This window comes from Streptopelia decaocto, assembly GCF_964273445.1.
Source record: "Streptopelia decaocto genome assembly, chromosome: 1".
Classification (NCBI taxonomy): domain Eukaryota; kingdom Metazoa; phylum Chordata; class Aves; order Columbiformes; family Columbidae; genus Streptopelia; species Streptopelia decaocto.
The window spans coordinates 87752236-88040593 of record NC_138663.1 but is presented as its reverse complement, the minus strand read 5'-3'; the positions used below and the strand labels follow the sequence as shown (position 1 = coordinate 88040593).

General features: G+C 42.5%; 6 protein-coding genes across 12 annotated transcripts; 2 read left to right on the top strand and 4 right to left on the bottom strand.

Annotated features, from left to right (window-relative positions):
* Positions 1 to 3941: 3941 nt before the first annotated feature.
* On the top strand, positions 3942 to 17570 carry LOC309445636 (uncharacterized protein). Its single transcript, XM_082064618.1, has 4 exons — positions 3942 to 4056; positions 5495 to 5608; positions 7483 to 7579; positions 17064 to 17570. Exons 1-4 carry the CDS (start codon positions 4049 to 4051, stop codon positions 17175 to 17177), a joined length of 333 nt encoding a protein of 110 aa, XP_081920744.1. The 5' UTR covers positions 3942 to 4048; the 3' UTR covers positions 17178 to 17570.
* Positions 4056 to 30765, bottom strand: STYXL2 (serine/threonine/tyrosine interacting like 2). 2 transcript variants are annotated; one of them, XR_014185315.1, is made up of 7 exons: positions 30626 to 30765; positions 29760 to 29892; positions 26681 to 26775; positions 25440 to 25671; positions 24457 to 24674; positions 19010 to 22305; positions 4056 to 5135 (listed from the first exon to the last, which is right to left on the bottom strand). XR_014185315.1 is itself a non-coding variant. In XM_082064605.1 (6 exons), the coding sequence occupies exons 2-6, from the start codon at positions 29870 to 29872 to the stop codon at positions 19478 to 19480; spliced, it is 3486 nt and encodes a 1161-aa protein (XP_081920731.1). In that variant the 5' UTR covers positions 29873 to 29892; positions 30626 to 30765; the 3' UTR covers positions 17917 to 19477. The 2 variants fall into 2 exon arrangements, 1 of the variants encoding a protein (XP_081920731.1); XM_082064605.1 differs by lacking the exon at positions 4056 to 5135 and having other exon boundaries at positions 17917 to 22305.
* Positions 30766 to 34256: 3491 nt separating this feature from the next.
* On the bottom strand, positions 34257 to 46599 carry POPDC2 (popeye domain cAMP effector 2). 2 transcript variants are annotated; one of them, XM_082053360.1, is made up of 4 exons: positions 45738 to 46599; positions 43205 to 43313; positions 39092 to 39596; positions 34257 to 34656 (listed from the first exon to the last, which is right to left on the bottom strand). In XM_082053360.1, the coding sequence occupies exons 1-3, from the start codon at positions 46226 to 46228 to the stop codon at positions 39138 to 39140; spliced, it is 1059 nt and encodes a 352-aa protein (XP_081909486.1). In that variant the 5' UTR covers positions 46229 to 46599; the 3' UTR covers positions 34257 to 34656; positions 39092 to 39137. The 2 variants fall into 2 exon arrangements, with proteins under 2 accessions (XP_081909486.1, XP_081909487.1); XM_082053361.1 differs by having other exon boundaries at positions 39230 to 39596.
* A 6828-nt stretch (positions 46600 to 53427) lies between these two features.
* COX17 (cytochrome c oxidase copper chaperone COX17) lies at positions 53428 to 56242 on the bottom strand. The gene is made up of 3 exons (XM_082076140.1): positions 55942 to 56242; positions 54013 to 54123; positions 53428 to 53610 (listed from the first exon to the last, which is right to left on the bottom strand). The coding sequence occupies exons 1-2, from the start codon at positions 56058 to 56060 to the stop codon at positions 54039 to 54041; spliced, it is 204 nt and encodes a 67-aa protein (XP_081932266.1). The 5' UTR covers positions 56061 to 56242; the 3' UTR covers positions 53428 to 53610; positions 54013 to 54038.
* Positions 56243 to 72350: 16108 nt separating this feature from the next.
* CFAP91 (cilia and flagella associated protein 91) lies at positions 72351 to 106184 on the top strand (the record flags this gene model as incomplete). Of its 4 annotated transcripts, none has more annotated exons than XM_082060349.1 (19): positions 72351 to 72444; positions 73296 to 73372; positions 75513 to 75670; positions 78387 to 78470; positions 79750 to 79806; positions 80684 to 80865; positions 81569 to 81746; positions 82084 to 82241; positions 82501 to 82686; positions 82799 to 82941; positions 86898 to 87014; positions 89239 to 89394; positions 90025 to 90096; positions 91633 to 91779; positions 94851 to 95072; positions 96440 to 96588; positions 97794 to 97885; positions 103967 to 104274; positions 104571 to 106184. In XM_082060349.1, the coding sequence occupies 18 exons, from the start codon at positions 72351 to 72353 to the stop codon at positions 104254 to 104256; spliced, it is 2562 nt and encodes an 853-aa protein (XP_081916475.1). In that variant the 3' UTR covers positions 104257 to 104274; positions 104571 to 106184. The 4 variants fall into 4 exon arrangements, with proteins under 4 accessions (XP_081916475.1, XP_081916474.1, XP_081916476.1 ...); XM_082060348.1 differs by having other exon boundaries at positions 104355 to 106184; XM_082060350.1 differs by lacking the exon at positions 89239 to 89394 and having other exon boundaries at positions 104355 to 106184.
* A 5970-nt stretch (positions 106185 to 112154) lies between these two features.
* GSK3B (glycogen synthase kinase 3 beta) lies at positions 112155 to 269304 on the bottom strand. 2 transcript variants are annotated; one of them, XM_082046797.1, is made up of 12 exons: positions 269067 to 269304; positions 212131 to 212324; positions 185551 to 185634; positions 173041 to 173151; positions 168792 to 168922; positions 164252 to 164358; positions 155544 to 155641; positions 144314 to 144409; positions 134012 to 134050; positions 131520 to 131706; positions 124810 to 124908; positions 112155 to 117872 (listed from the first exon to the last, which is right to left on the bottom strand). In XM_082046797.1, exons 1-12 carry the CDS (start codon positions 269152 to 269154, stop codon positions 117805 to 117807), a joined length of 1302 nt encoding a protein of 433 aa, XP_081902923.1. In that variant the 5' UTR covers positions 269155 to 269304; the 3' UTR covers positions 112155 to 117804. The 2 variants fall into 2 exon arrangements, with proteins under 2 accessions (XP_081902923.1, XP_081902924.1); XM_082046798.1 differs by lacking the exon at positions 134012 to 134050 and having other exon boundaries at positions 269067 to 269301.
* Positions 269305 to 288358: the final 19054 nt, after the last annotated feature.

Genomic DNA, 288358 nt, shown 5'->3' with positions numbered 1-288358 from the left:
TGCCAGTTGCCACAGGTGACTTATACAAAAGGCCTGAACAATTAACATGGGATGGTCCTGAAGATGGCAGTAGCCAGGAGCCATTGTTCAGTAGACTCCCAGCATTGTTCCTGGTACTGGAGCAGGGTTGGTGTTACCAGTAGGAGGACACATTTGAAAACCCCATTTGCCTATGCAGACAGAGCCATAGTCCCTGAAGGCACCGGACTGTTTCCAGCACGTGATGTTACATCCCAGAGAAGGGCGGGTTCTGATTCCCAAGCCTGAGTGATTCACCCTGAAGAAATTTAAGATATTACTGTCTTCAGCTGCCTGCATTACTAAGGTGCTGGAGGTTGTTCAGCCAAAGAAGAGGTAGCTGAAGGAATGATGTCTCCATTGCTCACTGTTTCAGATCATAGCCTGATGCGCTAATGTAAATCTGATTTGAAGTGATACCAGTTTACTCTGATATCCTGGACTGCAAACTGCAGAAATGAGGGATTTAATTCAAGATCATATAAATGTATTTTGCTGCCATGGCTAAAGAATTTATTACCTCTGGCTGTGGAGATGGGTTACCTTTTCAGTTAGAACAGCTAAATACAACAGAGACTGTGAGTCAGAGCCATCAGATGAGAGAGAAATGACCAGAGCAGACATCAGTCACAAAACCGTTGTGAAATGAATAGTATAGTGCTTTTACGAGAAAATATGTTCCGCTGATGTCCTGCTAGCACAGGACAAGGAAGTGCCGAGTTTGATATGTACGTCATACCTAGACATCCTTTTTGATTTGGCTTAAGTTCTTCCGTCTCTCTCTAGCGTTGACTAACCTGGGGCCTTGGAACACCTCTGAGCTCACAGGTCCAAAGGAGTGCCCCGGGTTTGGCCATGCCTGGATCTCTCCTGTTGACACACACGGCTGGTTTCCAAGGGAAACCAGGTTTCCTTTTTTGGATCAAGGGTGGATCAAACAGGGCTCATGGTGTGTTCCACCAGGTTTTCGACTCAGATACTTGAGAATGAAGGCCCCAGCATGTGCTGTGTCTTGTACCTTCAGAGCGCTTTGGTGTGTCTCTACTGCACACCTACATCATAGATAATAACTGCATTTCCTTATTTCATGTCCATATTTTGATAATAAACGCATTAAGAAGTGTAATTACCAGACGCTACAGAGGTGAGGGCATCTTCAGTTGATTTTTTTTTTTTCATTAAATATTTTGGTAAAATTTGATCAAAGCCAGAATTTGCCTTTTTAAACTGTACTAATTTATGGCTAGATTGTGTGGGGGAGGAGGAAGAAGGAAACTCGTACCTGTGCTACGTGTGACCAGCAAAGAGCAGCCCTTGGGTCACAAGATACACAGGGAATGCTCTGTGATGACTTCTCTGGAAGTCTGCAATGCTTCGAACAGCAGAAGGAGCAGTAAGGAAACGGCAGGAATTGCTGGATTCATGGGTTTGTCCCTTCCTCATGCAGTTCTGCACAGCTAGCTAGTTGCATGCAGGACCATACTATGCTGTTTAACCCTCTCAGTGACCATTTCAGTTTGTAACACTGAAAATCTATGGAAAAGTCATGGGGTTTTTTAGCCACAGATATGCTTCCAGAATCCTAGCCTGTAGTGTTAGACTGCAGCTCTGACAGTGAGATAGCATTCACAGTTGCAGAGACTGCGAAGAAATTAGAAATGTATAAAATGCATACATAATGACTTTGAAAAATATGTTTAATAAATATTCTCGTAGTTATTTTTCAGATAGATGAGCGTTAGATTTCTGTTAATCAGAAAATGAATGTCTAAAACCACTGGAAGAAAAAGACAGAATTGGAGCTGAATATCATGGATGAAAAAACATTCACCACTGTGAATAGGACCATCATATTTCCCAATGCCAGCTCCCTGTCTTCCCCTAATTCCCCCTCCTCTTCCCCTCCCTCTGCAAACACGTACGCATACACTATGGGAGGAATGACAGCTGTTCTTCATGGAATGACAGCCCAGGGATATTGCATCCTCCCTTAAAAAAAAACAGGCAAGGTACAGAATAAGGTCAGTGAAGGGAGACAAAGGGGTCTCCCAGAGATGGCAAAGGGTAATTTATTGACAGATGAGATAGACGTTACTACAGAAAAATATTAAATGGATTCTTTTCCCCTGTCTTTGGAAGGGAAAAAAAGTGGGAAGGGTTAGGAAGGACAGATGCCAGAAATAGAGACAAATTTCCCAGGAGAGGAAGAAGAAATCCTGAAGGAAATTAGGATCACGGCATAGGGAAAGAAAAAAAAATCAGAGTATCTGAAAAGCTACAGAATTCTGTCCTAGAATCCTGTATGGAAACAACAAAAACGACTGGCAGAGGAGGAACCCCACCACTATCAGCAGCCTCACTTCAAAGACACTCTGTGAGAGAAGGAAGTGCTGGTAAAACAGAGCGCCTGATTAAAAAGCCAGCGTTTGAAAAGGGCTGTCGGGAAATTACAGAGCTGTGCGTGCACCCGACGTCAGTGGTGAGGAAGACTCTGGGAGTGCTAATCAAAGGGAAGCTGAGGGAGCATATGGAGCATGGAGATTTTATTAAGGACAGGCGTGAGCCAGGGTTCATATAATGGGAGCAGCCGAGCTCGGGAGATGGGAGGAAAGAAAAGGCCAGGTCCTCTGGTGAAATAAACTGGCCTAGTGCTGTCAACCTTGACAGTATGTTAGTTCCCACTGCAAGAGTGAGAGGCTCAAATAGTGGGTGTTATGAGTATAGTTTCTCTGGCCTAGATCCATAGCTTTCCCCAAAATAATTGCACAGGAGAGAGCAGGAGAAGCCAGTGTACCAGTGCACTGCATTTTGGCTTCTGTAACTTCATGTCACCCCCAGCCAAGATAGGAAGATACCAAGGACGTGTTCCTAGTGAAGAGAAACTGCTAAATTAATGTATACTGTGATTAAGTTACAAAAGACATTAACCAATTGACGTGATAAATGCTTTCTGACCACCTGCAAAACAAGGGGATATTTTTCAAGTTTTAGATCCTTCTGCATGACAAGAGGGAGACAGAAGATTAACAATACATTGTTTAGAAGCAGACTGCTTAGCTTATATTTAACTAGTAATTAATATCTCTATTGTAAGTAAGAAACTAATCAATTATAAGTAACTTCATCAATTATTTCTTAATACAGATCTATTGTATGTTAAAAATTTCCAAAAAATTGTAATAATTATGTGAATATAAGCAATGCAAGAGCATCCAGTCATTGGAGCACTTAGGGAGGATGATCCCAAGTGTTCCCCAGCGCTTGTTCCCCAGCGCTGATAAAATAAAGAATGCCTGCTTAACAGTATAATTGACTTTGTTGTTAAGTTTATTTCTTTGTTTCACTAGAGCTTGTGACATTAGAAGAGTTTATGACTTTTACCAGTCAGGGCCAGACTGAGGACAGAGGAGTCAGCAAGGAAAATTTCCACAAAGATAAAAGCAGCAGAACAAAAGAAATATGAAGGAGACAAGATTTAATTTACATTCACAAGCAGGAATAGATTTATGCCAAACAGTATTTTATTCTGCTCCTTTGTGCAAGGAACATGTTTTTTAGAGTGTGTAACTCAGTCCATGTGGTAGAATGAGGGAATAGGAAGACTATTCCTTTGTCCACTGTAATGTGCCACATACAATATCTTTCTATTCCTGTCACTGCCTGCATAAATCTTGGCAAGACATTTCCCTCAGAGCAGGTTCTTCTGCCAGTTGGCTAATCTCACCTAAAATCACCATGGCCCTCCCATTCCAGCAAGCACCCTGAGGTTACAAGATGATCTCTTAGTATGCAAGTCCAGCAGAAGCACAGGGGATTGAACCACCCTGTGTTGTCAGGCAACTACTTTCCAAAGTAAAAGTCAGGTTAAAAAGTGACAGAATTAATACTAAACTCTGGGTGTAAATGATCTAGATGGGGAGCATTCATCCCATCTCCGTGACTGCCATGCTCACAACTGAAGGGAAGAATAGCCAGTCTGCATTGGATTTGAAGCTTTGATACTCCAGATGCATTTGCAATCTTTTGAGCCATGGGCAGGTGAGTAGGACAAAGCAAAAATAAAAGCTCGGGCTTTGCTGGGTTTGGCTGTTACATGCTAAGGAAGTGTTAAATGCTAAAGAAGGCTTGTACTTTGAGTGGGTGATTTAGCTTAGCTTTCAGCTAGAGGACAGCCGCATGCTGGAGTGCAATCTGCCACGCAGAGCCAGAACCAATCTGATTGTTTATGAATCATTTCTCAAACAGAAAAACATAGGTAAAGCTGCTAGCTTTGCCAGAGAAGTATGCCCCATCCATGTGATGGCCTACATTTATATTTGAAACCATCTGCACCATCACAATGTGACCCAGATCCAAAAGATGATCTAAGCACTGTAAAATTCAGCACAGCGTATCTAGTTTTTAGGGAGTTGCCTGCCTACCTATCCGACAGTTCTCTGTTAGGTACCTAGCTTCCCTGTGTAACTGTCCTAATACCACCACATCGAATGGGAAATGTTTTCAGAAAATAAAGAAGAAATGCCAAGGACTAGGTCTGCTCCAGACTTAAGGTGGAGTTTTACACGGGTGCATTTGAGGATTCCCACTGAGGTGGAGTCCTGCTGATGGCTTTGTCTTTGAGACAACAATTTGGGTGGCCACAGGGTTGTCATTAACACCATAGCCCACCCCTAAAAAAAAACAGAATAATTTTTTGTCAAATCAACAAGTTAATCTGACAAGCCCCATACTAAGGTTGTTGCTAGATCTGATGGAAGCAATGTAGTGTCAATGCACTGCCTGAAGACTCGGAAAGGCAAGGTGAGGGAGATGGGACCACTACTTCTGGCAGCAGTCTGCAATTCGACTGGATTTGTCAAAAACATGAAACTACAACGAAGCACTTCTTTCCCAGCCTGGGCCAAACTTTACCTTTGATTCCTACACCAACCTTATCCACAGACAAGACGTAGCCCACAAGCAGCAGGTGAAAAAAAGCAGAGAGTGGCTTCTTTCAGTGCAGCAGCTCAGTGTTCAAGTCATCTCAGAAGATGTGAAAATAGTACTTTAACTCACCCAGACAACTTGAATCTGCATCCAAGGAAGCGTCAGGCTGTTTCCCTGTGATGTTGGTTATCCTGGAGTGAAAGAGTCCCACATTGACTATATCATTTTCAGTTGATTATTTAAGTATTCTTAGGACCAGAAAAACAAAGCACAACTTCATAGATTAGCACTCAGGAACGGTGTCTTGGAGGAAGAACCTGCACTGCTGAACACTTAACTCTTTCACATTGCATATTCTCTGGAAAAAGGCCTGAAACACATGTTTGCCCTTCTCAGGCAAATGCCTTAATCACTGGTTTAGAGAGCCATGCCTGTGCTCTCTGGAGGCCAGTGAGTATTTAATTGTGCCACATAGAGCTGGGTGATTGCTTGGGGAGAATGACTTTGCTAGCGAGATGAATTTAGCCTGATCTTTTGAAATTTTCCACAGACTTCCTCTGCTGCAGTGTTCGTGTGCAAGGCTGGGCTCAGTCTCTGTGTCTCAAATACACCGACAGATGCAATCTCTTTCTCCCAGCCTGGGTCCGTTTCATTCATTTAATTTGTACGTCTTCTAGGGTGGGAATATCTTTGAATTGTGCTATGTGCAGTACACACTGCAATTGGGTCCTAGTGCTAGTTAACACCTCTGGATACTAATTGAGCATCAGTAAATAATTATATCCTTAGCTATTACTAAGCCCAAAAGGATGCTGTGAAATAAGGGTCATAAAGGGGAAATATCTGGAAGCATTGAGCATGGATATCAGATAGAAAAGACCCTTTCCACAAAGGGCAGGAAAAGTGCAGTGTTTCCCTGCATCAAGGTCGGAAACATTTCTCTGGTAGAGCTCTTCCGTAGCGTTACATTAGGCAGAGGCGGCCTTGCTCTGTGTGAAGATTTGTGGTCTTAAAGGTAAACTAAAACACCAGTTTAAATTGCCAGTTGTCTGCATGGCAAGGAAACTGTAAAAACTCTTGGGGAAAAAATTAGCTGAAGGCTAATTTCTGTTCTTGTTTCTCCATGTAAAAAGTGGAGGTTATGTTCCTTATTACCTTTGGCAACTAACACTGAAAAAAATATTTGGCATCTTCAGATAGAAAATGCATATTTTTGAAATTTGACATTTGTACTTTTTCCTTAATTGGACTAAACTTTTCAAAACATGGGACTGACTTGTCAGAAATATTTTTTATGGTCTCTGCCTTTTCCTAAAGTGCATTTGCAGTGAATAGCTATGATTATTTTGCAAAATAGAGTCTATTTCACTGAAAATTTGTAGGAGAGAAATCATTTCTACTTAGCAGTAGCATTAAAGCCCTTGAATTGGGCCACATTCTGCTGCCAATGCAGTTTCAGGGACACTTGGAAAATATTTAGAACAGCAGGGAAGAACAGTGATTACCACTACACAGTCTTTCAATGGTATGAATATTGTGGGTTATTTTCCTTTTGACTGTTTCTGGCCTATTTACAGTATAATCACACCAAATCAGGTTATAACAGGGCACTTTTTTGGTTTGGTTTTGTTTTGTAGTGAAATAGAATCCAGCATCATTTTTTTATTTACTCTAGCTCCCCATAAGAGTTAAGCAAGGATGATGTCTTCTCCAAGGCATTCATAACTGAAGGAGCGACAAAGGGAAAGGTGACTAGGAAAAATAATAGGCTAGTTATTTATAATTTCTATACACTTGCAATAACTATACTGCTATCAACACGGCAAAAAAAAGGAATTGTCGAGGGGACTTCATTGTGGACATAAGAGAGATTTGCTGATGAAGTGAGGGATTATTTTTCAGTGTGTGGCTGTCATCAGACTGAGCTTTGGGCACACATTTAAGGTCAGTTTGGTGAAATAATATTCTTCTCACTTCATCCATGCAGTGGCAATATGTTATGGGGTTGGAAGGAAAGACTTAGTTGTGTGAACTTGTAAATAGCAGCCTAAAAGGGTAACAGCTCTGCCATATTACACTTCACCTGTTGTTCAAGTAAAAGCCTCACCCAAGTATTATATCTACTCAACAGAGAACATCTGGTGTGAGAACTAGCCAGCACTAAAGCCCTGGCTTTCTAGGATCTCTTGTAGCCAGTGGAGGGGAAATCTGCTCGCTTGCACTGAGAAGGCCTGAGCATTGGTCACCTGAAAAAGCAGAAGACACAAAGTCCTGCCAGAGATCTGCTGGAAAGTAATGTCCCAGCTGCCTCTCCAGTGAGCTTATGGGAAAAACAGTGTTGCTCCCCAGCATTAAGAAGGATGCATACAGATCAAAAGGACAGTTTATTAAGCTGATCCATGGGCATTAGCAAAGGAGATGGTTTCAAAGGGAGAGCTGTGTTTTCTGTTCTTTACAAGAAATTACTTATTGGTTCACATTGTCTTATTAAAAAGAAATAACCCCTTGCTTTCTCTTCTTTTTCTTTATTTTTTTCAGGGAGAAAAACTTGAGGAAGAGGCAAAATCCTGAGTCGAGAGCCACTTCACAGATCCTGATTGTATTTGGCAGAAGTTTGCCAGATGGTGAACTTCTTGTCAGTTAAGGAATGGAAAAGGGAAAATGCTATGTGCTGACTACTAGGCAGTTGTTGTAGGTCAGCAGCAGATACGATTGATGAGTTGAAAGGGGAACATTTTCAGTTGAAAAAGGAAAATGAGTAAAACTAAAATGGGAACAATACTTAGGAACTAAAGTGTAAGTAATCAGAAATGCAAAATAGACTGATTGAGTCAAAACTTCAGCCCCAAATCATCGTAGAAGTTGAAGAGCCCAGAAGGAGGTTGTTGGAAGCTGCTATAGTAGACCTGGTTAAAGTCCATTGTGCCATGTGTAGTGAGGATTGGAATGGGGATATCTGGAAAGAAGCAGACCTGCATCCCCACCAGGGCCAGGTGATAGTGAAGATGATTCTCTCTGCCCTGTCCTCTTGGCACCACTAATCTAGTCTGAACAACAGAGCACACCTGTTGGGGCCCAAAACCCACCTGTCTCCACAACAGGGTTTAGAGTTAAGAGGTTTTTAGAGTTAAGAGGACTTGGGGGAGAGATACATCCAGCTCTGGAGGCCTCAGTACAGGAAAGACATGGACCTGTTGGAAAGGGACCAGAGGAGGCCACAAACATCATCAGAGGGCTGGAACAGCTCTGCTGTGAGGACAGACTGAGAGAGTTGGGGTTGTTCAGCCTGGAGAAGAGTAGGCTCTAGGGACACCTTATTGCGGCCTTTCAGTGCTTAAAAGGGACCTGTAAGAAAGATGGGGACAGACTTTTTAGCAGGGTCTGCTGTGACTGGACAAGTTTTAAACTAAAGGAGGGAAGATTCAGGCCAGACATGAGGAAGAAATGTTTTACAACGAGGGTGGTGAAACACTGGCACAGGTTGCTCAGAGAGGTGGTAGATGCCCCATCCCTGGAGACATTCCAGGCCAGGCTGGACGGGGCTCTGAGCAACCTGATCTAGTTGAAGATGTCCCTGCTCATTGCAGGGGGGTTGGACTAGATGACCTTTGAAGGTCCCTCCCAACTATTCTATGATTCTGTGATTCATCCCATTGACCGTGGGGGAAAAAGTGTGTGGCCCCAAGCCTTGGCAGCCAGCCTGCAAACTGCCCTACTGAATTAAAAGGACCAGCACCCACTGCCCAGGGTGCCAGACAACTTTGCCCTGCAGAGGCGCATCCCTGGGAGGTGATTTGGGAGGCTGTACACTTCTGACCTGTAATAAAGGCAGCTGAGAGGGTGTTGAAATCTTTAGCTTTAGCCATTAAGACAGGCTTAAATGATATTACTTTCCAAGAAGTCCTTCAATGTATGCAGATTTACCACTGTACGTACCACAGGATAAAAGCCAGGGGGGAGCTTTAGCTAAGCTAAATACAAAAGAAAGCAGGCAACCTGTCTCCATGCAAAAGACAAAAGCAAAAAGGGGAAACTGGGAAACACCCTCGGTTACTACTGATCGTAAGAGATGATGAATAATGTGTTTAGAGAAGGGGCCCTCTCTGAATCACTTAAGTGGGCTGGCAGCTCCCCTTCTGTAGCAGCCGGCCTGGTTTCCCTCTTTCACTTCTGTGATAGCTCTCCAGGACCTATGTCGAGGAGACTGGGGTGACACCGTACGGTTTAAAAGGATAACAACTAGGGAGCCAGAAGGTGCTGGGGGTGTGAGCTCAGGGATGTACTCAAATCTATCAGCACTTAACCTAAACCATGATTATGTGGGAAACTAGGGTCGAGGCCTGGCTCAGTCCACTGCTGGAGATCCCAGTCCTGAGATGATGGTTGCAGTTAATGATCATTACCTTACAGCATTCCTCATTGACACAGGAGCCCAAATATTGATGGTAGGTAAGGACACTGACAAAGGACAGCCTCCGCTTAGCAAGCAGTTAGTTTCTGTGGTAGGCATTAATGGGAAAATCACTAACCACTCAGTGGTCAGGGCTAAACTAATTCTGTCTAATGGATAGACATTCCTCTTGACCTTACTTTTATGTTCCTGTAATATATTGGGTATGGATATATTGAAGGGTCAGTCATGGGTGGACTCATGGGGAAAATGGAAAATAGGTACACCACCCTTTTTGCCCCACAGTTTACCTCCTACAAATGCTTCCCTGACTGCTAGTGTTGCAAATAACTGCTCCTTTATCCATAGCAAGCTAGTTAATATTCCACAATACAAATTACCTTCTGGTGCTATTTGTCTTGTTACTGAGTTGATAAAGGAGCTGGAAGAAGGGGGAATCATTGCCAAGTCTCATTCCCCCTACAATTCTCCCTTATGGTGAGTAAAGAAACCTAATGGCAAGTGGCAACTAACAGGAGATTACAGAGCCTTGAACACTGCCACTGAACTGTAAACTGCAGCTGTTCCCTGTATAAATGATAGTCAGTTTTCTTAATGAACAATCCCCTGTGCTGAACCAACACTAGCAGGATGCTTTTAACTCCTCGCTGTGGCATCCAAGAGATCAAGTGAGATTTCAACACCCATCACTCGGAAAACACTGTGTCACTTTGCAGCACTGTTGAGAGAAAGGAATATGGGAAACTGTGGATACTGTGGTAGTGAAATCAATCATTACTGAGGCTTGGATATGATCCAAGACCTAGGTCTTTTTTCCCTCTCCCTAGAAACTGTTGAATTCCTGGACAAATAAGTGAAAGTTGTCATTCAACCTGCACACAACTGGGGAAGTATCCATCTAGAAAGTACACTAAGCATTCCCTGAAACTTTGCTAATACTCTCTGTGGTAAAATGCTATCACCACAGATAATGCTGCCAGCATCTAAAAAGTCAAGACGCTTCTTTTGTCAGGCAGTTCTAATCCTCACATTGGGGCATCTGGCATTCTGTCACATTAATGTTGATGGACCCTGCTGTAATGAAACAAACCCGCAGAAGCTGGTAACCTCTGCAACACTTTCAGACACACTCTTTGCCTTACTCAGGAGTATGAGCAGCCATCTCTGTTTGTAAGACAGGGACAAGGACCTAGACAGGAATGTCTGTCTTTGGGTTCCTAAATCCTTTTCAAGCAGTAGAAAAATAGCCTGATTTTCATTGGTGTTCAATGTCTAGTAGCCACAGATTTCTCCAAAACCTTTTCAGAATTGAGTAGTGAACTTCCGTGGAAGAAAAATCTGCCTCAGAATATAATAGTATAGTTTTCTCAGGACTAGTCTCATACTTCTACAGCTTTAAAGGAAAAAAAAATATATATATACATATATATATAAAAGGGGAATTATTGAACAGTAGTTTCAACCAAGAGCTGACTTTCCTAGCATGCTCCAGGCTGAAATCTCTGAAAAGCAAAAATGCTCACTCGCAAGCTATCTCCACAGCCCAGGTCAGCAGGCAGCAATTAGTTTCTCAGCCATTCACTCTTCTTTCCATCTTCCTGATGGATATTTCAACTGAGTTTATGCTCACCTTTTCTTTACCTCCCTGCCTCTCTTTCCAATAAGGCTCTGATCTGTCACAGACTCTCAATGGACAAGACCTATACATCCCATCACAACACTGTCATAGACAGTTACATTAGACAGGCCAGGATGAAAAGCGGTTTGGAAGGGAGAGAAGCCATGGTGCTTCAGGGCATAGACTTGAACTCTAACCAAGGAAGAGAGATGAAGGAGGGCTTTGGGCCAGGCATGGAAAAAATTTTACTCAGGGCAGGTTATTCCATAATTACCCACTTAAACTTTCTTTATACCTTCTGAGATGCATCTGGTTCTGGCCAACATCAGAGACAGAAGGGGTGAATCACTGGTCTGATCCAGGAGGGGAATGAATTTTTTCATTCTTTTTGCTGGTGCACTGAGTTTATAACATTTTCTGAAGCCACAATGAAATCCCTTTCCAAGTTTGACCCTTGCTCTGCCAGCGATAGCCAAAACACCTTCCCCTAGCCACGTCCTTCACACTTCCACAAGCAATACAGAGAGAAGCTGATACAAAGCCAGGTCAAGATGATAAGAACAAAGCCTTGAAGACTGCTTTTAGATACCAGCTTTACTTCAACATAGGAGGAAATTTTCAAAGAGGTGAACTCTTTCTGTCTCTCTCTCAGGCAGGAGTCTCCTGGGAGGAGAAGAAAACAGCTTTCATTTTAGCGAGTCATGATATTTATGGCCCTTTTATGGGTTTTGTTTGAAAATATAAAAGTAGATGGACTTAAATCTGTTTCAAAAGAGAGAAGATGGGACAGGGGGAGACAGAGCATATGAAGGGCACGTGGGTCTGAATCATCAGCCCATGTTCAAAAGAAAATCAAACACCTTCTTTGTTTTAATATGGACCCCTTCTGCCAGTCATGAGGATAATGTCTGACCTTCTCTTGCATAGACCCTTTTATCCCTAATGAATTACAAATTTTAAATGTACACTACCACCAAGAACACTCACCTTGGGATGAAACATGACAACTATTAAATTATGCAACCGCAGCACCATGCAACAGTTCAGGTGTGATTGCTCCAAGGAAGCAGACTTTCAGATCACGTCTCCTGCGGAACTGAGAGCTTTGTACTGTATTCCTGAGTGGCAACTGTCAGCTTCTGCTTGCTCACGTACCAGAGTCTCATGTGGGCTTTTATCCATCCTATTTGTGGTGTCTGTTCAGCAACTGAGGTTGCACCCTTTTGAGAGCCTCCTGCTTTTCATATATGGAATCTCCTCTGACCCTTTGCCTCGAGGCAATGCTTTTGATCCAATTCACAGACTAAGGAGCACATGCCTTGCAAAATTATTGAGGGAGGGAAGTTTAAGTTGAAGAACTGAGGTTTGCATTTAGTTTTTAATGCAGTTAGGCCTGTGGTAATTTTGTCTGCACTGGGAATGAATCTTCATAGGTTATGACAGCTACTGTGAAATTTCTATGAGCAAAATGTACAAAGCTCCACATAAACTGGTAGCTTCATAAAGGCTGTTGTGGTTTCATAAAGCTCTCTTCTCAAACAAGGAGGGAGAGATGTCTTCTAACTAGCATCACCTATGTCTTGGTTCAGTTTTGTGCCCGCACAGATGCCCTTCTGACTGGAGTCATCCTTTCTTTCATGGTTACTTGTGCAGAGTCCTTGGCAAGTTCAAATCAGGTTTTAAGATTTATTGATCTGGCCTTGTCTATTCTATGGTGTATTCTTTGATATAATTGAATGACCATAAAGCATTCAGGCATGTTGGCATGAAAGGTGCACTGGAAAAAAATAAGTGATTGATTCATTGATTATGCAGAGACATTGCTCTCTCCATCGTTAACAATGACACAAGTTTTCTGTTATACCCATTTGTGTCTCTGTCCTGCTTTTGGCTGGAATAGAGTTAATTTTCTTTCTGGTAGATGTTATAGTGCTGTGGTTTAGATTTAGTATGAGAAGAATGTTCCTAATACACCGATGTTTTGGTTGTTGCTGGGTAGTCAAGGACTTTTGAGTTTCCCATGCTCTGCCTGGTACACAAGAAGCTGGGAGGGAGCAAAGCCAGGACATCTGTCCCAAGCTGGCCAAAGAGGTATTTCTTACCATATGACGTCATGCTCAGTATATAAACTGGAGTTGGCTGGGGGGCAAATACTCAGAATGAACAGGCTCTTGGGTCATGGGTGGTGAGCAATTGCATTGTGCATCACTTGTTTTGTATATACTTTTTTTTTTTCCTTTGCTGTCCTGGTAAACTGCTCTTATCTCAACCCACAAGGTTCTTTCCCTTTCCAATTCTCTCTTCCATCCCACTTTGGGGGGATGAGAGAGCAGCTGCATGGTCCTAGTTGCCAGCTGGGATTAAACCACAGCAGTCTTCCAGGGCATATATATCTTAACTAAAAGTAAACCAGTCTGCCTGAAGGTATGAATCATATGTGGAAGCAGTTACACTCTTGTGTAAGGATTAAATTTGTCTATTTTAAAGATACATGGAAATAAAAAACTTTGAAAAAGTTCAGAGGGGAAGATTCAAAGCACAGACAGGACATTCTTTCTGCTCTCTAAGACAGTTTTCACATTGCAGTACCTGGATAGCTTGACATATACATCCCAACATTTACTTTAACCTGTCAGTCCTAGGAAGAATAGTATTCATATTGTTGCCTGCTTTTATAACTCACAAATAATGTTTTCTCTTTATGTCTGTGTGTGTGCTTGTGTGCATGTGCACATGCACCCCGTGGCAGGGGAACAGCAGCCACAGGAAAACACGAAGCTCAGAATCTACTGAATCGTTGTAACAGAGGGATAGATGGAAGTCACATGAAGTCAGCTCTTGAATATGTTGAAATGTACCAAAGAATAAAAGGCAGTCTAGGAAAAAAAAAAAAAAAGGATAGGATTCTTCCATGTCCAAAAAATTTCTGTTCCTAGGGGCAGCCAAAATGGCAGGGTGTTCACTTCAGTAGATTCTGCTGGTATTGGCAATATACAACCTAACTACAACGTATTTTGAACCTCTCTCAATTTTTACATGAAGAACAATGAAACAAATCTTGTTGGTATTTAAATTATTACTCCTGGGCAAATAAGTTAGCAGCTTGCTGGAATGACTGGGGCAATTCACACACCATTTAGAGCTATGCTCACACCTTTCTAGAGGACTGTTTGTTTGTTACACGTCGTTGTTCCAGTTTTAGAAGTTTTCTTCACAATTAGAACAGCCAGAGATTTAACACACTTTCATTTTTCTAAATGACAAGTGAAATTCCAGAAAATAGGTAGGTAGCTCTCAATGAGATTTTGCTGGAGTACATGAGCATGCATTGTCAGTTTCCAAGCCCAGACTATATTAGTCACATCCTTTCTGCATCTCTGTTGGGTTGTCTATAAATTTAGGAAGGTCATGGATACTGTGTTTTCATACTACAATGTCTATATTCAATGTACCTCAGCTAAATCCTTTAAGGAAAGGGAGGCAATGCAACATAACCATCCCCAAGTAAAACTTCTTGTCTCATAGTTCACCTAGCTCTCCACTAGAACTAACATGGAAGCATTTCTCAAGGAGCTGTAAAAGAAGGAAACGGCGTTAAACTCCTTTTAAAATTATCCAGTCTAAACTAGTGTTGCATGCGATAAATCAAATTGCCCTGAAAATCCTAGATGGGGGCAAATGTGCCATGGCTCCATACCTGTCAGTATTATGACGCAGAATGCAGCTGTTACACTGGGAATAACTTATTTCTGGTGTATTTCTGCTTCCTTCCAAACTTGCTTCTGCCACATCGAATTCTCAGCCTAGCACAGATGTCATTTTATCGTCTATGTCCCACTAATGTCTCTCACCCTCTCAATTTCTCACAGTCCCTTTCACATTTCTCAGAAACCTGTGATTTTTCTAAATCCCACTATCTCCTTTCTTCCCATAGAGGTTGCCCCATAACCTTTCCCCGGATTTTTAGACATCTAAACAAATTAATATTTTGCATTAGCCTCTTCAGCTTACATACGTATCTTACTGTCTTCATCCAATGTAGGCCCTCTTAATTTGCCTATTGTTTTCAGATCTCTTTTTGAACGCTTCTTATCTCCTAGCTCTCCAGCTTTCACCAGTTTTTTACTCAGACCAACATCAAATGGGTTTCTCTCTCACATATCCCTCCTTAAATTCTTTGCTTCCCACATACTCTGAGTTTCTACATTGTTCAAAGGACATTAAGGAAACAAAGTAGTAGAAATGAGAGGCTGTCAGAAGGGCTTAATGAGACTGAGAGACTGAGCACTAAGATGGCAGATGAAATTCAAGGCTAATAAATGTAAAGCATTACACATAAAAAAAATTAACATATAAAATGATGATCTCAGAGCTGACCATTGCCATCCAGCAACAAGATTTTGTGGATCTAATGAATAGTTCAATGAAAATATCACCTTGGTGCTCAGCGACAGCCAAAAGAGCATGCAAACTCTTAGGAGATAACAGGGAAGGAAGAGAGAACAGAAAAAAATAAGATGATTATGCCACAGGATAAAACCCTGCCGCACCTGCACCCTGAATACTGTGTGAGGATTTGGTCCCTCATTTCAAACGTGATAAAGTAGAACTGCAAAGGGTTTGGAGAAGAACAGCCAGGATAACCAGAGACATGGAGCAGCTCTCATATGACCAATGAGTAACTTGGGCTGAAAAACAGAGAGCTAAGCATGGGGCATAACAACAAAGGTGGGTAAAAGTTTGTGTGGCATGTACATACTAGCTAGAGACTGTCTTGGCATCAAAGGAGGGTAGTGGGCAGTGGGTTCAGAACAGAGAAAAAGGAGGTGGCTTAGCAGTCAATGTAGAGTAAGTTGTGGAACTTCTTGCCACAAGAAATCATGGAGGCTGGGGGGTAAAAGGCTATAGCGGCTATAACTCAAACATGACTAGACACCTCCATAGAAGAAAAATCTATCCAGGGCTATAACATACAAAAATATTGTATCTGGCTTAGGAAGTTTTTGAGTTGCAAATGGTTAGAAGCTGGAAGATGATGCTGGGGAAATATCGCTTATATCACTGCTCTTATATTCTTCCCTAGGTATTCACTGTTGTTCTCTGTCAGAGACAGGATATTGAGCCAGATGGACCTTTGGTCTGACCTCAATAGCCTTTCTGATGTTCCTGTGTTTGCATTCTTAACTGACTGTATGGATGCTCCTTGCACTTTCACCTTTTGCTACACAATGCTTAAAAAAACCCTCCTGCCTACAGCAGCAAACTGAGGCTGAGCAAAAATATCTGTCCCAGCGCATCTTTCCTGAAAAATCCTTCCTAGATAAATTTGGGTGCTTACCTACTTTTCTAATCTAGTGTCAGATCAGTGTCGTTGCTGAAAAACCATTCACTCTGCAGCTCCGGTCACCTGAAACAATCTGTGCAGACCTCTCCCCTTTCACTGATTCTATATCCCCTTCTAAATTCTCATCTTAAAACCTGACTTTCTGGACTGCCTTCAACCTCTCCATTTCTGTCTCTCCTGGTTATTGGTCTTATGACTGAATGCTTTAATATTTTCACCATGCAAGGTCTTTATGTCACGGTTTCATGTAATTTATACCTGTGAGCTGGAGCCTTTCCCATCTCGCTTTCAAGCACAAGCCGTACACTGAATGGAGTCCAAAATGATCCCCACCCCCTTATTGCTTTGGGGGTTTGGCTTTATTAACAAGAATATAAGCAATAAGAAAATAAAGTTCAGCTATTTCTAAGGCTTCTCCCTCATGACTGCTCAGCTAGCATCTTAGATGGCCTCTCCCCAGCAAACCATTTTTATCTCCCTTTTACACAAGTGAACTAATAAGCCACCTACCTCAGTGAGTCAGCAGAACCCACTTAACCCTTTCCCAGAAGGGTCAAAACTCGCTCTCAGGATGGTTTGGCTCAGGCTTGTTATAAAACCATAGTCTGCCCCTCGGTCTTGAATAATTTATTTGTGCGGCAGACCTAGATTACTGTTTAAATCAAAATGCTACCCAAACAAAGGCTGTGCTGTACAGTGCAAAATGAAAACAGTTACTACATCCTATAACGCTCATTTTTTTGCAGTGCGAGATGCCCCCTGCAGTACTACAGAGGAGAGACATTTCTGTGGAGAACAGCAACCAGCCACGGGAAGCGGGAGGGAGATTTTTCAGAGGGAACCTTATGATAAAAACGTAAATTCAGTGCCAGAAGGTATTGCGCACTTCCACTTTGATCCATCGATACTTAGGACCTTTTCTAGATTGAAATTAGAGCAAGCTCCAAATATGCATATGCAGAGTTGCTTTCCACAGAGCAACTTTACCAGGGATGAAGAAGAGAAAAATGCCTGTCCTAACATGCATTGCAGAAGTTCCATCAAAAATCTCAGAATGTAGATCAAATTCCAATGCTTCAAAAAAATACAACTTACAGAAGTATGCAGAAATAAGGGGTGCATTGTATTATATATTATGTTGTAGATGAAGTGCATTATAAGCCTTATAGCGTCTCTGGATGCCTGAAACAGTAACAAAACCATGTGCCTTATGTACTTCAAAAATGTAATCTGAGTTTACTCAAAAAAAAAAAAAACCCTCACATAGTAAAATACATACTTTCTCTTATTTTTCTACCCCTGTTATTGTTCAATCACCTGATTTTGAGACTCCATTCACCTGACAATAAGTAGCTATCATTTACCCTAGTCCTGGCTGTCAGAAAGAGCCATCTTTATCTTCAGAGAATCAGGGATAATGTCTAATCAGGGAGTTATAGTTAGAAGAAATTATTCTAAGTTTAGGAAAATTGGCAGCTGCATTTTGTTATCAGTAACCATTATTTAGGTAGCATTGCTGATGTGCGTGGCGTCATACAGGCAAGGACAAAGACCAGGCCCTTGCCCCATGGAGCCTATTGTCCATATTACACAATTTAAATAGGGAGAGGTACTAGCATAATAGTAATAGCGAGCTCTAAGCATTGCAGTGGGAGGGAGAAGAGATGACAAGAAAAAGACAGAACTTCCTGTGAGGGAGCAATGCTGCATCATCCTTCCATTGTTGTTTTAGACTCAGCTCAGCCAGAGTCCTGTTGTCCCAAAATACAGCCAGTACAGAAGAGGGAACAGATAATTCCAGAGTAGAAATCAGGAGAAACTGGCCTAGATGTTTATAAGAGGGAGGTGGAGGATGTTGACTGGTGACATAGAGTTGAGTACTTTGATGTGTGGAAGGCACAGGGTCATCTGAGCTGCACAAGTGATGCTGTGGCAGGCCTGGCAGGTTGTGTCACACAAGCTCACAAGGCTGTGCAGGGCATGGGAAGACCTGAGGCTCTCAACTTGGTGTAGTCAGTTAACATGGACACTGTGCCTCTTCCCACTCACTCTGAAAAGTGGACTCTGTAACTTATGATTCAGACAACACGCTAAATCTACCATCTCCTAAAAACAAGCTCCCAAGTACCACATTCAACAGACATACAATTGGTCATTAGGCGCGTGGTGCCTTATACCAATGCTTTGGTTATACATAATTTTATTATATTATGAGGTCAGTTTGTGTGTTATTCTTTTCTTTTAAGGCAATCGTTGAAAATTAATACATGACAATCTGACTATAGACATAAAAGCACAGACTTAGCTGAGCTGCACACATAAAACAAACTGAAGTCAGTACTTCAGAATCCCAGCCTAACCTAACACCAATCCTAACCCTAACTCTATCTCTTTAACTACATCATAACATAATTTTTAGACAGCTATTAATATTACTGTGTTTTTTTACTTTTTTCACCCAAGGCAGGAACCAACCATACTGGAGCAGAGATGACTCCATCTAATAGAAAACAATAGTACCATGGGAATACAGTCATTACTGCATTGAACTTCTAAAAAGAAGGAGACATCTTTTTTTTCTAGTATTTCACTTTGCTTCAGCTACTTAGTGAAGTAAAACAGTACATGTATTCCCCTGAACTGTCTTATTTCTCTAGACATTCATAAGACTGGTGGAGAAAATGGAGCCTACCTGGCAATATCTTCTCAGAGGTATAAAGTAAAACTGATTAAGAGAGAAACATTCTTCAACTTCCTAGAAAAGGATGTTGGCTTCTTCCATTTATGATCAAAAAGATCTTAGAAAAAAATATGTCCAGTCTTTAACGAGACTAGGAAATTGAAATAACCAAAATGGGATGTGATTGGTCTTTTGAACTGAGGTGCCACCATTACTTGCTTTTGCTGTTGAAACATTGTCTGGCTCCTAATGACTTCTAACATTGTGTTCCTACCTACATTGATCATTTAATGCTAGCATCTTCTTTCTGACAAACCACAAACACTTCCAAAACTTGACCTCTTCCCTTTATCGCTTTTGATTAAGAAGAGAACTATCTGCAGGAAATGCCCTACAAACCACAAAGGATTATCAGAAATATAATGATGAGTGATTCAGGGACTCTGTGGCTTTGCTTGTGTTCCTATAATCTGATCTTGGTCACTCTTCCCTTCTCCGCCGGAGCTTTGCTGTAGTTTCTTCTAGTCGACTTCTCCAAGCAGCGATAATGGCATCATCATCCATCTCTTCTTCCTCTTCTTTACGCATGCTTCGTCTGTACTGAGTGAACTGTCTAGATGCAAATCTTTCTTCACTTTCTTCCACTTTTGCCTCCTTCTTTCCATCCTCTTCAGACTTTGAAAAGCTCTGGGTGAACTTTCTCTTAGCTCCAAATTCTGAGGTGTCTGACCTGGCCTCCTCTTCACATGCCTCCACATAATGAGATCTAACTCGACTCTGTGTAGATGGTTCCGGGGATTCAGAGTCAAAGGATGGTTCAGGTGTTGCGCTGAAGACATGCAGCTCTGGGCTGTCTTCTCTGGAACTTGTTGTCTCACTAACCTTTGACCTTGTGAACTTATACATCTTTTTATCCTCTTTTGCAGAAGCAGAGGAAAACCTTGACATGGTTCTCAATGAATCTCCTTTTGACTCATAGGAACAACAGCTGTCTAGCTCTTCTCTTTGGGATCTGGAGAATCTGTAACTAGATGTTTCAGAATCCATCTCTCTAACTTTGGATGATCTGCTATATTTCTCTCTAGCCTTCTCTCTTTGATCATAATACGATGGTGGTTCTCTTTCTGCTTTCAGGCCACTGAGCCACTTAGTAATATCAGTCTCTGTCTCTGACTTTGGTGCACCTGTGTTTGCAGGTTGACTGGACAGATCAAAGACTGTATCCATTCCCTCAAGATTTGCTCGCAAGGGGTGCCTGTGGCTGCCTGTCGTACTCTCTCTGTCTTCTTCTTCTTCATTTTCCTCTCCTTTGGTCATCTTCTTTTTGAATAAAGTGCTGCGTTTATTGTCACTGATCACCTTTTCAATTTGATAATCTGACATTTTCTCTCTCATTTCCATTTGCATCTCCTTCTCCTTCCTCCTGAGTTTCTTTAGGTCAACATCATCAGCAAAGAGGCTGTACAGTGGCTTGCTTGTCTGTGTTGTCTTCATGTTTGAACTAGTCCCTTCTGTCCTTGTGCTCGCTGAGGTATTGCAAGACATGGCAGACTGAGACTCAGCTCTGTGCATGTCCTGCTGGCGAAGCTGAGAGGCAGCAAGAGATGAACCACTCTGAGCACTGAGAAGAGAAACCTTATCATCATCTACACGCCTGCCAAAGTCTCCTGACATTACACTGGAGGCCATTGCAGATGATGGACGGGACAGCATCATGATCTCATTTTGCTTTTGAGCAATGGTTTCACTGACCACGTTAGCAATCCAGTTCTGAATGCTTGCCATGGATATTGTGTCACCTGGGCCAACTGGGAGATTGGGAAGGGGTATACTTGGCATCTGAGTGCTGCTCCTGGTCTGTGATAAAGATGAATGATTCGTCTGCATGCTCATTGCAGAAGCTGCATCCTCAGCACCACTTGCAGAAGGTGCTGAGGGCCAGAAAGCCGACAGTGGGATACTCCCACTCATCATACTGTCTGTCTCCCAGCTGCACATGGACTGGCTTTCTTCTAAAATTTTCTTTGAACGTTCAAGGAGCTCTACACGCCTCTGCTTCTTTTTGGCTGAAGCAGAATCCTCACTTTTGGCAAACTCCACAAATTCCTCCTTGCTTTCACTGCCCACCTTCTTCTGCCGCTTCATTTTCCAAGCCTGGTAAGCAGACAGGTTAATATCTGACAAACTCTTCCCTTCCATCCCCTCCCCACCTGCTTGGCAGCCATCTTCTGCTGGACACTGTGCAGAAGATGATGATGATTCTAAATCTTTCTTGTGAAAGCCAAACTGGATCCTCTTAACCTTCCATCTTTCTAGAGGAGTCAACTTGTCTTTGTTCTTTTGGCAGAAATTGTAAAAGGAGCTACTGTCTGAAAGCACACTCTCCTCATCTATATCCCTCTCCTCTCTTCCTGTTTCTGGGGATTTTCTCTCCCCACCAATTTTATTCTTTGAATGATACCTCTGAGAAGCTTCCTTCTCAATCTCCAGAAGCCTCTGGTTCCACATGTCCCAAGTGCTCTCTGAAGACATAGAGCCTGTGCGGCTCCTCCTCATCCTGCTAAAGCTACTGGCTTCCAGCTGTTGTTTTAGGGTTCGAATCTCAAAACTGCTCACACTCTCAACATCACTGAATTCACCTGATGGGTAAGGTCTTCCTCCCATTCTGGAATCTCTATCCTCCTCCCTGGGTGGACCATCCATTTGGTATTTCTCATTTCTGCACTGCCAGTCATGGATCCTTTGTTCCACATCCTCATCAGATTGTTCCTCTTCCTGATCCAGAAACTTTGAAGGTGTTCTTCTTTCATGGGTAACTCCTGGTTCCTTTGCAGGCAGGCCTTGTTTCTTCCTCCATTCCTCATACAACTGTTCCTCTTCCTCCTCACTGATGAGGGTGGAGTGTTTGGAAACCCAGCTAGTTTTTCCTGCTGATGAAGAGCTCATAAGACTACCCAGTAGGCTGCTGGTGTCCTCTTCTTCTACTGTGATGGAGTGGGCTTTGGCTCCCAGGATGCTTTCTGAGTCCCCAACTCCAGACAGCTGGGAAGAAGTCCCTGCATGGACAACAGGGCTTTGACTAGGAGTGACTTCTTCATCTCCAGTATGCTCCAACTCTCGTTCCTCCAACAATTGCTCATTGAGCTCCCTTAGCTGTTTCAGAAAGCCATCATTGGGGTAAATGGCACGTTTCTTTCTCAGAGTCATCAGAGCCTCCAGAATGGTCATATGGTGGTAGATCATCAGGTAGGCAGCCACCAGCACAGCTGAGCGACTGATTCCCATTTCACTGCTGACAAGGATTTTACCTGCAGATATTGAATATAAAAGTAATTAGCTATTTCCAATAACACAGGGACATTTTTCTGATATGTAGCACAAAAGCATTCTCTAAATAGTGTTTAAAATTACACAGATTATATGCTTCAGTGACTGAAACCAATACTAAATATTTGTTATCTTTGTCATAATAAAAATCTAGAGACATATGAATAAAAGCCACATCAGTTTCAAAAGCTGCGGGCAGGCACATTTTAAAACAATCAAAATATTATTTATATTTTCACCTATACACATCACTTCCCCAAAAAATCAAAAAGTTTATAATAGGTATTAGAAAGACAAGTGATACTGTATTCTTAACTTGGTGGCTGACTTAGGTTAAGACATTTAAGCTTTCCATGCTTCAGTTTCCCCATATGTAAAAAAGGAGATATAAGCATCAGCCTCCAGGAAGGTATTGGGAGAATAAGCAAGTAATTGAATTTTTACAAGGCACGTTATAGGACTTAGATACAATTTTATATTAATTTAATTATATTTTTTGCAGAATCCAGATCTGCTGTTTTGCAGATCAGTTACATGTAGACTGGCTGGAGGCCAGTGTCATAGTATATTTCAGAACAGGAGAACCAAGCAGCTAGCAGAAGAGAGATGATTTTGACTCCGACAAACTGATACAGCTGCTCCAAACTACTGGGACCCACTGTTCTGTAAATAGTGACTGTGAGAGCTGGAGTCAAAACTGAGGATCTGCTTTATTTCGTGGCATTTACACAGAAAGCACCTTTTGCAGAAAACGAAGCTTTGGCACAGAATTGTTTTATAGTAAATTACAGTTAAAGAAAAGCTTGTAAATATGAAGAGAGCTTAAATGAATCTTTGGTAGCCTGCAAATAACTGAAATTACTGTTTCGAAATGTGTGATAAACTCCAGTTTAATCAAACTGTTTGCACTAATACTTAATGAAGCCACTTCAAACACCCACCTTTCTGACTGCTGATATGCTACTGCAGGTATTTACTTAATGCACCTGTTCCTACAATCCCAAAATGTCTTTTACACCTTTCTCAGTATCAAAAGCCTCAGTTGCCTTCCAAGTGTTCTAACAGCCAGTAAATTCTATCTAACAGCTCGCCAAAAGGGGGAGATGTCATTCCTCTGCTTTCTTTCAAGGTTCCCCTGTATCCCTGCATCCTTTCCCTGTGTCAGCTCTGCCTGGGCCAGTTCAGCTCACAAACCCCACGGAAAACCACCTCTTCCCCGCCAGGCTGTCTTTTTTTGCTGCGTTAGTGAGCTGAAGGGTCGATAAATGCCAGCAGCAGTGAGTATCTGCACAGTGACAAGGGCAGCAATAGGACTTAGAATGAAGAACACAGATGGGCTGAGTGTCCCTCCTCGTGTTGATGGTGGTGGGCTATTAAAATTGGCTCAACTTTCCTTGTGTACTAACAAAACTTCTCACCTTTCTCACTGTCACTTTTACTAGGAAGTAACATGTTGTCCCTCAACAAAAATTAAACACACTGAATACATATATGAGGATTATCAGTGATATCACTGATTGTGGTGTTTGTTTTCATATTGAATTCCATAAAGATATTCCTAACTGTCCACTGAAGCTGCAGCAAAATGACCAGTATGCACTAGAGGTCCACAGAATAACAGTTGCCATGGGATTGCGTCCAGCAAATTATACAGTAGCCGGGGTGTAGACATCCAATGGTTCAACCCAGCTGTTTGGATCGTTCTAGCAAATCAGCCTGCTGTTTTGTAGTAAGTGTTCTGGAAAAACTGAAACTCGCAGTGTATAGAAATATATAAATATATATAGTAGTATATCAATATAAAATAATATATTTCTTGGGGCAGAACTTCAGCTCTTTGCAACAGCAGGGTACTTTCAAAGCAGCTGAGGGAGGTGGCTCACAGCCAGAGTCCAAAGACCTGGGGCTTGCAGCAGGGGCTGCTGGGCTGCCTCCTCTCACTAGTTTGCCACCTCCTATTTTGAATAAGGCACGGCAGAAATGGACAGTAAGTGTTCATTGTAACTGGATGCAAAGAACAAGGTATTTGCCTTCTACCCAATTACAAATGTGGCATTGGCTGTTTATCAGAGTAACTCTTCCACCCATTAGTTCTCAAGCATTCTGAAGTCACTGTATTCTTCTCCTCTTACCCCTGTAAGTCAGCAGTGCTTCATCAAGGAACTCTGCAGCGGGGCGGAAGTGTTTGGAGATATCGATATCTGGAAAATCATCCACTTCAATGCCCAGGTATTGGATATTCAGACCATTGTAGAAACCTGGTCCTGTGTATACACCTGTACCATGAGCAGCATTCAAGACATGTGTGATCCCCAGCCTCTTCAAACGGCTTTTGTTCACTGCAACGCTTCTTCAGAAAAGAAGAAAAAACAAAAGTTAGATATCAGTGCTCCTGCTTCAGGTAGGAAAGAAGCTGTCTGCTACAAGTTCTACAGTGCTCCCAGCCTGGGTAGCTCATCCACCACACAGCTCCACTCAGACCTTAATGTCCTCTGAGAGTTCTACAGGTATTTCTTTGCAATACTCACTGGGAAAAGAAAATGAGAAACCTGCACTCAACGGTAGAGCTGCATGCTTAGTTTCCACTCCAGCTTGATTTAAACTCATCCTGCCATCCTCAGTTCAGGCTTTTTACTTATTTCTCACTTTTTATCGCTCTGTAATTGATGCTTTACACTGTATCCCCTTCTAATTCTGTCTGGTCACTTGCACATGTGTCTCAGACAGCTGAGCTGTGGTACAGAAGACCTAACCGTTTCCACTATATTTGCTATGGCATTTATTTTTTAACTTGCTTTTACATAACAAAGACTTTAGTCCCAACTTTAGGGCCAAACTCCAATCAGAACTGTGTAATTTGGGCTCATTTGCCTTTTCCTCTCCTAAACTGTTGAAGCATCAAATAGCATAGGAAAGCTGCTGATTCTGTTCCAGAAGTATTTACTTTTCAGCACACAGAGATCTTTGTGAGCGTATTCTGGAAAACACTTGGGGCTATAGAGATCAAAGATATTAGATATAGGTGTGTAGTATAGAATATGTTATGCCTCCAATAGTTCCATCTGACCCTTCACTGGGAATCTTTTGCAACTTGATGACAAAAGCTGACACTCACTTTTCTGCTATGAAGACATTAGGCCAGACTTCATCCACAGCATCCCTGGGGGTCTCCAGCCTGTCCTTCACAAGTGCCCTCTGCAAGTCCATCACACAGGGCGTGTTAAACAAGCTGGTGTCATCAATCTTTTCTTTAACTCGGTTGTACAGGTCTTCCACCATCAGCTGCTGCGCAGATTCTAACATCCTGGGACACGCTTCATCTACCTTGGCATTCTTTGTCTTCAGTTCTGGAATAAACTGACATTGTAACTAAAAACATGTAAAAACAATGCAAATATATGATCTGTCATTTTTTGTTCCTGGGTCCAGCCTTTTGGCACGCTTTTTTTCCCCAATAACATCACACCATCCCATCTGCAACATGTCCATGGACATGCTTATCTACCCACACTCGCCAAATGCCTGGGAGTTTAGGGCATGCCCATCCTAGCCCCAGAAGAATGCAGCCACTCTCTACGGCTTCCTGAGGAGGGGAAGTGTAGAGACAGGTGCTCATCTCTTCTCCCTGGTGACAGAACGCTTGGAATGATTCAAAGTTGCACCAGGGGAGGTTTAGACTGGACATTAGGAAGCATTTATTTACAGAGAAGGTGGTCCAACACCAGAACAAGCTTCCTAGAGGTGGCCGGTGTCCCATCCCTGCCAGTGTTTAGGAGGCATTTGGACAATGCCCTTAATAACAGGCTTTAACTTGGTTAGCCCTAAAGTGGTCAGGCACTTGGACTAGATGATCATTGTAGGCCCCTTCCAACCAAAATATTCTATTCTATTCTATTCTATTCTATTCTATTCTATTCTATTCTATTCTATTCTATTCTATTCTATTCTATTCTATTCTATTCTATTCTATTCTATTCTATTCTATTCTATTCTATTCTATTCTATTCTATTCCATTCACTTCCATTCACTTCCATTCACTTCCATTCACTTCCATTCACTTCCATTCACTTCCATTCACTTCCATTCACTTCCATTCATTGCAGTGAGCAACCAGCAATCAAACTGTATTTACCACTGTGGTATCTGATTCTGCCATAGTCAGTGCACAATTTCAAAGGAAGTCAGAAAACTTTTTCGTAATTTTTTATTTATTTCTGTTTTTCACCTCTACCTCCGGTGAGGTTTGATCACAAAGGCTTTTTTTACCATTTTAGGATCTCTGAAAGAGAAAGGCAAAACCAGCGTAACTCAAGTCTCTATTACTTACATAGTTATTTTACCCTTCCTCCTCTTACCTTCATTGATTATTTGTTTGGCAGCCACAGCAGATGAGAGATGGATTGGGTCCATGAAGATGCTCTCTGTATCAGTGTCTGATATTACTGAATACCTGCCAACAAACCACACTACCTGTTAGACAAATGCCCTCCACTGAGATCCCATCTCCAGGACCTTAGCTCTTTTCACTCATTCCAGAAGAGAGCAGCAGGGAACTGGAACAGTGAGGATGCTTTGATGGTAGAAAGGAAGCCCCAGCTCTTCTCCCACCCCTCACCCCCACCCTACTCTCCAGCATGGCGCTACAGACTTCAAACATGCCTTGGTATCCAGTGTTTGCAGGACATAGACACGTCCCATGGGGAGGAACTGCAGTGGGCTGGGAGTGCAAGAGAATGGAGTGGTGGGTAGGGAAGATCAGTGTCTGGTTTGAGACTGGGCGGGGGATGGATCACAAGGAATAGTCTCACAAGTAGCTCTCACTTAGAAGGACAGATCTAAACATTGTCCCAACTAGAATTTATTGAACAATTTGAAACAGATTATGCTAAAAATCTGTCGTTTGTGGTGTTTTGTGGTGGGTCTTTCCTGGCTTGTATCAGGAATACTGTGGCCAGCAGGGCTAGAGAAATGATTGTGCCACTGTACTCGGCACTGGTGAGGCTGCATCTTGAATCCTGTGTTCGGTTTTGGGCCCCTCATCATAAGAAGGACATTGAGGTACCAGAGAGAGTTCAAAGAAGGGCAATGAGGCTGGTGAGGGGTCTGGAGCACAATTCTGATGAGGAGCAGCTGAGGGAACTGGGGCTGTTTAGCCTGGAGAAAAGGAGGCTGAGGGGAGACATTATTACTCTCTACAACTACCTGAAAGGAGGTTGTAGCATGGAGGGTGTTGGTCTCTTCTCCCAAGTATCAAGTGATAGGACAAGAGGAAATGGCCTCAAGTTGAGCCATGGGAGGTTTAGATTGGATATTAGGAAAAGCTTCTTCCTGGAAAGGGTTGTCAGGCATTGGAACAGGCTGCCCAGGGAAGTGGTGGAGTCACCATCCCTGGGGGTGTTTAAAAGGTGTTTAAACAAAGTTCTTAGGGACATGGTGTAGTGCTAGAGTTAGGTTGTGGTTGGACTCGATGATCCTGAGGGTCTCTTCCAACCAAAATTATTTGCTTTTTTGTTTTGTTTTTCTGTTTTTATGTTAGCTAATTGCCTACAAGCATCCTTTGAGTTATGACTAGCTGCAATGCAAGCATTAAGATTGAAGACTCTGAATCTCTCCCTCAGTACACGGGTCACTTTATAGCATGAATCTGTGGTCAGTCTCTCCACTCACACAGTGTTGTCTAACTGCAGGTCAGAGACAACTATGAAACCCACAAACGCCTTTGAAGGGAGTTCTTTGACACACAGCGTGATTTAGATAAGTATTTGTTAAGGAAAAAAGGTTCACAATCTTGAAAACAAATATATTTCCTTCTGGATCCATCTCTATAGACCAAGCAAATCTTCTCTTAAACTTAAACTATTTTACAGAGCTTTTGCCCTGATGCACACCCTCTACATATCCTGCCAAGTAGATGATACAGATCGTTAGGACAAGTTTGCTGCCATCACAGAAGCTATCTGGTAATGCAGACTTGCAGTACTTGCAACACAGTGTTTGATTTTGTTTAATTAAAGCAGGAGAGGGAAGGTGATTAATGTGCAGTCAGGGTGCAGAAAAGTGTCTGGAGAACTAAACTTCATTCATTCTCTGGGATCAAAATGGAGGGCACAGCCATCAGAAACAGCTTAATGGGCTTGTCTAGGTCATTTAGTTGGGTTCCAGCACTTGCCCAGGGTAATCCTTTTCTAGTTCTTCAAAGAAGTTTATGAGATGAGCTAGGGGAGTCTCAGTCTCATTTACAGGAGTTGACACAAATTTGCAGCTATGCCCTGCCTTCAATTCCTTTTGCTGTAAAGGTTGCCTCCAAGCTCAATAAAAAGATAACAGCTGGTAATAATCTGCGTCCACAGCCTCAACACGTTTTACCTGCAGCTGCCCCAAGCATCTATGAAGTACACAGTTGCAGAACTGCCCATACGTAGGTGTTTCAGGGGCTTTGCGCTGGTTGGGAAGGACCTTGCCACTTTCCTCATTGTTTTTGGCATTGACAATGGGAAGGGAAAGGAAGGGAATAAACTGGAGAGGTTGATTTTGAGTGACTGATGAGCAGTAGGAAAGTGATTTACCAAGTTAAATACATAATTTTACTTTATGTGAGCTCAGTGAACTTCCTAAACAATTTTTAAACACATGTAGTTAAATGAAATAAGCACTCTGTCTTTGTTTTTCTGAGGTGCCCCACAGTTAATAGGAAAAATTTCATAACCTTCTACTTGTTGAGGGCCACTGGGGCAAGTTATTTTCAAACTCAATCCCTACTCCCTGCCTTCAGCTAAAGCATCACAAAGTGTACAGAAAGCCCTATAGAGCATTTTCCTTTAGGAAAAGAGTACAAAAGGATGTATTTTTCCTTGTATTAGGAGAAAACACATCTAATCATGCTTGTTTTGCTTGAGGTAACTCAATTTCTGCTTGCGCTGTGACAGCCTCCTGTTCAGTGCCTGAAGCCTGTAGCTAAAGATGACTCTGAACCAAACCCAAATCTGAAGACCTTCAATCTTTCTGAGGCTGGGAAAGGCTAACATCGACATTAAAAAATCCACAGGTCTTTATAATGGAAAAAAAGACGTGGCTGAGCTTGAGAAGATATGAAATCTGGATCAGGAGTTTCAGTGTGGGGGTAGACATGAAGAGGCCGAGACAGGGCAGAGCAACTATACCACCCCATAGCAATGCTTTCTGTAATTTATCCCCCCTGCCCCCACATGTGTGCAGAATGGATTAATTAGCTCAGGACTCCTGTCTCCGCAGCCTCCCTCCCCACTGGCACACTGACCCGCATCTCAGGGAGGGGAGGGGAAGGAAGCCCTGGCCTCCACGCTTGGTCCGAGTGCCCGTGTAGAGAGGAGGCAGTGGAAGAGGGGTGAAGAGGAGCTGATCCACCACCACGTGCTACCGGGAGGCCATGGCAGCCCCTGCAGCAAATATACTCACCGGCTGGGCGAGGGGCTGCGGAGATAGTGGGCCTGCACGGCCTTCACGTCTGGTCCCTCGTCTTCCCCATCGGGCACCACCTGCTCACCATCCAAATCTCCGCCGCTGGCCATGGCAGCTGCCAGGGGATGCACTGGGAGGGGAGCAGGTCAGGAGGGAGGGCTGTTACAGAGGTCTGTGTGGGAGGCCAAACCTGGACGTGGAGCAGCAGTGGCAAGCAAGGGGTATGGCTGAAGGGGCTCCCACATTTTGCTCATTGTGAGCAGCCCTTGCACCAGCTGCTCTGCTAGGGCGCCTGCTGTCCCCGAGGCCCCGTGCAGCTCCCTGGCTGCTGCCCAGCGAGCGCCAATGCTGTTCTTGCCTGTGAGTAAGCGCGCAGGGAGGCCAGGGAGGAAGGGGTGGTGGGGCAGAAACTCTATCCCTGCCCTGGCTGGCTCAGCCCATGCGTGGTGGCTGGAGAGAGCTGTACACAGCCAGAGCTGGGCTGGAAGGGGCATTTGGGGGGCCAGAAATGTAAGACCTTGCCTCCCCAAAATGAAACGCTCCTAAAGCTTGAGGCTGAAGGTGCTTTAAGTCTCGGGACTTTGTCCTTACAACCCCTTGCGGGGGGTCTGCGGTGCCCACCGGAGAGCAAGGGGGCCACAACTCAGTGAGGAGCATGAAAACGCAGCAGCCACCCCTTCCCTGGGCCTGGCCAGAGCTACTTCTGCCTTGCTGTGCCACTGCAGACGGTGGTGGCTCCAAAGGGCTCCAGCAGCTGGCCCCGGGCGGGAGGACACAGCTGTGTGCCACCAACAGGGCTGAGGAGCAGCTGCCGCTCATGGGACAGCGAGTAGGATGAAGGGGAGCAAGGAGAGGGCACTTACCCCTGGTGCCTGGATGACTCCGCCGAGGGGTCCCTGCCGGAGGCACGGTGAAGGAGTCTGGTGAAGAGTGCAGGAAACCTGGCAGGGAATGGTACTGGGGGGAGAGAAATCAGCTGCCTGTTCCCACTCCGTTCATGGCTTCTTCGTCAAGGGGCAGGACAACTGTCGGCACCAAACCTTTATCAGCTTTCTAAATATAGCGTTGTCCTGACGCTGGCTGCTAGATTGCACGGGGAAAGAATTCAGGGCCTCATAGACGGCAGCTGGTCAAGCGCTTAACTCCTTCCCCACTGTGGGATGGATCCTCTGACTTTTCCCAGTTGGAGGAGGAGCCCAGAGAAGAGCCCAGGCTGAACCTCCGCCCACAGGGAGCCTCCAGGAAACTGGGACCCCACCAGGCACACTTGAAATGCTGGTATGACCTCTGATGTCCCTGAGAAATGCGGTGCAGGGTGAGCTTACTAGAAGCAAGCTACCTGTCAACTACCTAGACTTCTGTAAGGTCTTTGATACAGGCCTCCCACAATGTCCTTACCCCTAAATTGGACAGAAAAGGATTTGATGGATGGACTATTGAATGGGTAAGGAATTGGCTGGATGGCTGCATCCAGTTACAGCCAATGGCTCAGTGTCCAAATGGAGATCAGTAGCAAGTGGTGTCCCACAGGGACAGGGACCAGTACTGGGACCAGTACTGTTTAATATCTTCATCAATGACATAGGCAGTGGGATCAAGTGCACCCTCAGCAAGTTTGTGATGACACCAAGCTGAGTGGTGCAGTTGATTTGCTAGAGAGAAGGGGTACCATCCAGAAGAACCTTGACAGGCTTGAGGAGGGGGCTCATGTGAACTTTATGAGGTTCAACAAGGTCAAGTGCAAGGTCCTGCACCTGGGTCGGGGCAACCCCTGGTATCACTACAGACTGGACAATGAAGGAATTGAGAGCAGCCCTGTGGAGAAGGACTTGGGGATACTGGTACATGAAAGACTGGACGAGCCAGCAATGTGCACTTGCAGCTCAGAAGGCAAATCATATCCCAGGCTGCATAAGAAGTGTGGCCAGCAGTTGAAGAAGGAAATTCTCCCCCTCTACTCCACTTTGGTGAGATCCCACCTGTAGTGTAATCCAGCTCTGGAGTCCCCAGCACAAGACATGGACCTGTTGGAGAAGGTCCATAGGAGGGCCACCAAAACACTCAGAGGGATGGAACAGCTCTCCTAGGAAGAAAGGCTGAGAGCATGGGTGTTGTTCAGCCTGGAGAAGAGAAGGCTCCACTGCAGCCTTTCCAACACTTGAAGAAGGCTTATAAGAAAGACAGAGAGAGACTTTTTACCAGTGCCTGTAGTGACAGGGCAAGAGGCAATCATTTTAACCTAAAAGGGTAGATTTAAATTAGATATAAGGAAGAAATTATTTACAATGAGGGTGGTGAGACACTGGCAAAGGTTGCCCAGAGAAGTTGTGGATACCCCATCTCTGAAGTGTTCAAGCTCAGGATGGATGGGGCTTTGAGCAGTCTGGTGTAGTGGAAGATGTCCCTAATTATGGCAAGAAGGTTGGACTAGGTAGTCTTTAAAGGTCTCTTCTGACCCAAACCACTTTGTGGTTCTAAGACTGTAGGATTAGCTGATTTTTGTTCTTGGAAAAGCTAGGACTGAGGTACACTATGTCTTCTCTGATGCCTCTTTGAAGAAGAAACCTCCAGTTCCCATCTCTTGACTCCCCAGCAAAGCCCACAGGCCAGGCTAGTCCAAGGCAGAACCATATGAAAGCCTAACTGCTATTTATCTATACTGGGGGCTCCAGTTCTGCATCATGCAATGACGTTCCATTGTTGATTCCTTTTGCAAACAATGAAGCAAACAAGAAAGGAAGTGGAAAAGAGAACTGACCTATCTCATACCACAAGTATATTTGCTGCTGCATCATGCTAGGCAGGGCCTGCAATACCCTTCTTGTTTGAGTGCTGCATCCCCACACGGGGATAAGGCCACATCTGCAGGGATGCCATGTCATTGCAGGGAAGAGCTGTGAAACAGGCACTCAAGTCTTTGTGTGCTGAGAGCACAGACTTGTGTTAATACAGTTACTGGGGTGAGCAAGCAGGAGGGGGTTAGAGCTGGGCTCTGACAACCTGACAGAGATCCAGGTTAGCTGGTGCCATGACTGAAGAGGTTCCAGGAAGCTTCTTCTTGTAGACTGGAATACAACATCAGTCTGGTCCACTACTTCAGGCAGGTGTTTGTTAGCTGGTCTTCCAAATAGCTACAAGGCAGGACCCAGAAGTTTGGACATGAGCTGAAAGCAGGAGCTAATTCTGCAGTGACACTGTCCAGTGCAGAAGGGACTCCAGCAGCTCTTGTGTTAATTTTCTGGAGACATTTCCTCGCTGTGAAGGGCAGTGGGGCCAGGCTGAAGCAAGAATGCAGCAACAGAGCTTGGTGACAGCCATTAGCAGGATGATCCCCAGGCCTGGGCCAGCCCCATTCTCCTGCCCTGGAGTGAGAGCAAAGTCGAACAGTGCAAGGAGTTGTGTCTGCCATGGATTCCACATACCCACCACTTCAGAGGCCTCTTCAGAGCTCAGCAAGAGTGCCAGGTCCCAAGGGTGCAGATCTTGCCCAGGTGAGACTTGCAAAACACACCACACCAGATTCTGGGCCACAGCCCCTATGTGAGCAGCACAAGGCAGGCAGGGCTGCCTCCACCAGCCCAGGGTTGACATAAAGCCAGCCCCCCATGCAGAATGGCCGTGCTGTGGTGTGTTTGTGCTAAGAAGCCCTGAAGAATACCCTGCCCTGTGTGTGCTGATGGAGGAACTGATGCTCCTCACTCCTTCCCTGGATATCTGCCCTGGAGAGGCTCCTGCTCATCACTGCACAGCTTGGATGCACCAGGCTCTGTGGGACAGAGGATTGCTCCACAGGTACTGCCATCTCCAGTTCCCACACAGTGGAGTCTCCAATTCCCTAACAGAGAAAATGGCTGGGGAAGCCGGTCAGCCAAAGCCTGTTGCAGCTGAACTTGGAAGAGGCCTTCCATCTCCAAAATATTTTCATATACTGTTTTCCTACCAGTGGCTGCTGTCCCCAGAAATGTTTTGTATTCACTCATTCCTTCATTCGGTGTGTGCACCCTGAGGTCATTCCTCATTGAACACACACACACACACACACACACACACACACACACACACACACACACACACACACAAAAAAAAAAAGGTTCAGGATGCTCTCCTTCTTGCCTACTCCTGCCCCCAGTCCCAATTTCTCGCCTTTCTTATTCCAAATGAATCAACTCAAACAATTGACCTTTCACCAGAAGTCGGTAACTTCTTTGTGAATTGGTGCTTGTCATAAATGAGAAATCCTAACCCCTGGAAAAATAATTTCTGGTCTTGTAGAGTGAATGTCCAGTGAGATGCATGATATCGAATTCCTATATCATGCTTGCCATTGCAAGCCCATTACGAAAGCCATCAAGCAGCCCATTTCCCCCTCTCCTTTCCCCTCTGTGCCTTGAGATCACCTTAAGCCTTTCAAACAGTGTTATCTCCCTCTCCAAATCCTCAAACACCAGTAGTTTCATCTCTGACTTTAATGGGAATCATTAAATCAAAGGGAACACAGATTCTGCGAGCAGGCTGGTATCGCTTGCAGCGATCTCGGTGTACCTTGGTGTCAGAGCTGCCAACAAGCCTCAGAGAGGCAGAACTAGAAAACAAACCGTGGAAGCACACTGGGGCGGGCAGCTCTGGTGAACAACCATGGGGTGGGAGGTGCTGGAGTGTCACACCACAGTCTCACGCGTGTGCTCCTGCGTGTACGTGTCTGCAGGCAGACGTCTCGGTGCATGCTAAAGAGTGTCTCTCTGGTCAGAATCCTGGGTGAGCATATGCTCCCTTGGAGGCACTTCAGGATCAGAACAGCCTGTTGTTCCCTAGAGTTCAGGGGTCTGAGTGGGAGCCAGAGGGGCTCGTTCTTTGCAGAGAGGGTGGGGAGAACTCTGAAGATCGTTTCCAGAGGCTGCAGAAGGAAAGAGGTGCAGGAGGGAGGAAAATGAGAGGGGGGGGGGGGCGGGCAGGGAAGAAAGAGAAAGAAAGAGAGCACCGTTATTATCGCAAAAATAAATCTTACAAACTTTCCCAAGACACAAACTTAATGGAGCCTGCCACTACCTGTCGTTTTCCCCCAACCTCCTAAACTGGCATGCAAAACTACGTAATTCTTCGCCATGTGATAAATCAGAAAATGGCGTTATGGACCCATCCCAAGACAGCAAAACCAATCCTCCCGTCCAAAGCCCACAGCTCCTTTGAATTTTACTCTCAAAGTAGTTGTAAAACAACTCCTACTAACTTAGATACCAAGATACAGGCCATCATCCGTCCGTCCATCCATCCATCCATCCATCCATCCATCCATCCATCCATCTCACCTACCAAATAGAAAGCCAGCCCCAAGATGTGACAGTGCAAACCTAGGTAACAACAACTCCACGTCTTGCAATGCACTTAATGGCAACGAAGTAGAACAAATGCAATATGGAAGGGGAAAAGCAGGTGCCTTTTGGTTGTCTGAATTTTCATGCAAGGAATAAAGCTTATTTTGCTGTGGAGCTGTACAAAAGTACACTGGTAAAGTAAGTTTTGAACAGAATCTTTGAACCTGCCTCTTTTAAACAGGTGGCCTATAAGTTATTGAAATATCTCTCCTCCTCAGAGAAAGAGTGCGCTCATCAGTGGGATATCACAGTCTGTCCTGCTCATAAGCAGACTAGAAACTCCTTCAAGGAACTAGATAGTAAGAATAGTAGACCGATATATCCCACGGGAATATTTTCTTCTGCATGATCTTTGCAGCACTTTCAGCATTCATGAATTGCCCTCTGCACTGTGGTATTGCAAGGTGGCCGTTGTAGTGACAGAAAACGAAAAGGAACATGACCAATAGAAGCACTTCAGCATGGGGAATTCAGAGAGCTGGAAGGTGATTACCCAGGCTGGAAGTTACCAAGGAAGGAGACAAGAGCACAGACCAGGGGAAGACCCCAGGGGAGCTCTGACCTCTGGGACAACATCTATCGCTTACTTCAAACAATGACACTGCAGGGAATATCCCTGCTTATTATGGATGTTTTCACCACTTCCAAGGACAGAGTTATGCAAGTGCTTTCCCTGGGACATGACTCCCCTGCTCAGATCATCTGCTGAGCTGTGACAAGTGCCTGGCCAGAAGGGAAAACTGCAGCCCCTTTGTATCACTGATTTTTGCTGTCAGGTACTCCAGTCACTGTGGAATATTGTCCAGATGTGACTATTGCTGTTGTGCTGCTGGGACATGTTGTGATTAGGATACCCAAGTGGTGAGCAGAGTAACAAGGAACTGCTCGTTCCATCATCATGAGCCCACTAAACAGAGTTTGTGTTTCCTTGTCCAATTACCTTAGAAATTAACACACCACACTGGCTATTGTCTCCAGACTGACAGAGAAGGAAGATCATCCTCTTCCCGCACCCCAAACACCAGCCTCTGAAACATCTGTGTTTTTACTGCAGGTCTCTACTGCAAGTATCAGCACACCTTGATACTGCCTCATTTGCAAGATCTGGAAAGACAGAAGGTTCCAGCTTGCAGCATGTTTTTAAAGGATTTTGTGAAAGAAATAATAGCTTTGCACTGTGTTGCACAAGCTTTCCCCAACCACACACATACACATACACCTCTTGTGTGTGTGTCCGCAGTATTGACTCACTACCAAAAATAGGTAGAAACAATTAAAAAAAAAAACCAAAAAACCAAACAACTCCAAAACACTATGGTGTTCCTTGCCTCCTTCCTTTTTTAATTGCATTTGAAATTCTGATTTTATTGAGCTTGATCAACTAGGAGAATTCTGCCAATGACCTGAGAATGGATATCCTTCTGCTGAAAAATCAAAATATAAGCAGAGCATAGACAAAGTGACTTCACCATGTTTACAACACTATCTGCATTCATTTTTGATTGCATCTATTCAACAGACATGCCTGACAGTTAGGAGGATGGCTGTCTCGTAAGTGATTCAGTGTTCCTGCCTCTCCAAGTAAGGACTGAGAAAGCTGCAAATTCGTATCTCCAGCAATCTACCAACAAAACCAGGGACTTCACATTCCTTGGACTTCTAAGCTAGAAAACGAATTAGGATTCTTTTTTTCTCTTTCCCTCTATGCCTCCTTAAAACAAACAAACAAACAAACAAAAAACAACAAAACCAAAAAACCCACACAAACAAACAAAACACCCATTACCCCCCCACCCACCCACCCAAAACCCACAAACTCTTGCTGACTTCTTATCTGATTCAAGCAAAAACAAATACAGTTGTTCCTTCCCTGGCCAGTTTCTTCAAATCCCAGATTTTGAGTTTGGAGGCATGGAAGCAGTGCAGGAACAGGCACATGACTCAACTAAAAGCAGAACTGTACTAGACAGGAACAGGGCCCCTCAGTTCCAGAAGGACAGGGAACTGCTGGAGAGAGTCCAGTGCAGGGAAATGAAGATGGTGGAGTGGAGCATCTCCCGTATGAGGAAAGGCTGAGGGAGCTGGGTCTCTTTAGCTTGGAGGAGACTGAGAGGTGACCTCATTAATGTTTATAAATATGTAAAGGGTGAATGTCATGAGGACGGAGCCAGGCTCTTCTCGGTGACAACCAATGATAGGACAAGGGGCAATGGGTACAAACTGGAACACAAGAGGTTCCACTTAAATATGAGAAGAAACTTCTTCTCAGTGAGGGTGACAGAGCACTGGAACAGGCTGCCCAGGGGGGTTGTGGAGTCTCCTTCTCTGGAGACATTCAAAACCCGCCTGGACACATTCCTGTGTAACCTCATCTAGGTGTTCCTGCTCCGGCAGGGGGATTGGACTAGATGATCTTCCGAGGTCCCTTCCGATCCCGAACATTCTTTGATTCTGTGATCTTCCAGTTCCACTGTTTTCAAAAGCTAAGAACAGTAATTGGATGGAACAGTAAAAAAGGCCTCTTCCACCAGAGGTCTACTGCAAATAACAAGTGCTGACTGACCCAGACATCCTTTCCATGCACAGCTCTGAGGAGGGACAGTCCCCTTGCTGTCACAGGGGTGAGGCTTGTACACAAGCACTGCAGAGCAGGGAGGAAGATTACTGCAGACTTGTCAGGGCTCATGCCAGGAGTCAGTGTGTCCTGCTTCACGGTTCCTGCCACTGCATCCACAGCACAAGCATCTGCAGTCCAGAAGTGGGCCCAGGCAGGCGCAGGGAAGACCAGGGTGCGATGCTGCACCATGTTTGAGGATGCCTGCTGGAAGACGATCTCTCCAGCTGCAGCCCAGCCCTGCAACTTCCTCCGTGCCACGCAGGCCCAGCTGGGACACACACAGTGGCTGCTTCTAGGACAGAAATCCCAGTCCCAGGCTTGGTGTCTGGCAGCCGTTTGCCAGAAAGCAGCTATTACGAAGCAGAAGTGGGAATGCACATTTTGGGGTCTGCAGCTGGTGTGCAGCAGCTGGCTAAAAGTAGCTCAGTGTAGAATTTCTCTCTTGGCCACTTGGATCTGAATTTCAAGCACGAGCTACCCTCCTGTCTATTTCTGTTTGCCTGAATTGCTCCTCTGCCCTAACATCCACCAGAGCCAGGAATTTTTCCCTTGCAGAGTAAGGAGCTGGCATTTTGGAAGAAAGCATCTCATTCCCACCCACCAGAAAGCAGAGTTTGGGGTATGTTAAAACAATATTTAGTCTGTAAGTCCACCCAGGGTGCCTGGAGGCAAGAGCTATCCCACACAGGGCAGTCTTTTCAATGCTTCGCTGATCTGGCTGAGCCAAAGTTCAGCAGAAACAAGGAGGACAGAGCAAATGTGGTGGGCAGGGGGAGGAAGGACTCTGAGCTTTCTCCCCCTGCCCAGCCTGAGCACTTGCAGGGTGTGCAGCAACTCCTTGCTATCAATCCACTGCAAACCCTGGAGCTGTTTCTACCCCTGTCAGCATCTCCAGGGTTGTCTGCTCTCTCACATCCAGACATCTTAGCTCAACACTGGAATATTTCCAGGCACAGCTCTACCTCGTGGCAAGCCAGGTTGAGCTCTGTGGGGTCCCTGCGGGCACTCACGTACCACCTGCCAGCCAGGACACCAGTTTCTCTGCCTCTCCTGAGAGATGGAGAGAGGACTGGGCAGGGAAGAGCTTCCTATGGCCAGGTTACCAGCCCTTCCACCCCTCAGTGTGGCTGGTGCCTGGAGTCAAGCCTCTGCCCTGCTGCTTTTCCTTAAGAAAAATCATACAGCTCGAGACCACCTCCTGGGATTCCTTGGGGCAGCAGGCAAAAAAAACGCTGTGGAGGAGCAAACCCATGGCAAACAAGGGCGAGAGGCTGGGGGCCGCCACTCTGCCCAGGCAGTGGCATCATGGGAGGGACTTGCTTCCACAAGCGGGTACTTACGCGGGGGTCCCACACAGGGTGAGGCGTGCCCGTGCCAGGAGTGCCCTCACTTCATATACTCCCCTTCGCTCACATAGTCCATAAAAGACCCCGGCAACTCAGCAAAATCTTCCAAGACAAGACTGGTGGAGTCCTCACCCAGCAGGTCACTGTCGGGCCGGGATGCCCGGGGGTGTGGAGCCGATGGTGGCGGTGGTGGTGGCTGTGGAGGGGGCTCAGAGGCACTATCGTGGCCGGAGGTAAGTGACGGCTCCTCGCAGTCCTCTGACTCCCCCTCAGAGGAGGCTGGCCCGAGGACATGGTAGAGGCTGGGCAAGCGGATGTCAAAGCGAAGGCCGAACTTGGCGAAGAGCTTCTCATTGAGAGAGTAGAGCTTCTCTGAGATGTCATAGCCCAGGTGGGAGGAAAAGAGCCGGGCAACATAGCGGTCCTTCCTCAGGAGGAGATACAGCTTCTTCCTCGGCCAGGTGATGAAGCTGCAGTCAGTCTCGGCTGTCAGTGTGACCTGTGAAGGAGGGAGAGAGTGGAGTAAGCCCCATCACCTGGGAGGTGTCACCCACCTTAGGGCTGCATGCTTCTCTCCAGGGAAGGCCCCCAGCCTCTTTGATGCCTGCTCTCCTTGGAGATGGTGCGTCTGGAGAGCCAGATCATCCCAGCTGAAAGATCAGATAAATCCTTACCTGCCTCTGTTTCCTCAGCCCAGGGAGCCAGAGACCAGGTTTTCCTATGCGATTAGTGGCATGCCCTTGCTGAACCTCACCTCATCGCTCCCTGTTGACACCTGAGCGATGTAGCCGAAATAAGCAGGGCAGCACAGACGTCCTTATCCCTCTACAGAAATGCTACAGAGTGGGACATTTCTGCACATCAAGCCAGTCCAAGTTGCCAGCAGGGAGCCCTGTGGCAGGTTGCCTGCCCATCCTGCTGCTGGGTTGCACAACCCCTGCTCTGAGAAGGCCCTGGGTGCAGGAAGGGCCACCTGGATGCCTTGCTTGGTCAGCCTGTGCCAGAGGGACACCTTGTCTCGCCAGCTCTGTTGGGTGCTGCAGGGCTGAATGGCGTTGAAGGATGTGCGGCACAGTTCAGTGAGAGAGGAAAGAAAAGGGTTTTACTGTGTTTGTGTGTAGGTAGGGAACTCACTTGAGGTTTTATTGGGTTGATTTTAGAGAACGTTTCATTTTGCTTTGGGTTTTGCCGATGCAAACAGAACCATTTTTCCCCTTAGCTATAAGATCAGACTTATTAATAATAAAAATCATTATATAATACATGACTGTATATTGTAATATATAAATACAATAAAAGATAAGAAACGCAGGAAGGGCCAAACTACCATGGGCCAAAGAAGAATATCCAAGTGTAATGGAGACACCAGCATGTGAAGAAGTGCCAGAGTCAAAATATGCCAGGGGCTCCCTTTCACTCTAATCCAAGGGTCTCCTTGGACAGCCACCATGGCAGAGAGCCACTGGGAAGCTGAACACTGCTTGGCTGCATGTGTGTGTCCTTGGGCTTGATATTTAACGCCAATGCCATGCAAGCAGCTGCCTTATGAAAGAAATATAGGAGAAAAAAAACTGAGAACTTTGCCAGGCTGAGGTGAGGAAGAGCAAGGGTCACACCGAAATTCGAATGTCCAAAATCTCATTTTCCTAATCAACTTCTGGCATAATGATTCAAAACCTCCATTTGCATGAGAGATTGAGATGTAATAAGAAAACCTGCCTTCTAATCAGGACAGCAGAACAGATTTCACTCATGAATCCACCTGACACAAGTGCTCTGACATTGGCAGAGCCCATAATTCAGCCTTCTAGGGGAAAGTGCCAGCCCTGAAACCCAAGCCCTTCAGGCACTGGAAGCCAGAAGTCCTGTGGGAAGAAGACACAGCTAAAGCAGAAAGCTCAAGGAAACCATCTCTCCTTGTAGACTGAGTCGTGCTTCTGCCATTTTTTGGTTGTCTCACGATGGAAAATGCTCAATCCAGAGAGCTACAGGGAAAACTTGAACAAGAAAAACCTTCCATGCCTTTCTCCAACAAAGTCCCAGAGTCAAACATGCACTTTTTTAACCAAATGATTATGATGCTAGGAATAAGTTTGAGATATGCCACAGGGTTTTATTAACTACTCAGGCAAGAGGGACTAGTGGGTTAAAAAGCTGCACATCACCATGGCTAAGCTTGGCCATCAAGAGTAATGTCCTGACAGGAACACAGACTAGTCAAGTCTCACCTGCTGAATCCAAGTCTTACAAAGGCTGCTTCTCTTCATGCTCCTCAGTAAGCAGACGCAGGTTCTAGGCATTTCCAGCACATGGCTGCAGCCTTTCCACACCTAGGACTCTACTTCCCCATCCTTAGGATCTTATTTATGCTTATAAATATCTGAAGGGTGGGTGTCGAGAGGATGGGACCAGACTCCTTTCAGTGGTTCCCAACGACAGGATGAGAGGCAACGGGCACACACTGAAGCACAGGAGGTTCCATCTGAATACGAGGAGAAACTTCTTTACTTTGAGGGTGCCAGAGCCCTGGAACAGGCTGCCCAGAGACATTGTGGTGCCTCTTTCTCTGGAGACATTCAAGACCCACCTGGACACATTCTTGTGTGATCTGCTCTGGGTGAACCTGCTTTAGCAGCTGGGTTGGACTTGATGATGTACAGAAGTCCCCTCCAATCCCAGCCGTTCTGTGATTCTGTGATCCTGGTGTCAGGTACAGCCAACCTACCTGACCAGCCCTGTCTCACAGAGCAGGAGAGGGACCAAGAGCTGGCAAGACTGGTGCAGGCTGGCATCAGCTTGTTCCCAAGCTGTCTCACTCATGAGAGATAGAAACACTCAGGAGGTCTGGGAACATTCAGTTCCACAGAAATTAGCTCAGAAAATGCTGCAGATGTCTCTGCAGGTTGCATGCCATTCGGATGGCCATTTCCCTGCCAGGAGCACTTGGCAGTCATTGCTCTCTCTGCTTGACTCTTAGGCAAATACAGTCCAGGAGCTAGCAGCAATCTCCTACCAGATTGAAGCCCTGTGTAAAACACAAGGTACCCTCTCCACCAGTACCGCTATGTTGGTTGTTGTCCTCTCTACCCCATAATCTTGGCCCAACATCCCTATTTCTTCTCAAGAGCTGTAGCCCTGTGCCACAGTCATGCTGTCAGCCATCTCCTACAATGGTTCCTCTTGCAAGATTGCAATCCCTGGTGATGGCACAATGTTCAGGAGCGACAGCCATAATCCTTTCACACATAGGCCAATGTCAGACTCAAGGAAAGCAAGTTCGGAGAGCTACCCTGGTTTAACCAAGTCTGAATGTAGCTGACTTCATGACAAGGCATCATCATTCCTCATGACTGTCCCATGTTCGCAAGGGATTAGAAAAATCCCTCCTCATATGCCCTGACATATTCTATCTAGACTGACACTCTGATAGGGATCAGCCTGTCCTGGGATGCGAGTTAAAAGCAGAGATGTGGGCTTAAGTAATCTCCTCCAGAAAGAAAGCCAAATACTGTGGGGTGTTGACAGCAAGAGCAAAATCCTTTCAGTTGCTGCAAATAAGAATTGGTATGGCCTCTCAGCAAGGGATTCTTCTGCTCAGAAAGAACCATATTAGGGTGTGAATTGTCCTTTCTGCTTCTCCACCCCAAACACATCACCATCAGAAACTTCTGTGAGGAACAGTATATTTATGTATTTATATTACTGCTGCATATTGCCACAGCTGCCACCCTGATGCTGGAATGGTACACCCGGCTAGCAGCATGCAGGGCAAATGCATCAATACAGGTAGTCAGGATTGCTGTAATGGAAGTGAGCCAGCAATCTGATACTTCGTCTCCCTGCTAAACTGGAAGAAGCACCACATTCTACCCTCCCTGCTATCAGCTGATAGTAGGAGGATGCACTGAGGTCTTTAGAGGAAGCTAAAAAAAAAAAAAGATAGCACAGCTGATTGCACCATCCTATTCCAGCTAAACCATGAGGAAGAGGAGGAAAGTATTCCCGGTTAGCTTTGAATGGCATAATGAGCCCCCCTGTCCCCTTCTCAGACACACAGCAAAGCAGCAAGGAGGGAGTCTGGGCTGCTGTGGGGCCATGCGGGGTTACCTGGAAAGTTCCTTCCTCAGAGGGTCGCAGTGACTCCCATTCTGGAGAGTCCAGGAACTGGTATGGAAAGACGTAGTGAAGGAATTGTCCGTCCTGGCTCACTCGGACCCTGCAGGGAGGACAGGTAAGGTGCACAGACTTAGGCCACAAAACAGACATCACATGAACACGATCAGATCACACAATGTGCAGGCAGCCAGTCCCACCAGGAAGGAAAGGACTTATCATCTCACGTGGTCTCATATCCTCTACAGAAAAGCTGCAGATGCTCTAGTCTGTGGGGCTGTTCCTCCTTTTTCTGTGGGAAACAAGATTTGCCGCCACTTCCCCATATTCAATCTGTTTTCTGTTTCCTGATAGAAATCCAGCCCTCAAAGGTGCAATGCTTGATCCTAAACCAGGACTCCTCAGCCCGCAAGACTGCTGCTGCTTTTCAAGTACTTCTAAGCCAGCCTGTGGCTCTTTGTACTTGTATCTTCTTCCTGTCCTCAGAATTGCATGAGGGCATCCCCTGCCTCAGTGCTGGGAAGCTGTTACACCCAGAACCCCAAAAAATCGCATTGGCCGTCATTCCTGACACATCACACTGCAAACTCGTAGTTTACTGCTCATTACCATTCCATCTCTCTTGGCCTCCCAAGTACCTCTTTCCCCTCTTTTTGCTACAATTACCTACCAATGTCAAGGTTGAACTTGCACCCAGCTCTGCTGTGAGAGCGGAGAAGGAGAGCTGAACAGGCCTGGGGCAATGGCAGGGCACTCTGGAGCTCTATTCATAGCTCTGCATCACCAGATTTGGGGCCTCTTGCCTCTCTGTCACCATGTCCCCCTGTTGTACAATGCACAAAGGCAATTCTTTCTTTCAGGAGTTACAAGGCTCAGTTCACTGTTGGCTTCCAGTCAGGTGGGAGTGCTGCCTGGAAGGGTCAGGGATCACAAGGCAGGTTCCCTGATCCAGGCACACTCCGCATTTCCAAGCCCCCCTTGTCTTGCTGTTGTTCGGTTTAAGAGGGGCACTATAATAGCAGCAATGCTCTGCTGGGTCAGTAAGGACCTCACAAGGCAATACAGTGGGTACCAGGAAATGCAAATCCAATTCCAACTCCGTAGAGTATCCTATACCAGCTGAGATGCATACTTCCCACTGCAAAACAGAGCAGAACTAGCCCACCAGCATTGGCTTACTGTCTGTTGCAGCACTTTCATGCTCACAGGGCAGCATCAGATTATCCAGCACAGGGCAAGACAGTACAGACTCTTCCCTGCTAACATTATTTGCAGATATGGTAAACTTCAGGGCAAGCTGCTCAGCACAGACATTTGGTAAGGGGAAAGATGTATACCCAATTTCACCCCAGTGCTTTCCCATTCAGCACTGGTCAGTGTTCCCAGGATGGTCTCAACATATGCTAGAAAAGGAACAACCACCAAAAAAAGAAAGGGCAGCCCTTCTTCTTTATATACCCCCTTCACCTCCACCAGAGTGATGGACCACCATGGTAAAACACAAGTCCCTAGTGATGCTGGGTTTGTCTTCCCAAAGGAAAATCCTTGTGAGACACACCTCCTGCAGCTCAGCAGTTCTCCCATTTACAGATCTCCTTCCTTTCCCACTCTCACTTGACATTATTGCCAAGTGCCTGGCAGCAGCTGGGAAACCAATATCGTTACTACTTGTCTTGCATTTGGATTTTGCAAATTGTTAAGAGAGATGTTCACAGAGGCATGCCACAGGACCTCAGGTGAACAAATGCCAGTACTTCATCAGCACAGTTCACTCAATAATCAGATCTCCAGTACATGAATAGTGAATGTGCATGGCTTGCCAGGCAATCAGCTGCAACTACCTAGCGGTCTCTGACGTCCTCCTTGGTGGACCAGAAGAAAGAACATCATGGATGCATGACAAGAGAGGGAAAGAAAGAGGCCTGATGAGGTAGAATCCACCACAGGAGAGTTCTCTCTCTTTTGCAAAAATGACCCCAAAGTGAAAAGTTTCTGATGCCGAAGGTTAAGGTGTTGGAAACAGAGGTGGAACCTCTCCATGAACACTGCTGGCCAGGGGGAACAGGTGAACTGAGGACTCCTACTCAGCGTATGGCCATTCACATCACAGAGATACATCTGGTACCCCCAGAGACTGCAGGTCCAGACACACTGCCCTCCTCTCTTGAGAAACTCTCTCACAGCCAGCCTCCTCCCATCAGAAATAAGATTACTTTAAAATGACAGAGAAAGAGGTAAAGAATTCCCTGACAGTATCACAGACAAGGCTGAGCTGGTTGCTTCACTGCATGTAGCTTGATTATGCAAACCGGTCCCTGAAATATTCTAATATAGAAAAGCAAAAGAAAACAAACAAACAAACAAGCCCCAAAGCAATTACCTCCCTCCCCAACAAACAGATGCGTATCTCAAAGCCCTTTCAGAAGAAGGGAAGTATCATGACCTCAGTTCTACAGAGGGGGAAATTACACCAACAAGCCACAGTGTTTTGCCATCAGATTTTGTTCAGAAACAGGGAAGCCTTTACCTGCCAGACAGCAGCAACGAGAGGCGGTCAATGGGTGTCTTGCCCTCCACCGCATAATTCTGGTCTCTGACGAGTGACTGGACTCGCTCTTCACAGCACTTCACAATTTCTTTGTAGACTTCCAGGGGCACCTGCAAGGGCAGGTACATGGTCTTGTAGAGGAGGTCAAACTCTTGCGGGATGGTGTCTCTGCGGAGCCGGTAAGCCAGGTGAGCCAGCTGAAGCAAGCAGATGAGGACAAGCAGCATGTTCCAGATGAAGATATCCAGCCCACAGGCGCTCAGCCAGCCCCACAGAGCGTAGCAGAAGTAGCCTGGGGCCAGGAGGCCAAAGATATAGAGGGACCCAAAGATGCCACTTCCCCCCATGTAACCCAGGAGGATGATGCAGCTGGCCAGCTGGTAGGCTGCTCCTTCCATAATCTCCTTCCAGGCATTGCACACCGTAGGCTGGAGAATAGCCTGGTCCCAAGAGAGGCTGCTTGTGCTCATCCTACCCTACTCCACACCCTCTCCAGGCTCAAAATGAATTGTAATACACTGAGGGTGCTGCAAAGGTCTGAAACCAGAGCTGCTGGGTAGCTGTTCCTCCTCCTCCTTGAGTGCCGGCAGGTCCCACAGCAGCGTGCTTCAGAGCGACATGTTAAAGTGCCGCTGAGCGTTTTTGTGCCCGAAAAGTAATCCTCAAAGGGCTAGTTCTTCCTCTTCGTGGCTCACAAACCAGCAGCTGGCCCCTTCCTTAGCCACACCGGTGAGAAAAGGAGCTGGCAAATATGAGGCCAAAAGAGCTCAGTCAAAGAAAGAGTTGAGGCCATTAGCTGGAAAACTTGCAGACCGGACAGAGATCTCGTTGCACCGTCTCTCTCGCCAGCCCTCCGACACTGGAAATAGCGACTGTGAGAGAGCAGTGGAGGGAGCTGGTGTTGAATGTGGAATGTGTATCACTTGGCAGCGGAAAGGAGAGAGACCCCAAATGGATAACCATGTTTGGAATTGAAATCCAAGGAGCAAAAGCAGCGAGGAGAACAGAGAGCAGGCACGCACCCGCTACTTCACATAACTTAGGCGCCCAGATAAGCCCGGCACAGCACGAGGAAGGGAAAGGAGAGGGGAAAACAAGCCGCTTATCGCAGTGAGCTCCAGCCACATGTGGAGCTCTGCACCACTCTGTGCTCCTGCAAGAGCGTGACTTTCACCCAGCACAAAAAAGGAAAAAGGTCACCCTGTGTTCTTGCTGCAGCTTGTAGCGAGGGCAGGGACTCAGTGAAAGAAGAGAGGTTGGTTCTTGGGAAATGCTTTTCAGGCGCTGCAGCACAGCCTCTCCTTGCATCAGACAGCTCCATCTCATAGGGTGTTTTAGACCAAGGGGTACAAGGTAAAGCTCTGCACAGCCGCATGTTTGTGAGTGCAAGGCATAAAGCTAGAGTAAGTGAGCCATTGCAACTCAGCTTCATCTGTTGTGGAGAATAATCTGCATAACTGTTTGGGAATGTAACACATGGAAGCGTGTTCTGTGGGGAAATCCTAGTTGAGGGAGGATTCTCTCAGGCCACAGATAAGAGGCTCTGTTGGGAAGCAACCTCAGGAAAAGTCATCTCACATTTTCATTTTTTACAACTATTTGGAACCTCCCAGACCTTCCTTTAGCACAAAGAAGAAAGCAAACACTTTCCACTAAGGTAAACCAGGACACAGGCATGAGAGGGACCCACCAAGTTCAGTCCTCCATGGTCAGCTATGGAAAAGATGCATAAATGCAACTTCTTACCTGCTTTGAGTAACACGTTTTCAGTCCTACAGGTAGGATCCGCCCCACTGCCAGGACGCACATTTCAGGCATTGACACAACCCGCACAGTCAGTCAACAGTATGAAGTCAGCCTGCATGGGTCAGTGGAGTAGAGGTAGGGTTTCAAGGGTGGTCATGTTTCAGACCAAGCTTGCAGCTGCCCTGCCTAACATGCCATTCCCATTGGCACCATTCACTTAAAGACACACTGGCTCTTCTACTAATAGTACTCTGGAATTACACTATCCACTGGGTGAGGCTCAAACAATGCTTTACAGCAATCTTGAAGAATTCATCATGGTCTTGGAAAGTACAATTTATCTCTGCAACCGTTAGTCCACATGCAACACAGAGTGGCATGACTCCTAAAGGCAGCAAAGGCTATGCCATCTTGACAGGTTGCCATGTGGGAAGGCAACAAGACAAATTAAGCTTCGCACAGGGGGCGAGTACAATCTGCTCAGAAAGACGTCTTCTGTTAAGGGTGAAGCGAAACAGGGAACCTCGTCTCTGATGGTTCCTTACTTAAGTGAAGAAATAAATCCTACCAACTGAAGCAGAACAAGGCTCAGCTGCAAGAGGTATGGGGAAATGAAAAACTTAATTTCTCTTGACCTTCTCTGCAGAGGGAACGATGATCTTTTAGCCAAAGCACTATAATAAAAATCTTGGGAGCCAAGTTCTGTTTTTCATACCATTGCCATGTACTTGCTAGATGATCCCAACAACATCTGCTCTACCTTTCGGCCTCTGCAAAAAAATCAGTATTATAAGGGGCCCTCTTTCCAAGATAGGCTGCTATTTGATAAAATGGGGAGTTGGGATATCAAGAGTGATACTTTACATCAAGATCAATAAAGATACTTTACATAAGATCTGCAAGACAAAACTGAACTGCTATGAATGGCAACATAGAACTACATTAGAGGGTGCATTCTGAGGATCAACATTGCAATTTCTCCCACTTCTCCATACTACCAAAAATCTTCTGCAGCAATGTCAAAGGAAGTGACAAAAAAAAAATAAATTGATTTCACTCTGTAGTTAAACTCCTGAGCTAGAAAATACTCTGGAACACAATGTCAATGACTCATTAGAACGAAGAAGGTGCTTCCTCTGGCGTCTTCCAGAACATGGCAGTGACGTTGCAGTAACCTCAGAGGCAGGTGCTGGGGTTCCAGCATTGTGAGTACTGACGGCCCCTTGTGATTTCCCCATGGAAGACAAACAGGAAGCTTTAAAGCCACAGCAGTAACAGTGCAAAGCTCTCTTTAGAAACCATACAACTTTTCTTCTGGGGCTCAATGTGACCTTGTAGAGAGAATGATATAGCCTTTTAAAAGGTAGATTGCTGAGCACATGCTAGAGGTTAATTTAGGTGTTTTCAGGCCCAGTTTTCTAAAAGGAAGATTTGTAAAGTGGTTGAACCACCAAGGCTCAAATCTTCCTTTCTCCCTTGAGAGTACCGTTGCCATACAGACTGCCTTCACAGCACTTTCAGTCATCCACCCACCAAGAGTTCAAAAAAAGCTCTTAATTTCCCAAAGAGAAATTTTATTTTCATGCCTTGTCTTGAATTAGAATATATGCTTTCCATCCAGGGATGCTGGGCTTCCTCCAAGACGAGTGTTCAAAAGCCAATACTGATTAAAGGGGAAAGCCATGCAAGTATTAAAAGGGAGATACCAAGGCCCAAACCAATTTGGAATCAAGAAAGCAAATGCATAGAAAACACCTGAGCAGCATTAAGACTCTTTACTGGAAGAAGGCACATAGGCATTACAGCAAAATGAGTCTGTGAAGAAGTAGACATGTCAAGCTTTTCAGCACTGAAACTGGCACTGTGTAAACAGGTAGTCCACTGATTTCCTCACTTACAATGAATTCAACCAGTAGCACTTAATAATTAGCTCCATGCAATTATGCAACCCAGGTGCAGAGCCTGCACTATGTTTGGCCAATAAATCCCCTGTCCTTGAGAGCAGTACCGCACTGAGAGATTATCAGTCACGGATCTCACAGCAGCTATAGCGACTGGTTATTTTGCCCATCTTCAGGAAGTCGACAGGTTCACTACTGATCCCATAAGCTGAGAACTAGTCCAACTGTGTGGAGGACACTAAGGCCTTAATGGCTTAGTCATTAAGTCAGAGATGGCATCATCAAACATCTCCTCTTTATTATAGAGTGCATTGCTGACGTTAGTCTGCTCCTCCAGGTCAATGGAGGAGTTTGCTTTAGTCGATGAGGACTGGGTTAGGGAGCAATTAAATAGTCTGGACATTCATAAATCCATGGGTCCAGATGGGATGCATCCGCGGGTGCTGAGGGAGCTGGCTGAAGTCATTGCTGGACCGCTCTCCATCATCTTTGCCAAGTCTTGGGAAACGGGAGAGGTGCCCGAGGATTGGAGGAAAGCAAATGTCACTCCAGTCTTCAAAAAGGGCAAGAAGGAGGACCCGGGTAATTATAGACCGGTCAGCCTCACCTCTGTCCCTGGGAAAGTAATGGAACAGCTTGTCCTTGGTGCCATCTCAAGGCATATCAAGGATAAGAGGGTTATTAGGGGCAGTCAGCATGGCTTTACCAAGGGTAGGTCATGCTTGACCAACCTCATAGCCTTTTATGAGAATGTAACAAGGTGGATGGATGGTGGCAGAGCGGTGGATGTTGTCTACCTTGACTTCAGTAAAGCCTTTGACACAGTCTCCCACAGCATCCTCACAGCTAAGTTGAGGAGGTGTGGTCTAGACAATAGAGTAGTGAGGTGGGTTGCAAACTGGCTTAGGGAGAGAAGCCAGAGAGTGGTAGTCAATGGTGCGGAGTCTAGTTGGAGGCCAGTATCTAGTGGAGTGCCCCAAGGGTCAGTGCTGGGGCCAATATTATTCAATATATTCATTAATGACTTGGACGAGGGAATTGAGTGTACTATCAGCAAGTTTGCTGATGACACCAAGCTAGGAGGAGTGGCTGACACGCCGGAGGGCTGTGCTGCCATCCAGCGGGACCTGGACAGGCTGGAGAGCTGGGCAGGGAATAACCTGATGAAATTTAACAAGGACAAGTGTAGAGTCCTGCATCTGGGCAGGAACAACCCCAGGTTCCAGTATAGGTTGGGAGATTACATATTAGAGAGCAGTGTAGGGGAAAGGGACCTGGGGGTCCTGGTGGACAGCAGGATGACCATGAGCCAGCACTGTGCCCTTGTGGCCAGGAAGGCCAATGGCATCCTGGGGTGTATTAGAAGGGGGGTGGTTAGTAGATCGAGAGAGGTCCTCCTTCCCCTCTACTCTGCCCTGGTGAGACCACATCTGGAATATTGTGTCCAGTTCTGGGCCCCTCAGTTCAAGAAGGACAGGGAACTGCTGGAGAGGGTCCAGCGTAGGGCAACGAAGATGATTAAGGGAGTGGAGCACCTCCCTTATGAAGAAAGGCTGAGGGAGCTGGGTCTCTTTAGTTTGGAGAAGAGGAGACTAAGGGGGGACCTTATTAATGTTTATAAATATATAAAGGGTGAGTGCCATGAGGATGGAGCCAGACTCTTCTCAGTGGCAAACAATGATAGGACAAGGGGTAATGGGATCAAGCTGGAACACAAGAGGTTCCACTTAAATTTGAGAAGAAACTTCTTCTCAGTGAGGGTGACAGAGCACTGGAACAGGCTGCCCAGGGAAGTTGTGGAGTCTCCTTCTCTGGAGACATTCAAAACCCGCCTGGACATGTTCCTGTGCGACCTCACCTAGGTGTTCCTGCTCCAGCAGGGGGATTGGACTAGATGATCTTTTGAGGTCCCTTCCAATCCCAAACATACTGTGATACTGTGATACTGTGATACATACTAATAATCCCTGTAGTTCCAGAACATCCACTTGATGTTTCAAGTTACATTCAATCTACAAACTTTAGGTGAGGTCTAAAGCCCACTCCAGACAAGTTCATGGCAAATCACAAAGAGACAAAGGTGGCATATATGGTATTTAGTAGAACTACTGCCAGATAGTTTAGTCAAGTTTGCAGCTACTGCCACGTTTCATGCCATCGCAGGTTCACTCAACACCCTGTGCAGAGCAGTGTCTGTCACCAGCTCCATTGGTAAGTAGCAACACAGTGCCAATAATCCCTATGCCCCAAATCCAGCCTTTAATCCATGCCACAGGAATCCCGTAGTAACAAATGAAACCTCTCAGCACAAAATGTGATTTGATTATCAATGTTTTTCCATTGTTGCTTTATGCATATGGTTGTCCAGTATCCTTATCACAGCATCCCACTCATCGTCTTCCTTCCCAAAACTTTCTAAAATGTCTACCATGCTTTTATCTTTATGTAGGCCTAGATGTCACATTTCTTAAGCTTCTAGAATTTATGTATAATTGTGTGGGGACCTATTTTTTTTAATTTTCTCAACCTAATTTGAATAACACTCCATTCTTACTTGATCACTGTCATCTCCTGCTCTGCTCTTAACTCTGTCACACCATTTCCACAGTTTCACCCAGACTGGACATGTTACCACAAAGCTTGTGCTTGTCCACCTTTTAACATTCTCTTCAGTTCAAGCCCATGCACTCAACAATAAATTGTCTTATTCAAGTTTCTTACCTCAAAACAACAATAAATGCCAAAAGGAGCACCAGGTCCTGCTCCCCAGCTGGGTATGGTGCCACAGAAGGTTTGGAACACTTTTTGTCAGAAATACACTTGTGTCCTTTCTCTAGGCTGGAAGCCAAGATGGGTGCAACACTTATCTCAGGACAGGTGATTAGACAAGCAGCGTAGAGATAAGTCTAACAGCTTAGCTTCTCCCCTGCAAGCATTTGAGTCCATTTCCTCAGACTTTAGCACCTTTGTGAAACATTCCCACAAGCAGAGTCTAAACCCTCCTCACGCAACTTGTGAGTCTCGGCAGAGACAGCACCAAGTGTCACATACTGAACTTTCACAGCCTGCTCATTGCTAGCTCAGAGTATGCAGTGCCCAGCAGGCAGAGAAAGGGTCATTACTTCAACGATTCCTCCAACAGCATCAAAGCCAAGAGAGCAATCAAGTTTAGGCACAGATTTTGTATCTTCAATTTCTGAAAACAAAACTTAACAGTAAGAGAAGCAGTAATCAGCAATGCCATCTTAAGCAAAGTCAGTTCACCAAAGGAAGAACAACGTTAGGGTTGCACAGAGACATAGTGTAAAACTAAAAAAGTCCCACATGTGTAACAAAACTATCAACCGCACTTTTTTTGCTCTAGATTGTAAGAAGGAATCAAAGGACACAACCACCTTCCCACTGTCATGTCACACAGGCAACAAAAAAGCCAGAAAACAAAAGCCCATGCGTGCCTAGCACAAAACCAACAATAAAATGTCATAAAAAAAAAAAAAAATTCAGGTGAGTGACCTCTACATACATCTGCAGTTCCTTGCTAGCCCTTCCACTGAAGTACTACTGACTCAAGAATTTGAGTTTGATATGGAAAATATTTAACTCTTCCTAATAGAGAATGAAGTTTAAATCCTAGGGTACAGCCATCAGAATTCTTCCAAATTATTTTGAATAGGGGAAAGCAAATCCAGTTTTGACTCTACAGAAAGTTCATTTCATAAAGCTGTGGTCGTCTTTGTACAAATACAGTTAGATCCACCGTCACAAACAGCACTACAAGATTCAGCATGGCTTTGCTGAAAGCAGTAATGGGGTGGTGGTACTAGCATGATTCCTCAATTTGCATCAGAAGGAAAACCTACCAAAGGCCCATCTGTTCATCCACAACACCAGAGTAATCACTGTTCTCATTTCAATGAGTAAGCAGACTTTTCTCATTCTCTTCATCCCCACAGCACACTGTTTTGAATGAGGAAGGCAATGTCATTTGTTTACTTAAAAGAAACAGAAATCAGGAACACTGGTCATTTGCAGACTTTTATTAAGAGGAAAAAAGTATCTTCTATAGCAGCAGTCAAGAGTTAACAGTGGAAAAGCCACAAATGTGATGCTCCATCTGTCACTAGAGAGTCTTTATAAATAGGTTGTTTACATTGGTTCTTTGAAATAACTTGCAGCTTTCCAGAACAGTCACACCACAACATCATCTAGAAGAGAGAAAAAAAAACACAGCTTCACAAAACATGGGATTTCCACTGGATACTGAGAGACAGTTCAACAATCAACAAAAAAGCCCCCAGCAACATCCCACAAAAACCAAACCCCATACTGGCCTACCACCAGAAACCTAAGTTGAAGTACAGATCTATTAAAAGACAACAGAGGCAGAAACATATTCTGCCACTGAAGAGCTAATCACAACGGCTTTCCCGCCCTTACAAGACAGCTGTACTTACACTAGCAGCAATGAGGATTACTTTGCCTTTCCTCTCATAAGGAAGATACCCTTGCAATCGTGAAGTGCACTCTGGGCCTTCCAGTGGCATCAGCTGAGCTGCCATGGCACTTCAGAGGCAGAGATCAAGCATGTTCCTGAAGGCTATACTTACCACATTCATAGTCCTGCTAATCTCGCTCATATCTTGAAGCCCAGTGCTCTCATACACTCTTTGTGAGCTTCAATTAGGTGCCCACAATTTTCTTCTCCCTTCTCAATGATGCTGCAAAACAAGATTTCCAAGGTTCAGCAACAAAATATTTGCTTAATTCTTAGTCAAAGCCACAACTGACAAGCTGTTTGGGACAATCAAAAATCCCTATCAGGCTCCAGAGATCATTCTGCCTATCCTGTCCAGGGTAGTGCTGTTTTGGAAAGTATAATGCCATCTCAGAAAGGTGTCCAAGGCTGGAGCGGTGCACATGAAACTCTGATGAGATGCATAACAGAGTTTCCTATTAACAGGCCAGTGTCTGTTCTGGCCAAGTCTAGATAGGGATTTGTTACACAACCTAAGGCTGTTACATCACTTCATTGAGTATGCTGATCTCACCAGCAACCAGTTTCAAATCACTCGATACAGAAGCAACAAAACTTATCCAATAAGAGACCAATACAGAATAGGTTGACCAGTACATAAAGTTTTAGTCCAGCTTCAGTTGTTACTTAGGGAACCTGAAGGTAAAACAACCCTGCCCAGCTACTCTTTAAAAAATTATTTACCACATATGGTAACTTTTGATTTGGTGTATTGCATATCCTGCAAAAGCAGTTCAGACTGGCTCTCTGACTGACTTGCTTCCTGTCCCTAGAGGTGAAGATTCCACCACACTGCAGAGAGCAGGTCACAGGTCTGATCAACATTCATCTGCCACATTACATTATTCTTGCTGCCAAAGGAAGAGACTACCAAATGGTGAATAACTAAAATATTTTCTTAATCATTTAAGTTTTATTACAATAAGTATAGACAGGTGTGCTGGCCACCAGGGCAGCTGTATCTAACCCAGGACTTGTATCCTAACACCCTGTTCTTAGCGGGCCATGGATTCCAGTATTGTGGCACCTACTGAATAACGTCTGTACCACTTGTCAGGTAAAAAAAAACAAACAACACAGTTTGGTCACCAGATTAAAGTAATTTACTGTCACAGACAAAGGAACTATATTCTGGCAGTGCATTTCATGCTATTTGATAGGTCCTAGGATCATGACTAAGCCTATAATTACAAATGCAGCTATATACATCACTATCAAATTTTGCACTGCTGTGAGAAATGCCGTCCTGAGACCTAAAAAAACAAGTATTTTTTAAAAAGACAGCAGTTAAACAATTAAAATGTTACTACCTACTGTTAGCTGTTGCTTCAGTCAGTCATGAGCAGCAAAGATTTGTAAGCAGCATTAAAAGCTAGTCTCTGAAACCTGTTTCAAACTAGGGCTGTTAGATATTAAGCTCTTAATTTCTAGTTAATCCTATTACAACCGTTTCTCACCCACTCTTCCTCCCCTATTGGATCACACAGAATCACAGAATGTTAGGGATTGGAATGGACCTCGAAAGATCATCTAGTTCATTCTCCCAACTGGAGCAGGAACACCTAGATGAGGTTACACAGGAATGTGTCCAGGCAGGTTTTGCATGTCTCCAGAGAAGGAGACTCCACAACCTCCCTGGGCAGCCTGTTCCAGTGCTCTGGCACCCTCACTGTGAAGAAGTTTCTCCTCATATTTAAGTGGAACCAACTGTGTTCCAGTTTGAACCCAAATGCTCCAGCACCGGGACGCGGAGGGCTCCCCAAACCCTTCGGCTGGTGCAGAAACTCCTTGAAGGTACCAACGAGCAGGGCAGGAAGGGAAATCCACTGGGCCAAGTCAGGAGAGGGCAGAGGACGGGTTAAAAGGCACCAACAACCCGACGACGGGCCGAGCCTGCGCAGGGGAACAGCCGCGCAGGAGCTGCCACCCGCCCCAGGGAGCCCAGGGCCACCAGAGGCCGCCCCTCCCGCCCCGCTTCCCCGAGGCGGGAGCCGGCCCTCACCAGGCGTCCCGCGCTTTCTTGGTCTCGGGGCAGGCGCAGCAGGGCCTCAGGGGCTTCTTCTCCTCCCGCACCTCCCCGGCGCCCTTAGTGTCGCAGCTGGCGGCAGCAACCGTCGACATGGCGGGCGGCTCCGCCGGCACCCTCAGCCCGAGGGGAGGAGAACGGGCTTGCGACCGGCCGTTAGCGGGGGTCCCCGCGCGACCTGTGAGAGCTCAAAGGCACCTCGGCGCGCCTCCGTCACAGCGCTCCGGGGTTCCGCTGTTTCCGGGTAACCTTCCCCGCCGCCCGCCCTTTGCCCGGCCCGTCTGCGCTTGCGCCGGAGGCCCGCGGCGTGCCGGGTAGTGTAGTTCGGGAGCCCTCCTTCCGCCCGCCTCCCCGCAGCGGGTGCGCATGCGCGGCCGCGCGCTCCTGTCACAGAATCAGTGTTAGGGGTTGGAAGTGACCTCGAAAGATCATCCAGTCCAATCCCCCTGCCGGAGCAGGAACACCTGGATGAGGTTACACAGGAATGTGTCCAGGCGGGTTTTGAATGTCTCCAGAGAAGGAGACTCCACAACCCCCCTGGGCAGCCTGTTCCAGTGCTCTGTCACCCTCACTGAGAAGAAGATTCTTCTCAAATTTAAGTGGAACCTCTTGTGTTCCAGTTTGTACCCATTGCCCCTTGTCCTAGCGTTGGTTGTCACCGAGAAGAGCCTGGCTCTATCCTCATGACACTCACCCTTTACATATTTATAAAAATTAATGAGGTCACCCCTCAGTCTCCTCTAAGCTAAAGAGACCCAGCTCCCTCAGCCTTTCCTCATTAGGGAGATGCTCCACTCCCTTCATCATCTTCGCTTCCCTGCACTGGACTCACTCCAGCAGTTCCCTGTCCTTCTGGAACTGAGGGGCCCAGAACTGGACACAATATTCCAGGTGTGGTCTCACCAGGGCAGAGTAGAGGGGAAGGAGAACCTCTCTTGACCTACTAACCACGCCCCTTGTAATACACCCCAGGATGCCATTGGCCTTCCTGGCCACAAGGGCACAGTGCTGGCTCATGGTCATCCTGCTGTCCACCAGGACCCCCAAGTCCCTTTCCCCTACACTGCTCTCTAACAGGTTGTTCCTCGACTTATACTGGAACCTGGGGTTGTTCCTGCCCAGATGCAAGCCTCTACACTTTCCCATGTTATATTTCATTAAATTTTTCCCCGCCCAACTCTCCAGCCTGTCCAGGTCTCGCTGGATGGCAGCACAGCCTTCTGGCATATCAGCCACTCCTCCCAGCTTCGTGTCATCAGCAAACTTGCTGATAGTGCACCCTTCCCTCAACTGATGGTCTACAACTGTTATGCCAGTGCGAGGGTTAGAGGGTTATAAACAGAAGTGGATCCCCATTCTCTAACGATCAACCAATGTGTTGAAAGAAATGTTTGCCAGGAGCACTCAGTACTTAGGAGGCAAAAAGAAAAAGGAAACAGGAGCGGGCAGGAGTGTGTAAAATGGCATCAGCAGCTGAGGGAACCTGCCAGATGCCGCAGCTTAGCAAGAGCAGCCATGGACAGAGGGGATTGCAGTTGTGCTGCAGCTAGACTCCATGATCATAAAGTTGTAGTCAGCTACCTAAAGCCCTTTTTTCCTCTTCAAACTGTGGGGAAAACAAGGGCTCAGTTCTTTGTTGCACAGAAAACTGGAGATCTGTGGGAGCAAAGAACACGTGGCTGTGCAGGTGCTGCACATATGAGCAGAGCCATCACCACTGGCAACATGAAGTGTTGCTGCTTCGTGGCTGGGGGCCAGCCTGGCTGGTCCCTGCCATGGACAATAAGGGGAGAGATACACAGCTTCTTTGCCTTTGCAGTCTGCCCCAAATCGGGCATCAGGAGCCGCTCTTGCCTTCCAGGAATCTGCTATATACTTGGCTATTGCCACAGTCATCATCATCTCTAAGGCAACTGCGTGCTACACCTGTGCCTGCAACTGACCTGAATGATGAAAGGGTTATTTCTGCACACATACAGACTGGCAGGCATGTTGCAGAGCAAAGGGACACCCCACACAGGTAATGTGGGAAGGTCTGTACATCAGTGGATGTGCTGCTGCTGAGAGCTTGGAAGGGGAAAAGAACATGCCCACTGGGATGCAGCTGCTATGCCTTTTAATGGCATGTAGCAAGAGTCAAAGAATAATTGGCAGCTTATAGCAAGTACTAAGGGGGTCCAAAATTGTAGGAATGCTGACAAGAACATTTGGAGGGGCTGAAAGCGTGTATTTTAGGTACTTAATTAATTTTTGATTTTTAGGATGAGTTTGTGGAGGCAGATTATCCCATACTTATCAATCACAGATGTATGTATTTTAGTCTGTGATGAAGAGTAAATAGCAGTAGCTACTATAAAATAGGTTATATGCTCTCAGTCTTGCAAAATTTGGGAGCTCAAAATATCTGCTAGGGATCTGAACACTCCAGTCAGGTAAAAGACTGAAAAGGGCCCTGTCCCGTACAAGGCATGAAATACCAGGCAACCCCATTGTTCAAGATTCCTGGGCAAGACAGAGAGAATGATTTGACTATTTTCAGTATTAACCCTTCCAATAAGCCAGGTCAGAAGTCTGATCATTCTTTGTTGAGAGATTTTGCTCTTCTGTTTCTCTGAATCACCAGTGTGAATGCCAACACTGCTGACTCGTTCTACCTGAATAAGAAAATTATAGGAGAGGACTCTTTTTTGATCTTCTCATTCTCACAAAGAGAAAGATAAGAAGTAGAATCTAGCTCTTTTCCAGAAGTCCAAAGCTCCATTTTCATCACATGGGTAGATGAGGCTCTCCTCTTTTCACCACTGAGGCACCTCTGTGACACCTGGACAATGGGACTCCTTGAAATGCAGGCTCCCGAGGAGGTTGCCTGTTTATTGCCATTATACCTCTGAAATGGTGACATGTAACACTCACCCACCTAATCAGCCACCTACTTAATTAACCATGAGTCTCAGCTCAGTAGCCTGTCCCCAGTTATTCCATGGGAAGGCTGTTCAGACTGAACTATGCCCCTGCAACCTCCTGGTTCAGCACACACACAGTGTGAGGCCATGCAGCCAGGCATGATGAACTGGAAGATGTAAAGATCGCGTATGTTGACTGGAATATGCTTCTCCCAAATCCATGCAAACATGCTGCAAAATGGAGCTGAGATTGAAACATCTATCAAAAGCATGCATCGGGTCTCCAAAGCAGTGCCTTGCTTTTAGTTTTTTGAACATATGAAGCATGTTTTCCTTTCAAATTAACTAGATTTATTCTTCCTAAAGCTTTATCTGCTGGCCACTATCCAAAGGCCTAGATGGAGCTGGTGATAGCAACAGAAACTGTAGGGGAAAGCCTGTGGTAAAAAACCTCCACGGGGGCCTCCCGAGTCTGCAAGTGAACAGTGTCTTTGATTTAACAACATATTTTATTTAAAAAGAGTTTTCATGAGATTGATTTGGCCTGTAGAAACCAGGAAAAGACCAAACAAAACACATTTTATACTCTTGCTGGAATTACAGAATACCAAGGGCAGAGGAAGGTTAAAATGTAGTCATCTTGAGAGAAGACTTCAAATGGGTCTCCGCACAAAGATATGGCCTGTGGAGACTAAACATCTCTGCAAGAAACACTCCTTTTTAACTTTAGCAGTTTTCCAAATAGATTAATGAGGACCACTGCTATTTTGGCCATGCTCCCTGCATGGTAATAGTTTGTAACAGAATGTGCTGGTTTGACTGAAAATGAGTTAATTTTCTTCATGCAGTTAGAAACCTTTCTTTTTCATAGCTAGCACACTCATTATTTGGATTTCATTTGAGAACAAGAGATAACACCCCAGCAGAGAGTTAATGTTTTTAATTGCTCTGGTCTGAGAGCCAAGGACATTCTGAGCATTCTGAGATGGCCAATAAGTGGGGCATGAATGGGGCAGAGCTTGACTGGCATCCAGACTGATCAATAAAAATATTCCATCCCATTAGCATTGTGCTTCATATTTAAGGAGAGGCGGGAGCTTCTGGTCTCTCTTTTGCTGGGGCATTCTCCCTCTTGCTTGCCCCACTTTCTCTCTCGATCTGGGGGAGTCTGGTTCCAGACGTTTAGTTCGGCCTTTTGCCATTTTGCGGAAGTCTCTGCGCCTTTCTGCCTTTTTTCTCTTTTTTTCTCTGTTTGGGACCGGGGTACCGCTTCCTGGGACTGGCTGCTTAGTGTGGATGGAGTTCATGAAGAATTGCCTTGAGTATCTTTTATTTCTATTTTATGTATATATTTACTAGTAGTGTACTAGTATTTTGTTATTTTATTAAACTGTGTTTATATCAATAGAAGTTTGTCCCTTCCCTTTTGATTTTCTCCCCTATTCGCGAGGGAGAGGGGTGAGAAGCTATTGCGGTTGTATTGCTAGCTCAGGTTAAACCACGACACAGGATCACCCTGGAAGAAGGAATCTTGTTCTTGGTGGGATGAAAGGGCAGGGGCTGGGAGGGAGGAGAAGGAAGGGAATTGCCGTTAAAGCACAGTTAACATGTTTTCATACTGATTGCACCAATTTGGAGTACTGTGCAGATCACAGCCTTTTCTGACATTACATTGTGCGTAAGGATTGATTGTTAATTTTGTGCTTTTTGTTTTTCATTTGTCTGCTGCCTGCTGACAGAGGCAGAAGAATTATATTAAAGAGTATGTGCCAGAATGAACAAATTTATCTACCAGTCAAAGAGGAATAGCTAAGGGCAGGCTACTGAGCTGAGACTGCTGGAAAATTGTCAGATCCAGTGCCCAGGAAAGGAGATTCAAGTGAAAAATCTCAGAGTCTCTGAAAGAGAGAATGAAAAAAGACCCTATTTCAACCTACCACGTCACTTGGCAGCTTGGTGCCACATGTGAGAGTACAAGGACTACAGATAGCTCTCGACGTTCACAGCTCTGGGTTTAGAGGAGTAATGGGTGAAATAGGGGGAGGCTGCCTGGTTGCCATGGGTTTCCAAATTGTTTTCCCTGTACCACCCCTTATCAGAATTAAAGAACATACAGCAGTGACTCATGATGCGTAAACACTACAGTAACACCGCAGTCATTGCCACTGGCTTCTTGTATCTTCAGCTTCAGTCCACTAAAAAAAATGGTTGTCCAAAAAAATACGTTCTTTTCTGTTAGAAAGACTCAAATGGACAAACTTTTCAAGGAACCTCAAAAATATATTTACATTCATTACTACTGTTAAGTAGGGTAAGCCCCTATCTACGTCAGTTGAAAGTTGTAGTCTGGGGGTTTACAGATTTCTTACACTTCTGATATATATGATAGAAGGTAAATTTAGCTGTGGAAATTTTGTGTGGTGAAACAGAGCTGAAGTAGTAGTGCGTATTCTGGGTACCACTAACCCTTTACCATCGAGAAAAAAAAAACAAACCTGTTTAATATTGGTCTAGAAAAATATTTTTTTGCCTTTGACTTAGTAGAAACACAAGACAATGGCTGTTCTTGCAGCTTAGTCAACCATACATGGCATCTGATTGTCAAAGAAGTTGTCTGTGGTTTTGGTCAACGCTTATACACATATAAGAAGAAAATGACTTGAAACCTCTGAGCATGATGACTTGTCCGGGCCCTCCTGCCTTTAATATTAACTGCCCAAGTAAAGAATAGATCTTTTGATCAGAGTTGCAGACCTGCAAATACCAAATACTATCAGTTCAGCAGTGTGACCTGAGAGAATAAATGCTGGGACAGGAGGACCTTTGCTCTGGTCTAGTACAATGGAAGACACTCTAAAGTGATTAATTACAGCACCTCTAAGCCTCAATCTCCACCATTAGGTGAATGCAGGTGGTTCACTGGGCTAAAATCACCTCAAGAAGTCATGTGCCAGTTCTTTCCCAGGCTGAAGACGCAATTCCCCACACTTCAGGACTGTGGTATGAATTTTTTAGGCAGAGATGTTGTACCACAAGACCAAACCATCCCCTCCTGGGAGATCACCACAAAAGGCTGTATGGGTAGAGTCTCCTTCCATGCTGTCAAGTAAGCCCTTTAAGAAACAAGAGTAGAATCAAAATTACTTTTAATGCATTTCTGTCTCTCTGAATGCCCTACAAGCTAGTGCTACAACAGATCATCACTTGCCAGACATTCAGACGAAACTTCATAGTGTCAGGGGCTGGAAGTGGAAGGTAGTTTGCAAGATTGCAGTGACTTTCCACTTTAGAACCAGAACTGCTGTCTCTGACATTGCAGGACTTGGCTCACAGAATCCCAGAAATTCTGGAGTCTCATGCTGGGACCAGGACTCTGTGTCCTAGCCTTCCAAAGTTTAGAAGATAGCAACTGTCCTACAACAACAGGCAGAGCAGAAACTCTTGTCCCAATCAAAATTTGCAGCAAAACTAATTTAAAGGATTTCCACCACTGCTTGGTTTTTGTAAGAAACCAATGTTTTTATAATATAGTCGAGACACTGTTTCCAGTGATGAATGACTTTTCCAGTGAAATCTGGATGCTTGTACAGGAGAAAAAAAAAAAGTTTGGGCTAAGATTACGACTGTGATCACTTTCATGTTATGCCTCTTCTTTTCACTGCCCACTGAAAGCATATGCAAACATGTTTGTAAAGGTTAGGAATTTGCCACGCATGCAACACTGCAAAAGGCACTTCAGCAAATCCAGGCAGTCTCCCTGATAACATGGCAAAAGAAGGAAGCTGACGTTTTGTATCGTGCCACAAAGTAACCTGCCTGTTCCACATGCATTGGAGGCAAGGACAACTGAGCCTGTGGACACATGGCAGAGTTTCCACGATGCAGATATGCAGCAGGTGGTGTTGGATGCCCAGTTCAAGGCTGGTCAGGCTTACTTAATGCTTGCTGGGATGACTGATAAGCTGCTCCTTTTTGTGGAGGGAGCGCCCATGAAAATCCAAGCATTCTAGCATAGATCCCATTGTGCAGAGTGGTGGGAAGAAAAGGTCAGGTGTTTGCACTGAAATGGCTGCATGTGCTACCAACACAACAAAAGAGCGTGTATTGTCTGACAGTCTCTGAACTTAGTAACTCAGAATATCTCAACCTGTATTTGGAAAATAACATCACTATTCCTCCAAAAGACATGAATCTGCAATGATCTGTTCCTCTGCTGCAGTCAGACTCTGTTTTCACTTCAAAATCAGACAAAAATAGCCCAGGTTCAAAAGTGTTTAGGCACCTGGAGGAAGCTTTGCTATCCTCTGATTTTTTTTTTTCTTCTCCACAGCAGAGTTAACCAAGACAGCTACCTATATAGTTCCTTCCAAACAGGAAACCCCTTTCATTCTCACGTTTCATTAATTGAAAGAGTAGGACTCTAAAACTTCTGCATAACTCCTCTATGAATTGTCAGAACTGATCAGAATGTGACCCCAAGCAATCAGACAGCTGAGCCACTCTTAATGTGTGGCACCACATGGATGCATAGATGATCTCTGTTTAGTCCCTGCACAAAATTCAAATGCTACTTAAGGTCTGTACTTATGCATTACAGGAAATCTCATTCAGAACCCAAGTCCACTTGCCTGTGTATTGAAGAAAAACACCTCACTGTAGTAAAGTACTCCAAATACAAACTTCTAACCTTAATCAGTTCTGCTGCAAACCAGGCAGTGTTTCTGAACAACTCTGATGAACGGTGTTAAGCTGTCAATCAACTGAAAAACAACAATACAGTAGGTCCACTTCCTTTACTCTGCACACATTCCAGTCATCCATTTTTTTTTTCTTTGAAGCATTGCTGCTAATAACAATTTTATTCTTCTTGGTGGCATGCCATTTTGATGTCTGCGTCAGTGGCAAATCTGACTTGTTTGAATCTATTCAAGTGTCTCTTGATCACGTTTTATGAAATGTAAAGCTCCAGTGTAGCAAATTGTTCAACATTCACAAAAAAATGCAGGAGCTAACTGTAAACCTGGCAGGAGTCATTAGTATTTCCAAATATATGAGTAATTCCATTTTGCAAGCTGCTTGTAAAGAGCCTGCAACACTGCAGATCTTCTGAATCCATTCAAAGTCCCCACAGCTGTTACTCATACAGTAACAAAATTAGGGGAAAGGGACCTGGGTGTCCTGGTGGACAGCAGGATGACCATGAGCCAGCACTGTGCCCTTGTGGCCAGGAAGGCCAATGGCATCCTGGGGTGTATCAGAAGGGGGGTGGTTAGTAGATCGAGAGAGGTTCTCCTTCCCCTCTACTCTGCCCTGATGAGACCACATGTGGAATATTGTGTCCAGTTCTGGGCCCCTCAGTTCCAGAAGGACAGGGAACTGCTGGAGAGAGTCCAGCGCAGGGCAACAAAGATGATTAAGGGAGTGGAGCATCTCCCTAATGAGGAAAGGCTGAGGGAGCTGGGTCTCTTTAGTTTGGAGGAGACTGAGGGGTGACCTTATTAATGTTTATAAATATATAAAGGGTGAGTGCCACGAGGATGGAGCCAGGCTCTTCTTGGTGGCAAACAATGATCGGACAAGGGGTAATGGGATCAAGCTGGAACACAAGAGGTTCCACTTAAATTTGAGAAAAAACTTCTTCTCAGTAAGGGTGACAGAGCACTGGAACAGGCTGCCCAGGGGGGTTGTGGAGCCTCCTTCTCTGGAGACATTCAAAACCCGCCTGGACATGTTCCTGTGCGACCTCACCTAGGCGTTCCTGCTCCAGCAGGGGGACTGGACTAGATGATCTTTTGAGGTCCCTTCCAATCCCAAACATACTGTGATACTGTGAAAATAATGTAGAAAATTCAGTCACTCTTAAGCCATTTCTTTTACAACAGTGGTCAAGCTAGACTTTGATTTTCATCACTTAATTCTCTTGCACTTGCTTTCTTCTGCTTATAGTTGATCCAGGAGAATTATTTCTAAGTGAGTCCAATGAACATTATTGGCACTTTCTGAAAGATCTTTAGAATCCTTATTCCCACCAAAAATAATTTGGACTTTACTATAAAGTGCTTAAGGATCAGATTTTAAGAAGCATTAGGGCATCTCCTTATACAGATGGACTACAGAGAGCCTATTTACATCAACATCTTCTTGAATACCTTACGTAGCTGGAGTACAACTGATTTTTTAAAACATGACACGGGAACACAAGTCATCTACATGGTGGAAAATTTCACTGAAACCTTCAGCTCAAGCCCATATCCTGACTATTTTGCCCTGTGTTTCAATACACTGTACAGTATGCTGTGCAGTATTTTCTCTAAGTACTGAGTGTCTTGGGTTGGTACTTACTCTGTGTAACAAACACTGAACTTTACTCAACACATCCCGTCTGGACTCGTGCAACATTAACTTCAGCTACTCCAGTCCCTTCTTTAAAACACAGAACAGATTCTTCCAGGTCTGATTCTCCTAGGAGTCCATCCAAATACGTATTCAAGATCAAAGAGGGAATGTTTCCAGATCAAGACACTAGATGCTGAGTTCCCATTGTGCTCACAGTTGATATGTCAAGATACCAGTAATGTGCTCTAGATCCTGTACTGTGTTCTGTTCAGCCTCCACCATTTGAGGCTGGGAAGTGACGTGTGAAAGGCTATGTGGGTACAGGCAAAGACAGAGAGGAATGACAAGGGAACTTTCAAGACTGAAGAGAGCACAGGCTTTGTTTTCTTACATGAGGGAAGTGATACTTATGCATCCTTCCCCAGTCCTTGAAATGGACCTCATCCGATGCTAGCTTTTTTATTTTCATGGCCTGAGTGTCCTGTCACTGTCTCACCCTTTTATTTCTGGCAGGTCTTACCTGGGCCCTTGAATGTATGCTAGCCCTTAGCTAACCTCCATCCAGTGGATTACAATTAAAGGATGATAAGTAAATATTTTTTTGAAAGGTTTAATAGACAACATTAAGATCATGTTGCACTAATTGTTTAAGGGGAGATTAGAGTGTAGTGTATGGAAGACTTACGCTGTGTTATAATAAGAAGTTGAAATGAGTCTCCATAGCACTTCTGTCCAGATCAGGCAATCACAAACATATGCTCCCTGGAAAAGTTTTCCAACTAGTTGGAAGCCAGACTTGACCAGGCACTTTGGCAAACAATAGGAGAAAATGTGAGGAGAATAGAAATGCTGCAGGGGTCAGCAAGGTACTCCACTTCTTAGATTTTGACACGTCAGATAAACACATACTACATGTTCCCCTGTCTGCTGAACTGTTACACTACCCTGCAGTACTGCGGGCTTTAGTACAAACCACCCATCAAGCAGCCAGTAAAAATCTAGCTACTAAATCCTGAGGATAAAGAGACCTCCTTGACTCAAGGAGACAAACTTCTCTCTACATCCCTTGACATTCTTAGGGGGCCACCACCCCTCTTAGTCCTGCCAGTCCTCTGCCTAGTCTGGGTGAGAGCAGGGTCAGGAAGTGTGATTGGTTGGACAGGCCAGGATGGTCGTTGCTGGTGACAGCACCCTGCCTGCATCCCTTCAGGAGGAACAGGCACCACCAGCCAAGCATCAGGTAGATCAGTACTTCAGTAGAGCCTCTCCTTAGGCTTGGCTGAGCAAAACAGGGCAATTCACATATTCCCATACAGAGTATTAACAGGCTCCAAATGGTTTTTAGGTTGCCTTTTAAAGAAAGAACCCAGCTTAGCATGGAGCTGGCAGAAATGGATATCACCAGAGCAAGAAATCAGAGGTGGCTGGAACCCCTTCCACTCCCTGAAACATCTCCCATCCCTCCTCAGGTTCCTTCTAGATAGAGCTGCCTCTTGTCTTCCCTCTCTCCCTGCACTTGGGCTCCTTCCCAGTCGGTGGGTTTTCTCTTTTCCCCCCAGCTCAACAGGTAGCTACCAACAAAGACAGTTGTTAATTTATTTACTTTTTAAATAGACAAACAGATGACAAGTCTGGAGCTGAAACCTCATAAAAAGCAATATGGAATCCAGTCACAACCCGGCTATAAGCATATTTCTCATCCAGATCTTCAGAAGCAAGTAGCAGTTGGATTTCTTTGAGGATACAATCTCATCCCAACTTTTAAGCCAGAAATATGGGATGAAATCCTGGGTGTTAAGTCAATGTAATATTACCCCTCCATCAAATGGTTCCTCTGGTTGTTCTCTTACCTCTGTACTCTGACTAGGATGTAGCATCTCTTCTGCTGGTCCAATCACATTGATGCAGCGAGGATCAGGGCGAATCTAAGGTTTAATTTTAAAAGGAAATGTCTTAGCACACTGGAACTTGGCAGATGCAATAAATTGCCATTTATTCCTCTAAGTATTGCATGGGAGAAGTGAGAAAACTAGGAATTCAGTAGTTCCCTAAGAAGTTCAGTCCAAGATCTTTTTCCTACTGAGGTGAGACAACAGCATTCCTAACTTCAGCCCAGCAAATCATCCAAATGACATTCCTGTTCATTAAGAATCTCATTCAAAGCTCATCCAATTGAAGGGAAATTAGGTATACAAATGTCCTTCAAAGGATGCTTGAAGTATTGGTGAAGTCATCTTTTTGTCACATGGTTTTCTGAACCATGGCTGAAAATGTCCTTAATTCTGCCTTTTTTTTTTAAGTGCTAATCAAAACCATTACAGAGGTCTTTCAGCAGACTTTGAAGTGAATCCTTTACCTATGATCACAAAGTACTACTACTTCATTTTCTTTGAACTTTCATCTTTTTAGGCTATCCTTACCTGTATATGGCCTTTAGTACAGGAAATGTGCCAGCAGTCATACTAAGAAAATAAAAGCAAGACAGAACAGGTCTCCTATAAACACTTTTATCTGTTTGTTTTTTGTTTTTTGTTTTTCTGGTTCCATAGTTGTATCTCAAGATGCATCTCTTAGCAGGGCCAAAACAGCACAAAGAAACCAAAGACTTCACCTTTGTGAAGCTCCATTTACCACAAACAGTACTCCAAGGCCATTTTTACAAAAGATGTCACAAGTTACGGGTGACGTATTCCACAATGGATATAGTGCCTTACTATAGCCAAAAGCCAGCGCAGAGACAAGGCCTCGGTCCACAAAACATTAGATTTCATAACATCTGTTTTCTCACATCTTTTTGATAACTACCTCTGCTTCCTGCCGGGAATAGTGACCACATCCTCTTCCTCCCGTTTTCCTCACTCTGCTTCACCATCTCTTCTGATGGGCTGGGAGGGAGGCCCCCTTCTGGATTAAAAACCTAACAACCACATTGACTGCAGCCTTGTGCTGCTGGTCTCTTGCTCCTTCTAGATACACATATGTAAAGAGGTGTTTATTATACACAGTAAGCCATGTGGAGATCGGTCAGGGAATGGAAATTAGGGCTTACTTTGGATAGGTCCAACGGCGAAACTCAAAGTATATAATTTTATATTTAACAGAAGTGCTGGACTGGTGCCACCCAGCTTAGAAATTGTGATGGACCATACATGGAGAAATTGTGACATCCTGTGGCGAGAACGGTAAACAGCACGCTAACGGTTACTAACTTAAAATCGATTACTTTAATTTTGGGATTTTCTGCCATCAAAGCCTTAACAGTGCTTTTAATGCTGTAACTTTGTTGCCTGTAACAGAAAAAAAGCTACCACGGAGCAGCACATGCAGCCAGCAACACAACAGTACTGTCATTTGACAGATGCTAACAAACAAGAGAGCAGAAGAGGACCATCTACTTCTTGCCAGGGATTGCACAGGTCCTTGCAGACTGCAGAGGAAAAGTCACGTTCAAGAAACCCAATTCCCTCCCAGGCTTAGGAGGCCAGAAGGAAGACAGAGTAGACTCATCATCTCTTTAGCTCAACTTCTTTGCCTTCTTCGTGCTAGTCCTGCTTTTCCATACCCTTCCCCACTTTTTCAGGTTCTCTTCTAGGTATCTCATTTTCTTGCCCAGAGCACTTCAGTTCTGCTCTCCTGGCTGCCCACCCTGTCTGTCCCTCCTACCCCTGCACACTGTTTCGCTACTACCCCACTCTCCTAGTAATTTTTCTTTGCTCAGCCAGTTGAGTTTCTCCTCTAAAACAACACTTTCATGTCCAACCCATCTTCTAATTTGTCCAGCTACTATTTTGCTCTCAACTAATGCCTAATCCCACCCTCCTTGTCTAAATTTTCCACTTCTCTTTGTCTGATTTTACAGTTCAAACACATCAGAAAGTCATCAGAGCACAAGGCCACCAACAGAATAGCAGTAATTCATCTCGCAGCAAATTACACCATCTATCTCAAGGATAACGTGAGGTAAAATGCATTTGGCTCAGCCTCTTTCATGAGCAACTAAACTAGTGCACTTTACCACAGCTTTGTAAAATGCTACCCAGTGGCACAGAGTTAGTCCATTCAGTCACTGCACAGTAACTCACAAAAGTGTGGATAGTTTACTCATACATCCGAGCGTCTGGTGTCCCCTCAGAGCCAAGTGGCTATAAAAAAAAATCTTCAGATAAATAGCACCCCAGATCAGCTACACAGTCTTGTTCTGGAAAAGCTATTACTGGGAAAAAAAAAAAAAAAAAAAAAAAAGGAAGCAAAAAACCCACCAAAAAATACCACCACCAAAAAAAAAACCCCAAACAAACAAACAAAACACACACAAAACCAAAAACAACCAAACAAAAGGCCCAATCAAAACAAAACAAAAAACCAAAACCAAACCAAAACCAAAAACCCCAAAAACACCAAACAAACAAAAAAAACCCCAACCAACACAAAAAACCCCAAACCAGCCAACCAACCAAAAAAAACCCCACATAAACAATGCCAAAAAAACACCCCAACCCCAAAAATCATGCTATGGCTTGCAGCTCTGAGGAGAAAGCCAATCAGTCAGGTTCTTTGAAAACTGTAGCTAAGGAACAAGAATCTTTTTTTGATTTAAACAGTTTAGTTGCCTTCAGCTCACTTTCACCTGAGCAACAGGATGCATCCTAGATGCAGTCAAACAGACCGGCCAGATAAGCTTTGAGTCCCTTTTCCAAAATGCTGGTCAGAGACAAGATTGCCAGAGTTTACTGCCCAGGATCAAACATTTTCTCAGAGCCTTTTGTGTCTGGGCATCTTTTTCTTTGGGAATGGATGATCTGCATTTAAAGAAAAAAAAGAACGCAACTGATTCAGACCAAACCTCACTGCTTTGCCATTTCAGTGTACTCCACAGCACACACCAGCACACTAGGGGCCCTGGCCAGGTTTCACTCCAGCTGCAGGTCCAAAGAAATATGAAGAATTCAGGCAAAGAGCATTCAAGATAGTAATAAACAACACATCTTTCAACACTTGTAAGGCTGTTCCCTGCCCACATCTGTAATTCACAGAGATTTCTCAGAAATGTTAGTTAAAATAAGCCAGTATTTCACACACATGCCCCCTAATCTAATCTAAACAAGTTCCATGAACCTGAACCTTAAGCTTTTTAGCTCAGCCACATATACCTGTCACCTCTTGTAAAAAAGTAGTAGTCTTCAGGGATTTATGCAGTGACCTGAAAACTTTCATCTTGTATTTTCTGACAGTTTTCAGCCACATAATTCTCCTGAGATGGTTCCCCATGTAGTCTTTCAGCTGCCAGCACCAACAGGTCAGAGGCAGTGGGGCCAGACACCTCATGGTGAACAAAGAAGAAAGTGGCACCATCTTACATTTAGTCCAATTTAGCGTGGTTGAAGTTAACAGTGGAACTGGACCTTTTTGATCTTTCACAGCTCTTCACTACCCATCTGTCCCCTGGCATTTTGTTTTATTCTGTTAAGAACTCATGTAACTGTTCCATTGCTCCTTCTCTACCTGATTTCCATCTGGTTCCTTTCCTGATCAGAAAAACAGAAGTCCAGGCCACCTGTATCCAGTCATCTCTGAAAACCTTAAAGTGGAAAAATGTGAGAGGGTGGAGCTGACAAAGAATAATTTTTTGGCCAATATACAGTTTACGCACCTTGTTACCTCAAAGCAGATGTCCAGCATGGAAAATTTCACCATGGAAATTATGAAGTTCTAATGAAATGAGATGCAAAAAAAACCTGAACTTGATCATGAGAAATGTTGGGCAACTCTATTAACAAGTGACCTTAACTGTCCCTGTCAATAATTATAAGGTACCTATTTGTAAAGCTCTTCAGTAAAATGAGGGCCTTCACAGCCTGCTGGGTATCTTCAGGGCATAGATCAATCCATTGCAAAAAGTAGTATGCTACAGATGTCAGTCAGCAACACAGCTGTGACAGCTTTTCTTAGTTCCAACCCACATCTGAGTCTTCAACTGACCCATTTTAATCAACTACCCTAAGAAATAAGTTGTTGCTTCAAACAAGTGACAGGCCTTTCTAAGACAGTAAACCAGGATTCAAAGTTGAATTAAATGTCTATATGTGTAAACTGGTAGAGCCAAGGAATTTGGAACCGCAGGCCTAATGTTGCTCTCCCACAACAAGCACTGAGGGGTCAAAATTTTGTCAGATATGGCAAGCTGTAAATAATTCTTCGATATACACGGTTTTATATACAAAATAACTAACATGAGGGACCTGCTTCAAGATTATAGGCAGAGGCCCCACTCACAATTCTGTTCCTTTGTATATCCTATTCCAAAGGTCTTGACAGCATTGCTTCCAAATCCCCTTAGGCTGACAAGAGCCTTGGTCCTCCCTGTTTAACAGCACGAAGAAGTTTCCAGCTTCCGTCCTCATAGAAGATTATGACCTTCTCCTTGTAAAAACAGAAACCCATCTTCATAACAGCAATAATGTTTATTTGTAATGCTTTGTGCAGATCTCTCCAGGTGCTTTACAAATGCAAAAATACCTGTGGCTTCTCTGGGAGGTAGATACCAAGCCCATTTTCACCACTTTATGGCAGCAAAAGTCCTAAGCATTAATAAGCAGAGCCAGGAATAAAAATATCCAGGCTTGAATGCAGTCCCCAACTGCAATTGCTAAACCGATTTTCTTAAGCACTAAGCCAGGATGCAGGGGAACTGGAGAGCATCACATAAAGCAACTTGAGCAAGAGCTGTTAAAAAGCTAAAATATCCAGGTCCTGCTCTCCCCGCTTGGCCGATCATTCCTTCCTCAAACCACCGACAACGCCCCCCATGCCCGTTTCACTGCGCAGACCAGCACACGGGCTCTCCGCGGCCCTTCCTTTGGGAGAGCGTGATCACAGCGGGGAAAAGAGGGAAGCTGCCCCCGGGGTGTGCACGGCGCCCGGCGGTGGGGAACGATTAAAGACAAGGGACAAGCCCTGTTCTTGGGGATTTGGGGGAGGCAGGGGCAAGCCGGGCGAACACCCGAAAACGGAAGCTACCCCCAGGGCAAATGCCCATCGCGACCACACCGCAGGGGGCGTGGCCTTCCGTGCCCCCGCCCCTGCCGCTCCGCCCCACCCGCCGGCGGTCGCCATGGGAACGGCAGGCGATGTCGGCCGGGTGGCGCCATGAGCCGCACGGTGACCGGCGCGGTGCCGGCCCCACTCGGGGGCGACCGCTGCGGCCAAATGGCTCCCGGCCGGACCTTCGACTGCCTTTACGGTACCGTGACCGGCCGGGAGGGGCAGCGTTTTCCCCGCGCCCCCTGCCCCGCCTGCAGCCTCCAGGGCGTGGGGACCGGTGCGACCAGGCCGACACCCTCCTGTGCGGGGGGAGGCCGCATCCGGCGAGGCCGGCCGGGCCTGGGGCGGGGAGTTAAGTGCTAGAGGGGGCGGTCTGCAGGTCGTGAAGTGGTTGGGCTGCCCGAGCAGGCCTCCCGGCTCTCCCCGGGCCTGCCCTGCCGGCCAGAGGGCACGGGCCGCCCCCCATGGCCGCCGTGCAGGACGAGGTACACGGCCAGAGCTGGCCCAGGGTCGCTCGTTGAGCCACCGGCCAGTAGCTAGGCGGGGAAGGCAGGTTTGGAGCCGGGAGGATGGGTGCTGCCCCAGGAGCGGTAGAGCGTTAGTGTTGGCAGCAGTAACGAAGTTACCAGAAGCGAGGAGAGGCTTGGGACTATGAAACACTGGCAAGCTGGAGGAAAGCCAGCACTAGCTCTGTATCCCAGAGGGGAGCATCATGTACAGTATGGTATTTCCACTGATTACCATTGAACTATGCTTTCTTTTTTCTGTTTCATGTGTGCATTTTCTGTTTAAGTTGGCAGTGCTTCCAAAGAAGGTAGATTTTTATTTAGTCATGTGCATGTTCTGCTGAACAGTAGTATTTCAACTCTAAAGCTCATTTGGGGATGGTGGAATTGCTTTGATAAGGAGACATGTATTTAATTTTTTTTCCTCTCCCAGTTTGTTCTATACTCTCTTATGGACCAGCTTTTAAAGAAGGAAGTGGAGCCTTATGTTTCACACCATTTCCTCAAATATGTAACTAGTTCCATTTGTTCACTTATCTTTCAGACCCTCTGTACACACAATCAAGTGAGAAGGACCATTCAAAGTCAAATATCCATGTTCAGCTTGTTGGTGATAAAGTGGTAGGTGTTGGCCAAAGATAAGTCACATGTGAACCTTATGTTTCTGTGTGTGTCTGTGTGTGTGCATACACATGGGTGAAAAGACTGACTGAGTTCTAAGCTTCTCTCTTAAAACAGCAAAATACAAGGCAAACAAAGCAGTTTTATCTAAAATGAGACTGAACACAGGGAGTAACCATGATTGCTGGCTGAGGGTGACTCTGTAGCAGCAGCCTAGAAATGCTCGGTTTCATGTTCTGAGTAACTTCATAAACTGTATTGTCAGTGTTTTTAATAGAGTACCTCTAAATGCTGTTAACAATAGCCTGTATATGTTATTAAGATCTAATAAAATAACTGGACAGTTGTTGAGCTGTTCAAGCAGAGCTGTTAAAATGTGTTATTTCACATCCTTCCTCACTTACCTTGGGATATACTTAGACTACAGCTTAAAGTAGCTTACTTAGTTTGAAATAAACTAGGTAGCAACACCTAAGCAGCCTGCAAAGGCTGCAAAGCAGTCCTGATTCTTCATACTAGGTTAGCACAATTTAAATTCTTAGTTAGGTAGTAAGCCCACGCTAGCTAGTTAGTCCCTGCTTAGCTCCCTACTGCATTTGCTCCCTTGCAATCAGTATTTACCCTAGCTAGTTTGAAACCAGCTAGTGTATGTCTGTGGGTGTTACAGTCACATGTTTAGACAGCAGTGACTGATGGCTGAACAGGCTGCATTATAGGTAGAATGGCAAAGGAAAACAGACTTGGTACAAGTGCACATTGAATTGGATTTTTAAGAGTCCTGAAGCTCTGCACTTGATTGAGCCTGTGAGACAGATATTCTGAACTCTGAAACTCCGTTCCTGTCCAGCGAGAAGAAGATCCCTGAGCAGCTTTCCAACAATAGAATCAAGAAACATTTTTCTGAAGAACGTCTCTTACTCCATTATCTCAGACTCTTTCTTGTATCTACATGAATAAAACGTGTGTTTGTCTGCCTCTCTGTAGAGAGACATACACGTGGAGCTGGAAGCATTGCCTGTTATCATAGAGATCCTTGCAACAATATGTTTGCGTTAGCAGTTCAGGCCAGACAAAGTAAGCAGCCATACAGAGTCACTATTGTTGTCATGACAAAAGTGTAATGTTGTGGATGGGTATGGTGACAGACTGACTTGCATAAAATATGTTTTAAGCATATGAATCAGCAAGTGCATAATGTGCAGTACAAAACAATATGACTTTGAATTCTTAGTCAGTAGCATCATAAAATGGAGTGGACGGGGTTGTAATAGTATTAGTTTATAGGGTTTTCCAAACTCTTGAAAGTTGAATTCACGTTCAAGAGAAATGAAACAAAAATGCAGTCTCATGCACAGCAAGCAGCTACTGATAGCATGTTGCCCAGACTGTCATCTGATACTCACTTTCTGGTGAGTTAGTGTCCTTGAAATGTCACCACTACCCTAGATGCATCTGAGTTAGCACCCACTGAAACAAAAGGGGTGATTCACAATTCAAATCCGATTTCAGGATCACAGAAGCTCAAGCCAATATAGCCGCATTACTTATACTTTAGTCACTATTGCAAAGATTTATTGGCAACCATAAATTTAGAGATGTAAGGCATATCTGTGCAGGGAAATCATTGCTTAGAAGGAAGGGTGTGGATTTTTAATGTGACCACTTTTGTGTTCTAACTCCTGTTGAAATTTTTTTTAACACATGCTAAAACTGTTACAGTATGAAATAATGTAACTTCACTCTGTAAGTAGAATATGTTCCTTCATTTCTAGAGCACATGAAATAGGAAGGAGTTACATGGGGTAATGTGCTAGCAGTTCTCATTACTGCACATTTGCAGTTACTGCACAGTAACTTCTTTATGTAACAAACCGTTAGACCCTTCGATTTAAGGTATAAGTTTAGACACTGGAAAACAGCCAGAAGACATATCTGTGCATCTGCTGCTAGTCTGCTATGTTCCACATCTTGAAAAGTGCCATCTAACCAGCTGACATCATTAGCATATGTATGCTGCCTTCTTTCCCCATCCCAAATGTGCAGTCCTGTAAATCACAGCAAGCTGAAATTCTGATTGCTTTAATGCTATTTGAAATTGCTAAATCACTGCCTCTCTTCTTTGTGTCCACATAAACATTAGGTAAATGCACCAAGGTTCAGAAGCATGTTCAATAGCTTGATCCATTTCCCAGGCTACAGTCTGTTCTTGGAGAGCAAAGATCCATTGCCTCCATTTATTGACCGAAGATGGAGAGGGGGGTCTCAACAGCGCCTGGAGGCTTTTCAGCAGCTTGCTGCGTAAGTGTTCTGTGGTTGGATAATTTAAACAAGCATACAAACAAAACCAACAAAACCCCATGCACACTGAAGTGGAGATGACTGCAATTTGCTCCTACTTATATTTCCCTTGAAATTAAGAGATTGCAGCTGTTGTGGAGTATGGTTGCCCATCTGTTTCTTACAGGGTGGATGTTGCACATTCCTTCATCCCTGTGCTATCTGCTTTGCAGCGGTTGCTGTGAAAGAGAGTTATTTCAATCTCTTACAGATCAGATAAGTTATGAAGACTTCAGTGACTTGTGTGTGTTACTTCAGCAGGAACTATTTCCTTTTAGTCCCATGTAGTTGCAGCTTGTTAGTTTGCTTTTGTTGCTCATTCAAGGGTGCCTGGGGCCTGAACCAGGACACCACATTTTTAGTGCGGGGGTTTTTTAGTTGAACTCTCTCCTGGCGTTACAATTTGGGCTTCTGATTCAGCAAATATTAAAGGAAAAAACCCAAACATTTATGTGTTTTGCCACACTGTGTTTTTTGGAGTCCTCTTGTAGTTGTGTTCAGTACTGCAGTCATCAGCTTAGGTAGTTATTCTCAGAGGTTTTTGGTGCATTAACAAGCTAACTTTAGACCATGGGCTTTTCAGATGATGCATGCTCTGGGTTTACTGGCAACTGAGTTCTACCACATGCCAGACAGTAATCAAAGATGTTTAAGAGTGATACAGTGCATTTCACACCTGGTTTTGTTTGCTTTTAAAAGCATATTCTTCTCATTTCCATAATAAAATAAGAATTTTGGAGCCCTTTAAAAAATCATTATTTCAGCATTTCAAACTGTCCCCAGCACACAAAAACCTCAGTGTCTCGTTGACACCTGCGCTGCTTTAAAGTTGATTTACATTTCAACAACGCGTATTTGCAAAATGTCTTGCAATTATCAAAGAAAGAGAAACACATCCCCTCTCTTTCAACCTGCGCTGACTGACAGTGTTGCTGATACAGAAGATAGAATATTTCCCAGCTGTCTTCTCAGTAGTTGCATTGCCTCTGCAAGGTTACCAGGAATAAATGCTCATTTATTTCAGCAAGGTCAGCAAATATAAGTCAAGGACATGCAAGAGGCACAGTCTGTGGAATAAAAGGGGCTATTTTGCTGGGTTCCCATTGTGCCTATAACTACACCATAATAGGATGAACGGCTTATGCTAATAAAGTTAGATCATAAGAATAAGTGCCCACCTGTGCTGAATGAAACACAAATCCATCTGGATAGAGCAACAGTCTGATACATAAAGAGTCAGCTAGTGGAACTGGCCATCAGCTCAATGATAATATCTCCTTTGAATTACAAACACAACTTCACAATAATAGGTTGATTAGTGCTGAGCAAGTATCTCAGGTTACCACCCTGCACCTCAAACATTCCCTTCTCTTTTGTTATGTGATATGACTGAAAGCACTGGGACTTTACCTTGGCAGTAAACTGTACCTCAGGGGAGGTGAATGAAACATCTCTCTATAGGCTTTGCTGTAACAGGTGACCATACTGTGGCTCCCCGAGTTTCACAGCACAGCTTGCAGGGCTTAGATGCAGTCTTTGAAGACAACTGATCTCAGCACGCAGTCCTCTGTTTTGATCCCAGCTGTCAAACAATGTTATGTATTGCCCCCTGTAAATATACTTCTGTATTTAAAATTAGGCATCAGCAACCAACTCTAGCACCCACAATCCCAATCCCATACATCTGAGGTCAGGATTCTTACAAGCTGACAAAAATGGTCTTAAGAGGAGCATGACCTTCAGGACTTGCCTTATATATATATATCCCAAGGAAATGACTTACCTTAATGGCATGATATGAGAGCTGCTGTTTCTTGTCTTTAGCTGCCTTGCGTGTTGAGAAGAGTAAAACTGGAGTATAAAGTGGTTGTGGCATCAAACAGCAATCCTGATGTGTAGCTTTCAAAGGACTCATTTCTACCCATTCTCTCACAGACTGCCTTAATGAGGTCTAGCTCATGGTCTTCCAAAACTTTAAAATAAAGAAAACCCTCTAAGATGTTATAGTGAAAAATTTAAACAAGTCTGCCTATTTTGAATACAAAATGGGAGGAAAAAAAAGACTGTTCTTGCAAAAGATTTGCTTGTTCCAGCATGGGGTTTGAAACATTCACATGGTCATCCTGTTTTTTCTACTTGGAGAATCCAGATTGAAATTGCTCATTCTAAAATTTTCCACATTTGCTTAAAATATCTTTAGCTACTTTTGAAAGGTAGAAAATGGCAGTCTTCCCCTTTGTTAATTCTACTCCTTTACACATATTTTCTGTTATGGAAAGTTTTTCACTCTTAAGGAAATGAGCTTGCTCCCCCACTCCTAATAAAACCAGTTTACTTTACATTGTCAAGCATTTAAAAGTGGCCAATCCTTTTCATTACAAGCACATGAAAAAGTTTTATTAAAGGCAGCAAATGACCATTTTTTACCCGTATGTAGTGGGAAATATACAGGAAGTGTCAAAAGGTTTTGTGATATATATATATAAGTATGAAAAAAGCAAAATATAATTGCTTGTTTAAGTATGGGGATTTTGTGGAATTTGTAGTGTGCATGTTTGATTGTGCAACCAGAGGAGTAGAGAAAGAGATTATAAAAAAAAAAAAAAGGCACAAGGAAAAAATATCAGAACTGGTCTGAATGTACTTCTTAAATGATATCCTGTATTTTTACTTTTAGAGCTCAATCTTCTCTTCAAAGACCTCAAGTTGTATATGAAGATCCTGAAGTTAGTGGAAGGAATCGCTACAAATACTTTGCACGGTAAGGAATGAACTGGTTTGGAACAGCATTCAGAAGCTTGCTTTTGTGCAGTTTAAAGAGTACCTAAATAAATGCCAGAGCCTTATTTTTTCTGTCTTTTCTGTCAGTTTTTTTATCACTGCTATGGAAAATCTAAATAGTAACCAAATCTTAAATCACAAAGTCTTTTAAAATTCACACTATGCCAGAATTTTCAGGAAATGAGTTACCATATGAGCAAATGTACCAGGTATTCTGTACTTAATAATTATTAGTAGAAACCTTTGGGCTGTAGATCCTCCTACACAAAGGAAGAAGATGCTCACAAACCCATTGTGGTTCTCCAGACTCCTGGAAAGGTGCCTTCTTAAGAAGGAGCCTTTTAACTCCCTGTTTCTGCCAGGAGCAGAAAGAGAGCAAAGAGAATCCTTTATCAACTTTTTATCAATGTCCCCTACTCCAGGACTGCTCTGCTCCTTCCAGAATGACACTGCAGGTCAGCACTGGACTCAAGATCTGAACCAACAGCTAGCATACAAACATTCTCAGCTTAGTCACATATACTTTGAATTACATTCACTATTATACTAAGCAGCCATTGGACAATATGTCCACCTTAAATATAAAAAAAATGCCCAGTTAAATAAATTGAAGTTCTTTCTGGCTCCTTTAACAACAACAACAAAAGGACAAAGATGGTATTATATTTTGCGAATTGAAGTTAAGCTTTGAAGTCGCTCAAAGGTTAAGGGAAATTGATAGTGAACTGCAATATGCGAACTCCAAGAATGCCAAAGAAGGTATTAATATGTTGTTGAGGCCATATCACTTTCAAGATACTTCATAAAATACTGCAAAAAAGGAAACAATTAAATTAGATAAGTCCAAACCAGTTTACCTTACTAACCGATTGAAGGAATTCATTTCAGTATTTCAAGAAGTTATTAAAAATAATCTCTCAAAAGCTCAAAGTGAAAAAAGTCAACTAATTAGTGAAACATACACCAAATGCTGTGAGAACACTCAAGACTAACCTTTTGTAATTATTGTCTTACTTTGCAATTCCGCTTGCTGCTTTGACAGAAGAATAACAGTCCTACTGGTGAAACCATCCCTCTTACTCCTTAGCTATGAAATAATTATTTAACATTCAGGCACAAATCTTAACATGCAACTCCAGAATCTGAGTGGTGCAAAATCAGTGTAACTCCAGTGAAATTAGTGGACTGCAGTTTTTCTAAACTGTAATGATCTTTTATGCTCTTGGCTGATATCTTACATTGACATTCTCTTTTTTCAGACCTCTCATCCCTTCTAATATGCTGCTTCCGCTAAATATTGCTTACCCAATGGCAAAGTAAGTAGTGAGTTCTGGAACATTACTTTTGTAATGGGTCACACCTCACCAGAAAAAAGACTGGGAAACTATTTAGCTGAAGACTGATATTTTTCATAACGAAACAACAGGAAAATCTTGTTAAGAGGTAAGGGTTTGTTCACCATTGAGAATTCCTGAGGAAAGAGGTGACTGATTGCTTCAGAATTTGCTTGAGGTATATAGGTAGTGCTTTGTGGGTAAAGGACATGTGCCTCAAGTGTGCTCATTATGAGGCCTGAAACAGAAGGCCAAGTGTCTCTGAATCCCACTGATGCAAAGAAGATTCTCCAATACAACAATATTGTTGGAAAATCTTGTGATATTTTATTCCAGTCTCTGTAATAGTTGCAATACTGTTCAGGGGTGTAGAGCATCCATGAAATAGTCTAATGTGGTTTTCAGTGGGGATGTAAGAAGATTCAATTCCTAGTACAGCAAATGGAAGTTGCACTTGCTTATATCAGAACAGAATTTCTGTTCTGGAATTGCTGGAAAAACAAACACATAAGCTAAATTCAAGCAGTCCTATTTCACTTTACAGTCAAGCATTTGTTACTTTTTGTGCCCATGGATGCATAGAGAAGATTTGCATGTAATAACTTAAGAGAGCTGAAACCAGAAGATTTCTGGATTGTTTACCTAAAGAGGGAGGTTTCAAAGGATTCAGTGTAGCCTCAATCTGCTTTTACTAAAGATAATGGAGCTAACGTCAGTGGGATGCAATGTTAAGTTAAAACAAAAAACATCTGGATATCCTGTTAATACCTTTGACTTAATGTTGTCTTTCTGTTTGTTTTGTTTTCATTTTGTTATTTAAATGAATGTGACAAATGTTCTTCCATCTTGCATCTTCTAGGACAGAGCCCTATGTCCATTCAGCTACAAGAGACAGGGAGGTCTTTTGTCCCGGGTTCCGAACGCTGGGCACACAGACAGATTACAGGGATGGTGAAGCCCAGACGGACCCTTATTCCCCTGAATATGTAGTTCCTGGTGGCTCAGTCCCTGAACTTCTAACACTCGCTACACTCACTTGGGGTGAGTTGTGAAATCAACATAATGATAATAATCATGTTGACTCCTTAGCAGGAGGCTGGTTTTTTTCAATGTCAGGTTTCAAGTCTATTGCCAGTTTTGGCAGCCCTTTGTTGTCTTCCTTTGGGGTACATTATTTTGTTTATTTCTGCAATAGCTACGATATTTTCCTACTTAATAGTGCTGTTCTGTGGCATTTCATAAAGAGTTTAGAAATCAATATAAAAAGATCATATGTTTTACTAATACGAACTAGGAGTAGTTTTTCCATTTACCTACTGCTCTTCAACTGTTCTGAGCTAGACATTAGTAAAAAAAAAAACGTACAAACAGTGCTGTGTCAGAATATACCTGTGATTCTCATCTCCCAGTGTCTCATCTGCAATAATGATGGACGCTGGACACGCCCAAAAAAGCGCTCATTCTCAAAAAGTGTGTTGTTGGAAATTTTTTTCCTCTGCAGCCTGCAGTAGAGGAATGAAGTGTTAGTGTTGATGTCAACTAAGCTATAGCGACTGCAGGTCATACTGTTCCTCATACTGTAGAATTTTATTGGCCTTAGAAGTATTTGCTTATGGCTGTTGACACTTATGCTTGTGTTTAACATATGGGCTTGTCCGTATCCAGCTCTCTAATACTTTATGGTGGTGGTTATTTGCTGAATTCACCATTCTTCTAACGAGATACTGCTTCTTGTCCCCGTAAGGTCGAGGGCTACCAGCAGGACTAGCTGAGGTGGAGATGATTGAACGTGCCCGGGAAAAACGTGCGTGGGAAGCAACTCTTCCACCCATGGTGACTGCCTTGCAAATCGCGAAGAGAAGGAAAATGATGGATGCTATGGAGAGGAAGGAGTGGGCCTTTAGAGAACAGGAAATAGAAAAGTAGGAGTCCAGTTATACTGTTTATTTTATTATTGGCTGAAGAGGGAAGGAACAAGAAGGTTTAGGGGATAGGCTGAAAGGTACAAGGCTTTTTACTTCTGTGAAAATCCCTTGATTTTGGGAAGAAATATTTTTGTTAAATTTAATACAAGAGACTGCTAACCACAATACTTTTCATCAGTGCTAAACTTGCTTTTTTAAATGAAAGATTAAATATGAGCTATGCTATGAACTGTGTGTAAAGTAGTCAGCTGGTATGTAGGATCTGATGATGAAAGGATTGCACAGAACACTGCAGAGTACAGTAGTTCATACCTGGCCTTTTCTTTCCTTGCAGATTGCAGGAGGCTCGACTGGAAGTCTTAAAGAAGCTGCTGCAGAGGCGAGTGGAGAATCAGAATGAACTGGATGCCAAGCGCTTGGATGACCACTGGCACAATCATCAGAAGGCTAAAGAAGAGAAAATAAAAAAGATTCAGCATGACTATGCACTGAGTAAGTCTGAAAGACAAGGAGAGAGCAGTATGAGACTTAGTTTTTGGACAAGCCATTTCTATTTTCACAAGATTGCAGTCTTTATTCAAGATTAAACAGGTTGCATCCACAATATGCATATTCATGACCAGCATTTGTTCTGATCAAACAGGTCATGTTTTTATATTAACTAGCCAAAGCTCTTGTTAATTTCTCAAGATAGGGCTTTTTTAGAACTATTTGTATGAAGAACCTTCTCATATTTGTATTTCCTTTTCAGTGCTCAGGAAGCTGATAGCCAAGAGCAAGAAGAATGTGATGGGGAAGCTGGAGAGACGAGATATCATCAAAGATTATACTGACTTTGGATCACAAACATATGCTCCTTTGTCTAAAACTGGTTATTTTCCAGACAACCATTCTGAACACTATGTGGTGGAAAACTTCTATCTTAACACCTTTGCAGGTAAGGCATTTTGGAAGACTTAGTTTGTATGAGATATTTACTTAAAATGTTAACAAAACTCAGATTTTTCTCCCCACCACTGCATTACTTAGTTGCTATTTGTATTTCTCAGGACTCTGTGAACTGGAAGCATCTCTCCCAGATTCTGTCACCCAGCTCACAATTAAAGCTCCAAAACCTAAGTATACTACCACTAAGACTGGATATATTAAAAGATCAGCAAGGCTAGAGGTGGAGCTGGCAAAAGTTCACCAGGTATGGTGCATCCAGCAGCATGTCAGTTCCTCTTAGATTTGAGCTGCTCAGAAATGCAATTGGGAAGAGACATGCATAAGCTTTCTTCCAATTTCCTGTGCTAAATTCATATTTCCTCTAAGACAACTTCAAGGACAAACATTCAGTCTGTTGTAAACATGACCAGTATTGCTCTGGAACTTAGTCTGTCAAGTACTCTCCCTAATATCTGTGCTTCTGCTCCGACCCTATAGAAAACAAGCATAGCTGCTTCTGTCTTCCTACAGATCAGGTATTTGGATTGGAACATATTATGTCAGTTATAAATTCTTTCCTGCCATTTGCTCATTCTCATTTCTCCCTTGCTTTTATAATGCGCAAGTGGCAAGCCTACTGGTTACACTGTCAAACTACCAATAACAAAATAAACCAAATCTGGACTAATATTCTAAAGTTCTGTACATTTAAAAAATGTACATTTTAAATACATATTGTAAAAACACTTGTAGCAAAACATGATTAAAATGACCCCACTCATAAAATCGGATCAGAACAGCGGAGACACATCACATTCCCCAACAACAGCATCTGATTTGCAAACATGCTAACAATATTTTGCATATCTTAATCTATTACAACAGATGAGGTGTCCATATATGTAGTTAACCACTGAGGAAAGAAGTACCTCATTTGCATCTACAATTGCAATGTTTGAAAATTACATGTACTTTTAAATATGCTTCTTGTGATGTTGTTGATTTTTTTAAAATCAAGCATGTTCTTGGCTGGCTGCTGTATCTCTGAAAAATACTGAATTTCATTTGTAAAGCTTGGCAACTTTCACTTATGCTTTATTTAGTGAAGAAATATTTCATAATTGGAAATTATGCCTATAGCTTTCTTGTTTTACTCTAATTTAGTAATACTCAGTGCAGACAGTAACTTTCTAGTAACGAATTCTAAATTGAAATCTTGTTCTGAAAAATCAATCATATTATCTCAAATTTAAATTCTAGTGGATCTCATAAAACATGAAACATTGCATCTGATTATTATTCAGAAGGAAAATTTTCAAAGGAAACCTTGAATACTACAGGAATTGTTTAAGAAGTAAGAACACATTCACTGCAGTTTTAAAGAAGAATCACAGAATCACAGAATGTTTGGGATTGGAAGGGACCTCGAAAGATCAGCTAGTCCAGTCCCCGTGCCGGAGCAGGAACACCTAGATGAGGTTACACAGGAATGTGTCCAGGCAGGTCTTGAATGCCTCCAGAGAAGGAGACTCCACAACCCCCCTGGGCAGCCTGTTCCAGTGCTCTGTCACCCTCACTGAGAAGAAGTTTCTTCTCAAATTTAAGTGGAACCTCTTGTGTTCCAGTTTGTACCCACTGCCCCTTGTCCTATCATTGATTGTCACCGAGAAGAGCCTGGCTCCATCCTCGTGACACTCACAACACTGTTAAAGGGGTTCGAGTTTGAGTGCTTTTTGCATATAATTCAAGTAGTGACTATTTATAATCTAGGTCACAATGTGGTTCTCACAGGCAGCAGAATGTTAGCCCGAGCTTTCAGAGCTGTATTCCAGTTGTAGCAATTGTATGCTGTTTGTTCAAAATACCTCTCATGGTTTGAAACACTACAGTGGTGTGTCTAAACTGTAGTCACAGAAAAGTATGCCCTAATACTGGCTGCTCACACAATAATGTCTCTTCAAAGAAAAACTGGTGTCCAAAGGGAGATGGAATGCAGAGCAAAAGCAGACAATTCTGCATATTTTATTTCTTAAATCAGGGTAGGTCACTTGGTCTACATTTATTTATACCAACTGAGGGGCCAACATAACTTGTAAAACCATAAAAAAGCAAAATGTATATTCTTCTAAAATCACAAAGCATTTTCTTTGCAGGAAAAGATGGCAAATTTACTATGCAAAAACTTAACTGCTGCTTCTAGATATACAGAAGTAGACACCAGACTAGTTGCTCCAGACAAGCAGAAAGTACTGACCCTGTTAAACACCCAGACTGCCTCAACCACTGTCAGATTTAAACAAACTTTCTGTTCAGAGCAACAAGAAATTACTGCCCTTATTAGCACTTGGACTCTGTGGTGCTGTTACTGGTCACTTGTCCCATCAGAGGCTTTTGTTTTTTAAGTTTGGTAGCTGCAGCGTGTTCTGGCTTAGCAGGGCCTCTCTGACAGGTCCAACTCATAAGCTGCTGCAGCTGTGAAGAACAGGGCAGTAAAGGGTGCAGAGTACTTGAATTAACAGAATTTAGCACTTGAGAGGACAGCTGTTTGACCACTTGGCATAAGCAGCCCCGATCCTGCCAACAACCTCCATCACACACAGTATGAAAGAGGTTTAAAAGCAGGCAATTAGGGATCGTCTTAGAAAGGCATTGTGTTGCTTTGCATTACTTCTATAGCTGAGCAGTGAGAGCACTTTGCCTCTTTTTAGTGCTGTCCTAGCACACTTAGTTTATAAATTTTCTCCCATAATCCTAGAAATAAAAACGAACTCCAGAAAATTCAGAGAGCACACAGTGATCTAGCTCTAGAATGAGTTCCTTTCATTTTCCCTGGATAGTCTGTAGAAGGAGGTGGCAAATAGAGGAGTGATGCTAGATTTAGGCTTCGAAGTAATTAGTTTCAATAGAGGAAATTTCCAAGGCTTTCTCCTCTGGCCAAACAAGTGGCAGGGTGAACTGATCCTCCTCATTATGTACCTCTTGGTGTGCCATATTGAAGGTTTTCCTAAGTTTAGAGCTTGTAAGAAGGGATAAGCAATTATCCAAGGAACTACAAAAAGGATCTGTGTCCTCTTGAGCATAAGATCAGCTTCTTCCAGACTTGAAAGTAAGCCAAAAATAAGTGATTTTAGAAGCAGACTTTTTGAGGACCATCCTGAAACATTTTGCAGGAGTATTACATAGACTTAGTATTCTTTGAATAATTCTATAAAACAAGAAAACATGGCAGAAACAGGAGTGATGCAGGATTTACAGTAAAAACAATCATCTGTATCTTAAGCCAGATCTGTAAAAGGATGAGGAAAGCTAGTTCCTAGCCAACACAGATGACAGTGCTTTAAGGAATGTGAGACATTATATAGCCAGCCTTGTGTGAAAATCCAAGCCATTAAGGAGATAGCATACCCATATAGCTAATTACTATAAGAAAGAAATGCAACTAGGTAACTGAATACACCAAGGAATGGAGGAGCTGCTAGAAGAAATCTCAGTGCAGAACAATGCATGACTTTAGGCTGGTCCTGTATGCTCTGGTGACTCAAGAGGGGTGAACTGTCAGGTAGTTTCAAAGTTCCAGATCAAGATGATGTCAGGATAAAGAATCTCTCACCTCAGCACTAAGTGCAACTCTCACCATGTGTGTTTGCCTCTGTCCAGTTGCTGGAAGGAGGTGGAGAAATAAGGGGGACAAGAATGTCTCTGGAGAAAATCTCTGCTAACTTCAAAGTGTAGGAAAACCTGTTCAAGCAGATATTGCATTAAGAACAGATCTCCAGCACAGTTTTGGTCGGCTCATGCTCAGGCAAGCTCTAAGAGTTATCATGTCAGCTGTGATCAGGCACAATGCAGCAGCCATGCTGCATTGCAAAGTAGGTAGTCAGTCTGTCCTTGATGTTCTCACCTTCATTTGTGGACAAAAAGGAAGAAGGAAACACATGACTGTATACTCTGTGCTGTACCTGAAAATAAAATATACCTAATGTCTTGCTTCCTTCTTACGTATGATTTTGAAGTTCCCATCAGTATCTTCTGACCAAGCAATAGCCTTGTCTACTGACCACATTCATTTTTTTTAGTTGATGTGCAATAAGAAATAGAAGCCACAAGCCTGCAAAATGCAAAATAATTTCAACTCCCTGTAGTCCCTCAGCATCTAGAAGACTGGACTTACAGTGTTATTCTATCTAGCCCAGTCCTGCTTAAATTGTATGTCTGTTCCAGGCACTACTGGAGAAGAAGAATAAAGTCAAGGAGCCAAAGAAGCCTCTCCGTTTCCTTGAAAAAGTAGAAAAGCCCATTCCTCGGCCACCCACTCCAATCCTGCAAAAACCATCAATTGTAAGTTGTCTGGTTTTAGCACTTTTTTTTTTCCTGTTGTTCCCAATTGTTTCCTACACAGTTGTTAAAAGAATACCTAGAGAAGGAAAGAAGTGAGTTTTAACTTTTTTGTATGTGTATTCATGTTAGAAATAGCCATCACTATTTCTTAAGGCTCTCTTAGTTTCTCTTTATTCTATAAAGATACTAGCAACCGAAGAATTGCAAATCTTTTCCAATTACCATTGGCCAAATCCTTAACTAAACTTTATTTTATAGAGACATAAGTTATTAGACATGTTATTCCCCTGTTCTTGGGGAACAAAAAGGCAGAATCATTTTGTTGTTGTTATTATTCCACCCTTCTGATCTTACGACACTATCATAATCCAGTAGAGCAATTAATTTTAGTTCCACTGAAGTCAGTGAGACTTTGGGTGCTTAGCACTGAGCATGCACTTCATTAGTTTGCTGGAGTGAAGCCCTTGTCATCATGCAGGATACAGTCTTTGATGAGCATGCTCCAGTTCACAGAAAATGAGTCTTCTGCAGAGACTGAAATAGCAGTAATGATGTGTCACGGGGGATGTGATATGCAGTAGGAAAAAACAACTTTTTAGGGGAGCTGCAGCTTTTTTTTTCGTTCTTGAAATAACACACTTAAGAGGTGGTTGCCCCAGTGGATTGCTTTGTCTACTTATTAACTGCATTTTCATGATGTAAGTATCAGACACGGTTACCTTTTAAACTCGTGAATTTAAGAGAGTCACACAACCATGAAAGTGAGAGAGAGCAAGTCTTATTAGATCATCCGTGCTATCTTCCTTTATGCAGTGTGATGTCCTATGTTTCATAGTCTATTTTAAGATGACTGAAATGAGAATGTCTCCATGGGAAGAACTTTCCACAGTTTCACTAACTCCTAGGTGTATTGCAGTCATAGTTTAGCAGATTTTTATGTACTTCCAGGTAACATGGAAAGAAATCAGAAAGATTTATTCCCCAGTTGTAGTTGTTCTTGAGCATTTTTACAGATTATAGAGGTTTTTTTTGAGTTCCAGTACAATAGAATTCCGCCTAAATGAATTCTGTCAACATGGGGTTTATTTTCAAGTGTCTCTATGTGTGAACACAGTAAAGAGTGGTGCTCTCCTGTGAAGCTCCGTCTGTAAAATCAGGCCACTTCAGCCACTGAAGAGCAGCATTCTGAGCAGCATCTCCTGCCTTGCAGTATCCAAGTAAGGTTTCTCCCACCAGCTGGCTGCGAGGAGCACTGAAAGCAAGGCTCCTCTCTGTTGTTAATGTTTCTCTTCCTGCCATACACAAATACAAATACCAACTGTGAAGTGCACCAGGCTCTTCTCACTGGTGTTGAGGATCTCAAAAGGCAAGTATGCCGGAGTGACAGGCTGGTGACCTGGACCACAAGGGATATAAAAGAAAGTGGAGAGAACAGAGGCATGACTGCAGACTTCCTCAACTCTTCTTCCCCAGTCATTTCTTATGCACTTACTAGCCACAACAACTCGCAGAGTGCCTCTGAATTCCTTCACTTGTTTATCACATTCTACTAGCCAGTTCTAGGTTTCAGCCTGCTCTTAGAGACTTCTATATCCTTAATCCTTTTTTTTTTGTTTGTTTCTTTTCCTGCATGGCATGATAGGCTTTTTGTCTCCACTCACTCTTCCCTGCTGGTGTGTAGCAGGCAAATGGAGAAGCTGATGATTACCTTTGCTAGGGCATCATTTGAGGCACTGCGTGATACAAGTACACAAAATTGCATCCCACAGAATTTTAAACCAAATCTTATTTTAAATCAAACCGAGCAGTTCAGCCTACATGTCCAGTGTATGTGCCATCTCCATTTCCAAAACTCTAACCTGAGTTTCACATCAGAGCCAGGTGATGCGATACAGTTTACATCTCTGACTAGAAATTCATCCCCTCTTTCCAGAGAAAAAGAATATACCAAACCATAAGGCAGTTCTTTGCCTAGTTCTGCTTTACTCCTCCTGGGTGGTGGTGTGGAAATGCAGGAATACTTTCTTTTGCTTTTGGAAAACTTGATCTGCAACACCTAAGAAAAAATGGATACTAAGATTCAAGCCCACACCACTTCTCTCATCCCACGGTCTTCCCTGTTTTTCTGACACTTCTGAAATACCACATTCCAATGCAGACCTCATAGGCTCTTTATTAAAAAAAACTTCCTTGCAATTTTTAGGTTTCTTTTTATCTTTCCCAGGCATCCAGTGGGCTTTTTCTTCTGCTGCTGTCAATGCCAGACTACAAGACTCCTGAGCAAGAAAAAGTGCTGCCAGTTGTGCTGCTTCTAATTAAAATAAGCCGCCTTCTCCTATGGTCACGTTCCCATTCTCACTACACTGCATCATTCGTCCAAGTTGGTATCAGTCACACAATGCTAGGCCAGTAAAGTTCTCAGAGAAACAGGTCACAATATAATGTAATCAATCTTTCTTCCAAACTATCACTTTCTGAATCTTAAATTTATTGAATTACTCTGATAAAGGCCACCACTGGAATAAATTTTAAAAGAAAAATTGTATAGGTTCTCTTTTAATTTAATCCCTTTATTTATGGTTAACAGCTCCCTTGCACCTCCTTCAATAATAATTCTTTCCCCTTACTGTCTTGACCTGTTAAATTCATGTACCTGATACTCATTTTGCAAACTCAGTTTCAATCAGGCTACAAACAGTGCTTCTAATGCATACAGTAATTTTCTGCATCAACATCTCCTTACCATTAGGTACTCCTCTCTAAAGACCTAAAATCTCAAATAGAATCTAATTATACAGCCTTTCTCCCCCATTTATTGTAAAACATGGAAGTATGTATTATTCTGACTCACGTTCCTTTGCCTAGAAATTAGAAGAATGGTGTTAAGAAACAACTGAGAAAAAGCTTGATATGAGTTAGACTTTTTGATAGTTAGATGGACAATCTCTAGAAATCTCAGTCTCCAAAGAATTAATTAATTATTGTGTGGATATTTATTGTGTTCCGGCAGGAGGAAGAGGAAATCGAACTGGCAGTGATCTGTCTGCAGAAGTTGCTCCGAGGCAGGGCTATCCAGAACATGGTATTTTGTGTCTCTTTGTTTATATCTGTCTTTAGCATAATGGGGATGATTGAACGTGTGTTTGCAATCTCTCTTCCATAGTACTAATCAAGGGTAATGAGGATTATGCAACATATCCTCCTGTATGTTATTTGAAGTCCTTCAAGGCTGAAGTCGTTGCTCTTCAGCCCAGATTTCTTACAGGAACTTCTAGGTTCCTACACGTCTGTGAATGTCTCCCTGTTCCTGCCAGCCCCTACACTCAGCTGTTTAATTAGACGCTTCATAGCAAAATTACTCAAATGGCAAATTCTAGAATAGATCTGGACCACGAGTACATTTTGCCTTGGTTATGCCAAGATCCCAAGCATAAGAAGCTTCCCACATCCCAGCAGGGCAGCTTGTGTTTCATACCATCTTTCCAGTTCCCTGTAATGATGAGCTAAACCTTAGAGTAGGACCAGTTGAAGCATACCGCCATGACTTCCAGCAGCTACAGGACCCATCATTCTGCTTTCATTGAAGCCAAAGTGGGTCTAGGTAAAAATCAATTGAGTAGCCAGGCCTTGTGGGCTTTATATTAAGCAAGTCTGTCACTTTTGATCAGACCAGTCTAGAGGGTTTGTTTTCATGCCTGCTTCTGCTTCTGGATTATTGGTATTCTCTCACACTAATTGTTTAATGTTTGTGAAGTGTTTCCATGTTGAACCCTGACATGAGCTTTAGTGAACAATGCAATACTGTGAAAGTGGCTTGAGGTGGAATATAGACTTCCCAAGTCTTCTCCACATCTGTGGTGATCTATGAAAAAGAAGTTTTATGCTGTTGCAGGACTGTTGACTTTCACACCATGAAGTGCTCCATCATTTTTAGGAATCTCCTTCCATCTACTTAGGGATCACAAACATCTGACTCAGTTGGACAATAACGTGAGCAGGGTTGAGTGTTCCTTAATTGCTCCTGGAAGTCCTGTTGGAAGATGGGGGGAATGAAAAGAAGATGGTTTCAGGCAAGGGGTGGGCCACAACCCCATAACAGGGACAGCATCAATTTCAACAACCTCTCCACCAATGTATCGCTTTGAGCTGTTGCTGGACTCCCTCAAAATGAAGGTCAGAGAACAGCAGATGTTGAAACAGGAGACATCTAACCTAGGACTGAGGAAAAGGGGCAATGCTCACACTGGGAAGCTTTGACAGAAAATATCCAGAATGATGTTTACCTCTTTGCTGGATGCTGGTGTTGCTGTTCTGCATTCCAGTGGTTTGAGTTCTGGGTGAAGCCAAACAGAATTTAAGAAAAAAAGAAAAAGCAATGGATCACCTATACTCCACAGCAGAAGGTTGCAACTTTCATCTTCCACGCAGAAGGGTTTAGGTAAGAGTTACCTGAGAGCAGTAGTGTTTGCCTAAATGTGGCCACAAATTTCTTACAGAGAGCTAGGTCTTGGAACCAGTTGACCCTTGCAACTTAGAAAAAAAAGGTGTGCTCTGCTGGAAAACATGTTGATCTATGTTCTCCATTTAATATGCTTAATTCTTTAACTTTATTTTTAAGATGTTTGAAGAGAAGGAGAAGCAGGTGGAGCTGATCCGAGAGCTGCGTACCACTCACGCACTCCAGGAGGATGGACAGCTGCTTTTGAAGGCAGAGGAGAAAAATATACTGGCCCTAAAGCAACAGCATGAGATGAAAATGCACAAGGTTTGCCTATGTAGATGGGAAGGCTGATTCACGACGCTGTCTTGACCAGACACTCTATGCTCACAGTACCACCAACACTCTCACATTTGAATTTCTTTGTGTTTTCTATTATCCACAGAACAGAAAGGACCTCAAGTAACAAAAATGCTCGCATAGCACAGGCCAAGCATTGAATGCTCAAGGGGCTAAAATTGCTCTCACTGCTGTGGGGGCTCTGGGGAATGTCAGAAACAGACTGAGCCACCCTGACCACAGCTGCTACCCAGGCCACACTTGCTTTGTTTGCAGACAGAGCACTTATTTGTATTTACAGGGCTTTGAACAAACTGCATGGTCAGACAAATCTCAGTTTTCCCACATTTCAATCCATTTGACTGGTGCTGTGACCTGGCACTACAATACATGCTTGTCACTCACAGCTGTCAGATGTTTTACTGAACGTGTTTTACTGCTCTGTCATTTCCCTGTTCTTTTTCTAGCTTGGCACCCCCTCAGTCTCCTCATCAGGTATAAAGCATCGCAAAGGAAGCCAAAGTAGACTTACGTAGTAACTCTTGCTGGGCTCAAGACTTCTAGGACTTTAGCGATGGCATCACATTGTTGTACTTGCCACTGTTATGGAAAGGAGATAAATTTTGGGCTCCAGTCTCTGCCAAGAATCTAGTGAGAGCTTGGGATGCAAATTCCCATCCTATTTCCTTGCAGGGCCACAATCTTCCAGAGCAAAGTGAATCAAATGGCAGATGTTGGTCTGAAATGGATCATAAAGAAATTTTGCCCAGACTTCACTGCATCTCAGATATACAGTATTTCCCAGATTCCTGCAGATTTTCATACAATTTCTACTGCTCTCCTGTTTTTCCAGTGATCAGCTGTGAGGCAATTCTGCAGGTTCCAGATAGTGATAGCAGTTGGTTGGCCTGGCAGAGATGAAGCCAGACCACTGCTTCCTGCTGGGTGGGCAGCAAGAAAATTTCCCCACAGATCTCAGTAAAAATTGAACCAGGTGACTGTGCATTACTGTTTATTATTTCCAGATGCTCCCACACACACAGGGAGCCCAGGTGTGGAATACAGGAATACTGAATTTTTCTACTGAGGAATTAAGAGAAAAATAAAAGCCTTAGGCATTAGGAACTTGACGTACTCCTCTTCTGGAAACTTAGGTGGGAGTGAAGAAGAGAGCAGTTCAGACGCCATAATGACATTCATAGAGAAGGAGAGCAAGCAAATGGTAAAGACACTGACCTCTGATCTTGTAATTTCCTTTAGGGAAAGCCACTATCCCCCTCTGCTGGTATCTCCTCTACCCTTGCCATTTTTTTTACTATGTTTCTGAAAGCACACAGTACAAGGCTCAGGTCTCCAAACATTTTGAACTTTAAAACTCTCTGGAATGCATATGCACGAGTTTTCTCCGTGTGTGGCTATTTCAGAAAGCCACTGATGACTCAGAGTTCTTTAGTTTTCAGTGGCCACAGTTTTGTTTGGGTTTTTGAGCTTCCTATTATAAATTTTTTTCAAGAAATGCTTTCTGCAGAAAGAAGATAGGAATTCCAGATAAAATGGTAAGAGATGAGGGGCTGAAAATTTCCAACCTGATATACAATAGAAGTCTAAGACAATAGTGTTTCTGGGTTGTTTTCCTCCATTTCACATTGGTTTTAAACACAGCACCTGGAGCAATAAAGAGAAGGCATCATGTTAGTTCCATGTTATCCCTCCCTGTAGGCTGCAGCAGTTACTGCAATGCAGTCCTCCATCTTACACACCCATGGGCTGAGCACTGTTGCTTCTAGATGCATGCAACACTGACAGTCTGCTTTGAAACGCTGCATGAGCAAATGGCACAGCAGTATAAGCAAGCTGATTTATTACTTCTTGTCTAGGATGTTTCAGTTCCATTTTGAGTTTTATGTTTAGATCTACTCTGTTATCACTTGTTTATTCCAACAGAGACACAACATCGCAGCCAGCTCCAGACATTCCCTCCTGCCAAGGACTGTGGCTTCATAGTCCATACTGGAGATAATGAGCTTACCACAGATCTTGACCCTTTCTGAAGTGCAATCACGCATAACCAGGCCACAAAACATGACGTGCCTGGAGCAGGGAGTGAATGGCACAGTAACACTGAACGCCTGGAGTCTAGTCTCAGCTCTGTCACATGCTTTCTGATTTTCCATAAACTGGAATTTTGAGGTTTCGTTTGCACTTCTGCAAACTCATATTAATTACTGTTGATGTGAATTTGTTAGCAGTTAGTGACTTGTACAGTTTTAGGTAACAATACCTAAAACTGTAGGGAGTCATGGTTGCTTTATTACCTCAGCAAGCTATATGACTTTGGTTGCATCATGAATGTCCTGCCAAAAATGTACCATTTCACTGAGGTGGTTTTGAACTGTAACAGACATTTTGTATCCTCAGGAGAGGATAGAAGTATGGCTGTACTCACAAGTACAGTTTCCTAAATCTTTACACAAGCTTCCTATTCATAAAGATTGAGGGTTTACTTTCCAAATGCTAGAGAGAAACTTCATTTGCAACTTCGGAGCCAGATTTTCTGTTCTGGTCTGGCTAAGCTTAGCACAGAAAGATGGAGGGTATGCAGCTACTTCATCGTCACTTTTGTATCATCTCCCCTTTCTTGGTCAGGGCAGTGGAGCATTCCCCAGTAACATGCAGATGGCCTCAGCAGCTATTCTGATTATACTCACAGCCACAAAAGCAGTTCATAATAGCTCAAATACAGCATGTCTAGTGCTTTATCTCCTCCCACCCACCCAAGCATAGAGGCTGCTTGTCCTAGTGTAACAGCGTGGGGACTGTTCCTGCACTGACTAGTGTTGCCATCCTTTAGTCTCTTAATGCCATCGCACCCTGTATATAGGAACATTACATTATGCAGAATCCAGGCCATTGCATGTAAAATGAGAATGCAGAAGTCCTGGGTTGTCCCACAGCTGGCCTGAGTGGCAGAGCTGTTTCACATGCCTGTGGTAGTCCTGGGACTTTGAACAACATTCCTGGGGTTCGTAACACAATTCTTTGCATTTTTTTTTTTAAAGCTGTCATCCATGGAAAACCACTTGGCCAGGGAAGAAGGAAGGGTATTGGCGAACATGTTAGATTTCCTGTCCAAAGAGCTGTTGAGGCTGCTAGAAGAACGGAAGATCCATGCTTTCGTCATGCTGGCTGAGAGGCAGAGGCGGATGCGGGAAGCGGAGGAGAGCGGACGTCGTCAAGTGGAAGAGAGACGGCGTCAGGAGGAAGACGAGCTTTTCAAACAGGCAAGAGAGATTTCCAAAGAAGCAAGAACAACAGATTTTCACTAGACTTTTAATTTCAGGCAGGCCAGCCTGCGATTTGGTTTCAGAGATGGTTTCTGGGAAAAATAACTGTGGGACTGTGGGTAGTTTGTAGGAACTTCCTCCTTGTGGGAAGGCCCAGATGGAAGGGAGGTGCTTCAGCTCTGACTTTGGTGATGACTAGTTTTAAAATTGAAGGGGAAGGCTTAGGGAAGGGAGAGTGATTCCTTCCTGAAAGGGTCATGCCCATTAAAATAAGGATGATGTGAATACCTTTACAGACAGTCCTGTTAGGCATGCCATGAACAGAAGTAGGTTTCTAAATTTCTACAACCAGCACCTATGGAGAACAGATGTACATAGATAATCTTTTGGAATAAAGTTTTGTCAGCACTTGGTCGGTCCAGTAGACTATTAGGTGCTCTCCCAGGAAGGATGCCTTTAAACAAGGCTTTAGAAAAATTTTGTCCCACTCCCGAAGTGACAACAAGAGGTACAAAAATTATTTTGAAATAATTATAATGGATAACATAACCTTGAAATCCAGAAAAAAAAAAAAAATCCTTAATTACCATGTTCCATAAATATTCTGTAGTCCTGTTCCTATTCCCTAGCTCCTGACTGCATGAAGCATATTCCTCACAGTTGAAAGGAATGAGTGGGAGCCTAATTGACTAAACCAATAATTTTCAAGCTTTGTGGGAGGAGGTTCATGCCAAGGGAGTCTGGCATCATGTTTATTTTTCTTTTAATTTTAGCATCTCTTTTCTGCACCTCTGAGTGGGAAGCAAAGAGGGTCAAAGTGCCATAAACTTATGCCCTTCAGATGAGCAGAAGGAAAACACCCATTTCTATAATCTCTGCTCTACAACCATTATAAGGAAACCAGTAATTTTATCTTGGTTTTATTCATGTTACTTTGTCTGGCTTGATGAAATCTTTTCCTTCAGGATTTGCTTGAATGAAAGCTGATTAATTTACTCAATACTAATGATTGTTGTTTAGCAGTTGTTGCTCAGGGGACCATGAGAGCTGAGGAAGCAACTGCCATTGCATTCACAGAGTTAACCTGCTGCAGCAGAATTGGATTTGCCAATAAGTTTTTCTTCCACCCTTGGTTCTTTCCTGCACTTGTTTCTGTTCAATTAATTCTCAGAAAGACTTATTAGAAAGTAAATAGTTAAGTTATTTTTCCCAGAAACCATCTCTGAAAACAAATCGCAGGCTGGCCTGCCTGAAATTAAAAGTCTAGTGAAAATCTGTTGTTCTTGCTTCTTTGGAAATCTGCTTCCACCATGCTCCTGGCACAGCAACACGTGGAGGAACAATCTCTTGGTGTTTTGTTCCAGGTGGTGAAAGTGCACCAGAGCACTGTTGACTCCTACTTGGAGGACATTATCCTGAGCAGCATAGAGAACACAGCTGAAGAACAAGCCAGGGAAGAGGTTCAGAGAATGGCTGTAGAAATCAATGACATTGCTTATGAAATGGAAAGTCGGTACGTTATTAAATGGCACATTAGAGGCTGTTTACAGCCGTTTAGAACCTGCCTGACCATCTGCATCTGTGGTTTTGTGTATAATCTAAGACATGGGAAGGGCAGAGCAATACTGTTCAAGATCACTTCATTAATGTGACTGCTGTATGGGAACTGCACTGTTACTACCTGGGACACACATATAAATCAGAGCCTTATTTCTATACAGCATGTGCCAGATTCCCTTTGCAAATCACTTGTGGGATCTGTGAATCACCCTTTTTAGATTTCTCCATGCCAATGTGATGCTGTGACTGAGCTTTAAGTGAATCTGGGAACTGCCTCAAGCAATACCCATTCATACCGGTCTTTTCATTTATTTACACTACTACAGAAAATCTGTTTGAAAGAGATGCTAAAAGATACAGCTATACAGCAGCCTTTCATTCTGGGGTGGCTGTTCTTTAAGAAGCTGCCAATTTCCATGGGAGTCAGTCGTATTGATGGCTGCCTGACAATGCACTTTGAGTAGAGTAAGTTGTTGAGAACACCATAGTCTTGTGTTTGGCTGGGGCATCAGCAGTGAATACTTTTTAGGACTTGCCAAACTTCCAGTTCAGTTTCTATGCCCTTTTTTTGGAATTGAGCCATAAAAATCCCAATGACACAGTGACTCTCCTATGGTAGAGCAGCTGTGTATTTTGTAACTAGATGAATACAACCAGAATGTTGAAATCCTTGGGGAGAATGAAGCATAGATAAAGCATGCAGCTCCTGGGCCAGTTGGGAACCCACCAAACACTGGCATGGAAAAGAGCATGGGGACCAGCCAAATGCAGAGTCACAAAAGGGAAGAATTTAGCAAACTCAGCAATGGGCCAAAGACTAAATTGACAAAGACGCAAATCCTCTGAGGTATCTGTGTGTCTAACTCAGTTTGTCACTAGTGAGAACTGGGTTCTTAAATGCCTTTGAGGATAATGAGTCTAGGGTAATCTTTTCCCTGGAAATATTGCTTTCCAGTGCAGTACTGAGCACATTGGCAGTGCAGTGCAAAGGGTCACACTGTCATCTATTTGTAGGATAAAGAGAGACCTAGCTGACAATTAACTGCCATGACAATACGCTCCCTTGAAAATAGAATATTTAAAAGTGAGTCTTGTGTTTGCAGAGGTGATCTGATAAGAAAATTAAAATACTAATACCGCTCTATGTCTGTTCTGTAGTCGAACTCGCCTACAGTCAGAAGAGATTGTAGCAGAGCTGGTTTATGATTTCATGATTCCAGAAGCTGAGAAAATGTCTATCAGAGAAAAAGGTAAGGAGTCCAGTAACTTTATTCTCTTTGTGAACTGGTTCACACTCATCATGAGCTCACTGAAAGATACAGTGTCAAGAGTTGTCTCAGTTCTCTGAGATTCCTCTTTTGCACTTTGCAGGTAGAAAGTTAAGCCCTCTGCCCCTTAATTGCCAATTTCTCATGAGCTTTGCTCTTTTAAAATGGTGGTCTGAATTCAGACCTGATGTAAATTGGATAAAACTACATGAAAAGAAGCAGCCCATTGCACCTTCAAAAACAAACTGGGAAAAGTCTTTAAGTAGCATGGCTGTGAATATGACAATTTCTAAGAACTGTAGAAGTCTTTAACAAGCAGATTACTTAAACATATGCCACATGTGGAAGATTATATCCTTCCCCACCCCAGTTGGTTGAGAGCTAGAAGCAAATATCAGGTTTTAGGGTTTGCTGTAGTGGCATCATATTTTAAGTAGATAATCTTGCAGTGGTAAAGGATGCTTCTGTTTAGCCAAAATGGAATAGTGTGTGTCAAAACACAGCGGGGGGGGCCTAGAAACCTGCGTATTACATTGACCGTCATGAATAAATGGCAGTTCTTAACTGGGATGTTTCCACTGACTAGGACACTCAGACAACTGTGACTAGACCAGTCACCCATACAAAGTAGATATAACCTAAGAAATGCAATTGTATCAAAATTTAGTCTGAAGCAGCAAGCAGCCCTTGCCACAGTGTACTTCTCTGACTTAAGAACAAAGCCACTTACTTCGTTGCTTTTTTTGGTGCTTTGTGAATGAAAACACAAACCCTGCAAACACATTTTGTGGTCTTCGGATGGTGTGAACTTTTTCTTCCTAGTTTGTGTATTTGTCACAACAACAGTGTCTGTTCAGCAGCTGGCACTTCTACATATGCTTAAATCAGGTCACTTCTGCTTAGCTCTGCTTCTGCAAGCCTGCCGAAGCAGGTGATGTAGTTTTAGCCAATGAAGACTGTAGCTTAGGCACTAACACACACAGGTTAGCCTGCTTCAGAAAGGAGAACAGAAGGAGAAGACCCGAAGATGGCCTGGAATTCTGGACATACAGAGGTACCATCAAGGAAGAAAATAAGTACTGAGCTTAAATGCAAGAGCAGCTTATGAACAAAGCACCTCAGAAGCACTCCCAAGCAAGAAAGGGAAAAAAATCTTCAAAATGTGTGATAGCTACAGTGGGTTTGCCTGGAAAGCAGAGTTAACCCAGCCAAAAATTAAAGTGGATGCTGGTGAAAGAGCTAGAAGAATAGGTGGTAAAGTATGAGAGCTCCTTCAGATGTGATCAGGTGAAACTTGCCACAATATTCTTGTGACAGCAGACATCAAATGGGAGGAAGAGACCTGGCTCATACTCTCTTCTGCTATTGCAGAATAGCTGAATTCTACCAAATGTACACTCTGAGGATCACACCTGACCACAGTCCTCCTTCACAGTGATACCTTGGGGAAGCAGGATCAGTAACTATTCCACGTAAATCCAAAGGAAACAGTGTCAAATAATGGCATGAGATCTCTTGAGCACATCAGTGTATTGTGTTTCTAGGGCAGCTTTCAAAACTTTCCTTAGAGTGAGCCAGATCATTCATTACGAAACTGTGTTTTAACAACCTGACGCATGCTTGAGTATCCATGTTTGTTGAAACTATCAGGAAGTGAGCTGAGGGAATAGTTGTCTGGCCTGCCAGAGAAGCAAATCCATTTGTAGAACAGAGATTTGAGGGCCTGCAAGTTCAGTCTTTGCCCGCGCTTTATCTCCCCCTTAAACATCTCTATTATGTCATTACCTACTCTTTTCCTCTTTTTTTTTCCCCTCTCTTTATCTCATTCCTACACATAAAAGCAAGGATTATCCAATATTGGCTTATCCTGAAACCCCTTTGCACCTAATTTCTGAACCCTCCCTCATTGGAAGTACAAGTCAATGTGCCGATATAAAAAAAAAGCTTGCTTTTAAAAGGACAATCACTTGCCACTTTGAGACCACTTTCTTTTAGATGGAGTTCGCTGTGGATGAAGGAAGTGACTGTGTCAATACCAGGGGAGTATCACAGAATCACAGAATGTTCGGGATTGGAAGGGACTTCGAAAGATCATCTAGTCCAATCTCCCTGCAGGAGCAGGAACACCTGGATGAGGTTACACAGGAACGTGTCCAGGCAGGTCTTGAATGTCTCCAGCAAAGGAGACTCCACAGCTTCCCTGGGCAGCCTGTTCCAGTGCTCTGTCACCCTCACTGAGAAGAAGTTTCTCTTCAAATTTAAGTGGAACCTCTTGTGTTCCAGTTTGTACCCATTACCCCTTGTCCTATCATTGGTTGTCACCGAGAAGAGCTTGGCTCTATCCTCGTGACATTCACCCTTTACATATTTATAAACATGAATGAGGTCACCCCTCAGTCTCTTCTTCTCCAAGCTAAAGAGACCCAGCTTCCTCAGCCTTTCTTCATTAGGGAGATGCTCCACTCCCTTTATCTTCATTGCCCTGCGCTGGACTCTCTCCAGCAGTTCCCTGTCCTTCTGGAACTGAGGGGCCCAGAACTGGACACAATATTCCAGATGTGGTCTCACCAGGGCAGAGTAGAGGGGGAGGAGAACCTCCCTCGACCTACTAGCCACCCCTCTTCTAATACACCCCAGGATGCCATTGGCCTTCCTGGCCACAAGGGCACAGTGCTGGCTCATGGTCATCCTGCTGTCCACCAGGACCCCCAGGTCCCTTTCCCCTACGCTGCTCTCTAATAGATCATTCCCCAACTTATACTGGAAGCAGGATTGTTCCTACCCAGATGTAAGACTCTACACTTTCCCTTGTTATATTTCATTAAATTTTTCCCCGCCCAACTCTCCAGCCTGTCCAGATCCCGCTGGATGGCAGCACAGCCTTCTGGCGTGTCAGCCACTCCTCCCAGCTTCGTGTCATCAGCAAACTTGCTGATAGTGCACTCTATTCCCTCATCCAAATCATTGATGAATATATTGAATAATACAGGCCCCAGTACTGACCCCTGTAGCACTCCACTAGATACAGGCCTCCAAATAGACTCCGCCTCATTGACTAAAACTCTCTGGCTTCTTTCCTTCAGCCACTTCGCAGTCCACCTCACTACCCGATCATCCAGACCGCACTCCCTCAGTTTAGCTGCGAGGATGCTGTGGGAGACTGTGTCAAATGCCTTACTCAAGTCAAGGTAGACCACGTCCACTGCTCTGCCATCATCCATCCATCTTGTTATGTCTTCATAAAAGTCAATGAGGTTGGTCAAGCACGACTTCCCTTTGGTGAAGCCATGCTGACTGCCCCTAATGACCCTCTTATCCCTGATATGCCTTGAGGTGGCACCAAGGATAAGTCATTCCATCAGTTTCCCAGGGATAGAGGTGAGGCTGACGGGTCTATAGTTACCTGGGTCCTCCTTCTTGCCCTTTTTGAAGACTAGAGTAACATTTGCTTTCCTCCAGTCCTCAGGCACCTCTCCCGTTTCCCAAGACTTGGCAGAGATGATGGAGAGTGGTCCAGCAATGACCTCAGCCAGATCCCTCAGCACCCGCGGGTGCACCCCATTTGGACCCATGGATTTATGGATGTCCAGATTGCCTAACTGCTCCCTAACCCAGCCCTCATCAGCTGAGGCAAACTCCTCCATTGTCCTGACTTCCTCTGGGGCCTCAGCGGTATGGGGCTCCTCAGGACAGCTGCCGGCAGAGTAGACAGAGACAAAGGAGGCATTCAGTAACTCTGTCTTCTCTGTATCTTCTGTCACCAGGGCACCCACCTCGTTCATCAGTGGGCCTACATTGCCTCTGCTGTTAGTTTTATCTGCCACATATTGGAAAAAGCTCTTCCTGTTGTCCTTGACCCCTCTCGCCAGGTTTAATTCTCAGGAGGCCTTAGCTTTCCTAGTTGCCTCCCTACACCCTCTGACAACAGCCTTATATTCTTCCCAAGTGGCCAGCCCCTCCTTCCGTGATCTATAAACTCTTCTCTTCCACTTGAGCTTGCCCAGCAGCTCCCTGTTTAACCATGCAGGTCTCCTGGCTCCCTTCCTTGACTTCCTACGTGTCGGGATGCTCTGATCTTGTGCCCGGTAGTAACAGTCCCGGAACACTAACCAACTATCTTGGGCCCCTTTACCTTCAAGCAGCCTTGCCCATGGGATTTCCCCCAGCAATTGCCTGGAAAGGCCAAAGTTTGCCTTGCTGAAATCCAGGGTTGCAATTCTGCTTGCTATCCTGCTTCTACCACATGATATCCTGAACTCCACCATCTCATGGTCGCTGCAACCAAGGCAGCCCTCAATCTTTATCGCTTCAGCCAGACCCTCCTTGTTAGTGAGGATGAGATCCAACAATGCACCTCTTCTAGTTGGCTCCTCCACCCTTTGCATCAGAAAGTTATCGTTAGTGCACTGGAGGAACCTCCTAGACTGTGGCTGGCCGGCCGAGTATTCTTTCCAACAAACATCAGGGAAGTTAAAATCCCCCATCACAACCAGGGCCTGTGATTGCAAAGCTGCTCCCAGCTGTCTGTAGAGGCCTCATCAACTTCCTCACCCTGATCTGGTGGCCTGTAATAGATGCCCACAATAGTATCACCCTTGCCAGCCTGCCCCTTAACTTTCACCCACAGACTCTCAACTCGCTCCTCATCCGTGCCTGGACAATACTCAATAAATTGTAGTTGCTCTCTCACATAAAGAGCAACTCCACCACCACGCCTGGTTGGCCTGTCTTTCCTTAGAAGGACATAGCCATCCATGACCACATTCCAGCCATGCGTACTGTCCCACCATGTCTCCGTAATTGCCACTAGGTCATAATCTCCTGCCCAAACACAGGTTTCTAACTCCTCCTGCTTATTCCCCATGCTGCGTGCATTGGTGTACAGGCATTTCAGAGAGCGAGCTGAGCACTCCGATTTCACCTCCGGGGTATGGGGGGCTTCCCAGCCTTCATGAACTCTAGAGTGATGCCCTACTGATGCAAGCCCAGCTACCACTCCACCCCCCTTCGAGTCTAGTATAGTTGATGTAGTCGATGCACACAGGATTGAAGCCAAAATGCCTTGGGTAGAGAAAACTCTCCTGGAAATTGAGAGCTGGCTGGTGAAAGTCAGCTTTTCAAATGCAAGTGAGATCCCATTGCATTCATTGTTAACAAAATGGACCTGGGAGCTGGAAGAACACAAACAGGATGGGTTAGTAACATTGGGTGACAGTCAGTGACAGCATGCAGAGCTGTATGACAGCACGCAAGACACCAGTGGTTCACATTCACAGTTAAAGTACAGTTCAGCCTTAAGTGGACCAAAGCAACACGGAAGTTGTGAACTTTTGCAGAGAAGTGACATGGTGAGAGGCACAGTTCTTTCCTGCAACACCCTTCTTACAAGAACACAGTATTTCAATTCCCATGGTGGTTTACCAGCATCTTAAGTCTAAAGAGAGGAAAAAAAGGGAACAAAAAATAGTGAAAAACAATGAAGAGAATCGTAGGATGAAGCATTTGGCTTGAGTAATTATTTCCCAACAGGCGGGCCAGAAATATATACAAATGGGATTGTATGAAAACTGTAAAACACAGTAAAGAACAATCCTGCAGTAGCAAAAGGGAGATGGTAAGGTAGGTGACTTAATGTGCCTGTACTGTCTCCAAGTCTTTGAACTCAGTAAGAGTTTCTCAGTGCAGGCAAAATCATAACACAGGAGAGGGCAGATTTCAGCTCCAGTCTTCCAGAGACCTGCTGCAATTAACAGACACCAAAGGAGAAGTTATTTTAAAGCCTGATAACATATCTTGGGCGGTTGTGCCCTAAACGGGAAAGGAAATCACTCTGGCTGTGCTTCCCACTGCGGGGGCTAGTCTTCAAAGTGAAATGCGAAGTTGGTTGCTGCTATTAGGGGGCAGTAGAACACTTTCAGCCAAAGTTAGAAGGGCGTGAATTTTTTCCTGAGATGGGCTTTTCCACAGCTGCAGGAAGGCTAAAAGCTGTCCCTCCCATCTCCCCTACAGAGAACACTTTGCTGTACCTTGCCAAGTAAAAACCTTGCCTCTTTTTATGCACAGTGAGGCAGTCCCAAAGAAAGCACATCTATGCTGCGCATCAGATCATCCACAGGGGCACAGAGAGGGTGGTGGCTGACCTGGCGCTACCTCGGGAGACATCTGCCAGCAAGATAAGGAGAGATCCTCCTGCTGGAACAGCAAGCGCTGCTTTGAGTGGGACAGCTGCTGGAGCAAGGGGGGCTGACAGGATTTGCTCTGCTCCAGTTGCACAAGTAGCAGCTAAACTTCTGTTTGAAGAAAGCCCAGGAGAGACGTCAGACGAATCAGACGAGGATCCCACAGCCTCCTAGAGGCAGAAGATAAGCCAGGTGAGTTTCCCTACCCCTCTGTGATGTGAACTGGGAGCATGGGTCAGGAGAGGGAAGCACATTATATTTACTTTTTTCAGGGCACGGAGAATGGCAAATCCTCTCTCTCCCTTGGGTTGTTGTCTCTCCTGGTGCCTGCCAGCAATGTTGTTCTGGAACCACTCTGTATACATTTTGATGTGGCAGCCCCAGCTCCCCCCCATTCCCAACTAGCTTTGGACCTCATTAGCTAATTATTAAGAGAAGCTTGAGTGAGCAGGCAGTGTTAGCATTTCTTGTTTGTTTTTCTGGCACAGACAAATGAAGATCTGCACCTTGGCTTTTGATGGTATTTCCTTGCATCAATAACATTAAATGAACAAATATTCCAGCAGTGAGAAATTTTGAGTTCAGGCCATACACAGAGTCTTTTCTCGAGCACATCCCACCAATTTCCATAGTGGAGTAAAGTGAGGGGTGGCTTCCTGCATTTACACTGCTATTAATAAAGCATTGAAGCTGAATGAGAACAGTCAGATCTTGCATCATCTTTTCACATAATTAGTCCTTGCATAAAGAAGAGGTGCCCTTGACCTCAGCAGAGTGGTTCCTGCCAACCAGGCGGTGTCTGGCACTAATAACTAAGGCCGAGTGATGGCAGAATGACATGGCAGGGGCTGATGTAGCTTGTGCAGAGAACCCATTAGCCAGTGCTTATGGCTTTTCCAGAAACGCTGCTCTCTGGGCTGACCTCTTGCTTTTTATCATCCCAAAGGAGAACAGTTCTGGAAATAATCTGATTTTTCTCAGAACAGCGTTAGTCACTCTGGCTTTTCAGCTCCAGGGGACTATGCAGAAATGATGCTGGCTTTGCCTTGTTTGCAAGCACGGGGGTGCTCCAGCTCAGGATGTCAGGAAGCAGCGGGCTGCAGACAGGCACAGTGCTGCCCATCAGGGAGCTGTCAGGGACTGGCTCAGCTCTCCAGCACTCACCTGTCAAAATTCCTGAGCTCTGTGGGTTTAGCATCTGAGAAGTACATTGACGCCGATACCAACATCAACCGCATCAGCTTTCGGAGGAGCAGGCACAGCCACACCAGCACACCCAAAATGCTTACTCATTGATGCTCTGGCTACAACTTACGCAACAAATAGCAGTATTGGCTCTCGGTGCTAACGTGATTAATGGGCTGATCACTGTGTGCTGCCACCATTTCTCTGTAACTGATAGCCCCTTCTTTGTGCTGGGCTGTGAAGCCTCACGTATGGTCCAGCTAACTAATCCTGCTCGTAGTGCTGCTCCTTCAAAACACAAACCAGCAGCTGGTCAAAAATGCAGGCTCATTAGTGCATTCCTGGAAAAATTTTGTGTTGGCTTTCTGTTTTGTGGATGTGGCTGAGGGTGGGGTGGCAGGCAGAAAAGAGAGAGAGGAGAAAAAAGAATTCTGAATACCCCCATATTCCAGTGAGCTGTAAATAAGAACTGGAGAGAGGAAAATTAGAGTGACACCAAGAAACTGCAGCTGGTCTCCAGATCACTGAACTGGTGGGCACCAGGTGAGCAGTGGGGTCAGGCAGCCTCTGTAAGCATCGCAAAATCTGGCCAAAGTTAGAGGTGGGTGATGAATTTTGGTGAGGACTCTGTGAGGATGATCGCTAAGGGGCTTGGGAATATTCTCACAGTGTATGTAGTGAGTCAGTAAAAGGGAAGGTAGCAAATGCAAACACAGAAACACTCCCCACAGCGTGGGAGGAGAAGTTGTGCTCTTTTGCCTCAGGCCACCTTGGACAAATTTAGTCTGGTTGAAAGAGGGGGATAACATGAATCACTAGATCCAATGTAATAAGAGAGACATGGAAAACTTGATGCAGCAGAACAGGAAGACTGATCCATTGAGGCACTTACTGTATTTCTGAGACGGCATGTTGAAATAAACCTTCTCCTTGTGGCTCACTGTACAATTTTATGTGGTTTTTTTGTAAAGATCAGAAGTATTCCAACAGGTGTGGGAATGAACGTAGGTTGCAGCGCTCTGGGCTGCTTCGGGAATACAGCCCTTTGCATGACGAGGGGTTAGGGGACTCCAGATGCTGTGCACAGGCTGAGCTATAAATGTCTTGGCTTCTGTTATGATTTAAGGGACGCTGTCAGGGTAAAGCCATCTTTTCAACATGACATTGCCTGGCATGTAAACTGAGGGCCACGGCAGGATTCCTGCAGGAAACTCTGTTCTAGAAACTGCTTTCAATTGTCATACCTGTGATTTTTCTTTCAAGCTTTGCAGAATGTGCCTTGAGAAAGAAAACTATCACAGTGAAGAGGGAATTGGGTTCATAAATCAATAGCACAAGAACGCACCATTCCCTCTCCTAGCAGAATCCAGAATAACCCTGGGGAGGAGCCCGTACCCGAAAAAAACACAGCAGATGCCTCCAGGGCTGAACCAATGCAATGGCAACAACCGGGGAAATTCCGCTTGTGCCGCTTTTCTTTCAGCAACTGCCCTGGCTGGGCCACTGCTGCTTCTGCATCCCGACAGGTGCAGGAGTTGGCCTGAACCAAACAAGGGTCACTGTGCTGTGAGAATGGTGAAAAATTGGTCTCTTTGCTGGAAACAAATGAATGCAAATTGTCTTGGGTCTCCCCTGCCGATACGCTCTTGCAGAGTGCAAGGAGGAAATCCTATTGCGGTAACTACGGTTCAGACCAGCAAAAAGGACTTTTGGTAGGACAGCTGGAAGCCAACACACCTTTTTGATCAGAAATACAGAATGGTTTGGGTTGGAAGGGACCTTAAAGATCATCTAGTCCAATCCCACTGCCATGGGCAGCAACACCTTCCACTAGACCAGGTTTCTCACCACCCTCATAGTAAAACATTTCTTCCTTATGTCCAGTCTAAAACTACCCTCCTTCAGCATATAACCATTGCCCCTTGTCCTGTCACTACAGGCCTTGGTAAAAAGCCCCTCTCTGTCCTTCTTACAAGCACTCTGTATCTTGAGAAGACACAATAAGGTGTCCCCAGAGCTTTCTCTTCTCCAGGTATGGTCCTGACTGAGATGCAGGACCTTGCACTTGACCTTATTGAACTTCATGATGTTCACATGGGCCCACTGGTCCAGCCTGAAGGTCCCTCTGGATGGCATCCCTTCCCCCAAGTGAATCAACTTCACCACCCAGCTTGGTGTCACCCACAAACTTGGTGAGGGTGCATTGATCCTGCTGTACGTGCCACTGATGAAGACATTAAATAGCATTGGTCCCTTACACTTATCATCTGCCTGCTACTCTGTCGGGCTCAGTTCAGCCCTCACACATGCCAGAGGCTGAATTGAGCCTGACGGAGCAGCCATCCTCACATGCCAAAGGCTTTTAGCAAGATCCAATTGCACTGATGATACTAACGTCACCTCCTCCCAGTCCTGTCTCCCTGCTTCCATCAAAAGCCTCTTCATGCATTTCTGATTCCTGACTGGTGAATCAGTATCTTCTTGGCATCCACCAGCCTCCTCACCTCGGTGACCTCCAAAGTCGGGCCTGGGCTTGGAAGAGAAGCTGTTGTTTCATACCTGCGCCCTCCACTCCACCAGAGAGGCAGGAATAGTTTTGAATATCTGCCAGAACTGCCAACTCCTCCCTGAGGTGTTAACCACCCAGACTAGTCAATTCATTTTGCCTGGGACGGCACTGGGCTGAGGCCCCCACTGCTCCTCACAGCCACCGCCGGCAGTGGAATTGGCAGGGGAAGCATCTCAGCAGACAGGAGAGAGAAAACCCCAGCAGGCCGGTGGGAAGGGTGTACGCCGAAACCCGGGGAGGAGCAGCAGCTCTGGATCTCTGCTCCGATCGTATCACTCCCTCTCGTTTTTCCTTTCCTCCCACGCACTGTGTCAACCCCACGCGCCTCTTCCGCCACCTCCCGTGGCTGGAGTCCAGGCCACTTCTCTTGGCCTGTTCCCATGTGCCAAAGCCCAAATCCTTCGCGCAGCACTGTGAAGGGATGTCCCATTCCCGTTCCCTTCCTGGGTTGGTCACCTGTATCCCACTGGCCAGAGCCCTCCCGGGCCAGCCTGGCTCAGCACAATGTCCCCAACAGACCTGGGAGCCGTGCCTGCCCCTGCACGCACTCACCATTGCAGCCGTCTGCCTGTCCACAGCTGGTTGGACCTGTTGCACAGCCCAGCCATGTGACATTTATCACATCTCGTTCTCCCAACTGAGAGCTTTCATAGTAACCCGTGCTCCTTGGCCAGTCCCGGAGCTCCTCATCCAGCGCTGGGTGCGGGGATGTTCATCCTCTTCCTCGGGGCAGCGGCTGGAAGCGTTTGTTGCTACCTGCAGCACAAATTGCTGTGAGCTGATTGCAGCTGCGCAGCCAGGACCCGATGCTGTTGCTCTTGGTGACAACGTCAGCACCGAGCGTGAACGCTGCCAGTGCTCTGAATACAGATGCAGCAAGAAGCCTGAAATATGTAACCAGGGCTCTTATGTAGTCCCTAGACTGAGAGACCACTACCCCTTCTGCTCTCCTAAACAGGCTTCTTGGCCAGCATCTTCTCATCCACTGCTGTACATCGCTAGCCTTTGGAAAGCAGCAGCTCCCACCAGCATTCAGGAGACTGGAAAGCTGCATTCCCTCCTCTCTCCTTAAGTTGCTGCAGGACTGACCCTAAGAATGAATCTCCCTTTTATTACTGAGCCAGTAACAGCCAGCCCTTCCCTTTAAATCCTTTTGCAAACACAATGTTGGTTCCTTACTTATTGAAGACTTTTTCCACCTGCCCATGTAATTACTCCTTCAGCCAAATGCAGACCATTTTTCATTGCTGTGCAGGCCCCAAGTTTGCCATCTCCAGCAGAACCAGCTTCCATTGACCAACCCGTTCCTAGGCCTGGTGCCCTGAAACAAAAATCTTGAGAGAGGAGTGAGGTGCAAAGGCTCTCCAGCTGGGTGCTCCTCTTTGTTTCACAGGGCTGCTAACAAACAACAGCATCCCAAGCAACATCGATGATCTCCTTGAGCAAAAACACCCTCAAACCACCTGGGTTTTGCCAGCAATCACCATCCAGCTCCTGAGCACTCTTGCCTGGCAAAGGGCTCGGTTACAGGAACGAGACGCAGATGGAGGAGGAGGACATGCTAGTCCTAGGAGCTAGCTAGGCGTGCAACAAGATCCAGGACTGCATTCCTGCATTGACGAAAGGCAGGTGTTTGCTGACAAAGTCCAGCTCTGACCATTGTCACCTGCACTGTCTCCTGCAATGAGCACCAGCAGGGGTTTGTTTGGGGGACTGGGCTCTGCTCCAGTGCCTCAGCAGTTGTGACATTCACACCAAGACGTGAGCCTGGGTTTCCCGCTGTGCCCCGTCTGGTGTTGCTACCTACACACCTTCATTTCCCACCAGAGCTCGGCTTTGGCAGCAGGTCAGGTCTGACCCTGCAGCCTTTGGGCACGACTGGTTTAGCAAAGCCAGCAAAGATGGAGCAGCCCTGCCCTTGCCAGGAGCGCCACCCCACCAAGGCGAGCGAGGGAAGAGAGGACAATGACCCAGCCAAGCCCTTCCCAGAGCCAAGGGAGGGAAGCGAGGTTCAAGACTGGCTAATGAGTTTGTGTACCATCTGCTGGGCTCGCTGTCTCCAAGCAACTGGACTCAGCAATTCAGACACAAACCGCAGTGCTCCTGCTCTCCCCTCTGCATTCCACAGCTTGGTCCCCTCCTCCTTTGTGGCTCTTGTTCTTCTCCCACAGAAAGAAAATGCCGCTTGGGCGTTAAAATCAGCAGCCTGAAATCTGCCACCTTCCAGACAACAAATGGTGCCAGCAGTCTTGAATCTGACCTTTAATTCCAACCCAGGTGGTTGGAAGTTTGGTCAATAAAGACAGAGCACATCGGTGGAGCAGACTTCTGTACCACATTCAGCTTGGTACCGCTTTGCGTTTGGTTAGCATTTTAAATCATCCAAGGGCATTGGTGATGACAACTAAGTGGATTTGAACCTGGTTTACAGACAGGTATCGTAAGGTATTTCCACATGGGGAAAGGTGACAGAATGACTGTTCCCTGGAAGGCTGTGTGGGGACTGGTTCTTGATGCTAAGGTGCTTCATTATTTCTCTTTAGAAGGTGGTTGGGATGAAGGTGTAAAATGTCCTGTAGGTAATCTTTGCAGGGTTTGCAAGAGGAGGGGATAACGGATAAACTGGACAACTGCAGCCTCCACACAGAAGGGCGAATGCAGTCCTTGGGTAAGGAGACAGAGGCGCCAGCTGCAAGATGCTCTCTAGCGCCTGCATTCAACACTGGGAAGACCACTGCAGGAAACTGCTGGTTGATTTGGGTACCCACTGCTTAAAAAGAGCGTTAAAAGCAACTGTAGAGGAGATAAAATAGGAAAGATTAGAAAAGATGTGAAGTAGCTGAAGATCTCCTTCCAGTCAGCTTAGCAAGAAGTTATGAGGTGACAGGGTCCCAGCCAAGGGGCTTTGATGTTCAAAAGAGAGACCCGAGGCTGGAGCAGAGGGCTCCTGTGCTAAGACAATGCAGAAAGAGAGCCCACAGCTCGCATTGTGGTGAAAGAAGGTCAGAAGAGACGGGAGGCCCCAGTGCGTGTGTGTCTAGAGAAGTGGCCAAGAATAATTAACCACCATCCTGAATCACTGAGGATTGTGATGAACTCCCCACCAGCAAGCAGCAAACTTTAAATCAATAAACTCACCCAGTGAAGAGCTGTAGTTCGGGCACTGATGCCTTTGCAGATATAGCTGTCCACCCTTAACGCCAGGGGCTGGACTGGTTGAGCAGAGCAGGTCTTGTCTCAGCACACGAGTAACACGCAGCCTGAATCCTGGTGACATTGTGGGACCGACGGGACAGCAGCTGGTCACCTGTGTTGCTTTTGGGGCCTGCTGCCTGGCCCTGCCACCCCGGCATCCCAGTGCCTGCCAGAGTGGCAGAGGCTGAACAAAAGATGACCCTTGGGTCCATCCCCCAGCTGGTACCTGCTGGTACCTGCTTTGAGCCTCAGCACCCAGAAGGGTGAGAACAACCCCCAAATGCCTTAGTTGGGGGGAACCCGCAGAGGTGGTGTTGGAGGTTCCACTTAAATATGAGAAGAAACTTCTTCTCAGTGAGGGTGCCAGAGCACTGGAACAGGCTGCCCAGGGGGGTTGCGGAGTCTCCTTCTCTGGAGACATTCAAAACCCGCCTGGACACATTCCTGTGTAACCTCATCTAGGTGTTCCTGCTCCGGCAGGGGGATTGGACTGGGTGATCTTTCGAGGTCCCTTCCAATCCCGAACATTCTGTGAGGGAGCCTCACCCAACACTTACGGTGCAGACCCACCCGCCCTCCCGCCACCACCGCTGCCCAGCCCTGGGAGCGGGGGACACCTAATGAATGTAGCAGGGCACCTGCCTAATAAACCAAGGTCTCTCCCCAAGCAGCCGTCTGGAGGCAACCGGGACACCCCCTCACACCTCCCCGGAGCAGCCCCAGGCAGAGGCTCCAGCCCAGGGCCCAGCAGAGGAGGTTTCACCCAGACACCCGCGGCAGACGAACAAACCAAGAGGAGGCTTATTTGCAATATAAATTTGTTTTTATTGAAGCAGCAGTCACATGACCTCGCATCTAGCCTTTAGGATAGCAACAGAATGGATTCGGCCAGGTCAGCCAGCCCAAAAAAAGGATTTTTTTTTTTTTTCTTTTTTTTTTTTCTTTTTTCTTTTGCGCTAATAGACATGTCATGTTTAATACATACATTATCCAGTACCGGAAACCCAACTCAGAGATAGCTACGTGCTGATTTGCTGGAGGAACGGTCCACTGGACGTGGTCTTGACAAACTTTACAGATCACCACCAAATAACATTACTAATGGGATCCAATGATTTAAAAAAACAAAAAAAAAAAAAAAAAAACCCAACAAAAAACCAACCCCAAACAACCATGAGTGCAGGATTCAAAGCCAGCAGTTTACACAGGTTCTTAAGTTTGTATCTATAGGTGGACGGTAAAGGAAGATCGGTTGGTTTTAATTTGCAATATTTGTGTCCCAGGGTTCCTCTCTCCATCAAATCAAACGGTATTCTAGACAAGCTGGCACCTCTTGAAAAACAGCATGGAATAACACAGCTCATTGAAGAAAACATGCTTATTTCTTGTGGTTTTTTCTTTTAATCATTATTACAAAGACTCACGTCCACCTACTCTCGCAGAATGGGAAGAGGTGTGAGGGCGAGGAACAAGGGGCAGAGGAGGGAAAGAGGAGGAGGAAAGAAAGGGGCAGGTTTTTGAAATAAAGACCACACACTTGGTATTTTTTTTTTAAATTTCATTTCCAGGCTAACCTACTTTTTATTTAATGCAAATTACAGTACCAGTTAACTATTTCCGAACCGAGTCACACAGAACAAAACGTATTTACAAGGGGAACGGGGCGGGGGAAATAATAAAACATTAAGCATACTTTCCACAAAAAAAGTTTATATTTAAAATGAAAAACAAACAAAAAAAAATCAGTCACAGAGGCATTCAAGTAGTAATAATGTTATACAGGTTTTGCTTTTCCTTTAAATCAAGACAGATTTGCACAAGTGTATGCAATAGTTTGTATACAACCCACAGTCCTTAATATATATATAATTTTTAGATTTCTGTTTTTAAGATGGAAGTGGTCACGCTAATTGGTGTGTACAGGCCCAAGTGATCCATCAGCAACACATTAATGAACGCAAATTTTACAGGCAAGCAAATTATATATATATAAATATATTTTTTATATATATATATTAAAAATAAATTGAGAAAGACCAACACAAGGAAGCTACTTTTCTCGAGCTAACCCCTTAGGTACTGTTTTCTTCCTTCCCTGTCGTTTTGCTGTTATTGCAGTGTTGCAAAACGAAGCCGACTGCGGCCAGAGCAGCGGCCGAGAGCCCCGTGGGAATCGGCTGCCCCCCCAGGGTCCCGCTGGCAGGGAGGCTCCCAGAGGCAGAGCCTGCACCGAATACCCCACTGTGCTTCTCCTCAGCGGCTTTTCCTTTTTCTCCGTGGTGGCCGAGGTTCCCAGTACAGGAGCACGAGTGACAAGGCTGCTTAGACTTCTATTTTCCCAAGTACTGAAAACCAGGGGGGAATTTAAGTTGCAAGTCGCGGGCACCTGCTGTTATTTTAGGTACAGCTTGCCTTCGAAATAAGGGAACAAAGTGTTCGGGGATCTTCTACCAGCCAATTATCTTTTGCAGGTTAATTATTATTTTTTTTCCTAGCAAGGTAGATAAATTTAATATTAAAGAACACCAGCGTCTTGACCGGGTGTCCATCAGGGGAGACAGCCTGCGATCAAGCCCGGCTCAGAGACCCACGCCACAGCAGGGCTGACGTCAAGGACAGACCAAGACCAGACTGGGTTAAAAACAAGCCCGAAAGAGGGTAAAAGAAGAGAGGGACAGCTCTGAGCGGACTGTCGCCAACAGCTTGGCATCACTGACCTTCGTGTCACCAGAAAGAAAGTGCAGCCTCTGCTTCACTGGAATGAACACGAGATGCTTCGAAATAAAACAGCAACCTTTGGTTTGGTAAAGAGTTAAGTGTTTTCCCATTCAAGACAATCTTATGTGGAATACTAACAAGGTAGTAAAACACAAGCAAACTAGTTTTAGAAACAAGGCCTTCGTGCTGGGCACAAGAAATCAAGAGTCATGTTAAACTGATCATCTCAAGAAAACAAAAAGTGACTTCGGGGAGGGTCATGGCGGGGAGTCAAGTAAGGAGAAGAGAAAGGGAACACGCGGTTCCCCTGGCAGAAAAAAACCACCGTGGTCTCCTATGGCCGTGCCCCCGCTCGCACCGCGGCCGGGGGCTCCGAGGGCTGTGGGGCACTGGGGGCTCCCCTCCCCGGGGGTCCTTTCCACCCCCCAGGCCCGGCCACTGCCCTGGCACAGCCACAGCGAGGCGGGTGGAAAGGCCAAGACTCCTGGAAGCTGCTGCAGCCCAGATGGCTCCTGGGTGCAGGATTTAAGGGTTGGGGGGGGGGGAAGAGACGAGCAAAGTCTAAATGAGCCACGAGGGCAAGTGTCCCAATGGAACCGGTGGCTGCAAGTGGTGGTGGGGGGGCAGGATTGGCAGGGTGGGCAACTTGGAGACATCCCGAACAAGCCACAGCTCCGAGGACGTGGGTGGCGGTGGAGACGGTTTCCTTTCGTTCCGCTACTGATCAGGGTATCACCGAAACCTTACAGCACTCAAAGAGTTAGAAAGCAGAGCGGGGGGGAGCAAAGATGTGGGTTCGGGGTGGGAGACATCATTAATAAAGGGGGAGAGGGGGGTGGAAATAACGGGAAATAAAATTCAAAAAATCATGGAAGCGAAGGCACTCCAAACTATATAGATACACTATACATCGCTAGAGTTATTGTTACAATAATACAGGCCGGTACCTACTGTACAGAGTTAAAACTATATGGCTTTAAAAAGCTCGTCTACAATTTGTCTGATTATTAAACAGAATCACTGCCCTGAACGGTAACTTTTTGCTCATTAATAACAGTTCCTGGGTCCACATATTTACATACAAAACAATAAAACTCAAAATTCTAAAACAACCAAAAATAATAATGTACAAGCTTGAATTTGGTGAGGAGCTTTGTTTTTTCATTGTTGGTTTTTTTTTGTATTTTTTTTGTATTTTTTTTTCTTATTATTTACAAAAAAAAGGTTATTGAAAGACCTGGATCTAACTTGTATAAAAGAGTGTGTGATCCTGCCATGATCCTTGGAAAAAAAAAGGAAAAAAAGAAGAAATAAAATCAGAGGGGCACCCCCGACCCTCCCCCCAGCCTAACACACACACACACACCACACACACACACACAAGACACACACAGATGCCGGCACAGTCACAAAACCAGAGAGAAAAGCTCTTAAATCCCCTCCACCAGACCTAAAAGAAGAAAAACAACATAAAAAACCACAAACAAAAAACGCCACCACAAAAAAAGAAGAAAAGCCACATTTCTGGGCACAAGCAGCAATTTTTCCTTTTTTTTTTTTTTTTTCTTTTCTTTTTTTTTAAGACTCGGTATTTACTGCCTCCAAACACCAGCGTCTGTGGCCAGCGCTCCAGCAGCCTCGCCTACACAGCAGATCCAGACCCTGCCACTGCCCTACTTTTTGAGTCTCCGCATCTATTTGGATCACTGGGTCAACCAAGCCCCTCCACTTACCTTTCGGGACACGGACTGGCTGAGCTCTCACGTGGAGACGCTCTTCAGCCTTTCCTATATTAAACCGCACATCAGGATTTGTAAAGCTTTCTGGTTTTAAGCATGGATGTGCTTCCCTTTGCAGCCAGCCAGAATTTAATGACACCTGAATGCTGTGGAGCCTTTGCTTTTTCTTTTGTGTATCTGCCCAACAGCAAATCGCCAAGGGGTCTAACATGAGGGTTTATCGGTTTCATGGTAGGTGGTCACTCACCCCTTGAAGCAGCTCCTGCCTCCCCAAACCTCCCCCCCATGTGTCAGGCAGGAGGGAGCTGGCAGGGCTTTTATGAGCTCCTGGGCTGCTAAGAGACGCCTTGCAATTAAAAATAAAATAATCCCACATCAACAGGATAAAAGGTAGAAGAGGAACCACACCGAGCTCATGCGCAAAGCCCCTTCTGCCCCCGAGCTCGCCAAAGCCGCTGCTGCCGGCTTCCCCGGGGCCAGGCGAAGCTCCGTGCCCTCCCAAAAAGCCACCGCTTGCCCTAGAGACACGCGGGTTGAGGAACAGCTCGATAAGCACCAAAGGCGACTACAGTTTCTCTGAAGGAGGGTAAGGCGGGAGCGGACACCAACCGCAAGCCTACGACAAGACCAGGTCTCCGAAAGTCTCGTTTCTATGCTGTGGCTGCGTGCGGCTGCTCACCTGGGGAATATTGCTTTGACTGCAGGAAGAGAGACGTGGGTGCTCACACCACGCGCTGTCGCAGGGAGGAAACCCGGGCCCTGAACAGATGGACTAGAACAAGCATTCACCTCACGCTTCAGTCAGACTGTTGCGGGATCATAGACAAAATAATTAAAAAAAAAAAAGCAGTATTGTGTCTATGTATACATGTATATATTTATATAATATATATACACACACACTCATATATAGCCAGCTTTCCTACAAGTCAGCAGGTACAAATTACCGTCGAGAGCACTCAGATGTGTATTTTATTAATATTCTACCAATGTAAAAACATAATGGCGATGTGGCAACACGCATCAATAAATAGAGATCAAAAAAAGCAAGAGGTTAAAAAAAAGATGAAATTAAATACAGATTCTAGCTGTGGATTTAAAATCAGAACTATCGAAGAATGTGGCATCCTGCAAGTTAAAACTGCAGTTAAAAAAATATTACAAAATAAACCAGTAGACTGTTACAGTTCACATTATAAACCCTAGTGTCCTTTTCCTGTACGCACCTTGGGGAAGAGAAGCCTGTTCAAATCGAGAGCTGGGGGTGGGGGGGCTGGGTTGTGAAAAAGTAAAAAAAAAACAACCAAGCTTTCACAGTGGCCACTTCCCAAAAAAGTCCCTTAACATCCCTGGCTGGGCCCCGGCCCCCGGCCCACCAAGGATTTTGTTCGTTCGCTCTTCTCTGCTGAAGATGGGAGCTGAGCAGCCGCCTCTGCCAGCGCTGCCCCCGTAAAGCCAACCGCGTGTGCTCGTGCATGTGTGTGTATTATATTATATAGGACTCACTTGGGCAAGGCTTTTCCCATAATGAAGCTGCAGGTTTCTTCACTGCTAGCGCTGATTTTTAAAATGAAAGGCTTCCACTAGAGGTTCAAGCCTTAAACACATGGCAAACCTTCCCCCTCACCCCACAGCAACCTAAATTTTCCTACCATGTTGCCCGCTCCCCATCCCAAGCTGGGGCAGTTCTTCGGACAACCTGGGACATGGATTTGCTGACAAGAATCACTGAACTCTGTTGAATGACCCCTGCTAAGCTCCCGACCAAATTCAAGCTGTGCACTACACCAAAGTCTGAAACTTCACTTAAAAAGAAAATAAAAAAAGAGGTTAAAAAAAAAAAAAAAATCAGCAGAGAATGAGGTTTGGGTTTTGTTTTGTGTTGTCTTTTTCTTTTTTTTTTTTCCTCCTTCTTTCTGTTGTGGGAGGGGGCATGAGGCAAGAGTCCTGGTTCTGAAGTACACAACAGCAAACTTCCAACATGAAGAGATTGTCGAGGAGAGAGACATTGGTGTGTTGTATTGCTCCACTTTCCCTCCTCCCCCCACCTAGTCCCCTGCCCCGGACACCCTGCAGAGTGAGAATACAATGAAACTGGTTTGTATTTATAGATATTTTACAAGGTTAAATAAGAACAACAATAATAATAATAAAAAATTGAACACTAAAATGATCAGGTTGGTTGGTTTTCTTTTTTTTTTTTTTCTTTTTTTTTTTTTCCTCTTTTTAATTTTCTTTCCAAATGTGACCAGTGTTGCTGAGCAAGACTCAAATTACTGGTGACTTTTCCTGTGCAGCTGGCTGCTTGGTACCGGTTCAGGTGGAGTTGGAGGCTGATGCTGTAGCTACACTATTGGTCTGAACTCGTTCTCCTGCGTTAACATCTGCAAATGACAGGTGAGAGGAAAGGAAGAGAGAAAAACAACCAGCATTACCCCCAAAATACAGACACATTTGGAACAATAGCTACGACATTCCCTGCACAGGGAAACCTGCAACTCCCACAGAGGTGCTGTTTGGTCAGGATGCTCTCCGGACTTCAGGGGGTGCAGGTTTGGTCTGGGGAGAGGGTGGAAAGATGGTCTTTAAGCAGAGCAAAGGCAACCTCAAGGGCTGCAAGGCTGGCACATGAACACCCAGTTAGGCTCTAGCAGATTTTTGCAGAATGTAGCACTGCTCACACAGGGTAAGTTACCCACGTTACATCCCTGTAGCTCTAATTGCAAGACAAGACGCTCTGGCATCACCAAAGCCAACGCATCAAGTATCCATGGCCACTACACGGTTCCATCTTGGTGCTGAAGTTCCACATTGTCAGGCCTTGTTGTAACAAAGGCGCCTGTTACAAATTGTGTGAACGAGTACACACGATGAACTGCTTCCCTGGCAGGAACAGCCTGTGCGCTAATGTGCAATTCATGCACTTGTTGCCTCAGAAAACCATCTTCCAAGCCTACTGCTATATTCTGTGCTGCTCAACCAAAGTTGGGTCTCCCGCCCCCTGAACTGCTGAAGCAGATTCACATGGAGGCCTGCAGCCAGTAAGGAGGTTTATGCAAGCGTGTGACATTGTTAGAGGATCGGGTATCTGCAGTAAATGGTCTCCAACACCTTCTCTTCCCTGGGATGAACAGTGCTCCACAGAGAGACAAGTCACAGGATCATGGGCATATATCAAAAAGCATTCCAAGAAAACACAGGGTTTGCAAAGAAAATACCAAAATTCATAGTGTTTCATGGGCCATATACATCAGGTATTTTCTTTAAAAAAATTGTTCTTAGTATTAGAAGAGTTTGTAGGGAAAAACATGTACCGACTTCATCTGGAACCATGCTACATAGTATCTAATCAGCACAGTCACAAAAATGAAAGTGGATGAATGGTTAAACACATAAAATACTCAACACAATAAATACAGAATGGAAGAAGATATTAAGTGAAGTTTTCTACAAGAGAGATTTCTCCCACTGAATTTAAGCAAGGTTAACAGCAAAGCTATCAATACTGCAACAGGAGAGAAAAAAAAAATAAGAGACTTATTATCTTGCTACAGAAGAGGGCAGACTGTGCAAACAGTGCATTTGAAAGACACGGGGAAAAGGGCTCATACAAAGAAAGAACAGATTTACTGACCTCAGACTGAAGGACAGTATGACTAGCATAAATAACAGACACAACAACATACAAGTGCTGGGCAGTGGAGGTGCAGCAACACTTCTCCAGCACAGAAGAGCTCAAGAGAAGACACAGGCGGGCAGTGCTCAACAGTCAGCTCTTTGCAAAACCCCCCTCTTCTGCTGCCACATTGACCTGACCGCAGCTGGGAGTGCAGCCATGGGCAAACGCAATCTAAAGATGGGCAGCACTTTCTGAGTGAAAAATCAAGTGACTTACACAGACAATGGCAATAAAAATAGGAAATCAAACAAACAGCAGCATCCAGGAATACAGAGGACAAGTGGGAAGAGAGGGTGATGCCTGTTTGAAAAGGAAATGCTGCGAGGAGTGTGTGGGAAGAAAGGGAAATCTGTCTGTGGGCAGAGAATGCCAGAAAACTGCTCTGGGAGTTTTCCATTCCCTTTCCTTTCACCCCAAATTAATTGCAACCCCTCGCTCACAAAGGAACGACCACCATGATAAAAAAACAAAGCTCAAGCAGTTAAAGCACCAAGGCAGCATGACGACAGTACCCATGTGATATGGAAAGCCAGTCTTGCATGCAAGAGATGCCCTCCTACATGGATAACTACCCTGAAGAAGCAGTTCCCAAACTCCACATGCAGGCAGGCTATCAACGACCATGGAAACCAAAAGTGACCCAGCCAGAGAGGTAACAGCTTCCACGGTTTAAACTCTCACTGTGCCTGTTCTAGATTTATTTTCAGGTAGAGATATACTCCAGTTAATGCAACATCTGCCGTGCCTGATGCAAGCAGGCAGTCCAGCTGGAGTCTGCACTGCTGGCAGAGGATTTCTCTGTATGTGTACAAAAAGTGCTTGCATGTCATTTGCAGAAAATAAATGTGCCTTTTGATCTCCTATTCCTGAAGACAGCAGAGGCTGAAATCGTTATCATTACATTGCTACTGAGCAGAGATAAAGAAAGAGAGAGGAGGGGATGGAGCTATTTCATGTAACGTATGTAACATCTGCTCCTTTTCTATCATCACTCTAATGGGGGAGGTTCCTGAGAAATATCTATGCCACATGTTAAAAAGGAAATAAGCCAGGTGATACAGCCCAAGACCATTTACATGGGGCTTTTCACAACAATATGTAAAAGTTCACCCAAGCTGGGACAGAATGCAGAACCTGCTCAAGGTTGTACTGGCTCCAAACCTGCAAGAAAATTCAATACTTTGACATTCCAGATTGTTCTTTGACTCCATATCAACAGGACATTTGGGGAACAAAGAGGAGCTTGTTCCAGCATCTCTTTGCTGAAGCGCCAGAAAAAGAGCAGAACTGGAGTATGAGGGTCGCTGGACATCACTCACTCTTCCCTCACCATGACAGATCAGTGTTTGGGCACAAGAGAAGACAATCCAGGCCTTCAGCAGTGTTGCTAAAACATACACTTTGTGAAGCGTGGCCTGTGCCATCGTGGAAGCCCTGCTGGGGAGTAAAGAAAGGAGCTGACATGCAGCCTTCTGGTACAGGATAGACAACTATGCTGCAGAGTGTGGCTTGAGGTCAGGGCAGAGTCTTTGCCCTGAATTACCCACCTGACACCTATGCCTGTGTGGGCAAAAAAACAACATTAGGGCTTAAGTGTCAGCCGCTTACAAAGCTTCTTCCAAACAGAGGGCAAAACATCTCTCAATGTAGAGCACCTCTTCTAATTCAGCTTTTCCCTCTGAGGAATGCCTCAGCTCTCTTGGAGGGGATGTGACACTCCTTAGAAGTCTCCCGGAAAGGAAAGATGGGGCTACAGTTTAGAGAAAAACAGAGATGCCAACTCAGTCCGAGAAAGCCCATTAGCACTAATGACAGCATTAGCTGGTTGGATTTGTAATGCTGACAGACTGTGCTGCTCATCTGCAAAGATAGGGAAACAAAACTACCACCAGCCTGGGAGTCCTGACAGGACAGCTGAGATGACAAGTGGAAGAAGCAGAAAAGCCCAGGTTGCCTGTTGTGCCTGCTGCCTGGGGGTGTAGAAATCCAGGGCTCAGAGCAAAACCGGTGAGCCTGAGACGGGCAAGTTCTACTCCTCTAAGTGTCCTGGGCTCATCTCTCTGCTGAGCTTGCAGAAGCCTGAGTAAATTGCTTGCCCCTCTTGTCCTGGTTAAGGAATTAAAGCTTTCCAAAATTCCTTCAATTGGAATACAGTAAATGCACTACATCTTATTTTAGAGGGCATCGTGGTCTTTTTCAACTGTCACACATCGGCAGGTAACACCAGCTCTAATCTGTTTTGTTCCTGAAAGTTCAGCCACACCATTGCATTTGGGATTACATGGGATCAACGCAGCGGGATGTCTGAGACCATGACCCCGGACGGCATTCCTGCCTGCACGGCTCCCCTGCAGACGGCAATTACACTCTTCCCATCTTAACACCAACTAACCGAGAGGTAACTGCTGCTGCTGGCTGATCTGAGAAGGAAAACATGTACTCACACAAGCAGATAAGCTTTTGGCATGGTGTGTGTACTCTCCTCTCAGATGCTGTGGCTGCATGGCTGTGAAACCATCCTCCTCCTCCAGCCAGACCAAATCAGGATCCACATGAAAAAAGCTGCACTGGCATTTTTAATCAGTGGCCAGCATAACTCACAGAAAGCCAGCTCACCATTTCAAGCAGGGACCAATAACTCTCATCTTCCTTTTCTTTCACTCCACTTTAGATGTGCCACTAATGTCACAGAGAGTTTCTCATCATTTAGGTGAATTTAATAATGCTGGTGCAACAGGGCTTCATACTCCCACTGCAAAGCCAGGTTCCACTAGTACAGTGAGTCCAGCTTTACACCCCAAGAGGAAATTTACAACAATTACATTTTTTAACACGCAAATATTACCTACAATAATTCCCTTGCATTTAAGATGATGATTCGAGGATTACTGTTGCATTGGGCTGTTGGAATCACCACTGTGCATCTATCAGTTAACAAAATTTACTTGTTTTGGATAGCTTTTAAAAATGCAGATGTGTGCCATACTGGTTAGCCCAAGGGCTAGTATTGCTGGCTTGACGAAACCTGCACTGTTAAGGTGGTATGTTGAAAAGCCAATCTTTCAATTTTCTAACACCACACCACTGCTGCCTCTCCTGTCAATTACTACTTTGCTAGACTTCAGACAAATATATCTATTTTTTTCTAGTTATTCTCTGACTACGACCCTGCCTTGGTGCATGATAAAAACCAGTGATTTACACCTTACCAAAAAGCTGAGATTCTGACATGGCTGCAAAGCAACAAGGCAGCTATGAAAATGGAGTAAACATCTGCAAGCAGGTAACAAGAGCCCAGCTGGATTATCTACAGTGATGAAGTAGGACGCTGCATTTCCATGTATGTGCACCTATGCTGCAAGCTCACAGAGCAGGCAACTATGCTGGATATAACAGCTGACACTTGAACCTCAGTATCGGTTCTGCTTGCTAGAGGGAGACAAGAGTGGCACACTAACATTGTGAATTACAGTTACATAGAACTTGCTTCGCCTTTTGAACTGCCTTAAGAGCTACCTTTTATACCATCGTAACCACTCAAAAATGTAGTTTCTGGACTTGTATTGCTTAGTCACATGAGCAAACATTTTGCAGAAAGCCTCCTGCCTGTTGGGATGCCCTGGGTTAGGTGGGAGAGTTGCTCCCATGCTGCTCTAGCAGTTACTGAAGAAGCAGAAATTTACTGTTCTGCAATGTGCAGGGGGTACAGGGAAAGAAAGGACCTCTTCTATGAAAAGCTCTTGCTAAGTGTAGCATCAGCATGCAAAGCACAACAGATTAACAAAACCTCATAAAGGATTTAATCCTAAAATCACAAGTCTGATGAAATTCCCACTGCCTGTTGTGAGAAACCCATGTGAGTAAGAACCTACAAACCAGCTGTGCTGCAGAAACCCAAAGCTGCATGTTGCTCAATACTAAATTTCACAACTTCTTTCCAAGCAGCAAGGCTATTTTTTTTAAACTATGAATATGAGGTCCTAACCCAATTCAGTGCAGTGCTTGCAAACAGGAGGTTTAAAAATGTTGACATCAGTAAGGTGGGGTTGGTTTTGCTTTCTCTTTTAGTGTACTTTACATTTAGAACATGTTGAGGACTCAGCCTAATGCATTTTCTCCCCACATGAACTCTTGAAAAGTGCTGGGTGAAAACAGACTTTGTAACTCAATTAATTCCTGAAGACGTATCTTGGCAAAGAAAATTCCTTAAAAGGCATGAAAGGGCCATTAAGTGAAACAGTATTTTTCAGAAGGGTTTAAAATAATTTTCATGTTTGTATTTTGCAGTTTTTCCAATCAATTTTACTACTTTATCTGTTTTTTCCCCATCACTTGTTGTTGAGTAACAGATGCACATAAAAAGGAAACAGAGAACATGACTATTTGCAAAATACTGCCAAGTGTATGAAACAAACAGTAAATTTGAAAATAGCAATTTTGCTTTCTCCTAAATTCAGAGCACATAAATTGCAGAGGCTGTAGCTTTTATCTACTGCTACTACATTTTCAGAGAGAAGCTTAATCTTTAAAACCTGGGTGCATCTGTCTGTCCTGGAGTACGAAAACATTTTCTACACAGCACTGGCTGGACTGGGCACATCAGGTATCAGTATCAAATGCGTTCCTGCACGTTTCAAGAATACCTTTTAATTAGGGCTTCTCCTTATCAGCTGTCTTACACTGAGTAAGTTCCCTGCAGCTCAAAAGGGGGTCACAGACCTTGTCAAACAGGACTGAGGTGCATACAGGATGTGTATGGCAGCACACCCATTCTGCAGCTTGCCTTTGGTTGCCCAAGCCCCGAGACAGCCAGCAGCTGTGCTGACTCAGGCCTGACTCAGAGTGCTGTGAACTGAATCACCTCTGCTCCATTCTGCAGCACACCTAGCATTGTGTCTGGGAGTCTCTCAACTGATATTACCCAGCTTTTAAGCTTTCACTGGAAACAGAATGCAATATAGAGTGGCTACAGGCCAACAGTGAGCTTTTAAAAGGTTTCTGACAGAAACTTGAGAGAGTGTGAGAGTGGCAAAAAAACAGAAATTCACTCGGTGCTGGCCAGAACCCAAAAGCATCTGCCTTGTGCCCCAAGATGACACAAGTGAACTCAGTAAGCAGCAACTGTGACTACTTAGATGAGGCAGTGAGCACAATGACTGCACTCCCTAACCAGACTTCTAAGTGCTGTTGCCTTGGGGAAAAATCCTCTCCATCCACGCTCCTTTGAGACCACGTGTACTGAAGCTAGGCGTTTCTTCTCTTCCTAGGCATCACAAACTCATGCTCCAAGTCAGTATTAATTTCAGACTGTCTGAGAGCTCAGAAATTATGTGCAAACCAACCCACAAGGATTGCTAATAAACAGGGGAGGTAATGATTTTTTTAGTAGTGAAAATGAAGGGACCAACAAACGAAACAGCTGAACAGTCTAAGCATTAGGTTAGGGTTAGGATTCGGGTCGGTGACCACAGCTAGCACCCACAGGACCACCCACCAGGAGCAAGTTTGAGGTGATGCTGGAATGAACCCTTCCTCCCCATTCATCCCAGAGGCTAAAGTGGTTCAGGAAGCACAGGAGAGGGAAGGTGCCTGGGCCGGAGAAGCGAGGGTGGGGAGGGAGGCAGGCACTTGCACGTTCTCACCTGAGGCTGCTGTAGCATTTGTAGGGGTTGAAGCAGCTGCTTGGTTCCGGGCATGAGCAGGGATGAGGATCGAAGCCAGAGATGGGTTACTTGACAGTTCTGGAGGGGAGGTGGAACAAACAGAGTTAGCTCATCGTCCACAAAGAGCCTCACATGCAGGCTCAGCATCTTGGGTTTCCCCCGTAACAGCAACCTCGGGTGGAACGCATCCCCTAAACCCAAAGGTCACTTTACGTTTTCTTCTTTGCTGACCAGTGAGAGGAAAACACAGTGATATTTGGGAAGGCAGCCTCCAGAGCAAGACTGTCAAAACTCCAAGTCATGGTGTAAGGGAAAGACACCAGCTTGGCAGTCAGCAAAGAACCAGCCAAGCCTATTCCTTCTCAATGGCCTGATTCCTTCTGAGCGCTGGAAGGACTCATTTCACAAACCCACTTGCAATCAATCTCAAGGAGAAGGCTGGTAACAGTGGTGCTGCTTTGGGCAAGCAAACAGCTACAACAGTTGCTCCAAGAGCTTCATGGATTTAGTTTTTTGACTCACTCAAACATGGCTTTCTCAAAGAGCCAGGAACCCAAGACTGATCTCTTACAGCAATCTTCTTGAGCGAGGCCAAGAAGAGGCAACATCTCCTTTAAAAGCACAGGGAAAGGCAAAGGGAATCGGTCTGCTGGGCAATTTGAATGGACAAAATAATGATGCAATCACTCTTTCTGAAGACATTAACCAAGGAAAAAATAGTCATGTCTTTTAGGTTCCAAATCTAATATAGCTTCAATGTGTATCAGAATGAGAAATAGGCATCTTACAGCCACAACTGTGGGAGGATTAACACATTGCTGACAAATGACAATCTTCTGGCACCCTTTCAAGAGAATCTAGTGTCTCACAGAAGGTGACACTGAGCTGAGACAAGACAGGTCCTGTTTGTTTCAGAAACAGGAGTGACTGGCTGTCTCTTAAGGAAGCGACATCTGGTGAAAAGGTTGTGAACAGTCACCTCATGGAAGGAGACTGATGTCTTTTGGGGCTCCAGGAGGTCATCTGGAGGAGAGATGAGAATAGACACCTTGTTATGTAAGGTCTCCAGATAGCAAGGGCTGTACAAAAACCCATCCAAATCATACCACAGGTTCACTTAGGGGGTTTTGTATGCAGTCTTAATTTATCTGGGCTCATTTTTAAGAGCCTGTTGCTTTTCTTTAGCACAAGCTTTGAACTTAGGGCCTAAACAGATCAGCAGTCTACTTGGTGATTTTTTTTTTTTTCTCCATTAAGTTACATTAAGTTCATTTTCTGCTGTGAGGGCAAGATGCAGAAGACTCTCACCTGCTTACAAGCCTCTTATTACTACACATTTTGGGACTGAGTTTCAGCACTGACAAACACAAGCTCGAGTCTAGGACCAAACAGGAGCTGCTACGATTACCTGCAACCCTTCCAGTCTCTCCTGTAATACTCCATTCAGGTCTAAGCAGACTTAGCTAGTCCTTCTAGAAAGCTTCAATACTCACAGCATTTGTACAAATACCAATCCTCAAATTCATGTGAGAATAATTCAGAATTCATATGCTCACAATGTAATTAATAATTTGTCAGTCTTCATTTTAAATGGAAAAATAAACTGCAGAAACATGAATCCTCAAGTGTCAAAGCTGAACAACAGAATCACGGAATGTTCGGGATTGGAAGGGACCTTGAAAGATCACCTAGTCCAATCCCCCTGCTGGAGGAGGAACACCCAGATGAGGTTACACAGGAATGTGTCCAGGCGGGTTTTGAATGTCTCCAGAGTAGGAGACTCCACAACCTCCCTGGGCAGCCTCTTCCGGTGGTCCGGCACCCTCACTGAGAAGAAGTTTCTTCTCATATTTAAGTGGAACCTCCTGTGTTCCAGTTTGTACCCATTGCCCTTTGTCCTATCATTGGTTGTCACCAAGAAGAGCCTGGCTCCATCCTTGTGACACTCACCCACATACTTTAATACTACCTTGGGTATTAGCTGCTCCATGCTATAAAATAATGCTCCTTAAGTATTTTTGTCCAAAGCTCTTTCTCAACCTTCATCTAATGCTGTCAGAATACCTCCTTTTGCAGCCAATTATGACAAATATACTGTTTGTTGTTTAAGGGAAGTGCAACCAATTTTCTGAAGAAGAACTTGCATAGAGATTAGAAGAGTAATCTTGTTCCTTCCTTCTCAAACCCCACATTATCTGTCTTGGTATGAAGTTTCTTAAGTTCACCATGCTCTGAATGTCTTGAAGCTTCACTTAGAGAAGCAGGTCAATTCAGACAAGAAATAATCAAAGTAAATAGAATTATTCTGTCTGAAGTTTAAAAAAAGCTTTACTTGGGAACTTGTTTGAATTTTTGTTCTACCTTATTTTTGCAGCTATCCCATCTGTAAGGATGAGACAGGTCAATACTGCAGAAAAAGCTTGACCTGTGGTATCTGCACTCTACAAAGTGTTGAGAATCCCTGTTCTCAGCGATTTCCAACACAGCATTTGGACAAGCTGTTGAACTGCAGTGTGCTTATCTAAATCAAACTTGCAATTCAAGGTTGGGTTAATTACAACCAATATCGCTGCAAGAAGCTATTGCGATCAAGGCAATTCAAAGTTTTCAACACCATGATGTAAACAGAGCAGCTATCCTAATTCATTTATGGGACCCAATCCCCATTCACATCAGCTGGGAGAACAGCTTTGGATTTCTCCTGATCAAATCATGCCATTTGCAGCCAATTTGCATCTCCAATAACAGCAGGCATGAAGATGTCCAGTTTTACTAGAATGGCAGATCATCTTCATTCCCCAAACACAAGAAAATGTTTGGTGATGGGAAGCAGTGCAGTGCTCCTTTTCAGTATCGTTACATTTCGTACATCAACACTCACAGAATCCCCTGGAAAAAATCAGTCTTGTGTCACATTTGCATTGTCACAACAACAAACTTTCTATGTAACTCAATTTATTCCAGCAGTTTCTCCTCAACCTAGAGGAGTACTGGAAGCAGCACAAATGTCATCATTTTCCCTTCTTCCTCCATCCACATGCCCTGAACAGAAATACTCTGCCAAAAAACAAACAAACCAACCAACCTACATGGCACTGAAATGGTCACACTAAGGATTTCTGGTCACATTGAAACAGTTTGGTTAGAAATGAAGAGGTTTATACAGCTATCTATATGTATACACAAAATACTTTTGAAGGTCTAAAGTCAAGCTTATTTAAAAAGCAAAACAAAACCAAAAAACCCAAAAAACCACAAAAACCCCATACTTTAGCAAAAAAGTTATTTGTCATCAAGAAGCATGATAACCATTCCTAAGTGCTGAATCACAGAAGAATTTTACAGTCTTTAGTGGAGAGACAGTAACATCTATGACCCAGTACAATCACCAACATGTTACAAGTTTAGGAAATGGTAGTAATTTCACAGATTGATTGAAAATTCAGCTTCTAAGAGAAAAACTGTTTTCTGTCTTGCAGGTCTAACAGCTACTGAACTGCAGCTCTGTGGTAGTAAATATACTAGTGAAGAGATTTGGCCAAGATAATTTTTTCAAACCCCAATTAGCATATAGCGTTTGTTTAAATCCTAAGAGAAACTTAAAGGCAAGTCATTAAGAGCGAACAGATAAAAGCTCTCTGACAGATCTCATCTCTACAATAAAGCACCTACATGTCCCGAAACTAACGCTGCCAGCCAAAGACCATGATCTTTATCTTTAATATATTGTCGCTGCTTATTTTCTAGACTATCTGAGCAGCATCACTGTCCAGATCAGCAGATTCCATATGACGCTTAGGTTCCTTCTGAAAATCAATCCAATGCACTGATGGTCAGATTTATGTTGTTATTTCTAATAGTTTTGCCTTCAAGCCATCTGCATCTACCTCCTACTTCACGGGTTTCAGCAACTGCGATATAGCCAAATAAAACACTACTTCTAAAACTCAATATTGTTTGTTGAAAACAACTGTCATTCAAAACAAAAGGATGTCTTTCATTACTTTTTAAATCACAGTATCACAGTATCACAGTATGTTTGGGATTGGAAGGGACCTCAAAAGATCATCTAGTCCAATCCCCCTGCTGGAGCAGGAACACCTAGGTGAGGTCGCACAGGAACATGTCCAGGCGGGTTTTGAATGTCTCCAGAGAAGGAGACTCCACAACTTCCCTGGGCAGCCTGTTCCAGTGCTCTGTCACCCTCACTGAGAAGAAGTTTCTTCTCAAATTTAAGTGGAACCTCTTGTGTTCCAGCTTGATCCCATTACCCCTTGTCCTATCATTGTTTGCCACTGAGAAGAGTCTGGCTCCATCCTCATGGCACTCACCCTTTATATATTTATAAACATTAATAAGGTCCCCCCTTAGTCTCCTCTTCTCCAAACTAAAGAGACCCAGCTCCCTCAGCCTTTCTTCATAAGGGAGGTGCTCCACTCCCTTAATCATCTTCGTTGCCCTACGCTGGACCCTCTCCAGCAGTTCCCTGTCCTTCTGGAACTGAGGGGCCCAGAACTGGACACAATATTCCAGATGTGGTCTCACCAGGGCAGAGTAGAGGGGAAGGAGGACCTCTCTCGATCTACTAACCACCCCCCTTCTAATACACCCCAGGATGCCATTGGCCTTCCTGGCCACAAGGGCACAGTGCTGGCTCATGGTCATCCTGTTGTCCACAGATCACCACAGATGACTTAACATGAGTCATTTTCTGATTTCCAATGACCCGATCCATTTCCCGGTTGGGGTTTCTGCTCTGACAGGACCTTGCACAGTCTGGCTGAAGAGCAAGGACCGCACCATGGTCAGAGAAGGAGCAAAAGCTTCTTGTGTATCTTGAGGTCATAATCAAGATTGCTCCTACATGAGACTCGCTACTGCACATTTATTCATTACAAAGGTCTTAAAATCACAACACTAAGCAAATTATTTATTTTAAAAAATTCAAAAACCTCGTTATTTTTTTGAGGTTGGCTGGCCACCTGCAATGGAACTTATTTGGAATGGTGTTAATGACCAGCCTCTGTCCTGTCCTCCCTTTTTAGATGGTAAAACTGGTACTTAACAATGACAGAAACCTGATTTAAGGAAATCACTCCACTGGAACTGATTTACCCTGCCATTCCCATGAGTCACTGTGCAAGGGGAGAGCACATCAGCTCTGTACGATGGCAAAAGAGAAGCTTTAAATTTGCTTTAGCATTAGGGTAGCTTACCCAGCAGCTCCCACACTGCCTGGGGGGAAATCAGGGACACAATCCCAATAAATACATTATTTTTTCCTCTAAGGATTTTTAAAAAGACTTGCTGTAGAACCTTCCAACCCATTTTGAAATCCTTGTTTTAATGTAGTAGACAGGCCCAATCTTAAAATTATTAGGAAACAATTAATAAGAAATGAATGAAGAACAGGAGTGAGGCTGTATTAAAGATACTGGGATCAAAACTATCTTAGCTACTGATGATGGCCTTAGAGTATTTAGAAAAGACAGTTCATGAATATTGTAACAAGGAACGGCCTGCAACATAACTATTAAATTCATAATAACAGATGCAGGAATCAGCACATAGGACAGTGACCAGGAAGTACAAGCTATTTTCTTGAACACTTCAAGGTGTTCAAGCTTTCGAAACATTTTAATATATTCAGTATATTTACTTTCTACAAGGCAGCCACTGAAGGATGTTAAAAGTTTATTTCCAGACAGCTTAAAATATTACTTTGTATAGACACTTAAAAAAGAAAAAAAAAAAATAAAAGGGCTCCACATGTTCAAGGAGAGGGCTCTGTTTCACATTTTGGCAGACAGGCATTGCATGCACGAAGAGTTTGAAAAAGTAGGTTGATGCTAACTGAGCCAAAAGGTATTTTAGACTTTCAACAGAAAATGTACACAGATCTATTCTTGCTCAAAAGATGAGAATTGGCAGCTAATCACTTAAAAAAAAGTGTTGCAAAATTAATTACTAGCATATTTGAATGCCATACTTCTCACATTCTCTGTTTTGGCAGGCAAAAGTGTTCTATGGGGGATATCGGTTTTACATTTCTGACTTCTTTGGAAGAAAATGCATGAATGGTTTTAAAATCTGATACCAGTCTGGCTTCAAATAAAAAAGTTAGTTGTCCATCATCTTTACAGTTTCTAAATGACTAAGTCAATGTAATGTGAGATAAACTGTACAGCACATAAAATCTGGACACTAAAGCCTCTGTATTTATCTCACATCCAGAACAAAAATGGGCAGTAACGCAACAAACCCCTGCCAAACCTAATATGAGTTACTGCTTATTATGGCATTTCAGATATAAAGGAGCAGGATCATCTCCGAAATGATAATCTAATCGCCACAGTCCACTGACTGTGACATTTCACACAAAACCATCAGCTAGGTTGCAGACACTGAGCTGCAAACGTAAGCCTTCATGACGCAATCCAATAGTAACAACCCTCGGTCCCCTGCACTAAATTCGAATGGAAGGCACCAGGCACCTGAAAATCCCATAACCCATTTCTCCAAATCTCTTTCCTCTCTTTTTGAAATGGCCAGCTGCTTACACACCCACATAATAACCTTAGTCTTACTCAGAGATTTTTTACTTTTGAGGGAGCAACATCTGGATTACAGCGAACATTTAGCCCAGCGCTTCTTCTGAAAGAAGGGATCCTTCAACGCTCACAGGCTACCTTGAGTGGTGAAATTGAAGAGTGCAGGTTTCTCTCGCCCATTTGGTAACTTGACATTTGGGTCCCGTAGTTCATCGAAGAAAGAGTGCGCACAGGCCTCCAGGGGAGTCAGGCGGGCAGTGGGGGTGTACTCCAGCAGACGGCTACATAGCGCAATTGCTTCTGGTGGAGTGCGGGGCCGGAAGACCTAAAAAAAACCCAACAAAAACAAGCAAGGAGAAACAGGTTGTCTGGGTACGTTTCTTTTCTTTGCTGACCAGAAGCAAGTCAGAGCAATTAAACCTCTCATTGCCCAACAAGCTGGAACAAACTTGTGGTTTGTTCTAATCAAAGTCCTCCAGTAAGAATGGGAAAATCTAGTTCCTGGGGTTGAGAAAGGGTTAATTGCAACGTCTCGCACTAGAGTGAGGGTGCAATGCCAGCATTGAGAGCGCACTCGGAAAGACAACTTTAAGAATGAAGGGGAAACTCATTCAAAAGTCATGACAAACACACACAAGTGCTACCAGCCATGCATATGGGGTGGAGTGAAGGGAGGGAGGAGGGTTCAAATGAGCAGGATTCACTGAATGTAAAAATTGAATAAGGCCCTGCTACGGTTTTGGGTTGGGTTTTTTTTGGCTAGTGAATGAAGTCTTACTAACATGGACTCTTGCAGGCAGGCAGGTCAGATTGTTGCTATGGAGGCTGCTGTTCAACTTTGGAGAACAACAAGGAAAGCACGGGTGGGGTGCAGGAAATGTCTAGCTCTAATTTGCAAGTTACTCCTTCTGTGACCTTATTCTGGCAAGTCATTCACGTAAGTTTATTGGGATAATTCCTGCACATTTGGTATTTGTAAGGACAGCTGAAAATTTCCTCAAGGGAACCAACTATTTCATTCTAACAGATTTTTACCTTGAGTGATTACAAAAAGTAGTTATTCACTGCAGCTTTGTTTTAAGCCTTTAAGAATGATTCTACCCACTGCTAATCACACCCCCATCTTCCTTTCTCATTACATCAAAAACAAAATATGAGCTAATCATGTACGTGACCTGGATGGCCTCCTCAAGCACTTGTGTCTCACTATGTTGCAGGAGATACGGAGGATGGGAAAACGTGGGTGCGAGTGTTAAGATCTGATGCCAGCATTTTTCACAAAAATTGAGCTAATCCAAAATGCTTTTGCACCAGTGCAGGTGAACACAAGCCACACAGCACCAAGGAGAAAAGAGGAAAAAAAGTGCAGGACATGCTAATTAATTGCAGATGATGAACTTGCACAGGCACTCCTTAAGTAGGTTTTACACCAAAGACATATATGCTCTCTTGAAAGAGAATGAAACAAATGCTAAGTTCTCTGGGGACCAAAATTTTATCCCCTTGGTGCCCAGCTGGCTCAGGAACACCTTGGTTTGCTGCAGCGTGTGCTGTACTAACTTGTGTGGCAGGGAATCCTGACTCAGAGAGCCGAAGAGCCAGGTAGCGAAAGAGCAGAATTTATTTCTGCTACCAGGTTAGTGCAAAACAAGCCAAAAAAGTTTTTGCACAAGGCCTATAGCGACAAAAAGAAAAAAAGAAAGGCTTTATTTAACTTAACACTGCTGGCAGAGAACTTCTGCCCACTTTGCCATGAACACTGAGGGGCAGCAGAAGCTGCTTTGAGCCCGCTGCCTGCTGACCCCAGCGCACAGGGAACCCAAGCATCACTCCCAACTCAACGCCTGACCAGAACAAAATCTTTCTCCAATTAAAAAAAAAAGAGACAAGCTCTTTGTTTCCTTTACCCCACGCTAAGTAGCACAAATGAGTATGTCTTGAGGTAAATCCACAGAAGTGAAGTTGCTTGGTATTTAACATGAGATAAAACTACTAAGGTCTCCCTCATGCACCTTCACACTGAGGCTAGATTACCACAGCTTGAAACTCAAGTACTTCACTGTTAGCTGTGTCTTTTCCTCAGGACAGCTTGCATATCAGCTACTATGGAGATGTTTAAAATTTTTTAAAATAAATAAATAAATATTTTTTTTCTCCTTAACACGAAGACAACAAGCCTTTATCTTGAGCAAATTAGTGGGCAGTCACAAATCTACCACATGTAAAAGGAGTACTCTTATTGTCCGCTCTTAAACTACACATTTTCCAGTCAGCGAAACCCTAGTATCTACTTCTTAAATCCTGTTAAGAACTGCTCAGTCTGCCTTTGGATCAGAAATAAGTTACTTGGGGTAGGCAGTTCTGCAAGTCAACCCTAACTGCTTTAAACCAGGGAGGGAAAACAAAAATAATTAGGAGGCCTTGCATGGCTTCCCCCTGCAACAGGCAGTGACTAACACATGACATGAGTTACAGGTCTGTGCCCATCCTATCCCTATCACCTTGTGTTGCAACATTCACCTGACTGCTGCCTCAAGGATGCGTTTTGAACTCGAATATTCCACTTCTAGCATTTCCCTCCTTTTTTCAAGGCTAGGCCTAGTAATTTGAAAAAATGTTCAAGTACATACCCGTACTCCTGAGGTGAAATGTCCTGTTCCTGACGAGTCCTAAAGATGATAATGCAGTGAAATAATCCAAACAGGGGGAGTCAATCCAAAAGAGAATAGTCCAGCAAGGAAAAATATAGCCAATATTATAAGAAATCCATGGTGTGGGGGACATAGAAAATGTTTATACAATTAGAAACTTTAAACATCAGTCTCCATAGCAGCAAGTCCAACTTCACCACAGTGTATGCCAAAAAAAAATATTGATTGTGCAATGGTGAGGCATAGTATAGAAACATTTCCATATTAAATTTATGTTCCAATGCCAGTGCATTTACTAAAAAAATAAAAAACAAAAATTGAAATCAAAACTCTAACTTGAACTAAAAGGGTAATTGAAATTCCCATCATAAAGAATTTTCAGTCCACGGTCCTAGATATAAACGTCCATAGACAATGGGGCCAGATTAGCTTGCTCCCAAACGTGCATCCCACTCGTAAATCTGTCCCAGAGAAACACTGTAAATTTTTGGGTTGTTTTGGGTTTTTTTCCAAAAACACCCAAGCCCCTAGCAATTTATAATTTGTGCTGAAGAGGAAGTAAAAATCTGAGATCTGTACTTTGAATTTGGATGCTTTTAATTTGCATGAGCTATGAGTGACTCAGGCCGCCGCGGATTATTCTCCATCTTGGATTGACTTCCCCCGCCACTGGATTTTGTTTGCTGGCGATATCTCCTTAGGATTCTTCAGGAACTGGACGTACCACCTCAGGAGTGTGGGTATGGACTGAATTTCTCTCTATTGCGGGTTTATTCCCCCTCATACCCGTCGCACCTGTTAATAATTTTTTTTCCCCCCTCAATTTGTCCCCTCCCACCTCCCTTTGGAATAATGTCCTAAGAAATAAAAGCGAAAACCCCTGCGGTCTTTTAGCTCTTCCCATTCAACACAGTTCCACCGGGAAAGCTGCCCAATTCACCCACCGAGAACTACACGAGCGGCTGCTGCCTGCGGCGATGGGTACGCCGGCACTTCCATGCCATGGGGTGCCAAAGCGACGGCAATGCCGGGCCGGCGCTCCGTGGTGGGAAGGGGTGGGAGGACAGACAGACGGCGGGACTCGTGGGCCATGAAGTCCCTTGTGCATATGGCTCATTGAGAGTTTAAGGGCTCTGTAGTTCTCAGTGAGGGAATCGATTTAGTAAATAATCCGCGGATTATTTTTAGTCTGCGGACTAAAATTTAGTGCACGGACTAAAATCCGGCCCATCGGAGCAAAGTCTGTCTCAGTCTAAAATACATCTGGGTGAAAGCAAAAGAAAAAAGAATTCAAAAGAAAGAAAAAGGAGAAAGAAAAAAAAAAAAAGGAAAAGAAAAAAAGCTAAGTGCACAAAGTAAAGTGTTTGGGCAGACTAACATTTAGTATGCAGACTAAATATGGCCGGGCAAAAGGCACAGCAAGTCCACAAACAATAAACAAAAATAAAACACTGACAGGAACTTTTAAAGCAATCAAATACTACCCCACCGGCGCAGCAATTCATTTTTCTAAAATGAAACAAGACCTTGTGTAAGGCTATTTGTCCACAGGAGGGACCGAAGGCTCAAGTTTTCATTTTAAAAAATGAACCTGTTTTGGAGATAAACAAATGCAAAAAAAAAAAGGCTTTACATACAATATTCTTCAAGGAAAATTTGCACTTGCATAACTCAAAACCTCTTGTTCTGCAAAGCAAATGAATTTCAGGCTGAAACCAAGGCTGCTGGTTTTATATTTGGTTGTTTTTTTCTTTTGGATGAGTTACAAAAATCTCTGAATGATCATGTCAAATGGAAATGCCGACTCATCCAAAACCACAGCTTTTGGGTGTCCCTCCCACCCCTTTCAGATCCCAATAAATATACCTCACCAAAAAGCTGAGGGACCAGTGCAAGTTCTTTCTTTGTTCAGGCATGCTGGTGATGCTCGAATGCTGACAGACTGTAACAGCTAGACAGCAAGGCCAGATACACTCCTCTTTCCTTTCTACGTTACACTGCTATCAATGCAAATTTTTTTATGTTACTCCCCTTTCATTTTTCTGGAACTACTACCATCTTCAACATTTCAAAAATGACTGCCAGGCTCAAATGCCCCTGGTGAACTATGTGGCTCTCATCTCCAAATGACTTCAATTTAGATGAAGTCTTTGTACACTAGCAGGGCAGTCACACTTTATCTTACTAATTTGAAAGAGTTCCTACCAGTGTAGTGGAGTTCATGCCCTTTTTTTTTTTTTTTCTCTTTTGTACACATGGAAAGATGAAAGAAAAAGGATGGAAAGCACAGGATTCTATTTCACTTCACTCACATCAGCATTCAGCTCTCAAATAAAACCACATGGGGCAAGAGCTAAGTATTGTTTTAACAGAATGGTTGCTCTGACTTTCAGGTCATTGACATTCTTCAAACAGACTTTCCATGCAAAACACGGAGCTCCATCGTCTTGGTCTAATTAAGCCCCAACGCCAAAGCTTCACAATGTTACACCAAGGTGCTCTTCTAGCCAATGTGTATTAAAAGACATGACTTCATGCCATCAACCACTGTGCGTTTTGCATGCAGACTATGAATACCGCTTGCATGCTGTGCTGCCCAAGAGAGCAGAGGCTTATGAAAATGACATCTGTTGCTAACGCATCAAGTTTGTGACACCACGGTTAAAAATTTCCTCACCAGCTTCAGAGACTCATATGCTTTGCCAAGAACCACCCACACCACCGACTCAGGCTGACAGTCTATGCACATCCCCTTTTGGTTTGTAAGCACATTTTTGATGGCAGATGAACATTAGGTATGAGAAAAAGCTCCTCCCTTCAACCAAAAACTTGTACTGTTTACAAGCAATCAAAATTGTCAGATGTAGGACATGATCCTAAAATCAACATTTTAAAAATGCATTTGCATAATATGATTACCATGACTTCATGACGTGAAGCGATATTTTGGTTAGGCAAGTTTAATGTAAAAAGCCTTATGATAAAACACGACACATTCATAAACACAAAAGGAGAGGGAAAAGACAGGTGAGAGAGCGATGTTTGCACTGAGCTCCAGCAGACACAAGGAAACCCAAATCTGCAGCTGAAGCTCTGCCCTTGGGAACAGGCATGTTCCACAGGCCTGAGGCTTTCAGAATAGGATTTCTGAAATACACCATTTGGATATTTTGAAGTACATAGAACTTGTGATACAAATAAAGGTTAAAAAGTTCACCAAAGAGGCACTGGTGTTGGAAGTTACTTTAAAATATATATAAGCACCCCCTAACTTCCTTCTCTGATTAAATCCCCCTACATTTTTTTTTCTAAATAGCGGCTCAGAAATAGCAAACCCCTTATTAGTCAAAAATGCCTGTCAGGTGGCACTTCCACAGAGGGTGGAAAATGAAATAAAGACAGAAGGGTTAAGTGGCTTACAAATGAGCCAACACAGAACTGGGAACAGGACCAGGAACCTGTCTCCAAAGCTACTTCTTGTTGAGACCACACACTTGTTACTGGGCTCTTTCCATTGAGGACCTGGCAAGGACAGAACGAGCAAGCGTTTGTTACCCAGTGCATGTGCTCTGCTTCTACAAGCTCTAAAGGAAAGCAATGAAGTTAAGCGGAGCAAAACAGCTCCCCTTCTTCTCAGAGAGAACCCTCAAAAATCCAGCTCTGGAAGCACTCTCAGCCTTGATGGGACAGCCGCTATGAGCAGCCTGGACAGATGCGTTGCAATGGGACAGCTAAACAGATGGTACATTGCAGGGGACATGTTAAAAGTCAGCATTTGATTTCCATAGTTGCAGTGATGCAAATTGTGTCTTTACATTAGTGCTCACTCAGTTATTGTTAAACAACTCTTCTTTACTGCATACAAATTGGGCAGAGGCAGGGTAATTTACCACCCGACAAACTTGCCTTCTTTTCTCATGTTTTAGATGGAGGTAAGAGATTTACACTATCAAAAATCATTGCTCCTACAAAAGGAGCTGGGAAACATGAATTTGTCAGAAAACCCAGTTTTGTTTTGTTTTTCTTTTAAGTTAGTCTCCAGCAGAGCTGTTTTCAGTCTTTGCTTGGAAAGTCATTACACACACCAAGTGAAAACCAGAACTGTACTCTTCAGAAAGAGGTCAGGGCATGGTTTCACAAGAGGCACAAATCACCTCCTGTTCACTCTGGAAAAGACAGTCCACACAGGTCTGCCCTGCTCCTTGTCCCAGCACTTCCAGTTGGGGCTGAGTGGTCAGCCAGGTAAGAAAGGTAATCCAAATCCTGAACATTTGTGTTATCAAAGAGGTTTTTGCTATTATAGAAACATCAATGCAGAATGGAAGCAGCAAGAATATGCAAGTGGGAGGTGGAGAACTGACCCTGCGCTGCATGACAAACTTATGCCAGTTATGAAACTGCACCCAAATAAACAATCTCACCCCCACTGTACCTTTGTAGCTCTAAGACAGATCAGACTGCAACCTCAGAAGGAAGAGTTTGCATTTTCAGGTTTAAATCGAGTCCAGCTTGAATTAAATTCAAATTCAAATTAAATTCAAATTTAATTCAAGTCCAGTGATTTCAGCTTTCAAGCAAGTCAATTTACAAGATTTCTGACAAAAGAATTTTTTGCCTTCTTTTGTCATCAGTTCTAATTAGAAGTGACAAAACAAGCTGTCTATTTATCTGCTTTAATATTTGGTATTCTTCCTCAAATCTACAGCATGAGCAGTCACTTTGGAAGCATTACAAGCAAAACAATCTGCTTAAAAAACAGAGAAGAACCAGGAGAGCAGAAGTAGGACAGGATGAAGACATGAAACTGATTCTGGAGGATGGAAAAACATGCTCATGAGAGAGACCAGACCCTTACACACAGAGAAGATACTCAGACTAAAATATTATCCAAATATTTTAAAATATTAGCAGAAATCATTTGATAATATAGGCAGAAATATGGATCCTAAAGTTAATATCCAAAGGTACTTTATAATACAACCAACTGTGGTTCTGCTCAAATTCAGATGCAGCCGGGAGTAGCCAACTGCTTTGGAAAAGCGCCAGAAGGGATGAGCTAGAGCCTGAAGTTTCATCTTAGACACCATTTTCTTCTGCTATAATAATTTGGCTTGAAGACACAGACAGAAGAGTGCTCTCAACAGTATAAAGAATGAAAAAAAAAAAAAAAAAAAAGGAAGGGTTTATAAAGTCGGGAGGGACTCTGCCCTAATCTGCTGCAACTTTATTGCAATGGCAAAGTGCTGCAGGAAGAAGTCCTCATGTATTCATCCACATGAGTGCACTGCAGAAGGGCAGAGAAGCTGAAAACCAATCCAGACATGACATTTTTTCTCTCTCTTCCACTGTTAAATGAATGACTCCTGTCTTTTTTTCCCCTCTCAACACTGACTTGGAAATTATGATTCAGACACAAGCTAGCTACAGATTTGGGGATGGTGAGTGAAGCTATTCTTTTGAGCACACTCAAACTTATCTCACCAACTGCATATTTAAAAAGTGCTTGCACCTTTGAACAATCTTGCAAGTATCTTCAGAACAGGAGAAACAAAGTACAGCACACTGAAGAGATGCACTGTCCATTTTAAAGAACTATCTGCAGTGGAAATTGCTTCCATGTCTATACAATGGAGACAAGGCAAAGGTTATGGTATGATTAAAGAAAACAGGTTATACTGATATAACCTTGTATGTTTTTTTGCTATCACAAACCATGGGCATGTGTGCAGCTTAGTAGGTAAGTCAGTTCATTATAATGCCATTACCGGCAAACATGTGGAAGTATCCTTGGGTGGGTAAAAAAAAATCCTAACGAGTCATCTCTCCAATGCAGACAAGGCCTAACCTACATAATTCTATTACATTTACATCTTACTCAAATGAGGTCCTTTACTGGCTGGGTGCAAGGTGGAAGGCAAGACATCACAGACAGACATTTTTTGTATTTCTGGAAATTATCACAGCACTTTGTTTTTTATAACCCAAGGGATCTGAGACCTGAAGGTAGCCATTTGAGTAATGCTAGGATAAAAGCCAGCTGTAGTGTGGCCATGTAAGCAACGCTTATCTAACACAAGCTTATAAAGCATGTTTAGACCTTTTGTTAGCCACCCCACTGTCCCTACCCCCATCTAAAAAGGGCCAAAAGCTTCAGAGAAAGCTCAGCACCTAAGCTGGACTTTAACAGCCCTCTGATGTACAATCTTGCACTTGAGCTCAGATCTCCTCTTGGTTTTCCAGTCACACAGTTATAAAGCATAGATGAACCTTACTTGGAAGAAGAGAAAAAAAACAAGAGAAAAAAGTATAAAGATTAGTAGCAGACATCAGACTGCGCTTCCAAAAAGAAAGAGGTTGAAGGACTTGAGGTGTCCGAAAGACACAGAAGCCAAGTTCTGAACTAGTAAAAACAACAGTAGCAAAGCCTCTAAAAGGCTTTTATTCGATGAAATGATACAGTTGGAAAAAATTGACAGGTTTTCTAATGCAAGATAAACCTGAAGACATTTTTGTTTATCAGTCTGTCAAAAGATATTCCCACCCCTGCAAAAGTCTGCTTCTCTTACAACTTAATGCTCCTTACTCACAGACCAAGGCAGACAAGCAATGTTCTATACAAGGTGAAAACAAAGGGAGGTCTGGATGAAAAGAACAGCTATGTTACTAAATTAAACACTCCAGTATTCTGAAGAGGACCTCTCAAAAGAACCAAAATGTCCCAGATTCCTCCTTTTGGGGGTGGAGTTATGGGGGTAGGGTGCCAGAGGGGAAGAAGAGAGAAGTCCTGTTTTGGAAGAACTGTTTGAAAGATTCCTGGAAAGTTCAGATTCTCTTTTCTTTTGCTAGCCAGGGACACACTGAACTCCTATCATCACCTGCATCACGCATGTAACCGGTATAAAAACACACACGTGCCTGGGCAACGCAGAACTACACTGGAGAGGAGAACGGCCTCTGTGCGCTTTATCATGAGAGATTTCAGCTCCTGAGTTACAAAAGTACTTCAATCTCAAATTGTCAACTGATTGAAAAACCAGTCTGAGAGCAGTTTGCACTGTAAACTTGCATAATTGCTTCAGCACAGAAAGATATCTTTTAGAGTGTTAGCTTGACTTCTCTCCTACTCTATGAGGAAAGACCCCTGTTAATTTGCAAGCTGCTTCTTCATACTACTACATCACATTGAATATCAATACTGTATTTGGATGATACCAAGCCATTTCTACTGAAAACTCTTAAGATGCACCTATAAAGGTAGACTTCAAATTTCCATAAAATTGGTGTTCAAAGTTCCAATATAAGCCTGAATCTGAATGAATCTGAGAAACAACATTCCTTCATGGACTCATCCTTATTCACTCAAACAATTTATCCAGTTCTTTAAAAAAAACCCCAGACCTATCTCATTCTGCTACAGCACCAGACACCATTCTTCTTCACCTAGCAGGTAACAGGAAATGCAGCAGATCATACCACCACTGTGATACTGAATAGGAAAATAATTGATCTATGCCTGCCAGAAACACTTAGAGATCAGACCAGAACCAGGTACACCGAACAGAATTCCAGATGCAAACTCCAGGTATCCCAACTTCCAAAGAAAATTCTTAATTGCCATCTACACGCACTTTTGCATACCAGGAAAGTTCCCTGAAAACAACAGCGAACCATGGACCTTACTGAATACAACCAGTTCCAGACTGCACAGACAAAGCTAAACACTTAGGCAGTACCTAAACATGCACCTTCACTGGGCATCTCCGTTGCATGAAATTAATTCCAAGTAGGACCTACAAAGCCCTCAACTTTGAAAAGTATCCATGTTGTATTAAACATCACGAAACAACAAGGAGAGTGCCCTTGTGTCAAAGAGCTTATAGCAGGGAGTGACTATACTCTCAGCCATGCTGAAAACTAGCTACCTGGGGGCTCTTGCACACAAAAAACCCCTAACTTCTTCCTGCTGAGTGCTCTGGTCATAAGTAGTCCACAAAAATAACAGCCTTCTAACTACTGTGATCGTCAGTAATTCTTTAGCCTAAATGGCATAGGTTTGTGCTTTCGAGGCTGAAACCTGAAGTTCAAGTCCTGCTGGCACTTTAGTTACATACATAGTTATAACAAAACCACCTTTGCTCTTCTACTTCTTCAGTCATTCCTTTTCTGTTCATTAGACACTCAGAGTTCAGAAGTGCTTTTTCTCCCACGCTTTTCAGTTCTCAAATACAGAAGCTCCAAGAGGCTGCACATGCCCACTGATGTGACATCAGATGTTAAAACAATGCAGCCTGGTAAGGGAGAGCAATTCTACATAATATTCCCACTTACATCTTTCACAGCTCAACATGCTCAGAATGTTGAAAGGAAAGGATACTTAGAAGTAATACATTGAGAATATAAGCATCATTAACAACACCATGCTTGATAATCTGTTTTGTTAATTTAGTGCTTGTATAATAAGAAAAGTACAGATCTCATAAATGAAGTCTCACGTATCCCAATTGTAATAAACTGGCTTAAATGCTATTCTATACCTAGCCAATGTCAGGAGGAGTTGTGTGCAGAATGACTCGAGAATGTGAAGCTATGTTGCAAGCACAACTCTCCAAAACTAATTGTATCCTAACAGAGAAAGCAGATCTGATTTTCTGGCAAGCTCCTCTCACTTTTTTATCAATTGACTTGATTTCACCTGTAATCCTTTAGAACGACTGAAAAACATTCATATTAATAGACTGAAGTTTCAGTTTTTTCTTGAAGCTTTGCCAAAAGATCACTGTTGTGGTCCAACAGACCTTCAAGTGCATACAGATGATTCTTAAGACTACTCAGGCAGCAGACCAGTTGTATTACTAGCTTAGATGCCTACTCTGTGCACTGAAATACAACTCTGTACTCATACTCCATTGCGTATTAATTCAACCCTCCCTAATCCAAACACCTTCACTACAGGAATTCAGATGCAACCTTAGTATTCAATGCTAGAAGGCTTTTGGATTTATTCTTCCAGCTTCTACTGTGATGCAATTTGAAACTGAAGAGATCAACTCCTAGGGATTTCACTTGCCCTCTTTTTTTTTTTTTCCTATTAACATAAGGTAATAAAAAGCCTCACTGAATGTACTGAACTCTCATACTATTATAAATGATTAAACCAACCCATAGAAATAAACTTGGATACAGAAATGCAACCCAGGGATTACTGGGGAAAAGGAAAATTCAAGTGGCGCATAACTCAGAGAACCTATCACAAAAATAGCGACTGGCAGTACCTGGCCTGGCATGTACCTATAACGTACATGCTCTGCTATCACAAGACCCTCAATGAGCTCTAGCTTGTTTATACAGAATTTCTACAAGCACAAAGCATTTGGTCTAAAAGAGTCTAACCTGGACATGTGCGTGGCTAGCAGTGTGACCCTTTGACACATACACACTACTTTCTTAGCAAAAGGAAACCTGAGCCTTTAAGATATGATGAGAATATACTGCTACTATATCAGCAATTTCTCAAGCAGCAAAAAGAAAACATTAGCTACCTAGGTTTCAACTGCTTAAGACTCGATATTTAACTTTTTCTACACCCAAGAGGCTAATTAAATGATAGTTACCCTGTCTCAAGTCAAATATCCATCATTCCTCCATATGTGGAAGACAGCTTAATTGTGTGGCAATTTTTTTGTTTTAGTGCTAGCAGCTTCCTCTTCCGTCATGGAGGTTATATAATATTGCCTGTATGTACTGCAGTAGTGCCTCCTTGTGAAAGCTAGATAACAAGAAATCCTAAGAAGTAACTTAAAAAAAAACAACCAACCCTCAACAGGACACCTATTGGAATACAAATATCACAATATCTATGAGAGAACCAATTAAGAAAGTAACTGTCAGCCGTTGTTGTTACGTTACATAACAGCATTACAAATGTGTCACAGGTGTAAGTAGAACACTTTCTTTTTTGTAGGTGACTTGTGTGCACAACAATTTATTCTGTGACATGATTTAGATTTATTGCAATCTACAGTAAACACATGCACCATGGTAAAAAAAAACAGCCAACCAAACAAAACACCTGTAGGCAACCTCAGAAAAACCCAGACCAATAGATATTACAGTGCGTTGCTTCAATACCTTCTTCTCCTTATCTACATTGAAAGTTACCAGGTCCTCAGCTTAAAAGCACCCAGTTCAGACTGAAAGCCACCAAGCCACCGAACAAACTCAACTCATTGAATTTCTACTTTCAGCCCACAAGTCTTTATTATTCAGTTCATATAGACTCACCTTAGTCCATGGATGTGCCTTAATCTGAGGGAATTTGAATTCAGTATAGTTTGGATTCATTTCTCTAATTTGCTCCCTTGTAGGCGTTCCCAGAACCTGGAAAGGAGAGAGGAAAAAAAATGCAAACTGTTTAGATATGCTTCATATTCACATGGTAACGAAGAGCGCAGTATAACCTATCACATACTGAGAGAACTTAAGTGGAATCAATCCATGTAACTAGTGAGTTAATATAGCCTTGAGAACAAAACAACAAAACTTACGCAGAATCGTTTAAGTTGGAAGGCACCTCCCTCTCCTGGGAGCTTCTGATCCACCCCCCCCAGCTCAAGCAGGGTCAGCTGGAAGAGGTTGCCAAAGACCATGTCCAGATAGGTTTTTAGCATCTCTGCAGAAGGAGACTTCACAAGCTGTCTAGGCAACCTGCTCCAGTCTTTGACCATCCTCACAGTAAAAAAAAAAATGAGTTTTGCCGTGTTCTATACTTTGTGCTCTGCCTCTTGTCCAGTCAGTGGGCACCACTGAGAAGTGTCCGGCTGTTGCTTCTTCATTCCCTCCCATCAGGTGTTTATACATATTCATGAGAGCCCCATGAGCCTCCTCTGCTCCAGGCTAAACAGTCCCAACTCTTGTAACCTCTCCTCATATGACAGATGCTCCAGTCCCTTAATCATTTTTGTTGCCCTGGCTCCAACTTCCACAAAATTCAAGCATCTTTCTCAAACTTAGTAATATTTCTATGGGGAAGAGAGTTTGCTCTAATTAGACTGTTATAAAAGAGTACTGCTGAACATATCCAGAGATTGCAGCTCATTGCATAAGGCTGATGAAGCATCAGACCAGTAGCATAGACTACATTTTATAAGCCATCAACAGCAGCCCTCTGCAGAGCTTAAAAGATCAGCGAGTTACTGCTGAGGGGAGTCAGACTGGTTTCCCTCCCCCGCTCCCCGCAAACAGTGTGGGTTCTGGTGGTGGTGGTTCCTCACCCCAATATTTCCGCATGGAAGATAAACTGGATTTAAACCTAACCTGGAATAATCTAAAATGCAAAAGTAAACCAGGGGTGATGTGCAAATTTCTTTTTCTCATTTCCAGAATCTGCACAATGTTATTTATACATGCAAATCAGTAGTTTTATGATAAATAACACATAATTGCCCATCTCTTTGTAGGGATCCATAAATTTTTAAAGGATTCCAGAAATCCCTTCAGGGAATAAGCCAGACAATAGGGCATTAGTGTTTTCTGTTCAGTTAGCACTATTTGTAACAGAGCTATTGCCTTCTGCCTATGAAGAAAAACTGCAAAGCAGGTTCAAAGCATCCTGTTGTTTTCTGTTTGCACCCAGCTGCTGAGCATTCTTTTGTTCTGCAGAGAAGTGGAGAGGGCAGGAGTCGCTCCTCTACACTGGGCTCAGTTTCATCTTCCTACGGGAAACCTGTAGCCATGCTACTCTTGTTCTGTGATAAATCTCTTCTCCATACAGATTAGCATAATGTTATCATCTCATGAGACTGCACCGTCACCATCAGGAAACAATATAAACCAGGGGTGTCAAACTCATTTTCACTGTATAAAGGTTACTACTCCTTCATTTATACAGTCCTAAAATTACATTTGGATCTTTGAAGGCAACTGCCAGGCTGATGTGGCCCCCAGTGAAAATGAGTTCGACAGCCCTGATCTAAACCCATCGTGTTAGCACTCTACCTTACTGCTTGATAAAGAAACATCTGGTTACATATTCTGGTATCAGTGAACATTTTCATTCTGAAGTGGAAATTATACAAATGTGCCCTAAAGAGTCAGGTAAAGAGCTAGAAAAGCAAGAGTCACTGTTTAATTTGTGCAACAGACAAGCTATCATCAGGTATTATGAAAGGAGCTTGGTTATCTCTTTATTATTTAAAATATGAGCTGTACAACACAAACTAAAATACCTACCCACTAAGCAATCTTAAATAAACACCAGCAGCAGCAATAAACCCTGCAACTTGTTCCGACAGTTGCTTCTTGGATAACAGATTTAAGTGACAAGTTGTACAAACCAAATAATCACAGAACTACCTTCTCGTTGCTAACCAGGATTTACATGCCACTTACTCTAAAAGCCAGTAACCTTCAGAGCTGATAGAAGATTTTTCCGTGCATGTCTGAAAACACTGGTTTTGCTTAGATGGTAGAAAAGAGGTTGTTTGCAGGCTTGCATACATTTTTCCCAACTTTCAAAGGAAAGAAGAGTTGAGAGGCAAGCGGGCCTTTCCCCGCTGGTTTTCTGTCTGGCTCCCCCAGCTGCCAGCCTGCCAGGACAGCACTGCTCTCAAAGCTTTGATGACCGCCACTCTCAAAGCTTTCCAGCTCTAAAAGATGAGATGATTTCACACCTGCAAATACTATTTTTATCACAATTTGGGATAAAAGCCATTCTCAAAGCCTTGGAAGTTTTTGTATTAGTTGCATTAGCTTCCTGAAAGATTACAGATAACCTGTATTGCCATGCCACCTTTTCTAAAGGCTAAGTTTTCAGGCCTCCCTAGTATAAATAGGGCTTGTTTAAAAGCACATTTACCTTCTTTCCCCTTTTCTCTCTCAAAAAACAACCCTTTAATAGCCTTCCTTATAAGAGGCAAAGACTAGATTTTTTTACATAGCCAAAACTCAGGAAACTGGCTCAGTTGCCAAGGCTGCTCAGAACAGGAGCCTACACAGCACAAGTATCTGTCCTTAAAGAATGCCTTTAGCATCAGAGAGAATTCAGATTAGGTAGGCAATGGCAATTTCATGGACAATGTCTATCCACATGTTTCACTAAAAACACAGCTGTAACTCCCAATGATGGGAGGGAGCAGCTCCTAAGCTCAAGCACAGCCGTTTAAGCAAAGAGCGCCTAAGGTCTCATGACCGTTTAGAAAAGAAGGTACTGAAGAGGGATCAAGCCCCTGAAAAAAGGTATCGCTTGACCTTCCAGTTACATTGCAGTCTTTGAAATACAAAATAACTGTAAAAAAGAAAGATGACTTATATTAGCCAGTGTATTTGCTTTGTCCCATCCAGATTGTGAAACCAGACTAGACTGTGCTTTCCATTTGTATTAAAGGCAGATTGGGGGGGGGGGGGGGAGGGAAGAAAAGGAAGGCAAATAGATAGGAAGAAGAATGAAGTTTTAAAGGTGGTGTCAAATTCAAATCATAACCCAGAAGTAAAATGTGGGATGAATAAAGTGATAAGCTATAAAATTGTAGCTAGCAGCATTTGACCCATCTTGGAAGAGGTCCTGAAGTAATTAATGGCCATCTCCTCTCCCTGCCCCCCTAATGCACCAACGCTGTTTGCTATGTGATTTTTAAATTGTACCTCACTGATTTACACTTAGTTTTCAGTGTATTAGGAATACATTCAAGTAACCTTGGTGAATAACAGCAATCATTTAAGCTATTGCAAAAATTGGGCAAACCTCCTCTTTTAAAAAAGTCATGTGACTGCTTTTGAAATGCAAAGCAGCAGCATAAATTATTTTGCACATTTTTGGCAGAATTATTCCATGGACAGCTGCTCTTGCTATAACAACTCTGAAAATACTATGGAGCAGATGTTCCTTGGAGAGAGGTTTCACAGAATGGATGAGGTTGGAAGGGACCTCTGGAGGTCAGCTGGTCCACCCCTCCCAGCACAAGCAGTGCCGGTGAAAGCCAGCTGCCCAAAACCATGTCCAGATGGCTTCTGAATGTCTCAAGGATGGAGACTGCACAACCACTCTGGACAACTTCTTCCAGTGTTTGAACACTCTCACAGTAAAAACTGTTTTCTTGTATTCAGACTGAATTTCACATATTTTGGGTTTATGCCCATTGCCTCTTGCCCTGTCACGGGACGCCAAAGGAAAGAGCCCGGGTTCCCTCTTCTTTGCACCCTCCCTTCAGATACTTCTATATGTTGATAACATCTCCCCTAATCTGGCAAAGGTCAGAAAACTTTTAAGAAACACAGGGTCCAATACTGAATTATTAAGGTCTACGCAGATCAGCATGTACTTTTCTACTTCTTGGAGAGAGTCTTATTAAAAGTAATATTGTCAAGGAAAAAGTTGATTTTTTTTTTTTAATTGGGCACTTTAAAAAGAAAGTGTGAACCAAAACAAAGTAGGTACTAGAATAATAGAAAAAATTTAATACATCAGACAACTCCATCTGGAACAAAGACTAAACTTTTGAATGAATGAAGAGGGTCTACATGAGACTACAAGGGATCTTCCTGCAAGTGCAGACAACAGGTTAACAAGTCTTGCTACTGACCCCAACTGTCATCGTCACCTCTTAAATAAAAATAAAAAGAAATATTATCTACTAAGATTAATTGAAGAATGCACTTGCTGAGAAGACAGATATCACTCTGATTCTCTCAGGACAAAAATTGAATACAACAGGTTTTACAAGTATTTTCTGGAAGTTTTGCCTTGACATTAAGGTCCCCAAATAATCTCTATTCTGGAACGAGGTTTGTGAAGGTAGGGTAATAGTATGTATCTCAACCAATTAAGAAAAGCTCCCAGTAATATCACCCTTAACAAACATGAGGAGATTTCTGAACCTGGAATACATCCTACATTTGATTACAAACAGCATAAAGATCTTCATTTTATGTTCTGCAATTAAATTTTCATAGGAGAAAAAGATGGATGATATTCAGCTCCAAAGGACACCTCAGTTACACCCAATACTGAAGAGAGCTGCTGTCCACACCTGGCTTCACAGTGCAGAACTGTGCAGGGTTATTAACAACTGAAACCATACTGCTGCAACACCATGGGAAGAGGAAACTGCAAGGGTCTCAACAAGCCTCAGGGGAAGAAATAATCTTTCTGACAACCGTCTTCACTGCTAAACCTTTGCCAGAATGTAAGAATCAGTTAAAAGGGTAGGGACACAGAGGGTTCAGAAGCTCTTGCTGGTGGTGACTGAACTAGATGGGGAGAAGCTGGGTATTTATACCAGAAACCTCTACAAGGCCATGGTTACAGTGGTATAGCGCCTTCCTTGGGTAAACCATCCATGTTTACAAGGAAATGTACTCCAGAAAGTCTGGTGTGTATGGCTTACCAGACTGCATAATTAATACTTCTGCAAACATGGCTGCACCTCTTCAGAAAGTTGTGAGAGATATGCCAAACAGCTATTTAAAAAAATTCCCTGGGCTGAAGTTTCAAGCAGTAAAAACAGGTCAGCTTTGAAATAATACTTCAAGAGGTCTGTGGTAGAAAACAACGTAAGTTTACCCATTTTGTATACACTTTCTTTCAGAAACACTCTCTCCTCAAACAAAATGAAAGTCAACCAAAGAGAGATTTCTTCTGTTCGCAAACAGGAAAGCAGCTATACACCAGGAATAGGAAGAAATCCATTGTCACCACTGACATGAATGTAATTGCTCATCAACGTTTTTACACTGCCTGCCTGCAAGTGACAAATTACATGAGACATGGGAACAGACAGGTTGTGATGTGGGGGGCTCATCAGGGAAAACAAATGCCACGAGACTTCCCTTAGGGGTGAGGAGAGAGGACCCATGTGAAAGCCTCTGTCAGATGCAGGCAGGTCCTCAGCACAGGACCACATCCAACAAAATGAAACACACTCTCCTACTGTTTATTCTCCCGGAAGAGATGGCTCCTCTCTCCCCATTAAGCACTGCGACTGAATTTATTTTATTTCAGAACCTGAGCCCAAAATAGCACCTTGACATTTGAGCATGAGCCATATATTATAATTGCAGTCTATACTTAGCATTCAGCTCAGTAAAACTGTCAGAGACGAAAAAGTTACACATGGATAGGATTCCTTATACTATTGAGCCTGGCTTTTAATACATTTTTTTCCCCCCTTGCTTCATTCCTAACCCAGAGAACTATGGGAAGGAAATTTTATTATTTCTCCTAAATTACCATGAAATGCCAGTTTTGGTGCAAGAAATAATCACACAGACCAGTACAAACTAAAAAACCCAAAACAAACACAAAAGCCCCCCCCCAACCCTTTGAAGTTTTCACAAGTCATCTGACGCATCTCATACTCTACATTGCAGCATATGGAAAAAATGGAAAAGACAATGCAAGGCAGATTGGCAGATGCTGTCCTCCCCACATCCCAGGGCTGCTGAGACAATTATTGCTGCTTCATTCTTCTGACAGACATTGATATAATTTTTTTTCTTCCATTTTTGAGGGGAGTAGGGGGAATGTACTAAATAGAACCTTTCAGAAGATCATTATCTTAGAAACAAAACCATTAGGCTTCTGACATCCCCTTTTTGCAAGGGGAATAAGAGAGTAACCACTGTCTGCAGGAATGAACATATTTTAGTTCGGGGTTGATATTCCAGCCAGTTTTCTCTTGATGGTTTTCAGAGTGCTGTAGAGCTGGGGGGGCAGGAATGCCTAAAACCTCTCAAGCTTTCACAGGGGCCATGACAGTCCTGGAGAGAATGCTGCTGCACCACAAGGTTGGAGATTTATGAAGTCTGCCTTGACTGTATCTCAAAAAAATCCCTCTTCTGTTCAAGAGCTCCTTCTTTTGAGCTGTATTCAGTGGTATCCCACTAGCACAGTGGCTTTTAAATAAGAAAGTGGCAACTGCAACCCTCTTGGGATGCTGGCATGAGGGCTTTCTCCCTTCCATGGGGGATGGACTGTAGGACTGCTCTGAGGTGCAGCATTTTCCTGAACCTAATTTCTTCATTTGACCACTGATGAAACCCACGCTGTCACTGTGCATGCTTTGGAAACTGAGCGCATTTCTGAAGATGTCACTCAAAAGCCAGAAGGAGCATGAATTTTAATGAATATATCAGGTTACTCAAGATATTCCTAGCGATGGGATAACCTAACATTTGGAATAGCTCACAAGAGCCAAAAATAAGAAGGAAGAGTCACCATCCAAGATCAAACCTAGGAAAAAGCACAGCACATGATTTCTGTACTGTAATAGTGTAAGTATTCAAGAAGAATGTGCTTGGGTTATTTCTTCAGATGGTGCTCCAAGACAGTATTTTCTCATCTTGAATATCATTTTGTCAGGGACAAGTGGTCAAAGATCTGTCTTTCCCAGACAGATTGAGAATATCTGGAAACACTGTTTTAAAAGAAATAGGAACAAGAGAAAAGAAGCTAAAAAGAAGAGCAGTGTCTTTTGATTCACATGAACGTGATACTGTGTTTCTATAAGGGCATGGTTTTTCAGAGCAGTTTGCAAATAGGCAGTAGGCCTGGAGAAACTCCAGGTGCAACCGGATGGAGAAGATCTTGCCAGATTGCTTGAAATGAAACTACTTGAAGACTGCTCAAACTGAATAACAATCTGGTGAAAGCCAAAAATGCTTCTGGTGCAGCAAGGGATCGAGGATGTTGGGCATGCAGCCTGCAGGAAGGACAAGCTGTGCTGACTGACTTATCATAGAAATTCCATCTTTATGAACACAGCTGCCGAGGGTATGTCATCAAGAACTGCATGAAAAGGGAGGACTAGTTTAATGTGATAATGTTTTGAAGTCATTCTCCAGCCTAATGCAAAAACTTCATACCCAGGTGTAGCATCCAATTCCTGTGTTGTGAAATGAACTCTGAAAAAAATCAAAGCTGAGTAAACAACTGAAGAGACAACTGAAAAATTTATCTTGGCTCAAAAATTGCTACAAGAGTGACTGTGACTCAGTCATCTTGAATTGATAGGAACCAGTAGAAAGTTTCTAAGCTGACCTCTCTTGCAGTGGAATCAAGTAGATTTTAGGGTTGAAAGATGCATTTCCAAATGTGTGGATAAGTATGTTTTTACTATAGCCCTTTTTTGGCATTTAAAATACTCAATTTTCTCTGCTCCTATGCTTCAGACAACACAGTTCCAAGAAAGCTATCTGAAATGCATGACTCCAAGAGAGTCAAACAGGTCCCAACCTGCAACCTTCTACAACGTTCATTGCTGTTCTACAAGTGGCAGATCCCAGAGCTCTGCTTCTCCTACAGCCAGCTAGCATTAAAATAAGTCTGTCTTACAATGAAAGCTTTAAATAGTAGTATTCTAATGCTGTAAATGGAAGAGGTGGACACCATCTGTTAATTTTTTTTATTTTTTTTTAAATGAATCCCATTGTAAACAAATCTTATACAACCTAATGTTTTACATGTTGTGCCCACGACTTAACAGTTCTAGTAGTTTTTATGCTGCAGAATTGCTTGTCTCCAACTATTTTGAGGCTGCAGAAACCCAAGCTCACTCAATAAACACAGGTTGCAGTTTTTATACTAACCTTTTAAATCTAAGTCGAATTTAAGCATCATGCTGGGAGTGGAGAAGAGCAGAAGTTTCATGACTTATTTGCAGATTCAGAAACCAAATCTGCTTAACTTGATTATACATCACTTTGAATGGATACATAGTATATGTGACAGATCCATGCAACAGCTGGCAGAATGGAAAATTAAGCATCTCACTTTCTACTTTTTCCTCATTCTCAAAAGGTGAGGAAAAATTACTTGAAATGTGAGGTAAAAGTGCTGTTCTCCCTCTACTCCCACTATGAGAAACACTTGTTTGTGGGTATGGCATTACAAAGGAAGCACCTCATTGCCCAGTTCATGCAGTTTCGTAGACAATTTCTCATGGTTGTTGATTTTGAATGCAATATTCTCAATTATAACTCTCTCTGTATTCTCACCTTAGCCTCCTGCCAGAGTTTTCTGAATAGTTTATACAGAACTTCACAAGATTTGTTAGACAGGGCAATGAAAAACAGCCCACTTCTGCAGTTTGCACTCATTTTCTCTTCCAGCATTGCCTTGAGAATCTATGCTACCTCATCAACAAATTTACAGGCAGAAAAAAAAAACTTCATGGCATCCACCCATTCAGGCTTGCATTTTCCATCATATTCCCTTAACGATTGAGTAAACCTTTTTTGTGACTATTAATGCAACATCTACAGCATTTGTTCTCTCAGATTTTCCTAAAACATACTGTCCAGTACTGTAACTTTCTAATTGAAGAGACCAGGCATACTATAAAATGGAGTTATCCCTATGTTTGTTTCACTTAATTTCTACACATAGGGGTCTAGGTATCTAACAGAAGATGAGGAAACCCCAACACACCATAGGTGTGGATGATCATTCAGTATCTCCTTTCTACGTTCAAAAAAAGATTCAGAAAATTGTTTCTGCAGATGTGAAAATCATCATCTCAAGCTATAATTTACTGAAGTTCGAGCCTTCACACCAGATACTCCTTCAGCTGTGGTGACAGATAACATTAGTTTTCCAGTACTATGTATTCAGCTACGAACTGGCCAATAAAAATTATCAAGTTATCACACCACTCATGCTAAGGTCATTTAAAGAAACCACAGATGATACCTAGGCTATCAACAGTTTTATTAAAGTACTCCTCTGCTTCAATATAACTTAAGTGTGAACACAGCAGAATCATCACAACTGAAGCACATACATGCCATAAAATTATTGGTTTACAGATGATATAGGCAGATTTATTTATAAAAAACTCATTAGATGTAGTTTCTCAGGATTGCAGATATTAATCAAGAAAAAAAACAGCACTTTTTGAAAATGTTCAAAGGCAAACACCACAGGTCATTGCACAAACTCTTGAGGAACTCTGGCCACCTGAAGTGTTCACAGGGACCATTTCACATCTCACAACAGCAGCATAGCAGAAAGCAGTGCACTGCTCCAACACACTTCTCAAAAGGAAAGAACTGTCACTTGTGCCATCATCAGCCCTACTCTGACAGCAACTCTGGTTTTCCCCACTAGCGTTTCCTATGTAAACTGACCCAACTTGGGTATGCTGAGCTTGAAATAACACTGGGTAGACAGGTAAAAATAAGAAATCAAGAAAGTCATAGAAGTAGGTGCAAGGCATGCAGCCTTCAGACGAAAGTTGTTGGCTGGAGGATTTCCAGTAGGACAGAAAACCACTGTAACAGAAGCTAGGTTTACATGCTCAAAGGCTGGAGGAGACACGGAGAGAGCCTAGAAAGGTCAGAGCACACTGAGCCTCACCAGCCCATTTCCTCCATGCAGGAGGATGACTACTTGGCATCGGTTGGTGTCACACACTCTTAGGACAGGGACAAAGACACCAGCAGCTCTTCTACTGAAAAACACAGATGGACATAGGACATTCTACTCTTCCAGCCACACATTTTGGCTTTGAGGGGGTTTCCACATGCATGCCACGCAAATATACATGCATCGAGGTGGCAGTTAAGTGGTAAAACTGATTTCCAAGAGGAAATCTCCTTGTGGTGATGAAATCAATAAAGCTGAACAGCATGTGCACACATCTTATCCTCCGTAATACTCCCATCTTATTATGTACATAGTATAGATTCAGAGGAAAAATATACCGCTCTTTCTAGAAATATTTCTTCCTCCTTAATTGCATAAGTTGAAGGAAGCAGAGGAGACTACACTGCTGGAAAATCAGACACCAGTCTTTTAAGCTATGAATTATTCTTCCATGCCTCTAATTTGAGAATCACAGAATATTCACAGCTTACCAAATGAAGTCAGTCAAGATGTGTTTGGACATAAGTGATATATAAATGTTACGTATTCTGAAATATTAGGTCTTTTTCACTTGAAAAACAAGACTCTTCAGGTGGAAGGTACCTTTGCCCTACATTTCCTGACTCTCCATCTGCAAAAAAGAGTGCCCTTTCTCACCTTTCACCTCAAAGAGCTGGAAGGAAGGAAAAAGAAAAGAAGGCTACATATGTGAAGAATCTGGCATAAGGAAATTTAATAACACTGTTTTCAAAGCCAAGTGCTAATTGCATTCAACAAAGGAAAAAGAGCCAGATTCTTAAAGACTGAAAATCACACATTAATAAATATTGGCTTAGTATGTAAGCACTATTTCCAAGCACACTGAAAGTGCAGTCCTTTAAGAGGGAAAGACATATATAATTAAAAGATGATATATCATTATGCATACTGCAAGAGGGCCAATAGAGATGATCAAGTTCTCAAAAAACCATGAGAAGTGTTTTCAAACACAGTTTACATGCAACACCCTATACAATGGTGACAGAATATACATGTTGACAAGTTTATATATATGTTGACAAGTTTATATACATATTGACAAGTTTATAACAATGCATATTGTCATGCTGATTCCCAGGGAATAATGCAGTGAAAACAACACTTAGAATTTCATACCTTGATTATTTCCACCAACTGATCCACACCACTGTCACCTGGAAAGATTGGTTGTCCTAGTAACAGTTCAGCCAATACACAGCCTGCTGACCACACATCTAAACAAGGGAAAGTGGAAGACAGGGAAAGGTATCAGTAAAAGGTACACATTAGGCCATTTACACAAAACACAGCAATTTAAAACTACTTTATTCTTTGCCATGTCTAATAGTATATATAACACAGCTAAAAATAAAACACATTCTTCTTCTAAATTTTGATCTAGAAAACACAGTTATCTGGCATAAAGCAATGGTGGGCAGACAGTCTTAGATGTCAAATGAAGAGAACTGGAAAATAACATTAAATACCATAATATACTGACATCAAAACTTATACGTGTAGGGAAAAGACATGAGAACACTTGCCACCTGAATCTTAAGAATTCCCCAAAACCCTGTGTTGTTTTAAAAGCACATTGATCATGAGCTATACACAGGTATCATCCACCACAAGAGCTGATATTTTTACTGTTTCTGCTTGATGAACAGACTAAATTTTTATCCATGTATTGAAAGCATATATTCACTAGCAGATGAAACATTGCTGCAAAAGTATTACTTGTAACCTGCTGTACATGATGGTTAAGGTATCTGGGAGACAGCCTCTCCAACTCAGTCACATCAAGACCTAATCTTTATCCCAATTCCATTTGCAAAACTGGCTGGACAACAGAACTGCAAGTCATAGATCAGATCAACAGCATCCATTAGTTGATTAGCATCAACTAATTTTCATATAGGTACCAAAAGCCACAAGTAGTCACTAGCAGCTACTCCTCTACATGAAGAAAATTTTCCTAATCTATTACAGGTATATCTTCTTACATATAAATAAAGCAATTAAATACTACAACAGCAGCTTTAAAATGTTTAAGTGTACTGCAGAACAGTTAATTCAAATGAAAAAATCTAATGAAGCAAATGCAGTAAACACTGCATAGCAGATGTCTGCAGAGAATCTACTGCAACTGCACACCAAACACTGAAGTTTAAGCTGTTCAACACCGTAAAAGTAGTGCACCTAGATGCAGACATAACTGCTTCTCCAAAAAATAGATTGACTAAAAGGTTTTCTAGAAAGTCATCATTTGTTCAATGTATATCTGAAATCTGACACACACACAAGAAAATCTAACCTCAAACAAGCAATCAGTAAGGAAAGATTTGTAAAGCCTACAATACTGTAATGCCCCAAAAGGGAAAAGAACAAAACCAGTCCCCCTCTGTCCATCTTTGAAGTCTTGCCTGCTGTTACGAGCTAAACTTCCCCCACCAAATAACAGTTGCATCACCACAATCCAAAACCCAGAGAATTTACCTCCTGAGGCCTGTTCCAACCTGAGATAACCCACGCTGTGACACAGATCTTTATTCCTCTAGTGTATTTAATCTATGCCATTGGGAAGCTGGATACACACAGCGTCAGTTATAGCTAAAGGTCTGTGTAAGGAAAATGTCTCCAACAGTTCTCTAAACAGTCTATTATCGCTTTGTCACAACCATTAGAGAATGATACAAAAAACAAACATACATACATACATTGAGGAATTCAAGATTGGTAACAAAATAATCCACACATTAGAACAGACTTTTCCTTCCCCCATTTCTAAGTGAAAAAGAAGAGCTATGCAAAAATAGCTTCTCCCCTTCTCAAGAAAGATATGGTTCAATCATAACATATGGTAGGCAAAAAGCACTGCTCATTATTGCAGCTTTCTAAGTCATTCACCTCTAAGTCAAATGGATGTAATCTACATAATGCCTTAGTACAAACTACATCTGGTTTTATCCTGAAAAGCAACTACTTCCAATACAAACAGCAACCAGAGATAATCTGAAGTTTGAGCCTCAAATTTCAACAACCAAGCATACCAGATTGTGCTTTGGATCATATTTAATAAAAGCTGACATAGCCACCAAGGTGTAAAGAATGTTCAGTTGCATCCAACTTCTAAACAACATCTCTCTCTGATAGCTCCTGTTGTTGGACTAACACACAACAAAATCATGATGCAAAGAATCACTGTTTATGTCATCCTATGCATACTGTGTTTATAGGAAATTACGTAACAGTTCAACAGATAGCATGGATTTCTTCAGAAGTTTTGAAGATTAAATGTACTAAGCAGTCAAGAGTACTGTAACTTAAGAATATTTAAAGGCACCTTAAAGGGTTTTTGAAAAAGCTAAGTCCTTTACACTGAGTATACAAAACATGTGGTACCTCAAAGCTATAATCATTATTTACAACTTCAATCCTTATTTTATGCTGAAAAAGAAACAATATATGAAAAGGAAAAATACTTGACAGAACACAGACAAATCCAAAGCTGACATGGGAGTAAATCAGCATTCACAGCTTGCTTCCTTTTAAATATTTTGCAACTATGCCAGCATGATTTTTTTCTGAATTAGACTGTGGCTTTTAAAAACCTATTTTAAATAACGTCCTGGTCTGGCTGGTCCATGAAGTTGGCTTTGTGCTGTCCTATCCATTTCCAGTCTCCCCAAATGCCTTTGCACTCCACCAGCCAATTCCAGATAAGTCTGAAAGGCAGAAGTCTCGAACCCATTACAGAAGTTTTGTAGCAGCAGTGGGGAGAGCACACATCAGTGTTGCTGCTGTGGAGAGGGGGGCTCAGTCCCTGCAGAACGTGCCAGGCTTGCCCCCAGCCTGCCAAACTGCAGCTGCAAACACGTCGAAGGATGTGCAAGTCCTTGCTTAAGCAAGAAGGTCAAGCAGAAACAGCAGAAGGTACATGAGAAAGCTGAGCGCATCACAGGAGGGAGAGAGGAGAAAAAGATGTAAGTCATGAGGAAATAGCTGGGGAAGTCTGAGGAATACTTGATGCGTTTGTGATTGTAATCCATCAAGCACAGAACAAATACATTGGAAACATATGTGGTGGTTCTTCATTCAGCAAAATCTTCCAAATTGAGTGATTTAATGCCTTGTTAAAAGTCTACTTAATTTTCCATGGTTTTCCTTGCTAACAGTTTAAACACACACTGAAATAAGCTACAGGTGTTCCAAAAAAACCCAACTATTTTTCAGGAGTGCAATTTCACTGACTTCCAAATTGGGGTTTGTGCAATGCTTCCTGGGCAAGCAAGTGAACAAACCCTGGAAGCATCCTCAAGGAAAGCCAGAGAGCAGAGGCTAACTTCAGCAGCTCCAGGCAGGGATGGCAACAAAACACAACTTACACAGGTGTTTATACAGCTCTGATGAGCCATGTACAATAAGGAAGAAACCGGGAAATTTCAGCTCTGCTGAAACTTGATGAAATTTATGCCATTGACTTTAACAGGACTAAAATTTGGCTCCAGGATAGCTTGCCTCTCCCCCGCCCCCCGCTGTGAATATGGCATTTTAAATTTTATCTTCCAAATTTGGGTGGTAACACCTTCTCAAGCCTGAAGTAAAAAAGGACTAAATTCTATATTTAAAGACACGTTACTTAAGAGAAGTGATAAGGTAGTCAATGTTAGTTTTTGATAACTCAAGACCCTTTTCTGCCTTAGCACAGTCACGGCTAACAATTATAGGTTAATAATCTTTCAGAGCAAACTTGTGGTGTAACTACTTGCTCCCACAGGAGGAGAAGCATTTTCTGAACTACTTGTTTTTAATATGTGGAATTTAATTAAGGCAAAATATGACTATCATTCACATGATGGACTTGATGATCCTGAGGGTCTCTTCCAACTGAAATTATTTGGTGATTCTATGCTTTAAACTACTTAATATATAAAAGAGAACCTTTTAAGAAAACAAGTCACAGACCATCCTTATGCTAAACTACTTGGGATAATGTGAAATTTTAGGAGAAAATACTGAAAGCTATCAATTTTATATAGAAGAAAGTAGGCAAAGCTACCTTTTTCAAACCTTCACTGAAATGTAGTCTAACCAACATGGACAGTAAATGCAACTACTGTTCAAAAGCAACCTTCAAATAAGCTTATTTCAGATAGCTTTCACACACTGTAATAGTAGCTAATGTCTATCTTTTGTAGACTGAAGAACACTTAGATAAATACCATTATCACACTAACTACCTGCACCGATTTAAGCACACAAAAATTCATATAGCCTCTTACACTACGAAACTTTTCTTAAGTTTCTGTTGCTTTATTGATCTTAACAGTTGTCAGGTGGACATTAACTTGCCTAGTAATATCATCTGTATAATTCCCTTGCTGTTGAATGCCATTCCAGCATTAGAAAAGGTAAGAAAATTTCTCTTCAGAGAGAGGCATCTGGCAAGACTAGCTGAAAAATACACTCTTTAGCTTCAATTCTACAAGTGGACAAAGGTAAATTCCAGCTGTCTGTAACAGACTACCCTGTCCACAAATTTCATTTTTGTGATCTCAAACTCTGTCTTTCTAAGCTGAGAAGCTGGCCCTCCTCTCCACCACAAAAGCACCATACATTGTATTACACGATTACACTCCAGCTCCTCTAACTTGTTACCTGGAGAGCATGAAGAGAAAAAATACATATTAAGAAATTTCCTTTATCTGACACTTTACAGGGTACATTTACCTATCCACTTTTTTTTTTCATCTATTCATCTCCGCTTCACTATCCCTGGATCTTGATAGACTTCCTTCATCTTGGAGACAACTCAAAGTTGCTGCTCTGGAAACAGTGAAAACAAACTAGCAGGGAGGGAATCAGGAGTCAGAAAAGCAGCTCTAGGAAATCATAAAATCAGCAGCACCTAGTTGCCAAATGCCAGAGCCTGAAGTGCTTTTCATTGCTGCTTGTTTGGAATAATTTTTGGGATGTCAGAGTGAGAGCAAAATTCTGGATTACAGGCATGTGTGCTACACCGGTGCAAGTTTTGCACATCAAGCCACCACAGATCCACACATTATGGAGACAGAATGAGGCTGAAACCTGAAAACACTTGGAAAGCCATGCTTGATCCAGTATTTGGAACAAAAGCTAAATGCAAGTATCTGTATTCTTCTGTAATGAAGAGATGAAACTACAATGACAGGTGATAGACGACCTCAGTAAATTAATGCACATGCTTATTTTCAGCATTAGAAGTTGCCATCCCAGACACAGAGGCAAATATTTTTCACTGCTTGGCAACAGGTTTGGGACATCTTGTGGTGGTTCTTCCCCAAGAAACTCTGTAACAGCCCAACTACACATGCCTCCAGAGGAGCTTCTCCTCCAAACTGCTGAGGTGAAATACTCTCTCCCTCCGTCTTAGTGCTTGCTAGGAAAGTGAATGAGTAACTTCACGATACTTATTTTTGGACACCCCAAGAGAAGCCAGCAATACAGCCATGCAGATCAATCTTTCCCTGCCAGTGGCTATAAATGTTCCCTCTGGAACACTCTCAACTCCCACCAGCGCAATGGCTGAGAAAACGTGCTGAGACCAGCAGATCCTTGTTATGCAGAAACACTGCCATGTTGTCCTGAGTCCTCCATTGCCCCATCACCTAACTTAGCAAAAAAACCACCAACAGCACAAAAAACCAAACAAAAAAAGCATGTTATGGAGGTAGACCTTAACTGCAGGGCTTCTTTTTATGCAAGAGGATCATGTGGCAACAGACACATCTGCACCCACCCCTGCTCCAGTGCCTGTGTTTGTCCCAGGACGTTGTAGGGGAATGTGGGCAGTCATCCCACGGTTTTTCAGCAGCCAACAGCATCCACATGACCAGAGCAGCCAGCAGCATGCCAGCAACATACTGTGGGATGGCGTAACACACACAGATCTGCAAGGAAGACGCTTCAGCCAAAATGCTGTCAAGTGATAGCTGAAGGGCTTGGTCTGCAAAAAAAGCCTCCTGCAAATCAGCTGCAGCAACAAAACTATGTACCATCCCCAACAAGCCTTAGGGACATGCACATGCTTGCAGAATTCACAGTCAAAGGTGCATGAAAGCCCAAACTGTACAAGCTATGAAGGTATCCAAGTGACATGAATGTTTGTGCCTGACCACTGAAAAATCCCTTAAAGTTGTAACACAGGCAGATGACAGATGCTATATTGCAGCACGTTACAATAATAAGCCTTGCAGTAACGTTAGCAAGCAACACAAACCTTAGGATAACAGCTGTATGCCTCACAGATAACATACAGAAAAATTCTAAATAAAACACTTTTTGGCTTCACATTCTTCACTGATTTTATTTTTAATGTAGTTTTAAGACAGTATATTTAAACAGAAGAGTGAAGATCCCTACTTTACACATAAACTCAGTTTTTATTACCACATAACACACACGGAAATGGATTCTTCTACAGAGAAAAAGACTCTATAGCAGGAAAAGGCTGTTGTGCTAACACTTCAGAAGAAAACAAAAATGAGAAGACACAAGCATGTTCACATCACAAAAAAAGCAGCTCTAAAACGCGGCATTACAATACTGAAGCATTTCACAGTTCCCTATACTTTGAGCTATGGATAAAATACTGATAATTAAACGTTCCTTCCTCTCCCTCTCTTTTAAGAAACCTATCTGTGCCTGTTGGTTGGTGTACAAATAATGGTGGTTGAGTTCAGATGAGCAGTCCCATGTGAAATGGGGAAGATTTCCCACTAAGCGCTATTGCTGCCTATCCAGCAAGAACTAAGGAATATCCTGGTATTTACCACCACTGGAAACAACAGCATCACAAACCTAAACCCCTAGAATTTCTAACATATTGCAGAATTCTGGGAAACCGCAAAGTAAGTTTGTAAAAGTGTTTTATTACTTCTCGGCTCTCAAATGCAAAGATTCTGTTGAGAAGGAAGTAAAGGATAGAAAGGAAAGAGTATTTGCTGAACTTCATTTTCAAGCTATTCCACACAAGTTTCAGAGAAGAGGCTTGGGGGGACAGGGATTTTTTTGGGGGGGATGGCACAAGAAAGTCTGAACAACGATTAAAACTCATGATGTTTTTGGCAAGTGGAAAATGGACTCCTCACTTTAGAATATTTTCATTAGAACTACTTTAGGGACCAGCAGATAAGAAAACAAAAATAGAAAAAGCAACTTTAAACCAGTTCTGCAAATAAGTTTAAGATTAAAGTCATTATACAGTTGGAGCAAGAGACATTTCACAAGCTTATCTATAAAGAAGTCTCTTCTGGTGACACCTGAAATATTTGTTTTATGCAGTTATCCTCTGAAACAAGTTGTCTCGGTGCATTCTGATAAGGCAGCTGAGCCAATCTATCAGCTCTCAGCTGGCAAAAAGATGTCAACCAGGACCAGCCACCTTCCTCTCACTCATGAGCTACCACCACGTTGCTTTTACCAGGGCTCTGCTACTTATCGAACTACACAGTAATGCTGATTCAACTCACTAATGTAGCAGAAAGATACGCTAACTATAGTCTCCTGCCAATGGAAGCTGCATTGGTGCATTAAACAGTAAACCATGAGAGCCAGGGTACACAGGGGCAAGAAAGAACAAGGGCTGGGGCTGCCACTTTTGGCAGCAGCCACCAATAAGTTAGTTCTGCCCTTTTATCTTTGTGTCATTACTTTCCTCACACTTCTTATGGTTCTGCCTCTTTTTTCCTACGAGGGAGATACATAAGTGTTGCTATAATACATACCGAAGAATAAGTAACTGAAAAAAAATAGTGAGAGCAGGAAAGTCTTCAGGAATGCTTCTGTTCTCAAAGAAATGCAGAGCTCAGGTGAGCCAGCCAACCACTGAGTTAGCACCAGTTAGAACATACTAACTTTAACTGTTTATAAACATATCCCATCAAGACTTACTGTGATCTCCAAATCCTTTTGGAAATATTATACCGTGCCTAAGTGACTCAAGTCCATTAGCAAGGTAAAAGCTTAGCACAGTATTGGGGAACCTGAGAGTCAAATCCTGTCTCTACTGCTAGCAACCAGAAGCAGCACAGGGAATATCTTCACTAAAAAACTGAAGTTACCCAAAACCAGCTGACACACTGATGCTCATTTTAATGACTTTTCATTTTGTTGTTCATATTTTGGACTCCGCTGTAAGAAAACCCGTGTGTTCCCTCTGCCAAAACTTCCAGCTTCCCTAACACTTCCATGAGACAGCTATGTGCCAGGTATTAGACAGAAGTCTTCATGTTCAAAATTAATGACTAAAGAACAACAAAATTTATCGGAATACGTGAAATCAGAAATACTGCTGTATGCTATATATTAAAAATGTCAAGAGAGTTTACAGCCCATCATTAGGCCACATTTTCCCTCCCACTAAAAGCTCTCTACTAAAAGCTAAGTAAATAAGTTACAGAATTATTTGTGTGTAATTCACAGCATTCAGAAGCAGTAGTTGAGATTTCTGTGGTTATTCTTTATAGTTACTTTAAGTCATCAAAATGCTTTTATGGCTTGAGAACTCATATCTACTTTTAAACTAAATGCCAAAACTAACTGGACATTTGTTTGAAATCAGATTTCCCCCATATATTAAAATAGCCCCTTTCCTAATGTAATTGACACTGAAATCTCAAAAAGGCATAGAAATCACAGCAGCTGTCTACAAAATGTGTATATTTTGTTAAGAAGTTGTACATGCCCACTGCCAACAGAATTCTGCCTCAGCGGATTATAGCCAACATTTCTGGAAACCTTTAAACTTAACTACAGAACAAAAACTCATGCAGTTGGCATAGATTTCAACAAATATGCATACATACCTATACTGGAGGTATAATCGGTGGCTCCAAAGATCAACTCTGGTGCCCTGTAGTACCGAGAGCAGATGTATGAGACATTAGGTTCTCCACGAACCAGCTGTTTTGCACTGAAAAGGAAACAAATCTTTCAGTAATGAATAGTTTCACAATGTTGCAGTACAGACCAACATGAAGCTTGGGCACCCCTCACCCACACCCAATTCCTAAATGCTAAAGTACCATGTCCTTCTAAGTTGACGCAAGCCACAGACTCAATGATTTACCATGAAATCAGTCCAATCTATCAAGAAAGTGCCTTATATTAGACATAGCAAAGGAGATTCTGACTACAATCCAGGCAATATATAGGGTCAGATTTTTGGCTGGCAGTTGTCTTTCACCAGGTACAAATGTTGGTTTACAAAGAAAAAGAAGACAGAATACGTTGCAGTCAAACATTTTAAGGTTCAAAAGCTCTGGATACTCACCAGAAACAAGAGTAGGGTTTTTGATAACTATTTTTTTTAAAATTTCCATCAGAAATTAAAGGATCTTTGCTGTTTAAGGGAGTGTGGCATGAGGCAGAAGAGGTATGAAGAGACAAAGGAAAAAAACTTTGCCATTATAGTCACATGTTAATGGTCCATAACTAACATGAAGGTTTAATTTGTACTCCAATAGATTAGCCACAAAGTATTGAACCTACAGTATTACCCTAACCATCACCTTTGAAAGAATTTCAGAAAATAAAGGCACATGAGAGCACATTACTTTTGGAACATGAGCCTATGAACATATTATACTTCTTTCTTAATTAACACCAAGTATTAGATGGAAAGAAACTGGAAGATAAAACTAGCCTTTCAGAAATATAGCATTCAAGTAAGCAGCACGAAACTGAGCTGAAAGGCAAGCCAGACAAATCCAAAGTCCAGCCTTCAGGAAACTCTTCTCAGCCTTCAGGGAATAAGGGCTCCCACCAACTATTTAGCCTATTTTAAAGTCTCGGTTTTCTGCTTTCTAGTAGAAACTACAATTAACAAATTCCGCCAGAGAATTACCACCTTTTTATGCATTGTTACTTTTGAGTTTCAGTGCAATTCCTATTTTGTGGCAGCACTGGTGAGGTAGCGCTGAGGAGGAGATTCCCAAGCGACCAGGCATGACGATGCACTGCTTGAATAACCATCTGACATTCCTACTCACTACAGGCAAGCAAATTTAGCAACAGCAGCTTCCGTGACCTCTTGCACATACACCCTAACTATTTTAGTCTGCAAAGTTATAGCACAATCTAAAGACTGAAACTCCCCAGAGAGAAACCTGTCTCCTGTCTCAGTGTCAATTCCAAGAATTTCTGTATCAGTTCTAAGATGGGGCTGGACTCCAAAGCTGATTCACTTGAATGGAGGATATGGGAAATAAATGTGCCATTGGAAACAACAATACAGACATCCACTATTTAGGAGCTTAATTAGAAGTGTTGTTTCTCAAAGGTGGAGTAGGGTCTTTGAACATGAGCTAGTGGAGCTCATCAACAGAGCTTTAAATTAGACATGATGGGGGCAGGGGACAATATCAGGCTTGCCTGTGACAAGCTGTGGGATGAGACACCAAGGATAAAGGGATGTGGTGCTAGGGAGGACCCTCAGCTGGTGGCCCTGGGATGTGCTGGCCTCATTGGAGCACACTTGAAATCTCATGGAGATGAGGCAGGGGCTCCTGAGTTTATAGAGGCCAACAGGAAAACACCAGTGAAATACTTAAAAGGAATTAAGGGCTGTTCCGCTAAGAAGGTGATGCGGCTGACAGACCAGCTGAAGTGCCTCCATACCAATGCAGGCAGCATGGGCAACAAGCAAGAGGAGCTGGAAGCCACCAGGCTGTTAGAAGGCTACAACCTAGTGGCCTTTATCGAAATTTGGTGGGACAGATCTCATGACTAGAGCATGGTGATTGACGGCTACAGGCTGTTCAGAAGGGACAGGCGAGGAAGGAAGGAAGGGTGGAAGAGTTTGTCCTCTACATCAAGAGATTGAGAGAGTGTGAAGAGCTGCCTCTGAGCCATGAGCAGGTTGAAAGCTTATGGGTAAGAATCAGAGACAGAGGCAATAAAAGGAACCTTGTGGTTAGAGTCTACTACAGGCTGCCCAAGGGGCTGGCATGGCTGAGTCACAGAATCACAAGACCTGCTGGTCAAACTGAAGGGTAAGATGGAAATGCACAGATGGTGGAAGCAGGGACAGGTATCCCAGGAAAAGTACAGGGACACTGCCCAGTTGTGCAGAGATGGGGTCAAGAAGGTCTAGGCACAGCTGGAGCTCAACTTGGCAAGGGATGCAAAGAATAAGAAAGGCTTCTGCAGGTACATCAACCAGAAAAGGTCAAAAAAAAGTGGGCCTCCCTGGTGAGCACAACTGGTAAACTGCTAACAATAGATAAGGAGAAGGCTGAGGTACTCAACAACCGTTTTGCCTCAGTCTTCACTGTTAAGCTCTCTTCCTACACCTCTCGAGTGGATCGACTGCAAGATAGGGACTGAAAGAGCAAAGTCCCTCTCACTGTAAGAGAAGATCAGGTTCATGACCACCTGAGGAACCAGAATATACATAAATCTTGATGAGATGAATTCCAGAGTCCTGAGGGAATTGGCTGATGTAATTGCCAAGCCACTCTGCATGATATTTGAGAAGTCATGGCAGTCAGGTGAAGTCCCTGGTGACTGGAAAAAGGGAAACATTGCACCCATTTCTAAAAAGGGTATAAAGAACCACGGGAACTACCGCCATGTCAGCCTTATCTCTGTACTTGGGAAGATCATGGAACAGATCCTCGTAGAAACTGTGCTAAGGCACAAGGAGGACAAGGAGGTGATTTGGGACAGCCAGCAAGGCTTTACCAAGGGCAAGTCCTGCCTGCCCAAACTAGTGGCTTTCTGCGGTGGAGTAACAGCATCAGTGGACAGAGGAAGGGCTACTACAGATGTTGTCTATCTGGACTTCTGTAAAGCCTTTGACATGGTCCCCCACAACACCCTTCTCTCTGAACTGGAGAGGTATGGATTTGATGGGTGGATTGTTCAATGGATGAGGAACTGGCTGGACGGTCACACCCAGAGAGCGGTGGTCAATGACCCAATGGATCGATGGACACCAGTGACATGTGGTGTCCCTCAGGGGTCCGTACTGGTACCAGTACTGTTTAATATCTTCACCAATGACATAGTGGGATTGAGTGCGCCCTCAGCAGGTTTGTGATGACACCAAGCTGAGTGGTGCAGCTGACACACCTGAGGGTCAGTAAGACACCCAGAGGGACCTGGACAAGCTTGAGAAGCAGGCCCAGGCAAACCTCATGAGGTTCAACAAGGTCAGGTGCAAGGTCCTGCACCTGGGTCAGGGCAACTCCCAGTATCAATACAGGCTGGGGAATAAAGAGATTGAGAGCAGTCCTGTGGAAAACGACTTGGGGCATGGGTGGATGAAAGACTGGACATGGACTGGCAATGTGCACTTGCAGCCCAGAAGGCCAATTGTATCTTGGGCTGCATCAAAAGTAGTATGGCTAGCAGGTCAAGGGAGGTGATTCTGCCTCTTAGCTCTGCTCTGGTGAGACCCCACCTGGAGTCCTGTGTCCAGCTCTGGAACCCTCAGTACAGGAAAGACATGGACCTGTTGGAGAGGGGCCAGAGGAGGCCACAAACGTGATCAGAGGGCTGGAACAGTTCTGCTGTGAGGACAGACTGAGAGAGTTGGGGTTGTTCAGCCTGGAGAAGAGAAGGCTCCAGGGAGACCTTACGGCAGCCTTTCAGTACTTAAAAGGAGCCTGTAAGAAAGATGGGGACAGACTTTTTAGCAGGGCCTCTTGCAACAGGACAAGGAGTAATGGTTTAAAACTAAAGGAAGGGAGATTCAGGCCAGACATGAAGGAATTTTTTACAATGGTGATGGTAAAACACTGGCACAGGTTGCCCAGAGAGGTGGTAGATACTCCATCCCTGGAGACATTCCAGGCCAGGCTGGATGGGGCTCTGAGCAACTGATCTAGTTGAAGATGTCCCTGCTCATGACTAGATGACCTTTGAAGGTCCCTTCCAGCCAAAACTATTCTATGATTCTGTGATCTTGAGCCCCTACAGTATTTGAAATTTTAAGTGAATTGGTGCACACACAAGTAGACTAATAAAGTGTAACATTAGTCTTTTTAGGTTACTACACCATTATGCCTGTCCTTTCTGCCCCAGGCACACTTCACCCTAATATATGGTGGTATTTTTCCACGGCATACTAGTTCCTCTATGCGACAACGTATTTATTTTCTTTTTCTAATACCTGCATAAATAACAGGATTGAACTTTAATGCTCTCCCTCTTGACATCCTTTTTCCAGCTCTTTTCCCCCTCCCTTCATACAAACTAAGCTTAAGAAGGAAACAGTATATTAAGAATTCCTCTTTCAAAACCACAAACGAAGAGCGCAGAGGATTTCTTTGCAAGGTTGCACCCAGGTTCAGTTTGACAGAAGTTCTTTCCAATCAGGTTTCAGGGCACAGATGCGCTTACCTTCCGAAGTCACAGAGTTTTAGAACAGCTGTATCAGGGTCCAGCAAGAGGTTCTGTGGTTTTATATCCCGGTGGCAGATCCCAAAGGAATGGATATAGGCTAAACTCCGGAACAGCTGATACATGTACAACTGGAACACAGAAACATTGCATAAGGCATACTTTTCCAGACAAAACAGGGTAAACGATTAATTTAGTACAAACTCTTACCAGAAGCAAAAAAACCCACTCAATAATGACCCTACTGAATGCACGTTAGTCCTACAAAGATGAGCAAGGCATTCACATACCTTCCCCACCTGCCATTTACCAACATACCCACACAGGCAGTTCAAATTTGTTCATTTATCCTTTTAAAAATGAGTACAATTAAAAAAAAATTAATTGTACCAGATTCCCAACATTCATAAATGGTAGGCATAAAAACAGATACAAAATAAAGGTGTTCAGTTTGGCCTATAAATCAGCCTCCACATAGAAATCGACTATTACACATTATTTAAAAAACAAAAACACACACAACCCCCAAAAAACTCCAAAACCCCACGCCCCCCAACAACAAAAACCACCACAAACAAAACTCAAACCAAACCAACAACACTAAAACAAACAAAACCAAAAACCAAACCAAGCAAAAAAAAAAAAAAAACCAACCCCACAAAAAAAACAAAACAACAAAAAACCACCCCCATCCTCCCCCCCGCCCCGAACCTTCACAAAAACCCTTTAGTTGATGAAGTTATTAACAACACTGAATGTTGCCCAAGGACCATGGTAGTGTCTCAGCCTGTCATTTGAATGAATCTCCCAGTTTCTCTTGGTGATGGGAGACTCAATTCAATTTCAAATCTCCAAGCAAAAAGAGAAGGTAGATTAAAACAACTGCTCAGAATAACATTATGTAAGGCACAGCAAACAAGTATGCTCAGGGAGAGTTTTCTCTGCCCCCTTTCCAAGGCTGGCTAAACCCTCAACAGGGAGGAACACAGCAAGGGGAGATCACAGAATCACAGAATGGTTGGTGTTGGAAGGGACCTCTGGAGACCATCTAGTCCAACCCACCTGCTAAAGCAAGTTCAACCCACCTGCTAAAGCAGATCACACAGGCATGTGTCCAGGCAGGTCTTGAATGTCTCCAGAGAAGGAGACTCCACAACCTCTCTGGGCAGCCTGTTCCAGTGCTGTCACCCTCAAAGAAAAGAAGTTTCTCCTCATATTCAGATGGAACCTCCTGTGCTTCAGTCTGTACCCATTACCCCTCGTCCTATCGTTGGGCACCACTGAAAGGAGTCTGGTCCCATCCTCTTGACATTCACCCTTGAGATATTTCTAAGCACTGATAAGATCCCCTCTTAGTTTTATCTTCTCCAGGCTGAACAGACCCAGCTCTCTCAGCCTTTCCTCTTATGAAAGACGCTCCAGACCTCTAATCATCCTTGTAGCCTGCCGCCGGGCTCCTTTTAGTAATCCCTCCTCCTTCTTAAACTGGCAAGCCCAGAACTGGATGCAGTACTCCAGATGCGGCCTCACCAGGGCAAAGTAGAGGGGGAGGATAAATCTCCCTCAACCTGCTGGTCACACTCTTCCTTCTTGGCCATAAGGGCACATTGCTGGCTCATGGTCAACCTGTCGTCCACCAGGATTCCCATGTCCTTTCTCTGTAGCGCTGTTTTCCAGCAGGTCCACCCCTAACCTGTACTGGTGCCTGGGGGGTTATTCCTCCCCAGGTGCAGGACCCTACACTTGCCTTTGTTGAATTTTATCAGATTCTTTTCTGTCCAGCTCTCCAGGTCTTGCTGAATGGCAGCACAGCCTTCTGCTGTATCAGCCACTGCTCTCAGTTTTGTGTCACCAGCAAACTTGCTGAGGGTACCTCAGTCTCCTCATCCAGATCATTGATGAACACATTAAACAAGACTGAACCCAGTACTGACCCTTGGGGAACACCACTAACTACAGGCCTCCAACTAGACTCTGCACTGTTGATCAGATGTTATGAAGTCAAGAGCTTCACAGGGCAAAGGGAAAATGGTCAGCTGCTGGAGCTACACACTTCTGGCTACATAGAACAAAGAACTGCTGGATACAATTAGGGCTGTATTGCATATACAGTCAGAAAGGCATGGGAAGCCCTGTTTCTATGTTGACAACAGGCCGCCAAGTTATTTGCCATCTTTGTTGTGTCCCCCACAAGGTTCCATTTAAAACCAAGCTACAGGCAGGACATTGTACCAGAGATACACCTCCATGCTTTCCTTTTCTAAGCACATTATTCCACAGTTCACCATTAATGGGTCTGTAAAACCAGGTGCAATTGCTAGATATTGATATCAGGTCACATTTGCCTCACTTTCACCATTATCTTTGTCTTACACTTTCTCTCTTGTGTTTTGTTGTTTGTTTGTGGGGAAGGTACAAGCCAGAGGAGAATTGCTTGAATTCTGGCTCTAGGTCTTTGGTTTTCATATTTGTTTCTGAAAACCACAACTCCACACAAAGAAAAGCAAACAAACATGTTTTCTGAATTGCCTGCTCTAGACACATTATGTATTGTGCAAGTGAATTGCAAAATAAATGCAAGACTGCTCAGACTTGAGGAGTCAACACATGTGGGATTTAGAAAGTGTGCCTTTCATCTCTACACAGCAAAACCAAAATTTCCAGGAATTTCTTACAGCATGTTAAATTACAAATGAAATTTAACAACAAGGTTACTATAAAAGCTTCCCTGCAGTTCTTTAACAATTTGTCACCCAGAGAAGAGCAGCACTCTGCCTGCTTAGGTACAAAACAGAAGTGAACAAATAGGTATGATGTGACCTTTGTGTAGCCAAGATGTCTGGACAATTGCAAAAGCTTTAATGACATCAAGGTAACATGATCCTTTTAAATGCAGGAGTATGAGAAAGGCTTGACTTTCCAAAAAAATAAGAACAGCCTTCCAGATTACCTGGAACTGGAAGTCCTAAGCGTCCAGCAACATGAAAGAGCTGAAGCAGAATTTTCTCTCAAAGTATAAGTAAGTACAATTTCTCCCAAGTTCCCATAATGAAGAGCAATTAGTGCAAGAGTACTGACAAAAGATAAACAATTTATCAAAAACTAACATATTTTGAGGAGCACATAACCTGAAGACACACTGTTCCACCAACAGACCACTGTGACCTTGCAGTACAAATTGTTATTGGATGATAAAATGTTACTGGATGATAAAATTCTGTGCATTCTTAAAAACAGGCATCAGTGCTGCCTATTGAGAAGACATGCCCTTTACAATTTATGTATATACGGTTATGGCATAACACTTTGTTACTGGAATAATTACTACTTGTAGTTTTCTTCTTAATAACTTTCACCTTTCAATCAAATTAAAGGTGTTTTTTGCTTGTGTTTTTGTTGTTTTGGTTTTAAGCGTATCCTCACATTAAGCATTACACTGTTAAAGAGGGATTTGGAGAAACCAATACAAATCAGGAATATTTCTTGCTGATTTCTATTTAATGTTACCTGGATGCCATGTTAAAAGGTTTTTGTCATGTGAAAGCATGATCATTCACTAGTGTGTGGATTGTGGTCACCACAATATATGAAATGGAACTACAAGACCCAAATGGGTCCCATATTTGACAAAAAAGAAGAAATTTTATTCATTTTAACCACTTCATAAAAGATGACAAAAGATGCAGACAACTTAAGTCAGATTTTGAGGCTACGATGTGTACACAAGCATCTTACACCATGTAGGTCTTCAAGACAAGAGCAAATAAGCTCCAAGTGGGAAAAAAATATGCTTTTCATGCCCACAACAGAAGCACATGAACTCTTATTCATATGCCAGGAAAAGGCAAAGATAACAGATAGGAGAACATTATTCTTCCTGACATCCTCTTTGAGTTCCTGACCTTTGTACTATTGTGTCTTCATCACGTCAGGAAACTGAAGCTGCTAATCTGGCTGGTGTCAGCCTGTACCTAAGATGCTTCAAAAAACAAAACACTCCCCCCTGGCTTGGTCTCCTCCACCTATTACAAGAAATTTGTAAAGTGAGAAATCTGGAGTGATTGTTTTAAGCCTCTAGCTTCTATTCTTCCTTTGCCATAACAAATAATAATTCTATTATTTTTTTGTTGCCTCAAGAGGTATGTGCTCCCAAAAATTCCAGAAGATTAATTATGTCAGTAAAGAGGCATCTACAAAGTCTATTCCTATAGTATTCTTCTTCATCTAGCCACATCTGTCAGTTACCTACCTTGACATAAATCATAGGGAGTGTCTGTTTGGCCCGACTATAATGTCTGGCAACTCTGTATACTGTTTCAGGAACATAGTCCAGCACCAAGTTGAGGTACACCTCATCTTTCTGAAAAAGAACAGAGCAGAAGAAAAAAAAATCAGCAATGGATTTGAAGCTTGAAGTACAATTATAGCATTCATAGAAGTCAACAAGATGAGAAAGCTGTGGGCATTTTAAGTACAGTCTTAGTGGAGTGTGAACTGCTGTGCTACTGTTTTTCCTTCAGGCTTTGCACTTGTGCACTAACACTTGTTTAAGGTCACATTAATGAATATGGTCTCCAAGATAAGGCATTTTTTGATTCTAAATGGTGACAATGATATAACAGTTCTGCCCAGTCAATATTTTCATTAGGAGATATTTCAAGATGACATCTGCATCCTTATATAAAGCAGTCTATTAACTCATTAGTCCCTCACCTGCCAAAACCCAAGAATTGCAAATGTAAAGTCCTAAAGTCACTTCCCCAAAACAACACATCCATAAAAAAAGATTAAAAACTCTGCATCCTTTAGAAATGTTACTTTGATCTTACTGAATTGCTAAATATTACGGGATTAATAATATGTATTAACCATTTATTGAGAGTAAGTCAGTGTTAGCATTTGTAACCATTCAGTTTATGTGTATTTTGGTGTCCCAGTTATCTCCAAATTAAACATGTGAACCTATTAATGGCAAAACAGAACAAGCCAAAACCAGACTCAAGCACTGCTTTTAATATCTAGGATCAGGTTAGAGGTCCATGAATGTAACAGAGAAACAACAAAAGTAGCTTTTTAATAAGGTACTTTATTACAGAATATATTAGCAAAGGAGAGAAGGAACAAAGAGGAATTAAATGACAGTACTATAATCACATAGAGCCAAATTGTGGAATTGATAATTTTCAGCAGTAGAACAGGTCTTTAAAAGACTTCTGATATTTCAATGCAGTCTTCTGTGCAAATCCTATCAGAACTGTGAATACATTTAATGTTGAAGGGTGGGTAAAATTAACTATATCAACCTGAAAAGTTATATTTGAAAGCTAGGTGAATTAATCAGAAGTAACCTCTCCCATGTGTGCTGTATTAACAGCTAGATCTTTCTACAGAGAAAGAAAATACATAGAGACTTTACACAGATGGAAAAAGTAGAGAACTCCCAGGTCTTCAACTGGAGTCCCTTGCCAGCAGGTTCACTGGCTATCTGTCTTAATACCCCAGAACAGGTTTCATTTAGCTATAGCAATTTAACAATATTACTGTGACTTAACACACCACTTCAAGCATGGAGCGGGGTGTGTAACTCTCACAGTGCTCTGTTTTACTTATCTGTTTCTGTCCTGCCCAGCAAAGAGCAGCAGTCTCCAACAAGTAAAGAAATGGTACATGGTAACACACAGAGAAATACACACCTTCAATACACAATTAACTGCGGTTTTTGTGAATTGTTAAAGACTCAGAACTCAGGATCTCTGTTCATCATTTTTGCTAATAAATGCTTTTATTTTCAGGACATTTTAAGAGCTCTTACCAATACCTCCTAATAGAACAAGTCACCTTCCAAGGCCCAGCCTACATCACTCTTCCCTACAAAAAGATGCTCTTTTTTAATGTCGTTGCTTAAATGACAGCAGTAATAGCACCAGCACTAAACAAATGCCAATAGCCCACAAACTTGTATCTGCTCTTATGATATTTCTGCAACACAGACAAGAAGCAGCTGTCACCAAACCCCAGCCTAGGCTGATGCCTCTTCCAGTGCTATCCCAGGAACTGGGAAACAACATGAAGGAATCTGGGGACCAAGCTGGAGAACAAACTTTTTGAAATGGTTGAGGATGGACAACTACCACCAGTGCAGAGGAAACACCAGATGTGCAAATGTATCCAAGAAAATTATGTACATGTATTTCAGCACTTTCCCTTCTGCAACAAGAGAAGCTCTTATTTCCCTTGCTCTCAACTTCAAGCCAGTAAAAATCCACCACTACCTCTTCTTAGGTCAGAGCTTTCAAGGTATTAGTTCTGTACTTTTAGTAGAGAAAATACATGTCCTGAAAAATGAAAGTTAACTTATGCCTGGTAAGGCAACCTGTATACCAAGAAAGAAAACAGTCTCATGAAGATGAATTCTATTTGATTCAGTGTAGATATAACCTGATGAGTATGTTGAATGCCTGTCTCTTGGAAGATGGGAAAGTCTTATTGGTAACAAGTCAGTGTACAGAGTATAGTTACTGAGGTTGATTACTTTCATTCAAGGATTCATGTTCCATGTATCAAAAAGACTCACATGAGAGACAGGAAAAAAGTGAGTAGTAATGGAATCATAGTGATTTCAAAAGGAGACACAAAACAACACATAAGATCACTAAATCCTGTCTATGCTGCTTCAAAACATTGGATTTTGAGAATTACAGAACTCTAGTTCATACCACCTTTGCTTTTCTCTTCTCAGGTTTTTTTTGTTTTGTTTTGTTTTATGTTCTGTTGGAAAAGAGACTAATTCAATGGCATGACATGACACAAGCACAAATGAGTCAGAGAGATGGAGGTTTTGTATTCACCTATCAAAGCTTATGAGTTTTGATGTTATCCACAATACTTGAGCAAACGGCATGGATTTTGTGTGGTATTGCTCCTGTGGAAATGCATATCACACTATCCCCTAGAACATGAAGGCACACAAACACCCTTCCTCCAGCCAACAAACAAGTTTTGATGTACCACTTGATGTAGACAGACCTTTAATATGAAACCATAAAGGCAAGGCTTGTGGTGTTGGCTATATAAGCAGCTACATATTCCACTCCTACCACAAGCAACTGACACTTGAGAAATACTCTAAATGACTAATGGTTTGAGCGTTCTGACCCACCTCCTCCTGATGTCACCTGGCTCAAATCTGATAAACACTCAGAATATACTGTTCAAGAGCCCTTGTCTTTCTTTGCGAGCATGAGTTGGATGAAAATAACATCCAAGTTACCTGGATTCCCCCAAACAAGATTCGGGATGAGTTAGAAAGCAGTCATGGCCTGACAAGCTCGGAGGATGATGTAACTTGGATTGCCTACCTCACGTGTTTCTCCTAAACACATATTTTTCCAGTGACCCAGAGGTATTGCAATAGAAAACAGGGTTAGCTCAAAGAGCTTGCCAAATGAGGACAACTGCTTGAGGATCAAGCAGGAAGATCAAGGCTTATCTTTCCATTACAGGAAGCCTTTTTCAAACCTCACCATGTATTCCACATGTGATTTGTTTCCACACTGCTGTTTCAAAATCGCTGGGCTGGGAAGAAACCAAGGTAACCTAAGTGTCAGGAGCACCTCTGAAACACCTCTACAGAGAACAGGAAAAGTCCAGAAGAGACTGCATCGTATAAATGACAGAAAGCAAACAAGATGTCACGGAATAACTCACTTCTCCTTACAGACACTGGGATTAAATAGATTATTAGCTTTCCTCCACCGGTGAATGTTTATATGCATCCATGTTCTCCTGTGCTTGCTGCTAAGGTTATGACCACATACTCTTTAAAATAAAAAAGGGAGAGGGTAGGAGGCCAAATCCTGAAATACAGGATCAATGTATTTAATTAGGGTTTTGTCTTTAGCAATGCAGCTCATGTACCCAAAATTGCCTAATTTTAGAAGCTGCTTTTTGTCACTTGGCAGATAAACCCTCAGTTGACAAACACTGCTCCAAAATGAGCCACCACAAAACAACCACCACCTTGCCACTGAACCATTCCGCACTACTCAAGAACTGATAATCCAGGCACCACTTTGCTTTGGTTGAAACACTTCATGTAAATAATTACTAATACAGACTATGTCATAATAAGATACATGAGAAAGACTAGAACACAAGAGCCAAAACATTATAACAACTTAATATTTTTTATTTATCAGAAACTGGAGATAAAACAGGCAGCAAGCACAACTACTCTAGCACATAAGCATTACACATTACATGGCTGAAGACTGAGCAAAATTGAAAACATTACCCTGACACAGGGAAGGCTACACGGAGGTCTCAAACTCCACTTTTAGAATTCTCTCCCTTTAAGTCCACGTAAGTAAGCTGCCTAAAGCACGATACAGCTGAGCTCAACTGTGGTCAATATAAAGGAACAGCTATTGAATTAAAAGATGCACTCTTCTGGATTGTTCCTTGCAGGCAAAGTACAAATACTCCTTCTCTATGATCCTCCCCTGTATTGACAAACTCCAAGTTAATCCTGAGTGGTTTCTATGGGCCTTCATTATTTTTTAACTTAAAATGTGCATGTATAAAACTGCAATCAACATCAGGAGAAACAGCTGGACTGTGACTATTTACCACCAACAGAATGATGGAAGCAAGGGAGGTCATACATGCCAAACATCAGACTGAGGGCAAAAGGAAAAAAATCACAGGGTGTAATCTGAAGAGTATGCCAGCATCTAGCAAGATGTCAGAAGTTCTCTTAAACTGTCAGTCCTGCCTGGAATCTAAGGAAAAATTCTCTGGGCATCATGTACCATGATACAAAGGTTAAGAAACTATTCTGGGTGTTCTTTCTTCTAGGGTGACTAAATTTACTGATCAGCATTCTGAAAAAGCTACTAACATGGTCATTTCAGTTTTATCTCCTGGCAGATCAGTAACAGTGCAGTAGTGGTTCTGGTGTGCTGCTTCTGCTTTTATGTTCCACCTCTTCCTCCCCACGCGCCCCACCCCCCCCTAAAATCCCTGATGATTTAATTGAGCTGGTTTTCAGATGGATCATAACAGACCCCATGTGATGAGCTGTATGAGCACAACTGGGAGGAGATGAACAATAAAGAAGTTTCTTAAACTAACTTTGTGTTTGGAGAAATAAATATGGAACTGCACTCTGAAGAAACTCACTTTACCTGCCTATTGAAGCAAAAAGGACACAGACAAGCTCTAAACCTAAAATTAAGGTATATGACTCCAAAATGCACTTCTCCTTATTGAAATTATCCCAGGGCACCAGCATTGGTGCTGTACATAGTGCTATACAAGTACTATAGTGCTATACAAGTACATAGTGCTATACAAGGTAAATAAGCCAGTTAGTTTACTCAAGGGGATCATGTTTTCTTTACTATATGACAGCACCCCAAAGATTATGTTTCAGAGGTAGGTGCTACACACAGAGCTATTACTGACAGGACAGCAACTACAAAAGGGTTCTGCCAAAAAGCTCTGAAGGATTTAACTTGGAGTTGGAAAGCAAGAAAAAGGATTTTAGCATTTCACGTGGGTGATTCAGAGTACAATATTTAAACACTGGAGTGTCAGCATGAAGTGAGACTTCCCCTTCACACAGGTTTAGCCATCTTGATTTAGACAACATACAAAGTTCAAAGTCACACAGTTTTTGCCCTAGATTCAAAAAAAGTTATTTTATGTTTTCTTAAAGCTACAACCAGTACATGCTTTGTACCTCCTTATCAAGCACCAGAGACTCGCCTTCCTTCTCTTATCTTGAAGGCTGACATAATACATTAAAGACAGACTTTAGACCCAACTTTGAAGACAAAGCAAGAATTTGCAGCCTTCCTACTCTAACCACTGAGTAGCCATGATACACTGGAAAAATCTGAAATTGCAAGAAATGCTGTAGCTGACCTTATTCGTATGAAGGAATGGTGACATCCAGTGGCCACCTATGCCTGTTTTAACTTGCAGTTTACAACCACAACTATTTCAAAACAGAGCTGTGGCTGACACCAACATGAAGTAAGCCTAGCTGCAGTTTCACACAGATAACTCTAGGGGGGTAAGAGCAGTTGAAGACAACTTCAGTGTCCGGAAAGATACTTTCTATTAGTACTGCAAATATTAGGCAAAATACCTCTTTTCCTATGCCCTCACTGTTCATGACTGAGCTTGAGAACTGAGATCTGTCCCAAGACTTCTGTTCCTATACCTACTTGTCAAAACTTACCAAATTTTTCTGTATTGCTCATTACTCTTCAACGTAACAGTCTGATATAGGCAGGAACTGCCAGCTGGGTCAGCTGTGATGGTTGCCTGTAGGCAGAAGGGAGAAGTCCGGCCTCCCAATATAATTCAGATTTAAGAATTTTCCTGGGTTTTTTTCTAAGACAGTTTGTTTGCTTTTTTTACCTTTGCCACTGAAAGAGTCTATGTTCTTAGGTGATGCACTAAGCCTTTCCCCTTCATTAAAAAATACTTTTCTGTCATAGTTTTCCCCCTCTAAAGGGAGACTACAGTAAAGAAAAAGGTTCACTCATTAAGAGAATTTTGGGAATCCCTGCTGATTCTTGTTTAATTTTATGCCCTGTGAAGTTCTTATGCTTTTAGCTGTATTTTTAAGGAGAAATATTTCCACGAAGTTGGAAACAGGTGCCCAAAATCTAAAAGGTGGGATTGATTTGTGATCTTCGACACAGGTGATCTTTGCATATTTGAACCAGAGCTCCCAAGCAGGGGCTGTGCCATATAAGCTGACAATAATTCGGTTTGAAGATGAAAATTAACAGATAACACTGGGATCACTGGGCTGTCCTGCATACCTTACCATGAAAATGAAAGGCAGAATCTTTGGAGAACTAATTTTTTGCCTGTACACTATCTTCAAGACCAAGTGGAAATTTCTGAATATATCCATGACTGCAAACTAGGCAAGTAATACACAATAACAGTTCAAACTATATGCCTGCCTCAGGACAAACAACACAAGCTGCTTTCCCAATGGCTATCAACATGGAAAGATGAGAGCAGTGGCCAGAGCTGGTAGAGGAATGACTTGAGAACACAAGAGTAATTATAACCAGATGTAGTGGACGGTGCCTCTGGTCTAGAGAGAAACCATGAAGCGTCCCATTGCCACTGCACTCCTCTACTAAATAGAGGTTCTAGCTACTGCTGCCTACTCTGCTCTTACAAAGCTCTACCGCAGGCAGACAAAATTGCTATTTCCATTAACACAACCTACTCAAAAGCAGAGACTGCTTATAACTACAACTAAGGAAATTCCCAGCATGTTGTGAGCCCTAACAGCAGTAACTGATAATCATTATCTGATGACTGGTGCCCTTTTTGAAATGAGCTTGGCAGGCCTCAGGCAAGGACTACAGAGATACCAACATCACAAAACTCCTCATAATTGGCATTAATTGCTCCTTTGTTGACAGCACAGCAGATCTGCCAAGGATTAAAGGGATCGTAGTGATTAAATTCATCTCTGGCGATGGCCCTTCAGCACATTACTAGGCTGGTGCAAAACATTCACATAGGCTCTGTCAATTTGAAATTGGGCTCAAGGCTCTGTTAATTGAACTTTTCGTGCAAGAACATTTTTAAAAGCAAACACAAAAAAAGAAACCACACAAAACCCCACAAGTTCAATTAAGAAACCAAATGGCTCAGGTACAAGTACTTCGTTTTAACAGGGAACAGAATGCACGGTCCTTACATGAGGACTCATCTGAACACTCCTGCAAGAAAGGACAATGATGTTCATGCCTCTTTGAAGGTGAAGGATATTCCTCCCTAACAGGGATATGAACCTTGAGAAACACCAACTGTTCAGCAAAGCCCAAACTTGCAAATCAGCCAGTTGCTCCCTTCTTCCAAATTTCTCCATTGCAGTTTAATATACTGCTGCTGAAGCGCATGTGAGATAGTGCACAGCAGCTTGTCGATGCAGCTCATCACGTTTATTTTAAGCCTCAGTCTAAGTCTACGAGAGTAAATTTCCATCCTGAGTCTGCATGGACTTTTGGCTGCATGCCCTTACAGCTAAGGTTAAATAAGACTAGAAATCAACTAGAGCATGTGGAAGGACCAGCTCAACCTCCAAAAAAGAGTCAGCTATTATTGCCTATTTGTGATCTCTCTGTGCTTCTACATATGCTTTCTTTGACTCCTCTGAATACCAAGCCACCTTAAAGATGGTGGAAAAAAAGTTATATAACCAGAGATGCAATTACTCAACAAAAACTACATTTACTTTACTTTTATAAGACTTGATTCAGGGGAAGGAGAAAAAAAAAAAAATAAATATCTCTCCAGTGACTTCTCTTCCTCTTTTGGGCACAGATATGGATCAGACTCTTAAACACTTAAAAACATCCATATCAGAAAACCTGACAGTTATGAAATACCACAAAGAAAGATCTAAACCAGAAACAGAGAAGAAAAAAGTGGGGGGAGTGATTAGAAACTCATTTCAGGTTTTACACAGCTGAATAATTTTACTCAGCAGCCACTGATTTCAGAAGTTAAGTTGTGCTATAAAACATCACGGAATACTCTCAGCAAAGCAGCCAAAGGGATTATTCAGTATGTCCATGTCCAGCGTACCTTGGAGCACAGCTCAAAAGGTTCTTAGCAGAATTAAGCTAAGGAGGACAGGCAGCAAGACCATCTCCCTCTGCTTCAGTAAATCAATGTTTACATTTCTATATCATGCTAAATGCAAGGCAGTCCCTGAAATCAAGGAAAAGTAGCAAAAATTAAACCAAAAACGTAACCGTTCCTAACACAGTCCAATCTCCCAGTGGCAAGCTGACAGACAAACCAGGAACCTTGTTTAAGACTATATCCTGAGGCAAAAACCCAAAACTATCAAAACACAGCAGAGTTGCCTAGCCCTATAATCCTGCCCATTTTCTCCATGGATTATCCAGAAACCCACAAATCACAGAAATAAAGCACGGAAAAGACTTGTGACTACTTCCACCAAGAGAATCTTCCATACACAACTCAGCCAACTCTTTGGTTGTTTCTCCTTCCCCTCTGGTTCATTCCACCAGTTAAAATTACACATTTTGGACTACTGAAAAGCAAATTACAGCTATGAAAGTAGTGCCCTGCTATCAGATCTCATATAGCCTCAGAAAAAAAAAAAAACGAAATCAGAATAAACTCTGGCAAATCCATTAAGGAAGAATCTTCTGAAAAAACTGGATTAGCCAACAGGTCTGACAAACATCCGTAAACTTAGAAAAAGAATGAGCCAAGGAGGAAATAGTTTATAGAAACAACCTGAATGCCAAGCCTGTCAACTGTCATATTAATATATATTGCATGCTCTTTGAGCTTGCATTTATGTGCATATATACAAACACACAAACCACCCCCCCCTTCCTAGATAGGGTATACCTATATAAAGGCAACACAAATTCAAAGATGCTCTGACAAGACGGAGTCACCCAGTCACAGAAAAACAGGGAGGGAAAAAAAAAAATATCAGTCAAAACCTCACTTGATACAAGATTTCCATGCTGCTAAGGCTGGATTGCTTTTGGCAAAAGCAGGAAGGAAGTTTAAGCAAATAGGAGACATAAAAAGAGTTCATTGAAAGGAAAAACAAAGACAGGGAGCTCAGACACTTCAACCAGTTCCATGGATTGCCCCAAGAAAAAGTTAACAGGGAGCTCCAGATCACTACAAACTAGGTATGACTTTGATGAAACTAAGGAATAGTCTTGTGAGCAAGTGTTATTTAGAACTGTTTTTCTATTTGATGCTATTTTCTGTTGTTTGCAGTTTTCTAATCAAGAATTAACCTGCCGTTTTGCTACAATAAAGACAGTTTTAAGGTTGGCATGCCTAAAAACACCTAGCGATTAAAATGGCTATTAGGCACATGACTTTCAAAGAATGCTAGTCTGACTGGATTTGGAGAAATCCGTTGAGGTACCTCTAAGTTGAGACACACTTAAGCTTCTCAGATATTGGCCAAAAAAAACAAAGAAAGAAAAGTCTCTGGGCTTAGACACTGGTGTCAAGCACCAGGAAAGAAGGGAGAAGTTTAAGGAACGCTCAAGCTGGAAGAGATCACAGCATGAAAACCTTCATGCAAGAAAATGTTTGATATACAGGGATCAAAATTAAGTTCATTGGTGAACTATTTCATTAAAGGGATCTGCAGTATAATAGTTACCTCTGAAATTTTCCCATCACTGCTAGACTTGAGTTAATTAGCCTGAACACAGACTATGGCAGTGGACTGTTAAAGTTCTTCATAAAGACAGACAACAATTGCAAGCCCCACTCATCACAATGCCACCTCATCTTCCGCTGTACATTCCCTGGATTTTACCTTACTCTTCCCATTGGACTTGGCTTCAAGAATCACTTTATATCAAGCTCTGGGCACCTAGATAGCATTTAAATCTGCAACTGCTCCTATATGTCCTTTCTGGTTACCAAATGGGACCTTACACTTTTCTCCTTTTTCCTCTCCTGACCAAAGAGACAGCTTGATTATGAGAGTGATATGAAGGAGAAGATGTTATTGCTTCCCAAACTGACAAAAACATGAGAAGAAACATTATTCTTCCTTCCCAGATGAGCTTCAGAATACCAACGTCCTGCTCTCTGGAGCTTTTCCCAAACAGCAGCCACCAAACTCATACACAGCTCTCTTCACATGCTGCCACCTACATGGAAATACTTGCAAGGCAATAATGTATCATATTGTATTGAACCGCAAAGAGACCTTGCAACCTGAATTGCAACATCACCCTGCTGGCTGGCTGCACCTTTGCCCGAGGGACTGGTTCACATTTGTCCCATTTTGCAACAGGATAGCACTGGAAATCACTAACACCCAGAGCAGAGGCATGAAGAGAGAAGAGCAGAAATTAACGTGAAAGTAAAACTTCTCACTGAAGCATTAAGACTCACTGGTCATGGACAGAGACCACATTTTTAAAAACAAAACTAGCATTGCCAAGAATCAGCCATGTGGAGTTGAAAAAGCAAAGCAGAAAATCCACTCTCAAGCTCAATTTCAAGTTAAAGATTTCCAAAAGAGCTTTACTCAAGTTACTGTTACACAAAGACTCCCAAAAACAGTTCTCTGGGAAGTTTTAACACCCCCACTCTTTGCCTAATGGTTTTTGAAAGCCATTAGGTAAGGCAGTTGTCTTCTGCTTGAAATTCTACTTCACTTTCAACCAAGTTTCAAGCTGCTTAAAAAAACAAACAAAAAAGCCCAAACCAAGACCTCATTCACAGTACTTCCCATCTTGTACTCATGTTGATGAAGGTTAGATGCTAAATGAGCATAATATAGTTTAAAGAACTACACTGCACTAATAACAAAACAGCAATGGCCACGTAACACTGGAAGTAATTACTATCATCAGACAGAGGGAAGGAAGGGAAAGGGCTGATCAAAACAAATAGTTAAAAAACTAAATCACATTTCTCGTTGATTCCTGCAAAGTGGTTTTGCAGGCTTTCCATAGGTAGAGGCAAGGTACAGGGCCAGGGCCCCCCAGGCACCACTCAGGGAGGTAACAGCTCCTCCAACTATTCCTCTGTGTACTGCATAAAGCTGCAGCAACCTGCCACCAACAACTTCTCCTGGAGATATCTGCTCATTCGCTTGCTCCAAAGACCATGAAGAGGGTGGGGCTGCCTCTCCCATTCTGCTGACCCGCTTTGTGGCAGCAGCAGTTAATAGCCTTCAGGCAGCCATCAGCTCCCGTACACAGTCATCTACAGCACTGTGGACACGTGTACTGGCATCTGAAGACAACTAAGGATGTAATCTGCCCTAAAAATGAAACATCATAACATTTTATATAAATTATCATATAATTTATATAAATACTTAGAACTATATATAAAAGATCACAGGAAATTCGGAAGGTCATCTAGCCCATTTCCCCACCTCAAAGCTTATGTTAACTCCAACATGGACCAGAAAGATTTCTTTTCACTTCATGGATGACTCTGCTTTAAGCATGAGGTTGGACTACATGCCATCTTCAGGTCCACTTCATCCTGAATTTTCCTATGATTTACAAAATGCTGATATGTACATATGGAAGCTGTTATAAATTCACATTAGAACAAAACCTTGTAATGTCTTTTTTTAAAAAAAACAAGGAACTTTTATAACTAGACTGAAAGAAAACACAAATGACAGTGTCTGCTTCTTGAGGTTTACTAAATCCAGCTATTTGCACCTTCAGAAGCAGAAGCATTCTGACAAATGCTACAGTCATGTGCTCACGTGCTCTCCTCTGGGCTTTGAAACTTGGCCTGTACATGGAACAGATGCCCAAGTAAGGAGGACATAAACATACAAAGACTGGGTCTGGGAAAAAATCACCAAAGTGTTTTAAATCTAGAATACTTAACACTGAATCCTAGGAAACATATCTGCACATACAGAAAGGTAGTTCTAGAATGTGCAAATGAAACCTGGCTGTGCTTCACTAAATGAAGAAAGAGATGATGTGTATCCGAATCTGTTACGCTCTTGTGCTAGTAGTAATAACACTACCCCTCATGGACCACACACTTCCATGCTGAAAGAGATACGCTCCAACATGATCTTTTGGGCACCACTATAATATTTTTCTCAATGTTATCACGTCTACCATCTCCACACTCTTGTGTCTAGAAATTCAAACAGTTCAGTTATACCCCAGATATTACCAGGAGACACCTCATTATTTTTCATTCTTACCTTCTCTCCACTAGAGTAGAAGAAATAACGCAATCGGACAATGTTACAATGATCCAACTTTCTCATAATCTGGAGCTCTCGGTTCTGAAACAAGAGAAAGCCAAACAATCAGGAAAATAGTTTTCTTGCAAAGTTAGAGTACGGTAATGAACACCTTAATATACACATACAGGGTCTGACGGACCTAAGAAACAAAAGAACAACTAAAGTTGGAAAGAGGCATCAGCTTTCACACATTTATTAGTCTTTTTCCCCATCACTTTATCACTGAGAAAAATCAACATCTTTGAGTACATTTTTCCCTCTAAAATAAAGGTCCACAAATCCATCACAGTATCCGAGAATTACCTACTTACATTTCCAAAGTTTCAGCAGTTAAAGGCAAGAAGGCATCAACTTTCCATTTTTATATTCTCATCTTACTACAATACACTGTATCAGCCAGAATGGTTGGAAGCCTATGCCCCTTGAATACTGTAAAAATAATGTAAACAATGTAAAAGTAAAGATTTCTACCTACATGCCTATACTTTTCCACACTGCCATTCTCTTTCCAATACCAACAAAAGGTACCCAAAATAGAGTAGGCATTTCAATTCCCACTTTTGTTCAATTGAGGTTTAACTAGGTTTAGGCAGACAGATTAACAATGTTATTTTCTCTTTTTATATCAACCTGAAAAAGCCGTTAAAATAAAATCAGTTCATTACATGCATGATAAACTGGGGACTTTACTGCAACTGAGTAACTGGAGTCCTAAACAAATGAGGGATCTTATAGTCTAACAGATAAAAATGAGTGAAATGTTGAATTGCAGATACGAATAAAAACAAGCAAGTAAAATTAGCACAGCTATGTTTGTTATACTTCATTCCACAGCTGTTGCTATAATACTTGCTTTCTCCTATGGTCACATTTACACATCACTGTTTTTCCTTCAATTACTATACAATCTGCGGCTTCAAAAACATAAGGTATTCCAATTTTTACTTGGATCATGGGATTGCTAATCATGCATCTTAACTAGCTAGGACCAGCACACTGGACTAATACACTGGTCCTACTAGCATCATTAACTCTGGCCAATTTCAGGAATATTTGGGAAGAAAATTTTTTAGCCGCTACACATTTTCATGCTTAAACGCACAAAGCTAATACCTACTTTGTGCAGTGCTGCTGTTGAAAGGATTTCATATTCTACTTATCAGAGGGTCATGTAAGATCCTTATCACAATGATTAAAGCTTAAGGAACTCTGCAAGAACCACTCAGAGCTTCTAACGTGAACATGGCTATGAACTCCACTTTTAATTCCTCTAAGCCATGTAGCCTTAAAAAAAAAAAAAAAAAAAAAAAGAGGTGTTAGATAGGATGCAGTTTCATTAATCCTATCATCCCTGCCACCCGCTGACTGAAAAAATAGTTCAGTATTAGCCAGCCCTTTACAAACACGAGTGACATCTCACACAATTATCAGTTGGCAATTACCCAGCTAGTAGTTAAGGAGAAAGCAATTCCTTCCCGAGCCTGCCCAGCTTCTGAACAGATTAAAGCCTAAGTCTGTTATGTGCACACCAAGACAGGCCTATTCTATCCCGAAAGAAGAAGAGCGAAAGTAAGAGAAAGCAGGAAGAGACCTTGGAGGTTTTCACGTATCTCCTGAAACCCCATGAAGTGAATTTGTGAAAGAGAAATACAGGCTTTATCACATGACATCGTCAACACACCTCACAGAGAAAAGCATTGTCCTAGCAGCAACAGTAGCTCAAATTTTCTCCACTTATTCATTCTTTATTAAACGCTGTCAAAAATAAGTCAATTTTGAGTGTTATGGCTGGGGTTCCTGTGACACATGCACAGTTCAGACTTCAGATCAAGAGAAAGAGCTCATGCTCTCGTGGGGTCCAAACTGCGCTTCACTGCCAGCTCAGTGGTGTCTCCCTGGGCCAGACTTCGACTAGCGAGCCCAAGTACAGATGGCTCTAGATCCCATCAGTCACTGAAACACCAATTATAACAAGAGACAAGTTGGCTTTTACAGCGTTTAACAAGGTTACAGGACTGATCCTAACACTGCAGCTTCCAGCACCTCAACCAAATTCAACCAGCAATTCATAGCACAACATAAGGCAAGTAATTTCTTCCTCCTTTTCTTCCACTGGCTGTGAGATGGGAATAATACCTTTTATCTCATGAAATCAGTGGAAGAAACATTGAACACATTAAGTATTTATGCATTTATTATTTTGGTAATATCTCTACTAGGTCCTTAAGATATCCATATATACTCTAAATCAGGTTATTGCTTCATGTTCTTTACATATGCTGATTGGATACACTAGGAAAAAAAAAAAAAAATCAGAAGTTATTCTAACACCGGGCTGAAGTTATATTTATCCTCTGGTATCTCATCATAGCACAAGCACAGTCTGTGCCCACTTTGATGCCTTCCACTCTGATCCATCTCCTTGGGCTCTCAGCCTGGCCATCTGCTGCAGCTGCACAAACAGTGCTGCAAGGGTGCTAATATCAGGGATAACACAGACACCACTTACACAGTAACCTATATCTTACATCCCGTGACTAGACAGAAAGAAACAAATTCACACTGTCATGTTAGTTAAATAGTCACCTCAGCCACCTTAAAACCAAGCTGACTTCTAATCACCTCTCCCGGTGGGAGCTAAAACTGGAAATACTCAAACAGTTGCAAGCTTCAACTGGATGTGGTGGGATAACAGCTACTGATGTTCACGTAACAGACTGATGCTTTAAAGGATTCATTTATTCTCATATGAATACTTCAAGCAGTCTCACTTTACCATGTATTTCTTTGTATACAATTTTAAATAAGTAACAGCCTTTTCACTTTATAGTGTGGGATACTAATTACCAGGGCACGAATGCACTCAGGGAAGAAAAAAAAAATTATCTGATTATAAGAAGGGAACCTTCATTGAAGTGAACAATGAAACAATGACAGATGTCCTACACCAAGTATAAGCGAGAAACTGCATGTTTAAATACAATGCAAACTTAAACGACTTCAAAACATGCTGATGAGAAAGGCTGACAGTGCATGATCAAAATATAGGGTGGATGAAAACATAAAGCTCGTGCCTATCCTTAACTCATCATTATTTTCTTCCAAGAGACACGGATGAAAAGACAAAGACTCAAAGAAGAAGTTATTTTTCTTTCCCGTTCTCCCACCCATTCATGTGAAGAGAATGGTTTAGTTTTCTTACTGAATGAGAGTATCGGGCACTGAAGAAAGCAACACCCTTCAGTGCCAGCCTTGCCAAAGGAGAGGCCCCAGCAGGCTTCTGTCCACAGCAAAACACAGAGCTCCCACAGCACGTGTTCCTTCAAGAAGCCACAAACAAACAGGACTATGAACAGATTACTCAGCAAACTTCCATTGCAGTTTGATTTCTTTATCTAACATAGATTTCTCTATCCAGAAGGCAAAGGGCTGCAGACCCACAGCTCCAGAGGACTGCTTTATGATCAGTGCACTTGAGTCCTTCACTAACTACTGAAGTAAGTCCAACGTGACAAAATCCTGTTCACCACCTCTAAAGACATTTTCTATCCCAGACTGCCTCGGCTCATTATATTGAAGAAATATGGTTGCTCATCAAGGTTAAAGACTTGATTAAAGGCTGCCAAGACAACATCAAATGTGTAACCAAAAAAGCTCATGGATGAAGACTCATGCCATCTCTCCCAAGTTACAACCCCAGTTCTAGCAAAGCAAGATAATTTCTGCCTCACTACTGTAATCTGCTATTACAGATTAAGATAACCATCAACACCCCCATTCCCCTCCCCACCCTCCCCGGAGAGATTTCTAGTGCTATGTCAGTTTGCATTCATGTGACACCTAACCTGGATCTTCACCTTTTCTTTTCTTCCCCCCCTTCTTTCCCCACTCTTTTTACAACAGGAGATAAAATGACTGGATCAGAGATTATGCCTTATGGGCTTGCAACTTCCTGAACTGAACCAGAGCAAATGAAGGTGGAAGGTCTTGTATAGCTCACGTCAGCACACCACTATCAATACATACCCAGTGAAGTGTAGAAGTATCACTTGGATCCAGTTCAAAACATAATTTCTCAGAGCTTCCTGAACTAAAGGGTATGCTGAGTTTTGTTTTTTTTTTTTTTCTTCCAACACACCTGTTTAAAGTCTCAACAAGGTTGTTTGAGGATTATATTAAAAGCAGATGAAATGGGAGAAATCAGAAATTTGTATTTTTGCATTGTGTCACACCAAGGGCATACGCTCATTCTTGTGAGCAGGTAAGATTGCATACGTCTCGTCCTTTTAAGAGAGGATATCTTTCTGATGGAAAGGCAGGGACAAGCTGCCAATCTATTTCAACACATAACTTCAGCAAGTCTTCTTGCTTAAAACAAGTAAGGCCAGCAACTGAAGTTAATTCTCAGTTTTGTACTTTTTGAACTAATTTTTATTCTTCTTGGGGTAATACCTTCAAACGCTGAAGCTCAGTATCTCACATTCTCCTATCAGGTTATAAAACAGAAAATGGAAGGTGATTGTCACATGAACTCTGGCATTACAGATGGATGGAAGCAGCCCAGGTAGATCCAAATTTCTCAGTATACCAAATCCTCCTTCTCTTGCACGTGTCACGTTTACAGTTTCCTCCTTTCTCCTGCTTCCATCAATCCCCTACATTGTACCACATTTCTTATTCTTCAGTAAAGATTTTCACACAGTGAAGACTGAGAGCAGGGAGCCACAGGCAAAGCTGGTGAAGAAACTAATTTCCAGCGGGGGGCATGAAGGCAGTGATGAAGCAGCAGGATTTTTTTCTCCCCTGCTCCCTTCCACTTGAACAGCCTGAAGGACTAATCACCTCCACTCACCTTCACTCGCTGCTCTGCTGAGCCTGCCTGGAGAACAGGCCTAGCCTGAGACTCTAGGAGATTTAAAGCATTTTTACACAGGAGGAAGAAATCTCTTTATCCTGAACATCTCCTAGCCACAAGGAAAAGGCTGAACTCCAAGCAAAGGGCAGCAGACATATGCTGACAAAGCTCTTTCCACCTGATCCTAGCCAGCTATGCTTCATGCCTTGTAGAGAAAGTTGCTTGGCACAACATTTGAGCCACAGCTGCTAGGCTCAGCTTTGTAAAATGAACAGAGACAAAACACTCCAGACCACAGAGGAAGCCATCATACTCACCATAAGCTGCCTATGGTACAGAAAAAGCACCTGACAGGTTACCAAGGGGTAGTAGGATCACCAAGATCAGCATATTTTCACTAATATCATTACTGAAGCTCCAATCCTAGCTTGTTTGGTTTATCCTAAGCTTAGTGGAACAGACTGCAAAATAAAAGCTGTACCACATCTTCTCTAAAAAGTCCTGAAGTTGCCTGACCCATTCCTCCAAAGGTGGATTTCAAACACCACCAATCACAAGGCTACTTTTAACACTGTCTCACTGTCAGAAAAAATATTAGAGGAATTATTCTATGGCTCACAGAACTAACTGCCTTTCACAGATAAGATTATTCAGGCATTTTACAGAATAAAGGCTAATTCCTACATTCTTCTGTATTTGCCCCAAGCTATCACTGAAACAAATCAGTGATTGGAGGCAAAAGCGCAAAAGGGGCTTAATTACAGATGTCTGGGCTGGGAATCTGCCCATACCAGGCATCAACAGCTAGCCACCCATGAAAAGTTCATTTTGTAGGCAAGCAATTTCAAGCAGAGATAAATGTCAACTGAGATCGCAGTTTTCCTCATTTACATTTGAGGCACGGATTAAGACAAAGTCCCAGTCTCCTCCTCCTGTCAGTCACGGCATATTTCCAACACCAGCAGATCTAAAGTTGGGAACATCCTCATTTTTAGCACACCTGTTAGTCTCAAACTCATACAATTGTGAACCTTTAATCCAGAAATACAGGACAATACCAACAAACAAATACTGTTTAATACATGTCTGCACCTATGACATACTAATAGCCTTAATGCCACAACAACCACCACCCAGTTAGTGCTGGTCCATCGATGATTGTTAAATACTTGTAGCCCAGCAGGCCTAACACACAGGTCAGAAAGTCCAGATATCGTGTCCTGCTCCAACCTCTACCAATGTGTAACACATGCAACTGAAGCAACTTTGAAGGTTAGCATTTGTCAAAGCACTTTGATCATCCAAGAAGTCTTAGAGACGTAGATACAATACTAATTAATACATTGTTAACACTCAGGGCTTCCCTAAGAGAGGAAAAAAAAATAATATATATATATATATAATCTGCATCAGCACTTTACAGTACAAATATAAAATTTCTGCTTTAAATACTCATACCCCCACCGTTTCCTTGCATCCCTTCCTGCCATTCATAGGAATCCCAACCTGCATATCAAGGGAAAACCCAAATGCCAAGTGCCTATACAACATGAGAATAATGAGTTCACATGCTCTGTGCCACGCAAGCAGGATAAGTGCAGGAAGCCGACAGGGCGTCCAAGACACAGAAAGACACAGAATGCTTGTACATGCATTTCTGTGCGACCCAGTGAATCTCAGTTGCATCATGCTGTTTTACTGTTTAACTAAAAAACAATCCAAAGGCTCCAATCCAGCTTCATTTTGCTACCAAACTTTACATTATTTGTAATCATGTAAAAATCTGGTAATTAAGACCCCAAAGCAACAAATGGTGAAGACACACAGCAGGGTTGCACCACAAAATGTTTCAGAAATACTGGCCTGTGAACACCCAGAAAGAATCAGAGGTGCAAAGCGCCTGCGTCAGCCGTATTCTAGCCAAAAATTTATTACTGAGCACAGCGACCTTCAGCCCTGGCACAGGTACAGATCAGGGCAAAAAGCATCAGCTCCAAACACAGCAGCAGGCAGGACCTGCCTGAAGAGGCCAGTGGGCAGAAGGTGCTGGGCTGGAGCTGGGGTCAGGCCAGGGCAGGCCAAAGACACAGGGTCCAGGCAAGCATAGATGGGGGCTACCAGTTCACTCCCAACCTGCACACCCATGATTTATGACAGCTTGACTGAAACTGAAGAGCAGACAGGGGCAGCAAGAGGAAAAAAAAAAAGTGCTTAAGCTAAAGCTCTAAAATAATGAGTGAAACAAAAAGTCACAGAGATACCACAAATGTGGGCTAGACTTCATTAAGTCCCTTAAGAACTAGACAGATTTGAACCCCAACCATGCTCAGTAATGAGTGAGCTGACAGAAAGGTGTACTGGATGACAATATGAGATACCAATACACACCTTTTTTCCACCCTGTTAATTCTTTTTACTGTGTTACTGCTCCCCCACCCCAAATTTAGGTATTATATCCCTTCTCATGGAAGTGACCACATGCTTTTAACTTCCTAACTTCCCCTAGAGAGTCCACAATGGCAAGTGCCATATTATGTCATCTCCTGCTTGGTCTTGCCAATGCAGGACACAGTCCCTAAACAGAAAACTTGAGTTTCATACAGCTATTACACATAGTTTCCTATAACTGGAAGCAGAAATGGCTTGTGTTCTTAAGAGAACATACAGCAAGCCTCAGTCTCTTAGGAGAAGAAAAATTCTGACTCTTCTTTCATTTCTTCCCTCTATCCCAGCAGTTAATTGAAGATTGGAAGCCAAATTCCTTGTTAGCTCATTGCTGCCTCTTTGAATGGAAGTGGAGTTCGAGAGCCTCTTGGAGAATTAATACCATCTCTAAATTCCTGCCAGCTCAGGAAGCTCGAGACTAAACTTGGAATGCAAATTGATTTCCAGCATCATGTCACTTCCAGACCACAACCTGAAATTCGCTTAATCATTTTCCAGTGGCTGTTTCAAATATTGCAACCTGATGAATAGCTCAGTTCTACAGCATCTACTGTGCTCTGCCAGCAGCAAGTCTAGATGCAGTAGGAAATACAGTGTACCCAAGATAAAAGTTAGAAAAACAGAACTAGGACAAACTCAGAGAGATGGTTCAAGTCCATTACAACACTGAAATAAAGTGCAGGAAGGAGAATTGAAAGGAAAAGTATTTGCTAAGAGGCAGCCCTATGCTTTCAGAGATAATAGCCTTTCTTTCCCAGAAGTAGCACAGAGGATCTCTGTTGAAAAACTCTTACAGTAAAAATCATTTTCCTTTCATAGAAACAGCAGATGGATTTTTTCCTCACGTTTTGAGATTTTTAACTCTTCAACTAGGAAGAAGAAAGTATAAGTATGCCTATAACATCAGTCCTCAGGGAATCTGCAACATCCATAGAAACTTACACCTGCAATCACAAGGGAAATAGGTTGCAATTAATCTATTAATCAAGTAAGTTCCAATCTCCCACAGGCACAAGACATTTGCTGTGCTGCTAATCACTATGTTATTAAACATTAATGAAATGCTTTATTACTCTTGGCCTTCTCTTCTTATATATGATGCAGCAGGTGCTTCATGCAGACAGATTTCAAGGGACTTACAAAACAAAAGTAATTTCTCTTCACCCTCAAAAAGAATATTTATTTATTTAGGGAACAGGTAGTGCTGCCTCCAATGTTTATTCTTCCTTTGTCTCAGGACTACTGCTATGTCACATGAAGACATCTGATGCTAGAAGTCATTGTGGGGCTTTAATTTCAATCCAAATGAAAATTTCTAACTACCTAAAACCTTAGAGGAAACATCCAAGTTAGAAGGATACAAGAAACTGAAATTGCAGGTGAAGGCTGAGCTGGGAGCAAAGGGGGAGTAGAACTGGTGGTGGAATTAGCTGCCTGAAGATGATTATTTGCCAAGCAGAATTAAATCTTTCAGAAGTAAGAGTCTTAATAACGAGCTCCCAGATGACTGAGCTTTTAAAAGGTTAAGCATTCCCTGCTGAATTAGAGGGAGACTGGGCAGCTCCTCTGGGGGTGGGGGAACAGGAGAGGAAGTCGTCTCAAGTCCAGCAGTGAAGTTGAAACATGGACCTGCGCTCCATACCTTATGCACATAGGCAACAAGCCCTTCTCCCCAAATTCCTGGTGTGTTCCCCACCCCCTGGTTTGGTAAGTTTGTCGTGAGCAAATATCAGCATTTATTAGTTACTGCTATAATTTAAAACCACCACATGTGAATACCAGGTCTGAGATATGCCTAAAATAATAAATACCCTACCAAATTTCAGGTGACAGCCGTACACATATAAGAACATTTCACTCATTCTTCATAGTTTTCTATAAAAAAACAATTCAAGTTTCCCTGGATACATATATTCATATTGAAAGGCAGCAGCACATTCCTTCAGTAGCTGCAAAATAATTTCATCGTTTGACCTTTGCTGGATACAAGAAATCTATCATACACTTGAAAGGGAAAGCCAACTATGTCAAAGTACAAATCCACCATAAGCTACTAGAAGAGTTAGTGTTCAGGTTTGATAAAACAGGTTATCAGACTTCTTCCTTGAGGGTTTTTTTTCCTTAGTCAGCACTAGTGCTTTTCAAACACTGTCCCATTTTTCAATAAATCATTTCCTTGGGCTAAAGGGTGTCAGAGCACTGAAATGAAAAGATTAGGAAATCTTCACATTCACTTCTAGCCTAAATTGCCCCAAAAGAAAGAGTAGAGAGGAGTCATTTTTAGCTATTATTACTTGCATAGCAAAGCACAGTTTTTATGACAAATTTTGAAAGCAGAGACACAGCACTATGGTTAGATTCACCACTTAGTCACAGTAAAAAGTAATAGGAATCCCCAAAATAAAGGAGCAGAGAGAAATGATTTCATGTCAGGTGAGCACCATGAATTCAAAGTGGCACACATTAACCTCATTTCAAAAGGTTACACTACTACCTTGATGGGCTTCCAAGCTCAGAGTTTCCCAACAGCCAGGTCCAGCTGGACCAACATAGGCCAGGGGCAACTTAAGCCCTGTGAAGCTCAGCCATTCTTCCCCCAACATCTGCAAAGATCTAAGATTGTTACTGACTCAGTTGCTCCCTTCTCTGACTGGGATTAGACAGCTTCGAGTTTAAGCCTACCCCAGGGTGTCACAACAAATGCCTTAGGAATATGTTGCAATGAGAGTCAGCCTCCAGGCCCTGATGCACAAACAGCAGCCGCTAAAACTCGCAGGGCAGATACACACCCAGCTGCCCACCCCACCCTTCTCCTCCTAGGTGCTGTTGTCCCTGCAGCTAGGACATCTGGGTGGCTCATCAGACACCACCCGATTCACCAGCTTGTCAACCGAAGCACAGAGCTTACAAGGAACAGAGTTCAACACATAGACTAGGCTGCAAACAGTGATAGTTCAGAGCTGATCAACAGCCACTTTGAAGTTTCTGCTGCAGGGGCAGTGAGCGCAATAGCCAACCCATCTGTCACTACCTGCAAGTTGTCTCTTCAGCTCTTTCAAGCGTCCGCTCAGTTGCCTCACTGTTGTCACATATCTGGACACAACTACATAGTTGATGCTGGAGCAGCAAGTTTTCAGAAAAGGAAAAACAAAAAGCTGGGAACTCAGGCAGTAGTGACAATGTCACTGTAAAAGAGGGGTAGCTTCAGGAGCATCCTGGCTTCCACCTTGCCTCCAGCATAAAACAAGAACTTGCACATAAACCTCTAGCAAATAAACAGAAGGAGAAATGGTGAAATCAGGGGACTCAGAAAACAAAGACAACTTGATCATACCAATCATCTTGGCACCACATCACCCAACAGTACAACAGCAGCCATCACCAGATTCTTCCAAGGAAGGCTCAAAAAAGCTTAGTTCCTTGTCATCTGGAACCCTAAAACCTGATGATAAAGAAGTCTAATCTCTCTTACTGAACCTGTAAAATATTTTCAAAAATGCATTTGTAAAACATAAGAGACTCAATGACTTTGTGACATAAATTATGTCAAAATGTTTCCTATGTCACCTGCCACCTTTTAAATCGACTACACATTCTTTGTGTTTAACCTACAGTACTAGAGAAGATTCTTGTAAGGTAACTTCACTAAAACATCCATTGTTACTAGCAGTGCAAGTCACAAAACCTTTCACTGACCTTGCCATTAACTTTGCACTACAAGATCTTATTTTCCATAGCTTAAGGAAGTCTCCCACTGCATACATCACACAGAACAGACATGCTGTGCGGATGAACTGCAGTTAAGTGGCGAAAACAAATTTGTTTTCAGGACCCTTGCCTCATTTGTTAAAAAAGGGGAGGGCTCTGCAGCAGGAGAAAGTGAAGAACTGCAGAAGTGGCAAGAACTGTTTTCTCTCATAGCACTTTATAACGCTGTATTGTGAAAAATGGACTCGAACCTACCACTAGGACATAGAACAGTCCACGTTAACGTGTTTATTCAGGAAACTGTTACATTTGTTTTACTCTGCCCAGCTCAGTATTGTGTGATCAAATATAAATAGAAGAGGTCAGTGGGACCACTGATGCTCACACCTGTCAAAAAGGCAAAATTGGCCTCTTCTGTCCTGTATCATCTATGTAAACGGGTAAAAAACAAAACAAAACAAAACAACACACCTATGTCTGAACTTTAGAAGTCACATCGGGAGATGGAATGTTAGATAACCAAGATAGACAGGGCACCTGTCCTGGCCCAAGGTATCTTGCAACCCCACTGGCAGCGAGACGAGATTGGCTTGTCCAGGCAAGCCAAGAATCGCCTGCATGCTAGCCTGTTTCTCACCAGTTACCCTGCTTGTCCTCTCTGAGCATGAAATTTTATTGGCACCAAACTCCAACTATGCAAAATCAGGCAGAAAGTATGCAGTTTTGACTAGTAAGAAGTATTTCTGCTCTGTGTTCAAAAAGCTAGATATATCCAGAGGCACAAGGAACATGGAAATTGGTAGCTTGCAGCTGCCAAACAAGCTAGGCCCGTCGTTCCCCCCAGATTAAGTTTCTAAAGGATCCTGACTAAGCCCATGAAAAAGTTAGTGTCTCCTGAACACTTGGTGGCTTCCAGTGAAACCAAAAACCTTTTAAGGACTATTATACTATCTTCAAGATCACAATGCTCCACAAGGGATGAACAGCAATTCACCCCATACAAAAGCCCTTGCTGTCACAGAAATAGTAAAGTATACCATTGCCAAAATTTATTCACACATAAATTTTTAATCCATCAACCTGTGGCTACCTAAAGCAATCAAGTTCATCACAAATAATGGTTTCTAGACCCAAATACAATAATGTAGCTCTATGCTAAAGCTTTTTTCCTCAAAACTTTAATTCTCTGCTTGATATGTTTTCTTTCCTGACCTGATATTAAAGGGTATGAAAACCAACAATTCCTAATTCTTCCCAGTATTTGCTTGGTTTCTGACAAAAATACATTAGAACAACCAGGGCATTAACAATTAGATTAGTAACAGCAAAATTTACTTCATGCCCCCTTGAAGCAAACAAGACCTATCTCTCACCTTTATCAAACATAGCACCCTTTATCAGACTAGAAGTTAGGGCCTACCTTCTTCAACCTCTCTTAAAACTAGGGATTTGGCATTATTTAATACTTCCATGAGAAATCAGAGCAAAGGCACTGAATTAAATTTGAATTAGCACCTCCCTTGAGTTACTTGTCTATGACAAGTCTTTACTGCATACAAAAAACACGGTACAGCTTTCCTAAGCAGTACAGCAAAGAGGAGGAGCACAAGTTTGAACATTTTTCTAAAAAAACAGATGCCTTAAAAAACAGCCTGAAACACCTGTCCAGGTGAAGGGATGGAACCTGCACAAGATTGCCTCTTGTTATAGTCTCCACCTCAGCTAAGTATTACAGTGTTATTCCACAGCCAGAGATAACTGAGAAGGGCTGCTGCTCAAGAAGACAAACTCAGTGGGTCAAAGAACATATGAATCAAGATGGGTTCTAGGCTAGTTCTGAGAAGCTGAATTTTTTTCCTGTGTTGAAACAAACAAACCAACAAAAGCTTAAAGACAAGTTAAATACAAGTGCTCTACTACCCATTTCCAAACAGAATACCTTCTATTGTCAGCTTTATGAGCTTGAAAAAAATATACATTTTCCATAATGTTTTATGTGTACTCCTCCTGAACATTTAAAAATAGGATCTCAAAGTGTTTCTCTTCACATTGAAAAAAATTACAGATCTCCCCAAAAATGACTACAAGCCAAGGGAAACATAACAGGTCTCAATAACCCTTTAAAATTTTGTTTTACTATACTTCATGGACTATTTATAATTGTGTATTTTAGAAGTGGGGATGCAAGATATGAAACCTGTTATCCCAGCAAGCAATCATTTAATCCAGTTTTAAGCAATGGAGGGCATCTTGTACTTTACAGTACCTTATGTCATGCAGCTGAAGTTGCTAAAAGTTGGTGCTCAAGAGCGAGCAAGTTATAAAGGAGCCTCTGGTTATCAGAAGTGAAGAGAACAAGGATCCAATGCCAGCAGCTTCATTTCTCTAACAACACAGAGTTAGTCCCTGCAGATCAACATCAGCAGCAAGGTTTGCAATATTGCTCCTTGTAGTGAGAGCAGACACAACTTTCAGTGGGAAAGTTCTCAGGATAACCCCTACTTGACAGGAACATTGAGCAGCAACACACTCACTGAAAATGCAAAGAAATACTATCGGCTGCCTTGTATTTCCACAGGATTGTGCTTTCTGAGTTGGAATTCATTCTTGCCCCACACCTAAACAGTTAACAATGTTTTTCCACATGTTGTTGATACCAAGCTCTAAGCAAATGGTACTGGGATTCTCTTGCATTCAAAAAGTGGACAGCATGAAATAAAGAAGAGGTACTTGCCACTGAGGATGCAGTACTGCCTGCTTACGTAGGCAACACAGTACCTCTTCCCTATAGATTCTATTTTTTACTGCACACAAGGTTAGATTAAGACAGAGCCACCACATTTTGAGTTATAATTGCATTCAGGAAAATTTAATTCAAATAAATGTTAAAGGTGAATCACTTAAAACTTCCAACAGACTTCAGCCGGACAGATTAATTCAGAAGGGTCTCAGCCAAATTTAATTCCCTTTGAAAGCACATAATCTCCTCAAGAAGTCACCTACAGATTGATTATCCACAAGCAGATCCATGCAGACAAGCCAGTAGGACAAGATGCCACAACCTAGAGCTCCACCGGGAACGGACTTTCTGCTACCACCTGCACACAACACTGTGCATTTGTGCCTGGTACAGGCTGTTCCCACTAGCAAGGCGAACCCTTTCCAAGAGATACGCATCAGGTAGCTCCAAACGAGTCCCTGCACTGTTTATCCTTCCTGCTAATTGATGGCTTTCGTAGTGCCACAGAAACTGCTCAATGAGTACAGTGACTCTGTTATGCCTCCAACACTCCAGGCAACCCTCAACTTGCCCTGCTTTTCTTACGTCTCATACTACTTTCTTGTCCTACTAGACCTGTTAGCCCTATGTGAAAGTAGATAACCTTTATGCCTATTATGCACAGTTACAAAAGCGGAGTCATTGCCTATCAGGAAATCTATTATATTATCTGCAAACCATGTCCTTTTTTGCCCTTTCCCAAGTTCTGTTGACTTTCCAGAAAAAAAAATAGAAATATGCACTGTCCTGAGTTCTTGACTATTTGTTCTGACTCTTCAAAAACACTACCTCTAATCACCTACTGTGGTTTCCAGCACACTGGGGAAAGAGCATTTCTATTTCATATCCTCTCATGCTGCTGCTTTTGCAGGTATCTAGATTAAAGAGTGAATAGTGTTAATAACATCAGTGTAGTCAAGGAAGTCCCAGGTCTCAGATAGGCAATTTTAGTACAGGTTACTGTGACGTTGTACTAACAGAAGAATCTAATTTAGAATTAATATAGCATCTTTTTTTTTAACTAAAGAATTTCTAATGTCATTGCCTCAACCAAAAATCATCAACTTTTACTACCTAACTCTGCAAAGTACAAGTGTTCACTATTTATGAAGTATGACCAGTAGAGCACCACAAAGACAGCCCTTATTTTTAGAAATTCTTCATAAATCTGTACTTACCTCAGATCTCCTGCTCTACAACCTGTTTCTCCCTATCAAACTTCAATTGTGCTCAAACAGTTGCTCAATGTCAGAAAGAAAAAACAAGTGCATCTGTGTAAGACACTGAACTGAATCTTCCTACCATTCCCTAGCCCCTGCACTGCATTTTGGAGAAGCAAAATCCTAAGTGCTCACTTCCACACTTACTACTAATTCCCATGTTAGTTAGCAACACATCTTCCTGAACTTTCTTCTGTTATATACCAGTAAACCCAAACTTTTCCACTAAGGTGCCTTACTGGGTTCACACAGGCAACATGAATGTCCACTATGAACTTTTTTTTTTTTTTTTTAATGAAAATAAAAGGAAAAAAATCCTCCTCTGTACAATTGCAGCAGGAGCAAATTGACCAGGAGACAGCATGGCTGGGAGCTCAGGAAGAAGTCTGCCTGCCCTGCCACAACACCCACAGAAGTTGCACTGTCCTATTTCAAGGACTAAGTAGCCTGCAGAAAATGATTTCATTTATAAACAATCAACATGCTTGCACTATTACACTAAACCGGTATAAATGAGATGCCTGTTTTCAAGCCCCAAAAGCTTAGTACAACCTTTATGACTCATGTGTCTGGTGACATAAAACTAAGATGAGCGCACAAAGGCCTGCAAACTCATTCTGATAAGCAGATCCTCAGACAAATCTCCAAATGAAGAAGACAGAAGCAGATGGATCTTTAAGAGACATTAAGTCAAATATTCTGTCTTCATCCTCATTTGATAAAATTTAGAGGGGAAAATAAGGAGGGAAATACACTCTAGCTGTCTGTCACAGAGTGCCTTTTGAATTTAAAAGAAATATCAAAATTAGATCCAGCTGTTCTCTACATATGCATTGTTATGCTTCAATGACTCAGAATGGATGTTTTTATTTTGACTAGTTATCTTAGGACTGAGTAGTCTAATTACCATGGCTGGGCTTTCAAAAGAACATCACAAATGAAGAGGTGGAATGAGCACCTTTGTCAGGCCTGCAACAATCAGACTAGGCTTCAGATTTTAAAATAACTACAGAATATAGATATGTATAGTCTGGGTATTTGCATCATGACACACATAAAAACCACAACTACTAATACCAGTTCACTATACCAGGCACTACATAAACAAAAATCCACCCTTATAAAAGCAGACTGCATTCTATTTAGTTAAAAGTTCATAACATTTTAAAATATGATAAACACCACACCTCACATCTCACCCTAAAGAAGCAAAACTGGATTTTGAGTGGGTTCCTTCCATACTTCTGTCCAAAAAAACAGTACAAATGCATGAGGACCTCTGTAGTGAGAGAATTATTTGCATCTTAAAACAAATACAGGATAACACCAAAGCATCAGGCATTTAAATTGTAATTTTCCTTAGTGGAGTAAGTTTCTCATTATCTTTCCAGAAATATTTTTTATTTTGTGTTATCACGTGATAGAATTCCTACAAGTCTCCTCAAAGAAAATCACATTCAGATTTACTTCCTACAGTAGATCACGTAAGAGTCAAGATCATCCAGCAAAACCTCACTGTCTCCATTATCCTTAGTCTTGAACACCATAATGCTAAATTTCACTGCGTAATGCCCACAGAAATTGTGAGGGAATGACCTATATCAAACAAAGACAAAACAAGCTTTTCTCAAAAAAAGAGGAATGTAATATAGCAGAAAAGTAATTCTTTGTATTGTGTAGGCTAAAAATAATTCTGTTTGTCACTCATGTTTCACCTTCTCAGTCATCCCAGGTACCAGGAAGTAACCAAGTCACAGGAAAAACCGGCAGTGTTGCTAATTCTAGAATATGCCAAACAGTCTGAAGTGCCTCTGTCTCTACAATATAGATGCCTGACAAACACTGAGAGTAGCTTCCTCTCATTATTTTCACATATGGTGTTACTACTTTTCAGAGCAGCAATGGGCAGTGCATATTGCCTTTATCAGCAAAGGAAACAATCATCAAATACATGGGTCTCAAAGCTTTGAAAACTTCCCAGGAGGAACAAGCCAGTTGGTTCTAAAATGTCATGTCTATGCAAGAAAACAAAGTGGCAAACAAAAATTATTCTCATTTCCCCATTTCCTTAAATCTTTCTCATTTTATTTGCTGAATTTGAGTTACCCCTCTTCAAGGATGAACCAGGAATTAAAAAAAGCAGTTCATTTATAAGGCTTTAAACAAACCTGAAAGGGCTGAGCCACAGGACAGTGCCAGAGGGCACAGCACAGCTGTCTTGATGACACATGAACATAGATTTGCCCCGTCTTTGCTTCAGGAAGCCTCCATTGAGCAGCAGGTGGATCTCTTCTGTCCTTCCTGTCTCACATTTCATCAGTTATCCCTTCTTTCCCCTCAAGTGTGTAGTTACCACAGCAGAATATTTTTAATAAATAACAAGTACTGAGTTCACAAGGGACACACAGCTTGCCACTGCCTGATTTAGCAGCCAAGTTTTCTAAAGAAAAAAAAAAAATTAAAAAAATCTCTGTTCACTGGCAAAAATGGAAGCCAAATCATTTGAAGACAGATTCCAATCATGCTCTAAGGTGTATTGCACCAAAGATCATTTACCTGAGTAAGAATGAAGTAAGCAAGTTAGAGCCACAGGTATGTAATGCTGCCAGATGTAAAAAGTGTTTATGCCTGGCTACAGAAGATTTAGCAATCTCACGCTGTGGGACTTCTAAAAGAGAATACACGACGGTACAACAAAAAGCCTTAAAGCACCTGCATGCACCAAACATCCTACTAGGCTCAAAAGCACCATTTTTATCTCAACAAGCATCAGCTAATCTTCTATTTATACCCTACACAATACTTTTCTCCATAACTGGGAGACAGGTGTAGAAGGTTCCCACTGGGACATCATTTCCACCCAACATCCCCTTTAATACCCAAGCTCTATACAGCAGCAGTGTTATCTGGCTCTCAAGAGCATTAGACATGCCTACTCTCTGCCTGTTCATCTTAGCTAGAACTGCAAGATGAAAAAAAAAAATCTAGCTTAGAATTGCTGTACAATCTCACACACAGCATATCACTAAATCCCTGAGCTTCATAAGGACTTAAATAATTTTACTGTGACTTTTCTCTTTTTAAATGACCAAGTTCAGGCTGCATTCACAAAACAAAGAGCAGTCCTCAATTCTCCACAGGTTGTGCACTTATTATAGAAAGGCTACTCTATTGCCACATTAAGAGGGTACCAGTGGCAGCCATTAAATACTTCAAAGAGAAAAGCAAAATCTGTTCCAAGCAAGTATATATAATCTTCATGGTAATGCTCCTGAAACGCTGCTACAGATCTTTCCATAAAACACTGTGTCCACACTTTTCATAACTGCTTTTAAACATCAGCATGGTACCCCCCAAATTGAAGAATGTACCTCGGTTGCACAGTCCTACAAATGAACCATGTGTGCTGTGAAGAAGGCTCCCTCCGAGCAGGTGTGACCCAAAGTAAAACTTTGATTTGCACATGCGAACAATAAAGGAGAACACATGCAGAATTACTCTTTTTCTATGCCTATCCTTCTCAAGCACTTAAGCAAAGTAGAAAACTCAGAGGAAAGGAAAGTGTCTCTTAAAAACAGAACCTAATGTGACCAAGACCAGAAATTCTACAACATTTTGAATTGTACTCACATAGCTACAGTATGCTGCCGATACATGGTTACAGCTATTTATGTGCTTTAAATTACACAGTTCCATACCTTAATGTGTTTGGAATTCTTTTAAACTGTAATGTTCACTTTGAATGTCATGATTTCAGAATAGCACCACTACAGTGTTTTTCTTTTTTAACCTCTGCATCTCAAAGTGGTCCCCAATTAAATTTAGGAATATATTTTTTTTTTTTCATGGAATGTATATAAATACATGTATTTAATGAACATCGGGCATATGAACTCACTTCCTTTAGTGGATGTGAGAGACAATAGGGAAAAAAAACAAATCATTATTACAGGAGCTTTATGAATTATGTGGACCAATGGGGCAAAAGACCTTTTATAAATTTATCTTAAGATACTTTTTGTTGGTCAGCAGATATACACAGTACATATAGGCTGAATTTTAGTCTCAAGTTATGCACTAGAATTGAAGAGAGAAAGTTGACCACAAACAAGTATTGTGTTTAAAAACTCTTTGTTTCTAGTCTAGGGAGTACCACAGAAAAAAAACCTCATGGAAACAGAAAAGCTCAAAATTCAAAATAAATGCAACCCATGGGATGGGGGGAGAACCACACACACACACACCACAAGGGCTCTTTAGACTCCTCCCTTTTCACAGAACACATTCTTACAGCAGGTATTTCTCTACTAACATGAGCTTCCACACAGTAACATGTGAAAACACATTTCTACAAGCACAGGCAGCCACAACTGCAAATGAAGAGCACTTCTTCCTCTTCCCCAGGCCAATCACAGCTGGATTACACTGCATTCCCTGGGCAGCAGTTTTCAGTCCAACTCCTCAGCTAAAAAAGTAAACTGAAGTCAATGCCCTTAATACAAATTCCAGTTCATCTCCACGTGCCAAACTGAAGACCTATTTTGCATAAACATCTATTATGGACCCAATTAATTTGTCAGATTAGAAAACATCTGTAGAAAGAGTCATAACACAACTACAGATAATAATATCATGTAGACTAACATAATACAGAGCAAAGAAGATGCTTCTTAGCTCTCTTAGATGTCTTCTAGGCCACAAAAGTACGTCCAGTGAGGTTTCAGCTAATGGAAACAGCACACTGCTTACTTCAAAGACTGCCAAAAGCAAGGATACAAACAGATTTTTGGCTCACTAGCAACTCAGTGTTTGCAAAAATTGGAAAACAGAATGGCAATCAAGGTTGTGAGTAAGAATTCAGATATGTATTCAGTCGCTTTGGTGTGCCATAGACAGGCACTGCAACTGCAATTGCAGCCCAATGACAGAATTGGCTCTGATAAGCTAACTTTCAGAAGATTAAGTACTGCAACAAAAAATGCTGTTATTTTGGTAAACATCTCAGATAATCTGGCTAAACTAAGAGGGACCAAAGCTACAAATGTGGCCTCCGTACAAGAGTTAAATCACAGACTTGAAGAAACTCTCTGGAACCAAACATAGCCCTCCAGCCCTTTAGAAGATGGAAAAATATCCTGAATACAAGCCTAAGCATCTCCCATTCTGCAAATCACATCTGATAGCACCAGTCTTTAAGAGGTACTACATCCCCTCAGATGGGGGTAGGTAGGACTACAGGGACAGTTTTGAAAAGGCTTTGAGTCAGGCTCAATTATCTTCATTCAGTTAGTTTTACAAAAGTTCATAATATTTTCTAAGGTCACTGGACAATACTTTCAGCCTTCCTTCCCCGCTACTGAAACAAACACAGGCCACCACATGAAAGCAGGTAAAAGACAGATCTGTTGTTCTGGGTCCTCTTTCCAGCTATTTAACAATAAAATTAAGGCATCCTTTTTAAGAGTGCCACCTCCATAATGGTCTTATGAACAGTGATTCACTATTCCTCAGATCTTCAAAGTAGCTAGGATGTGCAAGACCACAAAGACTTAAAAGAAAGGTGCTTAAATGTTATTATTGTTCATCGTTATGTCTCTCCGTTGTGACTTTTTATCCCATGGGTGCTTCCAATTCAACTGAGATTGGGTAAATAAAAAAATACATTATTCTGAGAGAAAGCCTTACAGATTAGTGTTTGAATATTCAATGATCCTTAGATATGAGAGCACTCTGCTAGCTCACAGAAAGAGATGAAATGAAAGTGCAGTTCAGTGGAAACCTGTGCAGATGACAAGAGGTCAGAGAAAGATGATAATGAATACACCAGAGCAGGTCCAACTCTACACTGTATTCAAGACTTAAAATGCTGACTTGAGATTCAGACACCATTCATTCTAAACTTCTGTGATAACTTCCCATTTATTTTCTAACTTCACTCAGACACTCTGTCCTTGAGAGGGTGTACAGCTCAGACACAAAGACAAAGGAAGTCAGACTATCTATAGCCCCAGCTTACAGACTGCAAAAAAGGTTTGGTTAAAGTTTTATTTCTATCAGGTTACTAAATAGATTCCTCGTCAGAACAGATCAGCTACACTAACAGTGACCTTAGTAGACCGAAGTCCCTTGAAAACACAACTTTTTTTTCACTATAATGCTACTATCTGCTGTAGCTTAAACAGACAAGGATAACAGAGCTAAGAAATAAATCGGGGAGGGCCAGCTAAGACTGGAACTAATTAAACCCAATTTGAAGTCAGACTCACAGCGGTCTGCTAACCACTAAGATTCTAAGAGCAAAAGATCTACATTTCCTCAGTCAAGAGGTTTACAGTTTTTGTAGGTGCATGTTTCCAGAATGACACCTCCAACCACAAGCAGAGACACACAACCTATTAAAAAAACTGGGTCAAATAAACTGTTGAATGCTTTAAACAGAAGTGTCTCTTGAAAAGTTAACAGAACGTAAGAACCTAAACACCTAGTTGTTTTCCAATGGGAATTCTTCCTTGTGGTTTTACTTTTTTCATGTGAGCTGCTACGATCAAAGCTGCTGAAATGAAGTTAGCACAAACAGCAAATATGGGCTACTTTGAAAAGATCTTTTTATACTTAGCAGCTTGATATATTTGAGGCAGGAACTGAAGGAAAGCTGTTGCTCTTTCAGAAGCATTTCAAACAGCTCACAAAAGTACACACACCCAGCAGAGAAAGAGAAATGAGAACCTTAACATATTTTTCCATCCTGCTATTTTAGGGGGTTTTAAAGCTCACATTAACACTGAAATTTTACATATTAAAAAAAAAAAAAGGGACACACACACACACACAATACAGATGGTCACAACATATATTCCTCCCATAGCTAAAACCAGGAAAGAATACTGCCTACTACTCAGTGGCCTCAGCTTTACCAGCACAGGGTTTCTTGTTTACAGACCATCAGAGCTCTACTTTGACATCCTCTAACACTCTAGAAGACCTGCCTATTTAAATAATTCAGGCAACTAAGCTATAGGCACACGCAGTTGGATTGCTAAACCTAGATAGTCCCTGAATGATGTGACAGCTTGAATGGCATGAATGGTTCTCGCTACAGAATTCGGCTTTCTCTTGCTGCACACTTCAGGTCTACGTGAGCCATTAACAAGAAATGTGATGCCCAATCCAGACTGTCTGAAAATGTGTGGGATTATTAAGAACTCTCTTCATCATTTAGATGGCAACAGCCTAGCTCTAAAGCAGAAACATTGAGCACTGCAATTCAGATATGAAGAATTTAAGTATTTATTCTCAGTCAGTTGAGAAACATTCCTAGCAATTCGCACATTGATTCGAACAGGATTTCTTAAAAATGGGCATGGAATGATAGATGTAACAAAAACTAGACTATTTCCTATTTGTGCTAATATACCTGCTTGCTTATTATTGCTTTTTGCAGAATTAGACAGCAAAATGACTGACTCTTTATCTGCAGAATATCTCAATGAACATGCCAACAAAAGCAGTGCAAGAAAACTTATGCTACCAGTATTTTTTTTTCCAAGCATCACAATTAGCCTGTGTCAGTTAAAGGCCTGCACAGATGAAAATAATTGAAACTACTATTTAGAATCTAACTGCACCTATCTTTACCAGTGCTTTGCATGAGGACCTATTCTTACACATCTGTGGGACAGCAGCAGAAACACAATATAGACCTGTGAAAGGTGGGACATAATCTTCAGGAAATTTTGCCATTTGAATGGATTTTGACCTCAAAAACAGCTGTCTTACAACCATTTTTTGAAGAGAAACATCTCTTACCCTTGTTAAACTTTTAACTGATAAAAACCAAAGAAAATACACCCTCTATATTGACTGAAGACAAATTCAGTGATCCCACAGATGAACAATAAACAGCATGTCATTTGTGAGCTACTAACCTAAGTATCATGCAATTGTCCAAAATTACATTACTTAAATTCCTCACACTTAATATGGAGATCTAGCTTAATGAAGGCAGAAGAACTGCAAAGCAAAATTAAGCATAAACCTCTATATATTATTTATACCCCTCATTCATTTGTCTCTATCCCTAGTGTAACGATACTCTTGCTCTAGGTAACACTGAACTCTACATATACTCATTTTAAAACCCAGAACACTTCAGAGACCCTGTTTAAAATACATCCATGCAGGACCTGCACCGGCAAGCTGAAGAACCAAACAACTGCAGCAAGGGAGCAGAAAGAAGTAGGAACATTGCAAACTACTCGTACCATCACAGAAACTGTAATATTCAACTCTTTAGCAAAGACTTCACAGTCACTTGATTCTGGCATAAACCAATGCTGCTGCTACTTCAGTGGAGAAACTTGTCACAGCAATAGGGGGAAGAAAAAAAAAAAAGAATCCCCCTCCAGTAACTCCAGCCTTCAATCTAGCTTTAAACCTGGATAAAAGTATCTCAGCTTCTTGGCAGAGATCTAAAAACTGGCAACTGTGGTGAATTTTCCAGATCTTCACAATAAATTCACTCCAGAATCACAAAATGCAGAAGGAGCCTCTCTCGGGACTTCCTAAACTTTCCAAATTTGTGTCCTTTAAGTTTCAACACTTCCTGCTGGCTTTTCTAAAAGCATTTCTTTTTAAGAGCTAAATCACAACAAAGGAATTATACTGCGTGTACCAAGATAAATCCATCAGGATATAGAGATAAGCAGGCCCCAGCTTGAAGCACACAGCTGAAAGTTTTGTTGGCAATTTATACTTCAGGAAGCAACTTCTATGCATTACTTTGCTCTGGTTGCTTCCCCACCACCAGGGCCAGTGCAGACAGGTATTTCTGAAGTGTTCCCTCTCTTCCCTCAGAAGTTGATAAAGTCGATTTAAACCAAACAAGTTACTGCCACCTTTGGCTGTCTGCAGTATGGTTTTCCTCATCATTGCAAAAGCAGGGCTATATTATACATTCATGAGAGCAAAGCAGCAGAAAATTTCTTAAGGAACTCTACTCACCAGGGCTTGGATCTAGACTTGGGCAGCCATGTAGGGCTGGGAACAGCCCAGCTAAGCTGCAGACCACAGCTCAGCACTCAGAATACAGGAGTTCGTCCACTCCTGTGTTGCAATCAAACTGTACGGCCAACAGACGTTTTGAGTTCCCTGTTTAACTGGTCAAGTATCTGGTCCTGCCTTTACCATCCAGATCGGACGTTCCCAAAGAGTAGCACCCCCTGAAGTAATTGTATGCTACTCTTGATATAAGATACATGTCTCTAGCTTCCAAATCCATCTAGGCAGAGGCTTTCATCCAGCCTGCAGGAATTTACACCTCCTGCCAACACAATATACACTTCCAGCTCAGAATGTGAAAAGGGAGGACTAAACTGATGAATGACAGGAAAAACTAGGGAGCTGAGACCAAAGGTAGATGATGATGTGCAGTTGGGATACATGTTTGGCATAAGAACATGAAAAAAATGCCTAACTTGAATACTACTGCAGATGTGACCTATACAAATTATAAATTTCAAATTACTGCTCTCTACCTGTAAATCTACACATGCACTTGCTATTAATTCCACCTAGTTTAAGGGCACTGGATTTTCTCAGCTATGTCATCATACATAGGCAATTAGTTCAGAGTTCAAACTGCAAACACCCTACTTAGCTTTTTAGTTTAGCTTTTTTCCTTAAAGACGGAGAATATTCAAAAGATGTCACATCTTTTCAAACCACTTAAAGGAACACTTCAAAATAAAAAGATATACAGCCAGATAAAAAAATGCCACTGAATCAACTACTGAAACAGAAATCTGTATTTTATTCTAGATGCCTAGTACAGATTTATATAAAAAATTAAGACATCACAACCTATTAGTATCTGATGGGCAGGATCTAAAATGTCCAGCCAAATTTTCATTTTGACAGCCTACACAACCTCAAAGTCATGAGGAATGACAAAGAAAACAAACATTTTGGTCTAAAGTTGTAGCTGACATCCACCAAGCATGACATGGTAATGGAAATGTCCTGGCCTTCCCCCTGAAACTATGCAATGGGAAGAGATCAAAAAGTTCTTTAAAGTGTGACTAGGTTTAGAGCTTCCCTTATTCCTCTATCGCTTCTGTTCTTTTAAAATAATCCACTCTTAGATCACATTGCATGCTTCCCTAGTACTAATTGCCTTCAACACATAATACAGTCCAGAAATAACTCAGATGTAAGAACAATGTAAGAACTTCACACACCCTTCTCAATTAGAAGTTAAACAATGCTGCATGATTACATTAATTTAAACATATATTTTTTTCATTCTTCATCTAACGCATCTGTGATATGCTGATGCCTGTGGTGATGACAGCATCAGCTTCAAGACTCAAGGAAAAGGCATATACCAGTTCCTTCAAAACTGTTTAAAAGAATGATTTTGCTTCCAAAACAGGACACAAATTACAAACATTACCAGTGAAGCTAGTTGTGCACAAAGTCTTACTGAAAAAAAACCAAGGAAACTGAGATGATAAAAATACCATCCAATAGCCTTCAGAAGTATTTCTAAAACTAAGTATCAAACTGCAAAAAAGAAGTTTTAAATTGCTGATTTTCCTTAAATATGCCTCAACTTCCTATTTTTAAGCTCAGAAGTTTTTGTATCTAGACCATGCTAATAAGACTATTCATGGCACTTTCTCGAGATATTGTCCTTATGCTGTAGCTTTCAGATGCTAAAATCCACACCACTGTTTTCAGATGCTAAAACCAGTTTTGTCACTGACTGCTTGCACAAGCTTACCTGCAGGCCACTTGACTATAAGGGAAAGCAGTCAGGCACACCAAGTATCAAGCAGAGAACTAACAGCAGTGATGAAGTTGCTAATGGTCCTTAACTTTTACTTGGTTTAAATATCACCAGATATAAATATAGCTTTTTGGAAGGCTACTTGTTTAGAATAAAGAATTGCTAGTCTATTAAAACCACCAGAATAGATCACATTTATAAATCAAATAACAAAGGCAAGTATTTTGCCTTCAGTTCAACCTCCCCTGGGTTCAGTATATAGTTATTCTCTTGTCTGGCCTGGGGACTTTGATTTACTCAAACACAGTCTTCCACTGTGTAGGTGCAACAACCAAGAACAAAGCCCAAAGGCTTCTGTTCCTTCCAGCAGCTTGATTACTAATGACTGGAGAAGAATCTATGCCAGAATAAGTAAGCATAAGACAAGCTCTTTCCTTGTTTCCACAGCTCATTGTCTGAAACACCCAGCCTGCAACCTGGAAAGAGCACCACAACATCAAATCAGGATTTTTAGCTTCCTGTTTTGCACTAATCCAAATAATCGTAACAGTGACTCATGGATTTTCAAGTTAAACTATATCCCTTTATCATAAACCATCTGTTTAAGCCTTAGTCCTGGAAATTTTTATGTGGATTTATGTGCTCCAATGAAAATAAATTAAAAAAAAATCAAAACCACTAAAAAGACATGGAAAATGAGATAACATTCATGAAAATATTCTGAACTTATGCATAGGCTCACCTTAAATCTTTTATCCTGCAGGACTTTCTTAATTGCCACAAGCTCTCCTGAATCACAGAGTTTGGCTTGATACACAACACCAAAAGATCCATTTCCAATCACCTTGGTGTCTGTGTAGCTAACTTCTTGTGGTCGGTCTGGACCTTGTCCAGGAGTTGCCACTACTGTAGTCACTTTGCTGCCATCTTTGTCTCCTGGGAAGCAAGAGATACACAAATAATCAAGATACATGCATAAACAAGATGACCGACAAGACTGAAACAAAGAGGATAAGGCAAAGATTTAAATCAGCATGCATATTTCAGTATTATTGAGAAAAACAAAAAAAAAAACCTGTGAAAACACTGTTTTTTACTGAAATATATTAAATGGTGACAATTTTTCAATTAGATTATCGCTAACAAAAATATTCCATTTCCAGGAGCAAAAAGCTCAGCAATAAAATGCGATGCATGACTAAGACAAGTACTTATTTCTGCATCTCATTAAGATAAGTGGTTAAACAGAGTGCTGTTTGTGTTACCAAAATGAAGCATCTCCCTGTATTTTCCTGTAACTGAAGAAACTGAACTATTAGTATAACCTGCAGAGCAGCACTCTGTCCTTTACAGGCATATATCTGGCAATAAGAAGCAGAAGCATTACAAAGTTTGTTACAAACACACCTACATGTTAAGCTTCAGCTTGCATGCATTCATTAGAAAACAAAACCTTTGTCAAAACTGGCTGCATGCACCTGAAGTGAAACATAGGCTGCATTGTACAGCCCAGTCCTGCTCCTCCTTTCTTCCATGCCCAGACTTCCTTGCAAAGAAGGGAGACACACTCTGGGGCAGAGGGAGAAGGGGGAGAAGGATGACAACGGAATGCATTTAGCTCGCATCTTGACATGAACCAGAACACAGACAGGGACCTGCACTCAGGCTGCAGGTCCCTGGCGGGTGTTGCAAGGTGAATGAGCTTTGGTGCAGATGCAGCAGCTGTGGGTTTCAGCAGCCCACAGCCAACCACACAGGCACTTTCCCAGCCACTTTGCCATCAAAAGACAAAGCCGCTGTTATCTACCCTTAGCACCACTGTTATCACCAACAGCACTTCCCCTTGTTCAAAATCTTAGGCATTTTGCAAGCATACACTGGGCATTTATTGCCCTTCAGTTATGATGGGTTAGGTTACCAAATCAAATACAGCTGCAAGGAAGAAAAACAGAATCTGTTGTTCCACAGCAGTCACCCTGCAACTCTACAGAAACTGCACTCCAGAGATGTTCATCACATCTGCTTATTAAGAAACCTCCTTTCCACAAGTTCCCCAGGGAGTCCCTTCCAGTCCTTTACTACTCACACGTTTAGAAAGACTTTTCTACCAAGTAGTTCAAATCACCTTTAGTGCAGTTTAAACAAATAGCTCCTTGTTCCACTCCCAGAAGGCATGTAAAATGGCACAGCTCCCCTGTGCCCTCTTTCCTCCTATTCCCCCTCTTCAAATATGTGAGGGGTTGTTGCAAGGAAAGTTACTGTGATAGAGAAGTGATTTCTCTTGGTGCAACCTGTCCCCTCACTACTAAAAATCTCACATACAGCACCCAAAACTAAACCCTGCAGAGGAAGCTCACCTCGGCTCTACCCAGCTTGCTGGTGACTTCTTGTGTCTAACTTACAACACCCTTGTTTGTACAGCCCAGCAGTGTTTGCAGCTTGTGCAACGCTGCAACCCAGTTGACTCATGGTCAGTTAGTTATGTACCAAGTTTCCTTCTGCAGAGCTGCTGCCTGTCCCATCCTCACCCACTTTCCACTCATACACCTGATTACTCTTATCAAAGCCTAATATTCTGCATTTGTCCTGACTGAACTGCATCCAAGACTACTGAACACTCTTTTGCCTGCTTGTCACCTCCTTCAAGCCCAGAGTCACCACCAGAAAGAAATCCATTTCAGGATGCTAAGTTTATCTAACAAATTTGTGAAAACTGGTGACTGCTGTGAGATGGCCTAAAGACTGCAAAAACCCATTAAATATTTCATCCTAATTTTATCTTGAACCTCTTTTTATGCTCAAACAAAATAAGCAAACCATCCTGTTCGCCTTTCAGGGGATTTCCAGTGATGCATTGTTTTCCCAGGCTTCTCATGAGAAAATGTGTTTGAAAACTTTAGAGTCAAGATACAAACACCTACTACTACTTCTTCTGTACCTGTAAGATCCAGAGGAAAAGTAGGTTGGCTTAGCATGATTTACTCCTGAAAAATCCACACTAACTGTTACTCATCTCTTATGTTACCTTTTATGTCCCTACAAATTATTTGCTTTTATGTATCCAACTGTTCCATGGAACAAATTAAAAATAAATAAAACTCATTAGTGCAAAGGGTGTCAACTACTTGCCAAGCAATACACAGTTTGCAAAATATTGACAAGGTGAGATGCAGATTTACACATTTGAGGGGAAAACAGAGAAACCAGAAAAAAAAAAAAAAAAAAAAAAGAAAGAGACCAAGAGACCAATGTCTGCTCAAAGGCAGAAAGAGGAGCATAAATGGAAGCAGACTGAAGCTGCATGGAAAATTCACCCTCCCTTTTGATAACTGTACGAAACAAATGGAAGGAAGCCAGGAAACGAAAGGACATGAAAACCAACTTTTTTTTAGTAAACAAGTTCAAAGTGTAAATCTGATAGCAGTAAATCTGTATTTTATTTGCCCAACTATTCTACGATTAGCATTCTAACTCAGCACATGTAAACAGCCGACACCTGTTTTACTGCAACAAACCTCGTAATTTAAAAGGTAATCCACTACTTCCTTGCTTTTTGGGCGGCTTTTTTTTTTTGGGGTTTGGTCACAAGGCCAGAGTATAGAGAGTACTGTCATTGACGTTTGTTCCCCAAAAATCAAGACTACTGAAGTCTTAGAGATAAAAACCTTGTTCCTAGCAATACTGGTTGAAATCTGAAGTACTGGGTATGAAGAGATCTACTCTAAGGACACCCATCAAAGCTGCAATCCTCTTAGGGTTCTCCTTGATTGCAAAAGCAAACCCCAAATTTCGGGCTATGCCAGGTGGGCCTTCCCAGCATGGCACTGCAATGACCTGGTGAAACGTCTCCAGAGCTTAAATGAGAAGCCAGTCAGCTCTACAGTCTTTCCTTTAAGTCCACAGAAAATAGCTCGTAACTAAACTTGTTAAAGTCTTCAGTGCTTGAAAGTGTAAGCACTGATGCTTTCACTAGTTATACCAAGAATTACTTTGTTTCTTTACCAAAATGTTAGAGAGCATTAAGTCTCCTAGATGTTTCTCCTGGTTTCTTTCTTTCAATAGACAATGGCTCTCACAAATGTATCCACAGAAGACACTGCAAGAACACCAAGCTTTCAGAAAAGCAGCCTGTTAAGAATCTCAGTTATTTTCTATTTCAGAATAGTTGATGCTGATGGACTGTAGGAGTAAAATTCACCTTTAATAGCTTTGATCTGAGAGTAAAACAATTCCTTGCTTTTCAAAGTATACAAATAATATGTATTTGTATCACAGTAGCATCCAGGGACCCCAAGCCTATTTCACCACTCACTGCACTGCACAGATGCACATACTGATCAGAAGACCATACATGGTTCACAGAATCACAGAATGTTAGGGCTTGGAAGGGACCTCAAAAGATCATCCAGTCCAATCCCCCACCAGAGCAGGAACACCTAGATGAGGTTACACAGGAACGTGTCCAGGTGGATTTTGAATGTCTCCAGAGAAGGAGACTCCACAACCTCCCTGGGCAGCCTGTTCCAGTGTTCTGTTACCCTTACTGAGAAGAAGTTTCTTCTCATATTTAAGTGGAACTTCCTGTGTTCCAGTTTGTACCCACTACCCCTTGTCCTACCATTGGTTGTCACCAAGAAGAGCCTGGCTCCATCCTCCTGACACTCACCCTTCATATATTTGTAAACATTCATAAGATCACCCCTCAGTCTCCTCCAAGCTAAAGAGACCCAGCTCCCTCAGCCTTTCCTCATTAGGGAGACACTCCACTCCCTTTATCTTCGTTTCCCTGCGCTGGACTCTCTCCAGCAGTTCCCTGTCCTTCCTGAACTGAGTGACCCAGAACTGGACACAATATTCCAGGTGTGGTCTCACCAGGGCAGAGTAGATAGAGGGGGAGGAGAACCTCTCTTGACCTACTAACCACCCCCCTTCTAATACACCCCAGGATGCCATTGGCCTTCCTGGCCACAAGGGCACAGTGCTGGCTCATGGTCATCCTGCTGTCCACCAGGACTCCCCGATTATCAGAATGGTTATTCCAGTTTTTGTTGTCTGGACAGCAAAAGTTGACTTGCCAGCCAAACAGCATATAAAGGAGTTCACTAAACAGCTTTGGTAAATAGTGGTTTTAGCCTCAACAAGACAAAAGATAGTGGAAACACCTTTTTCCAGTAATCTTCAGTACCTCCAAAATGAAACTCCTAATAGCAAAAACCAAGAAGCATTATACCACAGCAAGTCTTAACAAGAAACCGAGACAGCTTTCATCTCATGCCTTTCACTTCTTACTTTGTTTTGGACTGTCAGACTTCGTGGCCTCAGTAGATAAGCATGCATTGTCAAACACAATACTTTCAACACCTTTGACCGTAGGTCTACAACTGAAATAGAACATTACATTGAAAAACTAGAGGAGGAAGGACCAAACACCAGAATACTAAACAGTTTTTACAGAATATAACACATTTGTCCAAAAGAAGTTGCTTTCTGGGTCCAAAAGCAAAATGACCTAGTTTTTACTGTAACAAAAAGGCAGATTCATGTGACTGTACAACCATTATCTATGCAAACCACCTTTCTAACATGCAGGACAGAAGCACAAGTAAAAATAGCTAGCTATGACTCCATAATACATTTGTATTTGCACTTGGTGCATTTCATGCAAAAGCTTAAAGCATTTCTCCACACCATTTGGATGTTTAACATCCAAATGCAGTATTTGGGGATGTTTTTTGATGAAATAGTTATTCCAGAAGTCTGCTGTGTGCATGAAAGCAACATCCAGGCATTTTAATTCTCAAATGCTCTGATTTGCTAGCTCACTTCCCATCTTTAGCACAATAACTGTATGGGACAAAGCATGAGCATTAGGTAAAGTCAGTGGTTTGAAAGCAGAGAATACTCCTCCATTTGTGAGAAGAAAATACTCCACTTACAAGATGACAGTTTACTAGGGCACCAGTGCAAGCTCTAATTCTATTTTTTCAGTATCTAGGTATAACTCTAGAATGGCTTATGTCATCATTTTACGTAATGCCAATGGCCACTTACCCTTTCAAGCTACGTATTAATTCAGTTTTTTACACTAAAAAAAAAAGCTGAATATATTCCATTCCGTCTTTTGTTTATACAATTCAGCAACAGAATCAAAATTAATATGGATCAGTATTATTTTAATGAAATATTTGTATGATTTGGAAACAAGAGGCATGCACCTTAAAGAAAACAAATTGTGGCAGATGTTTATCCAGGTGACACAAGGGATTCTGCTACTAGACAAGCATTTCATCACATGAATATCCTACCAGCTGCAGATTCCTACCACTAGTGCAAAGTTGACCATTCTACAAGTGTACTGCATGTATACTTTTTGCCAATGACTAAATGTAGGTGTCAGTCAATAAAACTCATTTCAGCCCTCAGAGACCATAAAATATGTCCTTTGCTATTGATCAGAAGCCCCCCCCATGCTTTCTCTTGAATGGGCCTGGAGAAGGCCCAAAATCACATGGAGGGGGGGGGAATTAAAAAAAAAAAATCAAAAAAAAAATCACACGTGCCCTACATTCCTTCAAGTGTTTAGCTTCTGACTGAGCAGTACAAACACATGTTAATATACATAGTCAGAGATCTATGATTCTTTTTTCTTTCAGCTACATATACACCTTCTTCCTCCTCTGCCATGTTTTGAAGTTGAAAGGAAGCAGCAATGAATAAATAGAATGTTTACAGCTGCTTTCTTCCTACTTCAAACACAACCTCAATCCTTTGCACTGCCTACAAACTCCTTTTCCTCTTTCTTTTGATTTTACCCATCTCTTCTCACTTCCGTCCTCCAATTGCTATAGTGCTCTTCACTGGTACACACACAGGTCCCCCCATTAGATGTTACTTAGGTTGATTTTTAAGTCCTACAAGAAAACCTCACAGACCTAAACCACGCTCCCTACAATGTCTGAGGCCATGTTGCTGTCTGTCTTCTCTGATCTGTTAATTCTCAGTTCCACCTCCCTATTAGGATATGGCTCAATATTAAGTCAATATTGACTACTTTTCCCCTTACAAAGTCTAAGGCTTCTCCACACTCTTTCATCTTAATTTGCTCAATGTTCAATATAGTCAACAAGTCACTTCCATGGAAACCCTACACTGCTGAATCCAGCCGCTGCCAATTTGAATAGGTTACAACCAGCAGCTGACACAACTATCTATAGAGAAATGAGTGACCAGAAGGGGATGGAAGTCTATCAGAACTGCATTGGCTTTTTTCAGTCATTGATAATTGAGAAGGTCAAAAGATCTGAATACTTTGTGAAACAAGTGTCTTAATAGAAAGCACAAGAAAAGTTATCTGCTAGGATCCGATGCCAAGCATCAGATTAGGCTATGAAACAAAACACCTGCCTTCTTAGATACGTGCTTATGGCATGCAAAGGCAGAAGGAGGTCACTGGCTCCTCTGAGTATCTTCACTATGAGCAACATATGCTTGAGGCAACACACTGCCAGCAGAAGAAATCACAGTGCTACATGACATTTTTCTAATATTTTTCTTTAGTGTGTTTTTAAAATGTTAATTTCACAAAAAGCTAGTAATTATGAGCCAGTACAGTGGAAAAAATAAATAGTATTTATGAACTGTTTTACCATACAGCTTCCTTTCTTTATCAGTGAACTGCATGAATGTTACCAAGTGGGAAACAGTACAAGATAGACATGAACATTCAAGGACCAAATCAGAAAAACTCAGGTAATCAAATAAAGGAGTCTAATAAAACACAATGCATTTTGATTTTTAAATTTACCCCCCAAAAAGAAGTCCTTGAAATTTCAAAAACAGCTCAGGTCAAACATTGAACAAAAACCTTTAAGTGTGCCAATCATAACCCAGAGAAGGCAGAAGCATTCATTAAATATATATATGTGTATATATATATATATACACACATACACACACTTGTTTTAGCACAGAAAATGTCATCTGACTTCTCGACTGTAACTGAATAACACACTAAAAGAGCAGCCATCAGACATTACTTAAAAATCAGAAGAATCTCATGATTTGTATCCAAGGATTTTGGAAGAGCTAGCTAAAAAGTCTGAGAAGTGATGTTGATTTTTGAAAGGAATAAGAACACTTGGAGAACTTCAAATGTAAATGAGATGATCCATATGATCCTGTAAGCTTGACAACAATTTCAGATTAAGTGCCATACCAACTACTTTGATAATTATTAAAGTAACAGTGAAGTGGTTTACAGAGACCAGATTGTGTGGACTCCATAATACAGATTACAGGTTCATCTGCAAAAAGCAGGAGGGGAGAAAAAGCATTGATGCAAAAGCACTGTGACTTCGGTAAGGTTTCTGACTTGCTATCACATCCTAAATTAAAGAAACACACATACAGAAAGAAACGTGACTATTCATCAAATTATAATACACTAGCCCATGAGTTTCAACATAACTATTATGTAATAAAATGTAGTAGGAAGCCCCACCAGCATTAATTTTTTTGCCTCACACTTACTGCTTTTATACACACTCTGAAAGAAAAGCTATGAAGTTCTCAGACGTGGGATTTAAAGAGTTACGCACTCCCAACGAATAAACAATTGTCCTCCTTTTATAACTCATGAACAAATTAAGAAGGATCCAGGACCCAAGGAGACAGGCCATACAACCAAACCAAGTAAAGACACCCAAACAGCAGAGTCATCAACTTTGACTTGCAGGGCATTCGGGCAGAGACAGAAGTACCTAAGCACAACTTTGCTACCAAGACCTAAAGCAATCTTTAGATGCATAAGCCAGGGAACAAACAAAAAGTTCTCTTTCCTATTTGGCATCCACACAACAGCTACTGGAATAGTGTATTCACCCCAATAGCTAAAATTCAGAAGTGATTATGCAATTTAAGTCAAAGAGAAGACGCTGGAGGATTATATCTAAAAGCTACCTGTTTAAGGAACTGACATTTCAGAGAGGGTTCTTATCCAAAGGTGAAGAAGGCATTTCACATAATGACTAGAAAAAGAAATCGTAAAAGTTTGGGACACAACTGTGGGTGGACAAAATTAATAAGGAAATTATTTTTTCTAAAAAACTCTGAAAGTTAAGGTCATTTTTGTAACAATTAAAAAAAAAATAGATTGAAATATTTTCTAAAGTGCTAGGCTTGAAATAAGAAAGCCTGCACAGGATGAATATAATGACTCTATGGGTCATCAAAAGGTCAGAAAGGTTAAATACTTATATAAACTATTTTTTTCTACTCAGCAATAATGCATTGGTGCCATATTTCAACACCAAATATTCTGCTTTCTACAACAGTCAAAATCTACATTCAATCTAAACAAAAGGACAGTAAAATGATAAATGATGAAGAGGTAAAACAGTCATTCTTTGGCTTTATCATTAATGACCAAATGATAGTCACAGTTAATTATGTGTCAATTCACTTCAGTTCAATCCAGAGGCAAATAATCATGAGAAATTTCAGCAACAACTGCCAGCCCAAAGACCACTAAGGTAAAAGGCTTTTAAAACACTCCATCCTGAAATCAAAACTGGCCTTGCCTCTAGCTGGACACGAAAGAAGTAAAAAAAAAAATATATATATATATATATATATATATTTATTTATTCATTCCACTTGCACCAAATGACAGTAATGCTTTTAGATGTCAATCAATTTCAAAACCTTCCAGGAGGCAAAACCTGTAAGCCCCCAAAATTGTTGGTACCTCTACAATTTGCTCAACAGCTTCTAAAATGGCAATAGAAATTCAAAATACTAAGTGCTAAGTTGATGCAGCAGACAACTAGGCAGTGGAGTAAAAAGTAAACACAAAAGCAATGACTGACTGTTGCCTAGTGAAATACACTATACCATCACTACAAAATAACCAGTAACAGCTCAGAAAGGCAACATAGCTTCATTATAAAAATGAAACAGTGTGCAACTCAACTGATTTCTGTCTTCATGTCTTTTTGAGGTCAGTATGTCAAGGAAAAAGAAACTAAACGTATTTCCAGGAATCTGTGACAGGTAATGACATGCCTCATATGCCTACAGTTAAACAATAAATGCATAAAATTACATCAAGATGCAGGGACACTTTTTCCTGTTATTTATCTGTTGAAAAAACAACAACAAAACAAAAACAACACTAAAATTTAACTAAAGGAATAGCATCTCACTTTACTGTGTCTCAGTTCTGTCATTCCAAATGCCATTGAAGCTTTAAGTCTCTATTTAGAGGTAATCATAGTTTTTTTGGAGGGGGCATTCAACTCACTCTCTTTGAAAGCTTAATGCTAAAGACTGTAAACAAGCCTTTAAAAAATGAAAAGGGTACTTGGCAGGTCCCTGAACATTCATGTGATAGGCTTGTTAAAATGTCCACTACAAGGTCACATGAAGCTCTAAGGCATTGACTTTCTACAAGCTTTTAAGATCTTAACTAAGGAAGCCAAAGCAAGCACAGCACAACATTGACCATGCGCTTGTACTCAGCTACCCCAGCCTGAGCTTGACTTTGAATAACTCAGAAAACAATGCAAAACAAACAAACAAACAAAAAACCAAAACACACCCACACAAAAAAACCCAACCCACCAACCAACAACAACAAAAAAAACACCAGGAAAAAGGATGGGAAAAGCCCCATTGACCCTGCCCCTTGACTATCACGTTGACCATCAGATGACCTCCCCTGGATCCAGCTGTGGTAGATGGGATTCCAACAGCCAGCTGCCTAAATCAGCCACCAAAAAAAATCCCAGCAGGTTACCATCCCACTGACTTATAACCAAGCAGGTGAATCCAAAAGGGATGTTTACTTGCAGTGTCCAAAGATTCATCTCACTAACGCCTTCCTTCCTAGCACCACATAAAAGGTAGTGCCCACACCTTTGCGAGGCACATCTAAGGCTTGTGTTAACCATCTCTCTCAGTAACACATAGTTTGCTTTGACTACTCTTGCTGTCATGGCAAACGTAGACCACCACAGCAAATTTCTAAGCAAGAGAATTTTCTCAAGCTGCAGTTAACACTGAGGGGTGCAGAGAAGGGGTGAGGGGCAGAACCCTTCCCTATTACTTTAGGGAGCAGCATTATTTTTTTTTTTCCTGAGAATATACAAAATATGCAGCAGAATACCTATACTAAAATTTCTGCTTTGGAAAAAAAAATACAGAAACATACAATTAAGGTAACCTAAACACTGGCTGCTGGTGGGGTTTCATAAGCAACCTCATGCTCATTAACAAGTTATTTTTAGTAGGTACTCTTTCTGTTCTCCTCTCTCCCCATCCACATACAGACAAACCCACCCCACAAAAGTTATTTAGCTATATAAATCAACTTTAAATTTAGATAAAGTGACTCCACAGATTAGGAAGCGAGTACTGAAGGGATCATAACAGCATTTGTCTTCATAATCTCAGGTTAGGTCATTCCTGCCCCAAAGACTTCACAAATTAAAGGCAGCACTAGAGACAAGGACAGAGACAGGGAGTGAGTGGAAACAGCATAACAACATTGTTTTAGCATAAGACTGTGGCTTCAACAGTAACCCCCTTTGCTATATGAGTAAATTGTTAGCTGAGAAATTCAGCCTATACAGTACTAGGTTTTCTTATTTGAAGTTTCCTTCAGTTGTTCCTCCCTCTTACATCATCAGGGAACATGATTTAGCAAACATTTTCCAAAGACAACTATAGCAGTTCAGCTGACACGTAATAACTTATAAAACCCCTGTAACTGAACCCTGACAGGGCACCGGAGAACCCCAAGTTACAAACAGATCGTATTTATCCACTTGTTCGTGCCATTCAACAGTTCACCCTCAACAAGTCTATTGATGTCTCCTAGCAAGTGAATCCAACATTGGGCACCTACTGACATGCCTACTTCAAGAGCGCTGTCAGACACTCCAAATCTCCCTCCATGGGAAGACTAACAAATGATCAACAGCACATTAGCGGAATTCCTAGGAGGCCTCCAATCTTCCAATAAAAGTATCTTCTATGACCTGTAAAGCTTTCACTAAAGTAGGTTCTTGTAAACCACTAAAGTACTTTATCATAAACCACTACAGTAGGATACTGTCTACTTGCTGGATACATGACTCGATCAGTTTTAACTGAATTTGTTACAGTTTTTGAATCCAGTTAAATGTACTTAATATCACACAGCCAAGTACATCGCAAATCCCTGAGAACAGACCATCACTGTTCTTCCCTTTTCATTCTCTCTCTGCATCCACTAAGGGGTTTCTAATGCACAAGACCATACCACTAAGCAGAACACACAGAATCACCACCTGCAGTAGCTGCAAGTTGCCAAGACCCTCCCCACCACACACTTGCACAAATTAAGACCATCTTAATACATCTTAGAGGGAGTCTCCAGAGGGAGTCTCTGTTCTTCTACTGAGGTTTAAATAAGAAATCTTTCAATCGTATTTATTACAGCAGTGCTTAAGAATCAAGCATGAATAGGACGCCACTGCACCAGGCACAGCACTGGGAACATGAGACAGCTCCTGCCCCAGCACACCTGCACGCCAGCCTACAGAGCAGACGGACAGACCTAGGCTCGGACAGCATGGCCCACAGAGGTAATAGTGTAATGGCCAGCTGTTTCAGGCAATCACCACAGTCATTTGAGAATGAAGGAAGAAATGAAGAAAGAAGACCCAAAGGGAAATAGGGGAGGGAAGAAGAAGGAAAAAAAAAAAAAAAAAAAAAGGAAGGTAAAGCACAGCAAAGAGACATGGGGGAAAAATACCAAACACAACCCTAAACCCCCAAAATAACAAAGAACATCAGCACCATACTAAAAAGTGAAAAAGCAGAGAGAGAGAGAAGAGAGATAGAGTGGAGAGCGGAGAGCGAGAAGTGAATTTGGAGGAGAACTACCATCAGATTACTCCTGCACAGAGAGAGGCACCAAACAAGTTCTCTGAGCACATGAAGCACTTGCTGTTGCCACCACCGCAGGCAGCCCAGGCTGGCAAGGCCTCCAGGTAGTTCTCTGTGGCCTCTGCAAGCCCTGCCAGACTGTGCAGCCATGGGTGAAGGAACAGGGAAAGAAGAGTGTAGTTCAACATCTGCTGGAGTCTCCTTGGCAGGGTCCCTTCTATATCACACCGCTGCAGTGATCTACCACAACATCCGATCCTTGTCGCAATGCTGCACTCTCAAACCTCAAATGTTTTGTCTAAAAAAAGAGCAACTTCTGTATTTATCAGTAACACAGGTAGCCTTGAAAACCCAGGTGCAGTGAACAGCAACAGCTGCTTGAACCTGCAGTTTTCTGGGGAGAGGGGGGGGCAGAGCTCTACTTCCCACACAAGTTCTAATATATTCTTCTACTCTCCAGGACATCAGAAGACTCTACTTCTTGCTTTGCAATCTCTCCCTTCTGCCAAGCACCCCACAATTAGTTTCTGCCCTACTAGGACTTGGTATGTTTTCTTACTCTCCAGCTTCACTGAACACAGCACAGAAATACAGCATGTACTTGTCATGCTGTTCCCTGTAAGACCAGGAAACAGCACCACAGACCCAGAGTCCAACCTAGGGAGTGAAATCACAGCGAGAAACAGATTGTCTGGAATCTGATACAGCAGCCAAATTCCAAAGAGAAAGACAGGTGAAGCTAGTTAAGGCATTCACTTGATGCCTATCTTCTAACATTGGAGGAGTAAGAAAACTGCCAGCTGTTCAGAACTGACATCCAGCTTTGGTGGGAAGTACCATGGAAAAAAAAAAAAAGTCAAGAAGTGAGCAGTAGCTAACCTGAATCCCTATGATTAACCATGACCTGTGGTTGAACACCATTCTAAGAGTGGAAGGGTTACAGAGAGCAAAATCGAGCTGTGCTACACTATTCAATTCATGCTGCAGAATACAGACCAGCTCTAACACTACACAGCCTCCAGGTCTGACCCAAGTTACTGCTTTAGATTACACCACAGAACTACACAGAAATTGAATGAGTCAGTTTAGGTTAAAGATGGTTTTGCATTCAAGGAGAGCATTATCTCAATTAAGAAACTGTAGGCTTGCCATCAATGCAATGCAGATATTTTCCATGGCAGGAATAGCTATCTTGGTGAAGGAGCTCTTATTACAGATGAGGCAGCATTTTAGAAGCTAGATGCATAAGCTTTTCATCATTGGCAACTCTTGCTTTTTTATTTTCAAGTAATAAAAATAGTAGGGCAAAAAGAACAAGAGAACTAAGTGTTGGACATCTCTAAAGCTATTTAAGGTAACCAGAGAAACTAAGCTCATTTTCGCATTATACATAATGTGATCAAAGCGGGGGCTACTGCCCAAAAGGATGGTCTTATTTCCCACCTTCACACTCCTTCCATGGCAAATCTGGCAATCTTGTAGCCTGAGGATGAGTCAGTTCAGCTTCCTGATCTGACAAACTAATCCATCTCCAAAATGAAACAAGCCTCAAACCAGCAAGTTGAACCGACTCATCTTGAGGACAGGCAGTTGTCAGATCTGACAAGGGGAAGAAACAGATCAAGACTGTTCCTTACTGCCTATTCCCACCCCCTCCCCCCCGCCCCGATAAGCCACGGTAAGCGTAACATAAAACCACATCCTTTGTCTCAACCCCACAGCAGAGCTGCAGCCCACAAAGGAGGCTGCCTTCAGAAGGGCAGGTCCTCCCACCCTTCCTTGTGCACCAGCACGGCTTTGCGCCAGTCCAGGTATCAAGCAGCTGCTATCAGAGGGTGAGTAGGATCAGAACTGCTTCTGGAAGAACCCAAGTCCCTGCCCTGGTTCAGCCCGCAGCAATGAGAGCACTCATGCTGGCAGACAGGAGATGGAAGCAGGCAGTAAGGCCAGAGCCATTCCTCATGACGACAGCCTGCAACAAAGGCAGGCTGACTGAGTCTAACTGCAGGCTTGGGGAACCAGTGTGATGGTGCCTGGGCATCACATCCACTGCATTCTCAAAGCAAAACAACAAAAGTAGAAGCATCATCACATTACACCAGCACAGGCATTTATTCCGGACAGTAACTATCCCACCTTAAAATGCACGCTTTAGCTAATGGTAGTATTTTCTCCTAAGTCTTCTTAAACCTATTAATAAGTTTATTTTTCCTCTCTCAGAAACAATACACCTTACCTCAATAAGAGTTTTCTTTCCTCGCAGTGAAAGGACAATAATGTAATTCAAACTACAGAAGATGTTTCCAAATATTTTATTGCAATATACAGATTTTACTAAAACAAAATCCTACGCAATGGGAGTTAGTTTTCTCCACAAACATGAACAAAAGGAATATTTCTACTCATAAGAATGAGCCCAAACATCTGGGGATTCAATTCCCTTCTGCCAGCACATAAGCAGACTCAGGTTTTCAGGGACAATCTCTACACATATAGCTGGAATTCTCAGAACTGTTCCTGTAATTGTTTGTTAAGGAAGAATGCTGGAGCTCAAAATCCTAAAATAGAGATGGGTATCTGGAAACAGGGAGAGGAGAGCAGCACTGTTGTAGCAAAACTTCCTCTCAACCACAGAGGCAAGAAGAAAACTAGCAAAAACAGATCTTTCCCAAATTCTAGCCGTTTCAACTCCAGACAAAGAGAGTATCACTTCTGAAGATATGATGAGGCAGAAAATAAGTGATACTAAGTAGCAGATAAGCCTGAAAACACAAGAGCAAACATGAAGAAATGAAACATTTATATACGTCTACAAAAGTTGTACACCTATCCAGAGGTGGACGTTTTTCAAGGGCCGCTGTTCCAAATCTGTGTAGGTTTTGAAAGCACTTGAACCTTTCTTGCCAACAGTGCACTAAGTTCTCTTAATAAGAGGCTTGATCATCTTTGAGGGATGGGAAAATAGACTCAGGTCTCAGCCCTGGTAGGTTGTCCTTCTCTTCTTACATATAGCCTCATCCTAGGAATTTCAAGCAAGATAAACCAGGTGTTACGAGGCCAAGATTGTGGGTACATGCAAAAGATTTCCATTTCCAGAAGGAGGTAATGTAGCCTATTATTTTATACTGCTGCTATGACTGAAGAATAATGGCAATGCTTTATCTTGGTCCAGATAAGGAGGCTACTTTCAACACAATAATACAGACACGCAACTCAGTAAAGACAGAGGAGCAGCCTAATATTCTTCTACAGACAAGTGTTTAATTACCTGGCTCAGAAGATGGTAACAAACAAAGCACTTTGAAGAATACAATACCTTTATTAGAAAGGCTCAGATAAAGACACTCAGATACAATATCAAGATAAAGGAAGCACATGAGACAGAAAGCACAGGTTCATCTATCCCATTTTCCCATCTCTTAGAGCAGCAAATAGTGTTTACAGAAGAGCATACAACAGAACAAGCTCCCAGGGACAGCTATCCCAGCACACTCTCCCTACCCCCAGCCATGGGTGGCTTGGAAAGGTCAGTATCTCTGGATTTTTCTTTCTGACTTTGCAAACCCAGCCCAATATCTGAAGACACTACATGCAACAAGCCAGCCAACCATTTCTGAACAACTGTAAGGAGAAGTGACACCTCCAAAGCACATCAGTGTACGACTACCTAGTAGAAAGCTGACACTTTATTTCAACATCTACAGTAACAAGTATTGACAATTCTATTCAAAGTCCAGGATGGCTAAGGAATATGCATACTAAGCAGCATCCAGGATTAGTCTTCACCTTGTTCAGAAATTCATCTTTAATTTTGGGATTGGACAGAAACAATATAATGTAAAATCGACTGACGTGTTTAAACAGACAAAGATTTAAAACACCTATCACAAGTTCGGGAAGAGGAAAAGATCACAGTAATGTACGATAAAGATTGAATAGTGTTGACTTAGAGATTAAAATAATTCTTGGAAAAGAGCATATAGAATATACTTGAATGTTTGCATTTTGGCCAAGACAGGAAGTAAAAGTCTGGAATATAAATTATTTTCCAAAGTAGCAGCCACTCACGCACAAACCCACAGTGAAATTATATTAAGACATTATAGCCTGGCACTGGGGCAATGAATGCATAAATCAAATTTATCACAGAAGGATTTCAGCAAAGGCGAGATAAAACTCCTCATGTTAAAAAGCTATGGCAAAAGCCAACAAAGAAAGCAGATAATTTTGCTGATGTTTCGGTTTAGATAAAGTTATTACAAAATACACTTGTTACTCATCCTTCAGTAAAAACATTCTTCTGAATAAACATATTTTTCTAACTATCAAATCAATAATTGTCTTTTATCTGTTAAGAAATTAACTCTGCATTCTGTTTTCCTTTACACTTGCATATATAAAAACCAAACGAACAACAACAAAGAAAACCCAAAACACCAACAAAAACAACCTAGAATTTCAGTTTAGATCCTTGATAAATCAAACAGCATGACAATTCAGTGTGCAATTAAGGAGAAACAGCTCTCTTCCTAGTATTTTCTTCGAAACAGTGACATTAACTGATTTGGTGAACAGTTCTGGAATTTGTGATAATTCTTTCAAAAGACTTATTTCTTCCTTAAGATGACTGGAAAATAGAATCTACCTTTTAGCCAACTATTGCCCCTTCCAGTTTGCCACATCTGAAGGGTCTGACAGCTGATACGGCAGATACGAACTACTGAAAATAAGGCATGCTGCCTGCATCACAAATGAAGGAAAGAACAAAAACCTTCAGATATTTTTATATATATTGCTCATCACTGGGGGGTGGTTAATGTGTAAGTTCATCAAAATTAGATAGTTGGGGAATACTCAAACTCACTCCCTTTCCAACACAAAAGATTACGGCAATACTGACATGACCCAGAAACAGGTATTTTAGTTTAATGATTGATCGCCATCTATCCCAATGATGTGTCTTCATCTGCCTTTACTCTTGGCTCATTTGCCAAAGCAGCAGAATTATTCCTCAGAAAGTTAGACTCAGATGAAGAAATTAACAGGAGGCATCATACTTGTACAGGATGAATTAAGATTGGCTTCCTCCATAATTCCAAGTACTCCAGAAGGTGTCTTCATCACTAAAGAATCTAGACACAAACCTATGCGTCAAGAATGGAAAGTCATGGCATTTTATTACAGCATTAGAAATATCCTGAGGAGAAAATGCTCTTGGTCATTACAGGGACCTGTAGCCTTTAAGGCTTGGAAGCAGAAAGTTGCTTACACAATAAGAGAGCACTGTCAAAATAACTATATTGTTATTTCTTAAAACTGAGAAGTTCATTATTTCCTTGATATATGAAACCAGAAAGATCTACAACTGAGATAAGAACATGCTCCCCAAATATAAGCTTTGCAAACTGATCATGAACAAAATCATACAGCATGTTAGATCTTTGCATTAATCTAAGAAACATTACTAGGTAAAAATATCCGTCACCGGAACTACTAGGGTTAGTATCCAAAGATTTTCACATAATTAATAAAAAGGCACCCTAAGATTTTAAACATAAGAAATACAACTATTAAAAAACACGGCATGTATAATTTCAGTTACTCACTTTAATTTTACAATTCATCCTCCTACCATCAGCCCCATCAGATATTTAAGTCCCCACAGAAGCCACAAAGAACAGACCAGTGCAACATCATCTGCAAAATACGCTCAGAGGAAATAAAAACTCTGTAGCCGTGTTCAACACAAAATAAACGTGCCAATCCATCTTTCAAAAAAACACCCTAAGCCAGTCTGATTATGAGAAACAAAACACTTAACAGGATTTTTCCTTTACAACAAGAATTGTTTAATATGCAGATGTTAGTAACCTTAGTACAACCAAGTTGAACTCCAGGGTTTTACAGCCATCATTCCCGTCTCCAATGTGATGGCTCTCCTTCAATACTAGAACATCCCTTGCAACTATGTAGTCAACACTGGTTCAATGTACTTCAGTTTTAGAAGCACATGTTTTTGTATTTTCCATTATTTCAGTTTTAGCATCACCACAGACATCTGAATCTAACAAAGGCTATTTCAAGCAGAAAAGCAATTTGCTATCTTCCACACTTCCTATCAGGATTCAGTCACGATCTCCTGTCACCAACACAAGTCTTTCTAGACCAAAGCAATGCGACAGGAGTTCAATATTTTATTACTATACCCTATGGCCACAAGTAAACATTTACTGTGTATTACATATTTGCCCTTAAACAATGATACTGTACCAAAAAAGGCTGCAGTGAGCTTCAAGCAAGTAACATCACAATCACCACAGTAGCCACACTTGCAAGGTGCTTTTGTGTGAAAAATACAGCTAGGACTCCTGACTTACTCTTTTTACATACAGTTGATGGTTTAGTTGCACGTTGCTTTTCTTTGGTAGCTAAGTCATATAAAGTAGTCTCCCACACACCACAGCAGCTTATTCCTCTCTCTACTACCATAATTCATCACACGCTAAATCATGCTGATGAATCTGTGTGTGGCTATGCTATAAACATCAATGAAGTAATCTGGGAAGGAAACCAAGCTCTGTTTTTTATTAAAATACATACACTTTCAAGTCTGGATCATCTCACCGATTGAGTTCAAAGGACAGCTGTGGAAGAAACTGGTGTGGGGAACTGAACAGGTCAGGGTCGTGGAGGAAAATAAAACCAGCCTTCCCATTAAGAAAACTAATATAAATATATACTTAAACAAAACAAACAAACAAACAAAAAGCAGCAAAAGGTAAGGGGCAAGGGGCTTGCCAGCCTTAACACAGGTACTGCCACTATCAGAATGGATCTACCTTTAACGCAAGTGCTAAGAGCAGATCAGCATTTCTGCTTTTTTAAGAAAACAACAAAAACAACAACCAAAAACCCCGCACACATTTATACCATTCTATTAAGTTAATACCGTGTGTTATATACACATTTACATGAAGCCATATATCTAATTTGGGTCTAAAATGCCATATAACATAATTGAGCTTTAACTTCACACTATCCAATTGAGCTTTAACTTCACACTATCCAAATTGGTGCTTGTGGGCATACTGGATCAGGAGAGGAAACTTGTCACTACTTGTAGGTTTCTTTAAAGTTCTTCCATAATTGGCCTGCTGGGCTCTCCCAAAAAAAAACACCAGTGGGAATCTTAAGAGCTACAGACTGGTAAATGTGATCTCCATCCATGGTAAGACTGCTGATATAAGAGCATAGCAAACAACCTGCTGGGACAAATTGGATATGGCTTTGGCAAAGAAAAACCCTGCTGGCACTCCAAGCAAACAGGTAAAAGGGATCCAATGAAAACATATACTTGGACCTTAAAAAAGCCCAGGCTGCTTCTTTAACAGTCTATGGCAAGACGTCAGCTTGCCTGGTTATAGAGAAAAGGTCCATTTATGGGCAGAAACCTGTCTAAATACTAAAAAGCAAGGGTAAGACTTAATAGTCGACTTTCCACTATGGAGAAGAGTCAATAGTGGAGCTGACCTGGCAGCATTGCTAGGACTCATTCTATTCAACATCTTCAGTGACCTGGATAAAAGTGCACAGTAAAATTCTCCAAGTCTGCAGCTAAACCGAAGCTTTTTCAGGTCAGCCAGCTGCAATGGCAATGACTATCAATTCTGGAAGGACATCACTAAACTGAATAAGCAAAGTGTGGTAGATGAGCTCCAATGCAGACAGACCTAAGACAATACATACCAGAAGGAGGGAAAAAAAAAAAAAAAAAAAGTTGTGTTTTCATGCCAAATTTATAGCTGGAGTTTACAATTCAAAAAAGTGATCTTGGAGTCATTGTCGACAGTCCTCTGAAATTACTGGCTCAGTGTGCAACACTTGGTGAAAAAGTCATGTAGATATTGGACATCAACAGGAAGGAACTGAGAACAAGGTAGAAAGCTATTTTGCTGCTATGTAAAGACTTAGTGCACTTCAATCTTAAGAACCAAGATGTAGAGACAAGAACAGCATACAAGCAGGGTAGAACAGAATTCAAAAAGGTACAGAAAAGGACAATTAAAGGATTAAAGAGAACAGCTGCCTTAGGAGAAAAGGCTGACGAGGCTGATGCTCTTCAGTTTGGGTGCAAGATGATGAGGAGTGGGAGGGTGCAATCTATTCAAAGCTTGCATGATCTGATGGCAGTAGATAAGATCAACATTGCTGGCAAGGAACTTCGAGAATCTGTTACCTTAGGATTGTGAGTGGACACTGAAGGGAACAGACAAGAATGTAGCCTCTAATGCTGCCAGTCTGAGAATTGGATGCTAGAACAGTAGGAGGACAGTGAGTCACGGAGTGGCCGTGCTCACATGTTCTCTTTGAACAGCAATGTCACTGTTGAAGACCACATATTTGGCTACATGAACTACTGATCTGATCCAGTATGGTATTTCTTACCTCCTAAATTTAAACTGGAGAGGAAAATGTTAATGTGAGATATTTTGAACTGACTTAATACCAGGAAAACTTCTTAAAATACAATTTAATGATCTAATTTCCAATTATACTCTTACAAGGAGACTCACTTTGGAAAAGAGAAGTACAGATGCTAAGTTAGATGTGGCAAGGAGCCTGGCTTTCAGGATGGAGGAGAATGAACAGGAAGCAGACAAGCCTAGCTACCTCAATTATACATTACTCTAGGCACTTCAATCAAGAAAAGCTTGCTTCCCAAACAGCTGCACACCTCTGTGCCACAGGCTCATCTCTGAAAGCTTCTATGTCAGCAGGTTAGAAGTGGGTTGCTTGCCCCCAGCTGCATGACCAACCATAGTTACAGTTCCCTGATGTCATCTCAAGAGAATTCCACATGGAGTACAACACACCTTTAAAAGGCAATATCTATTTCTCCATGAAGGCCCATCCTCTCCAGGCAAATCTTACATTAGGAGGATCAGAAAAACACGTTTAAAACAACTGAGTCACTACCCAGTACCTCAACCACAGAAGCTTCCTCAAAAGATACAAGGCCACATTTGGCATTTGTGCACGCCTGGTTTCAAATACAGCAATCTCACTGATACTCCTCTCTGTCTTGGAAACATCATGGAAGCAGGGAGGTAGTGGGATTCTCATCCTAACGTCTGCTGCTGAACAGCTCTACAGCCTGCTCTTCTGATGCAGACCTCTTGAGTACCTAAGATGCATTCGCTTATTTTCTTCCCATGTCTTCCCCAAAGCAGTCACCACAGAGGATGGCAGAAAAGCAGCTGGCAGAAACAGGCTCTGAAAGCACTGGGAATGACACGGTCCCAGGAGAAATATCTTAAGGAGATGAGTAATATGCTCTATTACTGGGTTCTCCACAGTGAGGCAGAGCTGTCTCCTCCTTGGGCTGACCTTCAGGGCAGCAGAGGTGTGTCTTGGTACAGGGCAAGTATTCCTGGAGAAGACATCTTAATATTGCTTTAGTTCTGGATGGTCTGAAAAGAGCTTTCAAGACTACATGAGATTGTGACGGACAACTTTAAGACAGGCCTAGAGCACACAAGCTCATCTTACCTTGAGACAGGAACTGCATGGAATAAGACACTTTCATCCTGCCAAGACCTGGCAACACAAACAGACACCAAACTGGCATCTGCTCCAATATGAAAAATGCAGCACATGTAGGACCATGGGATCCAGTGCAGCTGGGGCTCAGTGACACCTTCCAGGACCCTGGGAGGCTGTGAGGAGACCAAATGGGCCACCATCAGAACCTCCTGCAAGACCATGCCCCTTCTCCCTCCATTTACAGGCTGTGGGGAACCAGCATCCATGGCAACAATCAAGGAACTCTAAGAAAAATTATTTGGGGCTTTTCCATGTCTTCTGACTGCAGTGAAAGAAAGTGACCCATTGAAGTGGCAGCAACGAGATCAGCCTGAAGCACTATACCCACAGAAAACCACCTGAAGCATACTTATGCATGACAGCACTTCAATCATCATGTATACAACAGTATAAACACTCTAAGCACTAAAAAAGCACCAAAAAATAGACCAATGGCTTCATCTCCACTTAAACATTTCAACTGTCATTTTAAGTAGTTAAGAAAACACCCACACAGCTTGAAATAAGCAGGTACAAAACCAATAAGTTTTGTCTTACTAACAAATAAAAATTAAGAGTATTTTTTAAATTATTAGTCAGTTTCTTCCCATGTATTTAAACTAAAGTATCTGAAAGGTCAACACTTCTCAAATATTACACTTCATATAGCTAAGAAAAATAAACTTTAAAATATCTGTGCTCACTTTGTACTTGGTTGAAAAAACAACAAAAATACACACACAAAGAAAGTCAAGCTGACCCTATAGAAGAAAAATTGTAAATGACACTTCACTAAAATTAAGATACACTGAGTGGTATCACTTCTGTTTCTTATGTCCCACTCTGCTGCAAAATTTAGATTTAAATGTTAACACTTTACTACACCTGCTGCACATTTCTGTACTTAAAATGTAAGCAGTTTCCTGAAAATCATGTTTACAATATCACAATACTAAAGTCACTGAACCCTTTCCCAGAGGCCACCTACATCTTATGCTTGCATGACTTCAGCTCATCTGTCTTGTGTTACATATGTCTGACCACATACCCTTTAACCATGTGACAGCATACCTTTTCTGATTATCTCCAACACTTAAATACTTTTTCTAATAAATTGAGCTGGCATATCAAAAATACTACGACTGCAAATAAAACAGCAGTTTGTTCTATTACGCTAGACACCAGTCTTCTCCCAGCAAACAGAAAGCAGTAAAATAATCTATTTCTGCACTATTTTTATCTTCACATATTCAAGTGAAGGAACTGGGAAGGAAGGGTTTCCGCGGTTGTTTTAGCTGTGTGACAGTCTATCTATAGAGTCCTTATTTTAGTAATGTTTACCATATTGTTTGAGGAACTTTTGAAACTGGCAATTTGAGACCTTTTCCAAACAAAAAATCAAAGCAACCAAAATAGAAAGGAAAACACTAAGAATTATTTATCACTGCAGAGAAGTCCAGGAAGCAACACGAGCACTGAGTTTCTGTAAATTAATTAGCACAGCTAAGGAGAAAAAAGATTTTAAAAAATCCCTCAAACTTAAAAAAGACTACAAGCCATATGTTTATTATTACTACCTTGAACAGGTACTATTCTTTTTATAGAGTCTGTAGTCACTTGATCCTACAATAAACTCAGCTCTGTTTAAAAGCAACCCACATTTCTCATCCTATGGTTAAACAGGAACCCTGGGGAATATGAAGAAGGATAAACCTAAAGACAAAACTTCTCTCCCTCATTCGAGTGAGGGGAGTGTCATAATTCTACGCAGCACTGTTTGTGAACAGTTGACAATTACAAAATTAGGTAAAACAGGCAGGTTCTGTTTGTTTTAATGCAAAACACAGCCAACTAGAGCTCAGTGCATTTTAGTTTACTCAGAGGACAAGCATAAGTTCCAACTCATATAAAACTGCACTATATTTGCTTCACAAATCTGGTGGTTACTGAAATTAAACTAAAATTAATTTTTCAAACATATTTGCACAATGTTCCAGATCAGTTATTTCCACCTGCTAGAACATTATTTGACCTAGTTTCATTATCTCTCTTCCCTAATTTGTACTCCCGTATCCTTTCTCTGCTTACTCCAATTGCCTTTTCAGATCTATTTTGCTCCTTCAAGTTCTCCTGTCCTGCTGCTTCCCTGTCCATAACTCAGAATTACATTAGTAACCTCTAGTTTGGCCCATTCAGTTCCCTTGAATGGAAATCTCTCCTCATACCCAACTACCCTAACACATCTCCAGAGGTGAGTGACAAAGTCACTGGTGTGACTTCAGCCTCCCTTGCAGATATACAGCCTCCCTGTGATTAAAAACGAAGCTGAATTTATGTATAAATCATCACTGTGCAGATATACACACAACCAAATGCTGGTCTATGTAGTGTTTGTTTATCCAGCAGTCAGGAAAGAACCCATATCACAACTCATACTCCTGCAATTCTGCACACAGGTTGCAAACAGAATGATCCTTTTCCTAGAAGAGTTACTGAACATCTACCTTTGCTTTACTGAAAAATCATCAAGCAATCACAAATTGACTGTGGTGTGAGGACACCAACTACTCATTTTAGGCTTAAAGTTCTCTAAGAATTCACAGTCATCCCAACCTAAAAGGCTGGGGTGTGGAAAATCAGTTCCCGAACTGAAGAGCAATACAGGGGAAAAGTGAAAATGTGGCTAAAGCAGCTCCAAGCACTGACAATCCCTGGTGGTTGAGCAACCTCTGATAATAAGAACTGCCTCACACCCCACCCTGATAACAGCTCATCCTTGACCACAAATACATGCACATGTGTGCCCCCTCACCTCATCTGGCCCTCCTGAAACAACAGTCAGATAACAGACCATACCTGCAGTAACCAGTCTGATGACAGGACTGGACAGAGCATCACCAGCTACCAAGCTAGAAACTACTTTCATGAAGCTAATTATTAGCCTTCCATTAAGTTCAAATCCAATTCACTAAAAAGAGCCAGACTCAATTTTAGCCTCTGGCTACCTTCTTTTAAAAGGTGCTTCCAACCCCCAAAGGCAAACAACCTAACAGCCAACAAGCCATTCATACTGGTGAGACTGGTGTCCTCTAAAAACAGAGGTGTCTCTAGAAGCATCGACCACTGTGTCACTTCAGTATTCGCCTGTGTTTACTTCTCAAAAGAACATCTGTTTTCGCAACATATTCTTCCTTTAGAGGTTGAGCAAGTGCTTGGAAAGTTTCCAGAACCCATAGGGCACTTAAAAGCTTCTAATCCAACTTTATGAAAGCAATTATAGCAGTTTTCAAATGCCGTTTTCAACACCTTCAGCACATATGCTTTTTGAAAGGATGGACTAGAAAGCATTGAGTAAACTGTATTTCTCTACATAAGCAGCAGACTGAAAGCAACTCAAAACATTTCTTATTCTTGTATAGGAAAACACATTACCTTCTCCCAAAAGAGATAGTACATTCTATAACAATCTACCTGAAGTACTTTCATACTCATACACACTTCTCAATTTCTCCTGTAATTCACATGGCTGTTTAAAATGTCTTTGTAATACAGCTGAGTTTTTAGAAAAAGACAGGCTCAAACACCACACTGTCATATCACAACTGCAGATTTCCTTTCTACTCATCACAGGATTCAACACTATGTTAAATATAGAAACATGCATTTTTTACACACCTAAGAGTATCAGGAGAGTGTATTTAAAAGTTCTTTTTAAACTATTTGGGTAGAAGTAGAAACTAGCTGAGTGTGAGGAGAAAGTTCAGACCTGTGCCCAAGCAGCACAGGGACCTCAGTCAAATCAACTGAATTCATGCTGGATGTTTTACGTAAGCAGTGTCGAGAAACTGCTAAGAAACAGTATTGCCCTGCACTGACAAACTCTCCACTCTCTAGCTACTCACATGGAACAAACACTACTACTTACAGAAAAACATTTAACTTTCATGCTTGCCTCTAAACTAAGACAGTTTCGCACTTTTAATTGGATTCCCACATCTCCAAATGCCAATTTGGAAGAGGGAAGCTGTTTACTTTGCTGATGGCAAACAGCAGAACTGACTGTGCATAATTTTTTGAACTGCTTGTTTAATTTCAGAAGTCAGCTTCTGACTGATTTTTCCAAACTGAGTGTAGTTACAAGAAACACTAGAACACTACTAGCACAGCCTGAAGAATGAACTTTAAGAAAGGTAAGCTTCCTAACTCCTCCCTTTAAGTACAAGTTCCAGCAGATGAGGTAAACCCCCCATGTGCATACAATTACTCTAAGCATTAACTTACAACAGATCTCCACTAGGCTAGATGTCCACCTTGCAAAAGAAAACGCTGAAAATCTGAAGTGCCTTTAATCACCAAAATCACTTCCTCCATAAAAATAATTCCCAATAATTATTTGCATTGTTAGAAAATAATTAACTTAATATTGCTGTGCCAAAAGCCTATCAGACTTTAAAATGCTGATAATTTCAGCTTTAAACTACTTGGAAGTATACACAAAATATAAACCACATATTTTTCTCATATCATATATACAGACAGTAGTATCTGACTAGACATCATGTCTGTATTTATGACAATCCTTAAGTACAAAACCTGAGCAGAAGTTTCTACACTCAGAAATAATCAACTGGTATACCAGAACAGCTCTTTGTCCAAGAAAACTCCAGGTACAAGTAACCCAGCTGGTCAAGTAGAACTCCCCAAACACCAGGGCTTGTCTGAAGCTTGTTTACCTGGTCCACTAGTTTAAAAAGCAATGGTGAGGCCACAGATCTTTAGGTACTGCCAGTATTTCTTTCACAAGTACACCCATATTTGACACAATCTACAATCCAACTGCAGGCTTCATAGGTACTCAAGACAACCATCTCGCCCTTCACAGCTTTCTGTTTGTCTGTTAGCAGAGGAGAGGGGAAGGTAAGAGCATACTAAAAAAGTGTTGTTAATTGAATGAAGCTGAAGCCTTGCTGTTTTCAAGTCATAACTATGTACTTTCATTTACAAATAAAACAGTCTTTGCTGCAGTTTTTTGTGTATTTGTTTTTCAATTAACTATCAGTAGGAATGCACTAGCGAAAAACTGTTTCAGGAGTGTTTCCAGCCACTGTCATGATAAACCTTAGTTCTAAGCACTGAAAGTTTCAACCTACTCTTTCCACCTTGCGAGGCGAGTCATCTGCGCACAGACCTGCATCTGAAAATCTGACTGCAGGTTTCCATCTAAGGAAGGAAAATGCTACTCAAAGAAGGATGTCTGCAAGCCATCCAGGACAAACAAGAGAGTGCCTTTAGTCTTAAACTACGTTGTTATGGGTGTGGTTAGACAAGGCTTCTAAGGTGACCTAACACTTTGCTGTCATCAAAAGGGGCATTCCTTTCTGTCCCCCTGCCACCCAGCCCTACAGTCCATCCCACCCCTTATCATCATAACTACAAAAATAAGCCAATTCAAATTGCTACCCTGGCAGAAAATGGTTTACTCTCATGTCAGGTTAACTTTCTGATGAATAAGCAAGTTTAACTGGCTCTCTGCATGGTCATGTTAGCTCCAGTGAAACCACATATACGAAGTAGTAGGAATATGGCCAGTAGCAGAACCCCATTTTGATAGCAATAAGACAATTCTGCTAAACTAACAGCTAAATGCACCTCAAAGCTATAAGAAATTATATTCAAGAGAACTACGAAATTAGATTGAAACCTAGGACTTTCAAGCAAAAACCAAATACATTTATATGCATGCACAGACACTATGTAAGGGTGCAAACATATCATATATAAAAGCATATATCATTGACTTCAAACGGTTTAAAAACATGTAAGGGCAACTCTTGACCTCATATACAAGTTACTGCTACTATTTGTTGTTTGTGGAAAAATCATTAAACAGAGAACTGGGAGGGTGATTTAATATCTGTTACAGAATTTCATTGACTTAGAAGATTTTTTTTTTTAGGGGCAAACTCAAATAAGCCCTAACCTGAGTGCTTCTGTTAGAAAAGTAATTTCTAGGCCTAAAATCCACTGGAAGTGTGAACTCTATGAGTAGAACAACACTAAGGCAATACAGTCTTCCAATGCCCCTGAGGGCATCCAATTATTTGGTCAACACTTTTCAAAAAAAGAAAGGCTGAGAAGAATAACCAGCTGTCTCTCTCCTGTCTTATAAGCAAGGTGCTGACAGAGAGAAGTAGCTAATTATTTTGTTGTTGTAACTTATTTTATTATAATTCACTGATTCCTGTGGGATCTGGCACATCAAAACAGACTTCATCAGAAGTTTCACACCAGATGCTTTGTTACAGATATTATGACTAAAATTCATTAGTTCAAGTGATGAAAAACTGTCTTCACATTAGGTGAATGACTCATCCCCATGACAGGATAGCACCATTCCTCATAATCTTTACTTGCAGCAGTAAACAAGTAGCAACAAAAAGAAAAATAACAGCCAATGTATCACAAACCAGGCTGCCCTGTAAGAATGGCATCCCACTCACTTTACAAATAGAAACAGGAAAGGAAACTTCATTAGTATCGACATAACCTGATGTGCAAGATGACAAGTCACCAAGGGAAAGCTGAGTAGCCACAGAAACAGATGATACCTCAAGTGTGATACTAAATAAAGGAAAGAGCGTTATCCACTCCAAGAGGGAAAGAAGAATGTGTTTTGAGGATGGCAGGCAAAGAACAATGAAGGAAAACGAAGAAAGTAAATGTTCCAAAAAGGAAAATGAAAAGATACTTACAAAAGGAAAAGGAGAAAAATAAAATCCCTCATCTTCTAATAGTTTTATATAAATTAAATTACTACCAATCAACCTGTAAGAAAGGGTCCTTGAGACAAGGAAGCAGGTCTCATGTGAAAACAGGAAAACAAAAAAAAAAAAAGAAAAAAAATCTATAATCTCATCTTTTAGGGAGCACTTTATTGATGGTTTATGCATGCTTCAGTTCACAGCAATCACAATCCCAAAGAGCATCCTGCCTCAAAGAAAAAAAAAATCATGTTCAGCAAGACTGAAAACATGAAACAGATCAAAGAGACTTAGGAGTCCAGCTTTGAGTTCAGATGCTTTCTGTTGGCAAATCTGAGTAGGCAGAACCTTTGGCTTGAAAGGAAACCACCCAAACTTCTCAGAAGTTCACTCAAAAGATTTCTTCTCTTCCATAAACAGATTAAAACTAACAAATGTGGGAAAGAGGAGGGGAGGAGACTACAGGCACAGAATACAACGTAATTATACTCAGCAGGGATCCAGAAGCAGGGGGAGGAAGAGGATGTTTAGTCCCTACCTTCCAGAAGTATTGACATTAAGCTGCCCTACCTCTTCCTACCTAAATTAATTCAAACTTGCGTAAGACAATGCATATTGCGTTACAGTGCTTCAATCCTTAACTAAAAAGAGAGAACTAAAAACTTTGTTGCCACCTTCCTATTATTTATAAGCCATTTGCCAGCTACACTATTACCTTCAGAAAGAATAGATATGTGTATATTTTAAGCAAACCTTGGTGGCATCCCCTTGGCTGTAAAGAGAAGTCCTATTCGGCTATGTGTGTTGCAACCAGTACCTCTGCACTCAACAAGCATGGCCCCAGACAGGAGTATGGCCTGGGAGCATACTCCTGTCTAGGTACAAGACAACCCTTCCTCCTCCTACAGATGACCAGATGAAACTGGGTCCTTATGTATAAAACACTTGTAATCTACAGCTACACTTCCCTTCCTAAAGCCTTGCAACAGAACAATCTCACGTGGACTGTGGCTGTCTCCATCAGAACATGGACATGCAAACAAGCTACTGCATGGAAAATACGTGATTTAATTTACTATGGAATAATTAGTGCAATGCAGCTTTCTGTCTGCACAGTCGCCCTGAATTACTTTCATTGTAGTTTATTTTCCTCATACAGGGATCTGAATGAACACACACAGGAATCAGAAAGCAGAGTTTCACTCAGATGACCTGCAATGACTGTTCACATGTCCATACCCTTGGGTCCCTATTACTATAATGCACAAGGGCTTCATAATCTGTAACTGCTCTCAGAATATCTAATAAGATAGGAAAAGGCCATTAATCACATTTTTGAGCTGGGGCACTGCACAAAGCAATATTTGCATACATCAGATAGCAGTACTGTCTGAACAGTAAAAACCCTACCATGGACACAATCATGAGGTTATAAAGGCATTTTTACGCTGGTATAGCCATTTCCTCATTGAATAAGAATTGCATGTGATGACAAAGTTTCTTTATACTGGCACAATCTGACCACAAAGCTCTCAACCATGTAAGCACTGCTTCTTAAAAACTCCGAGCTAGCAGGATGGCAGCCAGGCATACATAGCTTGCTCAGGGTCTCACGACAGCAGCAGAAGGAGGCAGCAACTCAGCCCAGACTTCCCAGCTCCCACACTTCCTTCATCTGTAAGATATTGTTGATGCTCTTCACCCTGTTCTCTTTATTCTGTTCCCTGCCATACTGACAGACCTAGAGCTTGCAGGAGCTCTTCAGCCGAGTGCTTATTTAGAGTTCATTTCACACAAGGCATAATACAGGAATATTATGACAAGTCAACTCTTTCCACTATTAATGAAAAACTGTGCTGTGACAAAAGAAGTAGAGTAAGACTAAAAACTAGGATAGACCTGGGTTCTGAACTGAAAGCCACATATAGTGGGCAAGCCTTTCTGGCTGACAGCTTCTTTAGGAGGTAATGCTCCATGATAATAGCTTCATCAGGCAACGCTTGCAAGGCACTTGGTGTAATGACAGGGATTAAGATATGACTTGCAAATTGATATGTTGGGTAAAAATATTAAACTTTTGCCTGAAGGGACAAATTATAAACGAAGTTCATCTCTACTTCTTTGGTTTGTATTCTACTCTGTTTCCTCTGTATGTTATCTTGGTTATCACTGCTTTTATACTGGTTCCCTGAGCTAATGAGGCTTACATGGCTGCTATTCAGCCCATCTGTTTTTCCTCCCCACCACCAAAAGACCTGGATGTCATTGGCCATTATCAGTCTAGTCTGAAAGAATAGGAGCCTCGGAGACATTTTAGACCCTCTGTCAAACCAGCGAACCAGGTAACACTCCCCCAGCTCTCTTACGCTGGTTGGCAGCATGAAGAAGCCAACTCATCAGCACAGACATACCAGACACCAGCAAAAACTTGCTCAGCTCCAGACAAGCCAAAATCCATGCTTTTTCTGCCTGTGAGAGAACAAAACCAAGACCTCTGGGTTACAGCACAGAAACAAAAAAAACCTGGACAAATCCTTAAGAAAGGAAGCATCATTAGTTCCACTGCTCAGAAGTCTGCGCCATACACATCCACAAACTTGTCAGCCTCTGCTTAAAAAGCATTCCAGGGCTCTGCTTCCACCTACATCTGACCTCATTTATTTACTCACTCTGTCTCACTAAACCTGTTTTAAAACCTTGACAATGCACCCTTAGGAAACTTGTAATAGTGAGAGCTACATCTTTTGGGGGGTACGGTCACTCTATGTTTACACCTATGTCACTGTGCATGAAGCAGATATTTTATTTGTACTATGGATATTCAGACTGCAGACAAATTATAAACACAACCCACACGTACTTTTGTTACACCAGTGGACATCTCTGCCACCACTTATTACCTACACTGAATCTATACATAACAGGCCATAAAAGTAGTAGTGATATACAAAAATACTACAAAACCTTCAGGCCCCAAAGTCTTATCAGACAGAATACTGGTTTTGGAGGTCAAAGGTGCAAGCTAAATGTAACTCTAAAATGAGAATTTATTTCCAAACCACAGCCTGTAATGTGGTATAGTAATCTTTGAGTTTAAAAATGAATGAATGAATAAATAAATAAATCTACCTCAATTATTCACGCTATAGAGAATTCAAAACTCTGCTGCAAAGGGCTGACTACTTTCATTTTTTTAATGCTGCTGCCATCTAACAGGCTTCAACAGCAAAGTCACTGACTCACTAATGCTCATGCTTCTCTGGAAGTACTTCAGACAGGCAGGGACCAACCTACACACAGCTTGGGAAATTAGCATTCACATATGATCTAGCTGAACACCACTAGGCAGGAAATAGCTGTAAACGAGAGAAGGAAATCGTTAGCAACAAATCCCTCCCCCCCCCCCAAAAAAAAAAAAGTTAAATTTCTCCTAATCAAGAGGACAGCAAGCAGAGCAAGTAATTTCCTAACCTTTACATTTAGAACAGACTGCTGCTTTAAGCACAAAAAAACTAAGCCAACATGTCTTAAAGTGTTCAAGATCTACAGAACTGACAATTTGGTTTTCTATTTCTGTCTGCTTACCCTGCTGCTCCTGCCTGTAAACATTTTGTAGGAGGATGTGAAATTCAACATAGAGGACTCTGAACTATGAATGACTCCACAGTGGCACATTCTTAGAAATGCGTGGTGGTGCCTATGAGCTCACTCACACATGCTAACGTCACCAGTCAGGGTCAAATCAAGGCAGCTACAGCTCTACTTGGTTACAGCTGAATGTCAGTCCATCAATGTGAAAATGCCCTGTCCCTACCGCTAGTGGTAATTTAAAGACAGAAGAAAAGGTGGGGGGGGAAGGAAAAATGTCAATGTATTAGGGAAATCAGGTTAATAGGACACCTGGTAATACCTTCAATTCTTTGCTGGCCTTCTACTAAAAACATACATGCACTGAACATGGACTTCTTATTTCATTAGGTCTAAATATTTCATTTACCATATGCATTCTGTCCAACTTGATGACTTGAAACCCTCTATATGTTGCATAATTTACTCTGAATGCTTTAATTCTGGATTCCACAACTTGTGAGGCTCCTTTGTTCCCTGGTCTGTATTAACACTATAAGCAGCGACCTAAGCTGGTAAAACATAAGACTTTAGGATCTGATTTTCCTGTTATCTGCACAGGGCTGAGGAAAGAATAAATTAGGTAAGATTAAAGTGAAACATATTACACAAAAGTATTCTTACTTCAAATTGGGTATGCACAGCTCACCTTTAATATACCTTGACCTGATCAACCAAGATCAACGCAAGTGCTTTATCTCCACAAGGTTGACTTTATCATCACAGTTAAAACACAATTGAGTAGAACATTATCTAAACATATCAGAACAACTATTCATTTCATAAACATGTTGTTGAAGAACTTTTCATTGCTTCTTCAAATCACAGTCTTAGCTGATTTTGTTGTTCAGCTGTATCATATCTAAGACTTCTACCAGAAGAACGTACCATACATGGCACATCACATCATTAACTGTGAGAAAAAAAAGATAATTATAGGCTCCTCCATCACCATGGTTTTCCATGAGTTAAAGACAATGTACATAGCTGCTCATCACAGAATGCAAACAGTAATAACAAGGGACTTGGAAGCTCAACATCCCAAAAGGTGGTAGAACTGCATCTTTTGTTTTACAGAAGCACAAAAAATCATCATAAACCAAAAAAGGAACCAATGCCTGCTTTTAAACAAAGATGCAGTTTTACCCAACATGCTGCAGTTTTAAGTCAATTAAAGCAGGGAAAAAAAATAACATTGCCTAAGCTTTTTTAATTCTACATATGACCATTGTAACAACTTCAGTATACCCTGGGGTTGGGATAAGACATACATACCCCACATCTTTGTTACACCACTGATATTAAACCAATATAAAAACGTACACCATATGGCTTGAAGAGATAAAATACAGTACAAAGCACAGCATCTCAGAAAACCTTGCTGTCTTTTGCTCATCAGAAACATACAGGCTCAGGCAGAGAACCTGAAAACTCCAATGCTACCCAACTATAAAATACACCAAGCTAGAGCACATAAGAAGCTATCACAACACCACAAGGTGATTTTAGCACAAACTCATGCAAAACACTGGATAGCGGTTCCCACCACAAGAGACAGAACCCGAGAGAATGGCAGGAAGATGTGTCAGGGGAGGTTTAGGTTGGACATCAGGAAAAGGTCCTTCCCCCAGAGGGTGGTGGAGCACTGCAACAGGCTCCCCAGGGAGGTGTCACAGCCCCAAGCCTGACAGTGTTCAAGAAGAGACTGGACAACGCCCTCAGACACATGGTGTGAACTGTGGGGTTGTCCTGTGCAGGGACAGGAGTTGGGACTTGATGGACTCAAATTCAGGAACAACTAGTTTAGACTAAATATCTCGAAGTCCAACCACTTCTCCCATGCATGTCACAGGGCTTGACCAAAATTAAACAACATTGTCGCTGCTGAAGCAAAGCACATTTGTATGAAAATAATACAGGAGACCAGAGTCTCTTCAAAAAATAATACTTTTTACTACTTATGAATCAGGCCTTTGCTGTCTACACAGCTTCCAACTTCTACTTTCAGTCTCAAAACATGTACTACCACAGTGAAGTAACATTAAGTTCTGCCAAAAGAGAGCACATTCCCATCAGCTCCACAGCAGCAAGCAACACATTTGACTCAAGTGCCATCTGAAGGCTCGCAGCTACTGTACAGCAATCCTAGAGATGGAAACCAAGTTTTGCATTAAAGACTCGTATTGCTATAGGACAACTCTTCGCAGAAAAGTTATGTATTCTACCTTCTTTTGACCTCTCTTCCACATAAAGAAAACTAAATCACAAAACAACAAGTCAACAAGGCAGAAATTTGAATGAAAGTCAAGATTTTATCAACTGTCAGATTTGGTATGTAGGTTGCCTTACAGAGGTTTAAAGAAAATTGTGCAATAGTTTTGACAATTCTAGAGGCAACATCTTTAGAGCTGTTTCTACAACGCAAGAAACTCTTAAAAAGCAATACATACTTTCACAAATCTTTCCATAGCAGAAAATTAAGTGCGTCATTATTTCAATACTCCAAACATAACAAAGTCATCATGTTTATTGCTGGAATAAAGCTTCTTAAGGACAAGCTAAATATACTAAAGATATATTTTAAGTTTAGAAAAACAACATTTGTTATTCCACATGTTTAAGGTAAGTATATAGCCAAATTTTTACCATTAAAACTAGGATTCAACCACTCTGCTGTGTAAATAAACTGGAGTTGCCTCAACAAATTAACCATGGCTTTCCCTAAGCACAATGCATGTTCTGAGAATTTGTATGTGTTTATATGAAAGGAAGAGTCATCTTAGAGCCCTCAAAAAGCCTAATACTCCACATCACCCAGAGATCCCAACTATCTTGGCTATTTAAGACAGTTTATAAAGTTCAAGTACACCTGTGTTCTTTGTTAGTTACACTAAAAGACTTGAAACCCTTCACACCCTCAGAGCACTAATTATAGCCATCATTTTAGACATCAACATTTCAAACAAAAATCTCCTTATAGGGGACTCTGCAAATAACCGACTTTCAAAATGACAGTTTTTCCCAGTAAATAAAGTCTACTATGCAGAAAAATGCCATCAGATGCTACATGTTGGTCCTTGGCAATCTAACTGTACCTCCTTTGAGAATAGAGGAAAATAGGGCATTTTGAAAGCAGGCGTTCGTATCTAGGTACTGTATCAGCCTCACATTTAGAACAATGGATGGCAGCCACATAATATTTCAAAGAATTCTATGTAGAAAAATGTATTTTTCTACAAAACAGTAAATTCTGAACCCTGGATCACAGTCAAAAATAATAACTAACTCAGGTGTATAGTGGTGGAAGTATGGAGGCAAAGCAGAAGAGTTTGAACACACAGAGAAATATAAAAGCCAAAATCTGGAGGTAGAGTGACATATGGTCCATGTGCTCTCTACCATTTCCAACCAAGATAAAGTAGCTAGCTCTTAGTGCAAATAATTTTTTTAAAGTTTATCTAACATTGTGTATTTTTAAACAACCAATAATATTAGAGTTCCTATTTCTTTAACTACTTTTTTAATATAAAAATCAGATCAAGAGCCATGTTCCTCAGCAAAAAAAGAGCAACGCATATTTACAAAAATTAGGCCAAAATAAATATTTCCATTCCTAGAGTGTAGATGAATGCTCAATTTGAATTCACATGTTCAAGATCAATACACAGAAAATGACCTCAATTCCTCTTTCTGGACCCACCAGCATGAAATCTGCTAACAGCTAGAGGAAACCAAGGAGAACCAAGGTTGGCCACATGCAAAATTCACATGCAAAGTTTTACACCTTCGTTATAACTGCGGTTATTTTATGGCCTCACTGCAAGGTGGAACATCACTCTCAGATATAGGGAGCAACTTACGTGTCTCAGCACCTCAGATTCCGCATGCAGGTTTGGTGAACTAACTCGTACTCAAGTTCAAAACCAGATGGTTCTACATCAAAAAGGCTAAGTATTTTGGTTTCACACAAAAAAAAAAAAAACCAACCAAAAAAAACAAACAAACAAAAAAACAACAAAAAAACCACAACAAAGAAAGATCTCTTTAAGTCAGAGTTTAGAAGTTCAAGCCTGTTTACATCTGGTTATAAACTGTACATATGTGACAGCACTGGAAGAGGCTGACACCTCATAGCCAGAAGACATGACTTGCCAGGCTTTCAAGAAGTTGTTGCAGGGTTGTGCCAAGACTTGAGCACACTGCTTCTAAACCCTGAAGTGATCAAGCCACTCCAAATGACCAAGTGGTTACTTTGTAAACACAATTAATTTCACTGCCCGCTGCATTAAAGCTTCACAGAGCAGCAGAAACGCCCTCAAAGAGCATATTGAACTGGTACTTCATTCTAACGTATTGCAGTTTCTTTCTATCTGCTAGAAAGTGCACACACACTTTGGACTGCTTGATGAGAACAAGCAGTCATATTTTCACGGAACAAGACACACACCTTCAACAAGAGAGTTCAGTGTGCTGGTGGTAGGTCTTTGCAATGCTGTTTATCTGGTAGCACCCTGTAGGATCAGAGGCATACTAGGTTCAGCAACAAGTAACACTGTCACCAGACTGGTTAAGGTGTGAAGCGCAACTGTGCAAGGACAGTATACTCTATGTTACTGAAGGAACCTAACAGCAATAAAAAGAAAATTCCCTGTAAGGATTCCTTCAAAGCTGTGCTTATTCATTGCAGAAACGTTACTTGGAGAGGGGAAAAAAAAAAAAACAAACCACAAAGAAAGAAAAAAAGGAAGAGTTTAGCCAAAATGTTAAATGCAGAAGAAGCATGGCAGAAGAATCAATGGGGAGAGGAAAAATACTTTAAAAGGAAACCTGACACACCCCAACATTACATTAAAAATAAGTAAAACACAATAAGCAGACACTTGCATGTGCTTTTATCAAAGCCCAACAGGACTTGAAATAAAGAAAAGTTTAGAAAGTCATGATTCAAATAAAAGCTCATCAAGGCTACCTATGCTTGGAAACATAGCACAAACTGTACTGATGTTTTACTGCTTGGTTAGATTTAACTCCCTGTCAAAATGAAGTGGTTTTTTGATCTTCTTTGGGCATACATGATGCTGAACCTGCTCACCTGCAGAAGGATTAGAAAACAACTTTTCACAATCAAACCACATTCAACACTAACAATCTTAACTTGTCTGAGATTTTTGCCTAATGTCTTGGAATAAAAAGCTCTCAAGAAAAGGTTTTGCCGCTAGTAAGTCAGGGACTTGAGAACATTAAGTGGAAATAAGTGTGGCAGTCTTACCACAACCAGTTTTGTTTTCAATTTTATTTTCTTCATAAAATCCTTTGAGAAAAGAGGTTGAAAAGATCAGAGAGTGAACTCTTCTATTCACACCTCAAATACAGTGGTTTTGCTAAAAGCAAAAAGAGGCATTTATTTTTAATAAAAAAAAAGGAAGAGAAAACTGGATGGACAGGTAAAATTGCACTTAAAATATAACTCAAGTAAATTTATGTAGCTGCCTTCATTATTAGGCTTATGTTTTTATTAAGGATCTTCTGCACAAAACCTGACACGTACTTTCTCATTATTAAAACAAAACAAAAAAAATAAATAAACAAAACAAAAACACAAAAAAACCAAGAACAACACTAAATATGACCTTTAAATAGTTCTCCCCATTCTTCTGTAATAGACTGAATTTATGCATAAATACTATAAGCACTGAATTTAAATACCCAAACTATCACACTGATGGCTTACAAAAGACTGTTCTAACTGTATAACCCCATTCCCCTCAAGAACTCTACAGCAATTTAACTGTACCTTAAGCTTCAGAAGGTAAGACATGTCTACAGTATTTTCAAATCAACTTGCTTTCCACTACATCTTAACATGCAATGTTAGCTAATACATTCTTTCATGTCAGATGCTATATCTAACTCCCCTCTAAACATCAAATAACCCAACTCCAAACCAGGCTGCACAAATATTGACAGCTAAGAGCAATTTAAAACTACTAGTGAGACACAGTTCATTGTGTAATACTCACTCAGTCCCTGAACTTCAATTACAACCAGAACATCCTAGTTACGGACTTCAAAACAAGAAGGGGATTCCCCTAACCAGTTCATGAGTATTCCTAATATGCTAGAGGCAACAAGAAAAACAATTAATGCCTCTTAAAGAGTGTTAGAAGACTAGGACAAACTGGAAAAAATAAATACTGGGTAGAGTTTCTTTTATTTCTTTTTACCTCACAGAAAACATTTAGGAAAAAAATCATGTTACCATATACAGAAAAATGCTGGTTTTGTACCAGTTCCAAATCTTAACCAGGAGAGAAACTGGAAAACAAGCCTGCTGGTATAGAGAGTTCCTAAACCCAACACAAGTCAAGACAACTCAACATCTGATAAAGCTACATGGCTGTTCCAGTTACTACTAGCCACAAAGAAATGTTCCACACACATTCATGAACAACTAAATTAGTATGTTTCTATTTATTCATTTTAGCTTTATTCCAGGCACTTCAGTGGTCTGGATGAAGGCATAAAACTGTTCTTTAACAAGAGCAACCAAGGATTTCTACTCAAGCCACAACAAAGGATGTCTCCGTATATGCCAGAACATCCACCTCAGCATGGCTGAAGTTGGTTTTTTGAGGGTTTTGATGGTAGTGTTTTAAAAATTACAAAAGCTTCTCAGCTTCTAACTTCTCATATATACCTTACAATAATAAGAAAAATTTAAAGGATCACTTAGGTTTCCAAGTCCAACTTCTTCCTGCTGAGGGAACCTATATTGCATAGCCCTGAGTGCGTACTCAACCAAGGTAAGTCTTTAAGGTGCTTACCTTTTCTTGAGGAAATACATTCTTAAAAAAGTTTAAAAAATAATTAAAAAATCATTTTTTCTTTGAGTAGGGAGAACAGAAAATAGAGATTTTTAAGGTAGAAAATACATACCTTTAATAACTTCAGGTGTCCTTGTTTTCACATAAGCGTTGTACTTAAGTTAAAGCAATAATTAAACTAATGTTTGCTCGCTCTGCACTGAAAGTATTTACAGAGAAAAAAATACAATCAACATCCTCTCTGACTATTTTGCTGAAATTAAGACAAATATCATCAGTTTCACTTCCTGTTTTGCCTTTCCCCTGCTAATCCTGCCTTGTGCTTAGACTGAATTCCCCTTTTATGCAGCCCAAGTGATCAGATGGGTGTGCAGTACTCCCCATGTGGCCTCAGAAGCAGCAATTATGGTTCTGTGCATTTCCCCATCTCCACTAGAGTACAGTACCCAGAATCATCGCATTTACAGTTATGTTGTTAAGATGTTAAGATGTTCCAACATCTTAGTGCAAAACCTCATCCATGCACATTTTCAAATGACAGGCTTTCAACATACAAGCTCTCCATATTACAGCATGCTATTTCTAAGACACCTGTATTCACAGCCGGTGAAATATTCCTTGTACATTATTGTACTCTCATACTAGCAAAAGTAAGAATTTGTCTCATGTTAAAGAGAGTTTAAGAATAGAAAAAGCAAGATGTACCTAAATAAGGAGAGTATAAATTTTACTGCTGTTACTCAGATTCGTTTGAATGACTTCTGAGTTCATATTCTCTTTGCACTGGCAGGATTTTGAAGGATGGTACAATGAAGTATTTCTCCTTCACTTGCAGCCAAGGCAACTGTTATTTTCCCCTATAACCAAGCAGTGCTTTTGGGTACACTGCACAACTTAAATAAGTTGCTTAATTTAAAACTTTGCAGCTGGATCAACTGATCTGTACACCAATTTTATTCCAAATCTGGAAACTTAGCCCATCTGCATATGATTCTGCCATAGTGCACCTCTATAGTGCTCCATAAGCCAGTACATTAAAAAGAATAAAATTAAAAAACCACCACCACAAAACACATTTAAGACTTAGTAGGCTCTGAAACTTCACATTACCACTGCTTTCTTTTTGTCAAAAGGTGCATTGCTGCATTCTTTAAACCAGACCTGTTTAAAGTTTGCCATTCCACTTACTCTTTTCCCTCAAAAAATATTTTTAAAACCTGTTTGCATAAAACTGAAATCCCCTGTGAGTGTAACATAAGCTCAACTCTGGCATTATAAACAATGAACACAACATTTCCCAGAGATAACTCCATTTGAGAGCAGTGGTTCCATGCAGTTTCAAGCATAAATACTGACTACAACTAAGGTAAGGGAGCAAGAAAGCAAGATGTGACCATTTAAACCAGAAGAGTCTTTATACATGAAGAAAAGTTACTAGCAGTTTGACAAGTATAGAAGAGAATGAATGAGTACTTCTTCCCAATTTTCCTTCTCCATGTGAAAGTTAACTCAATAAGAACTGCATTAACTTACAATTTCACTTAGCATACCAACTGTCTCATACTCATCTAACACACCCTGAACTCAAAAACAAGCTCCGAAAAGAGAGGGGATATTTTTGCTACTATTTATTTTCGAGCCTTGTCAATTTTCAGAAAACTCAATTTACCTGAGAGATTCCAATACACAAAAAAGACCACTTGGTTAAGCTCTACCTTGCTTCTTTCCTAGCAGCTATTTCTGCTGTCAGGTTATTCTGTTGATTTCTTCTCTACTGTCACAGAATTGAAGCTGAAAAATGTCAGTAGTCTCTCACAGCGATCAAAAGCAAAAAGGAACAAGTTTTCCACAATACCTAAGTTGTAAACTCTTCCATCATTCAAATGATGACAGCTGCAGACAAAAAAAAAGAACCATACGGCCCGGCAGTCTAAGCCACCTAAGAGATGGACTATTTCGTGCATGTCAAAGTCAGAGCAAACACTAAGCAGAGTCTTAAGCAAAGCACTGCACAGAAATGAAGTATGACAGTCTCCAGCAAGAGCTTCTTTTACAGCTAAAGGTCTAATCCTTTTATCAGCCAAAGATTTAAATAGGAAAATTCAAAAGTCATTCTGGACCATTGCCGTACCTTAAGTGGACTTTGCAATAATGCTTCAGGATTATCATTTCTTCTCTCTCATTTGACCAGATTAGAAGAAAAATATTTGACATCCATTTTTGCATATTTGAAATCACTTGGAATATGGAAGGAAGGCATCAACACAATTTTACAAACCCAAGTTACAATTGTAAAAGGAATTATATTAACAATAGTTCAGGATTCCAGCCTCCCATAGTAACCTAACATGTATACTAAATAAGACTGTAGCTTTGAGGGGCACAGAAAAAGCAGCAACTGTTTAGTTCTACTCAACATTTCCACACCAAATGGGAAACCACATATCAGTACAGATGATCACTTTTGGTCTAAAGTATCTTTATAGCTTCTTATGTGAGAACTCTCAACAGTTTCACACATCCCTCTTACTTGTGTGACAAAAAGCTAGGTGTAAGTCAATTAAAAACCCTAAAAATTTTAGAGAATGAAGAAGTTAAAAAAGCCAATGCTTTGATTTTCAAGATTCATATCAAGTATTTGACCACTGACCAAGAACGCTAATAAAAAAAATAATATATATATATATATATATACACACTCCATGGATATACAAGAGCAAGAATTAATTTTCTTCCTTGGCTCACACTCTATGCAACATCTGGTTTCTACACCCAATCTTCAGACGCTTGCCTATTTATTAAATAAAATCTGAAGTGACAACTATGAATAGACAGTTATGTATGACTGGCATAATATGCCAAAATATTTTACCTATACTGGTATTTTGGGCAGACACCCCCTATCGTAAGTTGGTACTTACACAGCTACTGTAATATGGTCCTGGTCTATGCTTGAAGCTCTGAGGATTTCTTTACTTGGGCTAAGTTCTTTGGTGTTGAAGAACCACAGGCCCAAAAAAAAAAAAAAAAAAAAAAAAAAAAAATTTGAAGGAAAGCATTGTTTTTCTCAGGACCCACATGAAGCAAGCTCCAGAGATCCCCTACAGGAAGTCTGTGTTTCTCAGTTGCAGTACAGGATTAGCAAACTAGAGCCAGCTTTCATTTGACGAGCACTTATGTCAAAACAAAAAAAAAACAAAGAACACTCAAAATTAAACCTTTAACTAAAAATACAGACCCCCCCCAGTCATACAAAGCTTTTCCAAATATGGTACATTTACCTGACCTCCAAGGCTGAGGAAGTTTTTTCAAAATTAGAGCATTGTGCCACAGCTAGAACAAACCACTGCATATGCTCATTTCCCAGACTGAAGCTTACCTGTCTAATATAATTTATCTAGCCTTTAAGGGCGAAAGCTGTGGCCAGTTTCACAGATCCTCATCTTCACATCCACTAACTGCCAGCAAGCTGACAGTAGTATGAAGCTACTGCATCCCAAGGGGAGAAGGAACAGATCAGTGTGCTGTAATTGAAACTCATCCCAACACCATGCAGAAGTAACCAGAATGACAGAAAATAAGACCGTAAGGGAACACAGGCTGTCTTAATTAAAACCTCTCCAAACTTCTATATATAAACTACCCAGCAAACTTCCTCATTTTTAAAACAGCCACTGCCAGGAATCTGACAGCATTCCTAATGTATTCCAGTGCTCCTGTTGTTCTTAAAAGTTGACTCAACTAACTCAAAGCATGTTTGCTGCACACAACTTGTTTTATCTCTGGTGGAGAAGACAACAGCTTTGTCTATTCTTTCCAAATATCTTTAATGTATTTAGAGAATGTTATAGAAAAAAAATCTCTTCAGTCTCCTCTGAAAGCAGTAATGAAAAGTACCCTCAGCTTTCCTTTAGAGCACATTTTCTAGGTCTCTGATCATTCCCCTTTGCCTGCAGACTGTTCTTCCCACAGTACAATACTAAAACTACTTGTTGCATTTCGACTTCAGTTTAATAGCATGTTGAGAAGTGAGAAGGCTAACTTCATGCATTTTACATTACATTGCTGTTGATGCAGCCAGTAAAAAATTTGCTGGTTTTGCAACATCAGTTGATTCATGGCAACTGTGCAAACATCTAAGTCCAAGTCATTCTCTCAGATCTCCTACCTTCCCAGCTATCCCCCACCCTGGTAGATGCACAGTCACTGAACACTACTAGACTCTATCTGCCCCTGCTAAACTTCATCCTACTTATGTACCACTGCTTTGTCAAGATCATTTTAATCATGTGCTCTTTATCCCCTGGAACACCCCCGAAGGGTCTAGAAAACATACTCAGATCAGCTGCAAAACAACTTATTACTACACTTAAGAAAACTCTGCAGAACTCCCTTGATCCATCCTTCTAGTTTAACCATGAGTCCTGCCTAACTTCAAAGGAACATTTATTTTATAATGATTGCAGACCCTTCTTAGACAAACAAAAGCTAGGATATATAAAATAGTTAACAGTGTGAAAGTAAGCACAGACAATATAAAGACATTCTATTTGTAAGGACAGACATACTGCATCCGATCAAGGCATTGCCTAATCCACTTTCCTATATCCAAGAGCAGCCATAACCAAACACCACAGCAATTAACAGGAGGTATGCACACAGATATACACCTTAAATTATATATACACATATACCATATATTTTAAGCACATTCAGTAGCTTTACCTAACAATAAATTACTTCATCCTCCAGCACTGCATCTTGTTGCAGTGTCCATGTCCAACATCACTTTATGGAAACAAAGAGCTCTGAGCTGCCTAAAGCCAAAAACATGAAAATTATGCTGTGACTAAATTACTGGAAGAAAAAATTAGCAGTATTCCATAAAAGTACACATTTGAAGTTTTTAGTGGATAATGTGTTTTTAAACAAGTATTTTCATGCCACATAGTTGAGTCCATTTACCAGCACGTTCCATGGCTGATCTTTTAAGAGGTTTCAGTTATGTGGTCTACACATCCTTTTCTTCAAAGAACAGCCACAGGGTAGGTCACTTTGTAAGAATCCGAAGACTATCATATTTTTAAAAGGACAGTTTCAAACAACATCTAGAGGATTTCAGCTATTTCTCTTTTAGTAGCATACAGGATTTTTTTTTCTTAATGCCAAGCCAAGATGAAGCTAAAAGATTCATAACTGCACCAGCCTACCTTCCTGCATTCTACAGAAAATAATGCACTCTTTAACTTTCAGTAGCAGCACCAGCTCTCAAGTCAGATCGTCCAACATGTCACCATAGTTCAGCTCCATTTTTCACACCATTTGAAGAGTTACACATTATATAGTCTATCTTAGGACATCCAAAGAGGTACATTTTACCAAGGAGATTATTTAATGTGTAATTACAGATCTAGTAGAATGCTAGTATTATTGCAACAGCTCTCTGAATTTTCATTTAAAAACAGGGGAAAGGTATTATGAGGTAGTTGTATATTTCATGTTTAATCACTTATTTTCCATGCAAGCACAAAAACTAGTAATTAACATGGCAGAGCTGATTCTACACACACAATAATTCCATGCAGGTTGATGAAAGTGGTAGGAAACAACAATGGTCAAATAATCACCACCTGACCCACTGCATGTTTAAGTATGACTGGGTTTCATATCAATACAAATAGAACGAGAAATCAAAGCAAAACAGCACAAGAGATGCCCAGAGCAATTCAAGGGATTTCAACAGACAGAACTCCAGGAGTTCAGTGAAATCTGCTCTCTTCAGTTAGATGAAAGCTCATTATTCCTCTTCATCTGCAGACAAATTCCCCACCCTTTTATTAACTATTTTTTCCTGACAGAATCCTGGATATTATCTGAATTTTTCGAGATACTTGCCTTTGTTCTCTACTACACTTGGAAATATCAGGTCTTTCAAATATACCACAGACATTAAAAAAAGCATCTATAGTCTCAAAGCAAAACTGTAAAATCCTATGTACAGTAGTATTCTACAAAATGTAGTCTTCAGCACCAACACTTTGTTCTCCTTACTGCATAAATCCCCTGCATCAGTTCCACAATTTCACAGGCTACCAATTTATTTTTCATATGCTTCTTCCTCATATTTCTGAGAAAAATATTTTACATACTAGCACACCAGACAGAGATACCACTTCTAATAGCCATTTTTTTCCCCTGCCAGAATCTCTTACTCTATTCACACAGACTGAAGGCATACCTGCAAAATACTAAGTGAGAATTGCTCACCCCTGCAGACAAATCCATACACCAGCAAATCTGTTGCACCACAGCTTCGGGACTTCACTGGAAGCACAGCAGTACACAAGAATGCTTGGACAGGTGAACTTGCCACAAAACAGGAGACACCAGGCCATACAGTAGGTGTGAATGGCCAAAACATGCAGGTTAAAACATACAAGCCTTCTCAGACACTCAAACAAGAATACCATGAGCAGCTTTGAAAGCAATATAAACTTTTGCATTCACATGTTAACACAGAAAAATCAACCTATTCAAAATTCAAAGCAAAAAGCCAGAGGTTTGCAGCATTTCTGTGACAGTATATGCTACATTAACACAAACCTAGCCTGATATATCAACAGCTTTGTCAAGTCCTCACACTTTTTCCATATAATAGCCACAGCAACCCCAGAGTAAGAATCACCCAGTCAAAAAAAAGTGACAGAGACTATAACTTCCTGAAAAAAAACAGCAGACATACACCTACTACATGGGTAGGGTTATAATTGGTTTGGGGGGTTGGTGGGGTTTTGTTTGTTTTGTAGGGGTTTTTTTGTTTTGTTTGTTGGTTTCGCAATAATATCATAAAAAAAAAAATCCATCGGTATTGAATCTCAGCCTTCAGTACAGATTGTTATAGGTTCATTAAATCATACTGCAAATACTTGTAAAACTTGTGTCTTAATCTTCCCACTATACTAAAAACTTTTAAACTCATTGAATTAATATAAAGTCTTATTTTAAAGTCACATAGTGACTATGTCCTTACTTGAAAACTAACCTCTTGTAAGTTTGAAAAATGGTAAATTTTATAGCCAAAATTCAACAAACTCAGAAATCCCATTTCCTACCTTACCAACACGTTCTTTAAAAACTGACTTGCTGACAACCTAAATGCAAAGTCTGCAGCCAAGACAGAAGTTTCCCATAGTCACAACACTCAAATGGAAAAAGGTATTTAGAGTGATAGAAGACAGAACATTAGGTTGCAACGCAGCTTCTTTCAGAGCTCCTGGAGCAGCAGGAAAATTAAATGTTAATGCTAGTGGAATAGTGCATTACCAAGTCACAGAAAGTATCATGTGAAGACAAATGAGAAACAGGTTAGTTATTTCTGACAAAACAATTATTGTTCAAGTATTAAAACATTACTCCCAAGTTTGGTCTTCAGAAATGTAATTAGTCAACCCAGATTTGGCGGAACATTTGAAAGCAGTCTGTAAAGGCTTTAAAGCAGAAGGTCTAAAGCAAAGCCTTCACACATGGTCTAGGTTTAAATTCCAGATCTCAGAAACCTAGATCATCTCCTCCCATCCGTATCATATTTCTGCCAGCACAATGTGTGTGTCTCTCGCTGCCCTCACAAATACAAGTTAAAAGTAATGGAGTAAAGGGAGCTGCTAGAGGACAATTTATCATTATTTGTTCTCATCTGAAATCTACTGAGTTTGACCTGGTCTGCCACAAACCCCTTCCAGTTGCTCTTAAAAAAAAACAAAACAAAACAAAACCAACAACAACAACAACAAAAAAAAAAAAAAAAAAAAAAACCACAGCAACCAACCAACAAAAAACCCCACACAACACACACCACCACAAGAAAACCCTGCCTAAACAATGCCCCCACAACGTCCAAATAAAGTAAAAAGGTATATGTGGCAACTACATGTTCTAAAGTAACTCCAAAAGAAATTTGCATTTTGTAATTACACCACCACATAAGAATGAAAATTAGGCTTTCACCAGACATTTTAAAATGTGGGCAGTGTCAGTGTCTCGACATGAGTATTTCTGAAGTATCAAAATTATGAAAAATTATGGACATAACAAACACCTCTGCACTACTCCCTTTTAGATTTGGCCCACTATAATCAAAATTTACAGTCAGTCATTAACTGCTCAAATGTTACCAGTGAAAAAAAAAATCTAGTGAATTATTAAAAAAAAAAATCACAGGCTACTGCATAAAGCCAAAGCATTGACACCACACAGAAAGTGTTGTTTGTTGCCTCATGAATATCTATACCTGTCTGCAAAATCCCACAGGCATTTCAAACGTGCTACCTGGGAAAACAGCCGCCATTCTTTTGCTGTCACAGATCCCAGCAATGCCCTTGTCAGCTTCCATGGACACTGAAAGACAGTAACTACAGCTGAAGAGAATCTTCAGTCCATTGAAGTTAAGCCTATCAGGAAATTGAAGAGACCTGCAGATTTAGTAGTATTCATTACCCTACGAAGATCTTCTATTAAGCCAGCTACATTTTTCTAACACACTCCAATTAAATGACATTCAGAGAATTTGCTGGCGAACTTTATTACTCAGACACGTAAAGAGTGCAACAAACATACTCAACTACCATCCCCATGTCACTTGCACTAAAAAAAAATAAAATAAAATAAAATAAAAATCTATAGACAACCCCAAACTAACTCATGCCTCCTGCACTTATCAAAGAGGAGCAACCTCAAAGCTGAGCTCAATCTAAAAATGGTAGTACCTTCTGCACCGGGAGCTGCAATCAAAGCTCTCCCTTCTCTCCCAAATGAGGAATATCATCTGAATTTCAGGCTCAAAATTTCTGGAATAGTAAAGTTCTGCTACTCTGCACAAACCTCATGCTTTTGTCTCTAGTAAATTCACTAGCTGACCCACCAGAAAACAAAACCAGATAAACAGAAGAAAACCACCTAGCTTTCCATGGGCCTTTAAAGCATTTCCCCAAGACTCAAATCAACTCTGCAGTCCATTGCGGCTACTAAAACATGTAATTCAAAATTAAGAATTTTTGTAAACCTGTTTCAAAGTCCCTAAAACTGAAATTTCATTAGTAAAGTCTCTCTGTTCTCCAAGGAACACAGGAAAAAAAAACAAACAAAACAAAACAAAAAAAAAAACCACAAAAAACTAAAAACAACTCATTACTTTGCAACTACTACACTGCATTACACTATACATATCTGTAGCTCCCAAGCTAGTACATAAAATCATGAGTAAGACGGCAAGATTAGAAGTGAAATGGTCAACACATACAATCTTCTCAAGGACAACATTATTTTCCGCTTCTTGAGGTTTCAATTGAGCAACTGTATATATCAAGAAAAACCATTCCAGAAGCCTTACATCTACTCACTTGCAAAAAGTATGCCTTGCCAGAAAGCTTTTATTCTCTCAGCAAAGCACAAAACATTCTTTCTGGTGCTGATACTCAACCTCCTACAAATGTGGGGAAATTCATTTATGGCTATGGACTTCATTCATGGAGATACAGATCTGTGCCAAATGATTCATGTTTACTTGGCCAACAACCAAATATTCTGTTTATTTGGGCTGATGAATTTGTGTCCCCTTCCTCCCGCAAGGAAACCCACTGGTACAGGTCAGTTCATTATGTTACTTATCTTTTTTAATAGATACTTAAAACAAATGAAGTACATGAGAGATGAGATACAAATAATATAGGTTATATGTAACTGTTTCCAGCAGGGTGTGAATGAAGAAAACCAGACTGGCACTATTAACTGCAACTAAATAGTTTTTCTTCTTTCTACACTGCAAGAAAAATCAAATTCTTCTCTGCAGCAACAGTCACATTTTCAGTTTATCTTTTTGAAAAACATATTCTTGGCCTGTCTGAAAACTAAACAATTGCCTGCATTCCTGGCAAAAGATACTTCTTTGAACTACAGGTTTTGTAGCTGACAAGAATTATATTCCTACTAAAAAAGTCAAAACAGATGATGTTCTACAGTTGTGGCTGTAAGAAGTCTGCCTTGGTTGGAAAAATTCAGCTGCTGCTTTCCCTTCTGGTTATAACTTCAGAGCCAACACCCAACTCCTCTCCTATGTGTTCTGATCCAACAGCCAGTGGCAACTTCAGCAGCCACTTAACCTTCATGCATGCAGAGCAGTGCAGTACTTCTAAATCTCACACACCCTCTACAGCATTACTTATCCAGAGCCATGAATCAGGAACATCTTCCCCTTCTCTTCTGATCAGCAGGTGATGATCTCTATGATCATCTACTGTCAGGCACTTAGACTGCTAACAGGTTTCTTCAAATCTGCCCAATTGCCTGAAGAGACACACCGAGCAATGTAACTATACCACGACACACTCCTATGATACATTATATTTAAGAGATGTTTTTCCAGACTCAAAAATAAAATCAACAGAAGCTACCTAAATAAAGGAAAAATACTAGCAGCTGTCCCTAAATAAAATCAACTCAAACTTATCATAACAGCATAGCAGTCATTCACTACTTTCAACATGACCTACAAAGCAAGAGACAGCCATATTCAGACTTATTACAGAGATATGAAACTATATTTTTCTTCACTGTAAGCATGGCAGGCACAAAGGTCCTCTGCGACCACACAGTGCTATTCCTTCAGCTAAACTGACAGCACGTTACTGACACATAAACCTTGCAAATGATCATCAAGAAATTAATCATGTGGAAGATACTTGGCAACTCACTTTTGCCCAGGTAATATCAACTCACTAGTCAAGTGCATGTGCAGGAAGCACGGATACTGATACTAAGCTTACAGCCTCTCAGCTGATGAGGCTAAGCCAGAAGATACTGGGCCTGCTACTACGGAGAAGTGGCAACACGCTTGGCAAGGACTGGCACCATCCCTTCAGAAGGAGCTGTTGCTGTATGGCTTTTGTTTAAAAAGCCATCAGTCTTGACACTGACAAGCTACTTACATTTTTCTTTCTTCCATTATAAGACAGACCTGGGTGAGAACACAAATTGCCTTAACTGCTTAGATCTACTTCCTGTCTGCAGGAGATAAAAGTACAGAATGAACTGCTTTGCTTTATTTCCTTCTCTGAATAACAGACAAGTCATCTGTAGCAAGAACACCTAATGAAATATTCTTTAATAGCACTGATCATACAAGAAAAACCATTGTCCACTTCTTTTAGAGACACATCATTATGACTTCTAGGCACCCACATTTTTCACAGTTCTCAGAGGGTGATACAGAAATGCTTTTAGTAAGGTCTCCAACATGGATTTCTTTTGAAATAATTTCATCTCTCCTACTGCACAGACAGAACATCACATAGCAGCACTGTCAGAGGATATACGATCGAGATGAACATGCACTGTGTCATGAGCTACACCTACATAACTGATCCTCTCTCTACGGCACGGTGAAACAGTACCAATGGGGGCAGGAGGGGTTCTGAAGATTTCATTAAAGCAGTTCTTCTGTCTATAGTGGTTATCCAAATCTAGTTTGCAAAAGCTTCAGCTAGAGCTTCATTTTCAGCTTCTGTTTAATGAAATACAGCAGCACTGACCCACTGACCAGAAACACCTCATCTGAGTATGAATATGATGTTGCAGCCATTTCTCACAGAGGTATATCTTGGTACCAGATCTTGCTACTGTGTCTCAGACTTCTCTCACCTTAAGACCAAGTTGCTGCAATGCACTTCATATACAGCTACACTTTTAAAAAAAAACAAAGCAGCATAAACCATCATGTCTCCAAACTTAAGTCTTTCCCAATGGCAGTATGCAGCACTTTAGCAACAACATCCATTACATGAGAAGTACAAGAAGGTTCTCCTGGTTTTGCACCTAAAGATAGGGTGTTTGACCTGTAGAGCACTCCAGGGGTTTGAGCCTTTATGTGTGAGGGAGTATCTTCTCTTGCCATATTGTAAAAGCTGCAATTAGCATTTATTTTCAGCATACATAAATAAAGGAGCATCTATTTGTGTGGCTTACTGAAGGAAGTGCTGACAAGACAAAATTTTGGATTTTATATGGACTTGGGTCAAATAAAAATGAGGGGAGCTGTTTCACGAGGCATTTAAACTTTCAAGAAGCTCCTTTCCATAGCTGCTTGACTAGAAAATTTTGTTCATCTTTCAAGGCTGCACTGGGCTGATGTTCATTAAATTCAGAAAACAGCCAAGTAACTCCACCAACCATAGAGCTTCTGCAGAAGACAGACACTTTAGCACTTCCCAGACTAGCTACGGGTGACTAAAAATCCTCAAAGTTTTGTGTTGCTTTGGTTTTCTGTTTTGTTTTTTAAACAAAACAAAAGGGAGAAAACAAAAAAACAGAACAAAACAAAAAAAAAAATCGAGTTTAAATCTATAGAAATTTTTGGAAACTCAAGGTAACTGACCTTTCAGTTTAAAACAGGACTCAAAGTAATTCAAAACAACATTCAAAATAAAGAGACTCCAACAGTCTGAACCAAGAGGCTGCAAGTGTTCTCCAAACACCTTGCATGTTATTAGCTAATCTGTTCAAATAACTACAAGGTTTAGCATTAATTCATTTCAGAAAATACCAGAGGTGGTCACAGTATGAAACTGCAGACTTTTTTCAGACACAGATACCCTGTAGGCTTCCAGTCTTATTTACATCATACATCCATCTAGTTTAAGAAAGAGCATGGGTTGGGGGAACAGCAATAGCCCACAAATCTGTAACATTATGAAGACCTGCGACGAGTAAACTGGACACCAATACTGGAAAATCCTAAATGTTCTATCTAAAATAGCACGTAAAGATATAACACATCAAAATTAAAGAACTCTTGGGGAAGTATAAGGGAAGCCCTTCAGCCTGTGGCGTAGTCTTCAGCAATATATGCCAAAGAAGTACTTATCTCCCAAGAAAAAGATCAGAGTACATAAACCACCACTGCTTTGTGATACCTACAAGGCCCTATGAAGTTAACGGATGAAGTGATACAACAGCTTCCAGAGCTAGGATGCACACAGGCAAGGTACATACTCCATAAGCCATATTGGTTTCCAGAGCCGTGTAAACAGGTGAACAATATTGCTAAAAAGTAGAAAAGGTGAAACTAGTGATAATACAATAGGGGATCACCTCTGTGGAGCAGCATAAGGAAGAAGAAACATGTAGAATAGTGATGGAACAAGAAGAAAAGGTTCAGGACAAACTCCAATGTCTTACAAGAAAAAAAAAAAAAAAAAAGCCAGCAACCAAACCACCAAGCCACAGAAACAAGATGCAGAGGACACAGTGGAATAATTAATCAAATTATCATTTGGAAGGTTCCACTGGCAGGCCTCACCTTTTTATTAGTTATTTTTCTCCTCAACTACCCCTAATGACACGAAAAAAAACAGAAAATAGTTTGGCAGTGTCAGAACTAAGTACAGCAGACAGCAGTTTTATTCCTTTTCAAACTGCAAGGGATAACTTCAGGGCGCTACAGCATGAGACACTTTTCACTGTAGAGCACGTGGCCACTGGCTGAGGCCATTAGTGCAATTCTTTCGAGTTTAGGCCCAAGGAAAGCCGCTCACCCAGCAGCAGTCAGAAAGCTGGACAGGGCCAAGATCAGCGACAGCCAGACACAGAACACGCAGCAGGCTTCTGGAAGGGAGTGTTCTTCCTTTCTCCAGCAAGGAGAGCAGGATGGGCGGCTTCCAGTTTCAGCAACCAATTAGGCAGAAACTGCTATCAAAGCAATAGAGAGGGCCCTACCCTAACTGGGTTGAGAAAGAGAAGGTGGCATTATCTCATTTCACCAGTTTCAACAGCCCTGCTCATTCCTTCTCACTGAAGTTGCCCAGGGTGCTCTTTTCCCAGGCTCTTCTTACACACCTACCTGGACATCACACAGTACTAAACCATCACCTAGACACCACATGCTACCTAAAAGCAGTCACTTTTACATCCTGGCTTGTGAAGTGGCTAATAACAGAGCAACAAACTCCCAGACTTTATTCCTTCATAAACCACTTTTTAAAGAGCCGTTATACTAACAAAAGATGCATCACACTTAAGTGCCAGCAGCAGTACCATATGCTAACAGTACACAACAATACAAGGTTATCAAGCTATTGTACTTTGGGGAGATTATACAGTACAAAAAACAGTGAATCCAAGAAGAAAATAAAAACTTCAGCAAAACCCAAGTTTGGCATCACTGTAACATTCTTCCAGAGAGTCTAAAATGAATTATTACAAGATTGTCCTTTAGATTTTGCAACCGAGAGTATGTGTACAACATCAGAATTAGCTAAAGCAAATAGAATTGCCTTCCTCACCCTCCAAGTTAACAACTTCTGCATAACCAATTACAGAGACATGACACTCACACATGGAACAAAAAAACTCTTCATGGCAAGCCTTAGCCATGACATTATTTACTGCAGACCAACAAGATAATTGGCTACAGTTACAATAAGCACTGCTGTCTACAAGGACTTGGTGTTACTTGAAAGCCTTATTTTCCAGAAGCTCCAGGGGGAAAAAAAAAAAAAAAAAAATCAATTCCACAGTCATTAGATGAAAATTCTCAAACTGCAAAGTCTGAGACTTCTATTTTTATACAGATATTTTTGGTCATGTGTTGCATGACTACCCTTTATATTTCAGGATTATTTTTGTCCCATTTGGGAAACAATGTACATCTGGAAGCAATGCAAGAACAACTAGGTGAACAACAAAAGAAAGCTTCAGTCCCATACATCTTCTCTTATACTATAACCAGCAGGTTGATAGTATCAGCAAGTGAAGAACTGGAAGCTCATCTCCCTCCTGTTGAAGGACATGCTCCACACAAGGAGCACACACCTTTTTTGTCTTGTTTGTGCAGGGAAAACCTACAAACCCAGCAATACAGACCTCCACAAAGAATAACATATTTGGGAATCAATTCAATGTAGAAATCCATCTAAGGTGGAAAAAATGGTGGAATGATTTGCAATTTCAAAACCACCAAAATATAAATAGAGAAAAAATAGTTAAGTTTTAGAAGGTACTCTTTATGCTGGTATGGACCGAAAGATATATAAGAAGGTCACAGGGCTCCTACTCTTACAGAGATGTTAAAACCCTTGTAATGTTTATTACACAGCAACAGCAACATGCATGCGAAGTCATCCTTCCCAAGAGCCAGCAGAGAAGCAATTGTTGGTAGGCTCCCATCCTTTCATTCAAGGCTCTGACTTTCCTACCAACTTCCTACAACAAAGTCTCATAAATTAAGTCTAATAAATTACTCAGTGAAGAGATGAAAAATCCTTGCTCACTCTTCCTCCCCCATACGCCTTGGGGAGAAGAGCAATCACTGTAAGGTTCCAGTGCTGCTCTTCACAGGTAACACACGGATCACTGAGCCCTGCTCCACTACTTTATCAACACTTTCCTCATCACTTGGATTCATCCTTCCTAGATCACTGTTGCAGTGCTCAGCCAGGAGTGGCAACAGCTACAGACACCAGAGCAAGAGTGACTTCATCATTTAATGTCGTCATGCCACTACTCCAGGATAACAAATAAAAGTAAAAAGGCTGACATCAAGTCAGGTTTTGCTCCCTGATGACTCGGAAAATACCTGCACCAAGACAGATGTACTGAAGATGTCCGATAAACTCAGAAGATACCCAGCCATCAATTTTCACCTGCCTCACAAGGACTCTTTTGTTCCAGCTTTCACTCAAAAAGACTCAGAATGTAACTAAGTATCAGTCTGTAAATATATAGCAAAATGAAAGTGCCAGCAAACTCTCTGTTCATCAAATAAGTGATTTTATCTTTTTTTTTCCTCAAGTATTAACACTGGTAATAGATGAATTGCTACATTATACCCTAAGAGGCTACCAAAACTCATGAGAAACAGAAAAATATAACCCTTTTTGACACCCAACAATGTTTCCCTCCTACAAATAAAAAAAAAAAAGTTAGCTTCCTCGACTATCTTACATGGATAGATTAACTGAAAATATAAACTGCATTTCCCAGGCAGTCCTCGTCTACGGTTCTCCTGCTTTGTTCTGACATTTTTTTCCAGACAGCAGAAGGACCAGGAGCACATGACAAGAGCGACTGTGGGGGTTATCACAAGTGTGTGTGCTTTATGCTACAGCCTTTGTTTCTCCCTCAGTTATACACACTTGGGATTGAGTCATGTTTGCAAACTTGTTAGTCTGCATCAGTTAGCACCCTCTTGACAGGCAAGCATCTGTCTAGTCTTTGACCTCAAATAAATAGGAGCATCAATGACCTTTCAAAAAACCAAACTTCAGAGCTTGAATAAGAGAAATCTAGTTGCTGAGCATGACAGGTCCAGGTCTCACTTGGCTTAGATATCCAACTGCAGAAATACTAATCAACAAGACCCACTTCCTATTCCACACGCGCATAAAGTAAATCAATAAATTAAAATTGAGTCATCCAGTTTTTCTCCACACAAACCAAGAATCCTTAACAAAGGCTAACACTGGACCTGATCAAACATACACTCTTATGCTGCTCATATGGGTTAACTGCACCCATGGCTTCAAAAGCGCTGCAGGCATGCTGATCATGCGGATACAAGGCAGACTACAGACCCCCAGCCCAATGCTCTCTTCAAGGCTTCAACCGCAGTGGAAGACATTTCAGTGCAGAAAAACGTCAGAATTTCTGAGCTGTCAAAAAGCTCACAACCTTACAGTGCTTTGACATGAAATGCCTGAAACAATATGATATATATGCACGCATGCACACACAGAGCCATGTCAGGTGTGTCTGTATGCAAGTATCAAATAAATCAATTTAATGGTAATGCATATCAAGCATTCCAGGCCCCATAAAGATCCCACCTCGTGCTTCTGTAAGAAAATAGAAAATATATCTGAAAACTACTCTATTAATATGAATCTGGAAGAACAATTTAGTTGTTAATATGAACATATTCAAATCAAGGGTTAAGAAATTCTCTATTATAAGCATATAGTCAACCTTAAACGACTCAGAACTAGGCCTTTTTCCATTCACACTGTGCACTTGTTCAGATTCAATACATATTTTTAAATCACATAAAGCAGCCAATCCCACAAGCTAGAATATGAAGAAAGGGCACATATTAAACACATTTTCCAACATGTCTGTGCAGAATAAAGCACAGGCCTCATTCTCAATATTCCTCTGATCAGAAAACTGGAAGAGGCACGCTGAGCTTAAAATAACTATTCCATAGGCTAACATGTCAAAATAGCCATTTTCTTATCCCCTCTACTGAGCATTTTACCAGAGCCTAAAGGACATTAGAGACACCTTTTGTAAGCCCCCCTCCCCCACACTTTTTTTTTTTTTTTTTTTTAATGGGCTGGACTAAAAGGTGCTCACACCCGATCTACGGGTGCATGGAAAAATCTTCCAAGCCCTCTCCTTCAAAGCCAGGAGCGCTTAAAAACGCATAATGAACGTGAATGTCACAGCCATACCTGCGTGTCCGCAATTCGTTTCCTCCTCTCGAGGAGGGGTAATAATAAGGAAATACAGGCTGTGGAGCTGACAATCAGTTTCACAAAGAAAAAGGGAAGGAAAAAAAAAAAAAAAGCTTTTTAATCAGCCAGAGGCCGCTTACAACGCTGGCAGCGATCAGAGGCTAAAGGAGAGAACAAACCAACCGGCATTTTTTTTTTGTCCAACAGGCCCCAGACGAAGCGGCGGCGTGCGCCTATTCAAGGTTAATGGAGGGAGGGGGGAAGGGGAGAGAAAGGGAGCTGCCTCCGCCGGGGTTGGGGCCGCTCGCTCGCTCGGCCCCCGGCCGGGCTCCCGCCCGCCGCCTCGGCGAAGGAGAGCGGGGAAAAGAGCGGGGGGGGGGGGGAAGAGGAAGCCCCAGCAGGGCCAGACAGACAACCAGGCACCCACCCCCCCGCGCAGGGCGGCAGGATACTCACGGCTAACTTTCATGCTGCCGAAGGCCGAGGGCTGCTGCACGGGCTTGCAGCTCTCCGCGAAGGAGGTGGTCCTGGGCCGCCCGGACATGGCCTCCCGCTCCTGCTCTGCCCCGATCACCTCTCTCTTCCTGCCTTCCCCCTCCGCCTCGCCCCGGCGGCTCGGCGGGCCCTGCCGCTCCCTCGCTCGTTCAGCTGGAGGAGACGGGCGGGACGCGCCACATGAAACGCCGGGTCCCCCCCTTCCCCCCCCCGGGGAAGCCCCCTCCCCTCTCGGTCTCTGTCGCGCTCTTCGCCCGGCTTCTTCTTTCTCCTCCTTCTCCTCACGCCGCCCGTTGCTCACAAAACCATCCTTCCCGGCAGTGCCGGTGGGTCCAAGAGCCGCCTCCGCCCAGTCCGCAGCACCCCCGGCGCCGCTCCTGCTCCCGGCCGCGAGCGAGGGGGGTTTGCTAGGCCTCGCTGCCCCCACCCTGGGCGCCAGTCACATGGGGCGGAGGCTCACGGCCTGGCTCCTCCGATCCCTCGCTGGGTTTCTTTTTTTTTTTTTTTTTCCTTTTTCTTCTTTTTTCTTCCTCCTCTTTCTTTCCCCTCCCCTCGCCTCGCCTCTCCTTCCCCCTCGCCTCTGAAGGAGGCGGCAGGGAACAGGACTATTTTTTTTTTCCCCGGCGGAAGGATCTCGGGGCTCCCGAAGCCACCGACAGGAGGTGATGCGGCTCCCTCGCAAGGGGATCCGGCAGGGGCGGTGGGATCCGCGGCGGGCGGAGTAGGGGTGAAGCGGCCCGGGCGGCCTCGCTCGCTCGCTAAGGCTTCTCAGTGCGGTGCTGAGGCGGCGGCGGCGGCTCCGGCGCGGCTCCTCATTGCGCCCGCAGGGGCAGCTGGCGACGGATCAGGCTGGAGAGGGTGCACTGCGGGCGGCGGCCGGCGGCGGCGGGGCAGGCCATGACGGCGGCTTCCCGGCTTCTCCTCAGCCGGCTTCAGAGTGCTCGCGGTGGCGGCGGCTGTTGCTCCCACGGGCGTCCAAGGCACATGGGACTCGCCCGCCCAGCTGAAGCCTCCGGCCGGGCCCCCCCTCCCCGCTTCTGCCGATCAGTCTCTTTGTCCTCGCTGCTGCCTCCGCTGCGTGCCGGGCTCCTGCTGCTGCGCTCTGTGTGTGCGCGCCAAAGCCGCGCAGCCGCTGATGCCCGTCGCCGCCCTACGCTGCGGAACGGCCCTAAGCACCTTCTGTGAATACCCAGACGAAGAACCCAACGCACTCGCTAGCGCCCAGCCCGAGGCCCTTACGGAAAGAGCCGAGCCTTCTCGGGACCAATCCCGAGTTCGTTACGAAAATGCCTGTAACGGATCGTAACCAATCACAGAGGCGTCACGAGCGCAGCCGAGTCTCCCCGAACCAAAACGGACAACCAATCGGAAAATGCTGCCACCGCCCTAGCAGCGCTGTCGGGGAGCCAATAGGAAGGAGCCCTCTCTTCCGGCTATCGCCGGGCCAACCCGAAGAGAGCCGAAACAGGAGAGCCAATCAGGTGGCGCGTTGCCGCTGTCACACAGCCCTGGGACGGTTTCAAGCCACAGCCCGAGGGGGAGGGCGGGCGCGGGCCGCGATTGGCTCCCCCGGCGGAGCGCTCCGATTGGCTCCCGGCGATGAGGCGGCCCGAAGACGCAATCCAGCTCCCCGCCACGGACCAATCGCCAAGCCCGAGGCTGCGGGCAGCGCTCAGTCCCTTCGGGGCACAGCCGCTCACCTTTATGACCTCACCGGGCGCGCAGGGCGGGGCCGGGGGGAGGGGAGCACGCATGCGCAGTGCGGCGCGCCGGGCGAGCCGGGGGTGCGGGATGGCTCAGTCACCGCCCGGTGCCCTCGGGCCGGCCCTTCGCGCCTCGGGGAGGGGAAGCCGGCGCCCCTCAGGTCCTACCTGTGCTCCGGCGGCGGCTCCGAGGCCTGTACGGCAACGAGCTAAACCGCTTGAGCAGCGCAGAGCAGAGGGAGTGGTGTGAAAAAAGCCTCGCGCAAATACTCCCAAATAAAGGCGTTTGTGCTTAAACCCGTCAGGGACTGAGGTCCTGTGCACCTGCCCTCAGCCCCTCGTCGAGCTGTGAGAGACAAAAGACATTGAACCAGCTGTTGCCACCGCATGCAGTGTCATTGGGAGGCCTTTGGTGTGCTTGACTGGAAAACCTGGCTGCTGTAGCAAGGGGTAGCGGTGTGGTGAGGTGACTTGTTGAGGAAAATAACAGTAGTATGCTGGAAGTCACAGAGGTGGCACCTGAAATTATGGTAAACCTGTTCTGCAGAGATTGGGCTGAGCGATGAGGCAAGAAGATGAAGTCTCTTGGAAGGTTCTCCCAGTTCATTTGTTACCAGCAAGACATTCTTGCAGGAAACAGTGTTTGTATTAGAGCCGCTAAGCTGTCCTTTTGTATCCCTGTCTCGGTGCCACCATGAGTGGATTTTGCTTGGCCCTGGCCGAAGTCCCACACTCTGTTCTGGAAGAGCCTGTACTTCTTCAGGGTTCTGAAGCATCCCCAGGGGCATTGGTTCCCAGCTGTGGCAAAGCAGGTGCTGGAGTACTGCTGCCTCCTGCAACCTCAGTGAAACTACTGGGCAGACCTCAGCAAAAATTGAGCAGTGCTTGCTTATGCCATTAAAAAAAAAAAAAGTTCTTGCCATAATAGTTTATACCACAAGTAAAATAACCTGGACTAGCAGAAGCACTTTTTGCCAGTGTTAGAATCTAGCTAAGAGCTGCTTGCTTTTCAAAGCATCAAAACACTGCCAGAGTTACCTTTACATTTTTTTTTTTTTTAGTCCTGTTGTGAACAACATTGCTATGTGAGGAAACAAAGACCTGGCCAAAGGCAGCTAAAATTTATTCTTTAAAAGAGCTGTTTTCTAAAGCAGAAAACAAACCCAGTCTCTCCAAATGGTCCCGTTCAGCAGTTTGCTCGCCCCAGGGTGCTTGGTTTGCTGGAAACCTTTTTGCTTCCTGATAAATGATGAATGGTTTTACCTACTACAAAGGACGTGGGATTGTTTAAGGTTTGATTCATCATGAGCTACCTGTGCAGCTCTGTACAGCTGGAAACCTGACAGCTGAGAGTGGTATGCCCTAACAAGGACTAAAAGAGTCTGAAATGACAGTACTGGAGTGGAACTGCAGCCACCCCAAACTCCCCAACCATACTCATCATTTCAGCCCCCCTCTGAGACACTGCTGTCTCAAATGTTGCTGAGACACAGTCTCAATAAGCCACCAACCACAAAAATGATATTTCCTTTCCAGTTTTGGTAGCGCTGTCAACCCCAGGCATGACTAGTTGTCAATAATTAGGGGTACAGATTGAGTTAGTTCCCTAAAGGGTGATCTTAGATAATAAGACAAAGTGGATAGGCAGCTAGGCATTGTCTAGCTTTCTACCTGAAATATGCCACAGACATTCTAGTCAGGAGCCTGATTTTTTTTTTTTTTTCTGGCCTTGAGCACCAAAATACCAATGCAAATCACATTTTCTTATTTTCTGACATTTTTTTCCAAAGAATACATAAACAGGAGAACCAACTCAAGAGAGACAGCCAAGCTTTGTTACTTGAAAAAGTTGGCAGTCTGAAAAAGAGCATGTGGGGGAGGACGAGCTCTTTGCTTCAGCATTTATTGTTGCTCATAATAGTAGTAAATAAAAATCAGAGCAATACATAATTTACACTGACAGTGTCTATTTGAAAAATATCCCTTAAAGCTTTATAACAAGTCTACAATCCGATAATACAAATGTGAAATCAACTTAATTCACTTACAGAGAACAAGGTTACATCAGGAAAATAGCTTTGTGCTTGTCCTCCTGTATATGGTGTAGCCCTTCCCTAAAATCACCCAGGTTCCTTTTCAGTGCCAAAGCAACCCATATTAAACCCAAACCTCTTGATTATTGCTAATCTCACTGTGCTGAATACCAAGCCTAACCATCCACTTGGGGAATGCACACTACAAAAATCACAGCTGCGCTATTTCCTATTAGGCAATCCTGCCCACATTTCCACGTAATAATTAGCCAACCACCTCTCCAAAGCCTGTCCATTCAAGTCCTAGTGCCTCCTCATCTACCAGGAAACCACACAAGTGTGCTTAAAGGAGGATTATTATGTATTTGAAGGGATGGAAAAGCATCTCCAATTTCTGTTAGTCTTTTCACAGATTCTTTCCTAAGCTAGGACTACTCTCTGAAAAGCCCCAAACACATGGTAAGGGCATCTATTAAGCTTTCATCCTCCATTTCAAAGATGCACTGACAATTAGAATAATTTTAGAGAGTCGTGAGTGAGCTAGTTGCTTTTTTAGAGTGAAAGATTCTCTTTTGATAATATTGCAAGGTTCATATTTATTTTTGGCCCCTTGGCTGATGAAATGACCTCCCTTTAGAATCTGCAAATATAAATAGAATTGACATTTTAATGATCAGTTTTCACAAGCAAGTATAATCCAGCATCTCAGACATTAATATTGCTCCAAATCTGGCTGCAAGGGGCAGTTTCATACCTGCTATGTTTCTGTAACATCCAAGTTCCCAGGGAGGCTGCCTGAAAATACGAAGCATCTGATAGAAATTACTGTTATCTCTCTTAAATGCCATAAGGTGGCAGTGAATTGGAAAATGGGTAGAACAAAGCTTTAAGGAGCTCAGTAGAAGAAGAGAGGAGGCTTTTTGTTTGTTTGTTCAGGGGTTTTCATTTATCTGTTCACATTTCATAAATCACCATAAACTTCAATCATCTTAATCAGACGCTGAATAGGCCTGCTTCAACATGCACGAGCAGACATGTTCCTGTGCAGGGAACTCCTGCTTTTTCTTCCTCTGTTGCTTCCTTTTTGGGTGATCAGCAGGAAGATTTTCTGTTTGCTTACCTTGCAGCTCTTACTGGGTCATTGCCCCAGAAGCCACGGTGACAGGGCTACCCCCACAAGCCTGATAAGGTTGCAGTCATTCAAGGCTGTTTTGAACTTTATTACGCTAGTGAATCAAAACGATACTAATGGATCTACCAGTCTGGCATATAATTCCTTCATATTGCCAAGGGAATTATCAACAGAACAATTTAGTGAGGTATTGTAATGGCTTGTCTCTTGTTTGATTGGCATGGGCAAACTCAATGGTTATGGTTGAACTTGAACTTTCTTTTTCCAATGGAAAATAAGAGATTGTAACAGTAATAAATTTACTGCCTTCTCAGGCGTTAATGATTAGACAATAAATCCCTAAAAGTGGCTTTGATTTTTCTCCCAGAACAAAATCCAAAGGCATCTATGTTTAGAATGTACCTGTTGCATTTATTTTTATAATCAGGACAGTGGTTTTTAATCCTGAGAACCCGGTATTTTGCAATGATTTCCTGTCACAAAATATGTCATCACCAAGGATTGCTTCAGAGAAGAGCTGATGTTTTGCTGATCTGGATGTGTGTGGGTGCACCCGGGCCTTGCAAGACTCCAAGTAAGATCGCCAAAACCAATAGAGCCAAGCGGTCCAAACAGTTTAATGTAACAGGAACTACGAACAGCTATCTCCCAATTTTGCAGTGCAGTCGAACAAACAGAGACACCGAATACAGGTTCCTGGCAACATTGCAACACACGGAAAACATCAGTGACTCACTAAGCAGGCAAATGCATCCTGTGAAAGTCCTCCTCGCTGATGTTCTGCGCAGGTTTAAGGTTGGTCTTATCCACTGGATCTTGAAAGAGGCGTCAGGTTTCCCACTGTACCAGGAGAAGGTCTTGTTCAGCTGGACAGTTTCCCTTCCTCCAGTTTTTGTCTGGCCACACCTCCTTCATAAATAACCCTGGAAAATGACAGTGTCCAGAGACAGAGAAGCTCTGTTAGTCTAAAGAGCCTTTGACAAATCTTTCAGACATTTATGCCTGTTTCCTCAGGAGTTTGAAAGGGTTCAAATCTAGGATATTATTGGCTCTTCTCTGTGTATCATCTCCCTCACAGATTCAGTCAAGTAGCCCAAGACTGGCATCCATTTGCTTTCTATTTGTATTTTCCTATGCTCTTGGCAGTTCTGTGTGTTTCTGTAAAGGGGATACCAGGGAGCAGGTGGGTCATTCTTACAGCAGGAAATTTAAACAACCCTATTCCCCAGAGCGTACTGGGGCTCTCTATACTACAGTGTTGGTGGAAGGGCCCATGAACGTCCCATGCTCACTATTTCCCTGCCTGCTCAATCAACTTCCAAAGTGGCTCTGGAGGAGACTTTCAAAATTAAGAGAATTAAAGCCAGCCTGATCCCCAAGGCCTTCAGTGCACTCAATAAAATCTTGTAGGGCTGGGAAGCCTTAACTCAAGACAGGGTTTTAGAATTACTCTACAGCTGGGCCTTGATAGAAATATGGGCAGAGGGGAAGATGCAGGCTGGGTTTCCAGGCCATCACAGTAACCCAGAGGTTGTACAGGGAGCCAAGCACAACAAGCCAACAAAGGAGATTTTTCTCCGCCTCCTCTTTCAGGCATCTGGGGGACGTTGCACCAGGGTGTACTGTGCCTTCTCACAAATGCAGGAAGAGGATTCGCTAGTTCCTATTGAAATAATTTTTGGAAAGAAAGCATTGCATACAATGCAAGGTGCCAACAGGAGGAAAAAAGGCTGTCTGGAATAGATGTCTGCGTCACCAAAGAAGCAAAGAAAGCAGCAATGTGTCTGTTAGAGCCTGTCTAGAATACTGTTTTTGATGCCAGGGCTCCCTGCAGCCCAAAATTACCATCCTTAGGTGCAATAAAATGCTCATTTGGCTCTTGCTGTTGCAGCTGCTTTTACCCTGTCTGAAAATAACAGTGTGGGTACAGGTCTCCACAGGACAGCCAGCTCCCTCGGGGAGACAGGGGGCAATAGTGCTTGGTGGGTTAGAAACATTCTTGATATCCACAAAGCAAACTACGGGGAGTATAACATTCACGTCTGCAGAGAGGAACAATTACTCTGCAATATACAATGTATAGCAAAATGGTTGAGTAGAGCCATAAAGCCTTGGTCATTCTACATCAGCAACAGCAGCGAACTTGCAAGTGTTTTACATCTTACCTATGAACTGGGGGTCTTTACTTTGCAGCCTGGAATTAAAGGTGATGATTCTCCTCAGAACCTGGGAGAAAATGCACAGTTAATTACGAAGTGGCCGAAAACATAACAGTATTTTAATTTCATTCATTGAGTTTTTGCCAAGCACTCTAATTGATTTAATGATCTCCGTCCCTGGCTGCGCACTAATCACCATCGCACACTACTTCCTTCATCTTTGGCTTGCAAATGGTTACTAATTGTTGCTGCATCTTGCATTGTACATCTGGTGTTGACAGCTGTCGTTGCCATGAGATGGAGAGACAGCTGTTTTTAAAAGGAGAGATCTCTCCTAAAGCTCTAAAACATCTGAGAAAATGTGGCATTGAAACTGAGTTATCAAATACCAAAATTTAGCAAATATGTGGTCAGGCTAGAGGGTCTGCAAACATAAAACTACAAAAAAATATAGGCACAGGAATCAGAACAGAAAAGACTCACTACCGTGTCTTTAAAACACAAGTCCTGGGTGTTTCCCATAAAAAAATGCCTATTTCCCCTCGTTCCCCATGGACTGCTTAACATGGCAAAATCTTTCACACTCTGCACAACAGAGCACACCTCCTAATTTGATCAGACTAACAACTCATTGCTTTTGCTTTGGCCTATTAGGCATAATTCAAAAGCCTTTCTACAAGGCAGGATTCAGGATCAGGCAGCAAGATCTAACTGGCTGGAGACAAGAAAGCTTGAAAGCTCCAAAAAGCCCTAGAAATCAAGGGAAACAATTGCATTCCTTCAAAAAAAAAAAAATCCTTTCCAGACTCTCATTTCCTTCTGAACATTTTGTGACTGTGATTGTTACAAGCAACCTATTTTTTTTCTCTCCCTGTTTATTTTGTGTATTTAACAGCACTGAGCGTACAGTCCATTGTTTTGCCACTGATCAGCAAAGCTTATCTCCTGATCTCGCCCAGCCGCTACCGCTCACATGCTGTTCTGCAAGAGCTGGATGAGCGCTCCTCACAGACCTGTGAGAGGCTGCAAGCTGGCAGCCAGAGCAAAGCTGGGCTCAACAGGCAACAATGAGTAGGCATGTAAGGACACAGAAAGGAAAAGGGTGAGCTTAAACAAGGTTAGCGGTGATTGGGGCAGCAGTCACTCCAAATGACCCTGGTAGGATCAACAATGCTTTTTTATGAGGGAGTCATTTCAGGACATCTGACTTCAGGGAAGTGCTACATTTATTTATTTTTAATTGGTCTGGATTTAAGCCATATCAAGCTGATGATTCCATTCTGAGTTCAAAAGGATATTCTCTTTGCCTCATAGCTCGGGAGCCGGGAGACAATGCAATTAACTGGAAAGGTGGCACTGTTCGAATTCAAATCACTGTTTAAGTGTGGAAGTCTGGGAAGGTTTATAAAACACTCTGAAACATCTTGCCCTGGCTACTATCAGGAACAAGATGTTGGACAAGAAATCAGGAGCTGGGCTGTTTGATCATCAAGGATCATCTCCTCAAAGCTCAAGAGTGGTTCATCCTGACAAGAAGAAAAAGTAAGCAAAAGTGGCAGGAGACATGCATGGATGCTCCTGACTAAACTCTGACATAAAAAGAAAATGTATAAAATTTGGAAGTAGGAGTAGGTGACCCAGGAGGAAGTCTTACTGGTGAGAGTGTCCTTCAGCAAACCAAGGCCCCTGAGCAAGAAGCCCAGAAGTATTGAGGGAGCTGACTAATGTCATTGCAAGGCCACTCTTTGAAATATCATGGTGAATACGAGAGGTTCCTGAGGCCTGGAAGAGAGCAAATGTCCCTCCTATCTTCAAGAAGTGCAAGAAGGAAGAGCTGGGAAACTACAGTCTGGTCAGCCTCACCTCAATTCCTGAAAAGGCGTCGGAGCAAGAAGAGGAAACCATTTCCAGACACATGAAGAACAAGGAGGTGGTTGAGTGTAGTCAGCATTGGACTTAACCAACCTGACAGCCTTCCACAGCAAGATGACTGCCTTGGTGAATGAGAGGAGAGCAGTGGATATTGTCTGCTTTGACTTTAGTAAGGCTTTTGACACCATCTCCATTAACATCCCCATAGACTAGCTGACAAAGGGTGGGTTATGTAAGTGGACAGTGAGGTGGATCAAAAAATGGCTGCATGGCTGCACCCTGAGCTTTGTAATCAGTGGTACAAAGTTTAGCTAGGGGCCAGTCAGTAGCGGTATGTCCTGTCAATAGGTCTTATAGTGTTTAACATCTTAATTGATGAGATGGATGATGGGGCAGAGTAGACCTCTGGCAAATTTACGAATTATCAAAAGCTGGAAGGAGCTGATACATCAGATGGTGTGCTGCCATCCAGAGTGACCTGGACAGGCTGGGGAATTGGGCAGAGAGGAATCTCATGAAGTTCAACAAAGAGAAAGGCAAAGTCCTGCACCTGGGGAGAAGCAACCCTGTGCACCAGTACATGCTGGGGGCACTGCAGAGAAGGAGCTGAGGGGTTCTGGTGGACATCAAGCTGCCCATGAGCCAGCAGTGCACCCTCACAGCAAAGACAGCCAGCAATATCCCAGGCTGCATTAGGAAAAGCATTGCCAGGAGGTCCAGAGAAGTGATCTTTCCCCTCTACCCAGCAGTGGTGAGGCCTCACCTGGAGTCCTGTGCCCTGTTCTGGTCTCCGCAGTACAAGAAATACATGGACTTACTGCAGTGAGTCCAGCAAAGGGCCACAAAGACAATTAAGGGACTGGGGCATCTCTCATGTGAGGGAAGACACAGAGAGCTGGGACTGTTCGGCCTAGAGAAGAAAATGCTTGGGGGAATCTCATCAAGGTGTATAAATACCTGGTGGGAGGGAAGGAAGAAGGAGATGGGTGCCTGCTGACAGGACAAGAAACAATAGGCACTATTTAAAACACTCGAAACTTCACCTGGACACAAAATTGCTCTTTTTACCATGGGAGTGGTCAAAGACTGGAGCAGGTTGGCCAGAGAAGTGATGGAGTTTCCATCTGTGGAAACAGAGAAAATCTGACTGGGCACAGTCCTGGGTAACTGGCTCTAGCTGACCCTCCTTGAGCAAGGAGACTTGATCTCCAGAGGTCTCTTTCATCCCCCCTGCAATCCTCTCATGATTCTGTGATCCACTATTGCAATTCCTGGTGTCCTGTATGCTGTCGGTTCTTATGCATTTCACCGATTTTGTCCCTGAGGTAATTATAGACATTACTGGTGTAATTAATTGCTCTGAATGCATATACCTATGAGGGTGAGGTGGTTATGGAGAAACTGGAACTTAATAAAATAGTCAGAGGAACTGTTCACAAACAAAATACAGGAACTGGGAATCATCATTCATGACTGTGAGGTTCTGTGCACATGCTTTCAGCAGAACAAGCAAGGTGTGGGGAGATGGAGGCTGACAGAGCACACAGGGCAGGGTCGGGTGAGAAGTGGGAGATGAGTGACTTATGACAGCCAGTACTAAGCATGGTGCATAGAAATTTGGGTTTTCTTTCCCAGACTCTGGCAAGCAGTGCAGCAGGGGCTGGGCTGTTTGTGTGGTGATGGTAAAATTAAAGCCCTAACACTGTATTAAAACAGGGCACCGAGCATGGACAATTAAATCAGAGACAGTATTTTCAAGCTGAGCATCCAGAAAATGGAGAAAACACAATTAATTACTGCCTAGGAGAAGCCTGATTTAAATGACCACCCAGGAACTCTGAAGCAGATGCAGTTCTCCAGGGCAGCAGTCTGCAAGCTGAACCGTGAGCCTGTCCTTTCTCCAGCTGTGTTCCCAGTCTCCTCCACAGCATGGTCCTGGTATATTTTATGCACTGAGGCAGGATCCTATTAAGAAAAAGTATGTGATTATGTCATTAGTGTCTGTCTCACAAGAGAAGATGAGAGAAACATTTGTCAAGAATGGTCCAGAAGTAAATCGTCCTGCCTTGGGGGTAAAGAGGTGGACTGGAGTCCCCACATGGCTCCTTGAGGTTCCTTCCAGGCCTGTTTTCCACAGTCATACATGCCAAAATTAAGCCAAATCAAGTTTGCAAAAATTATTTCGCTTCCAGCCTTCCCTAACTTCTGAATGCTTTATTTCAGAGCCTTTTTTTTGGCACAGATTATGGCGTGCTAGTTTTTAGGATCCTGGTTGGTTTGTTTTAAAGTGAACTTAACCTAGCAAAGATGCCATGACAGGCACATCCATGAGGTTCATTAACAACCCAGTAACAGATCTACCACAGGGACCTCTTCCAGGGACTGGCAGAGGCAACTCAGGTGGCTGTGCCCTCTCCAGCTAATGAAGGTAAGGGTGGCAGTAGGAAGAGATCTCTGTACTGCTGGTCAACCCCGGTGGCTTGCCTTTCAAATGCACACGCTGGCAGCAGATGAGATGAGAGTCTCAGGACACCTGGGTTCTCTTCCAGACTCTGGAGAGCAACATGTGCCACCAGGAGGCTTTTGCATATTTCCATCCGTGTTCTCCCCAGTCCTGTTTTTTCCAGGCCCCTGAAAACTAACGGCCCCTTCCCCACCTCCTCTGCTCCCTCCCCATGCTTGTCAAATCAGGGTCTCTCCCACCTCTTGCCTTCACTAATTGCATACTACATAGAGTCACCCCATACCCTACCTCTGTGCCCCTCTCTCTCCTAGTCACCTGGCTTGACCTACCATCACACATTTTTTCACTTCTGCTCTTTCCCCTACTCCCTTGCCTTATTTTTTGCCCAACAGCTGCTCCTAGACCCCGAATCCTTGTTGATTTAATCCTTCTCTCTATCCTCATTCGTATTCTTTCTTGACTCAGAAAATGAAGCTCCCCATCTTCCATCCTCTGCCCCAGTCACACCACCTTTCCCTTTTCCACCACCTCCTCTTCCAGCTGTTCCAGTCCCAGTCACAACAGGCTCTTCAACCAGATTTACCACTTTCACAACTGTCTTTCACGACCACTTCTGCTGCGCTGCTCCATTGCCAGCATGGTGGTCATCCCCTTCATGAGAGAAAAACCAACTTTGTTCTCAGCTCCGTGCACCCTCACACAACAGTAACTGCAACAACTCGCAGGTGGGGTGGGCTTGGCCACCACCCATGGACAGCCCTGGTGCAGGGTGCTCCAGCAGCTGCGCAGACATGGAGTATACTCAGCAGGGGTGGAGTTTCCAGGGAGGATTTGAGGATGGCTTTCTGTCCGCTAGATGCTAAGAAGCCTCCACAGATCTGTGTTGCCTGTGTTTTTTCAAAGTCATAAATTGTGGTCCAGTTGGATGGGTTTTGTCAAGACCCATAGAAGCTGGATTTCCAGTTTGTTTGGTGTGAGGGCTATGAAGTGTCTCAGACAAAAAAAAAAAAATAACAGACACATGTGAAATGGGAACAAATGCATTTTTGTTAGCCTTGTTCCCGGAAATATCCTGAATCACTTTCATTTTAACTTTCCAGCACACTCAGTGTGAAATTTTTGGTGTACTGCTTAAGTTTTAATAAAATGATAAGCAAGTCTGGGGTATTTTTATGGGAAATGCTGTGCAGCCTTAATATGCAGGGGATATTATACATCCCAATGCATAGAGATGTTAACTGTTAGATAATGTACTCATAAAGTATTTCACTTTCACTTTTTTTCCCCCCTCATTTCCGTTCTCACCAATTATCAAAATCTTCTAATTGCTGCACACTCTTGGCCCCTAATATTTTACTGTTCATTGGAAACCTTTTTGCTGCAGGACAAACTCCTCGTTATCTGGAACATCCCCTGAATTAATTTATTCCATCGGTTACTGCAGAGTGGATAGAAATGGTGATATTAAACTGGGGACTTAAGCCATAGGCAATGTTAAAGGAGCAATCTGCTCATGCAGCTGAATTAACCTGAGCGGCATCCTTCCCAGCACAGTGTCACAGACTTCTCTTACACTGAGCACTTTGTTTTGCAAAAGCGATATTCAGGTTTATTAAATGATGTTATTCTGAGCTTGGGCATGCTTGCTGAGTTGCTGAAAAATTCCACAAGGTTTATGTTACAGGTGAAAGTCACCATGCTCTTTGCAATGGACACACACATCAGTACGACAGCTATTGCTGCCTAAATGGCACGAGAAAATCAATGTCTTATATATGTTTTGGTCAGCCCAGCATTTCTTTTATACTCTACAGGTAGGTTGTAAACTTGCAAAAACCCAGTGAGACAGTGGAAATTTCCCTGTAATGAAAGCATGTCTCTCAACACTTCTGGGCATGTTGCAGCAGAACAAAGCTGTGACCTATTCTTTCATCTGCCACCCTAAGGGTAGGAAGATCTTTAAAAGTCAATGTCTCACTTATGACTGCGCGTTAGAACAGCCTAAACTGGTCACGGATGGAAATCATGTTATAATAATCCTGTAAAAGGAGAGACTAAATCTCGGTTGCTCAAGCTGCTTGCTGCAGCAAGCTTGGCACCAGTCTTGAAACCCGATGAATAATCTTTGAAACGAGATTGTTCCTAGATTTCCAGCTGTACCGGAAGGTGGGTGGTCAGTGCAAAACCTACCTTGCCTCCTGCTGCTGCTGCAAGATTGATGCTGTCTGGACTGGGGGGAGGACAGCCCAATTCTGCAAAATAAGTAGACTCCTGCTGTGTCCAGCATAGAGGCATCATCTCCCCTTGTAGGGCTGTGGCCCCCCTGCAGCCCAGGGTCTGATTGCATTGCAGGGCACTCATTTTTCCAAGAAGAAAGCTGCAAGAGGACTTTTTTTTTTAATTTAAACGCTTTACCAGATGTATCTCACATGCTTGTGGTGTTGTTCCTAATGCTGTCATTATCTAGAAAAATCTCCACTTAGTGGTAGAAATCTCATAGGCGCTTCAGCAGATGCTTGAATTGCTGATGGGGAGCAGGGTTCTTGGCTCTTTCTAATATATGATTGTCAAATTCCAATTATTCCAGTCAGTGGGGTGATCCTGAGAAAGTGGGATGTTTCTCCTTGGTTTAAGGACACAAATATATGCATGAACACACACAGAAATATTATCTGATTCTCTAAAACCAGCTGTTATGAACAAACGATCCACATAGAGCAACTACTGAGTACTCAACAGCAAAAATGTTGGTCTCCACTGTTAGTGCTCCAGTTTGTTTCCTGAATTCCTTTCTCAACTTCCCCAGCCTCTCACTTTTTCCAGAGAATGTTTGGGATTCTCACTGAGGTCCAAGACTTGCTGCTTGAGGAGGTGAACCAGGGCCCAGCTGGCAGCATCGGCTCTTATTTTCCTGTTCTTTGATGGCCGTCTCTCAGGCCTTCCTGCTGTAACACCCAAAGCCTTTTTTTTGCAAACACATTGTGAAGAAGCCCAAATGCATCTCTCAGGGAGGTGGCCTTGTGTTCACTTGAATGACAGGTTCCAGTGAGAGAGAAAAGATACTGCTTTTTCATCTCTGGGATGAGCACAACAGTCAGTAGAAGGGACAAGACTCTTGACTCCTGAGTCTTCTCCCTCAGTAAATTAGACCCCCCATCATCCTCAGTTATTCTTTATTATTATTGTTGGGTTTATCAGCTTTAAAGGCCAAATTCAGATGCCTTAAAGCAGCTGTTGCTGAAGGCAGCAGGGGCTGAGAGCTTTTTTCCACCAGAGAGTGGAATTTAGCCCAGAGGTGTCATACTGTGGCACAGCAGGTACCCAGTAATGCTGGGCTTCCAGAAACAGGAGAACCTGCCTCCCCCATTGACTGCAACATGATGATAGCAGGTACTAGGAGAACTGGGAAAAAGACCTTGCCATGAGAGAGTTGTGAAGGGTGGGTTGCCGAAGCAGGAGAGCACTAAATGTGTTTTTGTTACTGACATGAAAAAGGCTGTAATACCAGAAAATGAGCTGATATTTGCAAAAACGTAATCCACCATCAAATGAAAGATTCACCATCAGAGGAAAGGAAGTCTTTATCCAGCACCTGTATTTGGGGGACTGTTATAAAAAAAAAAAAGACAACCAAAAACCAACTGCTTTCAGTCAGGAGCTTGAATTTGCTGTAATCATGTGCAGAGTATCCCACTGTTCATGGATCTGCTGTAAATTCAAGGTGCAATTGCATCAGCTAATATTATTCCTGCAGTTCTCTTTGGTTTGAAATATTGCCCGACTCATTTGGGTTAGATATGAGATGTAATTGCCTGGAAACCAGCACAAAACTCCAGAAAGGTGCCCTGCTATTTATATTCACCTTGTCCGATAAAATGCCCATATCATTCCTCTGTTGGATCATATCATTAGGACACTGTGCACAATGTGCCTTCATTTTCGCTTCCAGTGGGCCCCTTGAGAGACACCAGGAGCTTCCTAAGGAACTCAAGTCATTATGGATTTCCTAAGCCATGGGAAGCTCCAAGAAGCAATGGCTCTTCAGGGTTTGTGCACCTGCCAGGCACAGATGCACCTCTTGGCACTCACAGAAGATGTGTTGTGAGGAAACATAGATGGACAGGCCTTACTCCGTGAGTATATTAAAATACTGCTGGTAAACCTGACACCCGATGTCCATTGCAGGCTTTTAGAGAAAATGTCAAGTTCATGCTGACCCACAGGAAATGTCCCTGCTTCTGCCTTGCCTTTCTGATGTCCTAATGACCAATGAGTATTTCTTCTCATATGCTTTTAAAAATGTGAGCATGATCCTGTTCTAGCATCTTGCCAAACTTTACAGACTCCTCAGCAGCTGGAGGCAGGGAGAGGTGTACAGCCATCCTCACATCGCTGCAGTGGAAAGAGCATGACCTGATAGCGATGACACCAGGGCTCACCCTCAGCACCTTCCTTGCAGACTGAAAAAGGGACAGGTATGAGCTGCTAGAAGAAAATAGACAGACCCTTCTCTGGGTAGACCAGGGGTCATGGGACGAAAAGGCCACGTTCTTCGTCAGCATGTAAGAGAGTAGGTTAGAGAATGAGAAGGAAGAACAGCTACTAACTAGAAGACAGCATTGGCATGAGAACAAGCAGATAAAAATAGGCTACGAAAAAATGTGGGCTGCAAATCAGAAACAACTTTCCTTCTGTCAAAGTGAGGTTCTGGAATAACCTGCCAAGAAAATTCCCAATGACTCTTAAGATGGACTGTGATAAATTAACAAGAGGGACTTTATGACTCAGTACTTGTCAGAGCTGGGGAATATGACGATGACTAGGAGATCCCTTCTAGCCCTGCATTCCTGTTGGTATGATAACAGAGGAATCTGTGTAGGGCGCAGTAAATGCTGAATCACTGAGTGCTTTATATAGCTGCCTGGCAGGACAAAGTCCCTCGCACCCATCCTGTCTGCAAGAACCTCCAGGACAAAAAAGAAAAAAAATCCTTACGTAAATGACTGTGCTCTGGCAGCACACAGCATAAAGCTACAGATGCCTGAGTTAGGAAAAAAAACCAACTGAGCTACAGGCTCCTCTACACAGGGAAAAAGGTGGTGACAGGGCCATGAAAGTAAGAAGCTTCACTGTAAACACTGAGGGGTACATGCTCTGAGGTGAACACGCTCCAGCAGCTTTGATACACAGTTTTAATGGGGGAAAGAAACTCGGTGTGTTGAACTGTATGGAGGTATCCCATGCTCGGCCAGGTGCGTACAGGGATCATTTCCACAGGCCATGATCACATAGTGTAGCAGAAAGTTCCTGCAATTAACATTGACTGCTAAAACGTGCACAGTTCTCCCACCACCCTAGGGTCCACAACTCTTGCTGTTGTTTTTTCCTGTCTCCTAGGAGCCCCCAAAGGAGTAGACCACTTTCCGCAGCATAAGGCCAGCAGTCAGGATGCAGCTTACATTGATGTGTTTGATGCCTCACAACTGGACATCTACAACTTGGCTGCTCTGGCTCTAAGAGCAGAACTTGGGGTAGCAGCAGCAGCTGCAGTAGTACCTAGCTAAAAGTAGCGGCCAAGGAGAAGGCACCCGTGAAAAACTAGATAAGGTAAGAGGCAGGCCTGGTTTCTTGACTCAGGAGAGTAATTGCTCAGGAGGAGAGTGCTTCTCCACAGCCCTCATAGCTGTTGGACTTGAGGAAAACTTTCCTGTAGCTTTTCCCAGAGCTGTGGAGGTCTGTGTAGATGTGGGTACTCCCTCACATCCTCAAAACCTGCAGCACAGGCTACTTGGAAGCCCAGGGCCCCTGACTGCTGCTCTGCACTGTGCCACAGGAATGTCCTCACACAGACGTGGCACCACTGTACAAACACTGTCTCCACAGGTCACACAGTCTGGTTACTCTGGACCAAGGACACCTGTGAGTTTTCTCTCTTACGTTACTTTTGAATACCCATTATTTGTAATAACTGTCCCTGGTATCAAAAATCAGTGCAAGAGGTTCCCCACAGATCCCAGCTGCTAATGCCAACACAAGGCAGCGGGGAAACTTCCATGACAACAATCAGCGCCCTTCACCCTGAGAAGCCTGGCTTAATCCCTCTCTGCTATAGCTAAGAGACCTCTATTTATTTTTCCCACCTTTTTTTTTTTTTTTTTTTTTTTTTTAACCAGGCAGCTGAATCACCATTGAGATCAATTTTGTTATTTCCTAAACAGTCACAAGCTGACAGGGTAACAGAGGCAGACTGAGCGATGGCAGGTGGTTTCAGCACAAGAGCCTCAAGGCTTCCTGCCATCCTGGCTCTTGCCAAGGCCCAGCAAGCAGGCATACAGAGACATCTCATACTGGCCGTGACGTAACCCTTCCGAAACAGCTGTCAGCAAGGAAAGGGCACAGAGGTGTCGGTGCATCACTGGGGTCTGAGGGAGTGGGCAGAGGCCATAGAGCTTTTAAACACAAGAGCAGCATCTGTTAAACAGGCCCGTGGGCAGGAAAAGGCTCTGCTCTGTAGAGCATCTCCTACCACACTGTGCACAGCAGGGCCAAGGTCGACTCATTGTCTCTTCCCATGGTTCACAGACAGCAGCAGAAGTCACAGAGCTGGAACCTGTGGAGGTGCACAGCTAGCAGGGGAAGGATGGCTTGGAAACATGGCTCAGGAAGCTGAAAACATTCAAGGGATCTCATCAGCATTAACTGCTGTTGCTGCCTGCTGTGTCATTGGAAGACGTAACCTCTCTGCTGGCAGATACTGCTTGGATGGGGACAGGGTGCTGGGATAAGGTGTACAGGATTGACAGGGGCTGCTCCGTGGCTTCTGGGTAGCAGGAGTGTCTCCTGTGCCCTGAAGTACTGTGAGGATATTTGTAAGGATGGTGAGTCCAGCACTCACATGGGAGCAGGCAGGGGACCTCGTTCCATTCACTTACCTTTCATTTTGATTTCTGTAAGATGAAAGTTTCTGCCTTGAAATGCAAAGAGGCCCAGCCTTTCCTAAAGGGAACAGATTTAGACAGCAGATATGTCGGAGAATGAGTTGCTCATGTGGGATATGAATATTACAGGCCCCTGGAGAGATGGTTCTCTTTAGGCTATGTCCATGATCAGTGGCAAGAGAGAGTCAGTTATAGTCAGCTATAAATCAGGGCACTTGTGGTCCTGCTGCCACAAGCCTTCTCCTCAGCTTGCAGAGTCTTCCTCTCTGCCTTTGCAGAACGTGTAGTGCTACCCCTACAGCTGCTCAGAAACCTTGGATTCAGGGAAAAGCTCTAATTAAGATGCTTTGAATGGCTTAATGGGAGAAACAGGCACCTCTAAAGACAGTACAAGGAGCCATGGGGGAAACCAAATGCTGAATTCAGTGCCTAAGCCAGGTGCCTAAAGTTAAACAGCATCAAGGTTCCTCTGTGTGCCTGTGCAATGCCCAATGCAAAGATACTGTAACACCACTGGCAATGAAAGGCAGCCCACCATCTCACTCTGTCCTTTCTTCTCATGTGCAGGTGACTCCACCACTTCCCTGGGCAGCATGTTCCAACGCTTTAAAACCCATGAATAAATTTTTCCTAATATCCAATCTCAACCTCCCCTGGCACAACTTGAGGCCATTTCATCTTGTCCTATTGCTTGTTATCTGGGAGAAAAGACTGATGCCCAACTCACTACAACCTCCTTTCAGGTAGTTGTAGAGGGTGCTAAGGTCTCCCCTCAGCCTCCTTTTCTCCAGGCTAAACAGCCCCAGTTCCCTCAGCCGCTCCTCATCAGACTTGTGCTCCAGACCCCTCACCAGTTTCATTGCCCTTCTCTGAACTCCCTCCAGCACCTCAATGTCTTTCCTCTAGTGAGGGGCCCAAAACTGAACACAGGATTTGAGGTGCAGCCTCACCA

Excerpts from the sequence above, each read along its gene's own strand:
- GSK3B (XM_082046797.1), bottom strand. The coding sequence starts at position 269,154 with ATGTCCGGGCGGCCCAGGACCACCTCCTTCGCGGAGAGCTGCAAGCCC. Across the intron at positions 164,359-168,791 it reads AAACTCTGTGACTTCGGAAG|TGCAAAACAGCTGGTTCGTG; the intron begins GTAAGCGCATCT and ends TTTCCTTTTCAG. Across the intron at positions 131,707-134,011 it reads ATTTCACCTCAGGAGTACGG|GTCTTCCGGCCCCGCACTCC; the intron begins GTATGTACTTGA and ends GGTTTTTTTTAG.
- POPDC2 (XM_082053360.1), bottom strand. The coding sequence starts at position 46,228 with ATGAGCACAAGCAGCCTCTCTTGGGACCAGGCTATTCTCCAGCCTACG. Across the intron at positions 43,314-45,737 it reads TCGTTGCTGCTGTCTGGCAG|GGTCCGAGTGAGCCAGGACG; the intron begins GTAAAGGCTTCC and ends TCCTCCCTGCAG. Across the intron at positions 39,597-43,204 it reads CTGAGGAAGGAACTTTCCAG|GTCACACTGACAGCCGAGAC; the intron begins GTAACCCCGCAT and ends CCTCCTTCACAG.
- STYXL2 (XM_082064605.1), bottom strand. The coding sequence starts at position 29,872 with ATGGCCAGCGGCGGAGATTTGGATGGTGAGCAGGTGGTGCCCGATGGG. Across the intron at positions 26,776-29,759 it reads CGCAGCCCCTCGCCCAGCCG|GTATTCAGTAATATCAGACA; the intron begins GTGAGTATATTT and ends GTTTGTTGGCAG. Across the intron at positions 25,672-26,680 it reads CAAACAAATAATCAATGAAG|AACTGAAGACAAAGAATGCC; the intron begins GTAAGAGGAGGA and ends AGTTTATTCCAG.
- COX17 (XM_082076140.1), bottom strand. The coding sequence starts at position 56,060 with ATGTCGACGGTTGCTGCCGCCAGCTGCGACACTAAGGGCGCCGGGGAG. Across the intron at positions 54,124-55,941 it reads AAGAAAGCGCGGGACGCCTG|CATCATTGAGAAGGGAGAAG; the intron begins GTGAGGGCCGGC and ends CTTGTTTTGCAG.
- LOC309445636 (XM_082064618.1), top strand. Across the intron at positions 5,609-7,482 it reads CCGTTTCATTCATTTAATTT|GGAGAAAAACTTGAGGAAGA; the intron begins GTACGTCTTCTA and ends TATTTTTTTCAG. Across the intron at positions 7,580-17,063 it reads TGCCAGATGGTGAACTTCTT|TGCGAGATGCCCCCTGCAGT; the intron begins GTCAGTTAAGGA and ends ATTTTTTTGCAG.